Below are 256,750 nucleotides of genomic sequence, written 5' to 3' on the forward strand. Positions count from 1 at the left end.
CCCTTAAAGGCTCTGAGAAGTCCTGCAATGGATACGTCTTAAATCCAGGACTTTCCAAACATATCTGGCCATGAAATCTGCCTCTTTTTCCCCCCAGTAGTACCCTATTCCTATGCTGCAGCACTCACTGGTCCAAAGAACATATTTTAGAAATGCTAGGTGGGCAGATATGGTCTATACACACACTTATACACAGAGACACACAAAGATACAAATATCAACTACTTCTGGTAGCTAATGAAATATTAATAGGGCTTTGAAGAAATGGGAATAGCTCATCTCTTGTTTCATTTTAAAGTGACCACATTTTGTATAAATCTTGTCTTGGAGGGTAGTAAGTGGAATTCACTTTGATGAGTTTGTTCTGAAAAATATGGAGTCATTAATTAATTGATCCACTCAACAAGCATTTATGGCAGCTTCTGTCACTCTGTGCTGCCTGCGTGGCACTGGGGACACAGTGATTCTAAGGCAATGTGTAGGATCAAGATACGCCCTGTATATTGTGGCAGCCCCAAAAGAGGCCGCCTATGACCATCTGGGAGGGCTTCCAGGAAGAGGCGCTATCTGAGTTGAGTCTAAAAAGGTGAATGGAAGTTTAGCTAGGAAAGGGAGCCCTATAGAAATGGGTATTCACTGTTCTTGGCCCTGACTCCTTAGGGTCAGAGTCAATTTTAGGTCCAAGAAGGGAGAAGATGGTCTGGCCCCGAGTGGTTTCTTCTCTACTTGTGCTGGGGGGTTGGGGGGTCATGAAAGGAGCACTGGGCTGGGAGTCAGGCAGCCTGGGGAGCAAGTCCAGTGTCTGTCACCCACTACCATGCGACCTTGAGTAACTCACTCCCTCTCTCTGAGCCTCAGCTTTCTCATCAGTGAACTGGGGCTAGCAGAGCTTACCTCACTGGGCTGATGTGAAGAGCAGGGGAGGTGATGGATGAGGAAGTGCTTTGTAAGCTGCTGAGTGCTGTAGACTGCAAAGCTCTATGTATATGCAACACATTGGCTGCATGTCTTGGCTCAAGACCCAGTTCGCAGTAGGGGCAGAAAGAATTGTTGAACCAAATTCTTCTGCCACCTTCTGGGCTCTGTTCCTCTGGCTTTTGAAATTGTTTTGGTCCTCCTAGGTCCCTTATTAATATACCAACACTCTGAAAGGTGTTAATCCTTATTAGCTAATATCTTAGTGCTGGCACTTTCATTAGCAGTTAACACCTGTAGTTAGCAGCTAACTCCTTAACAGGAATCATCTGGCATTCATCTGTGAGAAGAACTTTCAGGAATGGGGCCAGGAGGGGCTCTTGGTGGTCTTGGAGCACAAGGGGGCTATGAGAGAAGAAAAGACTGTCCAGGAGAGACATCTCTGACAGAGCTATTTTGCCAAAGGAAAATTCCATTACCTGTCCACTAGACTGAGACCCCTAGAGAATGGTACCCTGAATCATCTCTGCTGCCTTGTCTAGCAGAGAGGCTTTGGGCAAACTACTTAACCATTATAAGCCTCAGGTTCCTCCTCTATTAAATGGGGATACTCAACTATACATTTTTGGGTCACCATGGCTAATGCTATGTTTCTCAAATTTGCTGTATATTTGCAGGTGGTACATAAAATTTTTACTTTAAGAGTGAAACTTTTTTATCCATCAACTTAAATAAACTTATGCTGGGTATCAAATGACCTTCCCTTAAATCTCAATGACTTTCAACAATAAGGATTTATTTTTTGCACATGCTACTTGGCAATCAGGTAGCTTTGGATCTGCCTTGATTCTGCTCCACGTTGTCATTCTGGGAACAAATTTGAAGGGGTGGCACTGCCTGGAGCATGCTAGTAACACGGCAGCAGAAGGAACAACAGCGGAACCCCACGATGGCTCTTAAAGCTGCCATTCAGAAGTGGCATCCAACAGTTCTGCTCAATTTCATTGGCCAAAGCAAGTCACATGGCCAGATCTGATGGTGACAAGGTGGGAAGCATACACCTTTTCAGGGAGGCACCTGGTAAGGAGGGGCCGTGAGTATTGTTGAATAATAATACAATCTAGTGCAGTATTGATTTTCATGCATATTAGAAAAATAGGCCTGTAATTCCAGAACTTTGGGAGGCCGAGGTGGGTGGATCACCTGAGGTCAGGAGTTTGAGACCAGCCTGGCCAACATGGAGAAACCCCTGTCTCTACTAAAAATACAAAAATTAGCTGGATGCGGTGGTGCACACCTGTAATCCCAGCTACTTGGGAGGTTGAGACATGAGAATCGCTTGAACCTGGAAGGCAGAGGTTGCAGTGAGATGAGGTAGAGCCACTGCACTCCAGCCTCAGCAACAGAGTGAGACTCTGTCTAACTATGGGGCATGTTGGCTCATGCCTATAATCCCAGCACTCTGGGAAGCCAAGGTGGGAGGATCATTTGAGTCCAGGAGTTTGAGACCAGCCTGGCCAACATGGTGAAACCCCATCTCTACTAAAAATACAAAAATTAGCTGGGCATGGTGGAAACACCTGTAGTTCCAGCTACTTGGGAGGCTGAGACAGGAGAATCGCTTGATCATGGGAGGCAGAGGTTGTAGTGAGCTGAGATTTTGCCACTTTGCTCCAGCCTGGGCAACAGAGTGAGACTCTGTCTCCAAAAAAAAAATGACTATACATATATATAGTACAAATATAGAGAGAGAGCAAGAGAGAGAGAATGATAAAACGAACATGGCAGAATGCATACAATTGGCAGGCCTGGGTCTCGGCTCACTGCAACCTCCACCTCCTGGGTTCAAGCAATTCTCCTGCCTCAGCCTCCTGAGTAGCTGGGATTACAGGCATGTGCCAACACCCCTGGCTGATTTTTGTATTTTTAGTAGAGACGGGGTTTTGCCATGTTGGCCAGGCTGGTCTGGAACTCTTGACCTCAGCAATCTGCCCACCTCGGCCTCCCAAAGTGCTAGGGTTACAGACGGATCTGATTTCTTAAGGTGAGGCAAAGGTAGAGAGAATAAAAACTAGTTGAGCTAATTTAAAGAATATTAAATAACAGTAGCCAGGTGGGACATTTGGCAAAGTGGGACTTGCACCTCCCATGAGGCATTTGATGGTCCTCACACTTCATCGGGGTCCTCTGGCTGGCAGCCCCCTTCTCATTCATTCATTCCATACCCCCTTATTGAGCACCTACTGTGTGCTAGGCACCTGTTGGGCACTGAGGAGTCAATAGTGAATGATACGAGGCAGACACAGGTCCTCCCTGGAGAGGCTGACAGCCTCATGGAGGTGTTGGGATAGGAAGACATGCAGTGAGTGGTCTAGGGAGCCCTGTGCCAGCTGCTGTTGTCCCTGTGGGGAAAGACAGGCTGTCTAGTGGCTCACCACTGGCAGTTGGTGTTGGGGGAACCATCACATGCTATACTTCCTAACAAGGGACAGTTGTTTCACTGGGCCCACATAACAGTGTCTCTGTGTGAGCAGGGGGCAGGGAGCAGATAGGCAAAGTCACAGTATGCACTGAACACTTTCCTGGATGCTTATTTGTTGCCGAAATTTGTTGTCATGGGGGCTGAATAACTTATTGTTTTTATATTAAAAGAAACAGAAGGACTGGGAAGGGGCACAAGAGCATGTTTTAGGATGATTAAAATGCTCACTTTTGTAGGCTGGGCACGGTGGCTCATGCCTGTAATCCCAGCACTTTCAGAGGCCAAGGCAGGTGGATCACTTTAGGTCAGGAGTTCAAGATCAGCCTGGCCAACTAGGCGAGACCTCATCTCTAGTAAAAATACAAAAATTAGCTGGGCATGGTGGCAGGTGCCTGTAATCCCAGCTACTTGGGAGGCTGACGCAGGAGAATTACTTGAAACCAGGAGGCAGAGGTTGCAGTGAGCCGAGATTGCACCACTGCACTCCAGCCTGGGTGATAGAGCGAGACTCCGTCTCAAAAAAATTTTTAAAAAGCTTATTTTCTTGATCATGGTGGTAGTTACATGGTTGTATAAATTTCAAAACTCACTGAAATGTACACTTTAAATGAATGAGTTTTATCATATGTAAATTACACTCCAATAAAGCCGATTTACAAAAGAATTTTTTACAGGAGTATGAAAATTATACATTATTTTGGAGAGGCTCAGAGAAGTTGAGTAACTTGCCCAGGATCAAAAAACTACTGACGGGAGATGCAGGAAAAGAGACCGGGTATGCCTGACCCCGGGATTAACTACAATTGGTACATGCCTTTCATTCATCTGCATAAAAAACAGCGACTCCATTTTGAAAAGCAACATTCTCAAACAGCATAGAATCTACCCCAGTCATAAAGATTTCAGAATTAGAAGGGAATTAAGTGGCCTCAGAGTTCTGTCTCCTTCCTCCTCTGCCCAATGACACACATAGAAGCCCTGCCCTTCTCTTTGGCCTTGATTGACCTCTGAGTCATGCCCTTGAGAGTCACCCTGGACACTTCCATCTATTCTCTTTTCTTTTTTTTTTTTTTGAGATGGAGTCTTGCTCTGTCTCCCAGGCTGGAGTGCTGGGATTACAGGTGTGAGCCACTGCGCCCAGCCCACTTCCATCTATTCTTGTATTCTTGTATCAGTTAAGCCTCCCTCACTCTCAGCCTCTGTCTCCTCTTTTCTGCCCTGGCCCTGGGGTTTGGGAGGCTCGGCCCACCTTGTCCTACCCCAGCTAAACATCTTTGTGTCACCCTTGCTGTTTATTCTTCCACAGTCTGGGAGACCAGGAGGGGACCCTTTGATCTGGGTGGGAAGCAGGGACCATTTGAGAGGGTTTGCCATTGACCTACTTTATAGATGAAGAAAGAAGGCTCAGAGAGGTAGAGGACCTGCGTGAGGTTAAACAGTTTGCACGGGATAGAGCCTGAACCCACCCAGATCTGTCTGATTCCAGATCCCAGGCCCTTACCCAGGAAGACAGTAGGAGGCCAAGTCATGAGGCTGAGGGTTGGGTCGGGGGAAGGCAGAGGGTGTGAGAAGTCTCTTTCAAACTCCCTTCATTCCAGAATCAGCTCTGTCAACGGCTTAGAAAACCCCAGTCCCTGAAGGGACAGGGCTGCCAGGGCCTCTTGCCGAGTGACTGCAGACCACATTTTTCTTAATCTTAATTGAAAACTGTTCAAGTAGAAAAATCATTTCACTGCTTCATCTCAGAAAGGAAAAGAAGGGAGAAGGGAGGGCTCGGGTTGGGTTGGGGGATGGAGGATTTAGCCAGAGAGGAAAGGCTGTGGCTATCGAGGGCTTGGTCCCTACCTGCCCTGGGCCTGCCACTAGGCCTTGCCCCATTGGGCCTCCCTGAGCCCCAGGGCTTGGGGGGGTTGGGTCTGCCGGGCTACTGATGCAGTCGGTCGTAAGTACGAGGGTCCCACCATGTACCACGCAGATCCTTGGCCAGGATCCCAGAACAATGAAACACCGTCAGATGCAGCTCCTAGGGCCTGGGAACTAGGGGCTTCTAGTTCCTCCCCTCCTCCTCTTCCTCTTTCATTCATTCCTTCCCTCCTTCAACCAATATTTATTGAGCATCTGCAATGTGTCTGCTACTGTTTCAGAATATACAAATAGCCCCTGCCCTCCTGGAATGCACTGTCTAGCAGGGAAGGCAAATGATCAGATAAATAGAGAATAACAAACTGAATTTAGCTCTGAAGAAACGGGGAGAATGGGGTGAGCAATTATTCTATAGGCACGGGTGAGAATTGTGATTTAGGCTGAGCAGTCAGGGAGGGTCTCCTGGAGGAGGTGGTATTTCAACAAAGGCACAAAAGGTGGGTAGGAGTTATCCAGGCAAAGGCAGAGGTGGGGTCAGTGGTGGGAGTGGGATAGCACCCCCAGGACAGAGGGAGGTGCTGGAGAGGCTAGACTCTTAAGCAAGACTGATTGGGTTCAAATTCCAGCTCTGTCACTAGCCAGCTGAGTGATCCTGGAACAAGTTAACTAACCTCTCTGTGCCTTAATTTTCTCATTTGTAAACAGAGGATTATTGTGAGGATTAAGTGGGTTTACATAGATAATATGCTACAGTGGTGCCTGGACAGCACTATTGTAAGCAAACAAAAAGCCCCAGCATGTGCAAAGGCACTAGGGCAGGCAACTGCAAAGTAAGTCATCGAAGTCAACAAAGGAACAGGCTTTATCCCAGGGCAAGCACAGATTGGGTGCACGCCGTGGAAATCCATGCTGTGCTCCAGAAAAAATGGAGGCTAAAATCCTGTATCTGCCGGGTAGTCAGAGCAAACCTATGTTGGTACCTTCTACCCCTCTTTTCATGGCATCCCTGTAACCTTGGGAAGAATCCTTGGTTATCCTCACTTTACAGATGAGTGAACTGAGGCTCAGAGAGGCCAAGTGACTAGTCCAAGGTCAAGCAGGTGGGGCTGAGCCCAGGTTTGGCTACCTCCAGAGCCCAAGTCTCTTACCACTGTACTCTACTGCCTCAATTTTGAGATGTAACAAAAATGGCATCTTATCTAGGTTTGACTATTTGTTGAGCACACGCTGTGTGTTGCATCTTGGGCTACACGAACCACACAGGAAGCAATTTATAAGATGCAGCCTAGGTAGGGCAGTCTTACAATATTTTTCCTAAACTGAGTCACTTTGGACAGTGAAAGTGGCACTCTTCCAGGATGGCATGTGTCAAATGGAACCTAGGGTCACCCCAAGCCTGGGGCAGGTGATCAAGAGCGTGGAATCAGGTAGACCTGGCTGGCTTAGTGCCCTTGGGCAAGTCACTTAACTCCTCTGAACCTGTTTCTCCATATGGGGGTAACAATCCCTAGCTCCTAGAGTTGTGAGGATCAAATGAGACAATGGGATGACAAATACTAAGCCCAGTGCCTGGCATGGAGTAGGCCTTCAGTGAATGGTAGACATTATTATGTAATACACAGTCAGTGGATTTCCCTCTGTCTGTCTCTTTACCCATCTCCCTGTTTCTCAGGTTTTCCCCTCCAATCCCCTTACCCCTTCCAGGACCCAGGTCTAATCTGATTTGCTGTGTGTCCTTGGGCAAAAATCTTTTCCATTCTCTGGGCCTGCTCTCTCCATCCAGCTAGAATGCTTCAACAAGGCTGCTGGGGTTCCGCCTCTCCCCCTTCCTCTCTTGGCTGGCCTTGCTACCCTGCCATCTATCCCCAGGCTCATTTTACAGGTCAGTTCCCTTTAATGAGCAGGGCTCAGAGCCTTTTCCCTCACAAAATGGAAACTGCGGGTTCATCAAAATCTCATTAACCTCCATTCTCCTGGTGGTCCTGCAGGGGTCAGACCTGTCTCAGGGTGGGGGTGCCACCTCCCAGTTGGCAGGGTCCAGGGCTGTCTGGGGCTAGCGGTGGGTGGGGCTACTGGTTTGCTGGTTCCAGACAATATTCATGCCACAACATCCAGTTCTGCCAGCCTTGGCCACCTGGAGGGAAGAGGAGAGAGGGGGCCTTCAGCACTTTAATTTGAAAACTTGCCATGGGACCGAGGGATGTTGGGAGCAGAAGAGAACGGCTGGCTTCTAGTGAATTAATGCTTCGCTTGTAACTGGTAATTTTCTCCACTTTCATGTCACCTGGCTCTTTCTTCTTCTTTCATTTGATCTTACTTGGAAGGGTAATGTGGCCCACCACTGTCTCCTCCATCACGGTCCTAATTTTTCATCTAGGACTTGTCTGAGCCTAGCCCTGCTCATGTGCATGGTCTCTGGAGGAGCTTGGTAGTGAGGGTTTCTGGGATCCTCTCACTAACCAGGGGGCTGTGGGAAAGTTGCTTAGGCTCTCTTAGCCTGACTTACCTCCTCTATTCTGAGAATAAAATGAGATAATGTATTTAGTGCCTGGCAACCACTTTGAAAAACATGGCGGCAGTTTCTTCTAACCTTAAATGTGCACTTATTTAGTCGAGAGAAATAAAAACACATGTCTATCAAAGATCTGTGTGCAAATGTTTGCAACAGCTTTATTTTTTTTATTTTTTTATTTTTATTTTTGTGAGACAGAGTTTCATTCTGTTGCCCAGGCTGTGGTGCGGTGGCATGATCTTGGCTCACTGCAACCTCTGCCTCCTGGGTTCAAGCAATTCTCCCGCCTCGGCCTCCCAAAGTGCTGGGATTACAGGTGTGAGCCATCGCGCCCAGCCATAACAGCTTTATTCATAATTGCCCTGAACTAGAAACAACCCAAAGGTCCATCAACTGGCGAATAGATCAATAAATTGCAGTTCGACCATATGTTGGAATACTAGGTGCAGGGAAAAGAAACCTACTACTGATGTCCACAATGACATGAATTAATTTCAAAAGCATTCTGTAAAGTGAAGGAAGCAGACTCCAATGGCTAAATACCAGGTGATTCTGTTTAATGACAACCTGGAAAAAGCCAAACTGCAGGCACAGAAATGAAATCAGTGGTTGCCAGGGGCTAGGGAAGGGGGAGGGGATCCACTGCAAAGGGGCACAGGCAACTTTCTGGGGCTAGAGAAATGTTCAATATCTTTTTGTTGTTGTTGTGTTTAGAGATGGGGTCTTGCCATGTTGCCGAGGCTGGTCTCGAACTCCTGGGCTCAAGTGCAGGCAGGAGGGCAGTGGCACGATCTCAGCTCACCGCAACATCCGCTTCCTGGGCTCAAGCTATTCTCCTGCCTCAGCCTCCCGAGTAGCTGGGATTACAGGCGTGAGCCTCTGCACCCAGCCAAATATTCAATATCTTGATTGTGGCGGTGAGTATACTGGTAAATATGTCTTTCAAAACTCACCCAAGTGCACACTTTAAAAGGATGAATCTTATTGTATGGAAATTATATCCCAGTAAACCTTACTTTAAAAAATAATGCTAGCCAGTAAAACTGTCAGTTAATTTTAATTTTTTTTAGACAGGGATTATCAGTCCATTTTCATACTGCTATAAAGAACTGCCCAAGACTGGGTAATTTATAAAGGAAAGAGGTTTAATTGGCTCACAGTTCAGCACGGCAGGAGAGGCCTCAGGAATCTTACAATCATTGCAGAAGATGAAGAGGAAGCAAGCCACCTTCCTCACAGGGTGGCAGAAGGAGAAGTGCCAAGCGAAGGGGGAAAAGCCCCTTATAAAACCATCAGATCACAGGAGAATTCACTCAGTATCACAAGAACAGCATGGGGGGACCACCCCCATGATTCAATTACGTCCACCTGGTCTTTCCCTTGACACGTGGGGATTATATGGATTGCAATTCAAGATGAGATTTGGGTGGGGGACACAAAGCCTAACCATATCATTCTGCCCCTGGTTCCTCCCACCACATCATTCTGCCCCTGGCTCCTCCCAAATCTCACGTTCTGTTCACTTTTCAAAACCAGTCATGCCTTCCCAACAGTCCCCCAAAGTCTTAATTTATTCCAGCATTAACCCAAAACTCCATGTCCAAAGTTTCACCTGAGACAAGGCGAGTCCCTTCTGCCTATGAGTAAAATCAAAAGCAAGTTAGTTACTTCCTAGATACAATGGGGATACAGACATTGGGTAAATACACCCATTCCAAATGGGAGAAATTGGCCAAAACAAAGAGGCTACAGGCCCATGCAAGTCTAAAATCCAGTGGGGCAGACAAATGTTAAAGCTCCAAAATTATCTCCTTTGACTCCATGTCTCACATCCAGGTCACACTGATGCAAGAGATGGGCTCCTACAGCCTTTGGCAACTCCATCCCTGTGGCTGTGCAGGGTACAGCCCCCCTCCCAGCTGCTTTCAAGGGCTGGTATTGAGTGTCTGTGGCTTTTCCAGGTGGACGGTGCAAGCTGTCAGTGCATCTACCATTCTGGGGTCTGGAGAACAGCGGCCCTCTTCTCACAGCTCTACTAGGTAGTGCACCAGTGGGGACTCTATGTGGGGGTTCTGACTTCACATTTCCCCTCCACACTGCCCTAGAAGAGGTTCTCTACGAGAGCTCCATCCCTGCAGCAAACCTCTGCCTGGACGCCCAGGTATTTCCATACATCCTCTGAAATCTAGGCAGAGATTCCCAAACCTCAATTCTTGACTTCTGAGTATCCACAGTCCCAATACCACCTGTAAGCCACCAAGGCTTGGGACTTGCACTCTCTGAAGCAACAGACTGAGCTGTACATTGGCCCCTTTTAGCCATGGCTGGGATGTAGGGCACCAAGTCCTGAGACTGCACAAAGCAGCAAGACCCTGGGCCCAGCCCATGAAACCATTTTTAGCTCCTAGGCCTCCAGGCCTGTGATAGGAGGGGTTGTTGTGAAGATCTCTGACATGCCCTGGAGACATTTTCCCCATTGTCTTGGTAATTAACATTTGGCTCTTCATTATTTATGCAAGTTTCTGTAGCCTGCTTGAATTTCTCCTCAGAAAATGGTTTTTCTTTTCTATCACATCATCAGGCTGCAAAATTTCCAAACTTTTATGCTCTGCTTCCCTTTTAAACCTAAGTTCCAATTCCAAACCATCTCTTTGTGAATGCATGAAACCAAATGCTTTTAAGAGGATGCAAGTCACCTCTTGAACACTTTGTTGCTTAGAAATTTCTTCTGCCAGGTACCCTAAGTCATCTCTCTCAAGTTCAAAGTTCCACAGATCTCTAGGGCAGCAGCAAAATGAAGCATAGCAAGAGTGACCTTTGCTCTAGTTCCCAATGAGTTCCTCGTCTCCATCTGAGACCACTTCAGCCTGGACTTCATTGTCAATATCACTAACAACATTTTGGTCAAAACCATTCAACAAGTCTCTAGGAAGTTCCAAACTTTTCCACATCTTTCTATCCTCTTCTGAGCCTTCCAAATTGTTTCAACCTCTGCCTGTTACCCAGTTCCAAAGTTGCTTCCACATTTTCAGGTATCTTTATAGCAGAACCCCACTCTCTGAGGTACCAATTTACTGTATTAGTTTGTTCTCACACTGCTATAAAGAACTGCCTGAGACTGGGTAATTTATAAAGGAAAGAGGTTTAATTGACTCACAGTTCCACATGGATTGGGAGGCCTCAGGAAACTTACATTCATGGCGAAAGGTGAAGGAATCCAGATACCTTCTTCACAAGTCACAGGAAGGATAATCTATGCAGGAGGAACTACCAAACACTTATAAAACCATCAGATCTTGTGAGAACTCACTCATTATCAAGAGAACAGCATGGGGGAAGCCGTCCCCATGATCTAATTACTTCCACCTGGTCACTCCCTTGATATATAGAAATTATGGGGGTTATAATTCAAGATGAGATTTAGGTGGGGACACAAAGCCTAACCATATCAACAGAGTCTCACTCTGTCACCCAGGCTGGAGCACAATGGTACAATCTTAGCTCACTGCAACCTCTGCCATCCAGTCTCAAGCCATCCTCCCACCTCAGCCTCCTGAGGAGGTGGGACCATAGGCACATGCCACAATGCCTGGCTAATTTTTTGTAATTTTTTTGTACAGACTGGGTTTCACTATGTTGCAGGCTAGTCTCGAACTCCTGGACTCAAGGAATCTCCCAACCTCGGCCTCCCAAAGTGCTGGGATTACAGACGTAAGCCACTGTACACAGCCTAATTTTAAAATTTATTTTGCTTTTTAAATTGAGGTATGGTGTACAAATAGTACACTACACCATAAAGAGCCCCAATCTTGTGTATACATCTTGAAGACTTTTTACATTTTTGTACATCCCATGCAGATCAATGTATGAAACATTTCCAGGCCCTCTTACTCCCTCACTCCCCATCCAAGGCCACAACCCTGAAAGTTAACTAATATTTTGACATCTCTCACCACAGGTTAGTTTTGTGAGATTTTGGATCTCCTATGAATAGTCATCCTGAATGTAATTGTTTGTGTTTGGCTGTTGGTGAGGTATTTAAGTCATCTTCTAAAAACACAAATCAGATCGTGTCATGTCTTGATTAAGAGCCTTCCAATGTCTTCTCAGTAAGCTTCAAGTAGAATCCCAAGCACTCTCCCTGCCCGCTAAACTATGCATGTCCTACCCACACCATGGACCAGCTGCGCTGGAGTCCTCTCCAGCCACACAGAGCTTCCTTCAGTTCTTTGAGCGCCCCCAGCTCTTTTCAGCTGTGGGGTCCTCGCCTTTGCTGATTCTTCTACGTGCAATGAACTTCTGTGGGCCAGATTTCTCCCTGTCCTTTGGGTTTCTGCTGAATGGCCTTACCCAGACTCTACCCCAATGGGTTCCTGACTTCCACTCCTTGGTTATTTGCCATCTCTGCACCTGTTGGTTCCTCTGTAACCCTCATCATGGTTCACAATTGCTCCTTTGTTTGTGGGTCGATTGTCTTTCTCCCCGCTTAGGTTGAGAGTTAGACAAGGCTAGGTCTAACCTGTCTGCATGATCTAGGTGCCCAGTCCAGTGCTAGGCACATGCACGTGCTTAACACGTGTTGGCTGAATCAATACATGAACCATCCAATTCAGAATGTGGCTTCTCATGCACCTTCTCATTTGTTTCTCACAATATCAGCAAGGGAGCAAGGTGTCATCAGTGCCCTCTTCAGCTGAAGAACTTGGAGAAGTTGACCAAGCATGGTGGCTCATGCCTATAATCCCAACACTTTGGGAGGTCGAGGCGGGCAGATCACCTGAGGTCAGGAGTTCAAGACCAGCCTGGCCAATATGGTGAAACCCCATCTCTACTAAAAATACAAAACTAGCAGGGCATGGTGGCACATGCCTGTAGTCCCAGTTACTCAGAAGGCTGAGGCAGCAGAATTGCTTGAACCCGGGAGGCATAGGTTGCAGTGAGCTGAGATCATGCCACTGGCCACTAACTCCAGCTTGAGTGACAAGAGTGAAACTCCATCTCAGGGGAAAATTAAAAAAAAAAAAAAGAACTTGGAGAAGGAGAAGTTGATCTGATTGCTCAGGTCACGTACCAATCATGGCTGAGCTGGAACCTATCACTCCCTTCCTTCCCCCTGTCCACCTCCCGATGCCAGCAGAGCCTGCCTCTGGCTCTCACGCATCATTCTGTGCTGGTCATTGTTAAATTAGAGTAGAACTTAAGTACCATAAAATCTCAAGTGCACAGTTTGGTGGATTTTTGCTTAGGTATACACTCACAGAACACCCACCTAGATCAAGATGTAGAACCTTTCTAGCATCTTAGAAGGGATCCTTCATAATGGACCCCTTCTAGTCAATACCATCCCCCTCCCAAGGGAAACAATTATTCTCATTTCTATGACCATAGTTTAAAGTTGCCTAGTTTTGAACTTCATATTCATGGACTCGTTCAGAATGACCTCTTGTGTCTGGCTTCTCTCACTCAACACAAAATCTGGAGTCATCATGTTGCTGCATGGAGCAGTAGCTTGTTTTTTAAATGCCACATAGTATTCCAGTGTATGAATATATCACAATTTGTTTATATCCATTCTGTTGATAGGCACTTGAGCCGTTTCCAGGTTTTGTCAATTATGAATAAAGCTTCTGTGAACATTCTTTTGGTAGACATACGCACGTATTTCTCTTGGGCATATACCCAGGACTGAAGTGGTTGGGTCTTTCAGTGGGCATGTGGTTAGCTTTCCTAAATACTGCCAGACAGTTTTCCTGAATGGTTGTACTTCATGCATTCTAGGATCCCAGCAGCCAGAAGGTTCAGTGCTGACTCCCCTGCAGCTCCAGCCTTGCTGAGATTGAAGTCCCCATAGCCATACTTCCACCAGGTGCTGGGACGCTGAGCTACCCTGCTCCATTAGCAATCATAGCAGGGAGAAGGGGCTCAGTGAGGGTAGTCCAACGCTTTCTGCTGAGAGGCTGGCTGGCTTGCTGAGCCCAGCAAAGGTTAGGTCACTTTGCATTTTCCCCTCCAATGATCTCAGCTCTTAGGGGCAATTAGCCCTCAGTAGAGCAAGGAGCTCAGAATACTAACCAGATCTGGCCTAGCTGGGAGAGCATTTTTTTCCCTCTGCCTGGGTTGAGGCCCTGCCTTGCAGATGGAGAGGCTGAGTGGAGAGCTAGAGGAGGAAAGCATCCTTTACTACTGACCATGTGCACTGTGTTAGTGTTTTGGGTCACCAGATGCTCTTCAGTGGGGAAACGGGAGCAGCATCTGGTGCCACCCTGCTGATGTATGCCTCAAGAGGGGCACCATCACTCCTGGTTGCTGTTTGCTTCTCCAGGCAGCTCTGCCCATCACACAATATCCTGTTCAATGTAGTACTGTTTGTAACAGTCCTAAGGTGAAAATAAGCTAAAAGACTGGGCACGGTGGCTCACGCCTATAATCCCAGCACTTTGAGAGGCCGAGACGGGCGGATCACTTTAGGTCAGGAGTTCGAGACCAGCCTGGCCAACATGGTGAAACCCCATCTCTACTAAAAATATAAAAATTAGCTGGGTGTGATTGCACACACCTGTAATCCCAGCTACTTGGGAGGCTGAGGCAGGAGAATCGCTTGAACCAGGGAGGTGGAGGTTGCAGTGAGCTAAGATCATGCCCCTGCACTCTAGCCTGGGTGACAGAGTGAGACTCCATCTCAGAAAAAGAAAGAAAGAAAGAAAAGAAGCTAAAAGGCCACTGGAAGGGACTGATGAAGTAAATTACATGTTACATCCTATTAAATATACAATGGATGCTCTACAGCTGTTATGGACAGGAATAAGACGTATTAACATAACGTGTCCCTAATATGACACCCTGAGATGGGAATAATATCACTCCTGGGTTATGCCTGCCAAAAAGGCATAAGCTTAATCTAATTGTGAGAAAATCAGACAAACTCAAATTGATGGACACTACAAATTAACTGACCAGTACTTTTCAAAAGTGTCAAGGTCATGAAAGACAAGGAAAGTCTGAGGAATTATCACAGATTGGAGGAGAGCATGGAGACATGACAATGAAATACAGCGTAGGATCCTGGACTGGCTCCTGGAACAGAAAAAGAACAGTTGGGCAAAAACAAGCAAAATTCCAATTAGATCTGAAGATTGCTTAATGATATTGTACTAATGTTAATTTTCTGGCTTTGATGACTATTCCATGGTTATATAACATGTTGACATTAGGGGAAGCTGAGTGAGGAATACATGGGAGCTCTCTGTTTTTTTTATTTTTATTTTTTGTTTGTTTTTTGTGACGAAGTTTCACTCTTGTCGCCCAGCCTGGTGTGCAATGGCACAGTCACGGCTCACTGCAACCTCTGCCTCCTGGGTTCAAGCGAATCTTCTGCCTCAGCCTCCCGAGTAGCTGGAATTACAGGTGTTCACCACAACGCCCAGCTAATTTTTGTTATTTTTAGTAGAGACAGGCATTCACCATGTTGGCCAGGGTGGTCTTAAACTCCTGACTTCAGGTGATCTGCCCGCCCTGGCCTCCCAAAGTGCTGGGATTATAGGCATGAGCCAAAGCACCTGGCTGTAGCTTTTCTATAAATTTAAAATTATTTCAAAACAAAAAGTTTAAAGTAAATGTGACGGTATAGATTAGGACTTCTTAACCTTTGCCGTGCCATGGGCCTTTTGGATGAAGCCCATGAAACTTTTCTCGGAATAATGGTTTTAAACATATAAAATAAGATGTTTAAGATTTCCAAGAAGACCAATTATCTTAAAACACAGTTATCAAAATATTTTATAATTTCTTATGTAGAAATATACATGCTTCTTATTAATATATTCATTAACAAGATGCAGTGGCAGGTGTAATAACCACTGTAATTTCAAAGCGGTGATGAGTGTAAACAGTATTTCGAGATAGCTGCAACAATGATAATTTGATACAAAAATATCTACAATCACTATGGTAGTGAAGTCACAGATACTGTTAATTCTACTGTAGCTTGTTGCTTATATTCAAATGGAAGGAAATGAGAAATTTCAGTTAGAAGTTAGTGAAAATGAGGGTATAACTTTTTCCCGTTCAAGTTTACAGACCCCAGAGTTCTATTTGCAGTCTGGCAGTATCTATTACATCCCTGATATAAATGTATATTTATTGAACTGGAAAGAGGCTCATAATATATTAGTAATGGAGGTGGGGGAAGCAAGTTATCAATCAATATATACAGTAGAATCCCATTTTCATAAATTAAAAATGTCAGTGTGTGTGTGTGCATTGCGTATTCATTCAACAAGCATTCCATGATCACCTACCATGAGCCAGACTCTGAGAATATAACAATGAAAAAGAAAGACATGGTTTTTGCCTTCCCAGAGCAGGGCAGCTAGAAACATGAATAGCTTACAACACAATGGTGTGTGATTATTTGTTTTTTCTTCTTGTTTTGTTTTTTTGAGACGGAGTCTTGCTCTGTCATCCAGACTGGAGTGCAGTGGTGCGCTTTTGGCTCACTATAACCTCGGCCTCCCTAGTTCAAGAGATTTTTCTGCCTCAGTCTCCTGAGTAGCTGGGATTACAGGTGCCCACCAACACGGCCAGCTAATTTTTGTATTTTTAGTAGAGATGAAGTTTCACCATGTTGACCAGGCTGGTCTTAAACCCCTGACCTCAAGTGATCCACCGGCCTCGGCCTCTCAAAATGGTGGGATTACAGGCGTGAGCCACTGCGCTTCGCTTGTTTTTTTCTTTTTGCTTCTGTATATTTCCTAATTTTTTATGAACACGTATTTTGGGGAAAATATTTTTTAAAACAAAGGATAAAGCTCGTCTTTATCCCAAGCTGCATCCTGTCTGCAGGTAACACTCCCTATTGCCCCTAGGTCTGCCCCCTGGTGTCCCCAAAAAACTCATCCCCACTTCGGTGTCCCACCATAGCCATTAAGATCAGGCAGATGGCAACCTACAGGCCTTCCTTTCTCCAAGCTGACCACCCCCAGGTTCTCTGATGGTTTCTCACCCAACATCATTTCAAATCTTTTTACCGTCTATCACGGTGACCTTTCTTGGGACCTGCCCAGTTTTTTTTCACATTCCTCTTACAGTGTGGCATTCAGAGCTGCGCTCCAGATGGAGTCTGCCTCACTTAGATTGCAAAGAGACTATCACCTCCACCCTTCCAGACGTCATACTTCTATTTATGCCGCCTAAGAAAACAATCATTTTTTAAACAGCTTTATTTACATATAACTCACATACCATATATATTAGTTTTCTACTGACGCTGCAACAAATTACCACACACTTAGTGGCTTAAAGTAACACAAATTTACTATCTTGTTCCATGGATCAGAAGCGTGACACAAATCTCACTGGACAAAGGTCGAGGTATTGGCAGGGCTGAGTTTCTTTCTGAAGGTCCTAGGGGAGAATGGATTTCCTTGCCCTTCCCAGCTTCTAGAGGCCACCTGCCCTCCTCGGCTTATGGCTCCCTTCCTCCATCTTCAATGCCAGCAACACTGGGCTGAGTCATTCTCAAGATGCTGCCTCTCTGGTTCTCTCTTCATATTCCATCTTCTACTTTTAAGGTCGTTTGTGATTACATTGGGCTTACTTGGGTAATCCAGGCTAAACTTCCTGTCTTAAAGTCAGCTAATTAGCAACTGAATTAATTTCATCTGCAAACTTAATTCTTCTTTGCCATGTATCCTAACATATTCACAGGCTCTGAAGTTTAGGACATAGACATCTTTAAGGGGACATTAGTCTGTCTACCACATCACACAATTCGTTCACGTAAAATGTACAATTCAATGATTTTTAGTATATTCACAGGGTTGCTGGCAACCAACACGATCAGGTTTAGAACATTTTCATCACCTGGAAAAGAGACATGCAGCGATTAGCAGCCACTCCTATTTCCTCCCACCTCCCCCAGCCTTAGGCAGCTGATAGTCTACTTTCTACCTCATAGACTTGCCTATGCCAGGCATTTCATATGAATGGAATCATACAATATGCAGTTCTTTGTGACTGGCTTCTTTCACTTAGCATAATGTTGTATCATGTAGCAGCACTGTATCCCTTTTTATTGCCAATAATATTCCACTGTATGCATATATCACATTTTATTTATCCATTCATCATTGATAGACAAATGGGTTGTTCCCACTTTTTGACTATTGTGAGTAATAGTCCTATAAACATTTGTGTACAAATTTTTGTGTGAGCATATGTTTTCATTTCTTTTCTTTTTCTTTCTTTTTTTTTTTTTGAGATGGAGTTTTGCTTTTGTTACCTACGCTGGAGTGCAGTGGCGCGATCTCGGCTCACTGCAACCTCTGCCTCCCAGGTTCAAGTGATTCTCCTGTCTCAGCCTCCTGTGTAGCTGGAATTACAGGTGCACACCACTGTGCCTGGCTAATTTTTGCATTTTTAGCAGAGATGGGGTTTCACCATATTGGCCAGACTGGTCTCGAACTCCTGACCTCAGATGATCCACCTGCCTCAGCCTCCCAAAGTGCTGGGATTACAGCTGTGAGCCACTGCGCCCTGCCTGTTTTCATTTCTCTTAGGTTTACACCTAGGATTGGAATTGCTGGGTCATATGGTAATATTATGTTTAATATTTTGAGGAACCACCACACTATTTTTTAAAGTGGATGCACAATTTTACATTCCCACCAGCAGTGAATGAGGGATCCAATTTCTTCATAACCATGTAAACACTCGCTGTTTTTTTATTTTTTTATTTTTTTACTTATAACCATCCTAGTGGGTGTGAAGTGGTATCTCGTGGTGTCAATTTGCATTTTCCTCATGATTAAGGAAGTTGAGCATCTTTTCATGTGCTTAGTCATTTGCATATCTTCTTTGGAGAACTGCCTATTCAGAACCCTTACCCATTTAAAAAACTGAGTTGGTTATTTTATTATTGAGTTGTAAGAATTCTTCATATATTCTGGATATGTTACAGGAAAGGGGTCCCGATCCAGATCCCAAGAGAGGGTTCTTGGATTTCACACAAGAAAGAATCCAGGGTGAGTCTGCTGTGCAAAGTGAAAGCAAGTTTATTAAGAAAGTCAAGGAATAAAAGAATGGCTATTCCATAGACAGAGCAGCCCCAAGGGCTGCTGCTTGCCCATTTTTATAGTTATTTCTTGATGATATGCTAAACAAGGGGTGGATTATTCATCCCTCCATTTTCAGACCATATAAGGTACTTCCTGATGTTGTCATGGCATTCGTAAACTGTCATGGTGCTGGTGGGAGTGTAGCAGTGAGGACAACCAGAGTTCACTCTCACGGCCATTTTGGTTTTGGAGGGTTTTGGCCAGCTCCTTTACTGAAACCTGTTTTATCAGCAAGGTCTTTATGACCTGTATTTTGTGCTGACTTCCTATCTCATCCTGTGACTTAGAATGCCTTAACCATCTGGGAATGCAGCCCATTAGGTTTCAGCCTCATTTTACCCAGCTCCTGTTTAAGATGGAGTTGCTCTGGTTCACACGCTTCTGACAGATACAAGTTCCTTATCAGATGTATGAATTGCAAATATTTTCCCCCATTCTCTGGGGTGTCTTTTCACTTTCTTTTTCTTTTTCTTTTTTTGTTTTTTGAGACGGAGTTGTGCTCTGTCGCCTAGGCCAGAATGCAGTGGTGCACCTCAGCTCAACCTCCGCCTCCCAGTTTCAAGCAATTCGCCCTGCCTCATCCTCTCGAGTAGCTGGGATTACAGGTGCCTGCCACCACGCCCGGTTAACTTTTGTACTTTTTAGTAGAGACAGGGTTTCACTATGTTGGCCAGGCTGGTCTTGAACTCCTGAGCTCAGGTGATCTGCTTGCCTCAGACTCCCAAAGTACTGGGATTACAGGCATGAGCCACTGTGCCTGGCCTTTTTCACTTTCTTGATAATGTCATTTGTATTACAAATGTTTTTTAGTTTTGAGGAAGTTAAATGTATCTATTTTTTCTTTTGTCATTTGTGCTTTTAGGTGTCTATGGGCCCATTGCTTAACCCAAAGTGATAAAGATTTACTCCTGTGATTTTTTTCTAAGAGTTTTTATAGTTTTAGCTTTTACACTTATGGCTATGATCCATTGTATTAGTCTGTTTTCATGCTGCTGATAAAGACATACTCAAAACTGGGCAATTTACTAAAGAAAGAGGTTTAATGGTTTCACATGGCTGAGGAGGCCTCACAATCATGGCGGAAGGCAAGGAGGAGCAAGTGACGTCTTACATGGATGGCAGCAGGCAAAGAGAGAGAACTTATGCAGGGGAACTCCTCTTTATAAAACCATCAGATCTCATGAGAGTTATTCACTTTCACGAGAACAGCACGGGAAAGACTTGTCCCATGATTCAATTATCTCCCACCAGGTCACTCCCACAACACATGGGAATTCAAGATGAGATTTGGGTGGGGACACAGCCAAACCATATCATTCACTTTGAGTTAATTTTGCATATGGTATGAGTTAGGGGTCCAATTTCATTCTTTAGATGTGCATATCCAGTTGTTCCAGCACCCTTTGTGAAAAAGGTGATTATATCTTCACTGGCACTTTTGTTGAAAATCAATTGATCATAAAAGTAAGAGTTTATTTCTGGACTATTGATTCTGTTCTGTTAATCTATTATTTGAAATCAGAAGGTGTGAGTTCTCTAATTTTGTTCTTCTTTTTCAAAATTCTTTTGGTGATTTGGGACAATTTGCAATTCCATATGAATTTTAGGATCAGCTTGTCATTTTCCGGAAAAAAAATCCAGCTGGAATTTTGATAGAAATCGTATTGAATCTGTAGATCCATTTGGAGAATATTACCATCTTAACGATATTAAGTCTTTTGATCCATGAACATGGGATATGTTTCCACTTATACAGGTATTATTTAATTTTTTTCAACAATATTTTGTATTGTTGAAATATAAGTTTTGCAGTTCTACAAGTTTTGTAGTTCTTTTGTTAAAGTTATTCCTAAGGATTTTATTCTTTCTGATGCTACTGTAAATGGATTTTTTAAAAATTTCATTTTGTACTGTTCATTGCTAGAGTACAGAAATACAATTGATTTTTTATATTGATTTTGTATCCTGCAATCTTACTGGATTCATTTATTAGTTCTATTTTTTATTTTTTGTAGGGATGAGGTCTTGCTATGATGCTGATCTCAAACTCCTGGCCTCAGGTGATCCTCCTGCCTTGGCCTCCCAAAGTGCTGGGATTACAGGTGTGAGCCACCATCCCTTGGTCCATGTATTAGTTCTAATAGGTTTTTGTTTTTGTTTGTTTTTAGATTTCTTAGGATTTTCTATATACAAGATCATGTCACCTGCAAATAGAGATAGTTTTACTTCTTCCTTTCCAGTCCAGATGCCTTTTCTTTTTCTTGATTGCTATGGCTAGGACCTCCCATACAATCTTCAACAGAAGTGATGAGAGAAACATCCTTGTCTTGTTCCTGATTTTAGGAGAAAAATGCCTTTAGTCACATTAAATATGTTGGGTGTGGGTTTTTTTTTTGAGATAGCCTTTATCAGATCGAGTAAGTGCCCTTCGTTTTTTAACTTGAGACAGAGGCTGGCTCTGTCACCCAGGTTGGAGTGCTGTGACATGATCTTGTTTCATTGCACCTCTGCCCCTTGGGTTCAAATGATTTTCCTGCCTCAGCCTCCTGAATAGCTGGGATTACAGGTGCGCACCACCACGCCTGGCTAATTTTTTTATTTTTAGTAGAGAAAGTATTTCACCATGTTGGCCAGGCTGGTCTTAAACTCCTGACCTCAGGTGATCTGCCTACCTCGGCCTCCTGAAGTGCTGGAATAACAGGCATGAGCCACCGCACTCGGCCTGGAGTTCCCTTCTGTTCCTAGTTTATTGAATGTTTTTTTATCATGAAAGGGTATTAAATTTTGTCAAATGCTTTTCCTGCATTTATTGAGATGATCATGGTTTTTCGTCCTTTGTCCTATTGATATGATGTATGATATTAATGGATTTTCATACATTAAGCCAACTTTGCATTCCTGGAATAAATCCCACTTGGTTATAGTGTCTTATCCTTTTTGTATGTTGCTAGATTTGTGTTGCTAGTACTTTGTTGAGGAGTTTTCCATATATATTCCATCTTTATTTCAATAAAGAAATTAGTCTGTAGTTTTCTTTCCTTGCAATGTCTTTAATCATCATTTTTATAAAGCCACATCATACTATCTTTTTTTTACAGTTGATTTTCTTTATTTTTGGAAATTTTATTTCATTTCATTTCTTTGGCTGTGAACACATCATACTGTTGATGGCAATTTTGTTTGTTATCTGCAGTTCCCTCCCGCACTGGCCAAGATGTTAGAAGACCTGGAGTGGACCTGAACCTGTGTTAACACAATCTCATGGTGCAATTTTGAATTCGTATTCTCTGGACTTCAGTCTCCTCTTCTGTAATTATGAGATTGTAAGCTCTTCAAAATTAGTCTTTTTTTTTCTTTCTGTTCTCACAAGCTGTTCTCAATTTATAGAGTTTTATAGCTAGCATGTATTCCCAGTCCAGGGCTCTTTCCCTGGGATCAAGTCTGAAAGGGTCTTCAATGTCCTGCTGATAAATAAGAGAGACCAGTGCTTTTAAAACAGTGCGCATATGAATTGTGTATGAATCACCACGGACTCTTAAATGCAGATGCTCATTCTGTAGATCTAGATTCTGCATCTCTCACAAGCTCTTGGGTAATATTAATGCTGCTGGTCTATGGACCCACTTTGAGTAACAAGGAACCAGAATATTGTTTCCTAAGCTTCATTCACATAAGAGCCAATTTCATATTTTTTTGCCATATTCATCTTTCGTCTATGCAATTAAAAATATATTTTTCTTTTAATTAACTAGCAATTAAATCCCATCTTTGGGTAAAATTTAGACTAATTCTAGGCAATAATATACATCAAACCACAGGTGTTAGATACTGTATATATATATGTTTTTTTTTTAGATGGAGTCTCGCTCTGTCATCCAGGCCGAAGTGCAGTGGTGTGATCTCAGCTTACTGCAACCTTTGCCTCCTGGGTTCAAGCAATTCTCCTGCCCCAGCCTCCCAAGTAGATGGGATTACAGGTGCCCGCCATGACACCTGGCTAACATTTTTGTAGTTATATATTTTTCATGCACATTAAAAATGTCTATTCAAATTTAAAAAGACAGTCATCTGGGTACCACCAGAAATGATCCCACGTACCACCTGACCATGCATCCCCTGTGGTAAGCGTTGCTTTAGAACTTCCTAGGGTCTGAGAACGTGGTTCTTGCCCTTTAAACACCATCACACTTTAATTGGACACTTTTGACTTGCATCTCATAATTTTGCCCCCCAACCCTTTTTTTTTTTTGAGACGGAGTCTCGCTGTGTCAACAGGCTGGAGTGCAGTGGCATGATCTTGGCTCACTGCAACCTCTGCCTCCTGGGTTCAAGCCATTCTCTTGCCTCAGCCTCTGGAATAGCTGGGACTACAGGCATGCACCACCACGCCCCGCTAATTTTTGTATTTTTAGTAGAGATGGGGTTTCACCATGTTGGCCAGGATGGTCTCGATCTCTTGACCTCATGATCTGCCCGCCTCAGCCTCCCAAAGTGCTGGGATTACAGGTGTGAGCCACCGCACCTGGCTGATTTTGCCCCATTTTTCTCTGCTGCAATTTGGCCAGTGATTCCTGTCTTTCCCTCTAGTATCCACCCTGATTAACTCAGCTGCACCTGTCAGCCTTTATTCCTGCAACCGAGAGCGGGTGGAGCGAGGCGTGCTGAAGAAGTCATTAAAATGCATGAGTTTGATCATATTCACTCTTTCCTGTCCGGAGCATAGGGGGCTAAGTCCCTGGGTCCCACATCTGAGCTTCATTTGGCAGGCCTGGGGCTCATGGCCTAGGGTGAGGAGGCCTACGGGAACCAGCGGTGGCAATCTGCAGGCTTCATCTGGTGGACACTACTGGGGGCTGGGTCTCCGAGATCCTGTGAGTTTCTCCTGGGGTGTCTGACATCATCCACTGCAGGAAGCAGGGATGAGGTTGTTCAGTGAATTTTCCCTGTATTGTCTGGAAGAGGTGCTTATAAAGATGGAATAAGGTGAGTTTAGAGAATTTTGATTCCTCTTGCTGCTACTTATTTCTCCCAGCCTCTTTGTCTTCATCTGTAAAATAGGGATAATAATAACTGCCCACATGAGGTGGGAGGAGCAGTAGTGAAGAATTCAGATTTTGGGCCCAGAGCGGTGGCTCACGCCTATAGTCCCAGCACTTTGGGAGGCCAAGGCAGGCGGATCACCTGAGATCATGAGTCCGAGGCCAACCTGGCCAACATGGCGAAACCCCGTCTCTACTAAAAATACAAAATTTAGCTGGGCGTGGTGGCTCACACCTGTAGTCCCAGCTATTTGGGAGGCCGAGGCAGGAGAATTGCTTGAACCTGGGAGGTGGAGGTTGCAGTGAGCTGACATTGAACCACTGCACTCCAGCCTGGGTGACAGGGCAAGACTCCAACTCAAAAAAAAAAAAAAAAAAAAATCAGGTTTTGATGTCCAACAGGCTGGTTCTGTCATTTATAATTTATAATGTATAGGACCTGGAGCAAATCATTTTACCTACAGGAGTCTCAGTTTCCTCCTCTGTAAAGTGGAGATAACATCTACTTTCTAGGGACAGTGCAGGAGGATAAAGGAGCACTGAGCCAGTGGCTAACATAGGCTGAGCACTCAGTGGATGGCAGCAATTGTCATTATCATCATTATCACATCACCACATCATTACAATATAAAATATTGAGCAAATCTGGGATATTTTGGTACTTAACATTTGTTTCCTCTTCCTTTCTCCCTACCCTTCTCCCTCCTTTTCTTCCTTTCTCCTTTTTCCCTTCCTGTCTTCTCACCTTCTTTTATTCCCCTTCTTCTCACTTTCTTCTCATCCTTCCTTGGTACATCTGGTTGCAGCTGCAAGGAGCGGCAGGAGCTTACACAGGAAAAGGAGGTGTGGTCAGATCCTGGGGGGACTTGAATGTCAGAGGGAGTCTGATCTTCAGCCTAGGGGCAATAGTGAGTCACTAAAGCCTGCGGTGGAGCAGAAACAAGCTGTGGTGAAAGTGGGGAAGTGAGCCTGGCAGCAGAGATTGGGAAGGGGCTGTGAGGGCAGAAGCTGGAGACAGAGAGGTGAGCTATCCAGGGAGCCTAAAGGTCAAGTGAGAGAGATGGGGAAGCAGAGGCTGCATCTCTGTCTAGAGCTCGCCTGGGAGAAGTAGCCTCATTCTCAACGTTCACCTTGCCCACAAAACCCAGCCGGAGCACCCACCTCTGTGTGACCTCAGACAAGTGCTTAACCTCTCTGAGCAGCAGTAAGGCCATCTTAGGTCGTGGTGACACCCCCTGGCTTCCCAGCAAAGACACTTCTGGATCCTACAGGCTTCCATCATCTTCCAGGCTGCTCTCTGCTCAGAGATTAATTTGTTTACTCCCTTGCCTGGAGATGAACCGAGGGAACTAATCGTCCATCAGCGCAGGCTCCCCCAACCTCGCACCGCCCCGCCCCAAATGTCCATTTTCTGGCAAAATATGTCCTTGCCGCTGACAAGGCTGCTTGGAAAATGCTAATTTTATCCTCGAATTAAAATTTGTTCCCTTACCCTCGTTTTAATAAAAATGAAGCATCCGGAAACATTGCCACGGTGCAGAAGAGAAAGATCTGACATAATTTTTAAAATGCCTTCAATCACGCTGACTTCTGAACGGTCTGTCCTCTAACCCTGACCCCCTCCCCATCTCCCAACCCCCTGAGGCAGCATTTACATTTCTTAATAACCCCTCATTAATATTCATGAGAAGGGGCGGGTAATAATGGCTGAGCACACCGCACTAATTCAATTTCCACCCGCCTCAGCGTGTTTACTTAATCACCAAGGGACCCGGGTTACTCAGTACAATTATTTATTCGGAATTAGATCTGGAGGCATCTGGACTGGAAACAGGGAACCAAGAGCAAAATGAAAATCGAATTCTCTTCGTCCTCCCCTCCCAGCCGCCTCTTCCTGACCGTGTGCCAACGCTCCAGGCAGCCAGCAGGGCTTAGAGGACAAGGCTCCGTGCCCGCCGGGCAGCTCCTGAAGGAACTGGCTCGTGAGGGGCTGAATGTGTTCCAGATGCTCTGGCCCCGGCAGGAATCTCTCATCAACAGTAGCCTTGGAGTTATCGCAAGGCCCAGCAGTGGGCCAGTTGCACCGTCCCAGCCAAGAGCATGGCCAGCCAGAGTTAGGGTGTTCAGGAGATGCTGGGGTATTGGCCCAACCTGGACATGCAGTGTGGACAGACTTTTGATCACAGGCCCTGTGGAGGCGAGAGTTTGTGACATGGGGTCTAAATAACACCTGCTCATCCTCGAACCCCCGCTTAACTGTCACCTCCTCCAAGAAGCCTTTCCTGGTCCCCAGACAAGGTTAGCTTTTCCTATTACACACACCTTCTGTTACAACCAGGATGGGCTTGGTCATAGCACCTTGCCCACTGTGGGTGTTCACACAGTGGTTTCTAATTAGTTGTTCAGGGTCTGTTTCTCCCAATAGTCAGTTCCGTGGGAGTAGGTCCCATGGCTGTCCTGGTCACGTGTCCCTAGCATCTAGCAATGCCCAGCACAGAGATGCTCAACAGTATTTGTTAACTTCTTGACTGATTGATTCTACTATTGACTCCTGATTCTCAAGCCTCTGTTTCCTTATCTGCAAAATGAAGCTAAGAACATTCATCTTGTAGGATTGCTGTGGGGACTCAGTGTTTTCCATGTAAAGAGGATGCAGAGGATGTCGGTGTAAAGTGTTGAGCTCAGTCCCTGACCCACGATAAACACCCAGTTCACATAAGATGCTATTATTATTACTGTTATTTCTGATGGTGGTGGAGCACAGACAAGTTAACTGTGGGAGGCCTAGGTAGACCCAGAGGAGGCTGGGCTTGGAGGGAGCTCTTCTGAGTCTTGAGACTCTGAGATTCAAAGTCTTGAAATGCCTTTCCCAAGTTCACACAGCTAGTGAGGTCAAGCCTCCATCCTGCTTATCCTTTTAAGCATTGGATGACCTTAGCAAGTTGTTTAACTTTTCTGAGCCTCAGTTTCCTCCTCCGTAAAATGAAAATAATAATGGCAGCTGCCTATTGGATTGCTAGGGAAGATTCAGTAAGTTCCCTCGTGCAATTTAGCATGGAAGCTGATACATGAACTTAATGAAAAGGGGTACTGTTACGGCAGATGTGGTGAGTCCAGGCAGAGGGAATAGCATGAATGTATTTATCTGTTGATTCACTTACTAATGTATTTGGTTATGCATTCAGCATGCATTCATTAGCCCTTACCAGGTGCCTGCCCCAGTGCTAGGCTCTGACAGGGAGCAGAGAGGTGCAGAAAGCACAGCTCCCTCGGACTGGAGCTCCCGGCTGATAGAAAAAGTGAGTCAGGAAGGCCCTCACTGGCACATCAGCAAATGCCAAGGCTGTGAGGGTACATTGGAACCGTGGCTTCCAGCTCTGAGGTTTAGGAACAGGTGACTGAAGGGGTGGCATTTGGGGCAAGAAGAAGAATTTGGGCCAGAGTGAGGGGGCGGAGCATCCTACGAAGAGGAACCAGCAAAGGTATAGACCTGGCAGTGGGGATTTTCTGTTACAGCCAAAGCATCCTCAGTTGATACACTTTGTGTATGTTACCCCTACTACTTGGACTACACCCTTCTACCTTGATGCTCAGCAAACTCCTACTCATCCTTCAAAGCCCAGAGCCAAATGACTTGATTGTCCAATATTCTGACATCTCTTGGCAAAGCCACAATTCTTTCCTTGTGTTCTCCAGCACTGTGCTCCTACCCAGTCCTCAGACTTCTCATGTGGTATCATCTGCTTACCCACCTATCCCTGGTTCTTACCCTTCTGCCCCTCTGCTCTGTATTCCAAGGGGCTGGGTTTGGCCAGTGGGAGGCGCTGGTGGGGGGCTACAGGGCAGAAGGAAGGGAGAAGTCCAGGTATTTCTCCTCTCCATCTTGGGCAGCATCTCCAGCAGTGGCTGTGTCTCCTCCATGTCTCTAGCTCTCCTGGAGTTCCACCGTGGTCCCATATTCCACCAAGTGACCCTCCTCCTGGGCTGGGGTGGTGGCAGCCTCTTGCTATTACTCGTCTTTGGGCTGCTTTGCCATGTCCAGTTGTCTTCTCAGACCTTCTGCCACCTTCCATTCCCTGGATTAAAGTTCCTCTTTTGTAAATACTCAAGTGTTTCCTGGTTAGACACTGACCCATACACTTCCCTACCAGGTGACAAGCTTCCTGATGGGAAGGGCCCTGCCTTGTATCCCCAGGGCTTGGATACAGAGAAGCTGCCCAAAGGTTAATGAATGAATGTCTTTTGATTACATGGCTTGTCTAGCCAGATTCTACTCTCATTTAGCAAAAGAGAAGAGGCATAAGGAAATGAATTGTTCCCTGGGGTTAACAAATGTTTGTATGAAACAACATTAGGCCAGGCGCAGTGGCTCACGCCTATAATCCCAGCACTTTGGGAGGCTGAGGTGGGCAGATCACGAGGTCAGGAGTTCGAGACAAGCCTGGCCAATATAGTGACACCCCATGTCTACTAAAAATACAAAAATTAGCCAGGCGTGATGGCACGCACCTGTAGTCTCAGGAAGGCTGAGGTAGAAGAATCGCTTGAACCCGGGAGGTAGAGGTTGCAGTGGGCCGAGATCGTGCCACTGCACTCCAGCCTGGGTGACACAGCAAGACTCTATCTCAAAAAAAAAAAAAAAAGAAAGAAAGAAAGAAAGAAAAGAAACAACATCAATAATAATAATACTAAAGAAATGATGTGTAAATAAGAAAATGCTTTCTAAATAATGCTAAGCCTGTAAGCTTCTCTGTAGACTGTAAAATTCAGCATCCACATTGGATTTTCCTGTTTCAGCCCATATCAGTGTTTCTGCTGAGGTGGCTGCAGAGTGGGAGGCCAAGAGATAAAAGAGAAGATAATGGATTGGGGGCCATGTCTCAGCCCAAGAACAAAAGGCAGAGAGGAGCGCAGGGGACAGCAGATGATTTAATCATTACAGACTCATTTAGAGAGGCCCCTTCCCTCCCTTCCTGCCTCCAAAGCACCTGGACCCTCAAGTGCCCAGACAAGTTCCCAGAACTGGGGCTGGGTTGGAAGACAATGAAGGCCTGCCAGCCTGTCTGCCAGAGAAGTTCAGAGGGCTGTGGGAGGGGGCATTTCTCTAGAAGTCAAATGGGAACAGCAGGATGGGTGGATTGTGGGATTCGGAGAGGAGAATGAGTGAAAGGGAATTTTAGAGATGCAAGGAACTGGTGCAGCCTGTCTTAGGTTGGGTTCCCTGAAAAGCAGAGACTAAAACAAAGACTTGAGTACATGCTTGGGTACATATTTTATCTGGGAGATGCTCATAGGAAGTGGACACGAGGGAACCAAGAGAGCAAGACAAGGAAGGAGCTGGTTGCTGCAGTGGATAATTGGGATTCGATTGTGCAAATAGCCTCTGAGTATTATGCAGAAGTCATCTCAGAATTGTTCACCCAGAGGATAGAAGGCTGGGGCATTTATCCTCTTACTGCTATTCCCCCAAGGGATAAGCATTACCCCAGGTCGGTCATTAACTTTCCACACCTCTGAGCTGTGCCTATGGGTCACAGAACCAGGGACCAGGACTTCCAAGACAGCCTTGAGGCTGCAAAGCTGAGAGACTAGGCAGGCACTTGAGGTGGGAATCTGCCAGCGTGCATGGGAGCTGTGCAGCCCAGCTGCAGTTGAGGTCAGAGGTGGGGCACAAGGCTGTAGCATGGTGGCACTCACAGCATCTACCACACTCTACTATCCCTGCTGCACACAGCCTGAGTCCTCAAGCTCCATGGCCATTCTTTCCTTCCTTCATTCACTCAACAAACACTTCCTGAGCACCTACTCTGTGCCAAGAACTGTGCTAGGTGCCAGGAAGAGTGTGTGAGCAAGACAAACATGGCCCCTAACCACATGGTGCTTATATTCAAATTCAGAAGGCAGAAATAAATAAACGTAAGTGCAAATTAGTAAGATGCCTTCAGAGAGTGATAAGTGTTCTAAAAGAAAGAAACAGGGGTGATATGGTTTGGCTCTGTGTCCCCACCCAAATCTCACCTTGAATTGTAATAATCCCCACTTGTCAAGGATGGGACCAGGTGGAGGTAATTGAATCATGGGAGTGGTTTCCCCCATGCTCTTCTCATAATAACGAGTGAATCTCATGAGATCTGATGATTTTATAAACGTCTGGCAATTTCCCTGCTTGCTCTCATTTTCTCCTTCCTGCCACCATGTGAAGAAGGACATGTTTGCTTCCCCTTCTGCCATGATTGTAAGTTTCCTGAGACCTCCCCAGCCATGCTGAACTGTGAGTCAATTAAACATCTTTCCTTTATAAATTACTCAGTCTAGAATATGTCTTTTACTTTTGTTTTTGTTTGAGAAAGAGTTTCGCTCTGTCGCCCGGGCTGGAGTGCAATGGTGCGATCTCGGCTCACTGCAACCTCTGCCTCCTGGGTTCAAGCAATTCTCCTGCCTCAGCCTCTTGAGTAGCTGGCATTACAGGCACGTGCCACCATACCCAACTAATTTTTGTATTTTTAGTAGAGACGGAGTTTCGCCATGTTGGTTAGGATGGTCTCGAACTCCTGACCTTGTGATCCTCCCGCCTCGGCCTCCCAAAGTGCTGGGAATACAGGCGTGAGCCATCACAACCAGCCTCGAATATGTCTTTATTAGCAGCATGACAGTGGACTAATACAAGGGAGATGGAATAGAAAGAAAACATAGGGAAAAGGAGGGGACCTGCTTTAGGCAGTGCCATCAGGGAGGGTCACTCTTGATAGGTGAACCCTGAGCACAGCCCAAATTGTTGAGAAGGAATATACACATCTTCTGCCACCAATGGCTTGTGACTCAGTGGTTCTGAAAATGTGAGGTTTCAGGGACTATACAATATAAAATTTTTTTTTGAGAACTAATATAGGGTTGCTAACTATTTTGCCAAATAAAAACAAAAAACAATTCAACTATGAATGGCCATTTACTATCTCCATGATTTCATAAATGAAAGGACATTTAAAACACTCCCAAAGTAGGAAGAACATGACCTCAGAATAAAGACAGTCTTTTAAGTGAAATAAATGTAGCTTTATTAAAAACCCTCTTCTTTTCTTCATTTTGTCCCCGAACTCTTGGAAATTTCTCTCCATCTCAAGGTCTACCTTGAGGGCTCAGGACACATTGTTATTCTCTTTGTTTTCTTGGCTTGGGGATTTTGGTAATGGGAGATAAAGTGTGAAATTGCATGTATATGCCCATGTCCATCAGTTTTTCCATTTGCAAAGTTGGGTAGTTGCTTGAATTATTTCTAAAGTATAAACTAGAAAGTCCAGAGATCTTAGCAATTCATTCATTTAACAGTCACAGAAACTGCATAGAATTCCTTTCTTCTCACCACCACCTTCTCTGCTGGGGAAACTCCTCTTCTACTCTCAAAACCCAGTTCAAATATCCTGTTCCTGGGCTTCTCTCTGCAATCAGTCAGCCATCCTCCCTGCAGAGAGTCTTGGCCTATATTGAGGACACAGCCCCTATCCATTGTGATAGGTGATTGTTTCTGGGTGGGGGAAATTGGTCCTGTGTCTCTCTTCCAGAAAATCTTTTCATTTCTCAGAACTCCTCAGTATAAATGTGGATAACGCAGAAATGCAGGAAATAGAGATTTGTGAGCAGAAGAGAAGGGGAAGGGAAGTAGCATTTATTGAGTATCTGCAATGCACCTGTCAGGTGCTTCACGTGTGTATTATTTCATTGGAAGCTCTTACTTACTTTAATACAGTCCCTCCCACCATAACTACTGCTCCTTATCCCATTCCTACACACACACTGCTCTTTCCATCTGTGACGCCTGTGCTCCTGCCATTTCTCCTGCCCAGGAAACCTCGCCTCCTAAGTCCTCCTGGATTCTTCCTGTGTGCTCTTGACTCCACGCCTGGGACCTGGCAGCCTGGGGGTTTGTCTGCCCTGTTTAGAGGAAAATGGTGATTGCCTCCAGGCCACATAGTTAGGGTCAGAGTTCAGGGAGACAGAAGCTCAAATGAAGAGGCTGCCTGGCCCTTTCTAGCCTGAAAACACTGAGATCCTTTAAACCAGAGACTCCCTTGATCCAAGACTCTAGAGTTGTTCGCAGTTTTGTGTTCATGGCTGGTCCTGGAATGCTGATTCTCACTTCCAAGATTCTAGAACTCTGAGATTCTACAAACAGTGGAGACAGCCTCTGCTTCAGGACTTGAGCTGTCTCTGCTGCCTCTCCAGGGGCCACCTGGCCTCAGGACCCCAGGCAAGCACCATGGGTTGGGAATCAACCTGGTGGAAAACTAAAATCAGCCCATCTTCAGGTCTACCGCGGCAGATGAAGCCTCACGCAGAACAGATACAGTTGCTTGGCAAGCAGGGGGCTGCAGGTGTGTGGAGGTGGAGAGGATGCCCCCCGAGAGACCTTCCTCTCCCCTCTGAGACTGGAGCTGCTGTGCCAGCCTGCAGGCCCTTTTCATGACAACAGTTGCTTAGCGCCTGCCAGTCCTCACACCAACTTCCCTCACCTGCCCCTCTTTCCTTTTTTCCTTTCCTCACTCAAGGAGCCAATTTTCACTCAGTAAACTTTCACCACTTCATCCTGCATGCCAAGTGCTGGGTTAAGCATTTGGCATCTATCACAGATTGGGCTCTCATAAGCCAAGATTGCGCCACTGCACTCCAGCCTGGGCGACAGAGTGAGACCCTGTGAGAGAGAGAGAGAGAGAGAGAGACAGAGAGAGAATGGTCAGAGTCCTAATCCCAGGTACTTGTGAATGTGATCTTATTTGGAAATGGGGTCTTTAATGATGTGATTAAGTCGAGAATCTCAAGTTGAAATCATCCTGGATTTAGGATGAGCTCGCAATCCAATGACGGGTGTTCTTATCAGAGAAAGGAGAGAGAGTTGAGACACAGACACAGAGAAAGGCCATGTGAATATAGGGAGCAGAGGCTGAGACAGGAGAGATGTATCTGCAAGCCAGGGAACACCTAGGCTTGCCCACAGCAGCTGGAAGCTGGGAAAGAGGCATGAAACTGATTCTCCCTCAGGGCCTCCAGAAAACCAACCCTGCTGATCTCTTGATTTTAGACTTCTGGACTGTAGAACTGTGAGAGAATACACGACTGTTGTCTTAGGCCCCCAAGTTTGTGGTAATTTGCGACTGCAGCCCTGGGAAACAAGTCCAGAGGCTTAGTGTATGCTGTTCCATTGCCTGGAACATGATGCTCTTCTCTTTCCCAAACAGTTTCTCAACTTTGCCCTTTGGTGCTTGTAAGTGGACATATCTGCAGAGAAGAAAGGAGACATTTTCAAAGAATTACTCTTACTGCCTCCTCCTTGTCCTGTGGCTCTCAGCTCAAATGGCACCTCCTCCAAGAAGCCTTCCCTGATTTTCTACCCTTCTCTGTGCTCCCAGTTTCCTGGACTGCCCGTGCCACAGATGTGCTGGCACTGTCTGTTGACATGGCTTGCTCTCTACTTCCCCACTGGACTGGGCACTCTGCAAGGGCAAAGACTGTGTTTGGCCCCTCTTTGTGGCTGCAGCTGTGCCAAGCACAGGTTCAGGCACAGTACGGGTGTTCACTAATGTTTGCTGAATGAATCAATGAACAAATGTTCCCTTCCAGTTCTGCTCCACCTCTGGACTCCTGCCCCACAGGGGAGAAACCCTTTTTGAAAGCACCTGTGACATAGTTCAAGATCACCAATGTCGGGCGAGGGTAGGACATGCACCCTGGAGTCCAGCCATACCTCAGCACAGCCCTCCTACCCGCATCGCCAAGGCCCTGTCAGAGGCATGACAAACAGCTTGGCTGATGGCTTATAATGTCAAAGATGATGGAAACAGGGAGGTGACGGCTGAAAGAATGGGTTGGGGACGCTTGTCATAACTTTATTTGTGGGAGGTGAGTTTCTGTCGGCTGGGTGATGGATGGTGGCAGGGCAGGCACAATACAGACCCTGCCACTGCCTCTCTCCCCTGTCTCTAAGCCAAATGACTTTGGGGATGAAAAATGACTTTCTTCGGAGAAGCTGGGGGAGGGGAACTTCATTGAGGGTGAGGGGGCTGTCTGGTCAGCACCTTGGAGTGACTTTTGCTTTTTTTTTTTTTTTTTTTTTTTGCTGAGAGTTGACTTTTTTCTGGGACAGTCTGATCATTTCTTTCCTTCCTTCTTGCTTCCCTCCCTCCTTTGACAATAATCACAGACACATTGTCTACCTTGATTCTCCAAACTGCCCTAAAAAGAACATATACTTTTACAGAGGAGGAAACCTAAGCTTGAAGAGGAGAAATGACATATCCAAGTGCCCCATGAAGTAAGTGGAAGACCTGGGAGTTGAACCTGGGTCCAGTTGCTCTAAAGCCTGACCTCTCTCCACAATCATGTGATAAAAAGGCCACAGGGCCAGGCATGGTGGCTCACGCCTGTAATCCCAGCACTTTGGGAGGCCAAGGCGGGCAGATCACCTGAGGTCAGAAGTTCGAGACCAGCCTGGCCAACATGGTGAAACCCCATCTCTACTAAAAATACAAAATTAGCAGGGCATGGTGGTGCACACCTGTAATCCTAGCTACTCGGGAGGCTGAGACAGGAGAATCACTTGAACCTGGGAGGCGGAGGTTGCAGTGAGCCGAGATCACGCCATTGCACTCCAGCCTGGGCAAAAAGAGCGAAACTCTATCTCAAAAAAAAAAAAAAAAAAAAAAAAAAAAGCCACAGAAGTAGCAGCATGTGCCATGTTCCCTGGAAGCACAGTGAAGACAGCAATTAATCCAACAGGAGGAAGTCAGGGAAGGCTGCCTGTCAGAGGTGACATTTCAGTTGGTCCTGAAAGGGGGAGTAAAATGTTAAATGATAGAAAAATAAGGCAACAATTTAGGAAGAGAGGGTTTTGGGAGTGAGAAGAGAAATAGAGAGGATTTGCATACATTTTTGTTTGCTTACCCAAAACCAGACACTGTCCCCTTTCTCCTTCTATTTTTTTTTCCTGTGTGTGACAGTGTGACAGTTTTGCTCTTGTCACCCACGCTGGAGTGCAATGGTGCAATCTCGGCTCACTGCAACCTCTGCCTCCTAGGCTCAAGTAATTCTCCTGCCTCAGCCTCCCAAGTAGCGGGGATTACAGGCGCCCGCCACCATACCTGGCTAATTTTTGTATTTTTAGTAGAGACAGGGTTTCACCATATGGCCAGGCTGGTCTGGAACTCTTGTCCTCAGGCGATCTGCCCTCCTCAGCCTCTCAGAATGCTGGGATTACAGGCATGAGCCACTGCACTTGGCCTCTCCTTTCTAATAGAGCCACTATTTTGGGGGAGGTGGTAATCTATCCTTCTACAAAGAGCCATGGGCTTTACCAAGCCATTCATGAGGTTCTAATTCCCTTGTGAGTGGCTGGTTTGGAAACAGGAACGAGAACAATTCTGCTGAATGAAATAAGAGGAATGTTTGCTCAGGGGCTTCTGGAAAAGACTTTTTGTTTGTTTGTTTTCTTTTTTTTAAACAGGATCTCACTCTGTCACCCAGTGCTGCAGAGGCACAATCACTGTTCACTGCAGCCTCAACTCCTGGGTGCAGGTGATGCTCCCCCCTCAGCCTCCTGAGTAGCTGGGACTAAAGGTGTGCACCTCCACACCCAGCAAATTTATTGTATTTTTTTTGTGGGGGGTGGGGTTTGTCATATTTCCCAGGCTGGTCTCAAAATCCTAGTCTGAAGCAATCTGCCTACCTCAGCCTCCCAAAGTGCTGGGATTACAGGCATGAGCAATTGTGCCCAGCTTTTTTGGTTTGTTTTCTGAAAGAGAAAGCCCCTCCTCTTTTGCAGGACATGGTCACATGCATGCACGATGCCTGGAAATGTGGCAGCTGTCTTGTGACTACATGATGGAACTAATACATGGGTGATGACTCAGTGGGAAGATAGGAAGGACATCATTAAACCTCTGAATGAATGACTGCTACAGCCACCGTACCACAGAACTTAATCTTTGAGTTGATACATTTTTCTCACTGTTAACCAGCTGGATTGGTGGTTTCATTTTTGCAGCCTAAAGTATTCTGGCTGATAGAAGAAATAAAGAGGGTGTCAAGCCTCCTAACGGCCCCCACCTCTTAATACCATCACACTGGGGATAAGGTTTCAACATATGAATTTCAGGGGACACAAACATTTGGACCATAGCGGAGGGCATGTGCATCGGTCACATTGCCTTGGTCCGAAATCTGACTACACCTGGCTGTGTGACCCAGACAAGTTACTTAACTCCTCTGAGCCTTGGCTCCATCATCTGTAAAATGGAAATAGAGAGGATGTTAGGATTAAATAAGTGCTGAGCGTAGCACTAGCATGTGGAACAACCACAAAAAATTGAGATTTGAGGCCGGGTGTGGTGGCTCACACCTGTAATCCCAGCACTTTGGGAGGCCAAGGCGGGTGGATCACAAGTTCAGGAGTTCAAGACCAGCCTGGCCAAGATGGTGAAACCCCATCTCTACTATAAATACAAAAAATTAGGCGGGTATGGTGGCAGGCGCCTGTAATCCCAGCTACTTGGGAGGCTGAGGCAGATAATTGCTTGAACCTGGGAGGCAGAGTTTGCAGTGAGCTGAGATCAGGTCACTGCACTCCAGCCTGGGCGACAGAGTGAGACTCCATCTCAAAAAAATAAAATAATAAAGTAATTAATTAATTAATTAATTAAGATTCGAGTGTCTAAGGAGTTAGTCAAGGTCACAGAGTCAACCAGTGTGGTGGAAGCAGGCTGCATCTCAGGCCTCAGCTCAGAGCTCTGTGTGTAACAGTTGCATCCTCCTGCCTCTGGAAGGCAGATTCAAGGAGCCAGCACCAAGGCCAGGGCCCAGAGCTCAGGGTTGGATTTCTGGCTGCTGAATTCATGCTGTACTCCCTGGCATTGGCTCAGCCAACTGTGGCTAAGAGTTGACTTTGCTTCCCTGCTCTGTGTACCTGCCTTCCACCCCCTCTCCTGAACAGTATTTCCCTGGGGCTCCCATTACCAATTTGCAGAGCAAAGGCATGCACAGGCAGTTCAGGGGTGGCGCAAGCTCAGCGACTCTGGTATTGTTTTTAATTCAATATTTTGTCCCTGTGCGCCAGCCTCCTTTATTGGATGAGAACACTGTTATTGGATCCTGCCCTGCAGGAGAAAATGCAGGCTTCCCCGGACGATGGCAGCTACGTTGTTCTAGAGTCTGATGAGTCAAGGCAGGGCGAGAAGACAGAAGAGAGTTCCAGAAAATTTGGTGGTTACAAGCTGTTCTGTGACACGCACAAAAAAATTAACATATGTATTATTGACCCTTCTTCTTCCCCTCTCTTCTAGGGAGGACAAAAGCCCAGGAGGCAGCTGTCGCATCATCCTCTTCCTTTCCCTGCACATCTGCTACATCCCTTGGTCCTACTGATTTCACCTGCCGTTTCCTCTATGTCCAATGTTACTCAGTCCAAGTCCCCAAGCATTTCCTGCCTCGACAGTTGTTCTACCCCATCCTCCCCTGCTGCTCTCAAGCTCCTCCTTCTTTTTTTTTTGAGACAGACTCTTGATGCCCAGGCTGGGGTGCAATGGCGCGATCTCGGCTCACTGCAACCTCCGCCTCCCAGGTTCAAGTGATTCTCTTGCCTCAGCCTCCCAAGTAGCTGGGATTACAGCGTGCGCCACCACACCCAGCTAATTTTTGTATATTTAGTAGAGATAAAGGGTTTCACCATATTGGCCAGGCTGGTCTTGAACTCTTGACCTCAGGTGATCCGCCTGCCTTTGCCTCCCAAAGTGCTGGGATTACAGGCTTGAGCCACTGCGCCAGTAAACTCATTCTTCTTCTTACAGACTCTCTTATTTGAGTTCACCTAAAAGCCTGAGATAAGGAATTGGATGTACAGAATTTATTTGCATGGCCATCCCAGGAAACACTTGGAAGTAGGGGAGTGGGAAAGGAAGACAGGGAGGGGTAGGCAGCCAGGAAAAGGGTTATCGAGCAGGTTACACTGTGGATAACGGGGGCTTGATTCCACCAGACCTCTGGGAGCCCATGAATAACACCTCGGAGTTCTCCTGCCTGTGGAGTTGGGGAGCAGGGTATTTATCTACTAGGTCCTATGGGGGCAGGGGTGTTCATTCTCAGGCACCTCTGACCTGCTTCACAGGCTGGAAGAGTGTGCTCCAGAGTTGTTAAAGAAAGTCTTTAGGTAAAGAGACACAGTGGGCTGGGCACAGTGGCTCACGCCTGTAATCCCAACACTTTGGGAGGCCAAAGCGGGTGGATCACCTGAGGTCAGGAGTTCAAGACCAGCCTGACCAACATGGTGAAACCCCGTCTCTATTAAAAATACAAAAATCAGCTGGGAGTGGTGGTGGGTGCCTGTAATCCCAGCTCCTTGGGAGGCTGAGGCAGGAGAATCACCTGAACCAGGGAGGCAGAGGTTGCAGTGAGCCGAGATTGCGCCACTACACTCCAGCCTGGGTGACAGAGTGAGACTCTGTCTTAAAAAAAAAAAAAAAAAAAAAAAAAAAAGACACAGTGCTGGCAATTGGAAGTCTGCCCAGTGCACACTTAAATGTGAGGGTCGGGGGTGTGGGCGACGAGGCGCTGGCAGCATCTCTTCTATTAGACACAGTCTTTGACTTAAAGCCCGCTGATGGCTTCCCTCTGCTCTTTGGAGTAAAGACTCAAGTTATTTGGGTGTTTGTTTTGTTTTGTTTTAGAGGGAGTTTCGCTCTTTCACCCAGGCTGGAGTGCAGTGGTGTGATCTTGGCTCACTGCAACTTCTGCCTGCCAGGTTCAAGCAATTCTCTCACCTCAGCGTCCTGAGTAGCTGGGATTACAGGCGCATGCCACCACGCCCGGCTAATTTTTGTATGTTTAGTAGAGATGGGGTTTTGCCATGTTGGCCAGGCTGGTCTCGAACTCCTGACCTCCTCAGGTGATCCACCCGTCTCGGCCTCCCAAAGTGCTGGGATTACAAGCTTGAGCCACCGTGCCCAGCCTTTTTTTCTTTTTTGATATAGTGTCTCACTCTGTCATCCAGACTGGAGTGCAGTGGCTCAATGTCAACTCGCTGCAAACTCTGCCTCCCGGGTTCAAGCGATTCTCCTGCCTCAGCCTCCTGAGTAGCTGGGACTATAGGCACCCGCCACCACACCCAGCTAATTTTTGTATTTTTAGTAGAGACGGGGTTTCACCATGTTGGCCAGGCTGGTCTTGAACTCCTGGCCTCAGGTGATCCACTGCCTCGGCCTCCCAAGTGCTTACAGGTGTGAGGCACTGAGCCTGACCAGCTTTTCTTTTTCTTATATCTTGTTTTCATTTATGCCACCTTTTTGTGCTTTATGTATCTTTGTCAGCAATCTTAAATTCTTTCTGGAATAATGTGGTGGTATAAATAAAAACATACAACATAAATATAAATAAATATAAAATGTAACAAGCTCTATAAAAACCTGTTCCTAAAATATCAACAGTGCTTGTTTTTTTGCAGAAAGAAATAAGATGATTAGAGATGTGTTGGGGGGAAATGTGCATCCTGTGGGGGCTGATGTGTGTGATTTTACGAAACCCAAAGTGTAAGCATTACAGATCACTTTAAGAAATACCATGGAGATAAAAAAATTATTTTTTTCCTACTTTATTATTTATTTATTTATTTATCTTGAGGCAGGGTCTCACACCCATCAGTCAGGCTGGAGTGTAGTGGTGCGATCGCGGCTCACTGCAGCCTCAACTTCCTGGGCTCAGGTGATCCTCCCACCTTAGCCTCCCCAGTAGCTGGGACTACTTGTGCGTGCCATGATGCCTGGTTAATTTTTTCCATTTTTAGTAGAGACGGGGTTTTGCCATGTTGCCCAGCCTGGTGTGGAACTGCTGGGCTCAAGCAATCCACCCGCCTCGGCCTCCCAAAGTATTGGGATTACAGGTGTAAACTACCACATCTGGCCAAAAATTATTTTCATTATTTACTCTTTTATAGGTATAGATTTAATGTATTTCTTTTATTATTTATTTCTCTAATACTTGTTCATGGTAGAAACTGAGGAAATACAAATAAGCAAAAAGGAACAAAATAAAAGCCATCTATATTTCACTAGTCAGAGATCATCACCACTAACTTCTTTAGGTGAAATTTGGATAGGGGGTAAAATTTTTGTATTTTTTTGTAGAGACGGGGTTTTGCCATATTGCCCAGGATGGTAGCGATCCTCCTGCCTCAGCCTCCAAAAATGCTGGGATTACAGGCATGAGCCTTCGTACCCGGCCTTTTCATTTTCTTTACTCAAGATTTGGAGAGGGGTTCCCAGCAGGGCTTGGAGCAGGTCTTTGGGTCTGATGGATTAATGCTCCCCCACTAGGTAATGGGGGATGATGAAGAAGAGGAGGAGAAGGAAAAGCAGTACAGGAGGAAGAAGAGGAGGAGGAGGAAGGGAAGGAAGAGGGAGAAGGTAATGATGGGAACGGAAGGAATCTTTGAGGCTTGTGTGTGTGCCTTTGAGGCATATGAGGGTAAATTGGGAATTGAGAGGACCAGACAGTATCTGCTGCCTGGTCTGATTCAGGGATGAAATCTAACAGTCCTAGGGTGAGATGTTGTGGACAGAAGAGGTGAGAAACAGGATAGAAGCAGAACCGCCTTGGTGCCCAGACAACTGTAACTCAGCACTGAGGATGGCTGCCTGTACCCCATGTTTCTACAGGGCACAGTACGACTCTGCTGCTAGGGGCACCCAAGCAGAAGGCCATGCCCCTTCAGGGTCCTGCAGCTACTGAAGTGCCTGGGAGCAGTGCCCTAGGTAAGGAAGCAGTGGCAAGGGTGAGGCTCCCCTTTCAAGTGACATGGGGGCTGCAGATGCCAACGCAGCACCTGAGCAGAGGGCCCCTGGAGAGGAGTATACATAAGACAGGAGTATACATGAGCTTAAGCACATGCAGAAAGAACACGGTTGTTCATGACAGCTGGGCTGAGATTATTTTACTGGTGCATGTGGAAGCTCTTGGGTCAGAGAAAGTTAATGAACATCAAGGTAGCATCATGTAAGTGCTCAGAATGTCAGGCTTGGAAAAATTTAGATCTTTTAAATATATACATAGGCATTTAATTAATTACTTTAGAGACAAGGTCTCACTCTGTTGCCCAGGCTGGAGTGCAGTGGCACTGCTAGCTGTAACCTTGACTTTCAGGCTCAAGCCATCCTCCTACCTCAGCCTCCCGAGTAGCTGGGACTACATGTGTGCACCACCACACCTGGCTAATTTTTTTCTAAACAAAAACTTGTGATTTCTATGTTTTCAATGTCAGGTTTATTTTTAATAAAATGAAAGAACAGGAAAAGATGCACAATTTTCTGAAACTTCTGAGGTTGAGGTAGATGAGTTTTTCTTAAGGTGTGTCTTTCATAACACTAGTTCCACAGGATGCTAATAGGTGTTAGATGAAAAGTGGCTTCTGTTATCAAATGGACTTGGAAAACATTGGGTGAAACAGTTAAACAGTTTTCTTCCTACAAGACTGCACAGAGCTTCTCATATATTCATGTGCATAATGAGTCTCCATGAGAAGATGTGAGTTTAACAGCTGCCCCTCTTCCCAATCTGAGGCGCAGGAACATTCTTTGCTTTCATTGTTGCTGGTGTTAATTTCACTGATAGCTGCTGGGAATGATTCAGGGCATCTAATTGGTGTTTATCAATTGCTCTGTTTATCAATAGGTCACAGCGGCTACCAATGACAGAAATGTCACTTTTTGGTACCTAACCTGCTTGGACTTTGTATATCTCTTCCTGCACAATAAATTGCCTAAAAACATAGGAGGTTAAAAACAACAAAAAGCATTTATTATCTCACTGTTTCTGTGGATTAGGGATTTAGGGACGGCTTAGATGGGTGATTCTGGTTTCGTATGTCTCATGAGGTTGCAGTCACCTGAAGGCTTGACTGGAGTTGAAGGCTCCACTTCCAGGATGGTCCCAGTGAATCTCACCTCCTGGTATTCATGCCCTGTGTGGTTCCCTCCCATAATGAACAGGCCTGAGTTCATTGAGTGTAATGAACACTCCATAGGATATCATAGAAATGATGGACTGTGAATTCTGAGGCTAGATCACAAAAGACACTGACTTCTGTCCTGTTCTCTCTTGGATCACCTGCTCTGGAGGAAGTCAGCCACCACGTGAGAACACTCAGCCAGCCTGGTAAGGAGACCTATGCATCAAGGAATTGAGGTCTCCAGCCAACAACCAGTACAACTTACTTGCCATGTGAATGAGCCATCCTGGAAGTGAATGACATTGTGACTACAACTTTATGAGAGACCCTGAGCCAGAACTATCCTGCTAAGCTGCTTCTAAATTCCTGATTCACCAAAATTTTATAACATAATACATGTTCTTAGTTATTTTAAGCCACTAAATTTTGGGATAACTTGTTACACAGCAATAGATAACTAATACACATACTTAGTGCCAAGGCTGTGTAATAAACAGCCGATTCAGCTCACTAGCTAAGGAATCTGCTTACTTCCCAAGCCAAAAGTGGTCTTGACCAATGTCCTTTGACTGACCCCAAATGGTAATAGCACAAATAGTTCTCCCTATCCTTTCATACTAAAGCATCTCTGAAAGGTCTGACTCATGAGGGTCATTGGTATGGGGCATTGATGACTGGCACTTCTCAGAATTAGGGTTTATGAAATTTGTTTGATTCTTATGAGTCATTGTGAGTCTGGTTTCATGGTTTTTCCAGCTCAACATCTTTTTTTTAAATTTCTTTTTCAAAATTGGCTTTCTTGGGGTTGACAGCCCAACATTTTTTTTTTTTTTGAGATAGGGTCTCTATTGCCCAGGCTGTAGTGCAGTGGTACAATCACAGCTCACTGCAGCCTCCACCTCTCCTACTCAGCCTCCCAAGTAGCTGAGACTACAGGTAGGCACCACCACGTCTGGCTAATTTTGGTATTTTTTGTAGAGATGGGGTTTTGTCATGCTTCCCAGGCTGCTCTACAGCTCAACATTCTTGGCCATGGAATACTTTCTTTGTGCAATGGACATAGTTGGTCCTTACCAGCATTCCTTCTCCCTTCTTTCTAAGAGAAAGCCCCAGGAAAAGATGATCTCTCTTATTCTTCTTGCTGTTGTTGTTCTTGGAATTGCTGCTGCCATCCTATTTCCAGAAGAATAGTAAAATGAGCTCCAATGTATCCGTCACCCACCTTCAGCAATTACAACTCACCAATAATTCTTTCATCTATACTTCCACCCAAATCCATACCTCTCCCACCTCTGACAATTTTGAAGCAAATTCTAGTCATCACATTATTTCATACATAAATTTTAGTATGTATCTTAAAAAGATGAGGACTCTTAACACAATCACAATTCCTTTATCATACCTCAGACTCTTTTTCCCTCCCACACCAAATAATTCCTTTTCGTTGCATATCCATGACTATTGAGTTTTTACTTGGCTCACAGTCTGTCTAGGAACATAAATTCTCCTTGTGTCTAATTGAGAACTGTGCCTGCCGGGAGAGATAATTACTCGTTAGCAGTCAATAATCTCCTGTGCCTGGATCATAAGTGTCAGTACTATTTGAAAGGTTAACTGAGCCCAAATCCCTACTGTGAAACACGTAGTCAGACAGACTTGGATTAGAGTCTTGCCAGTTACTAACTATGACTGTGGGCAAGTAGCTAAACTCCAGATCTCAGTTTTCACAATTATTTAAAAATATGACAGTACAGGGGACCCATGGACCTGGATGTTGGGAATAAGAAGCAGAGGGAACAGACTCTTCCTGAGCCCCAGAAATTGCATTCTGCTCCCCAGAAAACAGGTTCCCCTTTCCATTGCCCACTCTGTAACTCTTCCCCACCCATTCAGGCACTGATTGGAAGAGTCAGGATTTCTTCAGCAGTCTCGTATGTTTCAAATCAACCCAAGATTGTAGGGTAGGAGCTCAATATTGATGATAAATATATTTTATGAGTGTGTTTTTGAGAATATTTTCTTAAAGGCTCTTCCAATAAATAATTTACTGGGCAATGAAAAATGGAGAAGGCGACTCTGATTACACTTTGGAGCAACTAAAGCGTGAAGTTTAAGGAACCTAGGCAGCCCATGGCTATTTAAAAGCTTTCTGGAAGGGGTAATTCTTCCACATTTTTTTTAAAGGTTACAGCCCAGCAGTTGGTCTCTTGAATGGTGCTCTTCTCCTAACTCCCTCCTGGATGCCACTCTGAAATCATTATCGTCACGATTTCATTCTGCTTGGTGCATAGCACATAACTCTTCTGAGCATTCCTTTTTTTGTCTTTAAAATTGAAATAGTCACATTGTTAGGATTTTGGGTGAGAAGTAAAAAAAAAATTTTTTTTGAGACAGGATCTTGCTCTGTTGCCCAGGCTGGAGTGCAGTGGTGTGATCTTGGCTTACTGCAGCCCCAACATCATTGGCTCAAGCGATCCTCCCACCTCAGCCTCCTGAGTAGCTGGGATTCCAGGCACATGCCACCATACCCAGCTAATATTTTTATTTTTATTTTGTAGAGACAGGGTCTTACTTTGTTTCTCAGGCTGGTTTCAAACTCCTGGCCTCAAGGGATCCTCCACTCTTGGTCTCCCACAGTGCTGGGATTATAGGTAGGAGGCATCACACCTGGCCTTTGGGTGAGAATTTGAAGGTATTTGAGATTGTTATGACCAGGAATTAATGAATCAATCAATCAGTAGATTAGTTGGTTCATTTATTAAATCAACAACTATTTAGTGAGTAACAATTAAGTGCCAGGTACTGTGTTAGGTTCTGAGTTTACTGTGGTAAATGATACAGCAATCTTTGCCCTTCTGGAGCTTAGAATCTGGAAGGGAAAGCAGTCCACAAATGGGTAAAAAGCAAACAAATATAAAAACAAAAACAATAAGTGTTCTGAAGATAATAATGGTCAGGAATGCTGATAGAGAATCTTGAAGGGGAGGAACTGTCTTAAATCTTGTGGTCAGGAAAGATTCCTCTGATGTGTGCAATTAAGCTGAGACCTGAAGGGTGAGCGCCCCAAGTCTCATTCCTGGAGGTGCCCAAAGAATTATTAATGGACCCTCTCATCAAGATAAAATGAAAATATCTTAATCTGGCATTCAAGTTTCTCCAAGATTAGGGTTGCCAGATAAAATAAATAATGCCCATTTAATTCTGAATTTCAGACAGAAAACATTTTTAGTATGTTATTAAATATTGCATGAGACAAATTTATAAAAAATTCATTATTTGTCTGAAATTCAGGTTTAACTGGGTGTCCTGTATTTTTATTTGCTAAATCTGTTAACCCTCTTCGTGATCTTCTCCAGCCAGCCTCTCCACCTTTTCTTCCACACATTTGAAGCTCTGTCCACAAGGAAGGGTCCAATTGCCTTGTCTTTGCTCATGCTGTTCCCTCTGCCTGGGTCACCATTCTCCCACTGTATCTTCTTGGTAAACTCTTCTTTCCCTTTAAACCCCTGTCCAGATGTTACCTTCTCAGGGAAACCTCTATCAGAGCACATTAGCCCCAGTTCAGGGTGCTCACCAAACCTGGTTCTTATAGGATTTTGCCTTATAATTCTGTGTTTTAGAACTGGTTTCTACAAAAACAGACAAGACTGAATGCCTAAAAAGGAAAGGTTATAAGGAATTCTCTCATTCTTCCTGCCCTCTCCCTTGCCCCTATCCCACTCAACTCCTTTTTTTTTCTTTTCTTTTTTTTTTTTTTTGAGAGACAAGGTCTTGCTCTGTCACCCAGGCTGGAATGCAGTGGCACAATCTTGGCTCACTGCAACCTCTGCCTCCTGGGCTCAAGTGATTCTCCAGCCTCAGCCTCCTGAGTAGCCGAGACTACAGGCACGTGCCACCACATCTGGCTAAATTTTTTTTCTATTTTGTTGTAGAGACAGGGTCTCACTATGTTGCCCAGGCTGGTCTCGAACTCCTGGGCTCAAGGGATCCGCCTTGGTCTCCCAAAGCTCTGGGATTACAGACGTGAGCCACCGTGCCCAGCTGCCAACTCCTTACAATATTAATATAAGACACACAGCACTTTTCTGTGCCAGGCACTGTGCCAAGTGCTTTGCATACAGCATTTCATGTAAACCCTCCATAACCTTATGAGGTAGATGTGGTTGAATCTCCACTTTGCAGGTGAGAAAATCAGGCATGTAGAGGTGAAGTTCATTGCCACTGTTTCCACACCTGTAAAATAAGACTCATATCAACATTTTCTCCATGAGGTTTTCTCCCAAACTAGAATGTAGGTTTCCAGAAGGCAGGAGCTTTGTTTTATAAACTTCCATATCCTCAGAGCCCAGACTTGTGCCTAGCATTGAGTAGGCTCTCAGTAAATACTTGTTGAATGAATGAATGAATGAATGAGTCATGTTACAGATAAGGAAAGTGTAATTTAGGGACAGAGAAAGTAACTTACCCAAGGACCCATGGCTAGATGTGGTGAAACTTCCACTAGAACCAGAATCAGGGTGTGTTGGTAGATGTTTAACAACTGGCTCGGCTGGGTGCAGTGGCTCATGCCTGTAATCCCAGCACTTTGTGAGGCCAAGGCGGGGGGATTGCTTGAGCTCATGAGTTTGAGACCAGCCTGGGCAGCATGGTGAAACTCTATTTCTACAACAACAGCAACAACAACAACAACAACAAAATAAGCCAGGCATGGTGGCGCACGCCTGTAGTCCTAGCTATTTGGTAGGCTGAGGTGGGCTTCAGCCCGGGAGGGGGAGGTTGCTGTGAGCTGAGATCCCGCCACTGCACTCCAGCCTGGGTGATAGAGCCCGAGCTTGTCTCAAAAGCAAACAAAGAAACAAAAAAACCCTACAAGTAGCTCTCTGGAAAAACAACAACATTAACAACCCTGATTTGTAGCATTTGCTGATTTACATTGTATAAATACTCCTAGCATGGCTGATTTCAAGCTATCAACCTGGTGTCAATCAGCTTGCAAGTTTCCTGCAAATTTAACCATGGGCTTTTGTAAACCTGTCTATGCAAGCTGGCATCAACATACCATGAACTAGAACACAGGGGTCTGGGTCCAAAGGGTACACCCTCACCATTACTCTCTCCTGTCTTCCCAAACAAGGCACAGTCTATATTCTATTTTTTTTGAGACGTAGTCTTGCTCTGTCGCCAGGCTGGAGTGCAGTGGTGCCATCTTGGCTCACTACAATCTCCACCTCCCTGGTTCAAGCGATTCCCCTGCCTCAGCCTCCCAAGTAGCTGGGACTACAGGCACGTGCCACCACACCCGGCTAATTTTTTGTATTTTAGTAGAGATGGGTTTTCACCATGTGGGCCAGGAAGATCTCAATCTCCTGACCTTGTGATCTGCCCTCCTCGGCCTCCCAAAGTGCTGGGATTACAGGCGTGAGCTACCACACCCGGCCGGGCACAGTCCATATTCTTATATAATATAAGTAGGAGGGGGAAAGACACCCAAATAGACTGAATTCAATGCAGATTGCATAGGTGATCCTTTAAAAACATAAGCCCAGTCACAAAACTACCTTGCCTAAAACTTTCCTTATGCCGTTAGCATAAAATCCAATCTCTCTCTATTTTTTTTTTTTTTTTTTTTTTTTTGAGACAGAGTCTTGCTCTGTCACCCAGGCTGGAGTGCAGTGGTGGAATCTCAGCTCACTACATCCTCTGACTCCTGGGTTCAAGCGATTCTCCTGCTTCAGCCTCACAAGTAGAGGCATGTGCCACCATGCCCAGCTAATTTTTGTAATTTTTAGTAGAGACGAGATTTCACCGTGGTGGTCAGGCTGGTCTCAAACTCCTGACTTCAAGTGATCTGCCCGCCTTGGCATCCTAAAGTGCTGGGATTACAGGCGTGAGCCACCACGCCCGGCCACGCCTAGCCAAAATCTAATCTCTTTACCATGGCACACAAGGCCCATTATGAAACCTCTCCCTCTACCAGGCACCGTACTAGGCTTGGGGGATACAGTGGTGAACATGACACACACATGTACTGCTTGCATAGAGCTTGCAATCCAGTAAATGAGGCTGTCAAGAAACAAATAGTCAACCATTAAGCACAAAATTACAGAATGAGATATATACCTAGTGGAGCAGGTACTTGGAAAAAGAATAATGAGGAGAGAGGTTTATTACCTGGACCAGGGTGAGTTGAAGAAGCCCTTGTAAGAAAGTGACATTTGAGACCCGAAAGATGAGAGAATTGGATGAGGTATGGTCCTGATGGCCAGGCAGAAGGGGAGAGGATTTGTCATTCTGAGGAATAAGAATAATTTCTGTATAATTGGAGCCAGTGCAGATGGGATGGGGACCAAAATTATAAATATGAAGGGCATATAAATATAATATAATACATAAATATAATTATAAATATAAAGGACAGGGGCTTATGGAAGGAGGTTTAATTTCCTTTGAAGATGGAGCCTTAAGTCCCAGGTGCATTCTGATCTTGTTTAAGATCAGATGCACTCTGAATGATTCTCTTCCAATTATGGGCAACTTTCTCTTCCAGAAACCTTTTTATACCACCTGGGTAGCAACGGGATCATCTAGTGACCGTTAGACTTCGCATAGATGAGCAGACACAAGCCTAGAGAGGGACATGTGATCACCAACAGTTTCTCAGCCAGTAATAGTTGTACAGCCTTGGGACAAGTCACTTTCTGAGCCAGCACTATCTGATAGAAATTAATGGGAACCACAAATGAGAGCCACATGTGTAATTTAAAACTTTCTACTAACCACATTTAAGAAGTAAAGAGAAACAGGTAAAATTCATTTTATAATATATGAATTTGACCCAGTATATCCAAAATATCATTTCAACCTGTAATCAATGTAAGTCTTAGAAATCTGGTGTGTATTTTATTTACACTTATGGCACATCTCACTTCGGAGTAGCCATATCTCAAGCGCTCGGTAGCCATATGTGGCTAGTGAGTAAAGTATTGGATGGTGCAGTTGGGAGCGTCAGTTTTCTTTTCTGTGAAATGAGGATAAATCAGTGGAAGCTCGTGAGAGCGCACACGAAACACCCGGCACTCCGCCCTGGACACCAGGGACGCGCAATCAAGTTCGGTTTCTTCTGGTCCCTGCTCTCCCCTCCCGCCCCTCCTCTAAGTCTCCGCCCCCTTTCCCCGCCCCCTCAGGCTCCAGGCGGAAGCAACCCTGTTCCAAATGCAGCGCGCTTTACGGCGACGCGTCCTTTTACCGCGGTGTGGCCGGCTCGCTTGTCGCTCGCACTTTTGCCCTATTGGCTCTGCGGCTCCGCTCGCCGCACTTTACGGCAGTGTGGCTGGAGCCGCGGCTGACGGGCCCGCGGTCTGGGCGTGAGTGCAGGGAACCGGACTATTTGCTGGGCCGGGTACCATGGACGTGGGCGAACTTCTGAGCTACCAGGTATGAGGGGCAGGGAGGGCTGAGCGACCGCGTTCTCACCTGGGCAGGGGTCGCAGGAGCCAGAGCCCTTTCATCTCACCTCCTCTCGCCTCACTCCCGGGCCCTCTAACTTCTCATGCCACCCGGGGTCTCAGCCCCTCGTTTTACTTTCCTCTCCGAAGCCCTCCTGGGCCCTTTCGATTCATCCCTTCTCAAGACCTGAGCCCTTCACCTCCTCTTCCTCCCCCTGGGGCCTGGTTCCCTGAAACTCCTCTGAAACCCCAGACTATCCTTTTTTTCACAACCATGTCCTCTCAGCTGTCATGTCCCCCCAGTCATTGAGGTGATGGTGGTGGTGGCGGTGGGAGTGCACTGGTCTCACTTGGATTTGATCTCCAGCTTCTCCACTGACTGGCTATGTGGCTTTTGGACAAGTCATTCCCCCCCTCTTTGAACCAAGTTTTTGTATCTATATGGTGGAGACACTAATAACTGCCTTAGTAGGGTTGTTTGAGGACTGTACCAACTGGTATGTATGAAAGCTGGCTTTAAAGTGTGGAAAGCTGTGCTTGTGTTTTCTGCGATTTGCAGGAGATGTTGGGAATTCTAGCATGGAATGAGTTTCTAGGAATCTTGCTCAGGGTCCCCCTTGCCTAGGAAACTTGTGGGGAAACTGTATGGGACCTAGAGAGCAGAAAGGGCTTGTCCAAAGTCACTCAGAAACAAGGAGCTGGAATTTGAGCTCAGGCGTACTGACTTCCACCCCAAAGTTTTTCCCCCGCTTTGATTCCATAGGAGGGTCATTGCGAGGGGCAGTAGAGCTGCACTGCCGAATGTCGTAGCCACTAGCCACATAGGCTGTTGATTGCTTGAAATGTGACTAGTCTGAATTGAGAAATACTGTAAGTATAAAGTCACATTTGGGTTGGAGACTAGTATGGAAAAAGTGAAATTTTTATATTGATTACATGATCGTACTGATTATATCAATTACATTGGTTATTGGTCATATTGATTAAATGATCATATTTTGGATAATGGGTGAAATAAAATATACTTAATTTTTAAAATTTTATTTTATTGTTATTTAGAGACAGGATCTTGCTCTGTCGCCCATGCTGCAGTGCAGTGGCACAATCATTGCTCACAGTAGCCTTAAACTCCTAGGTCTAAAGTATCCTCCCAAGTAGCTAGGACTGCAGGCAGGCATCACTATGCTTGGCTGATTTTTAAATTTTTTGTAGTGACAGGGTCTTGCTGTGTTGCCCAAGATGGTCTCAAACTCCTAGCCTCAGGCAGTCTTCCCACTTGGCCTCCCAAAGTGCTGGGATTACAGGTATGAGCCACCACACACCACACCCAGCCAATAAAATATGTTTAAAACCAATTTTAACTGCCCCTCTTGATATTTTAATGTGTTTACTAGAAAATTTAAAATCACGTATATAGTTCAGCTTATATTTTTGTTAGACAGCCCTGCAGTCAAGACTAGGTGATTAAGAGCCATGAGTCTGGACGCCTAGATTGCTGGCAGTCTCTGTTTTGCTACTAACTGGCTGCTGTAACCTTGAACAAAATACTTAATTTCTCTGTGCCTTGGTTTCCTCATCTGTAAATGGGGGACAGTGACGGTAGCTGCCTCACAGGGCTGTTGTGAAGCTGTTGAGAAATGGAAAGTCCTTAGACAATGCTTGCCAAAGAGTAAACATTCAGTAAATATTAGCAGTTATTTTCATACCGCTCCCTCAGCCAACGTACAAGAAATTGACCCTGGACACTTAAGACATCATGGGAAAGAACAGTTCAGCAATGGGGAGCTATATAGCCAAGAGATTTTTCTTTTAAAGACAGTTTAATTGATAGTGAAAGATGAAGGGAAATAGGCAAGTTATTAAATCAGTGATTGTATGCCGGCTTGGAATTTCTAGAATGGCTAGCCCATTAAAGCTAGAAAAGTTTCATTCATTTGCTCAACAAATATATATTGAACACCTACTGTGTGCAAGGCAGTCTATCCACTGGGTATACAACACTGAATAAAAGACAAGATTCTTGCCTTTGTGGAGCATCTGGTGGGAAGTTACAAGATAATAAGTAAACAATGCATTCAGTTTGTGGTAAGTGCTAGGAAGGGAATATAGCAGAGTATGCTATAAAATTGCACTGCTTTGTATAGTAGCCACTAGGCACATGTGATTATTGAATACTTAAAATGTGGCTAGTTACGAATTTAGATCTGCTACATGTGCAAAATACACACTGGATTTCAAAGATTTAGTATGAAAATAATGTACAATATCTTTTTTTTTTTTTTTTTTTGAGATGGAGTTTCGCTCTTGTTGCCCAGGCTGGAGTGCAATGGTGAGATCTCAGCTGACTGCAACCTCTGCCTCTTGGGTTCAAGCGATTCTCCTGCCTCAGCCTCCTGAGTAGCTGGGATTACAGGCATGCACCACCACGCCTGGCTAATTTTGTATTTTTAGTAGCAATGGGGTTTCTCCATGTTGGTCAGGCTGGTCTTGACTCCCAACCTCAGGTGATCTGCCAGCCTTGGCCTCCCAAAGTGCTGTGATTACAGGCGTGAGCCACCGCCCCTGGCCACGTGAAAATAATGTACAGTATCTTAACTTTTATGCTGATTACATGTTGAATAAATGATAACACTTACGATATATTGGATTAAAGAAAATATATTATTAAAATTAATGTTGCTTTTTAAAAAACTTTTAAAATGTGGCTACTAGAAAATGTAAAGTGGGCCGGGTGCGGTAGCTCATGCCTGTAATCCCAGCACTTTGGAAGGCTGAGGCGGGTGGGTCACCTGAGGTTGGGAGTTTGAGACCAGCCTGACCAACATGAAGAAACCATGTCTTTACTAAAAATATAAAAAATTAGCCGGGCATGGTGGTGCATGCCTGTAATCCCAGCTACTTGGGAGGCTGAGGCAGGAGAATTGCTTGAACCTGGGAGGTAGAGGTTGCAGTGAGCTGAGATCGTCCCATTGCACTCCAGCCTGGGCAACAAGAGTGAAACTCTCTCTCAAAGAAAAAAAAAAAAAAAAAGAAAATGTAAAGTTAGGTGTTTTGTTTGTGGCTTTTGTTGTATTTTTATTGGACAACACTCCTGTAGAAAATAACCCCTGGGAGTTGGGGACAGGACCTTTTACTTTATGTAATGTGGTCGAGGAAGGACACAGAGGAATGGGCATTAAAGGACTGAAGGTTGAGAGGGAGCCAGTCATGTGAAGGGAGCAGAATGATGGAGGCAGCAAGTATGGACATAGGCTATTGGTAGAAGCTGGTGCAGCCTCTTAGGGGACCAGAAAGAGGATCTATGTTGCTGAAACGGGAAGTGAGCAGGGGAATGGTAAGTGACAAAGCTGAAGATGTAGGCACGTGACAAGACTATGTAGGCCTTCCTTGTGGGCCATGATAAAGACCTTGACTTTGAGAGATACGGTAGATACCTTCATTCAACCCACTTGTTCATGGATGAAAGTGAACCTTAGTCTGATAAAGGGACTCACCTGAGGTTGTGGGCCAAGGTGGTGGCCAGAGTTGAAACTAGAATCCTGGTCTCCTTATTATTATTTTTTAATGTTTACACATCTTACCACATTTAATCTTAATGGCAGTACTTAATATGTTAATATAGGAACCTTCATTTTAAAGATGAGGGAATAGGTATAGAGAATAAAAAACGTGTCCAGATTCACACAAGTAAAATGTACCTCAAGGATTCCAATCTAGGTAGCTTTGCTTCGTGATCATAAACATTTGTTTATTGTGTTATTCCAAAAGTATTTCATTTTGTCAATCTGACCCCTTTCCCCCTCACCAAGAGCAAATATGCCTACCGCCTACAGGTAGATTGGGGTTGCCACAGGCTAATTTTCCTGAACTACAAAATATTACTTGCCTTCCTTATCCTGGATCTTGGCCTTTACATTTTCTATTGTATCTGAGGGTTCAACCTAAGAGTTTTAAAATGCAAATATGTTGGTTGCACAATAAGAAACTACAATAGTAGAACTCATTTAATTCAGGTTGACAACACTGAACTGAACTGGTAACAGGGCTGAAACCTCCTAAGTCTGCTACTGGAGAGCACTTTGATCTCGCCAGCCTAGGGCGGGTATGCTCATGTCCAGCTGGCCAGCCAGGAGCATCTCCTTCCCCATCGCAGGTTCCCCACTTTGGTTAATTGGCCGGCTAGAACCATTCGAGAGGTGAGAGGCCCACCCGTTAGGCACCAAAAACCAGCTCTAGGCCTTTGCTCAGCGAAATATCCTCAATTCAAGGCTAAGTTTCAGAACCCAGATTCAGAATCATGGTCTATGGCTTTGGAAAGCAGCACCGGTCCCAAAATCCACCTCAGGACCTTATTCAGGCCCTGGCTTCCTTATACCACCTGGCCCTTATCTCAGAATCCTGGTCTCCTTATTTCCAGCTCTGTACATTCCCCATGTGTTCTGTTCATTCAGTTTTCTTTTTGTAAGATCCATGTCCACTCTTCCTGTTCCTAAAAGATGGTAAAGGCTGGAATGTAGTTCGTAATCAGTTGCACCCATCCTCTTGCAGAAAGTCATGAGTTTATGGATGCAAAAGTTCTTTGAGGCCAAGCGTGGTTGTTCACCCCTGTAATCCCAGCACTTTGGGAGGCCAAGGCAGGCAGATCTCTTGAGTCCAGGAGTTCCAGACCAGCCTGGGCAACATGGTGAAAACCTGTCTCTACAAAAAGTATAAAAATCAGCTGGGCATGGTGGTGTGTGTCTGTGGTCCCAGCTACTTAGGAGGCTGAGGAGGGAGGATTACTTGAGCCTGGGAAGCAGAAGTTACACTGAGCCAAGATCGTGCCACTGTGCTCTAGCCTGGGTGACAGAGCGAGACCCTGTCTCAAAAACAAAAAACAAACAAACAAAAAAACTCCTTGAAAACAGTAACATTTTATAGACATGAAAGATGCTTTACTAACCAGCATGATCTATCTAAATCCTCATAACAACCCTATGAGGAAGGTACTGTTGTTAATCCCTGTTGTACAGATAAGGAAACTGAGGTACAGAAAAGAGCACCTACCTTAAGGCATCTAGCTAGGTAGAGGCAAGGCCAGGGTACCCGGGCAGTCTTACTTCATAGTTGGAGCTCCTAACCACTGTGCCATACTGCCTGCCTGCTATATGCCAGATGCAGAACCAAAGTGTTTTCAGACAAGTTATCACATTTAATTCTCAACATGCCTTCTGAGGTTGGCAGCATGCCTGTATTATAGGAAAGGAAACTCAACCTAGGGAGGTCAAGCTGCCTGCCGAAAGCCAGACAACCAGTAAGGAGCAGGGCCAGAACTGAAACCAGCTGAACACTCAGAGGTAGTTTTCCATTTTGTTTTCAGATTTGAAAACTTTTTAAAGTTGAGGTATAGTCCACATGTCGAATAATACATACATCTTATGAGCCTTTGGTTATAGTTACCATTTACAAAGTAGACTCAGTACGACCACTGAAGTTTGCTTCTCGGGGACATAAGGGAACAAAATTGTCTGATTTGAACATCCCCATCCCTAGAGTTTGATTCAGTCTCCTGTGGGACTTTAGATTCTGCATTTCTAACCAGATCCCAGGTGATGCTGATGCTGTACTTTGTGATCCCCTGGTCTAAAATGATCTCCCTTCCTTGAAAAATTTTCCCCAGCTGAGACATTCTCTTCCTCTCTTGTGGGCATTGGTTTGCAGATTTTTGAGCTTAAGTTGTACTTTTTCCCTGCCATTCAAGATATTGAGAGCAAATCACTTAATCTTCCTGGGCCTCAGTTTCCTCATATGCCTAATGAGGGGATTAAGTACTCGACTCTCTCTGAGGCCCCTTCTAGCTTTAAAATTCTGTGGTACTAATTATTTAGACCGGGGCTCCAGAGATTTCAAGGGATAAAAATGCTTCATGTGGTAGACTGAGTGGGGCTGAGAATCTGGGAGATTTGGGTTTTAATCCCACTTTTATCATTACTTATCTGGGTGACTCAGGACAAGTCACTTTCCCTTTCTATACATCATTTTTTTTTCAATCGCTTGTAAAATGAGGAGACTGAGCGATATGACTTCTGGTTCTTTTCATTTCCAAAATTCAGAGACTAAGATGGATGCCGTTTCTAAAATTCAGAGACTAAGCCAGGAAAAATATCATGCAGTGTCAAGAAATGTTTATTAAAAGTATTTAACATTTTTTGGGTGCTTACTACATTTCATTTTTGGGGCAACTTGGTGGGAAGATTCCAATTTTCTGCTGAGATTGGTTCTTCTACAAGTAATAGAGATAGGCACTAAGCGCCTCAGTATATGCCGTATATCCTTGACATATGTTAACTATTCATTTGAGAAGACAGGAGAATTACAATATGGGCAGGAGGTGGTGGAAAAAGTCTTCAAGAGGAAACCAGTTATGTTCCCAATATGGAAATGTACTTTTTTGATGCCTTCAGGCTTAGACATCTCATCAAGAAGTGTGCCCAGCAGTGCCTTGGCTGAGAAGTTTCTGCTGGCATAGGCGCGTATATGAACTCCAGGGCACTCTCATTAAATCTGATTCCACAGATGTCTGGAAAAAGTTCTTACCTCTGAAGTTTTCCAATAAAGAATTCACATTTAGTATGGCTTGTGACATGAGAGGTATTCTTTTTGAGGCAAATTGGGGTCAGGGACCCTTGGTTTTGGTGATATTGCAGACATCCACTCCTCTTGTCCTCTATCAGTAATATCTTAGCGTATCTCTTGGACTGCAGAAGCTTACAGAAATATCTAAACTTGCTCCTTTCCCCCTCTTAGTTTTTTCTTTTGAAATAAAATTTTAGATTATAATAAAGTGATAGAAATAGTATTAAAGAAAATGCTTGAGAAGAGGAAAACTATTATCCTAGTTCAATATTTTTCTGTTCGCACAGTCCTTACGTATTTTGTGAGGCTGGAACCATTGCATATATACTACTTTATGTTCTATGTTTTTAATTTAACATTGCCAGCAATATTTTCTGTGTTTCTACATCTCCTTCATGTTATTTTTAATATTTGCATACTTTTTGGTTGAGTGATAGACCACTTTCCCTAAACTGTTCTTCTACAGTTGGATGTTTAGGTGGTTTTCCGGTTTTTGTTCTTGGAGATAACATTGTAGTGAAGTGCTTTGTTCATGTAGCATTTTTTTCCTTCCCATCTGTCATTAGTAATTACCATGTGCCATCTCCTGTGCCAAGTATTGCATGCACTAAAATTATTATGACATGGACCATGGACATTAAAGAAGAATTCATAATGTAAGGAGCAAGACAGACATTTAGAAAACTAACTCTATGAATAAAAGTATTATGGGAGCACAGTGGAAGGAACGGTTGGATATGGAAAGGGGATATATCGATGGGGATGGATTTGGTTTGGTCATTGAAGAAAAGGGAGATGACACTGGAATCCTAGCCTTGATGAATGGGTAGGGATTCTGTGGGTGGTAAAGGACACTGGGGACAGTGATTCTTGACTGGGATTATTAAGAGCAAAAGCAGGGTAGTGAAATGTTCAGAGCATAGGGTAAATGCACCAATGGGTAAAAAGCAGGGAGTGGTCGGAGACGATGGGGGTCATCTCAGCTGCAGACGTGTGGCGTAATACATCATACGCACGTGGAGTGAATCATTGGTTGTTTTACAGTGCTAACAGTATACTGTTTGTGTGTGTTCCAATTTTATTACAACCGTTTTTTAAACAATAGAATCAGGGTCTCCCTATGTTGTCCAGGCTGGTCTTGAACTCTTGGACTTGAGCTATCCTCCTGCCTCAGTCTCCCAAAGTGCTGGGATTACAAGCATGAGCCACTGTGGCTGGCCCCAGTTTTATTACAATCTTGATAGTACTAGTTCATAATTTATTTTTTCCACTAATCTACTAGGTATATTAAAGACTAGTTCAAGGTTGCTTTAATAAGCATTATTTTTTTCTTGTGTGAGTTTATCATTTGTATTATTATGTGCCTCATAAGGTAGTAGTTGTAATTTCGTAATTGAGTTTTTCTGTTTTATGGGTTTTTTGGTTGTTGTTGTTGTGTGTATAAGAAACATTACTGAAAATCTGAAAACTGGTGCTCAGATACATCCTTCATTCTGTGAAGGCCTCATCCCAGTAGCCCTAAGAATATGATTCTAATCATGAAGTCATTTTATATAGGCTCTTTTTGCATGTCAGTTTAGTACATTTTGAAGTTACTTTTTGTTGGAAGTGTGACTATAACAGATAAGGAGGACCAGAACAGATACAGAGCTATTCTCATTGATAACATTTCAGACTGTTTTTCTCTTCCATCTCATGAGTGATTTTTTTCCTTAAGTTCACTTCCTCCCTCTGCATTCTTCTCATCATCTCTTTCTTCTGGCCCATTCTTCTCACACTTAAAAAACACATTCTATTTATATGCCTCCTTACACACGTTTTTTACTAAACTGTAGACTTAGAGGCAAGGACCAGCACCTAGCAGAGCATCTCAACTGTAGTTAATGTCTAATACATGGTTGTTTAATGACTGAATGAACTGGGACATGTCTTTGTATATGCCCTGGTTGTTTCCCCTTCTGGAAAGCTCTTGCTCTGCTATCTTGTTAGCTTGTTGGCCTACATCTCTGTGCTTTCATGTCAGACTTCAAGAAAATTGGGTTCACACCTGATACTTCAGTTGCTTAATCATTTTCCTCTTCTTTATTATCATATCTTGCCACTCTTGCTACAAAACCTATATTCTTTGCTTTTTAACTTTTTATTTTGAATTTTAAACTTAGAAAAAATTATAAAAATAGTAGAGTTTCCGTATATTCCTCATCCAGCTTCCCCTAAAGCTAACATCTCATATAACCATTATGTAAAGATCAAAACTAGGGAATTAACATTCGTGTAATACTAGTAACTAAACTGCACACTTAATTCAGATGCCATCAGAGATGTCTGGTCATTTTTCTGTTCCAGGTTTCTATCCAGGATCCCACATAATGTTTGTCATATTTCCTTAGTCTTCTGTTATGTTTCATGTTGAAGAATACTGGTCAGCTATTTTGTAGAATGTCCAAAACCTACATTCTTGAACTTGTCAGTGCTGTCTTTTGCCAAAGATTTTCTTGGGCCTCATTATTCTGGAATCTTCACTAGAATTTGACTCTGTAACCCTCTTCTTCATCATTTTAGAAGAACTCATTCATTCTTTTCCTTTCAGCATCTTTTTGCAGACAGCTCTTAGTTCACCGTCCCTGATTAACGTTTCATGTGTGTACTGAACATTCTGGCCAGATGTTCAGATATCACATAATTCTCTGCTTCCTCCCCTGCCTATCCCCATGGCCAGCTTTGCATTTTAGTCAGGGGTGTTGATGTTCAGCAGACTTGAAAGGAGCCTTGGAGCTATTTCTCAAAGATGAAAGGGCTCAAAGATGAAAGACAAGGTTCTTTACTTTTTTTTTTTTTTTTTTGAGACAGAGTTTTGCTCTTGTTGCCCAGTGCAATGGCATGATCTCAGCTCACTGCAACCTCTGCCTCCTGGGTTCAAGCGACTCTCCTGCCTCAGCCTCCCGAGTCGCTGGGATTACAGGCATGCGCCACCACGCCTGGCTAATTTTGTATTTTTAGTAGAAACGGGGTTTCTCCGTGTTGGTCAGGTTGGTCTCGAACTCCCGACCTCAGGTGATCCGCCTGTCTCGACCTCCCAAAGTGCTGGGATTACAGACATGAGCCACCGCGCCCGGCCATGGTTCTTTTCTTCATGGGTGGTACAGGCTCATGAGCACAGAGCCTGCCTCTCTGTCAGAGTAAAGAAGGTGTTAGGATGTGAAAATGATTAACTCACAGTTTTTGCTCTCCTGGAGCTTGCAGTCTAATGGGGTATACCCCAGATTTGAAATCCAAGTACAGAGTGTCAGTGCTGTCAGGGCTGTTATGGTGCCATGAACAAGATGTGGTGGCACAAAGACACAAGCAGCTCTACTGCTGGGAAGTTGGAAAAGGCTTTATGGAGGGAGCGCTGCACCTTCAGGAGTCTTCTCTCCATCCCTTCCTTTCTGTTCCAACCGCCACCACCTTAGTTTAGACTCTTAAAACTTTGTTGACAGGGTGTAGTGCTTCACACCTGTAATCCCAGCACTTTGGGAGGCTGAGGTGGGAGGATCTCTTGAGCTCAGGAGTTTGAGACCAGCCTGGGCAACACAGTGAGACGTCGTCTCAAAAAAAAAAAATTTGCTGGGTTTGGAGGTGCGCACTTATAATCCCAGCTACTGGGGATGCTGAAGTGGGAGGATTGCTTGAGACCAGGAGATTGATGTTGCAATGAGCGGTGATCACACCACTGCACTCCAGCCTGAGTGACAGAGCTAGATCCTGTCTCAAAAAAAAAAAAGGGAAGACTGTCAAATAAGTAGCCTCCTGGGTGGTCTTACTTTTATCATTGTGGATCTCATATTGGCATGGTGAGATCCAACAGAGGCCAACAGAGAACACTGTTCTTCAGTCATAGACTTCAGTCCTACCTAGTTCAGCTTCCTTGGAGACAGGTCTTCTTACTAAGTTGCCTTGCTAATTTTGAAGGTGAATTTGATGAAGACAGCCATGTCTTTCTGCAGTCTCTCAGTAGTTGTCATTGTTTAAATTGAGGGATTGAATTTATAAGGTTTAACCAATTAGAGAAGTTGTCCTATATAAAAATGACTTCATTGGAGAATGTGGATGGTTCACAATAGCTTGTCAGCACTGTGGGAGAAAATACTTCAAAGCCTGTTAGGCATCCCTTAATGTTTAGCTTAGTGCATGAACATGAACTCTGGGTCAGATGGCCTGCATTGGAATCTCAGCTCTGCTACTTGCTAGCTATGTGACCTTGGGTCCGTTAATTAACCTCTTTAAGCCTCAGGTCTTCATCTTTAAAATAGAGATTGTATAATAGTGTCTATCTCTGCCCAACCATCTTTAAAAAAATTTCTGCTTTACCATCTTTCTTAAAAATAAAGGATTAAATGAGACAATTTGGATAGTGCTAAGTAGTACAGTGCCTGACACATAGTGAGTGCCCAGTAAGTGTTACCCATTAATTTTCGTTATTTATCTCATTACTAACAACACACATGCTACAGCAACATGGCAAAAAAAATTTTTTTTTAATTCTACAAAACTGCCTCAGTATTCCCAAGGTCATTGGTCCCTTGGAGATTAAGGTTCAGAATCCTGTATAAAGAAATGAGAACAGTTTGTTACCCACACATGCCACCATATAGAAATGTTCACAGTAGGTTAAAATACAACCTTATTCCACCACAGTTAGCAGTCATTGATATCAAGAATTATGTCATCACCATAGTAATTATTTTCCCGCGGTCTCTTTAATATTACTAAGATATCTCAGTTTTCCTATTTTCTAGCGCCAAGAATCTCGTTTACAAATTACTCCTTCCTTTGTCTTTTTTTCCCCTTAGTGTCCTAAAGGAAGTGGTTGGGTTTGGTCTGAGTCTTGTGTAGCTGTAGAGAAATTGGAATCAGGAGAAGATGTAGTAGGAATTCTGATACTGCTTTTACCTTCTCCAAGGTCAGCCATTTAGCTCTTTAGTATTTCAGCTGAATATTGGCATCCCTTGGAGATATTAAGGGTTTGGTTCCAAACCACTCCGGTAAAGCAAGTCATACAAATCTTTTGGTTTCCCAGTGCATATTAAAGTTCTGTTTATACTATACTGCAGCCTAATAAGTGTGCAATAGTATTGTGTCTAAACAATGCACATACTTTAATTAAAAATGCTTTGTTGTTAAAAGCTGCTAACCATCATCTGAGCCTTCAGCAAGTTATCTTTTTGCTGGTGGATGGAGGGTCTTGCCTCCTTTTGCTGGCTGCTGACTGATTAGGGTGGTGTTTGCTGAAGGTTGGGGTGGCTGTGGCAATTTCTTAAGACAACGATGAAGTCTGCTTCATCTGTTGGCTCTTCCATTCATGAAAGATTTCTCTGTAGCAAGCTGTGCTGTTTCATAGCGTTTTACCCACAGTAGAACTTTTTTCAGAATTAGAGTCAGTTCTCTTAAACTGTGCTGCCAATTTATCATCTAAGTTCATGTAATATTCTAAATCCTTTGTTGTCATTTCAACAATGTCCACAGCATCTTCACTAGAAGTAGAGTTTATCTCTAGAAGCCACTTTCTTTGCTCATCCTTAGGAAACATTCCATTCAAGTCTGATCATGAGATTGCAGCAATTCAGTCACATCTTCAGGCTCTGCTTCGAATTCTAGTTATCTTACTGTTTCCACCACATCTGCAGTTGGTTCTTCCACTGAAATATTGAACCCCTCAAAGACATCCACAAGGATTGGAATCAACTTCTTCTAAACTCCTGTTAATGCTAATATATTGTCCTCCCATGAATTATGAATGTTCTTGATGGCATCTAGAATGATAAATCTTTTCCAGAACGTTTTCAATTTATTTTGCCCAGATCCATCAGAAGAATCACTATCCATGGCAGCTATAGACTTATGAATGCATTTCTTAAATATTAAATAATAATACTTGAAAGTTGAAATTACTCTTTGATCCATGGGCTGCAGAATGGATGCTGTGTGTGCAGGCATATAATTAACATTCATCTCCTTGTACATCTCCATCAGAGCTCTTGGGTGACCAGACACATTGGCAATGAACAGTAATATTTTGGAAGAAATTTTTTTTTTTCTGAGCAGTAGGTCTTAACAGTGGGCTTAAAATATTCAGTAAACAATGCTGTAAACAGATATGCTGTCATCCAGGCTTTGTTATTCCATTTCTAGAACACAGGCAGGGTAGATTTAGCATAATTCCCAAGGGCCCTAGGATTTCAAAATGCTAAATGAGCATTGGCTTCAATTTAAAAAGTCACCTGCTGCATTAGCCCCTAACAAGAGCATCAGCCTGTCCTTTGAAGCTTTGAGGCCAGGCATTGACTTCTCTCTAGCTGTGAAAATCCTAGATGGCCTCTTCTTCCAACAGAAGGCTGTTTTGTCTACATTGAAAATCTGTTGTTTAGTGTAGCCACCTTCATCAATGATCTTAGCTAATTCTTCTGATTAACTTGCTGCAGCTTCTACATCAGCACTTCTGGGTTCACCTTGCGCTTTCATGTTATGGAAGTGGCTTCTTTCCTTAAGCCTTATGAATAAGCCTCTGCTAGCTTCAAACTTCGTGTGCAGCTTCCTCACCTCTCTTAGCCTTCACAGAACTGAAGAGAGTTAGGGCCTTGCTCTGGATTAGGCTTGGCTCAAGAGAATGTTGTGACTGGTTTGATCTTCTGTCCAGAGCACTAAGACTTTCTCCATATAAGCAGTAAGGCTCTTTAGCTCTTTTACTATTCATGTGTTTACTGGAGTAGCATTTTTAATATCCTTCAAGAACTTTTCCTGTGCATTCACGCTTTTCTGTCTGGTATAACAGGCCTCGCTTTCAGCCCATTGCCGCTTTCAACATCCTTTCCTCACTAAAGCTTAATCATGTATAGCTTTTGATTTAAAGTGAGAGATGTGAGACTCTTTCTTTCACTTGAACACTTAGGGCCATTGTAGGGTTATTAATTACTTAATTGCAGTATTGTTGTGTCTCAGAGAATAGGGAGACCTGAGGGGGGAGAGAGAGAGAGAGAGAGAGAAAGAGGAAAGGCTGGTTGAGGCACTCAGAACACACACATTTATTCATTAAGTTCGCTGTCTCACATGGGCGTGTTTGTAGTGCCTGAAAACAAAGTAGTAATATTAAAGATCACCCATCATGGATTACCATAGCAGATATGATAATAATGAAAAAGTTTGAAACATTGCAATAATTATCAAAATGTGACACAGACATGAAGTGAACACATGATTTTGGATAGAGTCTGGCTCTATTGCCCAGGCTGGAGTACAGCAGCAGGATCATGGCTCCCTGCAGCCTTGACCTCATGGGCTTGAGCAATCCCAGATTAGCTGGGACTACAGGTGTGTGCCACCATGCCCAGCTAATTTTTGTATTTTTTGTAGAGATGGGGTTTTGGCATGTTGCCCAGTCTGGTCTGAAACTCTTGGGCTCAAGTGATCTGCCCGCCTCAGCCTCCCAAAGTGTTGGGATTACAGGTGTGAGCCACGGCGCCCGGCTGATAGACTTTCTTGATGCGGGGTTTCTATAAATCTTCAATTTGTAAAAAGCACAGTATCTGCAAAGGGGGAAAAAAATGAGGTATTCTTGTAGTTCAGAACTAGTTTCTTTTCCATAGAATTCCAGCAGTGACTGATCTGAAAATGTTTTAGCCTAAACTTTAGAATTCCAGCTCCATTGTGGGTTGGTAAATGGAAATTAGCTTTTCTTCACCCTGGAGTTCAGTGAAGGATCTAGTGAGACTACTGCAGTGCCTTTCTATCTTTTAACTCACTTTGGATTATCAGCTGCTTGTAAGCAGATTATGTGCACTGGCTCTTTGGACTTCCTTTCAACAGCTACCCAGCAATATCTAGAGTCACTGAACTAAGAAGGAGTTGAAACTGGCCGGGCGTGGTGGCTCACACCTGTAATCCCAGCACTTTGGGAGGCCGAGGTGGGTGAATTATGAGCTCAAGAGATCGAGACCATCCTGGCCAACATGGTGAAACCCCGTCTCTACTGAAAATACAAAAATTAGCTGGGCATGGTAGCATGCACCTGTAGTGCCAGCTACTCAGGAGGCTGAGGCAGGAGAATTGCTTGAACCCGGGAGGTGGAGGGTGCAGTGAGCCAAGATCACGCCACTGCACTCCAGCCTGGCAACAGAGTGAGACTCCGTCTAAAAAAACAAAAAAACAAACAAAAAAAAGAGGGAATTGAAACCAAGCAGAGTATCATGATGCTTCTCTCTGAATATATCTGACTTTATTCCAAAAGCAGGCATGATTGATTCTTGAACAGTTTTGCTGGCATTATTTTTAGTGCAGATTCTAGCTTCATGTTTGGCATTATTCATGTGCTCATTCTGTTAATACATAAATTTGAGGGTTGATGACATTTCTTTATTTGAATCCCCTATTTCCAGTTAAGAGCATCTCAGTTTAAATTTTCTTTTGGGATCCTTGATAGAGTTAAACATTAGCAGCACATCAGTCCTCTGCTGGTATATAATGTTGGAATGCGATTTTCTTTGCAGCTTTCCATAAAAAGACACAAATTGTAGCTATAGTTTGTCATGTTATCTTTTAGCAGACGCTCTCAACATCAATGCTTCCATAATAGGATTAATGATGGGGGAAACTTATGAGCATCTCAAGCTTGCATAGTTATTCACAGAGAAGCTGAAACACGGAATGGGGGCTCTGGCCAGGAGTACCTCTATTGGGCAAGGGAAGGTAGAGATGCCGAAGGACTAACAGAATAGTGAAACTCGGCAATAAAGGAGGACACGAAAAAGACATTGCGATTGATTGAGGGTTGTAGCTGAAAGAAACCCATAATGAGATTCCTTTTTTAAAAAAGGTGGCACAGATTGTATTGAATTGTACTAACTTCTTGTTTCTCTGGTGTCTTTGGAAAATGTGATGCCCTTCAGAAACAGACTTTCCAGGTAACTGAAGCTTTTAAGTGGTGAGACGATCTATTCCAGCTTCTTCTTTGTACACATGGGTAAACCAGAGAGCCCAGAGAGGGAAATAACTTTAGCACCCCAACGACTTGGTGACAAAATCGGGGTCAGGCAGTGCTGTGTCCATGATTATGCGTCCTCTCTTCCATGTGCAAAACATGTATTTTTCATCATTTTGTATGGAGAGCTTTCTAAAACATGAACATTCTTGCCTTTCTCAGTAGGACACACTGTGATCTCAGGAGCATCATTATGAATACATGCTAGTTGTGCCTGAATTCTCTCATGACCTTTTGAAATCTGGAAAGCTTTTACTTCTGCACTGTGGAATAGTAGGGATTTTGAGTTCTTGTGCCTACTTTGTGTAGTTTGCATTCTTTTCCTTGGTGTCAGCTGTCACTCCTTAGTGTTATTGTTTGTTTGATATGATATCTAACCTCTAAGGCCTTTTTTGCCCATTCTTTTAATGGTGTTTTGAAAAGTTGAGGTTGTTGGATGAATGAAGCATTAGTATTCTTGGTCATTTTTGGATGAACTGCAAAACTTTTTAGAGCTCTGTTGCTAGATTCCGAAGTCTGTGAGATACTAGAAATCATTTTAGCCTGAGTAGTCTATATTTTCCATGTAGCTTTTCCTCTAGCATCTCTTTGCCCTCCCCCCCCCCCCCCCCACTGCCATCCTGGGAACTAGAGAACATCTGAGCAATTACTGTTGTCCACTAATCATGAGTCTTTCAAGAGAAACTGCCACTCACAAATAGGGGCTTAACCTGGCCTTCTGTGGGGTGCTCCTTTCTTTCATGATTGCTTATCTTTCTGGAAGGTAGCCATTTACCTGTCTGATTGCCTTAACCCTGTATCTTTTAGTCAGCCTTATATCCAAATACATACACCCACAGGCCCGTGAAATCTAATTGTATCGATCACCTGAGACCCTGTATGCTTGTTCTTCACCAGTTTATGCCTCTGCTCACTTCTTGTCTTGTGCCTGACTCTTGGCTCTCTGTCATACCCTACCTCTCCTTTCGTCTCCTCTCCAACACACATACCAGTTTCTTTAGGCTTGGTATGTACATGTGCTCTGTGGCTCCCAACCCAGAGTCTATTATTAAGGGCACTGCATGGTTGGGATGGGAGCTGCCATATATAGTGTGCCTCATATGGTGTGCCCTACCCTAGCTGGACCTTTAAGACCCAACCTTTGGCCCTAGCCCATTATCTGGCCCATCTGATCCTCCTGTGAAAGGACAGTTTGAGCAAAACCCTGCTTGAGAAGCTTACAGACTTTCCAGTTCTGCAACTCTGACAGTCTGTGAGTTCTCGTCTTATCTCCCTTTGCCATAGTTTCCTAGTCATTCACCAGGGGTTGGTAAGGAAATAGGATGTTGTTTACCATTGTTTCTAGGGCATTGTAACATATGCTGCTAGTCAGGCTGTGAGACAATCCAGATTTTGGGGGGGTTAGCAAATTTCATTTGGATTAGTGCTCCATATTGAACCTGTCATTCTTTAATCATTCCATACATATTTATTAAATGCCTACTAAATGTAAGGTATTATACTAGACATTGGGAATAAAGTGCTAAACAGGACAGTTGTAGTCCCTGTCTTTATGGAACTTATATCCAGGGAGGCAAGACAGACAATGAATAACAATACCTAAACAAGCAAACACATACTAGATAAATAAAAACAAGATAATTTCAAATAGGAATATGAAGGAAAAAAATAGGCTGATGTAATAGAGTGTTGGGGGGAGCAGTGGCTGTTTATTTTGGAAGGTTCTAGAAGGCCTCTTTGAGAGGTGACATTTGAGCTGTGAACCAAATGATGAGAAAGATCCAGACATATGAAGAGCTGTGGGACTGGCAGTAAAGATCAAGGGAAAAGCCAAAACAAAAACTCTGAGGTGGGAACAGACTTGTCGTGTATGGCCAGAGCTTGGTGAGTGAAGAGGGGACAGTTGATAAGGACAGAGGGGTCAGCTTCGGGGAGGAGGGAGAATCCTAACATTTTTTAACTTTATTCCTAGCACCACGGGAAGCCATTAGGGGTTTTAAGCTGTGGAGTGACACAATTTGGTTTACGTTTTAAAAGATGGCTTCATCTACAGAATGGAGAATTGTAGAGGAGCATTCTGGCCAGCTTAGCTGTTGAAGGGTGTGGAATTCACCTTTGTGCTGCAGAGGGCCTCAGCTGAAGCCGTGCTGTCCCTGGGATAATTGCTTTCCCGCTTAGGTTGTTTTCATAATCTCCACTTCTAAACATTTAATCTGTGTTCTGGCTTAATCAAGAAGCAGCGCTCTCCTTGTGCCAGGCTTGGCTCAGAAAATGTGGGCATGGTGCCTTTTGTTGAGCGCCCTGGCCTGGAGAGAATGAAGAAAGCATCCCCTCATGGCCTGAGGACAATGCAGCTGACCCTCAGCACCTGGTAACTTGTAGGAAGCTTTAGAATCTATAAACTTGATGTGCTTCTGCAAAACAGTTGCAGATGGTCTGAAGTGATGATTAAATATCACTGCCACTTTGCCCAGATCTGCTATGGCCATTCTCTCCATGTCTGGTTTTACATTACAGTGGGTAATTAAGGGGGCACAACCATTTCTAGTTACTTCCAGGCCATCTTTTTCAGTTGGCTTATGGAGAAATTACAGTTGCTGTCAGTTGTGTAAGTGACTGCATTGAGCAGCGATTGTGAATGGCTACTTTTTGTGTTCAAAATAATACTAATACAAAACACCCAAACTTAAAAAGAACTGTCCCTAATGAAAGGGAATAATTGCCTACCTCTGCTGTCTTTGCTGGATCTCCACTGGGAGTTCTGCCATCAGACTTGTCAGAGTTGGTTGGCAGGGACTTTTTCTCCTGAGTTAGCACATAGAGATATGAACGGGCAGAGATAACACAAATTAGCAAAGATACAAGCATATCTGCAGAGGAACAGATTTCCTTCCGACCAGAAGTGCTGTTGGTGGGCACCACCCTAATTTTCAGTGCATCTCTTAGTGCTGATGACAGGACTTTTCAGCAAATTTTTTTAAAAAATGGCTTAAGTACCACCGGAGCTGGGCAGTTTTTATAAGATTTTAGAGTTTCAAAGGGCTGCTAAGCTTGCCAATGTAAAGTCACTGAATATTATCTCCCTGGCTGCTCACTGGGGATCCTTACACGTCACTCAGCATGATGAACTTGGAGACAGAAATTCATAAGCTTCTGCCCCATTTCTTTTGACTGAAGATTTCTTTTTCCATTCCCACAAAACTTGCAAGGACACAGAAGGCTCAGTGGGGGAAAAAGATGGCATGTGCCTCTGGCTGACATGACTTGTGCCACTGGTTGCGTGGGGATTCCATAATGAAGATTGCAAATCACTTCCCATCCTCTTGGAGCCTGTCCCATAATTAGAAGATTAAACATTTTGTTTAAATTGGTAATTTTTTCCCCCTCCCCTCTCTGAGTGCTTAAAACCACCATTAGAGCAGGATGGAGAATGGTTAACTGATTCTGGGCTCCATGTTCTAGTTGTGATTGTCAGCAGGCGCTTGAGGAAGTCTTATTTTAATTAAAAAAGCAATTTTTAGCTGTGCTTCACCTTGTGTGAGGCAGAGGCACCTCTGACCGTGTGAACTTTCTGATTGCTGAATGTACTGAGCATAGCTTTTCTCAGGGGCATGACACCAAGCCTAGCCAGATAATATCATGGGGTGGGTGTGCAGCTGGCCTTGAGGTATTGCCTCTGCACTAATGGCAGATTTGCCCTTCATTTGACAGATTGACTTTGTGTTTATGGGAAGGGTATCACTTACAGGGATGGCGTGTTCCTGAATTTAAGTGAATGCAAAGCAGCTCATAGAGGAGCATGGAAATTTTCCTACTTTTAATGAAATAAAAGAATATATGTTTTCTGCTTCCCATGAAACCAAGCCAAAAGAACAAAACAAAGGGCTGGGGACTACTCGGTATCAAAGCCCACTGAGAGCCAGGCTTTGTGCTGTTCAACTTATGTGTGTTATCCCATCTCATCCTAAAGGCAACCCTGGGAAGTCAATATTCTTAGTTCCATTTTGCAGATGAGGAAAGGAAGCTCACAGAGGTTTGATAACTTGCCCAAAGATACCCAGTAAGTAGATGGTGGAATCTTCTTCCTAGAAGAGGGCTCCAATGGATGAAGTACGTTAAAAAAAAAAAACAAGAAGAAAGACCTTCGAGAATAAACTGCTGCAGAATCCTGCCATTCCTCTACTTTGTACTTTCCTCCAAGTCTACTCTGCCTGCCACTCTCTATTGGAATTTCTTGATTACATACTTTTCTTATTGGACTGTGAGTTGCTCAAGGACAGTGACCAGATCAGCGCCTGCCATTGAGTAAATGCTCAATAAATATCTCTTGACTAAAGAAAGGAAAGGATGAGGGTGAATGAATGAAGCAGTGAATCAATGATTAGGTGATTGAATTTGAGTCTTCTCTAGGTATCTTTTTATATTGAGGCTTAGCACCTCCCCGGTTGCCTTTTTTCTTGCCTTTTCCTTGATGGGAACAGATTAAGGTGTTTTTGTGAATGATAGTAGCCCTAGTCATAGATAACTTGGGGTTGAGTGAATCTTGCTTTAAGTAATAGTAGATGATCTTCATAAAAGCCTGATTCTATTATTTTGTAATCTGACAGTTGACTGGCATTTCTTTTAAAGGCTATTGCTGTCTCTGACTCTAAAGCAGGAGATTGATTGATTCATTTATTTGCCAAAGATTTGTTGCAAGTCTACTGTGGGCCATGATTGCTGTTTTCTCTTACCCAGCCTTATAGGCAAAAAATAAGAGGTTGTACAGAACAACCAAATTAGGTTTTATTTTGTGTTGGTTGGATCTGGCCTATCCATTTCCATTTGATATTTTTCTTTCTTTCTTTAAACATTTATTGAGTGCTTTTTTTGGGTTAGGTACTTCCACAACACTGCTACCTCACATCAGTAGGATGGCTTTTTCCAAGGGTGAAACTAAGGCTGAAATGGTGGTTATTTGTCCAGGGTCACACACTAGTGACAACAAACCCAGAGATTTTGACTACCAAAGTCCATTCTCTTTTCACCGCACCTCACCCCCCCATTGATGTGACTAGTTTAGCATCAATTTCTTACGTGTTTTATGTTTCTTACAGACCTAGGACAATCATGGGTTTCTAAAACAGAAAGTACTAGAGCTGCTAACAGTTCACTTGAGTTAAAGGAGCCTCAGGAAACAGATCTGTAGTAATCACAGAAACCAGTTACAGCAAGATGATTTCTCAATCTCATGGTGGTAGTATGATGTCGTAGAAAGAGCCTTAGGCATAGACTGACGGGCAGCATTTGAGTCCCATCTCCACTATTTTCTAGCTCTTTGGTCTTTGGCAGTTCACTAAGCAAGCCACCGCACTTTGGCTTCCTTACTTGTAGAAATGAAGAATGGTATCACCTACCTAGAAGAGTTGTGTGAAGGTTAAAAAGATAATGAAAATGTTAAGTTCCTGGTACAGAGTAGGCACATAGTTAATGGTAACTGTTGAATAGTTTGGATAATCGTTTGGTGAGGAAGCTGTAGGAGGAATTCATGGTTTCTGTAAACCCCACAATGCTGCGACCTCAGTGCCTCCTAAGAAGTTATTTGTGAGATTTATATCTGACTTTGCCTTTTGAGGCCCATTCTGGCTCACTTATGCAGCTTTATTTAAAAGAAGTGGCCGAATTCCCTTGTGTACAGGGTTTTTCAGGCCGTGCATCTTTGTGTTTTTTTGGAATGTTTACTGGAATTCTCAGGTTTCTAAGTAATTTCAGTCTGAGACAAGTGAGTAGAATTGATGTCAGGCTGCTTTAACACAGGTGTTATAAACAAGATTAAGAGGTTGTTGAAAAGATATCAGTGGAGTTCTGAGGCTAGCTCTCTGAAGTCATTCTAAATTGACAGCTAATGGGTAGTTTGCCTTGATGGCTCTCTTTGAGTTGGTTGTAACTGACTGGAGATTCACCCACAGAGGAAACTTGCTTATGAAAATTCACTTTACATTCCTTTATCAGAAAGTAAAGCTATAGTAATATGTAGTATTGTCTGTGCACTGTTTTTGGGTATTTTTTTTTTTAAAGGCAACCAGTTCTTAAGTATTTTTGATGCCCTAAGCCTGCCAAGCTTCAAAAAAAACTTTAAATAGGGGAAGATGGGTCAAAATAATTATTTTATTCTACAGTTTATTTTTATGTATAAGACACTTATTTTTCTTATTTGTATTACCTTTGGTAGAGCTTCTTCCTGCCCAGCAAGGTATGCATTTTGCCTATTTGGTCTACTAAATGTGCTTGCTAGGAAATTGAGTATCTTAAAATGTTCTTGAAGTGAGCAAGTATTAATTAAAAATCACTTTGAAATCAACTTTATAGGTTCCTTGAGAGAATGTTGTGATGGTGTGGATAGAGCTTGTAGGGAGAATTTGTAGGTGGCCAAGACGCATTTGCCCAGGCTGCCAGAGGATTTCTTTTGATCATCCACATGGCCAGGAGGTCAGGGTTCTCTGTTTTTTTTCCAGGTGGGGAAGTATTTCTGACACTGAATTGTCTTATCTAAGAATAACTCATTCACCATCCTTGTCTTTATTGGAAATGGAGGTATTTTGCTAATTTTAGTGGTTTGTAAAGCTTCTAGAAATATTTTACTATTTCCTTTGAGTTGAGGAAATAAAGTGCATCTTACACAAAAGCAGACATGAAACCATATCTTTTCATTGTCTTTGATGGACCCATCAACAGGCATGTTTTGAGGCCATAACACCAGACACTTCATTCAAGCTGAGAGGGATAGGTAAATCAGCAGTCAAGTGCTGGAAAGTATGTTATATAATCTTGCTACATTTTCAGACTCTAAAGTATTGCCCATAATGTTGAAAAATATTCTTCTTTAACAAGATACTCAAGGGAAAGTTCCATGTGCGTTCTATCTTCCTTGAAATAAATGTGGCAGCTATTGAATAACAGACTTATATGGATACATTTTAAGCTTTTGAAGAAACAATGGCAATGTCTAAGGTCCTAAGCCTTCTGAGACCAAAATCATATAAGAAGTCTTAAGGAATGAATGAGCAGGTGTTTGTAAGTGAATAAAATGGTTAGTTTCTCACACATGATCCGGTTCTCACTCATTCAGTCCTGGATCATTCATTCCCCCCTTCCCATTTTTCCAAAGCATCTTTTCTCTTTTTTTCCTGTCTCTATTCCTGGTAGTATACGCTCTTTTCCCCCAGCCACTCCTATTTGAAAAGGGAATGCAGTTTTACGTTTTTAGTCTTGGCAGTGACCTGAGAGATAACTTGTAGAAAAAATAATTAAATATTTCTTTGCCCACTTTGGTCTTAATAAAATCATGCATTGCTAGAGGCAGTATTCCACTGGCTGGAGACTTCTCTGTTAACAGGTATGTCTTGTAACGTGCAGAACCATTGTGTGAGTTCGCTGGTTGCAGAATGCATACTCCATTCTCCTCTCTTAGAAACTTATAAAGTATCAGCATTTGTGTCATCCTAAATAGCAAAGTAAATTTATTGTATCTGAGCCTTGGTTTAAACCTATAAATAATTTTAAATAGCTTTCCCATATTAATTTGTTATTTAAAGGTTCAGGGTGGACTGGTGTCAATGGCAGGTGACCCAGTGCTCAGTGTGGGTTCCTCCAAGTGATATGAGGGAGGAATTTCTTACTGAAATCTCCATTTAGACAGATGACACTAGACTCTTCTGGATAGCAAAATTGCAGATAGGCAAGGAACAACTGCAGAAGGAACTCACCTGACTAAAAGCATGGGCAGAAAAGCAGCACAGGGATTTTAGTGTTGGCTGAAAGATGATGGCAGCAGGGAGAGCTGATGCAAAGTATGCCTTGAAGATGATAATTTCTGAGGTCTTGACTGAGGAAAGGAGTCTTGAGGTTGTGTAATACTGCTCCTACTAAGATGAGAGTTAGATTCCAGACCCAGTTCTATGGCTTCGGGCTCAAGTATTGTCACTAATTTGAGTCTCAGTTTACTCATCTGTAAATTACAGGGTTAGACTAGTATTCTTTGTCTGAATCCGAGTTTTACTATACTTAGCCTCTGAATATCCTTGATGCCACCATTGGAAAATTTACCAGATTATATATAGATATGGCCCAGTGTGGTATAAAGTAAGTAGACAGGTAGATTCAGAAGAGATGAATTCTGCTTGGAGAATTTACCCTAATGGCCCAAGGAGCTTGGATGAATTCTGCTTGGCTGCAGTCACCCTAATGGCCCAAGGGACTTGGAGAATTTGCATACATTTGCTAATAGTAAATTATGATTCCTGGTGAGTTCATTGGTTTAACTTGTCCTCTTCCCTTGAATTATGCCATCTTCCTTGATCTCCAGTCTGATACAGATGCCCCATCCGTGGTCCCTTTGTTCTCTATGCCCACTCAGCCACAGTGCTAACCGGAAGGTTCAATAATCCTCCATTGACTTGTCAATGTTGGGGTTCTCACAAGATTGAAAGTGCCTTGAAGGAAAGAACATGCCTTTTTTGTTTCTTTGTTTCTTAAACCTTGTACTCTTGGCATGGAGCTAGGTAGCTGCTTAGTAAGGGTGCCCTGCAAAGCTCAATGAGGACAGTTCCTTTCTCATCTCCCCTTCATGTTCACAAGGGCCCATATACGTGACACTCATTGGCTATCAAGTGGGATTTATCTTACTTTTTAAATGTAATAACCTTAGAAAAATGTTAGAAGATATTTTATTTTATTTGAAATGAGATATAATCTGTAGGCAGGAAGATTTTGTTTTGTTTTCATCCTGCATTTGTTCATGGCTGACATTTATACAACTTGTTTTTCTTTTTTTCTTTTTCTTTTCTTTTTTTTTTTTTTTTTTTTTTGCGACAGGGTCTTGCTCTGTTGCCCAGGCTGGAGTGCAGTGATGTGATCTCGGCTCACTGCTGCCTTGATCTCCTCCCATCTAGCAGTCCTCCCATCTCAGCCTTCTGAGTAGCTGGGACTACAGGCATGTGCGTGTATCACTGCACCTGGCTAATTTTTTAAAAATTTATTTATTTATTTATTTTTGAGACGGAGTCTCGCTCTGTTGCCCAGGCTGGAGTGCAGTGGCGCAATCTCGGCTCACTACAAGCTCCACCTCCCAGGTTCACGCCATTCTTCTGCCTCAGCCTCCCTAGTAGCTGGGACCACAGGCGCCTGCCACCATGCCCGGCTAATTTTTTTGTATTTTTAGTAGAGAGGGGGTTTCACGGTGTTAGCCAGGATAGTCTCGATCTCCTGACCTCGTGATCCGCCCATCTCAGCCTCCCAAAGTGCTGGGATTACAGGCGTGAGCCACTGTGCGTGGCCTGAATTTATTTTTTGTAGACACAGGGTCTCACTGTTTCCCAGGCTGGTCTTGAACTCCTAGGCTATTGCAATCCTCTTGATTTGGCCTCCCAGATTGCTAAGATTACTGGTGTGAGCCACATTGCATGGCCTATACAACTTAAAAACCTTTTCGACAGGATGAATTAAATAAATTATTTTTTAAATTAAAAAAAAGGTGGTGGTAAATTATTGTTTTGAAAAACAGAAAAATAGTTTTCATTTAAGCTGGATTAAGGCCCAGACATTGACTACGAGACTCTTAGAGGTCTAAATAGTCCAGCCAGGAGGGTCTGTTGACAGCAGCATGACATATAATTTGGACTCTGTTGGGACACTTTCAGTGAATGTGTCTTTTTCTTTTTCACTTTAGTGAGTATATATATGCTAATATATATAGAGCCAAAAATCTGTCTCTCATTGATTTAAGTGCCAGCTATGAACAAGGCACTCTTAGGTGCTGAGATATTTGTTAGAAGCAAGGGTCAAATGCTAGGATCCCTACTCTTGAAGACCTAGCTCATGATTTAGTAGAGGAAATAGAGACTTATTCACACATACATTGTGTGCTGGGAGAGATCTGATACAGTGCCAAGGAAGCTCACAAGTTTTACTGGAGTATGTGGAGGACTCTCAAGGGAGGTGACATTTGAGTGGGGGCTTAAGACTGAGTAGCACTTCTCTAGCTGCAGTGAAGGGGGATGGAAGGTGATCTGCCATTTTTTGTAGCACTGTTTGCACGTACTCTATTCTAAGGCATCCGTTAATAACTGATGGTGATTCACTCCTGGGTCCCTGCCTGAATCTTCTTGGATTCCATTATTGATTTTTCCTATAGCAAGGCTTCCAGACCCTCTGCTATCCCGCTCATATATTCCCCTGTTGGTAGTGTCTCTTTTAATGCACAGTAGCTAACTCACGACTGTGGAGCTAGGGTGAATTGGGTTTTATACTTCTAAAAAGTGCACCCTTAATATGCATTAGCTTTAAAAATAATTAAAGCTGGTTATCCTGTTGACTCATTGAATAACTCTGTGAGAGATCTTGTTGACTTTAAGGTACCCTGTGAGTGTTATAAACCCTTAATCAACAGTAACAATATCAAAGCAGCACAACCAGTTGGGCATGACTTGGTCTGCCTGATCCCTGCTAGCTTCTGGTGGTACCCCCCAACCTTTTTTCTCTTCAGTGTGTGCATAATCACACCATTTTGCCAAATTTACTTCAGATCTTACTTTAAGAAATAAAACATTGTAAATACAGATAAAGTCTCCTTTGCACTCTTCCCTAATCTCATTTCATCACATACTCCTCTCTAATCCAGTTTCTCTCTTAACCTCCTTTAGAAGCAATCAGTATCCTGAATTTGGTGATTATTATTCTCATGTACTTTTTTCTTACTGTTACTATTTATGCATGCATCCATGGATCATTTAACTTTGTTTCTTATTGTCCAGTGATCATTCTTTAAATAACTCCTTGTGTATATGTGTAAGCATTTCTCTAGTGTCTGTGTCCCTAGGAGTAGAACTACTGGGATAGTCGTAGAATATATGCATCAGTGGTATCAGGCCTCACCAATTTGCTCTGTATTCATTTATACTCCTCTGTCAGCAAGTATCAACAGTTCTTGTTTCCCCATATCCTCACCAACACTTGGTATTACCAGATTTTTTATTTTTTCATTTTTGTCAATCCAATGATAACTAATGGTTTTTATGTACATTTCCCTGATTTCTAATGAGGTTGGGCTACTTTTTATATGCTTATGGGCTACTCATTATTTTTTCTTCTACGATCATCTTCTTATGTTCTTTGTCAAAAGCTGGCTTTAAGTTATTTAAAGTCTGGTCAGGCATGGTTGCTCATGCCTGTAATCCCAGCACTTTTGGAGGCCAAGGCAGGTGGATCATTTGAGGTCAGGAGTTTGAGACCAGCCTGGCCAACATGGCAAAACCCCATCTCTACTAAAAATACAAAAATTAGCCAGGTGTGGTAGTGCATGCCTGTAGTCCCAGCCACTTGGGAGGCTGAGGCAGGGGAATTGCTTGAACCTGGGAGGTGGAGGTTTCAGTGAGCCAAGATCACGCCACTGCACTCCATCCAGGAAGACAGAGTGAGTCTCCGTCTAAAATAAATAAATAAATAAATAAAGTCTGTTGTATATACAGGGCTTTGCAGTTTGCAGTCATTAAGAGAAATTGAATTCCGTGCTTTCTTTTCAAAGTCCTGTATTTTTATCTCATTTTAATCTTCCTATCCCTTAGCTTACTAAAGTAAAGTTAGTCCTGTGAGATAGCGAAGCAAGGGCTGAGCATTTTTTTTTATAAATGCAGCATTGATAAGTCTAATGACTTATGCAAGGTCATGTGGCTCTTAAGTGATTTACCACTAGAACCCAGATTTTTCTGATTTTTGGTTTGCTGCTGTTTGCATTGTACCACCTTAACTTCTTTTAGATCAGTGCTGTTTTGTTGTTAAATTGATGTCTAATTGTCCCTCCAGCACCTAATAGAGTGATGTTCAGGTTCTTTTAGCTCAGTAAATACTTCCTTAATGAATGAATGGATGCTGATGGTTCTGGTGTAGCTGACAAAACAGATTCATAAGTGTGCTAAATTGGAGATAGTTTGCCTTCCAGTAACTTTACAAGTAATCTGCCTATGTTAGTTTTGATAAAGAAACCGAATCAACATTCAGCTTTCTGATGTAGCTGTAGAATCAATCAGAGCAGATGTCAAAGTAAACCATGGACATTGAAGTATAGTTTGTACTTCTAAAAAAGAAATCTATACACCCTTTGGTGGTGAGATGAATATATATTCAGGCTTTAACAAGGAATAATAATTTTTTGGTAGGAAAAATGGATTAAGTAGTCTTTATGACTAGTGATTTAAATCGTAAATCACATCCATCTTAGCTGTCAGCCAATCAGATTACAGATCATAAGTGAGACTGTTTGTAATTTTGATTTTTGATACATTGATATTTTCCCCTTCATTGTGAACATTGATAAAGACCATATTCTCCAGTAATTACTGTGGTCTTGTTGCCTGTAATTTGTTTTTAATTGGGAATAAATGGTGCTTTTTTTTTATATTTTGCAAAGACTCTGCTTTGGGATTTTGAGGAGCTCTTGATATCTTTTTTTCCTCCAGAAAAAAAGGTAGTAGGTTGACATCATTCATTGATCTTTTTTTGAAGCTAGTCTTGCAAATTTGCAGAGGTGTAATTTGTATTTATATTTGAATATCTGGCATTTTCACTCAGACATTTCCTAAAAATTTGATGATGATAACACCTTTCATTGGTATAGCGACTTATAGTTTACCTAGGGCACCTTTGTAGGGTGTATTGTTTAATCATCACAACAACCCTTTGAGGTGGGTGGAATTTTCTGTCTCTGATTACTTTGATCTCTAATTATGAACTTTGGCTGATGATAGCTGCAGCATTAGAGTGTGAGCTGTTTCATTTGTGGTGCCTTAAGCAAATTTGCAAGGGAGCCCTGATGTTAACTTTGGCAGGTTTCATGCCTGCAAATATTGATTGAGCCAGAAGTCCTAGTTGTAAAATGTCACCAGTGAATGTGCAGCCAGTAAAGGCAAGGGAAAACTCATTACTGCAACTCATCTGTAACTTCTGGATCAGGCCACTCACTACCATCTGGTAAAAATGAATGTTTGAAAACTCCCTTTTATTCTGACAAAAGGTAATAAGAGGTTAACAGCAGATGATTTCTGAGCATTTCAATTTGGTTAGACCAATGCATCCACAAGCGGGTTTGCGATATTCCACATGTCTAATTATTCCAAGAGGTATTAGAATGCTTTAAAATTATGAAATTCCAAAATAATGGTAGGAAGGAATGTAATTATGTGTATACCCCCTCTTCTCCTCTGTTGCCCCCTGTCTGACCTTCTTATTGAAAGTGTTTATTCTCGAAAAGGCATTGGGAAGGAAGAAATAAGGATTGCTGTCTTGAAAAATGTATTTTTTTTTTTTAAATGTGAGCGAGACTAGAAATGTTTTACATTCCCTTAAGAGGGGAAGTATTAGAAGTATTAGGAACCATGGAAGGAGAGTGTAAGTGGAAAGGTTTCTCCTCAATTGAATGAGCTTCCTAACTGGGTGATTCAAAGGTGGAGGGGGCACAGTTTAGGGAGGAGGTGAGTGTCTGGTCACTGGAGGTGTTAGGAAAGCCCTGGCATATGCCTGGGGAGAGATATGTTAAAAAGGATTCAAACTTAAGATAGATGACTGGGTGAGATCAAGGGTGCCTGATGCCTGAACTGTCTCTAGAGCCTCAGAACTATTGCAAGAAGTTGTGGATCCAGATGTACACAAGCATTTTCCGAGAAATGAGTACATAATCTCTCTCTCCCCTCTCTTTCTTTGTCAGTGTGGACATTAAAACACAAATTCAATGAAAAGTATTACCAAATAATAGATAGTAATTTATTTGTTTGTTGTCATTATGTCTTAATCATTGGGTACCAAAAAATGGAAGTCCGAGGGCGGGTGGTCCTGTCAATTTTTTTTTTTTTTTGGAGACAGGGTCTCTCTGTGTCACCCAGACTGGAATACAGTGGCACGACCTTGGCTTACTGCAGCCTCCTGGGCTCAAGTGATCCTCTCACCTCAGCGTCCTGAGTAGTTGGGACTACAGGTGCGTGCCATTATGCTCGGCTAATTTTTTAAATTTTTTATAGAGACAGGTTCTCACTATGTTGCTCAGGCTGGTCTCGAACTCCTGGGCTCAAGTGAGCCTCCTGCCTCTGCCTCCCAAATTGTTGAGATTACAGGCGTGTGCCACTGCACCCAGTTGGTCTTGTCAAATATTTTGACATTAAAAAGGGACCCACATTTAAAAACCTAACTATTAATGGTCAGAGTTCTTTCCAACCTTGAGCCTCTTTGATTTTTTGTTTTTTTGAGGCGGAGTTTCACTCTTGTTTTCCCAGGCAGGAGTGCAATGGCGCAATCTTGGCTCACCGCAACCTCTGCCTCCCCAGTTCTAGCAACTCTCCTGCCTCAGGCTCCCCAGTAGCTGGGATTACAGGCACCCACCACCACACCTGGCTAATTTTTTATTTTTACTAGAGATGGGGTTTCATCGGGTTAGTCAAGATGGTCTCGAACTCCTGAACTCAGGTGATCTGCCTGCCTCGGCCTCCCAAAGTGCTGGCATTACAGGCATGAGCCACTGCGCCCAGCCCGCCTCTTTGATTTCTTAATCAAGTATGTCAGGAGAAATAGGGAGCTCAGTGTGTTGTTTTCTATGGGCCAAACTGCTCTGTACTTTAGGAACACAGGCCTTTAGGCTGGGCGCAGTGGCTCATGCCTGTAATTTCAGCACTTTGGGAGGCCGAGGCAGGCTGATCATTTGAGGTCAGACGTTCGAGACCAGCCTCGTCAACATGGTGTAACCCCATCCCTACCAGAAATAAAAAAATGAGCTGGGTGTGCTGGCACGTGCCTGTAGTCCCAGCTACTTAGGAGGTTGAGACAGGAGAATCGCTTGAACCCTGGAGGAGGAGATTGCAGTGAGCCGAGATCACACCACTGCATTCCAGCCTGGGTGACAGAGTGAGGCTCCGTCTCAAAAAAAGAAAAGAAAAGAAACATAGGCCTTTATGTACATGCATACATATATGCATAAATGTCTGTGTGAAAGAGGTTATTGTTCCCAGCTTATAGACAGAAAACTGAAGCGTAGAGGGAGTAACTTACTTTCCAGGACTGCTGAGTAGAGGTGCTAGGATTTGAATTTAGGAAAAATTGACTTCAAAACTCATTCTCCATACAGGATATCACCATTGCAAACAGGTTAGGAATCATTAACTCTAGCAATAATGAATTGAAAGCCTTTTCCTGTTGATGGTGGTTTCTGGTTATAGCCTGTCTAAAATAGCCACTAGTCTGTGTTCTTATATTTTAATAGTAGCTTTGTTTACTTATTTACTAGTGACTTCTTCAGGGTCCTCTTATTTTCTTTCCAACCAGTTTTAAGTTAACATGGATAAAAAGGAAAAGCACTATATTGGGATTTAGAAGGCTTGTGGTCTTGCTCACCATAGGCAAGTTGCTTAAACTCACTGGCCTCAGATTTCCCTATTCTATTAATATAAAGAGAGAGAGAGACTAGATTATCTCTTTCTCCTAGCTCAAATTACTGTCTTTCCTGTTGTTTGATATCTAGGAAACAGTACTTCATGCCCCATTTGGAAGATCATTTTCTGAAGTTAGCCAAGCTCCTAAGTTCTAGATGAAGAATTCTTGGTTTATTACAATGTTTAGAAGGTTTCCTTTGACTTTTTCCATTTTCTCATTAGAACTGGACATCTTTTTTCATAAAAGTACCTTTTACGAATTATCCCCTTTCTTAGCCAGGGAACTTGGAATGTTGAGCTATATTTAGACACACATACATGCACACATTTACACTTTTATATTCTGATACAAATGCGCTCTTCACATTAATACTTGCATTATGTGTTTTCATAATTTATCATAATGATACCATTATTGCTCATTATAGAAGTTCTCTTTTTTCCCCACTGCCCCCAAGCCTAATTGAGGTCGAGACAGCCCATAAATGTGATAATATAGATTGCGTGCTCAGAGGAAATGGGGTTGCTTTCATAGTGGAGTTTTAATTTAGGATTCGTTCTGGTGATGTAGCCTCTTCCTATGGTACATTACTTTGAGCTCAATATAACTGCATGTTCCCACAGCCCCTCATTATAGCTACAGCTTCTCACTGCTTTTTAATTAAAAAAAAAGAGGGAAAAATGAAACCCAAAGCTTAGGTTGGATATTGTCTGGGTACGCAGGGAGTATCCTAGGCAGATTGCTTATTTAATTTTTTTAACTCCTTCAAAGCTTTCATGAAGATGTCTTGATTTCTGTTTTCAGGGGCAGGGATGGAGACACACACACACACACACAGGCAATAGGCCTCAAGATTATTGGCGAGTAAAGGCATCTATCTATTATCGTGAAGCCTACTCTGAGCTTTGAGTGAGTGGGAATCCTTTATCCTAGAAAGGCTACCAGCTGTGTGGTTGGATGGTGGGAAATGCTTAGCTTTTATACCACTCACCACCTATTGGGAGTAAGGCAGGGAATTGTAGAAGATTGTAAAAACCCTTAAAGGCTGATGTTCAGAAGTTAAGAGTTAATCATTTTTTCTCTAGTCCTGTGGGCAGCAGAGGCAGAGAAATGACTTTATTAAGAACAGTTGCTTTTGTCATTCCTTCATCTTGAGGGATTCCAAATACCTTTCGGATACCAAAACAAATTAATCTCCAAAGGTGACTGGTAAGAATGGCTTAAGCCTCTGGGGATTGGTTGTGTAAGACACAGGGAGAGCTCGGCCTGAGCTGTTGACCTCTGTGACAGGCTGTGAGTGTTACATTCTTTTTGTGGATCAAGAGCCCTTTGGCTTCCCTTTGGTGAAATCAGTTTGACAGCTCTGAGCTTCTTCCCTGCTTACAATTCTTGTTTTGTTTTGTATAAGCAGTCACTCTCTCAGTGGTGACTATTGGGTAAATATAAATTAGGAAGTTTATTTCTTGGTCAGGGTGTTGAGTTAGCTTCATAATTTTTAGCGTGACTCTTTCACGAACAGACAGGACTTCAACTTTTTGAGTCCATATTTCATTCAATGTTGCTGGAAAGGCAAATCCATTTTAGCTTGTATCAGGGAGCTGGAACCCTTCAGATGGAAATCCCCTAGGCCTGTGCTGTTCAGTACTATAGCCACTGGCCTCATATGGCTGTTGAGCACATGAAATTGGGCCAGTCTGTATTGAGAAACACCATAAGTGTAAAATACATACCAGATTCCAAGGACCTAGTGTGAAAAAAAGAATGTAAAATAACAAATGAGTAATTTTAAAATATAGATTACATGTTGAAATGATACTATTTTGGGTATGTTAGATTAAATAAACATATTATTACCTGTTTCTTTTTAAATGTGGCTACTAAAAAATTTAAATTACATTTGTGGCCTGTACTATATTTTGATTGAACACTGTTGTAGATTGTTAAGCTCTGATAACAAGGCAGTGTTTGTCTTGTTCACACTTATGTGCCCAGTACTCATCACAGTACCTCATATGGTTGGCACTTTGTTGAAGAAATGAATCCTAACTCTTATTATTCAGAGTGGTCAAATCTCAGGAATGATTCAAAACTTCCCTATTTGCAGTGTTAGTGTTTGAAAAAGAGACGTTTGAGGGTTAAGAAGAGAAATGAAGAGAAGTTCTTACAATTTTTGCCTTTAGAAGAGAATGTGGAAATAAAACATATCAGGGCTTTTGCATGGCTTACTCTCTGTTGGAGAGGGAGGTGGGAGCTGCTGTGTTGCTGAAGGAGCTGTAGCAGAGCATTGTAATGGGTTCGGCTCTGCCATAGAGTCGTCATGAGGAGCCAAAGATAAAGCTGAATACTGTGTGTGAGGGAGAAGGTTGGAGAAACAGTTGGTGAACTTAAAGGTAACCCTCTTAGTATATATACTTAGTATATATACTTAGTATACTTGGTATACTTACACTATTGATAAAAGTTAACAGAGTTATTCTTGTCTCAAGAATCCACACTGGCCCTATTTATCCCTGTGTCCCTATTTATACACGACCCTGTTGGAAGCCTGGGACTGGCAGCTGATTACTTGAAGACCCTTCAAACCTTATAACTCTTTAGTAAGTTATTTGTTGAATTAATGATTTAAAAAGTATTGTTTTAACTTAACCAGGGTCTTATATGACATCTTTATAGTGGATGTTTTTGCCTGAAATTTCCTCAGATCTGTCTCAGTTAGGGTCCTGGAATCTTGGTAGATTAGCAGTTTTCCAGAGATCAGATTCAACTTTGAGAAGGGACCAGGTTGTCTTTGCAAGAGTTTATTAAAAGATCTTAGGTATCCTGTCTCCCTGCTTATGAAATAGAGCTGTTGACTACTTCTCATTGCCAGAGATGTGGTGAAGATTGAAGTTCTGCAGAAGGAAAGTGCTATTTTAATGGGAATTTAATAAATGAAACTCCTCCCCTGACTTCTGAAATGTTTGTTTTAAAGAAGAGGATTGGAAGATGTTTTCAAAAGAGACATAGCTAGTGGTTTTTTTTTTCTATTTTACATTTCTTAACTGTGGCAATATTTAGCTTTCTCCTTTTAATTGTGGCCCACTGCCTTTTCTTTCTCCCCTCGGAGATAAACAATCTAGAAATCTCCTTTCCGTGGAGAACTATGGAGCTCATGCCTTAACTTGGCTGCTGCAGCAGGCTCACGCTAATCAGAATCGCAGCAGGGCTTATTTTATGAGCTTGAAAGAATTAGTGTTCCCAGAGGGCTGAAGTTCCTTACCTGCTGAGGAGCTACAGATTTCCAGTTGGAAGCCTGCCCTCCTTTAGGATGAATCTACCTTCCCTTCCTCTTCTTACATGAAAACCACCACCTCCTTTTTTATTGTAGCCTGTCTGTGGTTACTGGCATGTTGCTTTCCTTTTTATTTTTCTTTTTTAGGGTAGAGCAGTAATGATGATAGTACATTTTTGTAATTTTTGTCCTTATGGAAAATAAAGTGTGTTCATACGAAATTATCATCTAGCTCAGGGAGACTAGGAAGAGAGTGAAGAATAGCAGGTGGTACCCTACAAACTAAATTGTCGAGTGTGAGTTTTCTAAACAATGTCATATGCTCAGACTTACTAAAGCACCTGGTATGTGGAGCAAGCAGGAAACATGAATAAAGAGGGGAATGACTTTCTACCACTGGCAGAGTACTGTTCAATACAAGTCAAGAGGGGAGATGTGTAACATGTATAATAGAAAATTTTCTCTTATTACCAAACAACTTAGCAGGCTGGCAGTGAAAGTGGCATTTTCTTTTGTTTGGTAGTAACATACCACATTGCACCAAGCATATCGCTGGTGGGTGTGATTACTATATCAGATAAAGAAATCTCATTGAAGAATCTAACACAAATGTTTTGTTGGAGAAGACAGAATCATGTGGATTACCTCACAGTGATGATTTTATGTATTTGTTTAGTACCATTATGGTTTAGAGTTCTTTCACTTGAAGTTCACAGAGAAAAGAATTATAATGTCCATTTACAGATGAGGAAACTAAGGTTTAGAGAGGTAGGTGATGGGCCCAAAGTTGAACCAGGAGTAAGTTGAGCTGAATGGAGACACTGGGCTGTTTGGTGTCTGGGCAATGCTGTGTCTCTTTAGCTCTGAAGCCCCTTTCACTACTGCTCTGTTTTATTCTAATTTAATGGAAAACAACAGTAAGACCTTCTTCATGGATTGCATTGTAAAAGGCAAAATGAGCTGGCTGCAGTGGCACACACCTGTAGTCTCAGCTATTCAGAGGGCTGAGGCAGGAGGACTGCTGGAGCCCAGAAGTTCAGGTCCAGCCTAGGCAACATAGTGAAACCTCATCTCTAAAAAGTAAACAACAACAAAAGGCAACATGAGGTCCTAACAGAGTATGGTAGAAAGGTCCTTGGACTAGGAGTCTGGAAGTGCCAGTTCTATTTTCAGTGGTGCACGAGTGGTTTTGTGATCTTACGTAATACTTGGCTTCTGGGCCTTTATTATTATTATTATATTTGATTTAAAATTTTATTTTTAATTTGCAAATAATTGTATATATTTATAGGGTACAAGGTGATATTTTGATATATGTTTACAGTGTGGAATGATTACATCAGGCTAATTAACAAATCTATCACCTTTAATACTTTTTCTGTAGTGAAAATATTTAAAATCTGTTTTATCAATTTTTAAATGTACAGTTCATTATTATTTATTATATTCAGCATTCAGTGCAATAGATCACTAAAGCTTATCTTCCTGTTTAACTGAAACTTTTTTTTTTTTTGAGACGGAGTTTCACTCTTGTTGCCCAGGCTGGAGTGCAATGGCACGATCTCGGCTCACCACAACCTCTGCCTCCCGGGTTCAAGCGATTCTCCTGCCTCAGCCTCCCAAGTAGCTGGGATTACAGGCATGCACCACCATGCCTGGCTAATTTTGTATTTTTAGCAGAGATGGGGTTTCTCCGTGTTGATCAGGCTGGTCTTGAACTCCTGACCTCAGGTGACCCACCCGCCTCAGCCTCCCAAAGTGCTGGGATTACAGGTGTGAGCCACCGCACCCGGCCTTACAGAAACTTATACTCTTTAGTCAACATTTCCCTCCATCTCCCTTCCTCCCCAGCCTCTGGTGACGATCATTCTACTCTCTACTTCTATGAGTTCAGCTTTTTTAGATTCCACATACAAGTGAGATTACGAGGTATTTGTCTTTCTGTGCCTGGCTTATTTCACTTAGCTTAATGTCTTCCAGGTTTATCCAGGTTGTCTCAAATGACAGAATTTCCCCACTTTTTAGGGCTGAGTAGAATTCTATTGTGTATGTATACATTTTTTTATCCATTCATCTAGTGACGGACACATAGGTTGCTTCCATATCTTAGCTATTGTGAATAATGCTACAATGAACAGGGCAGATATCTTCTCAGCATACTGAATTCAATTCTGTTGGTTACATACCCAAAAGTGGGATTGCTGGATCATATGATAATTCTATTTTTAATTTTTTGAGGAACCTCCATCTGTTTTCCATCATGGCTGTATTAATTTGTGTTTCCACCAACAGTGCACAGGGTTCTCTTTTCTCTACACCCTCAACAACACTTTATATTCTGTCTTTTTCATGATAGCCATTCTGATAGGTGTGACATGATAACTCATTGTGATTTTTCTTTGCATTTCCCTGATGATTAGTGATGGTAAGCATTTTTTTCATATATCTTCTGGCCATTTGTACATCTTCTTTTGAGAAGTGTCTATTTAGGTCCTTTGCCCAGGCTCTGGGCCTTACTCAACTCTTCTGTAAAATAGAATTGGGAGTACAGTAGACATTCAGAAGTTACATATGTAATATTTTATGTTTGTACTATTTGTGAGTAACTGTAAAAAAGGCTTTGTAATCTTATGTAGATGTGAATTAAAACCAGGTGCTAAGAGGCTGGCATTGGGAGTTATATCTTGACTAGTATGTGAGCCTAACCCAGTATCCCCATCTTAAGATAGCTTTGTTGCTATTTCCGTATACATAGGAACTTTTGTGAAATGGCAAAACTGCGTATAAAAAAATTCCCACTGACTTTCATGGTATATTTATAGAATCATTAAGGATCTGAAAAATGACCACATAGAGCTTTACCCCATGTGGTGGGAGAAGTTGTATGCTAGATGCTTTTGAGTCAGAGAATTCTTGAAAGCTTTTAGGATATTTGCTGTCTATGCCTTGCAAAATCTTTTTTTGTATTTTTTGTAGAGTCAGGGTTTTACCATGTTGCCTCAGGCTGGTCTCAAACTCCTGGGCTCAAGAGATCTGCCTGCCTTGGCCTCCCAAAGTGCTGGGATTATAGGCATGAGCCACCACGCCTGGCTTCTATGCTGTATCCAGCTCTAAAATCCTATGTTTCTTTTCTCTCAGCCCAATAGGGGCACAAAACGTCCCCGGGATGATGAAGAGGAGGAGCAGAAGATGCGTCGGAAACAAACTGGTACTCGAGAACGCGGCCGCTATCGGGAAGAAGAAATGACTGTGGTGGAGGAAGTGGATGATGACAAAAAAAGGCTGCTTCAGATTATTGACAGAGACGGGGAAGAGGAAGAGGAAGAGGTAACGTGGCAGCACTGGGTGGGAGCTGAGATGGCTGACCCTGTAAAACGTAATTTTGGGCCAAATACTCAGCTTGTCTGAGCTTCCCATCTTCATCTGTAAAATGAGGTTAAGAATTCATATTTCATCGTGTTAACGTGAAGGTTAAGTGGGCTAGTGCAGTTGGGAAAGCATCTTATGAGATGTAAAGAATGTGACAGAGTTTTAAAATTGTTCCATATTATGTACTGTAGGGGAGGGTCAGGGCAGGCTTCCTGGATCTTACTGAGGACACATAGAAGGCACTTGCATTATTATCTTTGAAAGAGGGGTCAAATTTCACCAAGTGGAAGGAAGGGCTTTTTGGGCAGAGAAAATGGTATTAGCAAAGCAACAAAAGTGGAGAAGTTTAATGGGTTCCACAGTATTAGGTATTTAGGTGTGACTGCAAAAGTACAGCTTAGGGAAGGAGATTCCTTGGGCCTTTCCCTTTGCTGTTCCTCAAGATGCGTTGGGGCCTTTCCACTCATTCCTGCCTCTGGACCTTTGGACTTCTGTGTCCTCTGTTGGAATGCTCGTCTCCCTTAATGCTTTGTATGACTGGTTTCTTCACATTCAGGTCTCAGTTCAGGTGTTTCCTCCTCCAAGAAGTCTTTCCTATGTAGCCCTGCAAGCCATTCTCTCATTTCCTCATTACTGTATTTTGTATATTGTCTGCATAGCACGTATCATGATTTGAAATTCTAGTTGTTTATTTTGCTCATTGCTGTCCTCCTCCCAGCCGCCCATGAAAACAGAGACTGGCTCTGTTCTGTTCACAGCTCTATCTTTGGCACCCAGAGCAATACCTAGCTCTTGGTAGGCCCTTAATAAATATTTATTGAATGAATAAATGAATGAAGCTGGGAAGAGTAGAGGTAAAATATCAGTGATTAAAAACAAAATGACCTTACCTCTGTGTCTTTTTAAGTCTTTAAGTGTTAACTTGTGTGTTATTTCAGTCTGGCATTTTGTTCAATATGAATTACGGAAATAAGAGTCTTAAGAGCCAGCTGTTTTTTGGTTCTCTCAAAGACACGATGCTAAGTTTGGATTAAAAAATGAGGCTGGCTGTGAATCTGAGAAGAAGAAAAAATGGATTCATATTCCAAAAAGGTCTTTACTGTGTTGTGACAATAGCTCTGTCTTTATTAGGATTTGTACTAGTGCTAATTTGGGGGTCTGCCGCTAAAAGATGATGGCACTTTAGAAATACGTGGTGGGAGACAGTCCTGAATTTTTTAATTTCCTCTCTGAGGGCAGCAGCCTTGCCAGGGCTTAGACAAACAGTGTGTGTAGCACATCCTCCCTCCCTTCCCTCCTCACCAGCTTCTGCTCAATCTGTTAGCCCTGCAGCAGCAGTTAATTGGCAGGTATAATTCCCATGTAGGGCAAGGCTGGTACTGGAGGATTAGGATAGTAGCTGTCATGGGTAAGTGGTTTCTAGCCTGGGAGACAGAAATGTAATGTGGGACCAACCTTTCTGTTAAGGGACAGGGAAAAAGAGATCGCTTTGTAAAAATGACACATGGAAGGCTACAAGTCCAGGAGTTATTTTCTCACTGCCACCGAAGTCCCATTTGATGAAAAACAAGTGATGTTTGCCCCTGTAAAGTCACGTGAACTTGTAAAATATTATTGTCCTTTTTGTGCTACATCATCAGCATTCATCTTTCTGAAATCTCCCTCTGGTTTCTGACGTTGAGCTATTGGAGATACTGCTGTGGCTGATGACTAAGACTGATAATTCAGTTTTCCCCCAGTGTTGGAGAGAAATTAAAGGAGGGAAGGCCAAACCCCGGAGAGGCTAGGACTTCGGAAATCCCATGAGAGCTGTGTTAACACTAATGTGGTTTTTCTCCAGAGTGGGGCAAGATGTTAGCTAAGAAAAAAAAAGTAGCAGATATTGAGCTTACTTGAAAGTGATTTAACCCTTTCCTAGAAATGTTTTGATTATTTTAGTTAAATTCTAGTGGTATGTTGGGTACATTGTGCCTGTTGCTGATAATAACCATAACAGCTTGCATTCATGTAGTTTACAAAGTAGTTTTATGTACATCCTTTCTTTAGGTCATCTCTATGACCTTGAGAGATAACAGGTAACATTTTCATTCATCCCCTCCCCTCCCCTCCCCTCCCCTCCTCTCCCCTCCCCTCCCCTCCTCCCTTCCTCCATTCCTCAGATCTTCACTGAGTACCTGCTGTGTGCCAGACACTGGAGAGTCTACTTATGCCAGAGAACAAGTAGACATGGGCTAGCAATGGGAGTCTTTGCATTGGTTTGGGGTTGGAGAGATTATCTGGGCAGATCCTGCCAGATCCTTACGTAGATCATGTGAGGGATTTGGGATTTTATTCTAAGTGTGTAGTGGATGAGTTCAGGAAAGACTTAGGAGATAGAATTAGCTGGACTTGATGAAGCTTTGAGAAATATATTCAGCAAAGTAACATTGTCCCATGGCTAGTAAGTAGTGAAGCTAGGCTCTGAGTCTTGACTGAGCCAGGACTCTGACTTGTTTTTACTGTGTCAGGGAACCTGTCTTTAAGCTGTAGACCCTGGGGAGGAGGTGGGGATTCAATAGAGAACCTTGGGATCTAGGAGTCATTGGTATAATCTAAGAAATGTGTCATGCTGAAAATGAATTTATGGATAGCTCCCACTTAAAACCCCATATGTGGAAATAGAAATTTAATAATAGAATAATAGCTAACATTTTTGAGTACTTATAAAATTATGGGATGATTCAGTGCTTTCCAAAAGGATCTATTTCAGGTTCTCTTAATAGCAGTTTCTTTATTGCTTTTAGGTGTGAGTTATGGTCAATGACTACAAAGCTGTGAAGCTTTGAGTTGGGATAGTATGAAGAGAAGCAGGGTGCATTGCAGCACATTAATTTAAACTGGAAGGAAACTGAAGATAAAACGTGTGAAATTTCAGTGTAGATTTTTTGGAGAAAAAATGACTTAGTTTTCAAATATTCATTTTATTTGCTTTCATAGGTATTATTCCAATGTATGAAGCCAGAAAATTCTGTACAGTCTACTAGCTTTTTTTTGCATTCTCTAGGCAAGGTTACTAAATTCTTGATGCTACTTCAGGATTCAAAGTACCTGTCTGAATTCCTTCTCAGCATCTAGTAAGTACCAGGCAAAGTAATATATAAGAAATGCTAAGCAGTGACTATAGCTAATTAACAACCGTTCTTAGTTTACGCACTGTGCAAAAACAGGCAGTAGGTTGGATTTGGCTCATGGGCTGCAGTTGCCAACTTCTGCTGTAGGAAAAGATTAAGGGTCACTGTCACTGACTCAGAGTTTGACCTTAAACAATTCTTTTAAACCTGTCAGTCTTATCTTACATGTATAGCAAAGGATGACAAGGTAAATGTATAATAATATTATCTAATATTGTTGCTTACTCTCTGCCATACAGTGTGCTCAAGAAATATTTGTTGAATGAGTGAGTCTTTAACACCTTTTCTTTTTTTTTTTGAGACAGAGTCTCCCTCTCTCACCCAGGCCGGAGTGCAGCGGCACAGTCTCGGCTCACTGCAACCTCTGCTTCCCAGGTTCAAGTGATTCTCATGCCTCAACCTCCCGAGTAGCTGGGACTACAGGCATGTGCCTGTATTTTTAGTAGAGATGGGGTTTTGCCATGTTGGCCAGGCTGGTCTTGAACTCCTGACCTCAAGTGATCTGCCCACCTTGGCCTCCTGAAGTGCTGAAGTGCCCAGTCTTTAACACCTCAAACTGAATTTCCTGTGTTACAGATAGTGGGCATTGTGTGAGACACCCAATGTGATATACCCGAAAAGAAGCATGTGATTACAGGCCCTTACTCCTCATTGTAATTGGAGAGATAAAGTGTGTACTGTGGCCAGGCACAGTGGCTCACACCTGTAATCCCAGCACTTTGGGAGGCCAAGGTGGGCAGATCACGAGGTCAGGAGATCGAGACCATCCTGGCTAACACGATGAAACCCTGTCTCTACTAAAAATACAAAAAAATTAGCTGGGCATGGGGGCATGTGCCTGTAGTCCCAGCTACTCGGTAAGCTGAGGCAGGAGAATCGCTTGAACCTGAGAGGCAGAGATTGCAGTGAGCTGAGATCATACCACTGTACTCCAGCCTGGGCGACAGAGCAAGACTCCATCTCAAAAAACAAAACAAAACAAAACAAAAAAAGTGTACTGTACATTGAACCCAGAAAGGTCAATGGCAGAGTGAGGTGGGGTATAAGAGCCACAGGAAAGTAGTGACAATGAATGTGAAACCCCTGTGGACTGAAGTTTTTGCATTTGTCTCTTTGTACTAGGAGGAGCCATTGGATGAAAGCTCAGTGAAGAAAATGATCCTCACATTTGAAAAGAGATCATATAAAAACCAAGAATTGCGGATTAAGTTTCCAGACAATCCAGAGAAGTAAGGTTCTGTTCTACTGATACCATGTCTCCTCTGTGGCGTTTCGTTGGCTAATTTTGTTTTGGTTTTGGTTTGTTTTGGCTTTTGTGATTTGGGCCAGGAATCCCAGGATGACCCCCATGTTTGGGAATTCACTAGAAGGACTCCCAGGACTCAAAGTCAGTGATACTCAGGGCTGTGGTTTATTACACAGGGCACACAACAGGATCAGCAAGGGAAAAAGACACATCAGGTGGCATCTGGAGAAATTCAGATACAGGCTTCCTATGTTTTCTCCTTCCCAGTGGGTGGGATTATACAAACATGCTTCTTTCTTCAGCAATGAAATGCATCAACATGTGTGCAGTGATGCTGTCCAGGGAAGCCCATTTCAGACTCTGAGTTCAGGGTTTTTATGGAGGACTGGTCATGTAGGCATTCTCTGCCTGTAATAACAACCAAAATTATAGGCTCCTGGAAGGAAAGCAGCTGTTCAGTGCCCCGGGCTGACAAAGCAGCAACCTTATCACTTAGGGAACATTTCAAAAGCCAAATTCCTGGCTGCCAGCCTAGGGCCAGCCTTGTAAGCTAGCCCTTTTCAAGATCAGCCCTGCAGTTAACATATTAACTCTCCTGCATTATTCTTTTCAGTGCTCAAAGAAGACTGATCGTGCCTGCCGTTAGTGATAGCTTTACTGTGGAGATCATGTCAGAGGCTCTGAAGTTAGACAGATATTGGTGTGATACGCACATGCCTTTGAATAAGTTACTTCCCCTTTCTTAGCCTTGGGTGTCTCATCTGTATAAGGAAATAATGCCTTCCTCACAGGGTTGTATGAAGATTAAAGGAGAATAATGTAAGTGTTTAGCTTAGTACCTGGCACATAGTAGATGCCCATGAGATGATAGTTAATGTGAGTTTTACTACACTGGCACCTCGGTGCACTATGAAGTGCTATGTGAGGAATCTGGCATCTTTCAGTCAGTCTTGAATCCTAACCAAGGGGACTTTCACATTTATACGATTTTAATGTTCTAAACCTCTCTTTCTTTCCCTATCTTTGTCCCTCCCAGGACATACAATTTTAATGAATCTTAATATGCCCAAGGCCCCCAGGCAATTAACAATTGAGTAGTACAGGCTTTGCACTCAAGTTTTTAGGTTACTAGGGAGACTGACTGTAAAGGCAAGGTAGAAGGAAACAGACACTTTAAAAGAGATATAATAGGAGAAGAAACAGTAAATACCAAGTTGGCGGCTATTGAGGGTGTCACAGAAAAGATAGTAGTTGAGCTGGGCCTTGAAGATTCATTTTTATTAGGCGGAAAAGAACACAGGAAGGCATGCCAGGCAATATGAGGAGCATGAACAAAGGCACAGAGGTGTCAGCGGGCACAGAGTCTTCATGGCAACCTAGAGAGGCCAGCATGGTCAACTATGTTGTCCCTGTGCTGTGGATGAGAAGGCAGAGTGGGGAGAATGTGGTTACTGGGCCTAGGGCCACAGCCCTCTTTGATAGTAGGAGTAGCTATTAATAGATCAGGGCCCAGCTTATCCAGCATCAGAGTCCTATCAGGTTTTGTACTGATCTCCACCATACAGGAGCACTGTGTGTGTGTGTGTGTGTGTGTGTGTGTGTAATTACACAAGTAATGCATGAATAGATTGTCATTCTGAAAATACCAGTGGTACATAAGTAGAGTGAAAAATGAAAGTTTTCCTTCACTACTCTGATCCCTTTCCATTCCTCTGCCTAGAGGAACCTTGTGAACAGTTAATTATGCAAATGTATTTGTTTCTACTTAAGTGATACTGTGCATATTCTGCACCTTGATTTTTTGGGTCATCTAACAGATCTAACAGATCTGTCCAGGTGGTACATGCATATCTACCTTGTGTTTTTTTAATTGGTGCATAGTATTTCATGGTTTGGAAATACCATGACTTATTTAATTATTTTCTATTAATGGACATTTGATTATTTTAAAATCGGCTTTTATGAAAAATGCTATAGTGAACCTACTTGTACATGTGTCTTTGTGTGCATATATTTCCATAGGATAGATACCTAAATTTTGGATTCCCAGATTGAAGGGTATGTACATTTTAATGATAGCTACTGCCAATTTTCTCACTGTATTTTTAAATTCTCCCCCCAGCAGCAGCATCTCTTTTCTTGTGTTCTTGCCCACAATGCATGTGATCAGTCTTTAACATCTTTGCCATTTGTTTTGTTGTTATTTCTGTACTCAGTGGTTCCTGCATTAGACTCTGTTCCTTTTAGGAGATGGACTGTGTCTTGTTTGTCTCTAGTGCCTACCACAGTACTTGCCTTGCTGTAGGTGTTCAGTAAACATGAGAGAGCTTATGTAGTCCCTGTCGTCTTTATTACATCCCCATTGCTTGAACCTAAGGATACATTATGAGGAAGCTATGCTGCGGGCTAATGACACTGGAAATTTAAGAAATTCAGTTTACTTCTTTGAACACCAGTATTTCCTTCGCCTGCTTGGTAGATACACGTCTCTCAATTTGGAGCAGAGTTTCTGCAGGTTATGTTCACCATCTACATCTTAGGTACCTTAGTGTTACAGTTCATTAACTGGTTTTAAGACAATGTGATTTTATTTAAAAAAACGGTAGTGTTTTCCATTCAGACAAAATGTATATACTATTTTAGTTTTAAAATCTGAGCATATGAAAATGGAAATTGTGCATAAAGAACTTTTTTTTTCATGTCGAAAAGCAGTTAGGAAACTACATTGTGTTTTAACCTTGAGTTCTTGAATTCTCACTGGTGCAGTGTCTTTCGTAATTCTCTAGATCAGCGAGGTGAAATTAAGATGAAAATTGCTAGAGTGTATTCGGATGAAACTTTCCGGTTGAGATCAGAAACATTCAAATTTATTTTCCCATATATCCAATTGTCATTTTGATCGCATACCCAAAAATGCCTCTCTTCATTTGACTGCATTTGAGATTCAGTTGACAGTTCTCCTTATGCACCCTCCAATTTGCACTGCGTGATCTTTCTCCTAAACACCACATTGACTAGAGTGTGCTGTTTCCCTAGAAAGTCCTTTAATAGTTCTTCTCTTCATTTTTGCAGGGACAGAATTACTTAGTTTACTGATTTTCAACCTTTTTGGTCTCAGGATCTCCTTGTACTCTTAAATTATTGAATATCCCAAAGTGCTTAGAAAATTCTGGCAAATGCAAGAACAGACAAGCACACATTTCATTAGCCATCAGGGCAGTGATGTCATCATGTCATGGAGCCCTTCAGAAAACTCCATTGTACACTCCTGAAAGAATGAGAGTGAAAAAGGCAAATGGTGTCTTAGATTTATTATAAAATAGTTTTGATCTTATAGTTCCCTGAAAGGATCTCCAGCCACCCCGCTACCCCATCCTGGGGTCCTAGGACAACACTTTGAGAACTGCTGATTTACTTGGATGGAGGGAGCATCATGTTCCCCCAGCAGTGATTGCATTTAGGACTTACCAATTTCTGTGGCTTTCCCAGTGTTTTTGAGCTTTGCTGGTCATTCGCTGATATTCACCCTTGTGGTTGAAGGAGAATATCCTGCTGGTCTGAAGCAAATGCACATGGGCAGCCTAGGAAAATATTCTCTGTCATATTAGATGGAATCGATGACCCCATCTCAGCCTGGGTTACTGTTTTAATATGTTGCTCTATTGCTCTCCCGTCACCTCTAACTTGATCCTTTCCCCCAGCTGTGAGTCATCTATTGCTGAAGGTATGCCTAATTCCTAAAGACGGTTCTCTGCAAATAGTAGTGTGTGCTTTAAATGAGTAGGCTCATGAGTAGGCTGTGCTTGGTCAGGCAAAACAGAAGATGACTGTTATAGCATAACAAACTTGAGGGTACATAGATTCATTGAGTACTTGTATGTGCCAGCTATTATTAGGCACTGTATATATATTATCTCTTTTAATCCTCACTATAGGAAGATAAGGAAATCAGGGTCTAGCAATAAGTTAGTTAATATTCTGTGTCTTCCTTGATCAGGTTGGGACATCACGCTCTGTGTTCCAGTGACACTTCTCTTGGGTAGTACTAGACACGCTTATAATTAATGGTTTGTAATAGATTATTTATATTTAATGGAGGCCAGAAACTGGGATTATTTTATCTGTTATATCCTCAGTGCCTAACACAGTGACTGGCACCTAGTATGTGCCTAGTAAATATTTGTCAATTCACTGTTCATGGCCACACCTCTAGTAAATAGCATGGCTGGGAGTATGACCCAGGTCAGTCTCATTCCCAAGTCCAGCATTTCTCACGGTATCCTGTTACTCACATAACACTGGACCCAGTATATTTTTGTAATATTTCCCTGCTTGCAGTTTTATTCTCTGCTTGTTTGTTTTGTTTTGATAATTTTCTGACTTCCTAAACTTAAAAGCACTGGGTTAAGACCATATTTGGAAGAAGAATCTCAAAGTTGGAAGGAACTGAGAAGCACAGTCTATTCTACCATCTAACTCTTGGTATTTTTTTTTTTAATGCCATCCATTATTAACTATCCCAGTGAGAAGGATCTAACTTTCCAAAGAAAGCTATTCCATCATTTGGCAGCTTTGACTCTTAAAATTTCAACTCAGAATGAGAAAGCATTTCAACAAATTCTTATATGAGATGTATCTAGACTCCTTAGAATCTTGGTTGTTTCCCTGAATTGGTTTCCACATCCCTCCTAAAAGATGGTTCCTTGAACAGATGTCACAAAGTTTTAGGGTCATTGAATCAGCATAACTCTGTATTGTCCTCTTTTAAGTACCCTAAAACCATCGTAGCACTTGTGGCAGCTGTTTTCATCTGTGCCCCCATTTACAGGCATCTCCCAAGTTTCTGTGTTGAACCAAGGCCTGCGTCAGGTGCTGGATGTCCAGAGATGAATAAGAAATTGTCTCTGGCAGAACTGTCTCGTGTTCTGATTTGTATTACAGTTATGGTTCAATAAAGCCATCAAGTTCAGAAAGAAACACATGTGCCCTTATGAAACTGTATCTCTCCCAGCCTTTACATTTGTACTTGACTTTTTGGTTCACTGCAGTTTTCTGTGTGGATCCCAGGTATTTTTCCTTTGGTTAGATTTGGCACATCATTATTGCCTGTCAGGAACTTTTGAATTGATTCTGTCAGCTGCTGTGCTTACTGTCTCTTTAAGCTTTGTGTCATATAACCTTTTTTCATTTTGCCCTTTATGTATCTTTGCTCATGTTATTGGTTAAAAAAAATAATAAAATACTTGATCTAAACAGGCCTAAGGACAGACCCCTCCAGGTGACTAACAATCGTTCAATTACTTTATTTATTTATTTTTTGAGACAGAGTCTCGCTGCATTGCCGAGGCTGGAGTGCAGTGGCACGATCTTAGCTCACTGCAACCTCCACCTCCCAGGTTCAAGCAATTCTCCTGCCTCAGCTTCTCGAGTAGCTGGGATTACAAGTATGCGCCACCACACCTAGTTAATTTTTGTGTTTTTAGTAGAGACGGGGTTTCACTCTGTTGGCCAGGCAGGTCTCAAACTCCCGACCTCAAGTGACCCACCCACCTTGGCCTCCCAAAGTGCTGGGATTACAGGCATGAGCCACCACGTTTGCTGTCGATCACCCAAATCACCAGATCTTATACTGCACTCAGCACAATTTTTTTTTTTTTTTTTTACTGTTTAGTGCCCAGTCTCCCTTGCCAGTTCTTCCAAGTGAACTGGAAAAACCTTTTGTCAGGTTGTTCTCCAGAAATCTTGTATACACATACTCACATAAGGCAAATAAGCCTTAGAGGTTTGCTGAGGCCTTTGGGTTCAAGGATTATGTAGATCTCCTGGCCCATGGAATATTTGAATCCTTCTGCACCAGCCTTACTGAGTCATGATTCTGATTTAGCTTCCACACTTCAAGTGATCTAAAAAAATAATCTATTTGCAAGCAGAGAAGGAAGCCTTTTAAAAAAAAGGTATTGGGGGAAAATCTTGTTAAAATAGTTATGAAATTTACTTGGAATAATAAATGAGAACAGGCAAGGAAACACTGAAAAATAAAAACAACAAGGGAGTTGTTTGCAGTAACACGCATAAAACATACTATAAAGCTATAACAATGTGGAAGTGTGGTCCTGACTCAGGAATTTACAGACGAATCAATGAAATGGAGTGAAAAACCCAGAAACAGAATAAAGTTCACATTAAAATTTAGTGTATGATAGATGACATTTCTTTAAATCTCTGGGGAAAGATAGATTATAGTATTGGAGCACTTGGCCAAACATTTGCAGAAAATAAAGTTAGATTTGTGCCCTATATCAATACATTAAAATAAATTTCAGATAGATTAAATATTTAAATATATAAACATAAAAATACATCATAAATATATCTTCTTTTAGCACAGAAAATATTTTGCTCAGGATACATGTAAAATAGAGTTCATAAAGGCAAAGATTTTGCTACTTGAACTTTTTAAAACCTTTATGTCAAAAGGAAAAAAAAAACCTTTATGTCAAAAAGCACAATGTACAAATTAAAGGGCAAACACTTTTCTCTGATTAATTTTTTTGCAGTGTAGGATAGAGATTAATTTCCTTAATATACGGTGTTTATAAATCTATAAACAAAATGAGCATCCTAATAAGAATGGGCAAAGAAGAAATACAAATAGTAAACATTAGAAGAATGTTAACCATCTTACTATCAGAAATGCAAAATACAAAATGAGTTGTCTTTTCTATCTCAAATTGGAGGAGATACTGTTTGTGAGGAGGGTAAAGGGAAATAGGCACTTCATGCACTATTGGTACTTTTCTGGCAAAATATATCAAAATCTATTTAAGTCATGCGTACTCTTTGACTTGTCCCTTTCCTTCCTGGGAATTTATCCTAACACAGTAATTAGGAATGCATACATCTTAGTGTCATTTGTTAAAGGGAAAAAAAATGGAAATTATCTGAATGCCTGACAAAGGGGGATTGGTTAATTAAATCACAGTACGTCTACTCAAGGGAATATTGTGTGGCCATTAATCTATGACTTAGAACAGGGATTGTAGATAAGCTTAATCTGCCACACCCAGCCTGTGATTGATTCATAGTCTCTTCTTGGAACACTGTGTTGAGAAGGATTCTGAGGCCAGCCATCTTGGCTCAGCAGGGAAGAGTGCTGTGGTGAGTGAGGGATTTTGCCATGGAGAAGGAGAAGGACCCATAGCAGTTTGTCAGGTATTGGCTTCTCCTATTGTAGTAGAATAATGATAAGGGGAATTATTTAGCCTATATTAACAACAACAGCAAAATGAATATGGAACTGTATACTATATAGGCTTACTTTTTGGGGGGAAAGTCTGTGAGTTGAGAAGAATGACTTAAACATACAGGCAAACATACATTGTATTGAAGCAGTTGGTCAAACATTCACAGAAAATAAAGTTAGATCTTTGCCTTATATCATACACTGAAATAGAATTTAAGAGTCTGTGAGCTGAGAAAAAGGCTTAAACATACAGAGTATTATCAATGGTTATTTTTGGTTAGTAGGCTTATGGATAATTTGTTTACATTTTTGAGGGCTTGCTTTTCTTTCCCCGGTTTTCTGCAAAAAGGATACTGTAATTGGGAAAAAATATATAAGCATATACTTAAAAATATTAATGGAGAAAAACAGTAATAGATATTGTCTAAAATATGGGCATGTTTTAAAGAATTCTAAGTCTCTAGATTTTGTTGCTTACCGACTCCAGATTTTTGGAGAAGCTGTATCTACCCAGCCCCACAGCATCTGGAAGTTGATGAGTCCTGTGTGACTTCAAGAGTCCCTGCTTGTGTTCCTTTTCTTTGTGCCCTCAATTTAATTCAGTAGGCATCTGTGGATATAAGAGACAAAGATACATTTCCTGTCTTTAAGAAGTTCACTTTCTAGAAGAGAAGACAAACATATTACAGTAATAGTAGCAGCAATAGTAATGAGAACAAATACTTACATAGTGCTTTTTATATGGTAGACATTGTTCTCAGTGCTTTATATGTCCTTACTCATTTACTCTTTACAGTGGCCCTGTGAGGCAGATAACCTTATTGTCCCTATTTACAGAAGAAACTGAGGCATAGAGAGGCTAATTAGGTGGCTAAGCCAGGTTCAAACCCAGGTAGTCTGACTCCAGAGTCAGTTTAACCACTGCTTCCTCTCAGTCACTCTCAGTCAGGTATTGTTCAGTTGCCTTACACCAGATTAGCTCATTTCCATCTCAGAACAAACCTTCCTGTCTTGTTCATCCAAGGCTTAATCGGCATTTCTTGTATGTCAAACACCGGGGGAGGGCATGCAGCGTGAATGCAAAGTAGTTCTGTTCTTAGTGCCTGGGCATAGGTTTGTTGAAAGGTTCAGGTATAGAAATGTGAGTAAAGTATCATGCTGTGTAAAGTTGGTGGTGATTGTAGGATGCCAGAGACTAGGTCTGCTTTTCTTTGGTATCTGCCTCTGAATCAGCTCCAAAGAGGAGGAAGAGGGAGGGCATTTTTGGATACAGAAAATCTTATCTTCTTTGGTAAGGGGAATAACTGGCCCTTGATCTGAAGTGGGAAGTAAGAGAAACCCTTTTTGGATGGGTAGTAGGATAACTATGTTCAGGGCAACAGAGTGAATTGCCACACCAAGGGGGTAATGGTAGCTAATCTATAGGACTGGTGGACAGATCGTTTAGTGCTACAAAATGCTTCGGGAGCCTCTGAAAGGCAGCTTGTGACTGCAAGAGTAAGGGAACCCTGTAATGAGATCTGAATCCAAGATTGATTTTTGTAATGAGGAAATCGATTTTCCCAAGGAAATTGTGTGACAGTATGATGTTTGGATGAGTGTACTTCTTGGTTGGTCTGTTGTAGACACTTTGACAGATTGTCTTGTTGTCTAGATTGTTGCTGTTTGCTCCTCATTGCTGATAGTGCCCCTTTCCTTCTAATGATGTCTTGTTTTCCCTCCTAGGTTCATGGAATCCGAGCTGGACCTAAATGACATCATTCAGGAGATGCACGTAGTGGCCACCATGCCAGACCTGTACCACCTTCTGGTGGAGCTGAATGCTGTACAGTCGCTTCTCGGCTTGCTCGGACACGATAATACAGATATCCTTTCAGATCTGACCTCAGTAGGAGAGCTGACATGATGGGGAAGTGCTGTTACTCTCTCTCCTGTCTCTCTTTGTAGATGTGTACTATAAAATCTGATGCTCTGTTTCCATTCTAATTATCTTCTGTCTTGAAACACACAATGCTTTTTACTCATTTGAAAACCTGGTTTTTCTCTATTAACAAATCTTGCAAAATCTTGGGCAATCCTTAAAATTGTCCTATTTGCTCTTATTAGTACTAGAATTCATTGTGATATATCTGTTCATACATTAACAGCTTTACTTTTCAGGATCTGGATTGGAAGGCCCCTTATGGGGGCAAAGCCAGACAGATTTGAATGTGTAAATCTAGGCATCTTTCTGCTGACTGATGGTCCAGTGGACTTGAGACTAGAGGACATAGTGAACCATGGTAGAAAGCACATTTGGATGTCCAGGAGGACAGGGAAGCTGTTCTGTTTTGTTCATTCCTATATTTCCAGTTCCTGAAAACAAGGCTGAGTGTGGTGGCTTGTGCCTGTAATCCCAAGACTTTGGGAGGCCAAGGTGGTTAGATCACTTAAGGTCAGCAGTTTGAGACCACCCTGGCCAACATGGCAAAACCCTATCTCTAAAAATATAAAAATTAACTGGACGTGGTGGTGCACGCCTGTAGTTCCAGCTACTCGGGAGGCTGAGGCAGGAAAAACTGTTGAACCTAGGAGGCAGAGGTTGCAGTGAGCCGAGATCATGCCACTGTATGCTACTCTGGGCAACAGAGTGAGTGGGACTCCATCTCAAAAAACAAACAAAAAAGACTGAGTACACAATAAATAGCAATTAATATTTGTTGAGTGCATGTTGGACCTAAACAGACAATCTAGGTTTGACTCTCAGCCGCATTTTTGTGTGAAAGACGGTGCCCCTCCACAACTTGTATTCTTTTTTGCACAGGTAGAGTTAATAACTTTTGTCTTTCAGTGTTATTTTTATTTTTATTTGTTTTTAGAGACAGGGTCTTGCTTTGTCACCCTGACTGAAGTGCAGTGGCATAATCATAGCTCACTACAGCCTCAAACTCCTAGGCCTAAGTGATCCTACTCCTTAGCCTCCTGAGGAGGGACTACAGGTGCATATCACCATGCCTAGCTAATTTTTTTTAATTTAATTTTTTGGAGATGGATCTTGCAATGTTCCCCAGGCTGGACTCAATCTCCTGGCCTCAAGTGATTTTGCCTCAGCCTCTGGAGTAGCTTTCCATGTTACTGAGAGGATCAAAGGAGTGTGTAAGTGCTGAGCACAGTTCCTGATACATAGTAGGCACTTGGTAAATGTTACTTGTCACTGAATCTGATTCGTGACTTCCAAAACCATTTTATACTTTATCTTGGCTATCAGGTGTGCAGTAGCTTTATTGCAAAGGCTTTTGATGTGCCTGTGGACAGGGTTATGTTCATTAAACCAAATTCTCTTCTAGTAGTTGTTCTGTTTGAATCCAGATTTCCAAAGGTAAGAGACAAATGTAGTTAGTCTGCTTGAGTGATATTCACAGGGAATCTGCTGTTGCTTCATGTTATTTTCATCTTTCTGGTAATCTCTCTCCTGAGAGCGTGTCTGACTAAGTTCTTGCCTGGCTGATAATTCTCATAGAAATAAATCAGTGAATAATTTTAATGCAGGCTTCTTGAAGGGCAGTCTTAAGACATTTCTGCTGCTTCATGTAATGTTAGATAGCATCAAGAATTGATCTGTTAGCTCCCAGATTTATGACTTTGTTCACCAGGGTTTGCTGTGGGGTTCTGGGTTGTATAAGAACCCTAGTTAGCTTGCTGCTGAGTGAGCTCAGTGTATGGTCTCATGAAATTCATTCAGTAGACCTGCTGTGAGTGCTCATGATGTACCAGGCACTGTGCTAGGCCCTTAGGAACCATAAGCTGTGCTGGTTGCTCAAGCAGCATCAGTCAGTAAGTACATATTGGGTATTGTCTTGGTCTGTTTGGGCTGCTATAACAAAATACCGTAAACTGGGTGGCTCATAAACAACAAAAATTTATTTCTCACAGTTCTAGAGGCTGGGAAGTTCAAGACCAAGGCACCAGCAGTTTTGGTGTCTGGTGAGGGTCTGCTTCCAGGTTTGTAGATAGCTGTTTTCTCACTGCGTCCTCACATGGTGGAAGGAGTGAGGGAGCTCGCTGTGTCTCTTTTTAGGACACTAATCCCAAGGGCCCCACCTCCAAGTACCATCACATTGGGGATAGGCTTCAACATATGAATCTGTGGGGGGATATAAACATTCCATCTTTGGCAGGTAACTGCCATATGCCTAGCTCTATTCTGGGCACTAATGGTGTTCACAGACTCAGTGACTACGAGTTCTGGTTGTTGCTTCACATTTCAGTTCACCTACAGAAGGGTAGATTTCAGAATCTGATCAGACCTTAGAGAGGACTTAGCTCAGTACCTTGTTTGTTTCTACTTAGTGACAAGTGTGAGGTCCAGTTGTTGGACAGCTAACTTGAAGTTAAGACAGGCACTCCAGGTCTGTGATTTTCAGTCCAGTGTTCCTCCAGTGCACCTCGGGTCTTCCTGTGGGATTTACGACATTGCTGACAGAGTCGCATGGTCACCTGTTACCCTGTATATTAGTACAGAAATGACTTATTTTCTTTCTGGAAACACCACTCTCATTCTTTTTTCTATTCCTGCTAACTCAAAATAATAGTAGCAGCTTTTGGAAGATACTGACATTTTGCTGATTCACCAGCCTGGCTCCTGCTGGGGAGAAGACTGACACAAAAAACACTGCTCGACATCGGCATATTTGGGAAAGGCAAGGGCACAGATGTTCCAAGTTGTTAAGTTCTGGTCTTTAAAAAGGGAAAAAACACATCCCCCTATAATAACTTTGACAGATTGCCATTTCCCTCCTGTTTTCTGAGAGCTAAACTGTTTTTTTTTTCCTCTTGTATGTCAACCTGCACCCAACTGCCCTAACGATATTTTTTAAAATCTGATTTTTAATTATGTCTTACATCAAATTTAAAGTGCATTTGAAATTTTTAAAATTACCTTAATTTTAATTAGAGGCAGCAAATAGGGGTAAATGTCATCCTCCTCAAAGTACGATTTTTCTTGAAAGTGATTTCAGGAAAGGGCAGGTCCTCTTGACTTGCATCTACCATATCCTCTGTTGGTCGGAATGTTGCTCTCCCTGCAACACTGCACTCTGCTGCTTGTCTCATCTGTGATCTATAATAGAAATTTTTCTTCAGGAAACGGTTGTTAGCAATTTACTGTTGTACAGCTGTAACTGCCCAAAACACCTTACCATGAATAAACAATTTCATGGCAGTCATGACTTAAATTTTTAATCTTTTTTAACTCTTCATTTATCAACCAAGACCATATATGGCTGGTTATGTTCCCAGCAAGCACAGGTCATCTTTGCTTCATCCTCCTCTGCGAAAACATAAACTGTAGGGATTTTAATTCGATCAGAGCCTGGTTTGTTGTAACCTTAAGAGGCAGAGGATGTGAGAAAACAGCTTGTGCCTCATCCTTTCAACCGTGAGAAGCAGCTTCAGAGTTTATTCTGGCGCTCTGCATCACTGCTGCTGGTGAGGGCTTGTCAGCGCTTCTGTGCCTCATCTGCCCCCTTGAGAGGCTGGAGCCCAGCTATCGGTTGGCTGCAGAATGGATTCTGATCTGTGGAGAGCATATCTTGAGGGGTGGGGAGCACACACCTCACATGGTTTTGGAGGGTTACTCTAAATGCAGTCGGAGGCAGCAGAAGGTGGAATCCAGCAGCTGCTGCCTTTTCAAAATAATGCTTTTTAAACACTTTTTCCTTTAAAGTAATTCATTAAACGTGTTTAGAGCTCCTTTCTTGTGAACCTTTTAGAGTGTTTCTATGGAAAAATAAAACCAAAGGTACATTTAAAGATATTTTCTTAAGGTATTGCTAAAAAATCCATTTTTGTGGACTGCTTTAAGCCAGATTTACTCAGTTGGCCCAAAGGAACAAGGAGGAATAAAAGGGAAAAAAACAAACCACAACAACGATCACATGGCACCAAATTGATAAATATTCTGTTTTTGTATGTCTTTTGCCATGTTCTTAATTTGAGTGGTCAGTTGAGTCCCTTCTAAAGTTTTTTTGGTAGATCACTGTTATTTACTGGGTTCCTCCTTTGTATGTTAAGTGTGTTAGATGCTAATAAAAAATAATAACTCCAGTTTAAAGCAAAAACTCTCAAATTACCACCCTCCCCCACCATGGTGTGCGTGGAAAGTGCCTTGGGAACAGTATGCTCAGGAAGCACCACTGATTGGAGCCCTGAGAAGGTGTGGGTCATCTCTGGCTTGGGGGTGTGAGGAGTGGAGATGGGTAAGCTTTTGACAGACATGGAGATTAGCATGAATTTCAGGTTTATTTTTGTAGTCTCTCCCTTTGCAATGGAAATTGCCATTCCTCCTACTCTGGATGGAAGCTGATGTGGTCTTGCTGGCTGCCCATGTAGTCACTACAAATGTATCAAGGTATCGGGTCCATGGCTTAATTAAAAAAAAAAATCATGACTACTGCTTCCCAGCTAAATGCCTTTTTTCTTTAATAATAATAATAATAATAACCCAGTAATCTAAACCCAATTTATTCAAAGTCAGCTTTCTCTCCACCCCTTTGTGAGACAGAAAAATGAGGTCTCATTGTGATGTTAACTTAAGGCACCAATACATTGGGTTGCATGCTAATATTTAAGCAGGGAAAAATTTTTAAGTGGCAGAGTAGATCATTGTGCTGATGGGGCAGCTCTTTTTGGTGTGGAATAATTTAGGGAGTGGTCATTAACACTGTTCTTTTCCAAATGACTGTTTAGTTTTCTTCTGATTCTAGAAAACCAGGAGAACTTACAGAGTTGTCAAGTGAGTTTTGTGAAGAATTACTGTGGGAGTTTGGAAAATAAGGAGGAGACAGGTTTTTTAGACCAACAGGGATCAACTGAACTTGAGTAGTCTGGGTCTGAGAATACTAAAGTGGAACAAACTGACTGAGACTTACTGTGTTATCCCAGAAGGTGCGTACAATAGTCAAGGGTGCCTTGTGTTACAGACCCAGTGCTAATGAGCAAGAATAGGGCTGGAAGGATTTGAGCCCCCTAAGGGGCTGTCTTCTAATTGGACTGGGAGGGAGTTGGTATTTGCTCCATTGCTTTCCCGTAAGCACTGTCTAACAAGACTTACATATTTTGAGCTGTTATTTTGCTAGGAGCTATATTTGTCTTGATATTTCCAGAATTAAAATTACATTTAGAAGAATTTACTTCTTTTTCTCATCTGTCATCTGACTTCCTTGATATGTATTGATAAGCCACTTATTTTTTGGAACCAATTAAATGTGCTCTGAAGATAAACATCTTAGGTTAAAAGTGCCAAAATGGCAATGTAAAAGAAGGATCTTTTAATGTAACTTGAAACAAACAGACAAACACACAAAACCTGGTACCATATTAATGTAACTTTTGGTCTTGTTTATGGGTTTTAGGTGAAATCTATGTCCCTGGAAGATTAGGGTGGTTGTAGCCTGCCTTGGACATTTCCCCTGTGGCATGTTACTCCCCACTGGCATTTAATAAGGACTTAATAAATGTTGAATGAGTACATTTTCTCCTTCATATTAGTTTGATCTAGGATTGGGATAAGAGTCCAGGTTCATTCTAGGTAGCTTTGTGCCAGCTGCTTTAAAAGGAGAAAAAGACCATTTTGTCTGTTTTGAAATTCATCTGCATTAATTGAGCTATATCTAATTACTGTCCTAGTCTAGAAATTAAAGAAAAGATATTTTTAAACTCACATTTATTGCATTAATCATTTATATTCTCTGAATCTATACTGGTTTATTTGTCTTAAGAAAGCCTTTTTGAATGACTTTTAAAAAGCCATCTGCTTAATACATCTTATTTCTCTTTGTGTTTTTTTTTTTTAATAACTTTGTTCCTTGTGGAGTCATCTCATTGGAGATTAATGAGATTAATGCTTAATTTCTGTACCAAGACTCTAAGTGGGATATGGCTCCAAAACAAATATCCACAGCCAAAAAATAGAAGTAAACACCACTCTTTTTTTCCAAGAGCCATTGTGTTATGGACCATTTCGTGCCCAGCTGGTCTTTTCTGGTTTACCTATTATTACACTAACTTATTGCCCCAGTAGTGGACAGGTACAGAGGGAGTGCGTGGGTGGCCTTTCTACTCGACATGACAAAATAGGCTATCAAAAACTGTGTTTTAGTAATTCGCAGGGAGACAGGCTCTCTCTTTTCCTATTATACTTGGACAGAAGAGCCTTTTACCTTGTGAAATGAAATTGTAACTACAGTGGAAAAACCTATCACCCATGCCCAGAGTCTGCTTGTGAAGAAATGCTGGAGGGATGGCCAACCATGCTGAATTTTCTCATCAAGATTGAGAGTTTGTCTGCCTTTAGTTTTGATTCTCATTCCTCTTTCTGGTCTTCAAATGACCTCTGTCTCCTGGGTCATATTGTATTACTCAGGAGTTGATGATGACAATTACAGACTTATTACTGCCTTGCTGAAATACTATTTTGTGAAAGTTGGGAATTTATATAAAATCAGTTAGTGGTAGGATTGATGAGATGTTTACCAGGCCTGGTAGGTAGCTGATTTCTTGTTTGACTTCTCAACTGAGGCAGGAAAGTAGGCAAGGAGATACCACTGAAATATGATAAGAAACAAGTTTTCCTGGAAAAGCCATTTGTGCTCTTCTATAAAATCACTTTTGTCTAAAATGTTTCTTATTTTTTAAGTTTCTAGGTTTCATGTGACACATTTGTGAACATGGTATAAGACTAATCAAAGAAAAATGTGATATCTGGCCCACAAGACCTTAGAGGCTGAAAAAGGACTTGATCAATCTGAATCTCTGTGGCATAGCTGAAATATGAAATTAGATCTTCCAACCCATTGTGACCCAGAAAGGGGGGACCATGCTCTTGTTAGCTTAAACTTCAGATTTTAGAGGCTTTTGGAAAAATGAAGGCAATAGTGAGGGCTTTGGGCATTCTGTGGGAAGACAATCTGTATTATAGTGCTTTCATAGTTCTTGAGTATTTTAACTTCCTTGGCCTTTGACATACCTGATCTCATTTATTCCTTATAGCTACTCAGTGGAAGAGGCTGGGCAGAGACTATTACCCTAGTTTTACAGATGAGAAATTAAGCTGTAGGGAAATAAAGGAGCTTGCACAAGATTACATGGCTGGTGATAATTTTGGGACCATTCAGGTCACTAAAGATGTGAGGCAAAGATGAATATGACACGACCCCAGTTTTACAGATGAGGAAATTAAGCTGTAAGGAAATAAAGATTACATGGCTGGTGATAATTTTGGGACCATGTGAGGCAAAAATGAATATGACATGACCCTTGTCCTCAAGCTTGCATTGACTCTTCATCTGTTGGTCTTTCAGATATACTCCACTTGTCTTTTTGAGGCTATTGTTTAATAATCATCACATACTAGTTAATAAGTATTTAATCATGCATGGTGTTATTCAAGAGATGTAATGATAACACTACTTATTGCATTATTGCATGCTGATTTAGATCCTTGTTCTATAGACATCTTATTTATGTATTTATTTATTTGCCTTTTTTTTTTTTTTTTTTGAGAGACTGGGTCTCACTATGTTGCCCAGGCTGGTTTCAAACTCCTGGACTCAGGCAATCCTCCTGCCTTGGCCTCCCAAAGTGCTGGGATTACAGGTGTAAGCCACCATGCCCAACCCAGTTGTCCTGTAGACATCTGACTCCACAGTGGGTGGATGGGTGGATGGATGGATTTAGGTGAATGTTGCTATGCATATTAAATAAGCATTTGAATGGATTATGAACTTTTCAAGAGAATAAATATGGGAGTTTCTTGGAAGAGTGGGGAGGTGTTAACATTCTTTTCCTTGAGTCTTTTACTAATTTATGGTGGAATTAAATGATAGTTCTTTTCTCTGTGGTTACAGCAGGGTGAATAGCTAGAATTAACCTGAATGTAGCCGTGTTTAAACTGAGTGTATATCCCCTTATGCATTAATATGAAGTATAGTTGGCAATAGCATTGTTATTGAAATCAGATGGACCTAACATTCTCCCTTACTATTGCAGTGACCTTTAGATAACTTTTTTTTTTTTTTTTTTTTTTGAGACAGGGTCTCGCTTTATCACCCAGGCTGGAGTGCAGTGGCACAATCTCAGCTCATTGCAGCCTCCACCTCCTGGGTTCAAACAATTCTCCTGCCTCAGCCTCCTGAGTAGCTGGGATTACAGGCATGTGCCACCACACCTGTCTGATTTTTGTATTTTTAGTAGAGACAGGTTTCACCATATTGGCCAGGCTGGTCTTGAACTCCTGACCTCAAGTAATCCGCCCACCTCAGCCTCCCAAAGTGCTAGAATTATAGGGATGAGCCACCACAGGCCAGAGATCTTAACCACTACTAGCTTTACCTTTCTTATCTGTTAAATAGTGCTTACACCGAATCTTATAATGCTGCTGAAAGAATTCCAGTAGCATAGCACCAGACATGATGCTGTGACTTTTAAAAATGGCGGCTATTATTATGACAATTTTTAATTTTAGAGAGGGAGAACTACTAATTCCTGCTAGTCAAGGGTAGCTCTAGGGTTTCTAGGGGTTTGCTAACCTGGTTATTTTTGCTGTTTTTTATTATAATTGATTCAAATAATTTGTGTGTTTCGGTTTACTCTGTATCAGGCATATATGTTGACTCTGTCAACAGCTTTCTGATTATTTTTTAGATGAAGATGCTAAGCATGAAGGACTTTTGTCCAAAGACCTTTAAGCTCTTTACTCATATTAAGTTTTGGGTAAATATCACCTTTAAGAGTGAAGGAGTAAGACACAGAAAGCATAGTTACTTATTCGTGATGGTCAGCTGGTCAGTTAGAGATGAGTAAAGCAAACCTTCAAGTAACTTTTCTTTCAGCAAAAGACCTGCATGTAATACCCAGAACATCAGTCATCAGCTAGCAAGTCCTGTCATTCTTGTTCTTATATTCTGCATCTTTTATTTTTTCTTTTGAGTGAAACTGCCCTGATTCTGACCTTTGTTGAATCTTCTGGATTCTGTTGTATGTAGTAGCTTTGGAATAGGTCTTTCTCCTTCAGGCCTGGCTCCCACAACTACCCACACATGCTGTCCAGATGGTGGCTCCTGTGTGCCACCCCCGTCCCTCATGCTCACCGTGCTTTAGTGCGTCCTGCACACAGCTTTTAGCTTTTTCTTTCAAAATACTATTTTCTTCAGCTAGTTACCATTTTCTCTCCCTTTTCCACTTCCTTCCCCTCTCCTCCAATCCTTTCTTCTCTTCAAATGCCTTTGTACATTCCAGTCTCTCTGCTTTTATTCCTTTGGTTTTGCTTTCTAGTCTCCCTGTCCTCATATTTTTAGTTGCCTGTTTTCTGAGCAGTCTTCTTCTAGCAAGTCATAACTAATTCCCCAGCTCCATCTGATTGCTCCTTTTCAGGACACCTGCAGTTCATATTGTCTGTGTGTATTCTTCATTTGTTACATGTTGGTTATGTCCTGTGGTGTATGGTTTTTAAAATTGTTTTAGATTATCTATCTTTCTCATCTTACAGATGAGGAAACTGAGGCCCAGAATGAAGAATGGATTGGCCTTTATCATGTTCAGTACTTTAGTCATCATGGGCATTCAATAAATGCAGTTTGCTGGAGCAAGGTGTCTGTTTCTCTCTCTCTCTCTCTCTCCCCCATTGTGTGTGTGTGCACCCGTGTGTGTGTGTGTGTGTGAGAGAGAGAGAGAGAGAGAGAGACAGAGAGAGAGAGAGAGAGAGAGAGAGAGTTTTAAGGTGAGGGAAAGGAAACTTAGTTTTAAGTTTAGTTCTGCCACCCAGTTTCCAAATATAACTCTTTCTCTCCTTCATGTTTTCTTTTCTTTATACTTCCCTTTCTTTTCTTTTCTCTCTCTCTCCCTTTCTTTTCTTTTCTTTTTTTTTTTTTTCTTTGAGACAGGGTCTCACTGTCTTTCCCAGGCTGGAGTGCAGTGACACGATCATAGCTCACTGCAGCCTCGATCTCCTGAACTCAAGCAAGCCTCCCACCTTAGCCTCCCAAGTTTCTGGGACTACAGGCATGTGCCACCAGGCCTGGCTGATTTTTTTTTTTTTCTAAATGTTTAGTAGAGACAAGGTCTCACTATGTTGCCCAGGCTGGTTTCAAACTCCTGAGCTCAAGCAGTCCTCCTGCCTTGGCCTTCCAAAGTGCCGGGTGTTATTACAGGCATGAGCCACTGTGCCTGGCCCTGTACTTCCCTTTCCTTTTCCTATTTTTGCACAATTTTAAATTCTGTATTCTTCCTTTTATATTCACAGCAGTGTGACATTTGAAGGGACAGAGGTTGGTGGGGACTAGCCCAATTCCATATAAATTTTTCCCTTTGTTTTCAACCAATTATATCATGTCCTGATCTCTGAAGACTCCTTGGTGAACATCAGCCACCTCTTCTCAGAAATTATTACTGCCTTCAAAGGTGAACTGTACAAGGTAGTTAAGATTATACTGAGTTTCAAGAATTTAAATTATGAGATGAGGTTGAGGGTGTTGGCCTATTTCTCACTGGAAAAGTGACTTCCCAGGTGATCTATTTAAAATTTTGAAATCTGTGAAAATTCAGTGAACCTGTGGACTAAGCAGCCAGGAAGGCAGCATAAGGCAAGAGACTGAGTGAGTCAGTTAACATTTAATGAACACCCACTGTGGGTAGAACCTTGTTGAAGAGATGTTAATAAAACCGGAGTCTATTAAAGGTAGATGGTGATAAAGCAATTGATGAGGAAACGGAAGGGAATCAAGGATTAAGAAAAACACCGGTACCGTTTCAGTGTGTGTGTGTTACACCCTTAACATTTTTCACATGTGTCCATAGCTGTGGTCGATTTGCTTCAGGAATTAACAGATATAGACACCCTCCATGAGAGTGAAGAGGGAGCAGAAGTGCTCATCGATGCTCTGGTAAGTTGCACATCCTCTGGGGTTTTGCAGGTTTGTATAAATTGTTGGCATTGCCACCACCATCGTCTCGGAGAGTGGCCACCAGGTGGAACTCCACGGCAAGGCTGGAGTGTGGTGAGGCTGGAGTGAATAAGGAGAGTAAAAAAGTAGAGATGTGGCTGGGGCAGTGCTTTATGCTTTGGGGCTGTGTCAGGTAGAGGCCTCGCCCTTATTAAGTCTCTGCTGTGGGCAGGGCCATTTCTCATTCTTCTCACCACATCCTCTCACATGGGCATTATTGCTATTATTTCCATTTACAGCCATGAAGCTGTGACTTAGGCCAAACAAATGGCCCATGGTCACACAGCCAGGATTTGAACCTGTGGTCTCCTAGACTCTATATTTTCTGCCCCTTTTTTCCCTCCTCTTTTGTTGCTACTGGCCTTTTTACAAAGAGCTTTCACAAATGTTTTTCTCATCTGGACTTTCTAATCCCAAGTGCCAGTGAGAAGAGGTATTATTATTATTACTTATTTTACAGATAGGTCATCAGAGAGGAATTGGAGAATGTTAAAAATAAGAACAAACTTTATAGCTCATTGAGGGCAGAATGGCATTCCCTGCCTGTAGACGACAAGGCAGTTGATTTCTGCCGTCTTTTGAGGAGCCTAGGCAAGGCCTCAGAATGTTCCTTAGCTATTGATCCACACAGCAGCTAACCCAGAGGAGTTGGTCTGTGAGGTGCAGCTGTGACCAGGTGCCAGCTAGGCAAACTGCCTTACATGTGAGGAAACCCAGCTGCAGAAGTGAAGCCTCCGCTGGGTCGCTCAGCCCGTCCTGTGACAGCTGATAAAAGAGACTGCATGTTCTGATCCCCAACACAATTCTGTTTCCACTGCCCCAGATTCCCTAGTTCACTGGTGATCAGAAAGGGCCACAAAGCTGCAAAGGCACCCCAGCTGGCCAGTGGCAGAAGTGCATCTAGTCCAGCCCCTACCCTGATAACCACCTGTGGAGCTCTGTCCACCTGCAGAGCTGTATCCCTCCTCAAGGCTCTGTGGATTGTTCTTCTTCTGTTGTTTCTCTTGTCTTTTCTCTCTGGTAAGAATGTTAGTATTGGTTTTGACTCAGTTAGCAGTTGATCAAAGATCACTCCAGCCACTTGTATTAGAAGCACCTGGGCTGCTTGTTTGGCTACTTTCTAGTCCTACCCAAGACCCACTGAATCAGAATGGCTGGGCCTGGGGTCCCAGATGATCCCGAAACCCCACTGCTACACTGCCCACCCCCTCCTCACCCTTTCTCATAATGTTATCGACACTAGAAATTTCCCATGTGCCATGCTTGCTGCTGGCATTTGGTGTGAATGAAGGGGTTGTGAACCCACTGGTTATGAAGAACTGGCTCTTACAGAGAGTGAGGCTAGTGTCCAGCAGGGCCATTTATGACCGAATATAATGAAAATTTCTATGGCCATTTTTCTTTCAGGCTCCTTTAGAGAGCAAACTGCTACTTTTGTAGAATTCAGGGCATTTATTTTTCCTTTGAACCACTGTGCAGAAAGAAAAGGATGATGTTGGGATGTCCTTTTGTTTTGAGGGGCGTCTGAGGAAAGACTGTGGCACTTGCTCCTACTCTGTGTCCCTGCGGTGTCATTTGTGCAGTCTTACCTTCCAGAGGTTAATTACATGGCCCTGAATGAGCCTTCCTGCTTGGTCCCTGGGCTGATTTTAATTACCATCCTTTGCCTGTCTGAATAGGGAAGACGAGAGAGGAACAGCTAGCCTGGCTGTTGCATGTAAAACGTACCCAGAAACAGCAGTTCACACAAAAGCCCCCTTTGTTTTTTCCGTGTTGCCAAGCCCACTGACAAAAGCTGCATCTTGGCAGATTTTATTGTTTGTTTGGAAAGAAACAGTTCACCCTCAGTCTGGGGAGCCACTAGGTAACTGCTATACAGGATGTTCTGTTTGTTTAGTTTAGTTTTTATTTTGATTATTATTATATTAGTTTAAGATTTTGACTCTTACAGGTTTATCCTGGTGGGGCTGGTAGGAATCACAAGCATTGAGCATTCCTGGACTCCAGTAGATTATTTGCTTGTCTGCAACCAGTCAGAAGTCACCAGTAAATATCAGAGAACAGAACCAGCGGTGGTCTTCCATTTACTTTTTTTACTCTTGGCTGCATTCAGGAAGAAATTTGATAAGTACTCTCATATTACAAGGGTTGAGTTGTCTTTGTAGTTTTAATTTGGGGCCAATATCTGAGGCCTAGAATTGCACGAGCAGAAGCTAGAGGGCATGTGGCAGAATTTATTGTGGTGTGCAGTTTGCAGTTATTGCTTTGGTCTTTTTCCCAGTTGGAAGTCCTAAGCAATAGGATAGCACATTTGTGGGGAAAGAACGCTGTCCTGGCATTCTCAGGGATCTTCAGGGTTTTAAAATTTGGTTCATATCCACTGCTGTTACTTACGCAAAAGGCAAATATTTGTGCTTTGTAACAAGTTGATCTGGTAGCCTGGAAAGTGGACTCTTTTCTGAAGAGTGGTAAGCGAGAGGGTATATTGCTTTGATGGCAATTATCTGGCTTACCTCTCCAAAGATGACTTTGGACTTCTTGAGAATGATGATTAAATTACAGTCATTTTTCTACTTGCCAGTCCCCAAACTTGCCATGTGCTAGGTGGTCCCATGCCTTCGCTCATGCTTTGCCTTCCACTTGCCTAGCCTTGCTTCTCTGGGGCTACCTGGAATACTACCTCTCATCCCTTTATCTCTTCCCTTTTGAGTTTTTTCCAGACTCATCACCTCAGCAGGATGTGTTGTTCTAGCACTTTGTACATTCTGGCACTTGTCACATTGGATTATAGATGTCTGTTTGTAAGTTTGTCCTTCCTGAGGTGTGATTCCCGTCAGGGGAGTGGTCAGAGCAGTGACTTTGTCATTTACCAATTCTGTGTCCTTGGGAAAGTTACTAACCTCTCCATACTGTTTCTTTCTCTGTAAAATGGAGATAACAGTAGTGCCTATCATACAGTACCAAAGTGATGAACAAGTGAGATATTTAATAAGTCTTTAGAACAGTCTGGCACAGAGTAAACACCTGATAAATGTTGGCCATTATCATTATAAAGGTACTATGCCTGGCAGATATTAAGCACTTAGCAAATGTCAGGTTAAAATTGTATGTATCATCTACCACACAGTAAGATGTCTGTGAATATTGAGTTCACAAACATTTTTTTCAGTTTAAAAAATATTTCAAAAACATTTTGAACAAACACTCAATAAAACCACATTTGGATGGGGTGGGCCTAAATAAGAAATGAGAGGATAGAGCTTTAGTTTAAAAAAAAAAAAAAAGGAAGAAGTAAGTAATGATAATACAAGGCAGAACATTGAAAACAGCTATGAGAGGGGCAGGCTTCTGTGGACATGAAGAGAGAGCGCTCGTTTATGATGGAATAATCAGGAAGGGCTGCAGAGATGCAGGCATCAGCGATGGCCTCTGAAAGGGGGCTTTAATATGAGAGCATATGGAGGTGTCCCAGCCAACAGAGATGGAAGTGTGGCTGGGTGGTGTAGCTGGCCAGTGTCTAGGAGCCAGCATTTGCTTTATAGAAATACTTTATAGAGTTCCACAAAAAGTGGCTTTGATGTGGACTGCCAGGGGACTACCCTCCATACCCATTCCTGCACTAAATTAAGTCTACTGAAATGTTAAACTTTGAAGCCCTATCTCGGTTTGCCTTGGACTTGGTTGGCAATGGATTTGTGCTGCCCAGGTGAGGCTGAGGTTGGCCGGGTTTATGTTGCTGTAAGGGTACTTACTACGAAAATTCCTGGATTCTATTCCTTCCCATTTCCATTCATGTTCTCACCTTCATCTGTATTTGTTCCAAAGCAAAATTCATTTGTTCACTAAATGTTTATTGAATGCTTGATGTGTTCCTGATTGTAGGAACCAGCTATATAGCTGTGAGCAAGCCTGACAAAGCCTCTGCTTTTGTGGAGCTCACAAGGTATGAGTGTAGGGAGAGACAGTAGATACATAAACAAGAAAACTATCAGAGAGTGGTTCTCTGTTTAAGAGAATTAAAATAGAGTGATGTGATGTAGAGTAGCTGGGAAGTCAGGTTGGATTAAATAGTCAGGCAAGGCCTGAGTTCTGGAAGAAACCAGCCATTCAGAATGATCAAGAGCAGGATGGGAAAAGGGCAGAAGACCTAAGGCAAGACTGAGGTTGACATATTCAAGGAACAGAGAAGGGGCCAGTCTTGTTAATGTGCAGCTGGGGCGAGGGGAGAAAGCAGAGTCAGGGCCAGACCACGCTGGGCTCTGTGGGCCTTGGTGAAGAGGTTGGGTGGCATTGCCAGGGTGAAGGGAAGTAATTAGAAGATAAGCAGGGGAGTGGTGTCGTAGCCTGACCAGCATTTTAAACAGAGCATCTAGCTGCTGTGTGGATAACGGACTGGAGGGGCAAGAATGGAAGCTAAAAGGTTACAGCTAGGATACAACAGGCCTGAGTTTTGCATTATGACCATGTTACCATATTATTCTCAAAACTTGTTTGATCAAGATTCAGTGGGTGTGGGGTTTTACTGTCATTACTGTTTTTTAAATATGAAATTCCTGAAACTCCTAGTAGGCAGAAAAATCCTAATCTCACTCTTGAGAAAGCTTATTGGCAGATCGTACCAGATAGAAAAAGAAGCCTCCTTCAAACCCTCTCATCTGTCTCTTTTTTATTTCCTCCTCTTCTCTTATATCCATCCTCTTTGGTCAAGTGGAAGATGATGTGTGATCATGCCCTTGAACTTTAACTCCCGGAATATTGTTTGGGATGCCTGCTAACAATCAGAAATAACAAATGACTTAGCAGAAAACATCACACCCAAGACAGTACTGATTTCCAAGGCAAGGGTTGCCCCGGCTGATGCTTTAATCCCTAAGCAGGATTTGTTTTTAGTTTCAGACTTTGTCACAGGTCCAGAAAATTGAAGGTAGACCCAAGGGGTTAGAGGGAATAGAATAGAATGCTAATATGTACTTTTACTGAGCGATATCCAGAGCTATGCATAATATAAATATTTTTCGAAGGGTTTTCTGAGCTAAATGTATTTTGACTGCTTTTGGCCTTCCTGCAATCAGATAAAATTGCATTTAACCCAACTAAACATAAAGTTTCACAGTTTGCAAGCTTAAAAAGGCTGCCTGTTAGAAGTTGGATTTCCGTAGCAAGAAAAAAGATTTTCCTCCAGACAGAGGCCCATTATCCATAACCATTCAGCTCTAGGACTTAAATGCATTGCTCACTGACAGTGTCCCCACTAGCTTCTAGACAGCAGAGATGGGAAACATAACTAAGAATCAAAGAAAGGAGGGAAAATAATGCAGGTAAAGCGGCAATAAGCAATTGAAATTGGTGTAGCAGTTTGTAGAACTGGCAAGCAGTGTGATACCCAGTGGAGTGGTGGTGTCTGCTGCTTTACGATTCAGGGAGATTATAAGTCAATCAGGGTGATTTAGGGAAAAACATACTGTGACATGGTTCATATTTTCCCTCCAGATGTTTTTCTGTTTTCTCTCACGTACTCAAAATGTCCAGTTAATTAAGGAAAACACTGTAGTGGATTTCTTTAGTGAAGCTTTTGCTGGCTGTGAGATTTGAGAGCAAGATTGTATAGCTCTTGGCACAAGATGGGAAAACAGCACTTTCCTGTATTTACAGGCTCCCAAATCTGGCATCAGTGTTTCTTCAGATAGCATCCCCTCCTTTTTCCTCATACCAGGGCATAAAGGAGAGCCTAGAAAAATCTAATACATTTGTGATTCAGGTATCACAAATTAGTCAATAATTTCACCTTTCCCTTGTCCGTGTACTTCCCTTAAGCCTCACCCAGAGTAAAGAGTCCATGTTTCAAGATCTATGCCACCTACCATTGCCTGCCTCCTCAAGCTTGGTTTGAATTGTGTCTATAGAATACCTTACATGCAAGGACTCTGGAAGTATTGGTTGGATGAGATCGTTTCCTTCTTTTTTCTCCCTCCATTCTCTCCCGTCATTGAATTAATGGGGGATTATGGGAAAAAGTAGAGTTGGAGTTGGGCACTTCTGCCACCAGCTTTGTGACTTCAGTCAGGCTAATTAACCTCTCAGAGCCTTTACTTTCTCACCTGTGAAAGATGTGAGAATTACATGAGGATAAATGGAGCAATTACAGTGCACAAACTATGTGTTCCATCAGTTTATTTAAATCTAGCAAGATTTACTGAGTATCTGCTGTATATGGCATTGTAGTAGACTTGGGGTATACAAAGATGAATGAAGCAAGGTGCCTGCCTTTCAGGAACTTGGCTTTTTCTTAGCCAGTGGAAGAGAGGAACTGTGAATAATCAGGCATCAACAGGGTAAAGGGCTAGATTCAAACCTTCTGCTTGATTCTTTGAGCAGCTGCCATGAACTAGACCTAGGGTAAGGCCTGTTACATATTTTCATTTACTCATTAGCACTTATCCCCATTTCATAAGTGAGGAAACCGAAACACTGAGAGGGAGGATAACGCAAATATGCAGCAGACCGTGTCTTCAGATGTGGCTTTACTTATTGGCTCTGCCTAAGAATCCATTACCAGATGGATCATCCCTTCTTGATGATAGAAAACTAGGTGTTTCCTTAGTTATCTTCCTTGGTGTGCCTCAGGGCTACCTAAGGGCAGTGTCCTTAGAACACAGATTGTGCACAGGAGGTAGCATGAAGTAGTAAAAGCATTATTTCACCTAAGGAGAAGGAAGCCTGGTTTTTGCCTTTGCCTCCACTGCTCCATAGCTGTGTAGTCTTGGCTGAGTCACTAATGTCTTGAACATCAGCTGTATGATGTGGCTACTGAAAGTTTCCTATCTGTTTCAACATGTGTGACTCCCTTAAGAGAAATACAGTAGCTTTCTGTGCATTCAATGTCATACAAATAGAAGATATTTTATTGTGTCGATTATTCCTTTTAAGAGGGAACTATAAATTCTTCATAAGTAGTAGTTTCATAAAAGCTTAGCAAGGAAACAGGAATGTTTTGAGGTCAACATAGAATGTGGCTGGTGCACATTCTAGTGAAACATTTTTTGGTGCATTGGCCTAAAGACGTGTTTTGGCTTGAATGAACCGTTGACCTGACTTAAGATGGCATTCTCGTAAGGTAGTACCACAGAGAAGGAGAACGAGCACAGGGCTTGGTTTCAGATGGTCTGTGTTCAAGTGCTAACACTGTCACTCACCAACCTTTTAACCTTGAATTTTACTTTGTCTGCTTGAGCTCCAGTTGACTCATCTGAAGTTAGAGATAATGATGCCTGCCTTTTACTTACCTCAGGGTCGCTTTAAGACTTAAAAGAGATAATGGGATGGGAGAGCACCTTGTAAACCATAGATTGCTGCTTATTTACTTACTTTGTTCATTCAAATAGTGGAGAAGTAAGTATGGGAACGGGAACATTTTGGGGACCATTTTGTGACATCCCTCTCTCCTTTTGCTTCGCTATTCTTGCAGGTGGATGGGCAGGTGGTAGCACTGCTGGTACAGAATCTGGAGCGCCTGGATGAGTCTGTGAAAGAGGAGGCAGATGGCGTCCACAACACTCTGGGTGAGAGGAAGGGTGCTTGCCATTGCCTGAGTTGCTTTGTGTTTGTTTTGGGACTCTGTGCTCATTTCCCTTCCTTCTTCATAATAGAGTCAATAGCAGGCGTGTTTTCCTTCTTTCTGCTCCCAAACTGCCTTCTCAGAAATGAAGACCTTTGTGTAAATTTCATATAACTGCAGCTTTGGTTTGGCTTGTAGGTAATGAAAGCAGAAATCCACTAAGTAGGTAACCTTCCTAAACAAAAAACCAGTGGCTCTGGTTAGCAGGCCTTTGCCTCCAAAAGTTAGGATGAAACCTATGCTGGTTAATTTTGTTTCCTTTGGAATGTGTATATTTAAACATTTTAAATCCTTTTAAGTCGTTTTTTCTTATCAGTTTTCTTTAATGGAACTGCAAACTTTTGGACCATTCTGTACCTTTATAGGACATTTTATTTGAAAAAGAGTTTTTCTTTCTCAGGTGTAGACTACCACGTAAACTGTGATTTGAAATATTGCTACTACTTGGCTGTCCCTACATCAGATTTTCATTTAAGTGGATTCCTCTGTAGTATTTCTCCTCTTCCTTCTCCTCCTTGAATCTCCCCAGTCTTTCCTTTTGTAAAGTTGTTGAACCAATATCCTATTTAAAATTGTGTTTTGGGGGTAGCTCTCTTTATTACTGGTCACTGTCTTATAAAACCAGAGATGACATATCTGTAAACAGAGCTTGAGAAATGAACAAGGCCCAGTGGAAGCAGAAAATTTGATGAGATTAGATTTTTTTTTTTTTAGCTTCTTTGTGTACCACAGATTTCTATTGTAGTTCTGGACTCTGTTCCATGAGGATTATCATAAAGAAGGGGAAACATGGGCACCTGGGGGGAAGAGGAGGAACACAACACTCTGTAATTTGGGTTGGCTGTAGTCTAGAGCCAGAATTTGGCATTGCCATTTGTTAGCAGAGTGCTGGATTTTGCGGTATCAAAAGTCTGTTAACTGACTGCTAACTGTCTGTTAATAAAAAGTACCGGCCTGCCAGTCTACAGAGATCTATTTGCAGCTCAGTCAGCTACTAACAGCTCAGGAGAGTCTTCCCTCTCTCTCACTTATTGAGTGCCTGATGTTTGTCAGGCACTGTGCTAGGTACTAGGGTAGATTATGGTGAAGTAGGCATGGTTCTGCTCCTGACAGGGCAGACAGATAGGTGAGTCTTGAAAAGAAAGGAAAGACAATGCTGGGTGACAGACGGTATCATAGGAGTCAGTGAAAAGCACTGTGGGAATGAAGAGGAAGAGCCTCCAAATTGCTAGATAGGAGCAGCTAGCTCCTGTGCATGACTGTGGCTGAATATGAAGACAGGTGCATTTTGACAGGTGGAGGAGTGGGAGAAGGGCCTTCATGAGGGGAGTATCATTTGCAAAGTCATGAATGGGGCTGGGATTTGAGGAAAGACTAGAAATGGCCTGTGACAGTCAGAGGTGGGAGATGGAACTGGAGGAATAAGTTTGTCCAGATAATGGAAGACCTTGTAAACCATGGCAGGAAGCTTGGATTTTGTTCGAGTGAACAATAGGAAGCCATCTAAAATATAAGCAGAAGAATAGGATAAAGTCATGGAAGATTAAAACGAATGAGTTGATTTTTGTAGGAAATGGCAGAAAGTAATTCAGGGTGTCGTAGTGCTCTTCATCTCTCAGGGTTGCCTTGCTCCTCTGCTCCCACAGCTTCGTGCTTCCCCTGCCTGGTCATCCTTTAACTTGCCACTGGGGAGGCTGATGTGGGCAAAGGAGTGAGAAAGAAGACAGGAGGTGTGGTGATTTCTTCAGCCCTTTCTCCTTCAAAATTCACACCCAATGTGTTCTGGGTATTGTGTTTAGGGAACACAGAAGTGTATCTGTTTCATGCTAGTAACATATTCCAGGATATGGATTGGAAGGGGGGCTGAAAGAAATGAAACCATTTGATATTAAGGACTCTAGGTGATTAAAAAAAAGAGATCTCCTTTTTCGTATCATAGTCATGCAATAACTTTTTTTTCCTCCTAATTTTTAATTTTTCTATTAAGCAACACTTTGGCTGTTGTAGGAGATAGCAGGACCAATTATATTTGCTTCCTAGTACCTGGGAGTTACCTCTGCCAGCATGGCCTTTCCCCTCTGTGCATGTTATTTTGTTCAATTAAAAAGACCATGCTTGCCTGCTTTGCAATATTCTTGCTTCCACCTGATGCAGGGAAATAGAACTGCAAATGGATGAATCAGGAGAGGAAGCGACTCTTGAGTTCACCAGACCCTGATTTTTCCCTAAGGCTTTTGCCTAGCTCCCTATCTCTTTGGTTATGGGTTTCTGGGACTCATTAGGGACTGGGTGGGACTTCTTAGGCAGATACCCACCCTTTTGTGTGTTCTGCTCTAGTGTTGTTCCCTATTAGCATGGAAAATCTATCACTTAGCTCTTTTGTGAGTTCCATCATTTTCAGTTATGAGTTTTACCTGTACCATAACTGGAAGAAGAAAACCACAGCAACTCCCTGGTTAATCTGAAAATGACAACCCAGCATCTGGCTGGGAGTAATGCAGGGAAGTGGGGAGAGGAATAACATGCCTGTCATGGGAAGCAAGCTTGTTGCAGATGGAAACAAAGTTGTCCTCCCAAATGACTGGTGTCTGTCTCCCTTCAGCTATTGTGGAAAACATGGCTGAGTTCCGGCCTGAGATGTGTACAGAGGGTGCCCAGCAGGGTCTTCTACAGTGGCTGTTGAAGAGGCTGAAGGTGAGTTTGGCTGTGGGGAACTGCAGCTCACACCTGTCTTTGCTCTGGGCTTGATTGATGCTTGGTTATTGGCATAGACTGTTATGCTGGGCCATATGATCTAGTTTGGGAAGCTTCTGGTACCTCTTGCTTCTTTCTTCTCCGTTTTTGTTCGTTTTAAAACAAGAGGCTTTAAAAATAGTCTTTAGTACCTCTGAAAATACAAACGTTATAAATACAAATTCATGTGATACAAAAGGTATAAAACTGAAAAGATCCCCTCTGCTGATCCCTTGTAGTTCCACTTCCCAGAAGCAGTCACTGTTAACAATATTATATCTATTCTCTCAGAAATTTTCTGTGTATATGAGAGAGTGTGTGTTTCACAAACAGAATTATGTAATATTTTCTTATGCAAGTTGATTTTCTCACTGAACTAATTATTGCCTAGTTAGTATTCCACTATGCTGATGTACCATAATTAATCTCATCATTCCCACTGGTAAGTCTGTAGTGTTATAAACAGTGCGGCTGTGAATACAGTAGTCCCCTCTTATCTGTGGTTTTGCTTTCTGCGTTTTAGTTACTCACAGTTAACCATGGTCTGAAAACAGGTAAATATAGTACTGAAAGGTATTTTGAGAGAGAGACCACATTCACAAAACTTTTATTACAGTATGTTGTTATAATAGTTCTATTTTATTATTGTTGTTAATTTCTTACTGTGCCTAATTTATAAACTTTTTTTTGTTTTTTCTTTTGAAACTGAGTCTCACTCACTCTGTTGCCCAGGATGGAGTACAGTGGCATGATCTTGGCTCACTGCAACCTCCGCCTCCCGGGTTAAGGTGATTCTCCTGCCTCAGCTTCCCTAGTAGCTGGGATTACAGGTGTGCGCCACCACGCCTGGCTAATCTTTGTATTTTTAGTAGAGACGGGGTTTCACCATGTTGGCCAGGCTAGTCTCGAACTCCTGATCTCAAGTGATCCACCCGCCTCGGTCTCCCAGAGTGCTGGGATTACAGGCGTGAAACACCGTGCCTGGCCTATAAATTAAACTTTATTATAGGTACATATATAGGAAAAAAACATAGTAAATACAGAATTTATCTGTAGTTTCAGGCATCCACTGGGGGCCTTGGATCCTATCCCCCACAGATAAGGGAGGGACTGCTGTATACAGACTTTTAAAAATATACATTTGTCTCAGTTTATCTGTACGATAAATTCATAGAAGTAGAATTGATAGGCCAAAAGCTATGCACCTTAACATTTTTTGTAGTATTGCAAAAATTATTCCCACTGATTTATCATATCCCACTGATAAATCAGCTGCCCCACTGATTTAGAGTTATCTGTTTCACTCTGCTTCTAGTTAATCTGATAGTGAAAACTGGTATTATTTTAATTTGTAATTTTAACATCAAGTGAAGTGTGTTGGCTTCTTGTTGATTAGCCATTTGTATTCATGTCTTTTAGCTTCATATTTATATTCTTTGTCCATATTTATATTGAATTGTTCGTTCTCTTAGCATAGTCCTTGTGATTGTCTTTTTAACAGTTAGTATTGTCTAATAGAGTAAATGAGAAAAAGAAGAGGCAAGAGCTCCTCTCAGAACAGTTTGAACCAAAGGTGTGATGGGAGGCAGTTTGGAACTGCTTATATGCTATTGAAATGGCCCTCAGGCAGGCAAGGATCCTAACTTTTTGTGAGAAGGAGGCACTTGTTTGTAACTAAAGTAATGCTCTAAGTGATGGCCTTGCTCTGCTTCAGAATGTCACAAGCATCCAGAAAGTCTGGGGTGTATCAGGTCAGATTTGTCCTCCACTGTCTTGGCAGGGCTAAAGGAGAAGCTTCTGCCTAAGATATCATGTGCTGCATGGTTTTCTCCGTTTCTGACACTCTAGTCTTCTCCAATCCTACTTATTCAGCCGTTTGTTCCCATTAAATCTGTAACCTTGATTTACGTAACATATTGGCCCAAGGATGCTCAGCTAGCCCAGCTGCTACCATCAGTATGAGCACATTTGCCTAGCAGAGGTCAGTAAACTCTAACTCCCTCCAAACCCCATCCCTCTTGCCTTTCAGTCTTGCATCCAGCAAGTAGTTAATTCAGGCATTGTCATTTGCAACTTCCTTTTGACCTCCTCTCTTGAGTCTAAATATCCTTTGGTTTTAGAACTAGACTTGTTTCTCATTTAATTTCCTTTACATCTCCCTAAACTCAGTTTCTTCTTTCCTCAGTATTCAACACATTTTTATTCTCCAAAGCCTTGAGACATTTTGGGAACAACGAGTGGAGGAGAGGAAAGTAGAGCACCGAGTTTTAAGGGGATGGCATAGATGTCAGGGACCTGAGTTGTTGGGGGAGTAGCCACACGTTAGGGACGCAACCTTGAAATATACAAAATAATTCAATAGTTTTTTTGTCTCTGTTATGTCGGAACAGATTTTTCCAAGTTACTTGAGACTTAATACTGATTCAGGGATCTTCATTAAACTAGAACGTCTTCTGCCAGAGTCTTTTGTTTTTTTTTAATTGGTAACATAGGAAGGGAAATTGACTTTTGAGTGGCTTGGATGCCGTTACCCTTATGATCATAATGAAGGGGCCCATTTGATAGTTTAGCAAGCTATTGACTCTTGCCACATAGGCACTGCATTGATGTAATCCTCGGGGCACAAATAGCCATGTTGCTGTCTCTGAAACAGTTTTCAGGCTTTTAGGGATATTTAAACATCAAAATGCTATTTGGGTTTTTTACTGGTAAGCAAGTGCTTTTAGAAGAAAACTGTGCTGCCCAGGCTTAATTAATTCTTTCATTAATTAGTTAATGAAATAAAGTCCTGCTTAAGGGTGAGGCCAGCAAGAGGGCATGTCCTTCGCAGCAATGCCTTGCTCTTATTTCTCATAATCTGGGGAATGTTATAATCTTCATTCTCTTCAACATCGTGGTGACTCTTAGTGAGTACTGGACCCAGATCCTGACTTTCCCTTATTAGCTGTGTAATTGTGGGTAACGGCCTCTTAACTTTTCTGGCCTGTTTTCTCCTTTGAAAAATGGGGATCATACTCCCTGCCCTTCCAATCTCACAGGGTTATTGCGAAATCAAATATGATAATGCTTTTACATTGTAAAGATGTTATAGCAGTGGGTTTCAGCTGGGGGTTTGTATTAAGATCACCAATGGAACTGAACAAATACAGATTCCCACACTGTACCCTAGACCTACTGTCTCGGTCTCTGTCTTTGGTATATTTTAGAAAGTTTTCAAACACATGTGATTCTAATGTACAACTCTCACTAAGATCCACTTGTCTCTGGAAATGTGGACCTTCTTGTTAACCATTTTACTCTGGAGACTAATTTAAAACTCCATTTTCACTATGCTATTACCCATTCAGAAACTTACCTGGAGTGATGCTGTGCCTTCTACATCAGATCCCACCTTCTCTGCCTCTTACCCGGGCCCAGTTTGACCTTTTCATTTTCCAGTTTTGAAACATTGGCCTTTGTTACCTTTTAGATACCTTTTTTTTTTTAAACCTATCTCCTGCTCTGCAAAGGTCAAAATTATCTTGACCTCTGTGTCTGGCTTTGTTCATACTCCCAACTCTACCAGGAATGACTGGCTCCTCTCTTCCATTCGTATTTCTAAATTTTACACACCCTTCGTGAAACAGCTTAAATCCCTAATCTTCTGTGTAGCCTCCATCACTTTTAGAACTGAAAGGAAATCTGTAAGTTCTGTTGTAGATAAAAAATTTAAAATTGAGACCTATCGATATTAAGTGCCTTGCCCAAACCCCTGTAGCTAGTTAGAGATAGAGCTAGGATTAAGACCCAAGCCTCCAGAATTTTCTTCATGCCCCCTTTCCATAGTACTTTGCCCCCGGCCTATACTGCCCACTTTCTTTTATAAAAAATCAACACCTTCATCTTTTTCCAATGGGTTCTCTTGCGAGAGTTGGCCTATCTGGGTTCTAGCATCTACCCGTAACTGTGTGACGCTCGCCCTCATGGAGCATCTTCTCTCCATCTGTAAAGTGGAGATGACTCCATCACCTGGCCAACTTGAATATTCTTATGTGTGCTGATTTTCTTTCTCCAAATATCTCTAAATTTTATAATTACAAGGACCATGTCTCTGTCATATCTGTACCTCCTCCTAGCTGTTCTCAAACTGTGGTTCCCAGCCAGGAGCATCAGCATCACCTAGTGCCTTGTTAGGCAAATTCTTGGGTCCACCCAGACCCACTGAGTCTGCAAAGTTGGAGTGGAGCCTGGTAGTCTGTGTTTGTTGCTGTTGTTGTTGTTTTTGTTGTTTTTGAGACGGAGTCTCACTCTGTCACCCAGGCTGGAGTGCAGTGGCCTCACTGCAAGCTCCGTCTCCTGGGTTCACGCCATTCTCCTGCCTCAACCTCCTGAGTAGCTGGGACTACAGGCGCCCGCTACCACATCGGGCTAATTTTTTGTATTTTTAGTAGAGATGGGGTTTCACCGTATTAGCCAGGATGGTATCGATCTCCTGACCTTGTGATCCGCCCGCCTTGGCCTCCCAAAGTGCTGGAATTACAAGTGTAAGCCACTGCGCCCGGCCCAGTCTTAGTTTTAGTAAGCCCTCAAGATGATTCTGTTGTAAGCTGAAGTCTGAGAACCAAGGTTCTAGAGTAATTATGTCTAGATTGCTTGATAAAACCTTACGATTTGACTGATCATCTCATATTTATTCAGTAATCCTTGAGTGATTCTTAAGTGAGTGGCACACTGGTGACAGCATTCTAGTGTTGGATTTCTCCTTTTTGTACTGGTAGCCTAGCAGTATATAGAGATATTCATGGATCTCTTCATCCAACAAATCAACCCCCACTAATTTATTCTTACGAGGATAAAAACCACTGCAGATGATTGCATTAAATGGATTAACAGGTAAGTAGATAACAGTAGTGTGAGAGATGCTGCATCACAATTAATGTTTTTAATGGGGAATACAAGCTTATTAAGATATTACGTACTATTGAAAATAACAGCAAAACCAAGTATAAGATTCCCTCTTGTTACCCAGTTAAATCAATGCTTCAGAAACAGTTGCAGCGTTCAGTTAAGTTATATTACATGTACAACTGGTTGATGCTAAAGTTCTTAGCCTCTATGACCAGAGGTTGGGATTTTGTAGGGCACAATCTGCTTTGACAATTGTACAGAGCTGTAGATATGTCTGAACCTGCCCCATGTGTTCCAGGTAGCAGAGGTGAGCTACAGATATAACCTGCAGCTTCTGGCTGTGAGTGGTAGCATAATTGTTTTGTACTTTCCAGAAAAGCAGCAGCTCCCAAAAAGGTGAAGTGTAATTTTATTCAAGGCTAGTACATGCTGAGTACAAACCTATGCATGACTCTATAATTACTCTGACAGCTGAAAGATTTAAGAGAGCCAGGCTCCTGGATAGAAGAGAGCCCTATAAGTTCCAAGTCCCACTGATTAACTTTGCAAAATCCAAGAGACTATACCTGCTAAGTAAAATCTCCTTTCTCCTGATTTTGAATAAATGTCTTTGAAATTTGGCAGTTTGGTATTGTGCAATCTCTGGCTGAGATTTAAACAGAAATAAAATATGCTTTGTAAGTTTTGTCTTTGGCTAGACATGAAAGATTACTTTCCTTTCTTCCCACCTGGCCTAATTTCTTCTATTTCTTTTCTACCAGATTAAAACATTTGGTTGTCATCATCATCATCATCATCATCATCATCATCACTAAGTTTTCATCATCTGATATGAGTTTCATGTATTGACTGCTCACTACATGCTAAAGTGTTTTTCTAGAACCTTCTTTCTTTCTTTCCTGTCTTTTTCTTCTTTTTCTTTCTTTCTCTCTTTTTTTTTTTTTTTTTTTTTTTTTTTTTGAGGCAGGGTCTCATGCTGTTGGCCAGGCCGGAGTGTTGGTGCCATCACTACTCACTGCAGCCTTAACCTCCCAGGCTCAAGTGATTTTCCAACCTCAGCCTCCCAAGTAGCTGGGACTTCAGGTGCACACCACCACACCCGGCTAATGTTTATAGTTTTTTGTAGAGATGAGGTCTCACTATGTTGCCCAGGCTGGTCTTGAACTCCTGGGGTCAAGTAATCCTCCCGCCTCAGCTTCCCAAAGTGCTGGGAGTACAGGTGTGAGCCACTGCGCCTGGCCACATACATTATTTCTAATCCTCACAAACAGCCCTGCCAAGAGGGTGCAGCTATCCCCAATTTACAGGTAAAGAAATCCCAGAGAGAGAGGAAATGGTGTTGCCCAAACCACATGGGAACCACGTGGGAGAGCCTGTGAGCATTGGGCCTTGGCATCTTTGAAGCCACCTCCTCTTGCCAAGCTGCTTCTCAGCTGGCACTGCTTTTAGGTTCTGAAGCATTGCAGAGCTCAGTGTTGGGGAGTTATCGGGCCTCATCATTTTGGTTTCCTGATTAGATTCTTCCTTCATGCCAATTTCTCAGTCAGAACTTATATTTTAATTTAAAAATGATGAAGTTATCAGTCTGGTTTTTAAAAACTTACTTTGGTTAAATTGGAAACTCTTAGTAGTGTCTTACAGCAAAAGGTGGAGATTTCCTGTGGAACCAAGAATTCTCAGTAGCAAGAAACTCAGCTGGTCGGTGCCTGTTATGTATACACCAGTTCCCTTAGTACAGCCACTTCATGAGGAAGATATTAATTTGGCCAGTCTCATAGCTGGTAACTGTTAGAGCTGAGATTCTAATGCAGATATTTCTGGTTATGGTTGTCAGAAAAACTTGTGGTACCTACTGTGTTTTAGGTACTTTCATATTATGTTTTTAAATTCTCATAGTAACTCTCCAAATAAGTGGGATTTTTTTTTTCTATTCCTTTTTTCTTTTTTTCATGTCAGTGCCCTAATCAAAAAAATGCTATTTTTTATTTTCATTTTACAGATGAGGAAACTGAGACTGAGAATGTTTCTTGGGTCATAGATTCCCATTGTCAGCTTATGGCATTCTTAGTGTCTCAGTAATTCTGTTTTTACAGCACCGCTATGCCAAAAAGTACCTAATAGTCTCATTTATTAAGTAGTTATGTCCAAACCATTTAATATATATTTATGTCCTTACAATTTAGTAGCCATTTGAGAAGATAATACACACAAATTGAAAGAAAAAATATTTTTATTTCATTGTTAAATATCATAGTTACTTCCTAATGGTATGTGTGCCTTTTGGTACTGCTCAAATCCTTAAACCTTAGGATCAGATTGAACGCCACGACCATCATTCTGATTTCACATCGATTTTCACAGTTATTTTTGTCAGAGCAGCTATCCAAACGCAGCTCCACAAAGATATGATGTCACCAGAAGAAATGTAACTTGAGCTCCTGGTTAATGCAGTGTTCAACAGATGTCACATTTCACGGTGTTCTCCTTGCAAATTTAACGTATCCTGTGGTGAATTCAATATGGCACCCCAGTTGCCACAGCGCAAAGTTGGAGAACTGCAGATTTGAGTCAACCTTAGGTGTGTCTAATGCCAGATCCGTGTTTTATTTTCCTTTTTTAAAATTTGATATTTCTACAAAATTAATTTTAATTCAGTGTAAGGTTTTTAAATGCCACAACAGTGGACAGAGTTCAGATCTAAGTTACCCCTGTTTGTTCTCTTGCTTAATTCTGTGTCTTCCCTATAGCAGGTGCCTAATAAGTATTTATTGAAAGGAAGAAAAACTCCCCCCAACTTGAAAACAGGAGCTTACAAAATTGAATAAAGGGCAAGAGGCATTAGATCCACAGAAAGGCCATGGCTCTAGTGACCTACTGTCTTTTGGCTTCTTTCAGTTAAGTGTCTTGTTTTAAACAAGAACCATGGCCCTTGCAATGCTAATGTATAAGTTGGTGTGGCTTAAATCTTTTAAAATATAATAGCAGTACTTGGAACTTACATAATTTGAGTGGGAAATTTTATTCGCAAATCCTTGATTTTGATAGAGATGCTTACTCCTTGGCTTTTCACCTTCATGTTTTGATTTTCGTTAATATGAAACCATTTTTCTTAAGTGAAACATACCACAGGTTGCATTTAAGCCCTGACTATTATGCTGAATTTCTTGAAACAAGGCTTCAAGCTTGCCCAGGGAGCATACCTTACATTTAGCACATGTAAGACCTTGCATTTATAGATCTTTTAACCTAAGATGGTCATACTTGGTTGACCTCCTGAAACCCTGTAGGCTGCACTTAGCTTGATGAGGAAGACGTGCACAGAAAACTGAAATGATACTGAGTATTGCTTGATTAGGTACAACTCTTCCTCTTTAAGTATAAAACCAATATCTAAACAGATCTGTGAATGGCGGTAAGGTGACGGAAGTGTTAGTTCCAAGATAAACACTTCCCTTGTCTTTTCCAAGTACAGAAATTCTTTGTCATTTCAAAAACACAGATAGGTAGCAAAGGTTGCTGCTGATTAATAATCATTGTTTACGTGCCTGCATTTTAAGGATCATGGGCACCATAAATAAAAACACATCACTGAGACTCGCTCCTCTCTATGCACCTTTATCCAAGGGGCAGTGATGATGGTGAGATATTTAAGTCTCACTACCGAAGCAACACTGAGGACAGACATGAAAGATAGTCTGTGCAGTAGATGTGTCCCCTCTGAAACTCCCAAATAGCAGAGCATGCAGCGGGGAAAGAATTGTGGGTAGTAATTTGGGTGTTAAAATATTAACACATTTTTGCATATTTAATGTGGTTTCTGTTTTAAATAGTAGGCAGATTATGGCATGCAAGCAGATAAGTTTATGATTTCAAATTAAATTTTAAGCATTAAAAAAATCCAGAAGGAACTACTTTGTGATAAATACATTCAGTTAATCAAGAATTGCTTTCTTCTCTGCTCATATATTAACTAATTTATAGCCTAATTTCATGATTGTAACTTGTGAATTAAGCTTCATGGTGAGTTTTAATCTTAAAAGTTCAAAACTCTCATTCATCTAGTTCACATTTGGGTACTATGGGCTAGACATATATAATCTCTGGACTCAAAATGGGAAATCTTGGAAGTCTTCACCGAGGAGGTAACCTTAATACCTGGGCATTAAGAGTGTGAGAGCCATTGTTTCAATCTGTCACTTTACTTGGTTCTGGTCTCTTGAGAGCAGAGGCAGACGTTTTTACCCTTAACTGCCTTTTCCTTTTCTAACTTCTGCTTCTCTCTAACTCAGATCGTAGTACTCGTGAAAAATTTGTCCTGGGGAAGGAAGCAAGACCCCTTAACATTTTTCTCATTTCTCCTATTTCCCCATAGGCAAAGATGCCTTTCGATGCCAACAAACTGTATTGCAGTGAAGTGCTGGCCATATTGCTCCAGGACAATGATGGTGAGGCGCCCTCTCAGTATTGATATTCTGTTAGGATAGGAGCCAGGCTTGTTTCAGATCATGACAGCAAGCTCTCTTGCCTTTGGCATCCCCTTGCTCTCCCTCTCACTCCCTGTGCTGCTTTTGTACTCTGTCAAGCTGTATTGATTTTGTTTGCTGATGTATCCGTGTTAGACGGCTGTAAAATCTGACAGTTAGGTTCATTTTTTTTCTTCCTCTATTTTTTTCCCCTTTTAGAAAACAGGGAATTGCTTGGGGAGCTGGATGGAATTGATGTGCTTCTTCAGCAGTTATCCGTGAGTAATTCTTATGCTTCCTGTCTGCTGTAAGATACATGGTCTGCTTTGAATGGGAGATGGAGCTGGAAACTGTGGGAAGGAATAAGCCATGTGCTGCAAGCCATATGGAGCATGTTGGCAGGTTTGAGGGTTATACGGAGGGACATGGTTTGCCTCCTTTTCTTAGTCATTTGCTCTTTATGACCAGACATCACTGTGTATCAGATCTGAACTTTCTTCATCTTCTGATATGATATTGTCAACTCAAAAAAGATGTGCCTCATGCTGAAGTGTGTATGTTCTGGGCCAAGCATACCAAATTATTTTCATTTGACCCACTCCCAAGATTATTCACCAACCTTCCTTTCAATCTGCTGTGAAAATGGAGTATGTTCATTTAGGATCTGAATAAGCTCAAGGAGTACAAGTTCCACTGCAGTGGGGTGGGGGTCAAGGGGAGGATAGGGGAGGATGTGGTGCTGAAGGCTGGAGTGAGAACTTGGAAACTGCCATTTTCTCACTGTAAGAAATGTAAATCCAGTTGAAATGTTATTCTGCTGGCATTCTGAAAATACTGTTAAGATTTCCTCTTACAAGTTTTAGCTGTGTTATTCTAAAAACAGGACTGAAAATAGATCATTTGGATAAACTCTTAAGAGTGTTGGGAGAGTCTGAGATGTCAGTTTGCATACAGCTTCCATCTTGGTGCCAGCAGCCTGAGTGTCTTGGCCTCCACCCCAAAAATAGAGCTTTGAAATGTGAATCTGTTTCCAGTTCTGGGAAGGTGCTTAGTCCTTTTCCTGTGAGATTATTGATCTTCTTGTAGTAGACTGTATGGGTATGCATATACAGTTTAAAGGCTTCTCTTAACATGCCTTACATCTCTGGCAAAAAGAAAACTAATGCTGTAAGCCCTTCCCATGAATTAAAGCCCCAGCTCCCCTGTGAGGGAATTCAGTAGCCTTGGTTGTCAGGAAATGCTTCCTTATATTGAGCCACGATTCAGCCCTCTGGATTGTGGTTGCTTTTAGAAGGGAAAGAAATGAGATATGGTTGGGTTGGGCAAGTGGAGGGCTTTGAGGGGAGTTGGCAAAGTTGTTTCTCATCCTGGATAATGATTTCAGGGGTGTTCACTTCATTCATTTAGTTTTATATGTCCTTTATGGAGTTTTTCTGTATCTGTGTTATATTTCACGATAAAAAGATTTTGTTTTTTATTGGGTTTTGGTTTTTAAAAAAATCTGCTTGCCTGGAACTGTCAATTACTGATGGACCCAGTGGTCAGTTGAGTGTTTTGGCTTTTTTTTTTTTTTTTGCATGTATTTAATATATGTGAATCATTTAGTTTCTCTAAAATGGAAACTGATAAGAATTTTGTTTGGTGAGCTTCTGTTTCCTCAGTCGTAGAGTTATGACCCACAGGTTTTAGGAATTGTTGGATGGAGGCTCATGAAAAGACATTCTCTTATAGCTCTGTGCTTTGTGCTGTTTTTGCTTGACAGGTGTTTAAAAGACACAATCCCAGCACAGCTGAGGAGCAGGAGATGATGGAGAATCTGTTTGATTCCCTCTGCTCCTGTCTAATGCTTAGTTCCAATCGTGAGCGCTTCCTGAAGGGCGAGGGTCTTCAGCTGATGAATCTCATGCTCAGGTATGTTTCGAATGCCCTAGTTCTCCCACCTTTTTTGCCTGACTTTTCACTGTTAGCCTGAATTCAAGAGCATGTAGCTATGATCATTTATTCTGTTGGGTTTCCTAGACTTTACCCTGAAGAGTAAAGTCTTCAGGCATGGGGGGATGTGTTTGTGTAGGTATGTGGTCTTTCCTGAAGTTAGAGTAGATGAATAAAAAGTATATTGTGTTCTGTTTGTGCCCTACTGTGGTGGTTGCTAATACGTCCACTCCATTGAAGGACAGTGGTGTTTTTCCTCTCCTTCCCATAGTATGTTAGTTTTGGGGAAATCTAGCCATTACTTCTAAACTTGGACTAACTTTTTGTATATATCACATAGACCTATCTATGCCATATGTTTGTATTTTTATTGAAAGCAGCGTATCATTCGTATTTTTCACTCCTCATTCAGTAATGAGTTGTACATGTGCTGTATGCCTAGCTTAGGAAATATGAAAATGTGCAAGACAGTTCTAGTAACTTTTATTTATAGTACTTTCCTTGTGTGTCTTATTATTTATACGCTAATTCCTGAAAGTGGATCTTATATTAGTTTCACAGTTATTTTATAGAATCCTAAAGTTAGAAGCAAAAAGGGGAGAGGAAGCTTATGTTGATAACTCTTGAGACCCTGTCTAGGAAGGGGAGTAGAGAAGTGTGTGGGGGAAGGCTGAGGGGATAACCAGACTGTGGTCAAGGGACTTAAAAAAAAAAATCGAGCATGTTTATGTGGTTGGAAGATTCTAGTCATTATGAATTGTGCCCTACAGAAGGAGCAAGTTGAGATTTAAAAAAAAAAAAACAAGAAAAAAAGAAATGGAGCCAGAGTCTGCTGTCTTAAAACTTCAAGTATACTGAAAGTTCTGTTGAACTAAGATATTTCTTTGGAAAGGTTTTTCATAAATGTGATATATATTTGTTAAATAGAATTTAGAATACTAACATATAAAACTGCTATTAAAACATTGACAAGGTACTATGTTAAGTACTGGGCATACACAGAAATACCTAAGACAGAATTTCTGTCTCCACAAAGTTAGGAAAACAGTTCTGTGAGCTAAACACAGCCTGTCTTTGGGTGTATATTTTCTTCTAGTCTTTTTTTCTGTAATTTTTAACAACTTTTTAAGCCTGCCACACATATGATTTTCTGTATTGCTACATTTCAAACATAAGATGCTGTTTCCCATGCTGTGAATAATCTTCATGAGAGTTTTCAGTAACTGCATCATGGCCTCTAAGGGACTGTAGCTTACTTAGTATTCTTCTGTTGTTGGCATTGAGGATATTTCCAATGTTTTGCCGTTATAACAAATTCTACAGTGACCATTTTTGTGTTTAAAATGATGTTAGGATTATCCAGGTACAGTAAGTCCTCACTTAACATCATCAGTAACATTCTCGGAAACCACAACTTTAAGCGAAATGATGTATAATGAAACCAGTTTTTCTGATCATTGTTATAACGGTGTTATTTGAGGATCTGACCTCCTATATCCTGTTTTACTTAAAGTTGCCATTTCCAAGTCTATTTATGATGTTAAGTGATGACTTACTGTGTATATTTCTAAAATATCATATCTTTAAAAGGCTTCTGGAGGGCTGGAGGCACAGTAGACCTCTTCATTTGTCCAGTGTGTACCAGACCTTGCGTTGACCAAAAGTCTTCCTTTGAGGAATTGCTTTTAAAAACAATTTTAAAAAAAATGCAGAGAGGAGCATGAGAAATTACTCAGAGGCCTTTTGTGTTTAGCTGATTTTTGCTAGCTTTACTCTCTTGAGTCTTTTGTTTATCTCCCTTACCCTTCTAATTTCTTGTCCTTTTGTTGAAATGACCCACCTTCTCTCAAGTAAATAGCATAAATAGAAGATGCATTTGGCTTCTTGGATCTTCTAACCTTAACACAATGTTCTGAAGGGACTTTTCCTTAAGCTTCTTAAAGGTCTGAATTGCCAGTGTCTTTGGTTGGTTGAGTGCAAATATGAAGTGGTATATTTCTGCAGCATATGGCTTGGTATTGCATAGCAGTGGGGAGCTGAATAAATAACCAGAAATATGGATTATTCAAACAGGAATGCTGAGATTCAGGGAGGCTAATTAAAGGAGAGCTCCAAAAAACTTAGAAACTGTACCTCTCTAGATCTCCTAACTTTTCATTTTTGAATGCTGAAGTTGCTGTTACATTCATTCTTTGGCATTAATTAGCTATATTAGCAGATTCAGCATTTCCTTTTTTCTCTTTCCCATACTCTTTGTTCTGTATTATTTTTCTTCAGACTCCCAAATGGAAAGTTTAATTGGGATGGAATTTTTTTCCATACTATAGTCACCCTTTCTGATCTTCTAGTAAGAGCTGCCAGGTGGCTCTTTGTCTAGAGAGAGCCTGTTCAAGACTATGAAGCTGTAACACTAGAAGTTCAGGAAAGTTTCTGTGGTTCCATTGCCCCTAAATATAGATCTTTACTTTGACTCAGTCATTCATCAGACAGTTGTGAAATGCCCACGTGGAGAGGTGGCAGTATGGAGCAGGGTGGAAGAATGGGCCTGGGACTTGTAAGTGTGGGTTTGGAACATGCTCTTTTACTTACTAGCTCTGGATATTTGGTGAGTTACTTTAACCTTTGTGACCTTCTCACCCTCAGTTTTTCATCTGAAAACTGGCACTAATAATACCAAATTTACAGGTATTTTGGCAGAATTAAACTATATAAAGTATCTGGGAGAATTCTACAGTTGCAAAACACTGCTAAGGTACTATGTTAACTTTCTACGTTAAGTGCTAGGTTTATACAGAGATGAACAAAACAGGGTTCCTGCCTCCAAGAAGCTCAAAGGCTAGTGAGGGATGCACACACTAAATAACTATAATATAATTTAATATGGTGACGCTTCAGGAGAACAGTTACTTTTGCATGTATATATACTCAGTGAATTTTTTTCCTTTCTGATTATTGATGAAGAAAGATCACAAACAAGATATTCATTGATACATACTCCCTCCTTCCCACACATATGTGCACACACACACAAGCATATATTCACTACCAATTTAATATTTTTATCTACCTTATTGAGGCATAATTTTTATACAGCAAAATGTACGCATTTTAAGTGTACAGTTTTGACAGATGTTTCCACCACCACAGTGAAGATGTAGAACAGCACTATCCAGTCGAAATGTAATGTGAGATAGGTAATTTTACATTTTGTAGTAGCTACCACATTTAAAGGGTTAAAAGAAACAAAAATAATTTTAATAATGTATTTTATTTAACATAGTCAAAAATTATTTCAACATGTAATCAATATGACAAAATTATTAGTAAGCCATTTCACATTCATTTTTTGAGATTAAGTTTTCAAAATCCAGTGAACATTTTACTTTTACATCCCAATTCAGATGCTAAATTTTCATCAGAATGCTTGATTTGTATTTAGATTTCATAAAATTTAGAGTTGAAAACATAGATTCTCATACTTAAGTTTGTCCAAAGATACTTAAATGTTTTCCAGTAAGTCCAGTATCAATTTTAAAATTTTAAACTTATATTTATTTAAATTGTATTTAAAATTTAGTTTCTCAGTTACAATAGCCACATTTCAGATGCTCAGTAGCTACACAGTGTCTACCATATAGGATGATGTATATACAGATTCTTTTTATCACTTCCAAAGGTTCCCTTGCATGCCGCCAGGCCTAGCTAATTTTTTAAAAATATTTTTGGCAGAGACAGGATTTCACCATGTTGCCCAGGCTGATCTTGAACTCCTGAGCTCAAGCTATCCACCTTTCTTGGCCTCCCAAAGTGCTGGAATTACATGTGTGAGCCATTGCACCTGGCCAAATGCCTCCTTTTTCATTTCCATTTTTTATTTATTTGATCCTCTCTCTTTTTTTCTTAATCTGGCTAAAGGTTTATTGATTTTGTTTATCTTTTGAAACCTAACTTTTCATTTTGTTGATCTTTTGTATCTTTTTTTGTTTGTTTCATTTATTTCTGCTCTGATCTTTATTATTTCTCTTTGTCTACTAATTATGGGTTTGGTTGGCTCTTACTTTTCTGATTCTTTAAGATGTATTGTTAGGTTGTGTATTTGAAGTTTTTCTACTTTTTTGTTGTAGGTGCTTATTGCTATAAACTTTCCTCTTAATACTGCTTTTGTTGTATCCCATAAATTTTGGTATGTTGTGTTTCCATTTTCATTTGCTTCAGACTGTTTTAATTTCTTTCTTAATTTCTTCATTGGCCCACTGGTTATTCAAGAGCATATTGTTTAATTTCTGTTTGAATAGTTTCTGGAATTCCTCTTGTTATTGATTTCTAGTTTTTTTCCATTGTGATCAGAGAATATACTTGACAGAATTTCAATTTTCTTGAATTTTTAAAGAATTGTTTTGTGGCCTAACACATGAACTATTCTTGAGAATGACCCATGTGCTAAGGAGAAGAATGTGTATTCTGCAGCTTTTGGATGATATGGTTTGTCAGTATCTATTAAGTCCATTTAGTCTATACTGCAGATGAAGTTTGATGTTTGTTGATTTTCTGTCTGGATGTTTGATCCAGTGCTGAAAGTGGGGTGTTGAAGTCTCCAGCTTTTATTGGGATCTGTCTCTCCCTTTAGCTCTAATCATATTTGCTTTATCTATCTGGGTGCTCCAGTGTTGGGTGCATATATATTTACAATTGTTATATTCTTTTGCTGAATGGGCCCCTTTACCATTATGTAATGACCTTCTTTGTCTCTTGGTCTAATTTTTGTCTTGCTATCTATTTTGTCTGATTTAAGTCCAGTTCCTCTTGCTCTTTTTTGGTTTTCATTTGCATAGAATATCTTTTTCCATCCTTTTATTTTCAGCCTATATGTGTCTTTATAGGTGAAGTGTGTTTCTTGTAGGCAATGGATTGTTGAGTCCCATTTTTTTAATCCATTCAGCCACTCTATATCTTGTGATTGGAGAGTTTCGTCCATTTATATTCCATATTATTATTGATAAGTAAGGACTTAATCCTGCCATTTTGTTATTTGTTTTCTGGTTGTTTTGTGGTCTTTCCTTCTCTTCGTGAAGGTGATTTTCTCATATGGTATGTTTTAGTTTCTTGCATTTTATTGTTTGTGTATCTGTTGCATGTCTCTTGACATTACCATGAGGCTTGCAAATACTATTTAATAACCCATTATTTTAAACTGATGACAGGCTTAACACTGATTGCAGAAACAAACTGACAAGCAAAGAGAAAACTAATAAAAACTCTACACTTTAACTTCACCCTTCCACTTTTTAACTTTTTGTTGTTTCTGTTTATATCTTATTATACGGTCTATGTCTTGAAAAGTTGTTGTAATTATTTTAATAGGTTCATCTTTTAGTCTTTCTGCTCAAGGTATGCGTAGTTTATACGCCACAATTACAGTGTTATAATATTCTGTGTTTTTCTATGTACTTATGGTTACCAGTGGGTTTTGTACCTTCAGATGATTTCTTATTGCTCATTGGCATCCTTTTCTTTCAGATTGAAGAACTACCTTTAGCATTTCTTGTAGGATGGGTCTGGTGTTGATGAAATCCCTCAGCTTTTGTTTGTCTGGGAAAGTCTTTATTTCTCCCTCATGTTTGAAGGATATTTTCACTAGATATACTATTCTAGGGTAAAATATAGTTCCTTCAGCACTTTAAATATGTCATGCCACTCTTCCCCTTTAAATATGTCATGCCACTCTTCCCTGGCCTGTAAGGTTTCCACTGAGAAGTCTGCTGCCAGACATATTGGAACTCCATTGTATATGTTATTTCTTTTCTTTTGCTGCTTTTAGGATCCTTTGTTTATCCTTGACATTTGGGAGTTTGGTTATTAAATGCCTTGAGGTAGTCTTCTTTGGGTTAAATCTGCTTGATGGGGTTTTGTAACCTTTTGTTCTTGCATATTGATATATTTCTCTAAGTTTGGGAAGTTCTCTCTGATTATCCCTTGGAATAGACTTTCTACCCCAATATCTCTATCTCCTCTTTAAGGCCAGTAACTATTTGATTTGCCCTTTTGAGGCTATTGTCTAGATCTTGTAGGTGTGCTTCATTCTTTCTTATTCTTTTTTTCTTTTGTCTTTGACTGTATTTTCAAATAGCCTGTCTTCAAGCTTACTAATTCTTTCTTCTCCTTTATCAGTTCTGCTGTTAAAAGACTCTGATGCATTCTTCAGTATGTTGTATTTTTCTGCTTGACTCATTTTAACTATTTCAATATCCGTAAAATGTAATAGGATTCTGCGTTCCTTCTGTGTTATCTCAAATTTCATAAAGCTTCCTCAAAACGCTATTTTGCATTTTTTATCTGAAAGCTCACATATCTCTGTCTTGCTGGCATTGTCACTGGTCTCTTATTTAGTTCATTTGGTGAGGTCATGTTTTCTTGGACGGTCTTGATGCTTATGGATCTTTGTTGGTGTCTGGGCATTGAAGAGTTAGGTATTTATTGTAGTCTTTGCAGTCTGGGCTTGTTTGTATTCATCCTTCTTGGGAAGGCTTTCCAGGTATTTAGAGAGTCTTGGGTGTTGTGGTTTAAGTCTTTGGTCACTGCAGCTGTGTCTGCATTAGGGGGCACCCCAAGTTCAGTAACGCTCTGGCTCTTGTAGACTTGTAGAGGTACCACCTTGGTGGTGTTGGGTAAAATCGAAGAGAATTCCCTGGATTACTAGGCAGAAACTCTTGTTCTCTTCCCTGACTTTTCCCCAAACACGTGGAGTCTCTCTCTCTCTCTGTGCTGAGCTGCCTGGTGCTGGGGGAGGGGTGAGACAAGCAAGCACCACTGTGGCCACCACTGGGACTGTGCTGGGTCATTCCTGAAGCCAGCACAGCACTTGGTTTCACCTAAGGCTCACATTGACCACTGCCTGGCTGCTGCCTGTGTTCATTCATGGCCCAAAGGCTCTACAGTCAACAGGTGGCAAGTCCAGCCAGGCTTGTGTCCTTCCCTTCAGGACAGCAAGTTCCCCCCAGCCCCAGGCAGCTCTAGAGATGCCATCTGAGAGCCAGAGCCTGGAGTTGGGAACCTTAGAAATCTACCTGATGCTTTACTCTATTGCAACTGAGCTGGCGCCAGTTGGATTTGTTTTTTTGGAGGGCATCTTTTTTTAGAGAACCAACTCTTGATTTTGATATAAATATGCATATGTGTGTGTACATATATATATATGCATATATGTGTGATATAAATATGCATGTGTGTGTGTGTATATATGGTCTACAATGCTTGTAGCATTTTGTGTATTTGTATACCTTTCCCCCGCCTTTAATTCTTTTTTCTACTTTTTTATTTATTCTGTTGCCCTTTTTCCAAGTTTGTGAGTTAAACGCTTAATGCTTTAAAAAATAATTCTCTTATTTAAAAATAAAAACATTTCAGGTTAAAAAATCTCCTTTTAATATTGCTTATTCTCTCTTCCCAAGTGATTAAGTCTTATTTTCTTACTACATTAACAGAAAATAGAGGCTATAAAATACATTTCTGAATTTGAGATTTTGTTTGTGGCCTTATACTTGGGTAGTTTTTATAAATATTCCGTGAACATTTGAATAGAATTTGTGTTTCTAGGGTGTAAAGTACTATAATTATAACATAAATCAACTTTGTAAACACATTCCATTCTTTTCTGTCCTTTTTATCCCCTAATTTGTTTAGTCTCTAACTATGGTTGTGGATTTTTTTTTTTTCTGTTTCTTCTGATCCTTCCCATATCTTTAGCATTTTTTTTTTTTTAAGAGACAGGATTCCACTATGTTGTCCAGGCTGAAGTGCAGTGGCTGTTCACAGGAGGCAATCACAGTGCACTGCGGCGTTGAAGTCTTGGGATATGATGATCCTTCCAAGTAGCTGAGACTATAGGCACCTGCTACCACACACCTTTACTTTTTACGTCATTTTGTGTTACACGTAACTCTTGTTAAAGACACATAACTGTGTTTTTTAATCCAGGGTGAAAGTTTGTCTTTCAGTAGATGAATTTAGCTATTTGATTTTATAGTGATTATGTTTAGCCCTTTTCCTGTTTGTTTTATGGTTTCCTTGGTTGTTTTATTGTTTTGTCTTATCTTTTTTTCACTTCCATTATTTTCCTTCTTCTTTGGAGATTTGGAAAATACTATTCTTTCTATTAGTGATTACCTTTAGTTTTTTAGAAATGTGGCTTTATTTCTTTGTCTATGAACGTTTGAAATTGTTTCTAGTCCCTTCAAGATCTGGCCTCTGCCTCATCCTCCTACTGCCATCTCTCTCATTCTTTCCTTTCTGCACATTTACATTCCACTCTCTAAACCAAACTATTTTAGATCCCTTGACACATTTTGTTATTATTATTATTTTGATGACTCACTTTTGATGTTTAGGCTTAAACTTCTCTAAGCAGCCATTTTCTTCCATATCTCTTCCCCCACGTCTGTCCTCACATCCCCACCCCTAAGTTTTGAAGGTTGGGTGCTAGCATCCTTTGCTGCCTCTGTCGGAGCACTTTCTGCACCATGGATGGTAAGTTGTATGGCTGTGTCTTCAATTGTACTGTAATACTTTTCAGAGTAGAGACAGAGTCTTCTTCCTCTTTGTATCTCCAGTATCTAGCAAAAGATACACCTTTGGTTTTCTGTGTTTGGTTTCTTAATTTTCTAAATTAATGAGAAACATTTTGCTATTTAGGATCATTGGCCCAAGGAATTTTTGGCAAACCGTGTTCATAGACCCAAAGAAAGAGGAGTTAAAAAGCCTATTGCCGAGAACTCAGTCTCTTTCCTGAACATATTTAATTCTGTTTTCCCTGTCAAATTTTTCAGTGCATGGAAAGCACAAAACGGGGCCATAGTGTGTTGTAATCCTGATCTTGAGGCTCAGGGGAGGCTAGGAGTCCACTCGAGTCCTGGGCTCGCTGCCCTGTTTGGCCTGTGCCCATGCTAGGCTTCAGAACAGAAGCTGCACAAGCTCCCCAAATGAGCTTATTCTCCTTTGCCTTTCAACTCTCTTCTTCCGTTATCCTCCCAGGTATTTAGGGTTATATTAGGTTTTCAGTTCTTATCACCTTTCTTCTCAAGGTTCTAAGAAGTCCTTCATGCAGATTTGTAGTCTCTGAGCTTTCATTTCCAGGAGCTGTTTGTGAAGCACTATTACCTACTCGCCCTTACCTCACAGCCCTCTCTCCTCTAGTTTTCCCTGTCACACAGGTGACTTTTCTCCATTCCTGTGTTCAAACTGTCTGGATTTCACAGTGCTTGACAGAATCAATAAGAAGAAAAGCTTTCTTGTTTTTCTCTCTTTGCCAAAGGACAGTTGAAGACATCTTGGAAAAGAAGAAAAGATTGTTGAGGTGATGTTTAAAAGTGGAACTCGTGCTGTGAAGAAAGCAGCGGGTAGCCATCCTAGAGTACAGGAACCAAAAAAAAAAGAAAAGGAATTTCTCATTTGCTGACATTAGTGTCTTGATAAATGAAAAGAAAAGATGAGGTAAGGGTGGAAGACGCAGAACCTCTCAAGCAGTGGACAACTGTGTACTGAAAGGCGGAGAGGACCAGAGTCTCTGATGTAGAAGGAAATGCTCCTTTGTGCATCGGGCAGCTCAGCCTGCTTCTTTCAGTTGGATAGTCAACAGTTAGGTTACAGTAAGGATGTTTGGATGGTCTTTGGTGAGCAGCAGAAGAATTAACATATGAACATGAACGAAGTGGTAGTTTTGTAGTCTGTGATGTTTGAGAGTAAAATAAAATTCAGAAAAGTCACAATTTATTGTGCTGTTTAACAAAGTGATCAGATTCAGAGGTTCCAATCCACAAAAATAAGACAAAATTATACTTACCTGGGGTGGCCGTTTTAGAATTAGTCAGGAAATGAGGATGGAACTGTAACAGTGCCCTCATTGTCCCTGGAGGGAGACTGGTTTGCCACTTCCGTTTCTTTGTTACAGATACCTCTCTTTGGTAAGATGGTTGCTACAAATAGAAGATTCCAATATATCAGGTTTAATTATAGCCTGCACTCTAAATCATTTGCTTCTTGCCACCACAAAGCACTTTTTAACAGTATGTCCTTGTATCAGAATACTTCAGTGTTCTGTAAGGAGCAACAGAGCCAGTGGGAGACAAAAGAATTATATTGTCAGTTTCCTTGAAAATGTTGACATGAAGCTTATTACTTCTGCTGTAAAACCCTGTTCCAGTTAGAAAGAGAAGAGACCACTGTGATCCCAGGGGATGTGTACAAATGCAGCTTTGGGTTATGTAGCATAAATACAGTGAACCCATCTTGGTTATTAACTGTAAAGGCAAAAAGAGAAATAGGAGGATACACAGCCACATCTGTTCCAGGAACCACCAGTTTTTGTTGTTGTTGTTGTTGTTGTTGTTCTAAGGTTTTCAATAAGATTTTCCTTACCCTAAAGAAAAATGTCTCTGATAAAGAAAACAAATAAAATGGCAATGGTATAATATGTGCAGAGTAAGTTTTTGCAGGCCCAATTCTGGACTGTGAGCTTGTGGCAAAGCATATAGATAGGCCAGCCTGGGGAACTTTGGATTTTTATTCCCTTGTTCTTTTCCTTACTCTACTTTGCTTTTGTTCCTAATGAACATCGGAAGGTCCAAACAATATTGCATTTTATTCTTGTCATCCTTTACATTTTTTAAGAACTAGAGTCTTTTCTTCTAACCTCCAGTCTCCCAGGATTCAAGTGCAAAAGCAAAATTATAATGGAAATCTTTAGAAGTCAGCTGTGCTTCTTGATGGGGCCGTATACAGGTTGTGTTCCAAGCTGCACATGCAGATCTTGCTTGTTTGTCTAACAAGGAGCATTCTCTTTCCTCTTCAAGCTTAATATTACCATTCTCCCATAGATGGATAGTGGTAGTTTGCACCTGTTCTCTAGGAACCAGAAAAATACTCCAAAACACAAAGTAATCCTTCCAGCAGTCCTCCAGGCTGGCGTTACCTTTTAATAAATGGGAAAGTGCTGTGGCAAAGAAGGTAGATAAACTGAATCAAGATTACCTGGCAGGAAGTGGTGTAAGGCCTGTCTGAGCCCTGCCATCAGACCTCATAGCTATTCATCATTCCAGTGTAGTTTAAATCACACATATTTAAAGTATACAATTTGGCGAATTTTGCAATATGTATAGACCCATCATACCCCCACTGCAAGCATGACAGTGAACATATTTGTCACACCCAAATGTTTCTTTGTGCCCCTTTGTAATTCTCTCCCCCTACCTCAGTGTCTTCAGGCAACCATTGATTTGCCTTCTGTCCATTATGTATTAGTTTGCATTTTCTAGAATTTTATGTAAATGGAGTCATACAGTGTGTTCCTTTTTTTGGTCTGACCTATTTCACTCACTGTAATTATTTTGAGATTCGTCCATGTTGTGTATCAATAATTAGTTCCTTTTTCACTGCTGAGTAGCACTCCATTATATGGATATATTGCAGTTTGTTTATTCACTTGTTGAAGGATATTTGGGTTTTCAGTTTTTTGCTCTTATGAATAATTCTGCAGTGAGCTTTCATGTGCAAATCTTTGGGCAGACATTTTAAATTGCTCTTAGGTAAATACTTAGTTAAATTGCTGGGTCATATGTTAGGTATACAGTTCACTTTTTAAGGCACTGCCATACTGTTTACAAAATGGTTATAGCATTTTAAAATTCCACAGCAGTGTGTGAGAGTTCCAGTTGCTCCACATGGAGCAGTATAGTCAGTCTTTTTTGTCTTAGCCATAGTTTTAATTTGCTTTTCCCTCATGACTAATGATGTCAGGTGTCCTTCATGTCCAAATTTGCCATCCATATATCTTTTTTGGTGATATCTCTTCAAATCTTTTGTCCATTTTGGGGGTAAGGGGTTATTTGTCTTATTGAATTTTAATAGTTCTTTATATATAATATGGTTTATATCAGAGGTTACCCCCTCACCCCCAGAATGCACAGCAGAAGGTGAGCGGCAGGTGAATGAGCATTACTGCCTGAGCTCTGCCTCCTATAAGGTCAGCAGTGGCATTAGATTCTCATAGGAGTGCAGATCCCATTGTGAACTGCACGTGCGAGGGATCTAAGTTGTGCACCCCTTATGAGAATCTAATGCCTTATGATCTGAGATGGAACAGTTTCATCCTGAAATCATCCCCTGCCCCGTGGAAAAACTATCTTCCACTAAACTGGTCCCTGGTGCCAAAACGGTTGGGGAACACTGATTTATATCATGTAAGACCTACACATCTTACAGATATTTTCTCCCAGTTCATGTCTTGCTTTTCATAACACTCTTTTGAAAATTTTTCTGTTTTGATGGAGTATAATTTTTTATTTGTTCCAGTAGTCTTTTTCTGTTGGTGTCATTGAAGATATTTATTCATTTTGTCTGTTGTCTACTGGCAAAAAGATGTTCAGAAATAGTAATCTGTGCCTATTTTTTTCTGATCAGTGTGGCTAGAGGCTTATCAGTTTTATTGATCTCAAAATATCAGTTTTTGTTTTCATTGTTTTTCTGTTTCTGATTTCAGTGATTTCTGCTCTGGTCAGTATTTTTTTTCCCTCTCTTTCTCTCTGTGTGTTTGTGCATGTATTTGTGTGTGTGTGTTTGAGATCAGTTCTTGCTACATTGCCCAGGCTGACCTCTAACTCCTGGACTCAAAAGATCCTCCTGCCTCAGCCTCCTAAGTAGCTGGGACTATAGGAATGCACCATGATGCTGGACTTTTAATCTTCATTATTTATTTTCTTTACATTACTCAGTGTTTAATTTGCTATTCTTTTTCCTACAAACTGCTCCAAAATCTGAAACTTTTTGAACATCAACATGATCTTCAAAGGAAATGCTCGTTGGAGCATTTTGAATTTTAGATTTTCTGATTAGGGATGCTCAACCAGTATAATGCAAATATTGCAAAACTGGAAAAAAAAATCAAAATTTGGAACACTACTTGTTCCAAGCATTTCGAAGGGATACTCAAAGGATACCCCTAAGGGATACCCCTAAGGGATACCCCTAAGGGATACTCAACCTGTAGGTGTTTACTGCTATAAATTTCCCTCTAATTGCTACTTTAGCTGTGTCATATAGATTTTGATATGCTGTATTTTTATCTTTATTCAATTGAAAATATTAATTTCTTTTCTGATTCATCTTTGACCAATGAGTTATTTAGAAGTATGTTGTTTAGTTTCCAAGTATTTGGGAATTTTCTGAGTATCTTTCTGTTACTGATTTCTACTTTCATACCATTCATTGTGGTCAGAGAACATACTTTGATTTCAGCCTTTCAAAATTTATTAAGACTTGTTTTTGGCCCAGAATACATTCTTATGTTGCTAAATATTGTATACTTGAATATGTATTTGCTGTTGTTGGGTGGAATGCTTTATAAATGTCAAATAGGTTAAGTTGCTGATCATGTTGTTCAAATCGTCTATATTTGTACAGATTTCCTGTCTTATTCTATCGATTATTGAGAGAAGAATATTGAAACCTCTGACTGTAATTCGGGATATGTCTATTTTTCCTTTCAGTTCTATCAGCTTTTGCTTCATATATTTTGAGTTCTTTTAGCCGCTTAAACTTTTAGAATTATATGTTCTTTTGTTTAATCGACCCTTTTATTATTATGAAAATAACTTTCTTTATCCCTGGTAATGTTCTTTGATCTGAAATCTACTTTGTTTTATATTAATATAGCCACTACAGCTTTCTCTTAATTAGTGCTAATGCATGGTATCTTTTACCTTCTGTTATGAACTAAACTGTGACCCTCTCCCCACCAAAATTCATTTGTTGAATTTGGAGATAGGGCCTTTAAGAAGGTAATTAAGGTTAAATGAGGCCGTAAGAGTGGGACCCTAATCCAAAAAGAGGCACCGGAAGTGCATGCACACACCTGTGGGGTAAAACCTTATAGGAGTGAACTTCTATTTCTCTCTCCAGGTTTTTATGCTTCTATTGTCATACATTTTTATTTCAAAATGTTATTAGCCCTGTTATACATTGTTGTTTTTGTTTAAGTGGTCAAGTGGTCAGTTATCTTTTTTTTCTTTTTCTTTGAGACAGAGTCTCACTCTGTTGCCCAGGCTGGAGTGCAGTGGCGTGATCTCAGCGCACTGCAACCTCTGCCTTCAGGGTTCAAGCAATTCTCCTGCCTCAGCCTCCTGAGTAGCTGGGACTACAGGCATGTGCCACCACGCCCAGCTAATTTTTGTATTTTTAGTAGAGACGGGGTTTCACCATGTTGGCCAGGCTGGTCTTGAACTCCTGACCTTGTGATCCACCTGCCTTGGCCTCCCAAACTGCTGGGATTATAGGCATGAGCCACCGCACCCGGCCAAATGGTCAGTTATCTTTTTAAAAGAGATTTTTGAAAATAAAGAGAAAAAGCATTTTATATTCACCCACTTATTTGCCATTTTCCTTGCTCTTCATTCCTTTGTGTAGATCCAGATTTCCATCCGGGGTCAGTTTCCTTCTGCCTAAATGACTTCCTTTAACATCTCTGGTAGTGCTGGTCTACTGGTGATGACTTCTGTGAGCTGTATATGACTGAAAAAATATTTGCCTTCATCTTTTTCTTTTCTTTTCTTTTGAGACACAGTCTTGCTGTGTCACCCAGGCTGGAGTGCAGTGGCACAATCTCAGCTCACTGCAACCTCCACCTCCCGGGTTCAAGCGATTCCTGGGCCTCAGCCTCCTGAGTAGCTGTGATTACAGGCATGCACCACCACCCCTGGCTATTTGTTTTTGCTTTTTGTTTGTGTTTTTTTGAGATAGTCTCGCTCTGTCACTCAAGCTGGAGTGCAGTGGTGCGATCTTGGCTCACTACAACCTCTTCCTCCCAGGTTCAAGCGATTCTTCTACCTCAACTTCTTGAGTAGCTGGGATTACAGGTACCCACCACAACGCCTGGCTAATTTTTTTTTTTTCTACTTTAAGTAGAGACGGGGTCTCACCATGTTGGCCAGGGCGGTCTTGAACTCCTGGCCTCAAGTGATCTTCCTGCCTCAGTCTCCCAAAGTGCTGAGATTACAGGCGTGGGCCACCGTGCCTGACTGCCTTCATCTTTGAAATATATTTTCACCAGGTATAGCTTTCTAAGTTGATAGGGTTTTTCTGGGAGTTTTTTTGTTTTTTTCCTTTCGGTACTCTTAGTTGCTCCACTGGCATCTGGCTTTCTTGGTTTTCGATGAGAAGTCTCCCATCATTCATATATGTGTTACTCTATTTGTAATTTGTCCCTTTTTTCTGGCTGTCTTTAGGATATTCTCTTTTTCATTGGTTTTGAGTTTATGTAGTTTTTTTCATGTCTCTGGTGTTTGAGGTTCATTGAGCTACTTGGGTCTCTGGGTTTATAGTTTTCATCACAGGTGGAAATTTTTCAGCTATAATTTTTTTTTTTTTTTGAGACAAGGTCCCTCTCTGTTGCCCAGGCTGGCATGCAGTGATGCAGTCTCAGCTCACTGAAGCCTCTGCCTCCTCCTCTACCTCTTGGGTGCAAATGATCCTCCCACCTCAGCCTTCCAAGTAGCTGGGACTACACAGGCATGCACCACTGTGCCCAGCTAATTTAAAAAATATATTTTTAGTAGAAATACAGTTTTGCCATGTTGCCCAGTTGGACATTTATAGTTTTCAAACATTTTTCCTGCCCCCATCCACCTTTAAGGGAGTATAATGATATGTATATGATATAATTATAAATTGTGTATTATAAAATATGATTCCATGTATATTAGGGTATTTGAAATTTTCCAACCACAGTTCACTGATGATTTGTTCATTTTTTCCTGTATTCTTTTTCCTTTGTGTTTTATTTTGGACAGTTTCTGTCATTATGTCCTCAAGCTCAGTCTTTCGTTTCTTCTGCAGTGTTAATCTCATCTACTGTATTTTTCCTCTGTAGCTGCTCAGTTTGGGCTTTTCTTCTATGTTTTTAGTTAACATGCTGACGCTTTTCTCGACTTTCTTCATTTTACGTATCAATTGTAGTTATAATTATGCTTTTACTGTCTTTATCTTCTAATTCTGTCACCTGTGTTATTTTTACTGATGATTTTTTTTCTCCCCTCTGTGGGTCATATGTTCCTTCTTTGAATCCCTAGTAATTTTTTATGGAAATTCAAATATTGTGAATTTTACCTTGTTAGATGTTGAATTTTTTTTTTTTTTTTGGAGGGGTATTTCTGTAAATGTTCTGGAGCTTTGTTCTAAGATGTAAAGTTACTTGGAAATAGTTTGGTCCTTTTGAGACTTACTTTTAAGCTCTGTTAGGCAGGACCAGATTAGTCTATGGCTAATAACGCCTCGCTACTGAAGCACTACCCATCTTACTACTCCGCCAGGTGCACTGTGAATTAATAAGATTTTTCTACCGTAACTGGTGAGAATACAAACTATTCCTGGCCCTCTGTGAGCTCTGGGATTGTCTTTTCTTACTTCTCTTAGGCAGCTTCTCTCTGCAGCAGTGATTAGTTTCCTCACATGCTTGCGCTTGTCAGTACTGGAGACTGGAAGGGGCCCTCTGCAGATCTCCGTGCAGCTCTCTGCTGTGAACTCTGGCTGCATTGGTCTGCTGGACTCCTAGCTCTGTCTCCTCCCTTCTCTGAGGCCTGGAAACTCTCCAGGCAGTCAGTTGGGTTCATTGCATGTGTTACCCTCCTGATGTCAAGTGTCTAAAAACCATTGTTTTGTTCATCTTTTTTTTTTTTTTTTTAACTTTCAGGGTTAGGGAGGGTGTAAATCCAGTCCTTGTTACCCCATTTTGACCCAGAGTGGAAGTCCAGCAGTATATGACACTTTTTAAGCTACATTTTCTTATTCTTTATTCCTGGTGGATAGTAATGCAATTAACTTGTATATTTATCTTATATTTAGCAACTTTGCTCTATCACATATCAGGCCTCAGTCATAACATGGTTATTTGTTGGAATAAGAAGCCCAAAATTTCAAGGACTTTCAATGACAGGTGTTTATTTTTCACTCATGGTTCATTCATCACTGGCCGTCAGAAGCTCAGCTCTACACCTTCTTTATTTCAGGACTCAGGCTGAAGGAGCAGTGCTTCATGGTACATGCCTATCTCATGGTAGAGGGAAGAGACCGCATAATGCAATAAATCTTAAAACTTCTCCTCTGAAGTGCACATGTTACTTAGATTCACGGTTTATTGGCTGTGCATAGTCACATGGCCAAGTGTGAGGTCTGTGGTGGGCGGTGGGGGTGATATGAGTAGTGATGTGTTGGAGCCAGCTCATGTAGGTTCATGAGAGCTGATGGTGCACATCTCTTCCTATCACTGCATTTAGTGATACCATATTAGTAACTTGAAATTGCCTGTGGTCGTATTTATTATTTATTTATTTTTTGTTTCTGTTTTTCTTTTTCCACCCACCCCACCCTCTGGCTGTGGTCCTATTGATCTTACTGTCTAATTCATAGAAATCCTGAATCCTGTAAAGTGATCTTGTATTTCAGACTCTAATGTAAGTGAACTTCATCATGCACATTGTAAGGCAAAGAAAATATGATCTCATGTGGCATTATCTGTATTTCTTGCCACGATTAGTTTATGGTTCACAGAATATTTTAAAGAACACCTTGTTGCTTTTTTTTTTTTTTTTTTTTAATCAGTCTCCCTTGTCCAGGAAAGGAGAGGGTTTTACCTCTTTCATTTGTCCTTCAAATAAGTTTCCTTCAAGGTCCTAGTCTTCTGTTCTGAATACTTTCTGTACCCTCCCAGGGTAATCTTACTCACACCATGGATTAATTACTGCACATAGATTTGATGACTCTTTCAAAATTTTCCCTATTGGTGACTTCATTATTGGGCTTCAGACATAAAAGTTCAAGCTGGACATCACTGCCGTGTTCCACAGGCATCTCAGGTTCAATCAGAACTCAACCCTTTGCACCCCCGCCTTTCTTACCAGTCTTTCTGCCTCTAATATTGTTTCTCTCTTCCTTCTGCTCCGCCATCCCCGTTACTGTCCAACACACTGTGGCAAGCATAATCTTTCTTATACACAAAAGTCAGCCTGTCTTCTGTTTTGCTGCTGCCCCTCTTCTTACTCTTTATATTCTAGCAGTACCATGCTCCAATTCCCTAAATGTCCCATGCTTAACGCCTGTCTTTGCATGTGCTCTTGTTTCCTTCTGCATGAAATACCCTCTCCCTCTTTGCGTATCCAAGAAAAACATCCCCTGAAGCTTGGTTCAGGCATCATCTCCTTTTTAAGTCCTCCCTGACTCAGACATGGTCAGCCCTCCTTCCTGCGTTCACTCTGCTTTGTATATACCTCCACCGTAGGACTTAGCTTTTCTCAGTCTGCCCATTCTCTGCATGTCTGTCTCCCCTGTGGACCAGACTCCTTGGAAGCAATGAGCTGTGCCTTGTCTCTGCATCCTGGACTTAATATCTGGCACCTGCTAGGTACCTCATAAATATTTGATGAGGGAACAAATGAACAAAGAAAATCATACTCAGAATCTGTGTTTATAGCAAAAGTGTTTTTGCATAATAAAGAAGAATAAGCTAATTAAAACTACAACAGAAAACGTTTTCTCCCACATCAGAAGGCTCACTGTTAGCAGAATAGGGAGCAGTGGATGACTCTCCATTTCCCACAACCCCCCAGTTTTATAGAGGCTAGCATTCACATTGGTTCTGGCGTGATCGACAGCCTGATGAACCCAGACAAGACTAAGATAAACTACTTGTCCTCCAGTAGAATAAATATTTCAAATAAAGTCAACCCAAGAAAGGCAGGCCAAACAGCTATTGATTGCTAAAAGCCTGAACTCAAGCCCAGTGAATATTCCAAAGTTCACCTCCATGCTGCTTGCCTAAATGGTGATCAATATGCAATTACTGCCCCCTCTAAACGTGTCTTACACTGCCTACCTCAAGAAGGATTTTACTTTTAAAATCTTTTGTTTGTTGAATTTGCTTAGGCAGGAAAAAAAAAGAGAGGCTTGGCTACACCAGAGTCTTTTGAATTGTATTTCAAACAGTTCTGTCTTATTTGTGAAATGGTTTGAGCGTATGCTGAATGGTAACTGAAGGTGCCCTATTTTATGACCGCCATTCATTTCAAGAGGCCTTTTCCTGAGTGACTAAACAATACAGATATTATATCTCAATTTCCTAAATTTCGCTCACATGGTTATCTGTCCTAGTCATGACTTTTATAAATTCAAGCTTGTAAGATGCTGAAGTCCAGCTGCAGTGAAAACAAGTCTCTGTTAGAATTTTCATCTTAATACAAAAAATCCCTTCATACTGAATTTGGAGCCTTGTTTACCTGGCTCCTCATATTTAAGATTTCATGCTTCTCTCAAATAGGCCTTTTTCATACCATTGCTGTAGTCAGAACCTTTGGTCATTTCTCATTTTTGTTGTTGCCAGAGTCTCCTAACTGTCCTCCCTTACCCCCAAGCGCTGTCATTCCCATCCCTTCTTCACATTGCTGCCAGATTAAGCCTTCTAAAATGTATCTGTCCAGGGCCGTCCCTTGTTTGAAATTCTCACGCCTTCTCGACGTCTACAGGATGGAGCCTGGGTTCCCTGACAGCATGTGTGGAGCCTGTCATGACCATGTTCCTCGCCGCCTCTCCTCAGTCATCTTCCACCACTGGCCATTCGGAACTACCTCTAGTTCCCTGGCTGGCACGCTCCTACAGGCTGCACACACCTTTGCACATGCTGTACAGCCACCACTCCCAACAGTGTCCTTGCTCTTCGTTCTCTGCCTGGCAAATACTCATTCCTTAGACTCGGTGCAGAAGTCACCTGCCATTTGACACCTTCACTGACTTCTCCCAAGGCAAATTATCTCCTCTTCTCATCATCTTGGACTTAATTTCCATTGCTTCAGACTTTCGAAAGCATTTTTATTTACCTCTTCTTACATTGCTTAAAGACAAGGACCTTATAACTCCTAGCAGCTAGCATAATGTCTGCTGCATAAAGACATATGCTCAATAGTATATGCCTTTTTTTCTTTGAAACTCAGTAGTTGGATTGATGGGCATTTATGAATCTTTGTATTGTTTGATTGATCCACAAGGGAAATAAAGATAGGAATAGGTTAGCATGAAGTAGGATGGCCAACGCTCTCTCTTTGCCCAGGATTGAGAAATCTGGGATGTGTTACTTTCAGTGGAACAGTCCTAAGTAAACCAGGATGGCCTGTAGCTCCAAGGTGCACTGTCAGCAAGCTTTGTACCTACTCTCCTTTCCTCCACTATTGGGACCCAGTCCTGGCTGGCTAGTCTGACCCAGGATAGCACTCTTTGTGACCAGTAGCACTTTAATAGTGCAGTGTTTTAATAGTGTTGTGTCTGCAAAAGACTGTCCAAAGGGGATATTATTTCTGATTCCTTTTCTTTGGCTTTCACACGAGAAATTGGATGAAAGGCTCTGGGTTGTTACCCTGTTTTTGATGAATACTGCCTTCTCTTGCAAGACCAGTCACCTCTCTCCAGCTGTTTATTTCTCCCTTGTTTATCTTTGGTCTCCACATCACCATTAGCTTTTCTTAAAAATAGTAGTTTAAAAAAATCTTGACCCGGCTTCCCTCTCTTGGGGTTCCTCCTCCAGGCTTTACTAAGGCGTAACCTACACTCACCCTTCTTACTTTCTCACCTCCTTTTACTTTTCACTCCACTTCTGCCCTACCACTGCTCTCTGGAAGGTTGCTAGTGGCTTCCTGATGGTGAAATCTGGTGGCCGTTTATTTTGCTTTTTTGACAGACTGGAATCTCTTCAGAAACTGTCTCCTTCCTCTAACTAAAGTATTCCCTGCTTGTCTGCCCACTGTACTTAACTTATTATTTTGTTACCTAGTTTTTTGTTCATTTATTTTAAATATTTACATGTATATTATTCTTTCCCCACACTCTCCCAAATACATGTAATTTGTCTCTCTCACTTTAATGTAACACATGGCAATCTCAGAACCAACATGTTGAATTGCATCCACTTTACTCCTGGAATCACTTCTTCACTTGGATGCCTTGTGGCCTTTGATACAGCCCATGTTTCCCTCCCTAATCGAAGCTAGGAACACTCTGCTCCTTGGCGTACCTCAAACACACCAGTCGCCTGTCTACAGTTCATTTCTATTTCAGGACCTCTGTGCTTGCTGTTCCTCCCGTCTTGAGTGTTGTTTTGCCCCTAAAATTTACATGACTGATTCATCTTATCACTCAGTTCTCAACACAATGTTACTCCTTAGGAGGCTTTCCTTAATAACTGAATCTAAGAGATCCACGCCAGTCATTCCTTCACATGGCCTTGTTTTACTTCCTTGACACTAACCATTATCAGGTATCTCAATTTCTCTTTGTCTCCTGCCTTGAGAATGTAAATTGCTTGAGAACTGGGACGCAATCTTTCCCAATCATGTGAGAGTTATCCAGTAAATATTTGTAGATTGAATAATACATGGGGAAAATTATATGCTGATTTATACTTTTCTCTGATCCTTTCATATTACTTTGGTCTCCCCAGATTTAGCTTTTTTTTTGGAAGCAGAACCCATTTCTTACTGTTTTCTCTTGTGTCTACCACAGTGCTAAGTAGTTGCCCAGTAAATATTGCATATTGGTTTGGTTGATTTATTTACCAGCTGTAGCAAGATAGGAAATGACTGACTTGCTTCTCTCTACTTCAGAGTATTTAAAAGAATAATTTAAGATTGTAGAAAAATTATGCTCCCTAGGGAAGTATCTGCAAGAATAGCAGCCAGTGGCACTATTATTCTATGACCTTTTGCTTCAAGAGGGAAAAACACCTTTATTTTTTTTCTTGAAAATAGTTTATGTTTTTTAATTCTATATGTTCATTATGGAAAAATGAGAAACTGAGATATAGAAAAAGGAAAAATAAGATGCAGAAAAAGCATCTGACACAACCCAACATTCTTTCATACCAATAGTTCAACTAGGAATAGAAGAGAACTTCTTCAACCATTGATAAAGAGCTTCTACAAAAAACCCGTAACTAATGTCATACTTCATGGTGAAAGAGTGGATGTTTCCCCCCTAAGACAAGGACTAGGATTTTCACTCTCATCACTGCTATTGGGCATTGTCCTAGAGGTTCTAGCCAGGGCAATTAGGCAATAAAATGAAATAAGAAGCATCTATATTAGAAAGGAAGAAGTAAAACTATCTGTTTGCAGATAACATAGTTTATATAGAAAATCCTAAGGAATCTACTAAAAGATTATTAGAACTAGCAAACGAGTTTAGCAAGGTTGCAGGAAATAAAACCAATTGTATTTCTATACGCTTGGAATGAGCAATCCAAAAATGAAACTAAGGAAACAATGTTGATAGCAGCATTATTCATAATAGCCAAAGGGTGGAAACAAACCAAATGTCCTTCAACTGATAAATGGACCAATTGTGGCATGTGTTATTCAGCAATAAAAAGGAATGAAGTACTGATATGTGCTACAACATGGATGAACCTTGAAAACATTGCCAAGTGAAAGAAGCCAGTCATAAGAGAACACATAATGTATGGTATCTACTTACATGAAATGTCTAGAATAGGCAAATCTATAAGACAGAACGTAGATCAGTGGTTGCTTAGGGCCAGGATGGGATGAAGAGGGTAGGGGGTGTTAAGAGTATGTAGTTTCTTCTCAGGGCAATGAAAATGTTTTATAATTGACTGTGGTGGTAGCTGACATATCTGTGAATATTCTAAAACCCATTGAGTTGTACATTTTAACTGGTAGAAATTGTATAGTATGCGAATTGTCTCAATAAAGCTGTTAAAAAGAAAAAAAAATGAATAATGAAATGTCTATAATCTCAACACCCCGAAATAATCTCTTATAATTTTAGTCTCTTTCTTTCCAGTCACTTTTAATGTACATTTTTCATGTGTAATTGTGGTAATGCTTCATAAAGAATTTTGAGTATTGCCTTTTGTGTTTATCATTCTGACTGTAAGAATTTGTCCACCCTATTGTAGACGTCTTCTCCTAATTGTTAACAAGTATGTAATATTTCCATTTAGATATATAATGTGTACAGCAGCAAATACCCTTTTTTTTTTAAGCTCTATAATTTCCCCATGAAATACCTTATCTGAAACCTCTTTTGTTCACAGGGAAAAGAAGATCTCCCGGAGCAGTGCCCTGAAAGTGCTGGACCATGCCATGATTGGCCCTGAAGGCACAGACAACTGCCATAAGTTTGTTGACATTCTTGGCTTAAGAACCATCTTTCCCCTCTTTATGAAATCTCCCAGGAAGATCAAGAAAGTGGGAACCACTGAGAAGGAACATGAAGGTAGGGTTCACTGGAAGAGTCAGCCTAATTTAGGTGCATTAGGAGAAATAGGGAAATGTGAACTACCTTGAAAAATTCTGACGTGTTTGGGGGATAGAGGGGAAGAGTGCTACCTTTTTCTTACTATTTTCTTATTTTTCATGAATGAAAAAGAGACCCCAGGTCACTGATAGCCTTTGTTGCACCAGTTCTCTGCTTGTTTGAATCCTGGTCATTCCATTTCCTTCTGGACTGTTAATAAGTCTGTGTGTGAGGGTTTTGTTTTCTTCACTATAATTTGTAGCGAGGTGTCTCTCTGATGGAAGACCCTTTAGAAAAGAGTAATGAGGTGGCAACACATGTCACCTCCAGAGTGGTGCTTTCATGTATTTCTGTACTAAAGTATGATTCAGCCAACATCAGGAATTGCCGAAATAAACTATTTATAGCCCAGATTCCCCTTTTATGTTTCTCCTCCCTGATGGTGCACACTCCCAGCAAAATGCTGCCATGAATTGTGATGCTGTAACCAGAGTAGTTACTGCTAGGCCAGTCTCTTCCTGCTGTTGTCTAGTGGCCTGCTGCAGCCCTCTCCCCAATAAATAGCCACAGTGCAATCTGGAAGGCCAGGGATTTATGAGCATTGACAGTTCTGCTGGAGGCTGGCAGACACTTGCACCAGGGAATTTACATGGTTGGATGGTTATTTTAAAGTGTGGGGAGCGGGTGGAGAGGAGTAGGGAGGTAGTGTGTTGAGAGAGGAGGAGAAGCTGAGCTGACTGGCTCATTTGGCTGTTTTCTCAGAAGCAATGTTCGTCCCATGGTTTAGGAGGCTTTTTTTTTTTTTGTCAGTGCTTGGTGGAATTGGCATGGGTATCTGCAGGATCTTTTGCATTCCTCATCCTCGTAGATGAAAGTTTGAGAATTCCCGCCTCTCTCTTTTCCAGTTGACTTGGCTTAGTCTCTCCCAACTTGGAGTGGCTAAAGGGAAGGTGGTGTGACCTACCTTCAGTGGTTATCTTCAGTGATATCTTTATCAAATCAACTCTCCAGAGACAACAGGAAATCTGGCTGGAGCAAAAGAGGAACTGGCCTTGCAAATACTGTGGCCTAGAGACCTGAGAACAAGTAGAGACTTCAGTTTAACTCATTTTGACCAAACACTAGCTATAAATATGTTAACCCCGTGCTAGATTTTCCCCACTGAAAATTCAGCAAAATGAGTCCCTGGGAGAGGGAATGGAGGGGGTCCTGGAGGTCTAGGAGATAAACTTTTCAGACAGTCACCATTTAGTGAAAGCCTGCCACTTTCCTGGCCCGGCTGCACTATTCGCTATCATATTTAAAACTCACAACCTATGAAGTATTGGTGGCATCCTTATTTTTTTTTTTAGAGGAGATGAACTGGGAAGGCAGCCGAGCTGTGGGTTCTACAGCTAACTAGGTGTGCGACTTTGGAACCTTGGCTTAACTTCCCTTCACTGCATTTTCCTTTCTGGTCTGTAAGATGAGGGAAGTGGACTAGTGAACTAGAAGCTCTGATAGCCACACCTTCAGATTCTCAGGAACAAGCCCTGGTTGTCAGGGTTGCCTGTGAGCCAGGAAGCTCCTCAGGGTGGATGCTGTGGCTGACCTGCTGGGTTCCACTGAGAGACCTGAGGCTGCATCTTGAGTGTGCTGGAACAGAGTGTGAAGGAAAACAGCCCTTAGCAGGCTCCTGCTCTGTGGTCATGGCACTGAGAAGAGGAGGAAGTGACAGATTCAGTGAGCAGCTGCTTTTCTTCTGAAAAATGTGCCCGGTGGCGTGCTGGTAACAGTACATTTGCTTTAGAGTACCCGCATTAGGAATGTGATAACATTATGTTAGTGAGGGCAATGGCTTGGTAAGACGTCTCCTAGAAGGCATGTTCGGGCTGTAATGGCTGGGGAGGATGAGCTCTGCATCCTGAGCGGACCAGTACCCAGAGAGCAGAAGTGAACTCCAAGGAGAAAGCACAGCCCTCCACTCCTGCCACCCCTGCCAGCTGCTGCCACTCCTACAAACCGGCCTTCGGCCATGAATGGCAGAGTGAGAATGGAGGCAGAGCAGAGCAGTGCGCACTGTGCAGGGTTTCTTTGTCCTGTCCTCTGGGTAAGACTGTGCTCTTTGTTGGCCTCCGTGTGCCAGCCCTTCTCATGTAAGTGGGCCAGATTTGTGTGCTAAGCTAGAGCACAGTGGCCTCAGACCATCAGGAATACTGGTGGGCATGCCCAGCTCATTCCTGCCCCCGGGCTTCCAGCATGCTCTTCCCTCCATGTGCAGTGATTTTTCTCCAACCTGTCTGCCTGGCTATCTTTTAGTTGTCCTTAGTCCTTAGTTTTGTTTTTTGTTTTTTTTTTTCCCTTTTTTTTTTTTCCTGGCCTGTTGCCCAGGCTAGAGTGCAGTGATGCGATCTCGGCTCACTGCAGCCTCTGCCTCCCAGGTTCAACCGATTCTCCTGCCTCAGCCTCATGAGTAGCTGGGACTACAGGCACCCACCACCACACCTAGCTACTTTTTGTATTTTTAGTAGAGATGGGGTTTCACCATGTTGGCCAGGCTGGTCTCGAACTCCTGACCTCAAGTGATCCGCCCGCCTTGGCCTCCCAAAATGCTGAGATTATAGACAGGAACCACTGTGTCCGGCCTGGTCCTTAGTTTTGATGTGTCTTTCTCAGGGAAGCATGTCATGAACCCGTAGACTAGGATAGAATCTTCTGTTCAGTGGACTCTTGGTCTCAGGACTCTGCCTTCATAGCCCTTGAAATTATGGAACCAATGGCATTGTCCCCTCTAGATCCCATTGCCTGGTCCCGTGGTGCTTGGCATGTGATAGATGCACAGTAAATGTTTCTTGACTGTGTGAATGAACAACCATTTCCCTGAAAGGCTCATTGAGGACAAACATGGGTTTGGGGCTTTCCTCAGAAACCTACAAGGTTGAAGTCAATACAGTTGATTTCAGTTCAGATTGATGGTTGTCAGTCAGTCATACACCTAGAGTGAAGGGTCTTTCACCCAGCTTGTTTGGATGCTAAAATGAGTGGGTTGCTAGCCCTAAGTTTTAACTCTGTCACATTGGCTTGGAGATTATGGCAGAACCCCCACTTTAGAGCCACACCCTTAAGAGCTTTGCTGTACACTGACCTTCCCTATAGGCAAGGCTACCCTGTGACAAGCACCTAGGGGTAGCCCAGCTCCTAGGTGGAACACTGAGGCCTGGGAATCAGCTCGCCAGTCCAGAAGCTCTAGAGAGCTACCCCACACTCTTCCCTTTCTTTCTTGTGAAGCTTCAGGGGCTTGTCACTGTTGTCCACAAGAGCACCAGGATGGCTAACTAGTAGAAAGGAGAGGTTTGTTGATGATACAAGTTTGTAAACTAGAAAGAGACAGTCTGTGGCGTGTACCAAAGGTGATCTGTCTTCAAAAAACGAAAGGGCAGGTTGGGTTTTAGGCCTCACAAGGTCTGTATTAGACAAAAGAGTCATACACATTCAGCAGGTTTTGGGGGAAAGCTACACATATTTATGAGGGGAGTCAAGTGCATGCGCAATGGGTAAACATATGTAACACATTCCATGTTCACTCTGGGGCAGGGTTTTAGCATTAAAATGAGGTAGGATTTGGCTCTTTATATCAAAAGGTGAACTGTAAGACACAAAGTTTGTGTATAGTCTCTCTGAGCTTGTTGAAACTGTCTGGAAGTCTGCAGTTGCTTATCAGAAAATAATGTTTGCAAGGCCAATCCTCTGTCCAATCAGAGTTAGGAGGGGTCTGATAATTTGCCTGATATTGTTAGGGAGTTTCACAAGAGTGTGTTTTTTTCTTGTAGCCATGGGAATTCAGGGAGTTGCTATGGCAGCTGAGCCCTGAACCCTCCACCTGTAGGTGACATTTATTTCCTTAACCTTAGGGTCCATCTTATTTGATAAAGGGGCACCTATTTTGGTCCCTCAGATGATATCACACATCCTGGTTTGCCTCTTTAAGTCCATCCTGGTCCCGTCATAGCCCCTGTCACCTCTTAGGGCCTTCCCCTGACTCCCAAAGTCGCAGTGCAGCCTGAGGTGGTACAGATGGATCTGCTGCTTATCAGTTGTGCCATTTTGGGCAAGTTCCTAAGCTCCCTGGGCCGCACTTGTCCTATCTGTAAGATAATGAGGCTAGAATCTACCATGAAGGGTGTTTGCGAGAGTCAAATGAGATGACATGTAGATGCTTAGCATAGACCCCAGAATAAAGCAGGCACCATAAGAGACCTTAAACTGTTTCCACCTCTGCCCACCCTGGCTTTAGTCACACATACCCATGGGGATGGCCAGGCAGAGAAAATGCCCACACCTCTACTGTGGGAGGGCCAGGAGAGGGTAGGTTGGTTTTACTGGCCTGTGGTCTAATTGCTCCAGGATAACTGTGGGCAAATGGGCAAATCCATTCTTGATGGGAATGTCAGGAGTCAAACTATGCTAAGTAGTGAGTGACATAAAAACAGCTGTGTTCCCAAGTCAACAGAAGGGCTTGAGAGATGGGAGTTTCTAGATTAAGGTGACTCTAAAGAGGGGAGTAAAAGCAAAACTGCCCTTACAACCTAGAATGCTGGTAATTTAGTTCCTCTTTTGTGACTTGGGGTGGGGAAGGAAAAGAATTATTATAATTGAAATCCATTTAGGTTTGCATAATAAAACCTTCAGAAATAGATCAGGGGAGGCACTAAGCTTGGGGGATGGGTTGGAAAGAAATGATTTGTCCTTGGGTGCACTAGCATGATTGGCTGCCTCCTTGGTTTTAAAAGAATAGCACAGTATATATTGTCTCCCTGGTATTAACTGCTTCAGAATAGGAGGGAAGAAGAAAAGAGGTGGGATCCAGAAATGGCATCCGACCTTTACTTCTTGTCTCTTTTAAAAATTCTTATTAATATAGGTCCAGTTTTCCTCGTATTGCTTCATTAGGTATGTGAGTTATTGAGTTTGTAGCAGTTCTAGTTAATTGCACTGTTTTAACACAGTTCCCCTGGAGGCTGTTAAGAGCTTTAAGAGGGTGAGCCACCGAGCAGCATGTAGGTGTGTGGTGTGCACACTAGGTATATACACACATTTTTACCTTTTCAGCAGTTACAGCAGTTGGTAATAGGTCAGTGCTTTAAAGAATACTTTTCTGTCATCAGCAAAGAATTGTAAGTGATTCCAGTGGACTGCACATATCAGGAAGCATACAGCTGCCTTGTGTATCTTCCTAACAGTGAGGAAATCGGGTCAGAGCTCCCACGCCGCCTCCTAGGATTAGAAGAAGGAAATGGCAGAACCTTTCCTGCAGTCAGAAAAGAAGGGAGTTTAGCCAACACAGACAAAAAGAAACATTTTTAAAAGTCTTCGTGCTGGGCTGTAATGACATGGCATTGTTTGAGGCCAGCTTTTACTGGGGCTCCTGCTATGTTCAAAATATAACAAAGACCTAGTATGTGACAGATCCAGTGGAGACAAGGAACAGAATACAATGCTTGTCCTGGGGGAGACTGCTCTTCCTAGTATTCCATCTCCAGATACTTTTCCTCTGCCTGGCCCTCAGGCATTCGTTTTTGAATAGATTGGCAGTGTCTTCCCCTAGTTCCCCTTTTTTCCTTCCATGCATTCTCCTTGGGTGATCTCATCTACTCCTGCAGCTTTAACCTTCATCTATCTGTGGTTGACTCCCAGATCTTCAGTCTAGTTCTCACTCCCTACCTCTGGTTGACACAGCTAATAATCAGCAGACAGCACCAGATATTCAAACTCAGCTTGTTCAAAACCATATCCATTCCTTCACTGCTGTCATCTTTTCTGCTTGGTAAATGGCACCAGCCTCCTCCCCACCACCCACTGTGGAAATCAACATGCCATGCTTAACTCTAATATTCCCCATGTGTAATTGATCATCAGCCCTATGAATTCACCTTAGAAAATCTCTTGAACCAGTCCTTTTCGTTGCCACTGTCTCTGCCCTCATCATCTCTCCTGAACTTCACTGCAACCTTAATAAGTCTCTGCTTTAGTCTCCCAATTCTCATGTCCTCTCAAAGTTACCACCAAGGTAGGAGAGACTCCCAGCCCTCAGCAAATTTACAGTTTGAAGAAGTAGGAAAATAGACATGGGGGAAAAAGCAATTTTATAGATATTTACCACAAAACTATATTACAATTACAAAGACATACTAGACAAGAATATTTCATTGTTAAAGGGAACACAAGAACAGAAATGCTTACAGAGGAAGACACTTCTGGTGGGAGGGAGATTATGGTACAGACTGAAACAAAAGGCATTAGAATTTCAGCCAATATGTTCATTTGTTACTCCCTATATTCAGCACCTGTAGGAGAGTCTTTACACATCCAATCATGTTTGAGCCTTACAACAGCCCCTCAAGCTTGGTGTTATTTCTCATTCTGAAGATGGGTTCATTGTGAGGCTCATTGAAATCATGGCTTTAGGTCATACAGTGGGTAAGTGGCTAAATTGAGAGTCAGACCCTTCCTGAGCTCGTGATCACAAATGTCACACTCATTTCACAAAGTCATTGCCTTTGTTATTTGTTGTCCTGGGTCCAGACTAGCCTGCTCTTCTCTGAATTGCTGATAGTCAAGAGTTCTTGATCAGAAGACCTTGGTGCTTTGACAAGTCATCATCGTGGTAGGGACTCTTACCATTTCAAATTATAGAAGTTATTAGGGACAGATGGCAAAATAACTTGATGAAATTGTTGTTTGGCATTTGTACTGCCTATCATAGTGCTTGGTGCATGGTAGGTCCTCAGTAAATATTGAGTGAATGAATAAATGAATTTATTTAACATCTTTATATCATGTACTGGCTATAATCAACATGAGACACATGCTGGTCATTAAGAGCATTATGAAAGAGTGTTGTTAATGAGTTAACCAATTTATGGTTGTACCATAAGGCTGCTCAGCATCTGTCCTGTAGTAGTTTTCAATACATGTTTTTTTTTTTTTTTATCTTTAAGATCAAAATTAATACCTACCTTCTTGGGTAAGAATTAATTGAAGTAACTCATGCAAATCTAACACAATGTCGGGGGTATCTTAGTCCATTTTGTGTTGCTATAACAGAATACCTGAGACTACATAATGTATAAAGAAAAGTAGTTCATTTGGCTCACAATTCTGGAGGCTGAGAAGTCCAAGATCAGGCAGCCCATCTGGTGAGGGCCTCATGCTGTGTCAACTCACGGTGGAAGGCAAAAAGGGAAGAGATCGTGTGCAGAGAGAAAACACAAGAGACAGCCTTGCTTTATAACAACCTTCTCGCAGTAACTAATCTAGTCCAGCAAGAGCAAGACTTGCTTCATTCCCACCAGACTACATTAATCCCTTTGTGAGGGTGGATCTCGCATAGCCCAGGTGCCTTGTAAAGGTCTCACCACCTCTCAACACCATAACATTGTCAGTTAAATTCCAACATGAGTTTTGATGGGGATAAACCACATCTAGACCATAACAGGTGGGTTGATAAATGTTGGTTTAGATCATTTTAATACTGACTCCAGACTTCACACTATAATAAATGTTCATTAGTGGTTGAAGAAGCCCAGAGAAAGGAGTATCCTTAGGGATTCTGGGAAGGCTTAAGAGATGAGATAACATTTGAGTACTCTTCGAAGGATACATAGTATTTAATTATTATGCCAGTGAAGGAAATGGCAGAGGGGACAGTGGGCACTAGGCATGTATAGCTAGTTATTGTGATATGGATGATGAAGAACATGAGTTTTGGATTAAGACAGGACTTAGGTTGGTCTCCTGGTTCTGTCATTTACCAGCTTTGTGACTTTGGAAAAGTTGCTTAGCCTCTTTGAGCCTGTAATTTCTTCTGTTGTAAAATTGAGATACTCTTAGAATCTATCTCATAAGGGTAACAAGTGAAGATTAAATGAAATAATACAGAAATCAAGTGCTTAGCACAGACCCTGTTTCATTAGTATTAGTGGCTGGAATGAGGATGAGTTTCCAGTTTGTATTCCTCCTCCTTCTATGTTGGTAATTTTAGAGGTACTTGCCAGAAGAACTTCTTTTCCTTCCTGAATCTACCAGTCCTAGAGGCGGGCTGTAAATATGCCAGTTCTATGTGGAATACAAGATAAAAACCTTCCCCGAGAGGATATACCAAGGAACCTCAGGTCCCTATTTCTCCTCTGTCTAAGCTATAAACAGAGGATTCAGAGGCTGCTGCCACCACCCCTGTGCCCATATTTGTATTCTCCAAGCTTGACAGTCACAGAGTTGGTTATAGTGGTCAGAACAATAAGCCAGTAAAGAGTGAACAGTATTTAAGAATGGCATTAAGCCATGTACTAGCAGCAGTTTATGTTAAATAAGGATGAAAATGTCTTGCTGTTGTTTTTTGTTGCTATTTGAAAATCTTATAATTGAATAGTTTCTGGATCAATTCCTTTTCTTTCCCTCCAGCTGCTTGTCTCATTCCTGACCTCGGATGACAAAATGTAGGGATGCTGAAATAAACAATGTGTTTGGATTTGGGGTTCCTTTCATCAGGCTTGAGGGGATGATTTTGAGTGGTGCACATCTGGTTTGTTAACTGGTTCAAGTCATATTAAGGATTTACCCAGCTCCCAAGTAGATCACAGCATAGCTGTCTGCCATTGAAGAAGACAGTGAGACAGGATGAATTTGCCATTCTGGAAGCAACTGTTCTCTTTCGAGGGAGTGGGGAAAACTGATGAATGGTCACCTCACATTTATCGGGCATCTGTCTACTAAGCCTCAGGGCTTTACAGGTGCACATAAAGTACCTTTATGAATTAGGCATTTCTGTCGTCTTTTCACAGGTGAGTTTCAGAGAGTTTGTCAGTTACCAAAATACCGTTTAGCACATTAGTGACAAAGCAAAATTTGAGCCTAAGTCTACTTCTAAAGCTTCTTCCAACACCAGGGTGGCTCCAGTGGTCTTCTGGTTGGTAATCCAGAGGCAGCACAGAGTCATAGAAGGCAGATTGCTTTTGTAGGCAGATAGGCCTGATTTCAAACCCAGCAGTATCTGCAAGCTAGCTAGTGGCCTTGGGCAAGTTATTTCTTCTCTCTGGACCTTGAATTCCTCCTCAGTCAAATAAGCCTGATAAAACCTTTCTTAGAATGTTTTGTGACAAATAATGATCATGAGTGTCTGACGTAGTCTCTAGCAGGTAGCATTCAATATGGTAATATAGTTATTGCACATTTGCCTTCTTTCAAAAAAGAATGGGTCCCTACCTCTTCCAGTTTTCATGTTTACATATAGGATATAAACCTCTTGCCTTTTGTGGTTGTGAAGCCCAGCTGTGACCCAGGACTTTATATGTGGATAGGCTGGGTCATAACAGGAGCTTCCTGGGAAATGGGACAGCCACTGTTTTTCATGATGGCATATTACCCTGGACCCTCAGTTACGATCCTGGTTACGCTAGCACTTTTCAAATTCATTACGTCTTCAAATAGGTACCAGACTCTTCTGTTTCAGTTTGAAGCTCCCATTCTAGACTGCCCTTGGAGAGGGTCTATTTCTATGGGTAGATGTCCCAAAGGTAGGTCAGTGAGGCTTCATTCATTCTTATATTAAACAAACCACCAGTCCCTGCTTTGTGTCAGGCTTGGTGCTGTAGCTAGAAGCTGAACAGGTTCACACAGCCCAGCCAGGGAGACATAGAAACCTGCATTTCTATTATGAGGTAAAAATGTACGGTGAATGAACTGACAGCTCAGCTAGGGAGACAAGACACAGAAACCTGCATTTATGTTACAAGGTAAAGATGTAGAAGGAAGTATGAGGCGCTGTGGGAGCACAGGAGGGGCTCCCTGTCCAACCTGGGTAGTGAGAGAACTGGTGATTAGAAACAGCCCCCCCGCCCCAGGAATGTGGCCCCCAAGCCAAACCTTTGGTAAAAGTTAGCCAGGTAAAGGAAAGTCAATGGAAAAAGCAGCATGTATTAAAAAAAAAAAAGTTGGGAGGGACAAACTGCAGTGAGCCTTAAACCTAGCTGACCATCAGAATCATCTGGAATCTCATTGAAAATGTTGGGGACGTGTTCTCAGAGTTTCTGATTCCAGCAGTCTGCATAAAGTCAATGGATCTGTATTTTTACCAAGTTCCACAGGAGTGTCCTCTGAGACCAGTCTGGTACCAGTCCTTGCTGAGGAGAGTATGGAGATTAGATAGTTAAGCAGAAGCCAGACCTGGAAGGACCTGTAGAGCTGTTGCAAGGATTGACTTAGTTAATCTCTGGACAGTGTTGAGGATGGTACTGGTGCCCTGGTACCTAGTAAGTATTCATTAGGTGTTAGTAGCCATTGCTGTTAGGCTAGTTATTTTAACTATGCTCTGCTGACAGAGGACTCTTCCAAAGTTTTACAGGTCATAGGTATAGTACTAATTTCAGTTATTTTGATAGTTTCCGCTAATTAGCCCAAATTCAGTTTTGATATTGAGGGCTTGGTTGGGGAGTATGAAGGAGAAACACGTATCACTCCTGTTTTTCTTTTGTGTTTTTCATTTTGCCAGGTAGAAACTTGGCTCTTTAGGGGCAGCATTACCAGAATTCTTATTTTAGAAATAGAATTTTCCATTGATGCTCTGTTATTGTGTCAGTAGGACTCTGTTAGTTTTCATTTATAATCTTGATTAAGTTGTATAGAAATAGTTTAGGGTGTAGTATATCTCTTTTATAGATAAAACAAATGCCAGCAATGTAGAAACAAAAGTAGAGAAATAGCCAGACTCCTTTAGTTATTTCTCCAGCATTTGTAGATGGTGCCAAAATGGGGAAATAACTTAGGAACTAGGCAATAATTAACTGTGGGATCTGGTTTATTAAAATTGAACACTTAATCTTTACTGAGATATGCTTCCTAATGTTGCCATTTGGGGGCCTTTTTTGTTCTTTGTCCGCTAATAGGCTTTTAAATATATTAGCTAATTTCACCTAATCCTCACAATAACCCTGTGAGCTGTGTATTATTACCCATAGTTTATAGATGAGAACACTGAGGCCCAGATAACTTGTCATTTTCTGAAGGTCACACAGCTAGTACCTGGCCTTCCTAGGAACTGAACCTAGGATTTTCCTGCAGCTTCCAAAAACTGAATCACAAGCAGTGCTCTTCTGCTTTTGGTTTGTTTTGGTTTTTTTAGATCATAAATTAAGGTTGCTAACCTGTAGTGGGACTAATTTAAACTGTTTGGTGTCTTTTCTCTTCAGTCCCTTAAGGTGTCAGTAGTCCTGGCCCCAGTACTGCATAAATAACCTTCATCTCTCAATCCCAAACATTTCTCCCTGGCTCACTTTGTGTGCCTCTTGTTGGCCTTCAGACCTATCTATCTACCCACTGTATCCACTCTTCTCATGGTCTTCCATACCTGATGCCCAGCACTGCTCAACCTTCAGTTTCTATTCCTAACCATTCCCTACATGGTTACCTTGCAAAGTTACGTGCCTTTAGGTAAACACTTCCCTTAGCATTCTGGCCTTTCTCCCTGTTGTCCCCCTCTTGAGAATGAGACATAAATATGTAGTTTCTACCTTGACTGATCAGTATCAGCTAAACAGCTTTGACAAAATACATGTCCCTCCTCCAGCAATTCTGAGGACTGGGGCTCCAAGCATCTATATTTTTAAAAAGCTCCAGATCCTTCTATAAAAAGACAATAATGAAAGAAAAAAAACGGAGTAGGGGCTCTGGATTCTGTTGCCCAGCTAGTGCTGAGAGCTACTGGCCAGAATTCTCACAGTACAAGCCTTGGTAAGCAGCCCTTTTACTTTCTCTCTGTGCCACTAGAAGATTTTTGAATGGTGGGTCTTTGGGGGAAGACTTGTTCAACACAGCTTTATTGCTTTATCTGAGTATGAATAAAATAAACTCATGTAGAAAATTTTTAAATTGTGAAAAAAGATGAAAGGAAAGTAAAAATCACCCCCAATCCTACTAGCCAGAGTTAATTACTGAAAACATCATGGACACCATCCATTCAAACACTATGTTAGGGACTCTGTGTGTGTGTGTGTGTGTGTGTGTGTGTGTGTAATTTTGTATAAAGGGAATCATGATGGATATACTGTTTTTACTCACTGCATCTTGGGCATTTTTTAGCAAGGGTGGGCCTTTTAATACAGTTAGGAGCTAGACTGTATTTTTAGAAGGCAGGGTAAATTTCAGGTGAAATGATTAGGATGTGGAGGTAATAGCAGTTTGGAGAGGTGAGCTGGGCTTAGATGGTGACATTGGCTCCTCCTTTTTTTTTTTCTGAGACGGAGTTGCACAGTTGTTGCCCAGGCTGGAGTACAATGGCGCCATCTCAGCTCACTGCAACCTCCGCCTCCTGGGTTGAAGCGATTCTCCTGCCTCAGCCTCCCAAGTAGCTGGGATTACAGGCATGCACCACCATGCCCTGCTAATTTTTGTATTTTTAGTAGAGACGGGGTTTCACCATGTTGGTCAGGCTGCTCTCGAACTCCTGACTTCAGGTGATCTGCCCCCCTCGGCCTCCCAAAGTGCTGGGATTACAGGCATGAGCCACCATGCCTGGCCCACATTGGCTCTTCTAAGTGTTGTGAATGTGTTGGGACTTCAGGGTAGAAAGACAGTGAGTTGTAGACTGAAGACTAATGCATCTAGGTTCATTTGGGTTATAGCATAAGAAGGGGAAGTGAAGATGCCTTTCAAATGGTATTTTTTTAAAATGTGTGAATACTTGAATGTGTTAGACATGTTGGCATCTAACAGAAGATATAATGTGAAAGGGAGTAAACTGAAAATAAACTTGTATACATTTCACTGCTCATAAAGAATACAATTACGTGTGTGAGGTGTTTGTTAGTGTCTACCTTCCTGGACTCTTGTAATATTGGATGTGATTTTTATACGCAGCAGCCTGCAGGTTGCTGGGGAAATGCTGTGTGTATTTAATCATCTTGCAGTCTTACTTGTTTGTTTTTTTTATGGTAAGAAAATGTTGTTGGCTTGCTTTTGTAGCCAGATTGATTTTGCTTGTGGGTGTCCAGATGCTGATGAGCTGTAATTAGCATAAGAAGGAGGTTGAAAAGATGTTGAACATTGTTTCCAGGTAGCCAAACAAAGGATCCCCAAACAGAAATTATTCTCAAGTATCAGGTTCAAGAGAAGCAGTCCTTTTCTCTTTTAGGAGCAGTCTATTAAAGGATGTGTGTGTTAGGCTGGGTAGGTCACCACTACGGATGGGGCTGTAGAAACTTGCTGGGAGCTGGTCCTGGGGGTGATTTTCTGACGCTGAACATCTCCCTTTGTGAGAGTAGTAAATTTAAATCACTTGGGTAGTCTAGTAGAAAGTAGCCCTGGGCTGGGTTCAGAAGACTTGGGTTTGTGTTTCTGCCATAACTGTTGTGCTTAGGTTCTGTGACTTGAGTGTCGTTTGTTCTCTGAACCTCAGTTTCCTCACCTTTAAAATGGAGACAATGTTTCACAGCATGTGAGAACTGGATAAGATAATATACGAGAAAGTGATTTATATACTATAAAATTATGCACATATATGACATGGTAGTGTTGTGGTGTGTATTACATTCATTGTTTTTCCCGTCTCTTCTACATTTCTTATACTTTTTCTAAGTAACACTTTCCTTCCTTGTCCCTGGCTCCAAAGCAGAAAGAAAAGTATGGTTAATTTGGTCCCTGTTTGCTGCAGGGTTATCATAAAATACATTAAGCATGTCATTTTGATAATCGCTAAAAAAAAAAAAGCCTACAACTTTCTTAAATGTATTGATTACTAATAAATCATGTCTATGTTAAGTATGCCTGCTGGCTCGCAAACTTCTGGAATAGCAATGTTTGCTAGCCTAGTTAACTGGGTGATTTTCCTGATGATGTGTCCTCTGGTCTGAGGCTACTGTAGGTATTGATGATGGCGATAGTGTGATAGTGTCTCACATTACTGAGTATTTGCTGTGTTCCAGGGTATACATGATGTCATTATCCCTAACATCAACTCCATGTGGGTTATCGTTAGCCTGCTTTATTACTGAGAGAACAGCCCCAAATAAGTTAAGTACTTTTTCAAATTGTGCAGACAGTTTAATGTCTGCTAGGGCCCCCCAAAGCCTGTATTCTTGATCCCGGGCTTCAGTCTCTTAAGGAGACGTCGGAGAACTAAGAAGTTACATGAATTTTAATCACCAAGGCAACAATCCAGCACCTTTAGCTGTTTTAGAAATAAACTAGAAAGATTTTTAATTCTGACATGCCAAAGCAGGAAACCTCTATGACCAGGATTTTTTGTATTTGGTAATGTGGGATGTGAACTTTTTAAAATAACTTTATTCTTCAATTTTGAAATAATGAACCATGCTATAATAAAGTTTTTAAAATATATTTCATACAAAGTTAGATGTGTTTTTCTAAGCTACAAGCTTGGCATGAGTTTCAGTAGCAGTGTGGTGGGAAATACACAGCCTTTTAGAAAATGCAGACTTGAGTTCAAATCCCAGCTCACACCAGCTGTGTAACTTTTGGCATGTTAATTACCTTCACTGATCCCAGATTCCTCATCTATAACAGTGCTTCTTAACGTTTATATCACAGACGAATCACCTGGAGATCTTGTTAAAATGCAGATTGTGCTTCAGTAGGTCTGGGGTGAGGCCTAACATTGTGTATTTCTAACCAGCCCCCAGGTAACGCTGAGGCTGCTGCTTCTCTGACCACACTTTAAGTAGCAAGAATCTATAAAATGGGATATTGATATCTGTCTCACAAGTTTACTGTGGCATGTAGTAGATGCTTAACAAATGTAAGTCCTCTTCCCTTCTCACATACCTGGGAGTCTCTTGGGGATGGCCTTTATTTAAGAAGTGGATCTGGAAATATCTATTCCTAGCATGTCTTATCTCTGTCAAAAGTCCCAGATGACAGAAAGCATTTGGAAAGTAATGAGCTCAGGATTAAGCTTTAAGATGAAAGAAGCCCACATCTGATTCAGAGGCTCATCTTAAGGAGTTAGCCCAGAACTGGAGTCATTTAGGAAGTCTCTGTGCAAACCTTTGTAAGGTGGCTCAAAGGAAACCTCAACTGACTTCTTCCATGAGTTCATCATTCGTCAGTTCTTCAGACAATACCTGTTGAACACTTAATGATTCCAGGCAAGGTTTAGATCCTGGGAGACAGTGACCCACCTCAGACCCACCCTAGAGGCACTTACCTTTCTGTGGGGAGACAGCATGCAAATAATGATTACAATACATACATTAGAGGTTATGAAGTTGTCATTGGAAGCACTGAAGGAGGAAATAGACTTCCAGTCAACTTTGGGAGATCCTCCAGTCTCCCTGAGGAGATTAGAAAGATTGAAAGTAGGTAGAAATTTCCCAAGTGGACAAGAAACAGAAGAGCTTTTAGGCCAGGGAATAGCATATACAAAGGCACAGAGAATGTGTTGGGACTCTGGGAAAGGCAAGTATTCCAGCCTTGTGGTCTTGGGGTTTGACCTAAAAGCTCAGTGAGCCAGACTACTGTCTTTGTCAAGACTTAATAGACGTAAACAGGCAGGCAGAGGACCTGGACTAGGACAGCCTTCTCCTAAATGGGTTGGATCATAATCCCGAAAGATACAGTCCCAAATGCCATAATCCTGAATGTTGAAATCCTTGAACTCTAAAATCCTCAAAATCAGAATCACAGGAATCAGAATAACTTCAAAAAGAGCAGCACCAGAGAAAATGAATGTGAATATATTCTCCAAGGAGAGCTATGTCCCAAAAGAAAAAAGTAGCAATTTATTGTGACACAAGACTTGAAAATATAGTTAATGATCGTGAAAGTCGACCACCTCTTATGGACTAGCTTTGTGTAACTGCCCATAATCTGTCTCTGTAATATACTTTTCATATGTCAAGTTTTCTTTCTGTTGTTCTTTTCCTTTTTTAGGCTCCCCTCACCACTATTTTAAATTGTTAGCATTATTTCTTACAATTCACTTTGCTGTATATTTCATCTTTGCATCATTTCCAATACTGCAGGTATAAATTGTGTAGGGGCTTTTAGAGATTTCTACTTCATTTTATGCATTTTTTGCAATTTGACTTGACAAAAGTGCATTGTCACATCGCCTTTGTGTATAAGCATTGTGTGTGTATGTAAAAATGTTGAAACTTCCCCCGTAAATGAAGAGATGTCTTTTTGTGTATCTGCATTTGTTCAATGTAAAATTTCTCAAGATCTAGGCTCTTTGGGTGACTGCATATGTACAGTGGTGACCCATCATTATTTTTGATTGATCTCATCAAGACTTAGGTTATTCATCACAATATTTCAGATGACTGAAATTATAAAGTTGGGTGCACACCATCACCAACCCTAGTGATATTCACCTGTACATTTTCCTTTTTACTTACCTGCCTCATTATGAATAGGGTTTGTCTGCTCATAACTGTCATACCGGTACCACTGTCATTGGTATACCTGAGTGTTTATGCTTGCAAAAATACATATGTGATTATTGCCTATTTTATTGTGGAAAGTGGTCTATGAAGTATCCTGTCATGTTTTTATATGTTTCTCAAATAAACCCCTTTTTAAAATGTAAATAAGTATCTTTTAAGAATTTTTTAAAGTATTTTTTTCCAGAATTACATTTTTGGGATTTTAACATTCAGAATTATGATTGGCTTCCCTCCCACACCAGCCTGAGCAGACACTTCTAGCCACAGTGTCATAGCTTTTGTATAAGCCTAAGATCTTCAGAAATGGAGAGTCAAGAAGGAGCCATAGCCCACATATTATTGTCTTCCTTGAGTGTCATCTTTAAAATCTACTAAATTCATTTTATCTTTTAATATCTTTTTTTTTTTTTTGAGACATAGTTTCGCTCTGTCACCCAGGCTGGAGTGCACTGGCATGATCTCAGCTCACTGCAACCTCCGCATCCCGGGTTCAAGCGATTCTCCTGCTTCAGCTTCCTGAGTAGCTGGGACTATAAGCACGCACCATCACAGCCGGTTAATTTTTTTGTATTTTTAGTAGAGTCAGGGTTTCAGCATATTGGCCAGGCTGGTCTTGAACTCTTGACCTCAGGTGATCCACCCGTCTCGGCCTCCCAAAGTGCTGGGATTACAGGCATGAGCCACCGCACCCTGCCCTTTTAAGATCTTTTGTAGATTCTTCTGTGTTGATACTGGTTTCAGTCTCCTTAAGGCAAATATTTCCTTCTGTCTGCTTTGGAGTTCATTTAATGACATCAGTTAGAAATAACATAATAACATAAGTAAGGTACATAAGTACCTCCTGAATTTAATCTCCTTGCAATTCATACCATCTCCAGTAGGAACTCTGCTCCCCTTAGTTCCTCTCTCAGATAACGACAACCTTCTTCTCCTTACTATTGGAATTCTTGCCACTCTACAGTCTATCCTATGCTCCTTCCAGTGTCCCAGAAGACACAGATTGATATGGTTTGGCTCTGTGTCTCAACCCAAATCTCATCTTAAATTGTAATTCTCACATATCCAGAAAGGGACTTGGTGGAAGGTGATTGGATCTTGGGGCCAGTTTCCCCCAATCTCTTCTCGTGATAATGAGGGAGTTCCCACGAAATCCAATGGTTTAAAAGTGGCGGCTTCCCCCACGCGCTCTCTCTGTCTCTCCTGCCACCTTGTGAAGAAGGTGCTTGCTTCCCCTTCACTTTCTGCCATGATTGTAAGTTTCCTGAGGCCTCCCCAGCCAGGCAGAACTGTCAGTCAGTTAAACCTCCTTTCTTTGTAAATTGCCCAGTCTCAGGTAGTATCTTTATAGTAGTGTGAATGTGAACTAATACACAAATGAACTGCCTCTGGTGGCTGTAAAGTATGTAAAGATCACGTGATTTTGCTGCATAATCCTTTCAGGTCTTCTTAATACAGATCTAGGGTAAAATCTAGACTTTTGCATGACAGAAGACCTGCCCCTTTGGCCTTCTCTTGCCGGTACCACCTTGCTCATCCCCTGCCCTGTTTCCACCTAGCCTAAACTAGGGAAGCCCCTCCCGGTGTTACTCTTTTCTCTCCTCCACATCTTGACATTGGATGCGTCCCCTGACTGAGATGCTCTTTTACCCACGTCTCTGTAAGACTGATTACTTACTCTTTGAAATCTCCCTCATCCTACTTCCTCCTTGAAGCCTCTCCTGATTTTCCATTTCTATTCTGAGACTGCTTCCTTTCTTATGCTCCCGACAGCATCCGTTTTGTACAGTGGTGGTTGGCTTGCTTGTTTCCACTCAGCTGTGAGCTCCGCTAGGCAAGAACTATGCCTTACGCGTGGGGGTGGATAGGAATCCCTTTTGTCCTTTGTATCCCTTTAAATAGACTTAATCAAAAGGAAAAAATAAATCTTTTTATTAGGGAAAATTTCAGAAATATACAAAGGTAGAGAAAATTATATATTGAATCCTTATGTACCCATCACTCAGCTTCAGTGAATAACGTTTTGCCAGTCTTGTTTGTTCCCCTCCTCTCTTTTTTTCTTGTAATATTTTAAGGCAACCTTAGACATCATGTAATTTTACCTCATGTGGAATTTTTAATTTATAAAATCAATGACTGATATGAGCAAGAGCCTTGGATTTAGGCATTTTCCTAGCTGGAATATGTATGTTAGCAATAGAATCTATTGATAGTTCAGCTGTATACTGTTAGATGCCAGAAGTAACTTAGATCAGATTTTCTCACCCTTGGCACTATTGACACTTAGAACCAGATAATTTTTTATTGTGGGGGGCTCCCCTTCATATTGTAGAGTGTTCAGCAGCATCCCTGGCCTCTTGCCACAGCTGGATGCCAGTAGCAACCCCCAGTCAGTCATCACAAACACACACATAAAAATTGCAGAATATCTCAAACAGTGGAATCCTCCCACCCCTCCCCCTGCACAACCCCCAACTGAGAACCACTGTCATAGAGAAAGGGAAGAATTTTATAGCTGTTGAGATCTTCCAGATCTCAGGACTGTTCACTAGACAGTTGGGGAAACTAAGTCCCAGAAAGGAAGTGTGCCTTTCTGATTATTACTGTGCTTACTAGTATCATGCTAGAGAATAAATCTGTATTTTCTGCTTCCTGTGCCAGCATGTGTCTAACTCTACCACACGTAGTTTCTAGGGGCTACCAGGGTGATGTCAGAGGCTGCCTAGGAGCAGGAAGAATTCCTGTGGCCCTGGTGTGGGTGTCTTCCCTGAACAGAGAAGATGACATGGCCAGGCTGAGGGGAGTTATGGAATACTGCTGCCAGCAAGGACACACTGCTGCTGATTTGCAGCCATGCCCAGCATCTGCCTTGGCTGCCCGTCATTCCCTTTTACCAAATATTTATGATGAAGCGGGCTGGAGAGCTCTTTCCTTGGGAATGCATCTTGGATTCCATAGTGGTAGACAAGTAGAATTTGTTTCACAGAAATAACTTTGAAGTTAGTTTTTGCCAGAAACCATCTGTTTTATATAAAGCAAAGGGACATTGGAGTTTCAGTTTATAGCTTTGTTCAAAATGGACTCTCTGCTTATTTCTCACAACTCATTCTGCTAAGCAGCGCCCTGGAAAGTTGGGTGCTAGTAAATTTAGTTTACCACTAGGGAGGCAGATTTAGGGTGGTAGGGAGAAAGCTGGCTCATGAAGTGAGATCAAAGACTCTCTGGCTCTCAGTAGCTCTGAAAACTTGGGTAAGGCTCATAACCTCTCTGGGCCTTATTTTTTCACATCTGTACAATGGGGAGAATAATTCACTCCAGGGGTGGTCATGAATATTAAGTGAGAAAGAGTATATGAAGCACCCAGCATGTGAATCCAGCACACAGTACTAATAAATGGTTTTTCGCTCCTCAGAAAGACCTGTCTGGAAAGGCACACAGATTTTGCAGGCCCTTAGTTCTTTATTTGTACAATTCTAAAATGGTTGCACTGGGTGTATAGAAAGATTAACTTTGGAGAAAATGACAATGGCAACAAAGTACTTAATATATTTGCCAATATATATTGTTGATTGTACCCGGTTAATAAAACAGCATGGACTCATTCTTCACAAATGCCATATGTTCTTTAGGATTAACTGGGTTATTTTATCTCCTCTCTGTGATGAGTCTGATCCCTGTTAGAATGTAGTCCTGAAGCATTTTCACTACAGAGATGACTGCCTGTTTTTCCAGTAGTCTCTGAGCATGAAAGATTATAGGATGGTTTCATTTGTTAGTCTGAGACTAGAAAAGAAAGAGCTATGTCAGTGCAGCGCTGAAATTCCTCCTGTCCTCTAACTGCCGCCTGACTGGCTGAAGGAAGAAGGGTCAAGAAATCAGACTTCAAGAAAGTGAACATAAGGCCGCCTTGGGTCTGCAGCAAGTTTTTCTGGTTTCTGTGGAAATCAGCTGAAGCCCTGGAGCCTGGAGGGAGTGTGAGTGTGTGTGGAGCACAACAGTTGGTGAGGCTGCAGTAGCTTCAAGGAGGACTTTGCTGCTTAATGTGGGAAGAATAGGAGGAGGAGGGAGCAGCTGTTTGAAGAGCAGAAAGGCAGGACTGTCGAGTAAGATGAAAGCAGTGAAGAGGTAGGTTTAGATCATTGCTGGAAGGCCCTGGAAACAGGCCCCCTCCCCCACCAACTGAATTTCTGTCTAAAGCAGGCATCCAGGGAGGATTTTCAGAGGAGTGTGAACACCTTCTTTGCATTGGGACTGTGGTGTTCGGCTCTCCTGCACCAGGGTAGGTTGATGCTTGGACAGTGGGGAAATGGAAGAACAAAGACATTGCTGATGAGGGAGAATGTAGGGAAATTCCCAGCTGAGCCTTCGTGCTCAGCCTTGGGTGTGGGGCTCCAGGCCCTTGCATGCTATCCAGGGCTAGTTGAGAAGACAGTGAGCAAACCACTGAAAAGGACTCCTTACAAAAGACCAAAGTCTCATTTTAGGATCTAAAGATTTTTTTATGTGTTTAGTTGGGTGGGGGTAGGGAGAGGAGTGGTAACTATATAATATACTTTTCAAATCCTGAAAGAGCTTCCAGGGCACAAAGTCAGTTTAAATTACTTTAGATGAGCTATTGCTAAAAGTGATGCGCTGCAGGAAACCAAAGGGAACCAGCTGCGCTGACGTATAGCTATCTTCATTAGAGGACTCGGGCTGAAGCTCAGAAGCCAGCCTCATAGCACTTCTTCAGCATACTGCCAGGTGTAGGTGCTGCTCAGGTGAGTAAATGTGGAATACAAAGATAAAATAAAGGTGCTGAAACTCCAGGCACTTATTAATATTTCTGCCATTACAAGGATGTGAGTTAATAAGAAAAAACTGTGTCGCTGCTTCCAGCAAGGTTCTTCGGAGTCCATGTGTAATAATGGGAAAGTGTTCTGAGGAGACCCTTGACAGTGAGGCGAAAAGAAGGGAATGCACCTTTTCACCAATGCTTGCATTTGGCACTAGGACCTTCCTCACTGGATTGTGTGGCTGCTTCCAAAAATGAGTGTGATCGTGCACTCAGCTTTGCTTGGGGTAAACGCCTGAATTCTCAGGACTCTCAGGCTCTCTTTTGGCCCTACTTAGGACTTCCCAGAAAAGAACCTACTGGATTAGTGTATCAGGAATTGCAATTGATTGTTAGTAACAGAGACTAGAAATAACAATGATTTAAACAAAATAGATCACATAAAGGTTTATTTCTCTCTCAGGTAAAAACAAGTCCAGAGGTCAGCAGGACTGGAATGGCAGCTTCGTGGTGTCATTGGGAGCCCAGGTTCCTTCTGTCATTCTATTCTGCCATTTTTATCACAGGGCTAGGGATGTTTGTTTGCTTTTTAATGTGCCCCAAGCACCTATAAAAGTGCCTGGCTTCTATTTTCAAGATTGCCTCATGGTCCCAGATGGCTACTAGAGCTCCAGTTATTACGTCTATATTCCAAACAGCAGGAAAGCAAAATGGGGAGGAGGAAGGGCAGAAGGACATGTGTCCCCTCCAGGAAGTCCCAAATACCAGTTCAACCCGAATCTCTGACCTGACATTAATCACATGATCATACCTAACTATAAGGGAGGTTGTTGTGTATGTGCTTTTTAAGCTGGTCACAGTAATCCCTCCAAATAAAATGGGTTCTATGACTAAGAAATAAGAGAATGGACTGGGCGTGGTGGCTCATGCCTATAATCCCAGCACTTTTAGAGACCAAGGCGGGCAGATCACCTGAGGTCGGGAGTTTGAGACCAGCCTGGTCAACATGGTGAAACCCCATCCCTACTAAAAATACAAAAATTAGTCGGGCATGGTGGCAGGCACCTGTAATCCCAGCTACTAGGGAGGCTGAGACAGGATAATCGCTTGAACCTGGGAGGTGGAAGTTGTAGTGAGCTGAGATTGCATCACTGTACTCCAGCCTGGGCGGCAGAATGAGACTCCGTCTCAAAAAATAAAAATAAGAAATAAAATAAATAAAAAGAGAAACTGAGGCCGGGCGTGATGGCTCACGCCTGTAATCCCAGCACTTTGGGAGGCCGAGGTGGGTGAATCACTTGAAGTCAGGAGTTCAAGACAAGCCTGCCCAATGTGGTGAAACCCCATCCCTACTGAAAATACAAAAATTAGCTGGGCGTGGTGGTGGGCGCCTGCAATCTCAGTTGCTCGGGAGGCTGAGGCAGGAGAATTGCTTGAACCCAAGAAGTGGAGATTGCAGGGAGCCGAGATCGTGCCATTGCACTCCAGTCTGGGCAACAAGAGCAAAACCCCATCTCAAAAAAAAAAGTAGTAAGAGAATGGATATTAGGCAACTGGCAGTCTCAGCCAGTCTGATTGCTGCCCCTTGGTGTATAGAGCATCTCTCTTGGGCAGAGTTTAGCCAGGCCTTCTCTGAGTTCCTCAAGTCGCTGGTGCCCAGCTCATACTTCATGGTGCTCCCCAGAATTAGCATTTTTCCTCAGTCCACACTGCTGCCACTGTAGCGATGGGGTTGGTTTCACTGACAAAGCCTGTTGTAGGAGCCATAGAAAATGAGATAGGAAACTACAGGCTGGAGTCTCCTTTTCCACAGGAGGCGGCGGTGTACACACATCGCAAGCACTGAAGGCTTAGTGGACCTCTCCTTCAACCCATCTGAGATATGGGCCTTCCCTAATATACAAACACTTGACCTAGGAAACTTCATGCCTTCTGCCCAAGCTCTGAAAGGTGATGTCAGATGCCACATCATTCCGGTCTGTTCCCTCTGCATTCATAGAGAGAAGTAATGTAGCACAGAAAAGCATTTCCTAAGCATACATACTCACTTCTTGCTGCAAGGCACATTTTCCCACAGATACAGTGCTGTAAATTAGTTAAGGTAACACTTAAACACTTTTAAAATCCATAATGCGCTGGAATATTCTGAAAGAAGAGAATGGAATACCATGGGAACAGTGAAAACAAGTGAGTTAACCAAAGGCAACAGCTATCATGTTGCTTTGCACCCAGTAGGTGCTTAGACAATGCTTGTGGAGCCTCATCACAACTGAAAGATGAGACTACTGAGTTAATTTTGGCAATATTTCACATTAAATGGGTTTCAGTGGACCTATTTCAATGGAAAAAGCATTCAAAATTTCAAACAACAGACATAAAAACTGCTTTCTGGAAAAATAGCCTTTGGGTATCTCATCATTCATATTCCAAGTGCACACTTTTTCTTGCCTCCTTCTCAACATTTTCTTAAGATAATTTTCAAACATACAGAAAAGTTAGATGAGCTGTATGGCAAATACTCATGTACCTGCCACCCAGATTCTACAATTAACATTTTGCTGTATTTCCCTCACCACATGTTTATCCATGTCTGTCTCAGTCATCCATCCATGTTATTTTTGATGCAGAAAGTAAGTTGCAGACAGCATTACACTTCATCCTTAGACACTTTAGCATGAATATAAATTAACTGAGTGTCGTATGTATAATACGTATTTTTAAATAAAAGTAAAATGCATGGCTCTTGAGTGCACCATTTGAGTGATGATAAATACAAACCATGTTAAGATACAGAACGTTCCCACCACCCCAGAGCATTCTCTCATGCCCCTTCCTGGGCAGATCCCTCCCTGTGCCTCACAGAGGTAACCACTGTTCTGAGTTTTTACCATAGATTAGGTTAACCTCATGTAGAACCTCCTATCAATGGACTCATACAGTGTATATTCTTTTTGGGTTAGGCTTTCACTCAGCATACTATTTTTGAGATTCACCACAGGTTGTTACATCCATTGGTAATTTGTTCCTTTTTACTGCTGGGTAGTATTCCAGTGTGTGGATTTATTTTTCCATTCTTCCTATTGACAGGCCATTATGAACAGGGCTGCTATAAACATTTTTTGTACAAGTTTTATTGTGGTAATATGTTTTCATGATCTCTTGGGTAAATATCTAGGAATGGAATTGCCAGGTCATTGGGTAGCTATTCACATCTCTTTTGATAACTAAGATCTTATAATTGAACTGAGAGAGGACTTTATAAATCATCCAGTCCACCTCATTTTATAGACAAAGATGTTGAGACCCAGAGAATAGGTGGAAAAGTGAACTGTTCAAAGTTACAGAGAAGATTTTTCTCAAAGTATGGACTAGAAACCCTTGTCTCCTAACTCTAGCGTTCTCTACAGCAGACTTCCCTTTTTCCCCTGAGAAAGAAGGAAATCAGGATTCTTTCCAGAAGATCGTTAACTCTTTCTGTTGTTGCTTGGGGAGAATTAACTGTTAGATATACCCGGGTGCAGGAGATTGTGCTTGATGCCTGTGCTTCTGTAGTATCTGGATCTGAGCCTGCTTCTCCTCCAGTGTACATCCCTGCAGCTGTTCCAGGATGGTCTTTGTGGAATGTAGACCTGGTCATGCAGCTTATCTCCATCAACCATCATGCAGGGCCTGTGGGAGAAAGTCCAGACTCTGTAGTTGAGTGTGCAGGCCTCTTGCTTCTCTTGCCTCACCTTCCACCTTATTGCCCATCCCCTGCAGCCCACCCCATGCCATGTTCCTTCATATCTCTGGGCCTCTAAATCTCTTGTGTTTGGTCTGGAATGCGTTTACCCCTTTGTTGCCCTGATAAATTCCATACTGTTTCTTCATGATTTGGTTCATCCAGACCCTCTCAGGGAGTCAGTTACACCTTTTTATACATACGTACCTCTTCAAGCTAACTTACCACGGTGGTTTGTCATGATATCACATTCAGCATTCGTTGAACTCAGCACAGGACTAGACACTGAAGGTACAGATACGACTGAGACGCGGGCCTGGCCTTTGAGTTTACCATCTATTGAGATTCCTGTAACAGGATAGTTTCAGTACAACACAGTAAGCTCTCACATGTGTTGCAGAGAACGAGAGCTCATCTCCGCACATCCTTCCAAGCATTAGGTGTTTGAAAGCTTCACCACATGAAACTATCTCATGACTTTACTTGCATTACTAGTGAGGTTGAATGCTTTTTTTTTTTTTAAATATGCCTATTGGGTATATTTTAACTCTTGAGGAAAACAATCAAGTTGTATTATGGTGGAACTCACTAGGTCACCTCCTAGCTGTGAGACCCTGGAAGGCAAATTTCTTTTGCCAACTGAGTCTCTAGTTCCTTGTCTGTAAAATGGGGAGACTAATAAAATGTGTTTCATAGGATTGTTGTGAGAATTAAATGAGATAACATGTGTAAAGCACACACAGGCACATAGTAGGTTTGCAATCGATGTGGCCTCTTGGAGTTCCTGGCACCTAGCCCAGTGCCTGCCACCTATGCACTATTCAGTGTTTGTGAAGAATAGGGATGTATGTACCCCGTGTATGTGTTAAAAGGAGCTATATATAGATGCTCACACAGATCCATCTGTCTTGAGAAGGGTATCAATATTCAGCCGGAGTGGCTGAGCACACACGCGTGACTCTTCTTGGGTTGCCACATCCCCTGCTAGGCAGATGTCCATTATAATGAAATGTAAGAAGGGAAAAAAATAATAATAAAGGCAGAGGAGTGTAATGTTATGGCTTGATTTGACAGGGCCTCCTGCTACTTCAGCTGCCAGTGCCAGACATGGAACAGATTAATCTGTATTCCAACACACCACTGCTGAAGTCAAGATCGATCTAATTAGGGTATTTTAAACATCCTGTTTGCATCTAGAGTCTTATCAGAAACCAGGACGTCTGTCCATCTGGGGGGCAGGGGGCAGGTGGGTGGCAAGGTTCAGCAATAAAAGAGACCACAGGCTGTACTTTTGGAAGTGAGAGAAGAACACTGCTGTTTGATTTCCTTAAAACAAAAGAGCTAATGGCCTTAGATGTTCTGTGGAAACAAAGGCAGCTCTGCAGCATGGCCTTGAATTTTTAAAGTGGCCCTGCAAGATCTTGCCAAGATATGGGCCTGATGGTTGGAGTGCAGGGACCATCTCCATCCTAAGAATAGAACTCTGGCTGACCCATGTGTGTCTTTCTTAACCATTTGAGCTGTGGAAGGCAGGTGCAGGTTCTGAAGCCGAGTGGGCAGAGCGACCAACCAGGCTGGGCCAGTAGGTAAATGCCAGGCCATTGGGATGATGGTGAGGGTCTGCTTTTCATAGTCCAACATTCATATTTATCTCTGATCTGCACCCCATCTTTCCAACCTCATTACTTTTCATCCTTCCTTCCCTCCTGCGACATTGATCTCTTTCCAGTTCTTTGTCCGTATCCTGTGCTTTCTAATTTAATTCTTTACTTCATGTTGGTCTGTCCGCTTGGCATATTCTTGCTGTCGTTCCCCCCTCTTCCCTGTACCTGTCCTTCAAGTCTTAACTCTGATGCTACCTTTCCTACCATTCTTAGCTCCTCTGGCTGGGAGAGCATTTTCTCCATCATTAGTTTCTGCCCGTGTCCCATTTGCTGTCATTTTCTATAATGTAATTTTATGTATTTATTTAGGAGACAGAGTCTTGCCCTGTCACCCAGGCTGGAGTGCAGTAGTGCGATCATGGCTCATTGCAGCCTTGACCTCCTGGGCTCACATGATCCTCCCACTTTAGCCCCCCAAGTAGTTGGGACCACAGGAGCGTACCACCATGCCCAGCTAATTTTGGTATTTTTAGTAGGAGACAGAGTTTCACTGTGTTGCCTAGGGTGGTCTCAAACTCCTAGGCTCAAGCAATCTAACCAGCCTTGACCTCCCAAAGGGCTGGGATTACAAGCGTGAGCCAATTGTAATTTTTTTTTTTAATTTTAACAGCTTTATTGAGACTGACATGTGAAAAATTTGTATATTTAAGGTATACCACTTTTTGTTTTGATATATGAATAGTATATATTATAAAACGATGACCACAATCAAGCAAATTAACATATCCATCATCTCACATAGCATTTTCTGTCATGAATCTTAACACATTGTAGGATTCTTATACCTATTTTGTCAGTAAATGAACGAGTCCTGTGCCAAAGATTCCTAAAAGCCTCCTCCTGTGACCCAGCTCCACTTGCTAGGGCCTCCTTTTCCTTTCTGGTGAACGGAGCCTTCCCCTGCCCTGCCATTTTAAAACTTCAACAGAGGTTCCAGCAGGACCCCTCTAGAATCTGGAGGCACCTCTCTTGGTACAGAAGGTTGAGAAAGTCAAATTTAGGGATTGTTACTGTGCACCTTGTCACTTTTTTCCTTCTATTCTCCCACTTCCACCTTGGGAGACTTGTTAATATACATAGGACTCATGCTCCTCAACGTACCATGGGGTTATGTCCCAAAAAACCCATCATGAGTTGAAAATATGGTAAGTCAGAAATGCATTTAACATACCTAACCTACCAAACATCATAGCTCAGCCTCACCTACCTTAAACATGCACAGAACCCTTACATTAGCTTACAGCTGGGCAAAATCATTTAACACAAAACCTATTTTATTTTTTTAAAAAAGTGTTGACTGTATCACATAATATATTGAATATTGTACTGAAAGTGAAAGAATGGTTGCATGGGTACTTGATGTACGGTTTCTACTGAGTGCATATTGCATTTGCACCATCGTAAAGACAAAAAATAAGTCAAGCCATCATAAATCAGGAACCATCTGTATTCCATTTATCCCTGACTCCAAGAATGTGGCCCAGTTCTAGGCTTCAAAAACTAAGTGTGCCCATAGAACCCCAAATCCTGGTTTCTGTCCACCAACTTTACCACTGAAAACATGAAGCTGCTAGCGCATAGCCATTCACCTGCCAGTGTAATACATCCAGCCCTGCATCTCTCCCAGAGTCTTGGAGGAAAATGTTTTTCTTCTGTCTCAGTTCTGACCTCTTAACTTCCAGTGTGTAGCCACTCCTACTCAGGCCCTCCTCTTTCCTACCCCAACTGAATTAGGGGTCCTTCACATATGCGCTGAGTATTTTCCATGCATGCCAGTTAATTGTGTACTATATTGTAATTGTTTATTTCTTTTTTCTTTTTCTTTGTTTTTTTTTTTTTTTTTTTGAGATAAGAGTCCTGCTCTGACACCCAGACTGGAGTGCAGTGGTGCGATCTCGGCTCACTGTAAGCTCCACCTCCTGGGTTCACGCCATTCTCCTGCCTCAGCCTCCTGAATAGCTGGGACTACAGGTGCCCGCCACCAAGCCCAGCTAATTTTTTGTATTTTTTAGTAGTGACGGGGTTTTACCATGTTAGCCCGGGTGGTCTCGATCTCCTAACCTTGTGATCTGCCCGCCTCGGCCTCCCAAAGTGCTGGGATTACAGTCATGAATGACCGCACCCAGCTGTAGTTGTTTATTTCTTAGCGTTAATCATAAAATGATGAGCTTCTCTAGAGTGGGCTAGCTTTCATCACTGTCGTCTTAGTACTTGCTACATTGCCTGGCACATAGTTGGTACTCCGAATTTTGAGAAAAGGGAGGGCTGGTGACGTACCACTTCATGCCCTATAATTATCATAAGATTATGAAACTCTAGAAGGAGAAGCTAATCTTCATTTCTTTACAGATCACACATTGTATTTTCAGTTCTTGCAGGAAGACCAAAAGGCAAATGATTATCATGGCCAAGTACATTTCTTTTTATTAAAAGGTAGGACCATCTCTACTTAGATGTGCTGTGTCCTTCAACTTACTAGTAAATAGTCACTACCCACCTTAGCGCTGTCTGCAGGTCTCCCAGAATCTTGTATTATTTGGCTTTATAGCCAGCGACACACAAGCACTTTATTTTAATTTATTGTGGGATTAGAGAGTCTAAGCGAAGTTGGCCTTGCTCCATTTTAGGGTTAGAACAAATCTTGAGTTAGAGAAAATAGCCCTACCAGCTGAGAGAGCCAAGCAATCTAGGTTTCTGTTTTTCTCAGCAGGAGCCAGTTAGGATGACCAGGGCTGACTGAAACATGTTCAGTGGCAGACATGTGATCAGGTTGCAGTATGGAAGGAGTTACCTGGTGATCTAGGACAGGTGCGTAGGTGAGCGAATCCCTTGTGATTCTCTTTTTCAGTACAACAGATCTCAAACTGCTGTCTGTTGAGTGCCTACTATACACATACCTCATTTGAAAGAATGGGTTTAATAGATGGGAGGGACAGCCCCAGCTTACAAATAAGAAGACTGAGGCTCAGAGGCTAAGCTCCATGCTTGTGGCTTAACCAGCTAGTGAGTGCCAGAGACAAGATTTGAATCCATGTCCCTGTGATCCTAAATCCCCACATAAGGTTAATTAATTCACTTGTTGGCATGTCTGGAGCAGATCCCAGGAGTTAGTGTTCTCCATGTACCTGTGTGTCTTTTTCAGCAATGGAACCATAATAGGCCTACTCATAAGCAGGCCCATCTATGGATAAATAGCTCTCCTCATAGAGAATGGGTAATGTTAACCAAACACCTGCTGGAATGTGGACCATACTTTTTTTTTTTTTTGAGAGTAGGGATGAGAAATGCCAGTCCATCCCATTCTTCACAAAAATGGTGCACACTATAAATGGCTGGTTGGAGTGACTGCCACAGTCTGTGCTGTTCTGGAAGGACCTCTGATTTGGGTGTACTAGATCAAGCGTTCTTAACTAAAGAGCCATCACTAAGAGATGTGAATGCTCTGAAACTCCATGGAAAATGTCACATTTGTGTATGTGTTTCGGGAGGGTAGCATGCCTCCGTGTTTATCAGTCTCAAATGTCTGTCATGATTTGGAGGGAAAAGCAGATTTAGATTCCAGTGGCCCACAAAGGTTCTTTGGACCTGAGGTAAATCACATTCCTTCTCAGGGCTATTGTTTCCATACTCAGAACCCCAGAATCAGATCAGAGATTTCTAGCCCTCCTTCCAGCTCTGAAAATTATAAAACTCGAACTGCCCCCTGGAAAATCAAACTTTTAGCCCTCTCACATAGAAACAGGCATCTAACCCTTTGCTAATCATCCTTGAGAAGCCCTGAAGAGAGCTGAGCTGGGGGAAGGGTGGGCCAGAGCCTCCCTCCAGGCGGTTTCAGTAATTAGTGTCTGTCTGAGGCAGCTAGTTGTCTGACTGTTGAGCAGGGAGCCCAGCAGGCAGGGACTCTCACTGGCACAATTTCAATCCTGGCTCTGTAACGCTCCACCTAGATGCCAGGCTACCTACCTCTCTACCTAGTGATTTGAAAATGTAGATTTGCCTGGCCTTCCCCTTGGTGGAGCCTTGTTGCTTCTGTGTGTGTGTGTGCGTGTGTGTGTGTGTGTGTGTGTGTGTGTGTGTACATGCGTGTGTGTTTTCTGCACTTCCTGGGCCCTCCCTTAGAGGCTGTTCTCTGCAGTGGGAACTACCACATCCACCCCATCTGCATTGACAGCTCCATAACCATCCTTCACCTCCATTTTATCCTGTCGAAATGACGGAGCAGCTGAGCAGTGTTGGCCAGCAGATAAACCTGTTATCTTGCCTGCTCCCTGTGCCAGCAGCTCTCCCCGTCTCCTTGGTGCATGAAAAATTGACACCACCTTGGGCTGAAATCTGTTCTTAGGGAAGCTACATTTATTAGTAGCTAATGAAACTCGGTGTGTGTATATATGTGTAAATTTGGGATGGCTGAAGTGTTTCCCTATCTGGCCGGCACCAGTAGCCTATGGCGTGCCTCAGCATCCAGATAGAGAGGTAGAAGGGCATAGGCATCAATTGGCAACCTATCCTTCACTTAAAATCCCAAATAGGTAAATATCATTTATTCTTAGTATACCATTGCAATTGATCATGGTATACCTTGCTCCAGACTGGGGTGAGCCGTGGAAATGCATGCCAGTGTCATCTGCTGCCAAAGAAGATGGTTATTCTATTTATTACATTTTTCTCTTTGAAAATTACAGCTTCTGATACCCTCTTTGTGCCACCAGCACCCAGCCCTCCCTCCCCCATCTTGTTGAGGTATATAAAGAACATTCTCTTGCAACTCTTTCTCATCCATCTTAATCAGCAAGATTAAAAGGGAAAATTATTGAGAAGTTCTGGTTCAGTATTTTTGTGGAACTGCCTGAAACTCAAAGTCTCTTCTTTATTTAGACTGTGGTGGAAATTGCTTCTGCAAAGACTAATTCTGTAAAATAGAAAAAGAGGGTTGTTATTCATGTCTTACTCCATATGGCCTTTTACTTCATTTTACTCTTGTTAAAACTGTTAATTTTTTAATCCACATTTACATAGTGTCTGTCTTTTGGGCACAGTGAGCCCAAATATGAGGCATATTTTCAGGCTTTGCATGGTCTCATTTACCTTCCTTCCTTAATAGCATTGATGATTGCCTTTTATATGTGGGAAGCATAACATGGTAGGAAAAGCTTACAGTTTGGAATCAGGTGACTTAGATTCAGATCTAAGATCCAACCACCTACTCAAGCACATGACCTTAAGTCAGTTAATCTCACCGAGCCATGGGTTCCACATTTATAAAATGGAGATGTGGATAGTACCTTTTCCACAGCTTAGTTTTGAGGATTCAGTGAAAAAATTGTGTACAGACTCAAGCCTACTGGCATAGATAAACAGTAACAATGATGACAGTTATTATTATACCCTACTTATGTTCAAATAGGAATTAGAAGGAGCTTTCACCAAAACAACATGGTGGCACTAAATCTTAGCTTTGAATAAGAATTTGTCAAAACACAAATGTTAAATTAGGGAACCTATTTGCAACATATTTGGAAAAGGGTAATATGCTTAATTTATAAAGAGTTCATAGAAGTCAAAATTGAGCAAAGGATAAGGGCAGGCAGTTCAAGAAAAAGCAGTACAAGTGGCCAGTAAACATAGTGTGATGGTTAATTTTATGTTAAGTTGACTGGGCTGTGGGATACTCAAATCGTTGGCAAAACATTATTCCTTTGGGCTTGGGTTGGTACTACTCCATTGGCTTTCCTGGGCCTTCAACCTGCAGATAACAGATCATGGGCCTTCTCAGTCTCCATAATTGCACAAGCCCATCCCTCATAATAAATCTTTTCCTGTACATTTTTATATTTCCTATTCTGTTTCTCTGGAGAACCCTAATACACATAGGAAAAGATGTTTAACCTCATTCGTAACAAGAACAAAAACATGCTAATCAAAAGAAGATCTCATTTTTCACCTACTGGGCTGTCACAATTACTAAGTTGGATAATATGCAATCTGAGTGAGGATATGAGAAGACGGATGCTCATATATATACTAATAGTGGGTATGTCATTAGTACAGCCATTTTGGAAGACAGTTTGTCAGTGTCTTTCAACATTTCATGTGTAAATTTCTTTTGATGCTTTAATTCCACTACTAGGAATATGTTTTAAGAATATTTGTGCAAAAGTAAGTCAAAATATGTGGGCTTGTATACTCATTGCAGCACTGCTTCTAATAGCAAGAATAAAATAACGCAAAACTGGAAACTACCTAAAATACCCATGAATGGGGCGCTAGTTAAAATTGTGATAAATAAGCTCAGTGGAATTCTAGATAGCCATTTTTTTTTTTTTTTTTTTTTTTTTGAGACGGAGTCTCGCCCTGTCGCCCAGGCTGGAGTGCAGTGGCGCGATCTCGGCTCACTGCAAGCTCCGCCTCCCGGGTTCACGCCATTCTCCTGCCTCAGCCTCCCGAGTAGCTGGGACTACAGGCGCCCGCTACCACGCCCGGCTAATTTTTTGTATTTTTAGTAGAGACGGGGTTTCACCGTGTTAGCCAGGATGGTCTCGATCTCCTGACCTCGTGATCCGCCCGCCTCGGCCTCCCAAAGTGCTGGGATTACAGGCGTGAGCCACCGCGCCCGGCCGATAGCCATTTTTAAAAAATGAAGTGTGGGTGCCGATATGGAAATATATATTAGGGAATATTTAGATATATAAAATGCAAAATTTTCCCCCTGAAAATGTACACAAGGTACCTTGTAGTTTTTCTTGGGAGAGAAGAATGGGTTCGTGGAAGGAATATGGGAAAAGAAATATATTAGTATAGATGCTCAATAAATATCAAGTACACGTTGTACCTTTTCATGTAGTTTGATTTTTACCTCATACATCCATTGCTTTTATTTTAAACTCCATTGGTAGGGGGTGAAGGGAATCAGTAACAACAAAACAGTAAAAGAAATTGCTTTCTGTGGTTGAGTATAAATTCATCTTTGAGCTTCCTAATAGCCCAGGCAAAGAAGGAACATTGATAAGGAAATACAAAAAATTTATCAGGAAAGAGAAACATTTTCTTGATCTTGATCTCTGAAAGGACTGTGGCTGCTGAGGAGATTGGTGTAAACTCAGATCCAATGCTGTCTCTCCCCAGCTTAAAATTCACTGGTAGGCCCTTGCCCCTGTTCTCCATGGTCAGCCTTTGCCCACCTCACTGGCCTCCCCTCTCCCACATGGACATGGCAGTCCATTCATACTGACTTTTGCATATATTGTTCCTTCTGCCTGGAATTTTCTCTCCTTTTCTCTGCCTTGTTGTTGGCTATGGCTCTTCTTTGTTTTTTAAGATTTTCAGTTGTTAGTTATGTCCAGTAGGAACCCTTGGAAGTCAGTTGTCCCTCCTCTATGTTGCCCACGTCCTGTTTGCCTCCCTCAGTAATGGAACTTGTTACACAGTGCTGTAATTGTTTTGTTTTCTTCATTAAATGAGGAGCTTCTTCAGGTTAGGGAGGCTATGTTGTTTGTTTATGGCCCTGAACACTCAGCACTTGCTAGGCACAGAGGTAAACTGGTCAGTGGATGAGGGAGTAATCTGAAGTTTGAGTTCTGCCTCTTCCACCAGTTAGCTCTGTGGACAAGTCACTTCTCTCTGGCCTCGGTTTTTCCATCATACAATGAGAAATTTGGCTCAAATAATCGATGAGAACTTTGGCTCTGATTTTTTTTTTCTTCCTCTGTGGTTGTCAGATTGTCATATATATAATACCAGGATGTTGTCACCAGCTGTCATACTAAGTAATTCCAAAGTTTTAGAACTGATCTTGTTAGAATTCACTGCATTTATTATGGCCTGTCCCATATCTGTTCACCAGCTGAAGAGATCACAGCTACTTCCAACTTGGTTGGCACAAGGTTACAGAGTTGATTCTGTCCCTCATTCTTCCTGCCCCTAACCTTTTCTCGTTGGCATACACAAAGGTCAGAGCACTTTCCCTGAAGTGCATCTTCACAGACGTTCCTTTCTTATCCTACTTTCTCACCCCGAGCTGAGCTCTGTTAGCTCACCATCCTTACCCTGGGTTCATGGGGTTTTTTGTCTTCCTGTGAAGGCAGGGCCCGTTCTCTCCACTACTTTCTACCCTCATCCCACCCCAGTGAGTGACTACGGCAGACGGAGGTTACACCACCTCAATCCCAGCTTTACATAAAAGTTGAAAGGAAGATACCGGGGGAGCCTGGGGTCTTGAGAAGGTATATAGTACCTCTGTCCACAGCATATTTTAAGAAAAATGTTATATTTTCAATACCTAAAAAAATGGATTCTACCAATTAGAAATATGTTATTGAAATTGATGGCGCCCTCGGAAAAAGCCGTTTACCTACTCCCACGTACAAAAACTCTTTAAGAACCATCTTGTAACTGAACAATTTGAAAGCATATTAGCAATGCAAAGGTAGTATTGCTCTGAATTTGGGCTAGGCATTATATATAAAAATGCAAAAGGTATTTGAAGGCATTTGAAACATATCCAGAATTCAAAAGTGGCCTGTTTGCCCCCATGCCCACCTCCACCACTGAAAACTTTTATATCGATAGCCTGCTTTCTTCCCATTCATTCAGCAAGTATTCCCAAAACACCTACCATGTGCCAGACATTGTTTTAGAACCGGGGATATGGCAATGAACAGAGCAGACTTAAAATATCTGCCTTCAGGGAATTTGTATTCTAATTGAAGGGAGATGGTGAACAAAACAAATAAATAAATGATACAGTATTTTGGAAGGTAACACATGATGAAGAGAAAAATAAAGCAGATAAGACTTGAGAATAGCCATGTGAGGCATTGCATTTTTCAATAGGGTGGTCAAAGGAAAGCCTCGCTGAGAGGATGACAGTGGAGTAAAACCAGATTTAAAGAGTAAGTCCTGCAGATAATCTGCCGCGGAACATTTCAGGTGGAGGAAACAGCAAGTGCAGAAGCCCCGAGGCAGGAACAGCCTGACGTTAGAAGCAGCATTTAGTCTGTGTTGGGGAGTCACTGGAGTGTTTTAAACAGACCTGACTTTAGGTGTTAACCTAAGGAATCATGCTGGCTGCTCTATGGAGTTTAGGCCAAAGGGCACAAGGGTGGAAGGAGAGGGACTTACTAGTAGGCTATTGACTATTCCAAGCAAGAAATGGTGGTGATGTGAATGAGGGTAATGTAGTAGCAGTGGTGGTAGTAGTCAGAAGAGGTGGGATACTGGATATGATTTGAAGGTAAAGCTGATGAGGTTTCTCGTGGGATGTGAGAAAGAAGAGAATCAAAGGCATTTTCACTGGTTTTGGCTGGAGAAACTGGAGATTCTGGTTGCCATTAGTTAGATGGAAACAACTATGGGAAACAGGTTTAGGGAGGAAGATCAGGAGCTTGTTTTTGGACGTTAAGTTTAAAAGAACCAGCCAGGCACAGTGGCTCACACCTGTAATCCCAGCACTTTGGAAGGCCAAGGCAGGTGGATTGCTTGAGGCCAGGAGTTCAACACCAGCCTGGGTAACATGGCTAAACCCCATCTCTGTAGAAAATACAAAATTAGCCAGACATGGTGTTGTGCACCTGTAGTCCCAGCTACTCAGGAGGCTGAGGCAGGAGGATTGATTGAGCCTTAGAGGTTGAGGCTGCAGTGAGCCCTGATCGTGCCGCTGCACTCCAGCCTGGGTGACAGAATCTGTCTCAAAATAAAAATTAAGGAAAAAAAAGTTGATAGGATGTTAGGCAGCCAAGTGGAGAGGGCAGGTAGACAGCTGAATATATGAGTCAGCATTCAGAGGACAGGACTGACCTATAGGTTCAAATTTGTGAGTTGTCAGCATGTAATGGTTTTCAAAGCCATAGGACGAGATGCGATTACCAGGGAAGTGAATATATATAGAAAATAGAAATCTAAGGACTGAATAACCCCAACATTAAGAAATTAGGGAAACGAGGGGGTGGGGAATGCTTATTAAGTGAAGAAAAACACACTGGCACAAAATTATATCCGTGCTATAATCAGAGAAGTAAGAATGCTTCCTTGTGGCCTCAGTAGTCAGGTGACATTCTTGGGAATCCAAGGTAACTTTGGCATAGGAAGATGCTCATCAGTTTTCAAATAAACTGTTTGTTGTTCACACTGTGAGCATTTTATTTCAAAATAAACTTTGTTCTGCCATTTCTCCACGAGTAGACTTTTGTCACCTGCTTTTCAAGGTCATTATTCTTGATTTTTTGAAAGTTCTTTTTAAAGAAAAGAATCTCTTTCACCTGAAGCCTATAATATACCCTTGAATTACCCTCTTCTTCCAAGAGTAGAAGAATAGTATTTCATAATAGAAGCCGCTGGGTTGTTGAACTCAGAAAGCCCTGTTAACTGTTGTGAAGCGCTTACAGTACAGCCACCTTTAAACTTGAAGCGGGGATGTTAGCTGCACCAGAATGTAAGTGATAGCACTGGGTCCCTATCATATTTCATATTTAATTCCAGGCTGTTTACTTGGGAAAGTTATAAGGTAATTTGAGAATTCGATACAGCATGTCTTATCTCCATTATTTGTTCATGCCATGGCTGGTGTTCATATTCTATTCACAGGTTATTTCTGTAAAGGTGGGATTAGTTTGAGATTCTGTTGTGGACAATAAAAATCAATTAATTCCAGACAGAAAAGGAATTCTAACTTAGTTTTGATTCACTTACTCAAGTTGTCCTTGAGGATCTCATCCCTTTTGAATATGTTTTTTGTGCAATGTGAAGATTGGTTCGGTTTTTTAGTGACACAATTTAGGTTCTTGTCTTATTAATCAATAGCAGCAGTCAGAAAGGCATACTTATTCTGCCCTCAATAGAACCAGACGAGGCTTGAAGAGAGGTAATAATTACTGCTCTGATCTCAGCATGTTCTCTTTTCTCTTTCCCAACCCAGAGCATGTCTGTTCGATCCTGGCTTCCCTCCTGCGGAACCTGAGAGGGCAGCAGCGGACCCGGCTTCTGAATAAATTCACTGAAAATGACAGTGAGAAGGTGGGTGACTGTTGGACTGTAAAGCTGGGACCGGGACTGATAGAAAGGCTCTTTACCTGATGTGATCTGAGGGATACTGGGTTGAGTGGTCCTACCCTAAAATTCTCTTTTCTGGCACCTGGGCCCTGTTGCTTTGCATGTCAAAGGCTCTTCTGGTTATTCTGCTTTTCATCTCCAAATGCGTTCTCCTGGGAGTAGTAACACCTGAGGACGATACCACTAGTACTTGAGGGGATTTTTAGACCCAACGAGCATGGATTAGACTAGGATTTTTGTTGAGGGCTGCTGCACAGCATAGCAAAGTGATTAAGAGCATTGGCTTTGGATACAGACTTGAGATTTGAACCTGTTTTCGCTGCTTTTGAGATGTGTGCCACTCTGAACCTCAGTTTCACCAGCTTCAACATGGGGACATCAATACGCGTCTTGAAGGGTCAGTGGGAGGTGAATTAGATAAGGTCTTACTAAGGTGGTGGTAATAAAATGAAGATAATGATAAGGAAATGGTAGAGCCTGCCCTAAATGGGCTATGGAAGCTGGGAACTCAGTTACATGAAATTAGATGGATTGGGCTATGGAAGCTGGGAACCCAATTACATGAGATTAGATGGATTGGGCTATGGAAGCTGGGAACACAGTTACATGAGATTAGATGGATCGGGCTATGGAAGCTGGGAACGCAATTACATGAGATTAGATGGTTCGGGCTATGGAAGCTGGGAACACAATTACATGACATTAGATGGATTGGGCTATGGAAGCTGGGAACGCAGTGACATGAGATTAGATGGATATTTTATATCTTTAGTATGCCAGACGATAGGATTTTTAACAGTGATAAGAGCTACCATTTATTGAGTGACTACTATGGATTGGATAATAGAGAAGATGACTTTCATCGTTGCATATATTCTTACAACACTGTGGTTTATTTATCCTTGTATAGTTATTATTTGCATTGACAGGCAAAGCAGTTGAAGCTTAGAGACATTATGTAACTTACCCAAGAAAGGTTTAAGACTGTCTCTTTGAGCTACCTCTGACCATTTTTTCTACCCTCACCAGGAGTATAGCATGATGAAGAGGTCATCAAGTTAGGACACGGAGATCTTAGTAGTCACGTCACCCTAGTGACATCAGTTAACATCTGTGCTTCGGTTTCCTCATCTTTGAAATGGGGTTTGCTACCTGTCTTCCCTGCACACCTTGTCAGGTTTTTTTTAAGGTTTAAGGAAATAATGGTCATGAAAATACTTTATAAGCTGCAACATTAAGGTCTTAGGGTCATCAGTGTTGGCTAAAGAAGGTTTGACCACAGTCTTCTCAGACTGTCTGATGGCATGTTGCAGGAACATCACCTATTAAGCAATCAGTATCAGCTCCTGGGTAAATGAATGCCAGAGTTGCCAAGGGCTGTGGTGGTGCCAACCTGATAAAAAGATAAGTCAGGAGTCTAGGCTGGCTTCACAGTGTTTCTTCAGTCATTTTGGAGTCCTGGGGAAAAAACAAAACTTTTTCAAATCCACTGAGTGTTCCTCAAGCCATGTTTGAAGCATGACTTTGCTCAACTTAAAACTGATTTTTAAGTTATTGCCAAGCAAAAGTCAGGGCCTTTTTTAAAGTTGCTGAAGGAGGTTTTCTTGCTCTCTCTTCTGACTCAAAAGCAACTAAAAAGATTTTACTCAGGCATTTTAAAAAAAAGATCAGCTCTGGGGCAGAATCTGAACATGAAAGGTTTCAGTTTGAAAAAAGAAATTTCTGTAAAGTTCTAAGTGAATATCAAGTGTGTAACTTCAAGCTCCTTCTCTTGGCAAGAAGGGACTTGAATTTTTATTTATTTATTTGTTTTTAACAACGTGCATTCCTGGGAGTTCCAGAAGGGCTGAGAATGCATAGCCTCCTTTCGGGAATGGGCCTGGTTCAAACTGCATTCATCCTAAGTGTTTGCTTTGTTCTGCCCCAGCCCTTTGATCCATTCCTGATGTGTCCCTAAGCAAAGCTTCTCTCATCCGCTGTAAGGAGTGCCAGAGCGGGTCTCCCTTTGTAAGGGAGCGACAGTGAGATGAATAGGAGTGCCACTGTTCTCTTGCTGTGCGTTGTCTTTCCTTCTCACTCAAGCCTGTGAAATCTCTCTTTCAGGTTGACAGACTAATGGAGTTGCATTTTAAATATCTGGGTGCAATGCAGGTGGCGGACAAGAAGATTGAAGGGGAAAAACACGTACGTATCCCTGCCTCACTTTTGCCAGCTATTGACTTGCCCTCCATTTGGGTCCCTTGTGTTCCTCCCATCACCCCACAGGATAGGTAAGGGCAGCAGTGCCATCTAACATGTTGTAGAAGTAGAGCAGATGATGGTCTGCCAAGTGGTTATGACTGCTCTTCTGACACGAGTGACACCCTTTCAGGAAGAAGTATGTGTAGCATCCATCCAGGTCTGACCTGGGAGTCTGGGTGGACAGCACAGGCACCCTTGACAAGAGCTTCTCTTCGAAAATCTGGCCAAAGTACAAGTCTGTGACCTGGTACCATGTTGGCAGAGCATGTCTTAGTACTCACACTTGCTGGCTTCTGAAATCCTGAAGGAGGCATGCTGAGGAAGGGTGATCACAGCGTAGAGGAGCTGGAAGGAAACTGAATGGTCCTGGAATCCAGTTACCCCATTTACAGATGGAAAACTGGAGACCTAGAGAATGGAAGCTCAGATGCATTGCAGCCAAGCCAAACCGCAGGTTCTGAAGGGCTGACCCTTGTTTTCTCATGTTGATGGTTGCTGAGAGAAGTGACACCTGCTGGATGTTTTTTCTTGAGGGGCTGTGCTTACTATGGTGTTATCCCACCCTCTGTGTTTTTCACCTCCTTCCATTTTGTTCTCCACCATCTCTGGCCACTGTAGCTTTCCATCTGTATTCCTTAATCAGGGTAAGTTTTCCTATCACTGTTTAATGTCCAATTTATATTCGCTCCCCTACAAGACACTTCTCAAGTCTTCAGTCACATTATAAAATGACGCCTGGCTTACTTTTTTCCAAGTCTACAGGAGACCTCATTTTCCTTGTGATCTTGTTTTGCCGCATCACTCCATCCTTTTCAGTCTTTTCTTAAAGATACACTTGAGGCTTTTGAACTTCACTGGTGGAAGGACTGATTTTAGTATAGCCCTCCCCACCTTCCCGTGTTGGGACCATCCAGCTAAGGCTACCGTGTTGCACTGGGAATTACACCAGCATTTTCCCTCGGGGCATGCCTCAGGCCAGAGTGAGAGACTAGGGCTGTGGGGATGTGGGGAGACAGTGACCTTGTTATCTGTCCTGTTTCTCTTTGCCACTTCTTATCCACCTCTTCCCTTTCATAAAATGTGGCAAGATTACCTTTTCTACTAGACTGCTGCACCTCTATCTAGAAGACCAGTCAGTCACTGACCAACCTATCACTGCGCTTTTAATTCATTCCATCGTCCAAAAATGGCAGAGTTACCAAAGGTTGTTTAACTTAACCTGAGGGAATGAGGGAAAACATGAAGCTTGAGGGGTTGGATCACCTTGGCTGGTATCATTCATGAACACCAGCAGATAGGTAGCTGTGCTTTTCATTCTTGTGATTTCCCTATGATCCCTAAACTGAGTAAGTCCTCAGAAGTTTGTGGATTGATTGAATTGATTAACTGGGGCTTTCTTCTTTTATACAGTGATACTACTGCAAGATAAAAGGCAGAGACTCTAAATTCTGAGGCTGCACTTTAGATACTAGCATGTTCCACCACAATTCTTTCATTCCAATTCACCCCAACCCCTTTGTTCTTTAATTAAACTTTCCGTTTCCATCTTTTCTACCCTATACAGTAACTTGGACATGAAGGACACTCAGTGGTTGTTAAATTGTGGGAATAATGTACTCCTTCTCTTTATCTGAATGATAATTAGAAACAACTTGAAATTCCCTGGACTTTTGTAAGGAAAAAGCCATGAGACAGTTAGAACTCCAGCCCTGACGGAATCCCCGATGTTCTCTGCTAGGGAGGTTTTGAGGGGTGGCAAAGGGAAGACCTGGGAGTCAGGGGACCTAGGATTTAAGAGCAAGCACCACCTTTAAATCACTGCTTGTCACTATGCCTCATGTAGCCTCAGTTTCTGGCCTATAAAGTGATACTAGCCAAGGTGATCCAACCCCTCAAGCTTCATGTTTTCCCTCATTCCCTCAGGTTAAGTTAAACAACCTTTGGTAACTCTGCCATTTTTGGACGATGGAATGAATTAAAAGCGCAGTGATAGGTTGGTCAGTGACTGACTGGTCTTCTAGATAGAGGTGCAGCAGTCTAGTAGAAAAGGTAATCTTCCCACTTCTAGCTCTGAGATTTTGGATAATCGAGGTGACCTTCCTAAGCTTTGTTTTCTCATCTGTAAAATTAGAATAAAAACACCTCCCTTTTGGGCCAGACACAATGGCTCACACCTGAACTTTGGGAGGCCAGACATCCCTACCTTTTTAGGGTAGGCCAAAAATTTTCGGAGGCGAAGGCGGGCAGATCACTTGAGGTCAGAAATTTGAGACCAGCCTGGCTGACAAAGCAAAACCCCCATTTCTACTAAAAATACAAAAATTAGCTGGGCATGATGGCGCACGCGTGTAATCCCAGTTACTCGGGAGGCTGAGGCACGAGAGTCACTTGAGCCTGAGAGGTAAGGGTTGCAACAAGCCGAGATTGTGCCACTGCACTCCAGCCTGGGTGACAGAGCGAGACCCTGTCTCAAAAAATAAAAACAAAACACCTCGCGTTAAAGGTTATTATGAAGACTAAGCATAAAGTATAGAAAGTACTTTGCTCAGTAAGTAGAAGCTGCCGCTGCTGCTGCTGCTAGAATTTCCTAGCTTCCTTTGGAATTCTTGTGTAATTTTTTAGTAAGCCTTTTAGTAAGCCTTTTTAGTAAGCAGTCCTTTTCCTGAGAGCATCCTCCTTGCCAGAAGGAGTCGCCTAGCAGAAGAGAGCGTTGGCACCATCAGATGCTTTATTTGAGGTGCAGCTTAGACTTTTTTTGAGGGAGACCGAGTAAGTGGCTGGGTGTCAGGGAGCAGTTTGCACATAGCTGTTAGGAAACTTGGCCTGCTTCCCAAAAGATTATCTATTATCAGCATTGAAGAGGGTGTGAAATTGATTAGCACTGACGGAGAGTAATCGCTGCAGCCACTCTCCCAGCATTCACAGAGCTGCTGTGTGCCACGGGCACCAAGGCCGTGCTGTTCCCTGACAAACATCTGTCTCCTTGATGCCAAGGCCGTTTTGCTGGGCACTGGCAAACATTCCAAGGCCATTAGTGCTCAGCAGCCTCAGTGTTACGCAGAGAGCCAGGGCAGGTAGGGGTGAGGGATGCGTTTGTGGGCAGTGTTTGCTGCCAGCACTCAGGCGCCATCCTAGCAGATGAAGCCGCCTCACAGGTGCAAAGTGACTTAGAACAATACGACCTTTTCACCTCTGCCTCATGCCGTCTTCTCTCTGAAGTTGCAGACAGTTTGCCTCCTTGCCCCCATTAAATTTGAATGTCCTACACCAATTGGGAGCTTAGCAAATATTTGTCGACTTGAATTGAATGCTTATTTTTCAGGCATTTTGAAGACATTGACTATCAGATCAGTAGTGAATAATCTCTCACATACCTCACCAAGTCTGCAACCAAAAAACCTAAGATAACAGGCTCAAGTATTGGTATTTTTATTGTCTCAGCCATCACCTTCCCTGTGAACTTCAGACTTCTCTGGGCACAGTGCAAGTGCCCATGGTTTGCAGTTGACCAGGTCACTAGAGAGAATCTAGTCATTTGGCAAATGTTGATGAGGTGCCCGCTCTGGGAATGTGCGAGGCCAGGCACCAGCTGGGGGTGAGAAGCAAAAGTGCCAAGAAAAGAATGGGCCTAGGGGTGGTGCCGCAGACGAGGGCTGGAGGATCCGGGGAGTGGGGAGAGGTCATCTAAGGCTAGAGTCACCCTAAACTCTAGGGGGGCTAGTTTTGTGGCTGAGCATTCGTGCTGAACCTAAAAAGGTAGGGATATCTAGGGCATTTCCAGCCTGGAGTGAAACAGCAAAGGAGCAGCAGTGGGAAGCCAAGTGAAGGGGGAGAGAAGAGGGTACCTTCCACGAGTGGAGGGTGTGAGAGGAAGAGCGTGGGCTTTATAGCCAGGCTTTATCCTGGTTCTCTGACTGTGGGCAAACAGTTGAACTGCCCTATCCTTATTTTCTTCCTGGATGGTGTTTGTTTTGTGTTTAAGGTGTATGTCCCAGTTTGTGTACTTTGAGAAGTTATGTATGTAGGGATATGGTGTTGGTGAATGTATTATGCATGAAAGCTGCTTGCACAGGGCCTGGCACACAGAAGGTGGTCAGAGAAGCTTTAGCTTTCTTTTCTCTACAAGGACTGTTTGTGTCCCCCCGCCCCGCCCCCGCACACGTGTACATACCCACTGTCCTGATTCCCTGCTGCTGCAAGGTTTTGCATGACTTGACTCTTCCCTGCTTCTCCAACCCCTTCTCCTGCCACTAGGCCCCTCCTGCCACACAGCCTTTGTTTCCTTCTTTACATTTGCCACTCCCTTCTGCCCTGAGCCTCCTCTCTGCTATCAGGTCTCAGTAAAATGTCGCCTCCTCAGAGAGGCTTTCAGTGATTACCATTTGTAAGAGAGCCCTCTCTCCCTAGCTGCTTCAGAACCTGTAATTATTTCATTTATTTGTTTACTCTCTGTCTCTGGGACTGTAATCTCTCTTGTTCATCGTTTTCTCAGGACAGCGTGCCTGACATTCAGTAAATGAAAGACCACTGCTCATTAGGTGAAATTAATATCTGTCTGTGAGTATTAAGGAAGATACAGCGAGTCACCCTGCGCTTTCCACATTATTCCTTAACACTAATTTTTAACCCTGATTTTTGTTTTCTCTGTGATTAGACCTGCCACCAAAAATATTAAGTACAGTTCTGTGGATTCTGTGGCATAACTATAGCAATATTTCATAAGGAAAAATACTACTTCGAAGAATCAACAGGACTGATAGATAATTCTATACACATTCAGTTCAAATCACGTATTACAATAATCTGTAACTAGCAAAGAGTTCCATGTCTTGGGCAGTAGCCTTCTGCTTTTATGTTGTATTCAAAGTCTGTGAGATTCCAGGGCCATAATGTCTCTGGACATACCCTAGGGGTTTCTGGTGAGCAAGATTTGACCTGAACTTTTCAAGGGCATGTAATTCTTGAGACCCATCTAGTGAGCAGCAGTTCTTGTGATCTGTAAATATCCAGGGTTCTTGTCTCAGCAGATTTCACCTGACTCTCCGAACGACTTGAAGCCCAGAAAATACTAAGATGCCTGTTGTTGGGAAGGCATCCTGACTTCTTGTTGATTCCTTCCCGTTTCCATTGGCTAAGTGTACAGAGCATGCCTGGCTTTTGACTGTCAGAAAGAAGACATGATTATATAGGTACTAGCAGGAATTTTTCTAAAAGAGGGAGGAGAGCCTTGGAGAGAGGTTTTCTCTTTTTTAGTTCCTGGGAAAATTATACTCAGCAGCTTTGTTCAATAAAGTGTTCTTACCACATACTTTGCACCGTAATGACTTACAAATTGCATGCTAATTTTGTCACAGTTAAATCATTCCAGGCTTTACCTGAAAAGAAAAAGATGGACTCCTTGTAATGAAACAGTATCCACAGGACTTGATGTCTTAAACAGACTTTGTCCTTTGCATTCGAAGCTCATTTAAAGATTTATGTGGAAGGGGTTGAAGTGCAGGAGTGAATGTGGGGGGTACGTGCACCTAACACACTGGGTGAGATGGTAGACAGTGAAAGTGTGCGGCTGCCAGCGATTCTTCTGCTAACTTGCTGGAAGATTCTGGGGCAAGCTTTGAAAAAGAATCCTGCTGAGAGTTCCTCCCAGCTCCCTTCCCACTGCCAGCTTTTTTTTTTTTTTTCTGAGACAGGATCTCATTCTGTCACCCAGGCTAGAGTGCAGTGGCATGGCGTGATCACAGCTCACTGCAGCCTCAAACTCCTGGGCTCAAGTAATCCTCCTGCCCCAGCCTCCCGAGTAGCTGAGACCTCAGGTGCGTGCCACCACGCCCAGCTAATGTTTGCATTTTTTTGTAGAGACGAGGTCTTGCTATGTTGCCCAGGGTGTTCTCAAACTCCTGTGCTCAAGCAAACCTCATGCCTCAGCCTCCCAAAGTGCTGGAGTTACAGACCTGAGCCACTGCGCCTAGCCTAGGCTCTTCTTTAAACCTGTGGTTCCCAAACTTTCTCAGTCCATAGATTTGCCAAAACACAGCTTACAGCCAGTAAAACTTGTGACAGGGGGGCTGGGGGCAGAGGACGTCGTGCTTTTACCTCTCTAATACCCAGTTTCAACCATTTGCTCATTCACCCTCTACTGCCTCCCTGCCTGCCCCCTTGCCAATCACAATCATCCTTTTTACTCTTGGAAGAGAAGTCAGAGGACCTGAATTCTGGTCCCACACCTCTGCCACTTACCTTGCAGTATGACCTTGGGCACTGTTTTGCCTTCCTGATCCTCTCTGTCCTCATTCAGTGGTGCTAATAGGCTCTCCCCCTACCAAGCTCATAGGCTGGTTGCAAGATCTGATGAGATCGGGGCTAAGTGCCAGGGCCTCCCAAATCTCTGCAGACTCACGTAGCCAGCTGCCACCCGGACATCACCCATAGGCTCTTCTGACTTAGTGAGTCCAAAACCAGGCTTGCGGCCCTAGCCCTGTATAATCTCTTCCCCTACTGCCCACATTAGGGCAGTTTACCAGTTTGACTAGATCAAAAATAGGCATCATCTGTTTACTCCTCTCCCTCCACCTCCCACCTCTCATAATCTGGTCAGCTTTACCTCTCATATCTCTGCAGCCTATCCACTTTTCTCTCTCTTTACTACCAACACTTACATTCAGGCTACCATCATTTGTTTTCTTCCATTAGTGCAGCACCCGCCTAACTAACTAGTCTGCCTATGTGTAGGTTTGGGCCCTCCAGTTCATTTTCTACACAGCAACCAGAGATTTTTCTAAAATGTAAATTCATGTATGCACTTCTCCACCCAAACACAGTAAACAGTGGCCTTGCATCGCCCTCGGGATGCAGTCTAACCTCCTGCGCCGGCCTCATGGTGCCTCGCCCAGTTTGGCCCCTGCTGGCTGCTCTAGATACATCCCTCACCCTCGTGAGGTGCAAAAGCCATTCTGTACCACTCACGCTTCCTGACCTTGTCCTTTCTCAAACCTTCTAGACATTGGCCCATTGCTCTGAGCTCTGCCCAGAATACCTCTCTGTGCCATCTTTTCCACATCCCTTTCATGAAGCTGGCTAATGTATTACTCTGTATCCTTCAGAATTTTGGCAAACAAATTAGTCAATAAACATGTATTGAGTGTCTGTCATATACTAAGCATTCTGCTTAGCGTTTTCCTGACAGTTTCTGCAGAAAATCTTCCCTGAGACCACCTGGAGCCCCTCCTGTGTGCCCCAAGTGCACCCTTGCACTGCAGCCTCAGGCTGAAGATCAGGGACGCTGGAGCCAGACTGTGTAGACATAAATCCTGGCTCTGACTCCTACCAGCTGGGTGATTACAAGCAAGTTACTTAAACTCTCTGCTTCAGTTTCTTCATCAGTGAAAGGATGAGAATAACAGTACCTATCATGTAGGATTGTGGGGCGGATTAAGTAAATTCAGTATATGTAAATCACTTGGAATATTTCCTGGCACAGGGAAGTATGCCCTAAGTGGTAGCTATTATTACAAGTATTTTGGGCCTGCATGCTTATCTGTCTCTCCCTCTAAACTAACTCTCAGTCTTCACAAATAGGGACTAATCTTACTTACTTTCTCCTTTTCTCCAGTAGGGTTGTCGTTTTCAGCCTTGTATTATTGCATCGCTATCACAGAAGTACTGATTCTCTCAAGACCAGAGTATAAGTTGTCAAAATTCAAGTGAGCAGTCTGGGTTTTTTTTTTAGCGGGGGATGTAAATTTAGAAATTGACTGAATTTAAGTAAATTTAGAATTTGCATCACACTTGTGATGGCGGCATCATGGTAATATGGAAGGAACATGAGTATGGCGTCATGCAAGCCCAAGGTTAAATCCCAGCTCTGCCGCACATGATCTTTGTTCCCTTGGGAAATGCCTTGCCCTGTGTGTGTGTGTCCGTTTTCATGATAGCTTTATTATAGGGTCATTTTGAAGATTAATGAGATTGTTTGTAAAAGCCTGCAACATGCGTATGTGCTGAGACAGAACTAACATGTAGCCAGTCATTTGTTTGTGGGCAAAGCTGTGGCCTGAGAGCCTTGGATTCTTACCAAAACTGCCATCAGTTAGCAGTGCATTTTTGAAAGAATTTTCTTTTACTGATTCTTCAGCCTCAGTTTCCCCAGCTAAAAGACTTGCAGTTTCTAGGATTCTTCTCTAATAGTCTGCCCTATTTTAGAAGCTTTTGGAGGAAGATTTGTTTTGCTGGTGTTGATGCTTCTCCCATCTCTAGTTACTTCCCTCTCCCGTGGTTCAAGTTTCTCCCCTTGCTTTGGAAGAAAGAAACTAGCATTTTCCAAATGGTGAGGCAATTCCCACCCATGACTGGAGACCCGAGTGGAGGCTTCAGGTTTCGGCTCTGAGTCATGTCCCGTGTTATTAAGGCAAGAGAGGTTCATGTTGGCTTCATAGCAGCCTCTTTTATGACTGTCTCCTTTTATCAGCAAGGGGCAGCTCACTGCCTGTCAGGGGCAGATTAGAAACGACATCCGCATGCTTATTTGGAGGGCTTGCGACTTGACTGCTGAAAGAGATGGAGGCATGTGCAAAGATGGTGATTTAGTAGTGCTCCCAAGGACAGATTAACATTTAAAGTGAGTATGTGGCTGGAAGAGGGGGAAATACACACACACAACCCTGCGGAAATGGCACCTTGGCGCTACACATACCACCTCCTTGTGTATCTTTGGAGATGAATCTGTTTATTTTAGCAGCCCCTAAACAGGCTTATGCTGCTGTGAATTGCAATCTGTTCTACTTAATGCACCATTCACTGAATTACCATCTAAGTTTTTATTCTAGCCCTCTCTTATGGAATGAACAAAACAAAACCTATCAGAGTATCTCTCTCTCTTTTTTTTTTTTTTTTTAGCTGTCTCAGATTGCATGTGGAATTTGCTGATGTAGCTATAGATTTTTGTTTCCCTTTTAAAAGTTTCTTGAATTTATAGGGAAACTATAGGCCAAGAAGCTAGGTGACCTTACATTTTAATGCTACTGGTTTGTGTTAGTCTCCAGATATGGCATAAAGAAAAATATCCCATCTATTTGTTTATATGCTAATACTATGAAAAGTCCATAAAACATAGACTTTTTCGTTTTTTGAACCATGAAAGTGAACACAGCCTTGGAGCCAAATTTGCGTGGGTTTCTGTCCTGTTTCTGTTCTGTTTCCTGTTCCCCGTGAGCTTTTTGGCCTTAGGAGAGATTCATCTCTTTAAGCCTCAGTTTCCCATTTGAAAAGTAGAAATAGTAATAGTTTTTACCTCTTGGAATTCTTGCGAGAAAAAATGAGAAATCCGTGAAAGTGCTTAGCACGGTGACTGGCGCTTAGTAAGGACTCGAGAAATTTCACTATTGTTAGGATTCGGTTTTTGCTGTCATCTCTTGCCAGCGTGAAAGAACTAATAGAGAAGGCCTGGGACTATGGAATCACATTCCACTCAAGTCTCCAACTGAAACCCAATGGTAGTCATTTGGTATCTGTCTCAATTTTTCCATCTGTGAAATCTGAAAATGGTATTTGTTGTACATACCCAACACAGGGCATGTACAGCAGGTAAGATTAATGCAGGTGCCCTGCTTTGCACAGTAAAAAATGCTGCATGAATGCTGAGTTGTCATTGCTTCACAAAGAAGGCAGTCACCTTCAGGCTCTTCAAAGGTGAGAGTTGAGTGAATTGATTTGTGGAAGACTCCCTTTAAATCTTAACTCTCCTGTCTTGTTCAGATACAGTCCAACGTACATATAGATTTTCACTCTGAAGTTTTGTAAAGTGAGAAATATTTACGACACTTAAGGAAATTACTGGATTCTTGGAACGTCCCTTAAATCTCTGTTCATCATATTCCCATTTGAAGCGTACGTGATTTGCATGCCCCTGTTGTCTTAAAATGGCCTAATGTCACAGCAGATCCAGGGGTTGTGTCTTTGTCACAGGGAAGATGAATTTATTGATGAAAGGATGAGCTAATCATCAGTGTTGGCCATCATGTCCTGTTGCGGTGGTGAAGTGTGTCTCCAGCTTGAGGCATTTCTCATAGCGGCTCCTCTCTCTGGGAACGCCATCAGCCAACATCCTGAATCCATCCACATACCCATATGCAGGTAGAAATCCGTTACAGCTGGCTAGACATGCCACAGATTATCAAAGCCAAAAGGACCTTCAAGAGCACCGGATCAGGGAAACAGGGGTGAGGCACACTGCCACCCTCCCCTCCTGCAGTCAGGGTGGGCATTGCTAGTGATTTCAGGGCTGTTTCCCACTGAGCTTTGCCTCGGCTTCACGACGGTTTTTTGTATCATACTCTGTACTCACTGCAGTGGGTTGAGTTGGCACTTGGGATGAACCCTGTTTGCCTTCCCTGATCTCGTGCAGGCTTCCTGTTTCCAAGCGAAGAAGCTGAGGCCAAGAAAAGTTAAATGACTCGCCTAAGGACACTAGTAAATTAGTGTTTGAGCTGGGATCTGATCCCATCTTCTTAGTACTCTTTCCACCTTGGCAGAGGAACTTATTTGTAGAATGTATAATATATATCATAGTTTAGAGGAGTTCCAGTATCTAATTTGAATGCTTCCTGCACTCACACAAGGTCTCTTGAGGGGGAAAGGAGGCAAGGGGAAGCTGGGTGCCATCTTTAGAATGGGATATTTGTAACCTGTTAGTTCAGTCCCCATGTGCTAAGGAGGTTGGGCTGCAGGTATGATCTCCACACGGGCCAGCTAACTTCCCTCTGTTCTTTGTCTAGCCATTTTTAAAACATGTCTTATTGGTCAGTGGGGCATAATTCAGTTTTTCCCTACCACTAGAGAAACAAGTCCACTTATATATCTTTAGTGCATAATGGTCAGAGTATTATAGATCAGACTCCTTCACTTCCTCCAGGACCTTTGATGAGGGAAGATATAAGGCAGGAAGAAGCTTGTGATGATAATTTTTTTCTAGAACTTTTACATTGCTTCTCCAGAGACTGAATCCTAGCCATCCGATCATGAGTGGAGTTGACAACAGCCATTTTGGAGTTTCAGGCACCCTTCGAAGTTCTTTCAGATGGCCAGCTCTACCTCATCACACACAGATAGCCAAGGAATCATCTCGAGTCCTTATCTGAAGATCAGCTTTCTATGTGGCATCTTGGGGACCCATAAAAGGAGTCAGAAGTGTATTAATCCATTTAGAAGTTGACACTGTCTGTATGGAGTAAGATGGGCAGAGAATAAAGGTGATGCCATCTTCTTTTTAAAACAGACCAAAACTTGAGAAGATAGAGGACTGCCCACACTTTCTCACTTTCTTGTTTTCCGTAATCATTCTGCTTATTTTATTTCCTTTTAAACACTGAGTACACATTTATATTTGGCTTCCCTGAATCCATTCAGCAGTAAATATTCCATGCCACAGAGTTGTAACAGGCTAGATAAGGTGCTGTTCTGACAACAGTCAACTTCACTGCATGCTGGTTTCTATGGCACTTCTAAAACTGTCAGGGCAGAAACTTCATCTTCAGAAGCCAATCTCTGTTTCATCTCTGTGCATGTTCAATGCAGCAATGATGATGCCTTTCTTGGAGATGAGCTATAGTCGTATCTCAGATCTACATTTGAAAATTTCACTTTCAAATCATGTGGCCATATGGCTAAAAGTAGAATGTCGCATTGAACATTGTCAGAGTCTTGAAGTTCTGAGGAAAGAGAAGAAAGTGGAGTTTGGCATTGCTCTCTTGAGTTTGTCCTTTCTAAATGACAATATAGAGAAACTAGAAGGTGCAGTGTGTACCTGCCTGGTTAAAAGAAGATCAGATGATGGAGAAAAGTATGAAAATGGAAAAAATCACCAGGGGTACTTCTGACCTAATTAGAGAAACTTAATTTTGCTAAGCTCCATTCTTGAGCCTCCCTATCACTCTAATATTTAATGTCTTCCTTTGTTCTCCAGACAGCTCCGAAATCTATACCCACACAAACATGGTAGCATGAAAAGAGCATGGACTAGGGTTTGAGTCCCAGTTCTGCCACCCACTAGCCTTGAGGAGCTTGTTCTGCCTGAGCCAGCTTCCTCATCTAAAATGGGGGTAAGAATCCCTGCCTCTCAATATTATTATTATTATTATTATTATTATTATTATTATTATTATTTGAGACAGAGTTTTGCTCTGTCCCCCAGGCTGAGTGCAGTGGCGTGATCTTGGCTCCCTGCAACTTCTGCCTCCAAGGTTCAAGTGATTCTCCTGCCTCAGCCTCCCAAGTACCTGGGGTTACAGGTGTGCACCACCACTCCTGGTTAATTTTTGTATTTTTAGTAGAAACAGGGTTTCGCCATGTTGGCCAGGCTACTGTCAAACTCCTGGCCTCAAGTGATTCGCCCACCTCAGCCTCCCAAAGTGCTAGGATTACACGTGTGAGCCACAGCGCCTGGCCCCTGCTTCTCAATATTTCTGAGAAGTAAAGGAGTTAATATACAGAAGGCCCTTGGCACTATCCTGACACATAGTAAATCCCCAGTAACACTAGCTGCTCCTCTCTGGTAGGTGGGTAATGATAGCAGTAGTTATTATCCAGACTGCCTCACGCAATGCCTAATATGTAGTAATCAATCAAAAATAATATGATCTACCGAAAGCTGTGATCTAATAAGCCAAAAAAAAAAAGCCTCCCCTTACCCCTTTCTAACGTTTCCATTAGTGATACTGATGTCTCACTGTTGTTCTCTCCGAGTTGACTTTTCTGTGCCTTTGTGCATGCTCTTATCTCCTCTGCTTGGAATGTCCTTTTCAGCCTGTCAAACTCCTTCAAAATCCAGCTCAGATGTTACATTTTCTTTAAGCACTCCTGACCCCACCCCCCAAATAGACTTAGTCCAGCCTTCTTCTGGGTTCCCACAGCACTCAGTACAGTTTGAAAGGTCCTTTATAATAGTCATTATTACATTTTTCAAAAATAATTTCATATTCATTAACCTCATTAGATTATAAGCACCTCGATTATGTAGACTGTTTTATCATTGCTGTCCCAGCACAGCACCTGGCACAGTTAGCTGTTCAAGACATCTCTGTTGAGTGGGTAAATGAATGAGTTCCACTCCAGGTTCCTGTGTTTGTGACCTCCAGGGGCCTCTTCTCTTCCCTTCCCCTTCTCATGTAGGCTGATGCCCTGGTCTTCCAGCTATGCACTCTACCTGCCTCTCGATGCTCTAAGCCGATGTGTTCATCATTTGGCTGTTTGCATATTCTGATTCATGACATTTTCCTGCACAGTGCTGGCTGACACTCTGTAGCCCATCATATCTGACTTCTCTGACCAGCCTGTATGCCTACCATCAGCTCGCCCTCCAAGGCACAGTCCTTCCCCGTTTCCTGATGTTTTCACTTCTGCCCCAGCCATGCAAATCTCAGCACACACAGCTCATTAAATAGCTTTGAACCTCTCCCTTCTTTTTTTTTCAATACTGTTTGGCAAATGCTTTCCAAGAGCCTACTAAGGGCTGGGCACAGCGCCTCACGCCTGTAATCCCAGCACTTTGGGAGGCCGAGGCGGTTAGATCACCTGAGGTCAGAGGTTGGAGACCAGCCTGGCCAACATGGTGAAACCACATCTCTACTAAAAATACAAAAATTAGCTGGGTGTGGTGGCAGGCACCTGTAATCTCAGCTACTTGGGAGGCTGAGGCAGGAGAGTCACTTGAACCCGGCACTCCAGCCTGGGTGACAAGAGCAAAACTCCTTCTCAAAAAAAAAAAAAAAAAGAGCCTACTAAGCAAAAAAATGCTGCACAAGGTGCTTCCTAGGGTACAAAGATGAGCACAGTACAGCTCTTCCTTTCAAGGAACGCACACAAGGAAGAGGCACAGCTCTGAATGGCTAGTTCAAGGCAGGCCGTGGGAGGTACCACAACAGAGATACAAATCCAGGGTGTAGGGGGTTGAAGGACTGAAAAATCGTATCTGCTCGGGGTTCTCAGGGAACATTTTGTGAGGCACATCACATTGTAGACTTTCAATATATGATGATAGAGACTAAGGAGTGGGCGGTACCAAGATGAGGAGCAAGGCGAGGAGACCAGGAAGGGAACGCAGGCCTGTCTGGGCTGGGCTGGGGTGAGGGGGAGTGAGCAGAGAGTATGGCCAACACAAGTCGTTTCTTGTAGGGCCCTCACACAACGCGAAGACCATACCTCTAAGGTGCTCCATTCTGCTGTCTCTGCCCATCACTCGCCCTGAAACCTTACCCAAAAGTCACTTCTTCCAGGACGTCTTTACATTTCACCCAACCCCAATCAGCACCTATCACTTACAATTTTTTTAACATGTGGGCACGCTATACTTACTTTCTGGCCATTTCCTAGAAAGAAGTTTGTGACTTCCACCGACCTCTTCAGTGGTTAAAACCAGGGCTTCCCTTACCTCCATTTTCCTTATTTTTCTGCCCTAATTCAGTGCTTAGGGTAGTGTTCTTGCCATTAGGCACTTAGTAGGGCCAGAGTTCTCAACACTGTACCAAGTTACTCATTTCCATATCAAAGATGAATCAGACACGATTCCTATCCCTGGGGAATCCGTTTTCTAGCAACTGGTAATTATGAGCAACTTAACCTCTGTGTGCTTTGGTTTGTAATTCATACAGTGGGATGAATAATCCCTTCTCTGCCCTTTTAAAATTTCATAGTAACTGCTGAACACTTCAGAGTTCTCGAGCAGGAAGTCATGATTATGAGCAAATGAGAAACTAAAGAGAACGTTCTATTTTTAAACTCGTTGGACATGAGTCCAGTGCTCCATGACTACCTCGTGAACATTAATGCTATTACCAGATTACCAATGAATTTGCTACTAAATGAAGCTAGGAATTAGTGTTAGTGATTTGCCAGGCAGTGCAGGGCCTAGCAGTCTGCAGGCCAAAGAGGGTTCAGGTTTTGTCAGGGGCGCATGCTGCATTTCACACATCCAACACCCCCCAGGCCAAAGCTCTGATAAGTCACAGGAGTCTCCTTTGTAACCCTAGACCTCTCAGACTTGCTGTCCTCATATCCAGTCCTCCCAAGTAGATTCACTCATTTCCACATCAAAGATAGAGGCCTCATAGGAGCTGAGATGAAAAGTAGCCTTGTGTTGCTACAGGCTGGCCCCCCGGGCAAATAAAGAAGTGCATTATCTGTGTCTAAATAGTCTCTGAAGGATTCTTGGTGGAGATTGATGACCATAGTGGTGAGTTCTTTGAATGTGGAAGAGTGGAAAGCAGGATCCCAAGGGCTTCCATCAGTGACAGGAGCCCAAGTTGTCAGAAGGAACGGTGGCCATAAAGCTACCAACAGAATTATGAAATGGATTGTTGCCATCAGAAGCATGTATTGAGCACCTGCCTTCTTAGGCCCATGGGCTAGTCACGCAGAACAAGTCCCCACACCGAGTTCTCACTCCTGAGAGCTCATAGCCCAAAACAGATGTCTGACTGGATGCAATCGTTCACACCTGTAATCCCATCACTTTGGGAGGCCAAGGCGGGAGGATCACTTGAACCTAGGAGCTCAAAGAACAGCTGAGGCAACATAGTGAGACCCTGTCTCTACACACACAAAAAAGTTTTAATTAGCTGAGTGTGGTGGCATGCACCTGTAGTCCTAGCTATTTGAGAGGCTAAGGTGGGAGGATCACTGGAGCCCAGAAAGTCGAGACTGCAATGAGCTGTCATTATGCCACTGCACTCCAGACTGGATGACAGTAAGACCCTGTCTCAAAGAAACAAAACAAAAAAACAGAGATGTCTTTTTTCCTCTCATTGTCTCATTGGCTGCATAGATGTGTACTGAGCTAGGGCCCTACCTTCACAGAGCTCACAGTCCACTCTCATGAAATAAAGGCTGCAGACAGAGATAGCTGGTGGGGACTGAAGTCAGTATGAAGATGATGGGGAGGAGAGGAAGTCATGTTGCAGAGTGGTTTGTCAAGGTGCTCTCAGCAATTTTAGAAAGGAGCAGTTGTTAGCCTTAAAATCAGGAAAGCCTTTGTTATGGACGTAGCTGAAAAATGATGTAAACTTGAACCATACCCCAGAATCCCAAGGAGGGAAAGCAGTAGGGCTCTGAGCTGTCTTGGCAGAAGTGTTCACAGTGCCCAGGATGAGGGGCGAGAGGATTGGGGTTGGGGGATGGTAAAGATGTTAAAAATTGATTGCACAACTCAATATATAAAAGCTGTTAGATTGTACACTTTCAGTGGATGAATTGTATAGTATGTGAATTATAGCTCAGTAAAGCTGGGTTTTTTGTTTTTGTTTTTGTTTTTTTAAAGGAATCTACTAGGGAGGACTGGATATGAGGACAGCAAGTCTGAGAGGTCTAGGGTTACAAAGGAGACTTCTGTGACTTAATTAGGGCTTTGGCCTGAGGAGTGTTGGACGTGTGAAATGCAGCATGCCCTCTGACAAAATACCTAAGCCAGAGGGCATATGTACACAAGTTGGGTGCCTGTGCCATTGGTTTCAGAGTTGTGGAGAAAGGGGACCTTTCTCCCCTGTGTTTAACCTGATTTGGAAGGCAGATTTAAGTATACAGATGCTCCTCGGCTTACGATAACATTGCATCCTGATAAACCCACCATAAATTGAAAATATCATGAGTTGAAAATGCGTGGCTGCCAGGCGTGGTGTCTCACACCTGTAATCCTAGCACTTTGGGAGGCCAAGGTCAGGAGTTCAAGACCAGCCTGGCCAACATGGAGAAATCTCGTCTCTACTAAAAATACAAAAATTAGCTGGGCGTGGTGGCACGTGCCTGTAATCCCAGCTACTCAGGAGGCTGAGGCAGGAGAATCGCATGAACCAGGGAGGCGGAGGTTGCAGTGTGCCGAGATCGTGCCTTTGCACTCCAGCCTGGGGGACAAGAGCAAAACTCCATCTCAAAAAAAAAAAAGAAAAGAAAATGCTTGACTGACTGGGACCTGAGGCTCGTTGCCACTACCAGCCTTGCAGGAGAAGTACAGTTTCTACTGCATGCCTGTCACTCTTACCTCATCATAAAGTCGATCCATGGTAGGTCAGGGGCCAACTGTATCTTACAGAGAGATTATTTATGGAGGCCCAAACCAAAGAGTGAAAAATGAGTGGAAGCAGATAAATAGCTTGGATTTGTGTCCCTTCAGCTTGTTTTTTTTTAGCTTTTTTTATATGTGGATGAGATCATATTGGCCCTGATTCGTCAGATAGGAAAAAATAGGCTTTAAGCTTGCCTCCTGGGGCCTCTATAGTCCATTAAGAACGAAGAACATGAAAGGTACTTTAAAGGGAGATGTAGACAAATCAAAAAGATGAGGTGGTTTTCCTTTGCTGTTGTTATAGTTGCTATTGTTGTGTGTATTATGGCCAGACTAGGAGTCCATTCTTTCCTCCCATTCACTGTCCAGCTTTTATTCCTAAACGTTCATTTGTTTCTAGGACATGGTCCGGCGAGGAGAGATCATCGACAATGACACCGAGGAGGAGTTCTACCTCCGGCGCCTGGATGCGGGGCTCTTTGTTCTCCAGCACATCTGCTACATCATGGCCGAGATCTGCAATGCCAATGTCCCCCAGGTAGGAGGGTCTTCCCCTGGATGGGCTTATCCATCCCTGCCTCCTTCCTCGCCAGCTGCTTAGGTGGACTCTCAGGGAAAGAAGGGGGTCACGCTCTCCTTTAATTCCTTTACTCTACATCAGCCTTTTGTTTCAGGGATGGGGTGAAGTAAATCATTTCAAGGTGATACATTCTGGTGTGTCAGGACAGATGGTTGTCTTTCTTTCTCTCCCCATTTTTTCCCTTATTAGATTCGCCAGAGGGTTCACCAGATCCTAAACATGCGAGGAAGCTCCATCAAAATTGTCAGGCATATCATCAAGGGTGAGTTGGATGCTACTCATGTCTGGGGCTCCAGAGGATTAGATGATGCTTACTTTCTGAGCCTCTGTCAGTATCCCTGGTATTTGATGTGGAGCGTTTTCTGCACTGAAAGCTTAAGTTGTTGTCCATTTCACTGTGTGTCCAGGTCGTCTTTGTCAGAATACTGAAGACTAGCCTCGTTGTTCTCTGCCTCTTACCCTCCAGTTCCAGAGCTTACACCCATAAACAAGAGGCACAAAGGCTTGAAACAGTTGTTAAAATTTTTTTAAAAAGCAAAACAAAAAATTCAATTCCAAACTACACATAGTGGAAGGAAGTTGCTTTCTTAGGGAAAAAAAGCAAGGAAATGACAAGAAATATAAACGTCCTTTCTTATCCACAGTTTTGCTTTCAGTTACACACAGTCAACTGTCCAGAAATAGATGAGTACACTACAATAGGATATTTTGAGAGCGGCCACATTCATATAACTTTTTTATAGTATATTGTTATAATTGTTCTGTTTTATTTAGTTATTGTTGTTAATCTTGTACTGTGCCTAATTTATAAATTAACCTTTATCATAGTTGTGTAGTTATCATAGGTGTGTATCTATAGGGAAAAACATAGTGTACATAGGTTTCAGTACTGTGTGCAGTTTCAGGCATCCATCGGGGGTCTTGGAACATCTGTCGGGATGCAGGGGACTACTGTAACTGGAATTCTGTAGTGAATTGAAGCAATGTGCAGTGGTGGAGAGTATGCCTGCCTTCTGGGCCTAGCTCTGCCTCCTCTAGCTGCGAGCCTGTCACAGCTAGGAGAAATTTTGCAAAGGTTACAGGAGGTACTACAGCATCCAGTCTGTACCTGGCACACAGCGGGTGCTCAGTCAGTGTGGGTTTCCCTCCTCCTCACCCACCCCATGGAGTTCCCCAAATGCTGCTGGATCTTTGACTGGACCTGACTCAGCTGGAGAGGCCTCCAGTCGGTGAGCAAGCCCCCAGTCACAAGGCGGGGCCCCTGTTCTGAGCTCTGAATGCAGCCTCACCGTCAGCCACCTAGGCACTAACTGGAGAGCGCTGGCTGGTACGTGTGGCAGTGGAGGCCCATGTGGGAATTTCCAGTACTGACGATGCTGGAGTTCAGGGAGTGTCCAGATGGACTGGGTAACTGCAGACAAATCAGTGTTCACCTCGGGCCCTCATTCTGCCCATTTCTAAGATGAAGGACTAGGCTAGATTTACTCAGAGAGCTTACCTTTCAGTTGCTTTTAGCTCCCATTCCAGGTGGCAGATGAAATGTGAGGATAAACATAGTCTACACAGTGAAGTGAAGCACGGTTAAGAGCGTGGGCTCTAGGGTCAGAGGCTTGTGGATCCAAATCTTGGCTCTGTTGTTTACTCTGTTACCTCAAGCAAGATACCAGTTGCTCTGTGACCTCCTAGAAAGGGCAAGGGGATTGAATGAGGTGACACAAGTTAACAGTGAACGTTAGTGTGAGTGTTACAAAATACCAGGAAGATCATTGTCATTATTATTTTAAGTGAGGCGTGGCCAAAATCCTGTGGGAAGCCTTGTGAGAGAGGTGGCATTGAGCTGGTCTGAGAGGCTAGGACAGAGACAGTCCAGAAAGAAACAGCAGTGTGAGTGAAGGCATAGGGGCTGGAAATCTCATGTCTGCTCAGCCCTCCCCATCAGGGAATGGTAAATCCATTGCACCCATTTTGTAGATGGAGAGTATGAGGCATTGGAATCTGTTGTTTTCTCCTCAGAGAAAAAGAGAGTAAAGGGGTCTGATGGACACACTTAGCCCCACTCATGCCTTCCGGGGTGACACCCTGGGGGCTTCTTCTCATTCTCAGTGTCAGATTCGCGTGAATTACTGCTCAGAGCCTCATTTCGCCTCCTCCCTAAGGTGTAGCTGTGGTGATTTGCAACTCCAGCCTTTAAATGGCATTTACTTCTAATGCCCACATGTTCAATTAGAACTTCTTATTACCCTCAGCTCTACTATCTTGCATTGAGCCTTCTCCCTGCACCTCCATCCTTGTAATCAAAACAGTGATCTTCCAAGAAAGGAAAAGTATTTTTAATGGGTGCTGACATGTAGTAGTAGTAGTAGTTGGATGTTTTTCTTTCTCAAACCCTGCCACACACACCCTAAGTGATTCACAGTTTTCCATTGTTGTGAGCCCTAGCCTCTGTCTCCCTTGGATCCTGGTTTATTTCCCTAGTGCCTTTTAAGGTGCTGACCCCATACTGGATACTGAGTGGATGATTGTTGAGTGAGTGCCTGGGCAAGCGAGCAGGTGAGCGAACCGGTGAAGGGTCTGCACAGACGCCATCTTCATTCCCACCCCTCTGTTTTTCTCCCCCGCTGCTTTCTGCCCACCCTCACCTCCCCCACCTCCATGCAGACCCTCGCAGCCATACTTCCAGGCCTGGGCTCAGCCCTTCATTTCTCTCCCCGTCACCCTTCATAGCCAGCTCCTTAGTCCATCCCACCTCTTCTGTCTCTGAACTCAACCTTGAATCCATCCACTTCTCTGCATCCATTATTCCCATGGTAGCACCCTTTTTCTTTCCATCCGAGCCCTTATCACAACCTATGATTGTTTTTATTTATGTGTTTGTTTACTCCTTTTGTCTGTCTCATACATTAAAATATAAGCTCCATGACGGACTTTGTCTGCCTTGTTCACTGTGTCTCCTCAGCACCCAGAGCAATGCCAAGCAAATAATGGGAACCAGTAACAATTTCAGACATTGCGGAATGAAACCCTACCCTTGTATGAATTTAACGTGGCAAACATTGACTGTGACTCTCCTCGGGACTAGCTGGGCACAGTGCTAAGTGCTGTGCTATGGAGGTGTCACACGGCAGCTGCCCTCATGGAGTTTACAGCCTTCCAGGGACATAGAGTATAAATGATTGACCATAATCCAAGCCCAGTGAAATGCACGCTCCAGGAACTACTCAGCTGGCCCTGCTCAGTGCCAGGCTCTGTGTCCAGTCCTAGAGATACTAAAGGAATAAGCGAGATCCCTATCCTTGAGGCGTTCACAGTCTAGGGGGAGAGGCTCAAAACTAATTAGAACGTGCTAAGCACCCGTCAAGTTGTGAACAGTGTGCTGAGGGAGGGAGTGGCACGGAGGCAGTTATGTAAGCAGGGAGGGAGCCACTTCTCCTCCTCAGGACTAGGACTGGTACCCAAACCAGGCAGAGGGAGCAGAGGCCTGGAGGAAGACAGGGCAGGATGCAGTGGCCTTGGGGAGGACTATAGCCCCTTCAAGGGAGGCCAAGAAGAGGTGCAGGAGGCTGTAGTGTTGGGTGGGGTGTGGCTGGGCAGGGCTCCTGAGTTCTCCTAGGCGCACAGTGAGTTTGGGGTACAAGGGGTGACTGCATCCCTTGATTGGCCAGCAGACAGCGGGCATTCTCATTAGTGCCCCGGGAATCGTTTGGGAAATTTGAGGTCATCAGTGTGGAGGTGATATTTAGAGCCTGGGAATTGAACACCATTGCTCAGGTTGAAGAGGCCCCAAACATCACGCTGGCAATTAAAAGAGTTCTCTCTAGATGGAACGTTGTCATAAAGAGTTCTCAGCCCTCCCGCTGGTGTGCCCCTGTCCTGCCTCACCCACGGCAGGGGAAGCCAGTCTGCAGCAAGGTGTGGAGCCTGTGCAGTGTGGCCTGCCTCTGGGAGCACCCCCTGAACAGGGTGCTGCAAGGACCCTGAGGAGCCCTCACTTGGGTGGAGAGGGTGGTGCTGAGGTTGACAAGGTTGAGACTCCCATGGAGGTGGAAGGGGTGGGAGGCTGGGCTCTTCTGGGACCCCAGTCCAAAAAGCCCATCTGGTTCTCCTTTTCATACCACCCCCCCCCCCCACCCTTCCTTCAATCAAAAGCCCAAGAAAACAAAGCCTCATAAAGAAAACCAGCTCATCAGTCTGTCCTCTTTGATTTTAATTTTGTTTTTCAGTTTGGGTTGCTTCCTTTTTTTCTTTAACATACTAATTAGATGCAAGCTTTTTTCTTTGATTTTATGGCCTACATATTTCCTAAGTTTTGCTGGCAGGATGACAGCTGATGTATCCCTTGAGGTCTCAGGAAAACGCTGATGAGGCAAGCCCAGCGGGGGACTTTTCCCGTTATTTTTCAGCCCCCACTCTCACAATTTTCTCCCTCCTCTGTTGGGGGTGCCAAGAGCGCAGGGAATAATTGATGGCTCATTACAGCCCCTGTCTCTGCACACTGCTTACTCAGTGCTCCCGACGTCCAGCCTTCCCCAGAACCAGCAGCAGCTCTGGCCTGAGGACTGTGGGCCCTCCTAGGGAACCGTGGTCTGAGGACTGAGATGCCCACAAAGAGAAGGGCAGATGGGGCCGTGTGCTCCATGAGAACAGCAGCAGACTTACTGCCATTTATTTCTGTGGTGCTCGGCACCCTGACTGGCAGAGAGGAGGAGTCAGTTACTGCTGACTGGGCTGCGTGCTGAGGTGGTGCTGTAGGCTTCTTTGTTCTATTCCAGAAATCCAGGACCACGGTAGGTAGAGTAGTCACTTACCGAGCTCCTACCTCCTCTGGGTCAGGCCTTTGGGGTACAGTGTCATTACCTCTGGTCCTCACAACAGGCCTAGAAAGTGGGGTAACAAGGAAACTGAGACTCACTGAGCTTAGTGGGGGTACCTGGGTCTCTGGTGATGTAAACTGGATCCAGACTCAGAAGGAGCTATGCACAGCGGTAAGGAATGTGCCAACTGCTGATTGGCCCATATGCTCCTATGGGCTTTTAGGAGAGAAGAAAAATGCAGGGCACTCACCTTTAGAGAGCACCAATTTGACATCACAGGGTGCTAGGCAGGCTTCTAAGATAAGTGAGACACTCAGGAGACCCTGTCCCCAACAGGCATACGTCTCTCACAAGTGAGGTGACTGACCATAGCGCAAAGCAGAATGGAGCCAGTGCTGGGATGCAGAGGTACAAGGGGAATGAAGACGGCACAGTTAACTCACAGTTAATCCGGCTGGACATGAAAAGGAGCCCAAAGATCCAGGGAAGCTGTACGGAAGGCATGGCTTCTTTTTTATTTTTTATTATTGTAGTAATAATTTATCGTTTTGACCATTACTACCATCACTACCATCTATCCACAGGCCTTTTCTTCATCTTGCAAAACTGGAATTGCCCGTTCCTCCCTCCCCCCAGCCCCTGGCAGCCACCATTCTGCATTCTGTCTCTGTGGCTGCCTGCATGGGAAGGGTTTCCGTAGGCAGCTATGCATGGGCATTGTTGAGCAGTCATCACCTTGGCTGTGGCGTAGGAGCTGTGACCCGAGAATGCTTCGAAATACAAATATTTGTGCCAAGGGTTGCAGTGGAAGCCACTGGCCAGTCTTGTCGATGTTTTAGTCTCCTGGTGAAAGTTATTGGAGGACCACACAGATGCCCGGGAGCAGCCACGGCTACTGCACAGCGGCTGGTTTGCAGAGAAAATCTTAGAGGATTACTGACTCAAAACTGTCTCACTGCTGGGCAAAAAGAATGAGCCAGAAACTTAAATGCTTTTAGAATTTGGCCCATGGCCCTTTGATTTGCGAGTATTCTTTATGGTTTAAAATCTCCTCCTAGTAGCTCATAAACATGTATTTCCATATTGATTTGGGGCTCTTGGTAACCCAATTTGTCTGTGTGATTTTAAAGCTGCAGAGGCTGATAGGATTTATCTTTGGATGACATGTTGGCGTGTGTGTGGCTTGCACCTGGTCATGGATACGGTGTCCCACAGGGTATTTGGAGGCAGGAAAGGATCATGGAGAGAGGCCTGTATGTTAGCCCTGTAGCCAGCGGCCTTGACAAGGCTCAGAGGCATCTTAAGGACACCTCAAGAGCTTTTCAGCAAAGATGTCACATTTGCCTTAGGATTGCTGCCCCCAGGCCTCACACCCAGTTCACCCAAGAGGGCTCTCGGGAAGCGCTGCCCGGGGTAGTGTGGTGGTGGTATGCAGGGGTCGGGGGGGACCACTCTTGGAGAACCAACTGTGCTAAGACCATGGAGCCTGCAGTGAGTTGCCCAGGTTCACAAGCCAGCTCTGTCGCTTTCTAGTGTCTGACCTCAGGCAGCTCTTCCCCTCTCCAAGCCATAGCTCCTGCATCTGTAAGATGGGGAGAACCTGTCTCAGAAGGCTGCTGTGAGAAGGAGGTGAAGTGCTGTATGTACAGTGCTCGCATGGTGGCTGGCACCTAGAAGAAAGTTCCTGTTACATGTTAGCTGTCTTTATTGTTATAATTAGTGTCCAAGCTCACCCAGGAACAGAGATGCTCAGACTAACATAAATTCTGGATCTCCATGTAACTCTGGGCAAGTTAGTGGGTAACATATTTAAGTCTTAGTTTCCTCCCCTGTAAAAAACACAAACAAAAAAACACCTAAAATAAATATTGCCTCTCTCAGGAAGCCTCCAAAGTTAAAATTCAGTTGGGTGCCTGGGACCAAGTTACATACTCAGTAAATGGAAGTTCCTTCCTTCCTTGACCTAATCCTTTCGCCTGGAGTTAGCAGCAGCTTGGACTGAGATGCCACCAGGAAAAGCAGGGACCAGCACACAGGCTCGACTTCCCCGGGGCCTTGTGGGGGTGGGTGGGTGTCAGTGGGTGCTTTTCCAACCGTGTAAAACACCCATGGGACTCTGAGAACATGACCATTGGCATTGTAAGCAAGAGCAAGGGTCTTTCTCTGTAAGTGGGTTTCATTTGAATGGCATCCCTGATGAAATGAGAACCTACTGCCTAGCAAAATATTCTACTTCTGGAGAAGCGCAACTTTCAGCCTTCCAAGTTCATTGTTGTTGTCAAGGAATCTCTGTTAGACCTGAAGGATTTTCCTTTCTCAGTTTCTATTTTGTGGTTATATGTACATCTTCAAGGGTTTTCAATGTGAAAATATTGGGCATTCCTCCTCTCTCCTCCCTCTTCCTCCTGCATTTTTAAAAAGGTGAACATGTAAGGCTTAAGGTTCATGGATCTGAACCAGGCTTGTGAATACTCGTCCAGGTCTCCGCCCTGGAAGACGACTTTTCCCCATCCACCAGCCCCAGTGCCCCCTCCCTCTCCCTCTCAACATAAACAGAACAGCTTGTATTCCATGTCTGAATAGTAAACCTGCTGTCTAAAGTTTGCTTTAATATTTATGCGTTCAGCACTGCTGCCTGTTTCTGAGTTCCATCAAAGCCTTTATTATAAGAGCATTTGAAAATGTGGGGGAAGTAGAGAAAGGAGTTGACGTGTATGCCGTCTTTCTCACTCTCCACTGACTTAGCCTCTTCCCTCTCTCCCCTCATCCTTTTCTCCCTCTTCCCTCATCCTGCAGTCTCTTTTCCTCTTACATACACATGCACACACGCACACACGCACACACACATGCAGCAGAGAGAACGCCTTCCCAAGACCTCTGGGAGGACTCTGTTCAATATTTATAAACTGCTGCAGCAGCTGTAATAACCAGAGGTAGCTGGCGCCACCAAGATTTTCTCTAAATAGGACTCTGCCATAGAAACAAAGAATGAGCAAGGGCAAAGGGTGAGGGTGAAGTGCCTGAGGGTGCAGCTTCCCCGGACAGTGGATGAGCACTAGGCCAGTGGATGAGTACTAGGCCGGGTCGTCGGACCTGGTTCTGGGCCTGGCTCCGTGGCCGGCTCGCTGTGGGACCCTGGCCATCCACGTGCCCCCTCAGGGCTGCAATAAATTTCTGAGAACCCTTCCAACTCTGATATTTGGTAACTTGGCATAAGAGAGGGTGACCCCAGCCACACCCACATCTGTCCTGGCCACCAAGGCCCCTGTACCATAAGACATTCCTGTTTTGGAATGCTCACAGAGCAGAGTTTTTTTTCCCAAAGACCAGGGGCCAGGCGGGGTAGCCTGTTGCTTAGGTAACAGGATGCTGCTGTGAGGACCGGCCCCCTCCCAGTGGTTTTTTAGGGGCCTTTTTTTTTTTTACTATCCACACATTTCAAGGTTTGAATTCTGGCTCCTCTACATCCTAGACTTGGGCGGGTTGCTTCAGTTCTCTGATAGCCTCTGTTTCCCCCTGGGTAAGTAGGGATGGTGTTCTTTACCTTGTGAGATTGATGCAAAGGTTACATGTGAGACAACCTAGAAAATGCAGGCACATAGCAGTGCACAGCACATGTTAGTTCCACTCTGCTCTGTATGGGACAGGCCCTCTTCCAGGGGACACTAAGCCATTCACTGCCTGTGGGCCAGTTGGATATCCCCTTTCCAGAGAATGGGTGATGTGACTGTTTGCTTCTTAGCACTGTTGGAGTGACACAGGAGACTTGTGCATAGGATGGGTGCTCTGTGTATCGTCGGCATGTGTAAGCGAGGCCTCGGCACAGGTGATTCGGCAAAGGGATTGATGCAGGTATGGGTTCCCTCTGCTTCGTACATCCCTAGAAAGAACTCAGGGAAGCCGGCTTTACTGTTGGAAAATCACTGCCCCACAGCATCGGACTGTTTCTCCACTTCCCTCCCTCCTGGGTCTGAGAAGACATTAGGAGAGCAAAGTGTTAGCTCAATCCATTAAGACTCCTGCTTCCAGACCATGCCTCCGGGGATATTAGATGCCATAATGGTCATTTCTCTCTCTCCTGGGGCAGCAACTATATCATTCACATGTGAGTAAGAGATACCACTTACACACAGCCCCAGAGCCTTCTGCCGAAGCTCAGTTCCTGTCTCCATCACCCCGGCCCTCTCTCTAAGGGGCCTTAATAGGAGGCATCACAACCACTTGCTGTTGGAGGTGATGGATGGGCCTAACAGAAGAGGATTTCTGGGGGTAGACACACAGCTGGCACATGCCTGAATCCCACATCCCATTTTCTGGCACACGTCCAAAGTAATAAAGAGGAACAGGGCAAAATAAAGAGGTAGCAGGAGCAAAATTACTTCCCCAGCATTGGCAGGGGTGGGGCTGACAGGGGAGGGGTGAGAGGTCACATGCTTTGTTTTGTCTCCCCAGTCTTTGTCTGGTTTGGATCAGCAGATGTTCTATTATGCAAAAGCCTCTTACTAGAGAGTTCTCTCCATTTTCTTTCTCAAGCCAGGCCCCAGTAAGGGACCAGGGGGCAGAAGTGCAGGCAGCCATCCTAGTCACCCCCTGCAGGAGATCCTTCAGCACGACACTCTGCTGGGGGGCCCTCGGCCAGGCTTAGCTGGGAGGAAGGCGAAAGCCCCTGCCTTCATGCAGCTCTCCGTCTAGGGAGAGAGGGGCTGGGTGGAGGATGGTCTAGCAGTCAGGCCCACATGTGCTGGAGGCAGTGGCCTGGGGCCGGGCATGGGAGTGAGAGGTGACCAGGCAGGCTTTCACAGAGAAGACATCTCAGGAGGGGACCCGGAGGGGGTGTGGGACTTCCCCAGTGCCATTACTGGCCTGAGCAAAGGAGGCTCAGGGAGGGAACTAATGTTCCCTGGACGTTTGTTATTTGAACATTTTCAGAGGGGACCACCCAAGGGCACAGTTGTGAGTCAGAGCTAGGATTTGATCGCCTTTTCCTCTCTGGCTGTGGGCAGGGGACAGTCAGAGGGCAGTGAGGGGTTGGACCACCCCATCCTCCCCCTTCCCTCCCACCAGATCCCCTACACTTGCTCTAGGAGCCACCGCAGGAAGTCCAGAGTCACCAAATCACCCCTTGCCATCTCCTAAAAAAAAAAAAAACCAGGGTGACCATGTTATTTTGGGGGCCGAGGACACTAAAAAAAAAGAAATGGCGTCTTAAGGATCACTGCGCTAGGACAACAGGGGAGACAAGAACACAAGCCTGCCCACCATGACACTCTCTGATGGCATCCTCTGCCGATCTGTTGCCAGAACTGTGCCCAGAGCCTCACCCTCCTCAGGAATACTTCCTTTCTCTTCCTGGTCTCACTGAAACCTGGCGCTCCCACACCCCTCCTGCCACTGGAGACATGGGAGGGGTCTTCCATGCTCCAGTACTTCTAGACTATTCTCTCTCCCTCCCTTCCCCGAATACACCCAGCTGTCGAAGTTTGTGTCGGGGGACTGCACCCCCCGACAGCCCCTCCCTGTTGTTGGCACCAGCACCTGTGCCCCCAGTCCTTGTGGGGATTCTGGGCTCACTGTCAGCCTCCCCAATGCTCTTGTCATATTTCTTGGTGATTGCAACGTCCATATCTCTTTCTCACACCCCATTTCCGGTCTATCTGTAAATCCTATTGGAGCCACCCTCAGAAAACATCAAGAAGCTGAAGACGTCACCTCACCTCCACCGCTACCTGCCCAATCCAGGCCACTGTCACGTCGCATCTCCTTTCCCTGCCTTTGCTTCCCCCATGGTGTCCCCCACACAGCATTGAGAGGGATCTGGCAAAAGTCAAATCACGTCATTCCTTTCTGCTCAGGACCCACCGCACAGAGAGGCCACAGCCCTTACCGTGGTGCACAGACCCACACCATCTGGGTATGGCCCCCTCCCGTGGCTCCAGACTGTGGCCACGCTGACCTCTTCGCTGACCCTCAGATAAACCAAAGAAGTGCCTCCCCTTAGATCCTCTGCCCTGGCTGCCCTGCCACTCGCTTCCAGACCTTTCCACACTCATCTCCTTCTGATCTTTAAGCAGATACTCCCTGCTGACAGCCACCTGTGTATTTTGTTCACTTTTTGGTTTGTGACCCTCACTAGAAAGTAGGCTCCACACAAGCAGAAACTTGCATCTGTTTCTATCACTGCTTTATTCCCATTCCCAAAAAAAGGTTCTCAAACTGGAGCATACATCAGCATCACCTGGAGACTCAGTAAAACCCAGATCACTGGGCCCCACCTGTTTCCTGTTAAGTGGGTCTAGGGTGGTCCCAAGAATTTGTGTTTCTAGTAAGTTTCCATGCAGTGCTGCTGCTGCTGCTGCTGCTCGGGTCCACACTCAGAACCACTCGCCCAGAGCAGTGCCTGCCCAGCTGGTGTCTGTCTTAGTCTGTTCGTGCTGCTGTAACAAAATCCCTGAGACTGGGTAATTTATGAAGAACAGAAATGTACTTCCTCACAATTCTGGAGGCGGGGGGTCCAAGAGCACTGCACCAACCTTTGATGTCTGCTGAGGGCCGTCCTGTTGCATCCTCACATTGCAGAAGGGGGAAGGGCAAAGGGTCTTGAGAGTTCCCTGGAGTCCTTTTGCAAGGGTCTAATCCCCCTAGATTAGACCTAATCTAGACCTAATCTAATCTTATAATTAGATGGTAAGAACCTAATCACCCCATAAAGTCCTTCGCTGCGTTGAGGATGAGGTTTCAGCATGAGTTTTGGAGGGGTCACAAACATTCAGACCTTAGTAGCATCCATGCCGTGTGTGTTGAGTGAATAAATACATGAGGGCGGAAGTGAAGGGTGTGGCTAGGAGGGGAATCCAAGCATGGAAAGGTAAGTTGGGACCTTTCCACTGAGGCCTCAAAGGCAAGACCCCAAGGAATTTGGCTACAGTGGGGGCATTAGGGCGACTTGCACCTCTGTGGGAGCTGGGGTTCTGGGAAAGGTATGAAGCGATGCAGCCACGGTGGACGCCATGCCTGGGATCCACTCCTGACTCTATCTTTGTCCCCCTAGAGTATGCAGAGAACATCGGGGACGGCCGGAGCCCGGAGTTCCGGGAGAACGAGCAAAAGCGCATCCTGGGCTTGCTGGAGAACTTCTAGAGGCACCTTGGCCCTGCGCATCGTGGACTCAGCTTCCCTCCCAGCATCAGTTTCTACACAACTCTGTGTGGCTTTTGGACAAATTAAAGCTAGTTTTGGTACCCCCGGGCCAGTTTTCTTTGTAGTTAAGCTTCGCCTGCTGACCCTCCCTGCCCCCCTCCCCACAGCAGCTACTTCAGGACTCCCCCAGGGAAGGCACGTGGGCAGCCTCACTCCACCTGCAAGAAAGCTGAGGCTCAGAGGGTGTAGCAGTGACAACTTCGCCACTGTGGCTACGCAGGTGGTGCTGCTGTGAGGCTGGACTGGGGACCCACCTAGAGTCTAGATGTGGGACCCAAGGCCCTGGCCTCATGCTCCAGTTCCCTGGGGAGACCAGCCACACAGCACAGCCCTCAGAGCATGCAGAGCCCTGCCACGTGTCAGACCACTCGGGTGGGGGCTGCATGGAGGATTACCAGATCCCAACGTGGGCCCCACCGCAAAAATAGCATCCAGTCTCTCAGTGAGGCCCTGGCATTTGGGCTGTTTAAAGCTCCCAGTGGTTCCGTGCATCAGGGTGAGAGCCACTGCTTTAGAGTGGACAGGTTTGGGTCCATATCCCCACTGCATCATTACCAGCTGTACATTTTGTTTTGGTTTGGGTTTTGTTTTTTTTTTGAGATGGAGTCTCCCTCTGTCGCCCAGGCTGGAGTGCAGTGGCACAATCTCGACTCACTGCAAGCTCCACGTCCTAAGTTCACACCATTCTTCCACCTCAGCCTCCCGAGTAGCTAGGACTACAGGCGCCCGCCACCATGCCCGGCTAATTTTTTTGTATTTTTAGTAGAGACGGGATTTCACCGTGTTAGCCAGGATGGTCTCGATCTCCTGACCTCATGATCCGCCTGCCTCGGCCTCCCAAAGTACTGGGATTACAGGCGTGGGCCACTGCACCTGGCCGGTTTGGTTTTGTTTTGTTTTTAAGACACAGGGTCTTACTCTGTGGCCCAGGCTGGAGTGCAGTGGTGCAACCACAGCTCACCGCAGCCTTGACTTCCTGGGCTCAGGCGATCCTCCCACCTCAGCCTCCTGGGTAGCTGAGAGGGAGGTGTCACCACATCTGGCTGATTTAGCTGTACATTTGGATAAGTGACTTTCACCTTTCTGAATCTCACTTCTTAAACATGCACAGTGGGGCCAATAATACCCATTTGCTGCTGAGGATGGCATGCTCAGCGAGCCTGCAGCGCAGTGATGAAGGCACAGTCATGGCTTGGTAGCTGCTGCTTCCTTTGGTTCTTCCCACACACATTTGTGACTTCAGAATTGTGATTTCAGGCCGGATGTGATGGCTCTCGCCTGTAATCCCAGCACTTTGGGAGGCCAAGGCGGGGAGGATCTTTGAGCTCAGGAGTTTGAGACCAGCCTGGGCAACATGGTGAAACCCCATCTCTACAAAAAATAGAAAAATTAGCCAGGCATGGTGGCACATACCTATGATCTCGGCTACACGGGAGGCTGAGGTAGGAGGATTGCTTGAGCCCAGGAGGTCAAGGCTGCAGTGAGCTATGATCACTCCACTGTACTACAGCCTGGGCAACAGAGCAAGACCCTGTCTCAAAAAATAAAAAAGAACTGTGATTCTACTCATTCGACATAGGTGATGAGAAGGTTGGTTTCCCCCTCAGAAGTCAGCAGTGCTTTGGCATGTTTTTAATCAATCCTCAAAGAACAGAGTCCCCATGAGTGAGGAGGCAGAAGAGTGGCCAGATGAAGAAAGCAGCATTTCATTCCAATGCATTGTGCAGCCCAGGGTCACAGACAGGCTGCTGGGGATGCTACACGCCTCGCACTGTGTCCCTGCCCCTCTTGCTGCTCCCTAGACCCTGAGGGACAGGGCTCCAAGCGGCCACTGCCATCAGGCCAGAGTTGACATGCTGGGTGAAACCTGTTTGCCATCCCAGGAAGCCACCGAGAGGTCCCTGAAGAAGATGGCACCTGCTCTGTGTCCAGCCTTGGGCTGGTGACGGAACAGAGAGTAAGGCAGGCCCTGCCCGCTGGTGCTCACTTAGAGCCTGGTGGGAGAACAATGCATAACTGTAAGCGTCCCCACAGAGAGGGGCAGGAGAGCGCGACAGGGCCTGTCACAGGATCAGATGGCAGTGCCGTCACTTTGGGTCTAATTCTTCCTTGACTTTTCTGTAACTGTAGTAGCTGGCACATATCGAATGCCCAGTGGCATTGTTATCCCCGATTTATGCAAGCTGAGGGTGAGGGCTCAGAGAGGGTAAGTAGCTGCACAAGGCCCTGTGGCCAACAAGCATCAGAACGCACATTCTAGCCAGGCCTGTCCGACGGCGCAGTTCACACCCTCTCCCGCCGAGCTCCTCTACCTGGAAGAGTCACACCGTACCGGCTGACGCCGTGCTCCGATCCTTTCATCTGTTATGTGGTTTAATGAATTCACAAAAAATAGAGCATGTCCAGGTGTAACGTAGAGAAGCAGACTTCTAGAGCTAAGATCGGTACTTTAGACATCATCAGTCCTTCACCTTGATTTTCTTTTTCAATTTTAATTTTAACCAGGTAATGCTTGCAAACGGTACAGGAGTTCAAAATTTAACAAAAAGCGAGGCAGTGAAGAGTCCACCCACTCCTCTCCCATCGCCTAGGACTTCCTGCCCCTGGAGGCAGCCGCTGCCATCTGATTCTCCTCCAGAGTTCTGTCCAGCGTTTTGCCAGCCGTGTTCGAAGCCCAGGCCTCCCCACCAGCTCCCAGAGGCCAGCATAGGAAGGGAAGGCCGGGGCGGCTCAGGCACTCCATGGTTGCCGCACCTTGCCCTGCTTCGCATGTGGCAGCCTCCTGAGATTCTGTCCCTTTGCTAAAAGCAAGTTGGAACTCTTCTCTTGACAGCTGAGGAAGCGGTCCCCTTTTCCATTAGTTTTGTGTGGGGAGGGTTGGGGCAATGTGAGGTGTAGTCCCTTCAGGTACAGCAGGGGAATACGGTTCCAGGGCCCGAGGGACCAAGGAGACAGGGTAAGGAGAAAGCAGCCACCACCACTCCCTGATTTCAACGACCCAAGGCCCCGCAAAGCTTTTCAGGGCGAGGTAGAGCTCCTCATTGCTCACCCTGGGCTCTTGGGGCGTGGTCCCAGCTTTCAGGCAGCTCGCTGTCTGCCTAAAAAACCCTCTGACTCACAAAGCAGCATCTCTCCTCTGGGGGAACTTCTTGGGCTTCCAGGAAAGGCTGCCCTTGGCCTGTGGCTCCGAACCTGACTTCTTTGCCCACTGAAAGGGTTCAGTCTAAATTTGCCCCTTCAAACAAAGCTTCTTCATGTTCATCCTCATGTCCATAGCTGAGTGGGACCAGACCATAGCATCCAGAGAGGCAGTATTCCTTTTCCAACCCAAACATGGCAATCAGATTGCCTTTTAGCAATATTCGCCAGGGTTTCTTCACAGGGGAAATAGGATTCCACCCTCATTTTCCATGGCTGCTTGCTGCTCCGTTTGTGGTGGTCGCACGCCTGGAATCAGCAGCAGCAAGATGGGCCGTCTCTAATTCACAGAGATTTGCATGCAGGGTGCGTGCCTTCCTTATCTAGGGAAACGCATTGTCAGGGCCGCTGGAAGGCATCCTTCAGTCACCCCCACGGTAGCACCAGTGCGCAGGTGGCATCTTCTGCCATTACTGAGGGCGTCAATTTAGTGTCAACAGGGAGACGAGACTCGCTTTCCTAAAGGCAAGGCTTCTTGATTAGATTTCCTTACCCAACAGTAGAGGTAAAAGTAGACCCACATTTTTCAATCTGTCTTGCTCTTTGGCACACATGGAAAGTGGCTGGTAGCACAGCGGTGGGCCTTCGTTATCTGTGCTGGGGAAAATGGCAGGCGTTTCTCAGTCACCTTGGTTAGGTAACGTGCCCTTGGTGTAAACCTCAGAGGGTGCATAAGGGCACACAGTGCACGCATCTCCCTGCCAGGTGTGTCTCCTGGCCGCCCAGCACCCCTCCTCAGAAGCCACCACGGCTCATGAGCGGAAGTACCCTTTCCCTTTCAGAGAGACTCCTATGTGTTTTCAAGTTAATAAAAATATTTTTAACACAAATGGTGGCATCGTGTCCTCTGTCATGCACCTTGCTTCTCATTCCCCGTCACCACACACAGCTGCCCCCACTCCTTTAATAGTCTCACTCCATCGCAGAGCTGTACCATGATGTTGTTAATTGCGTTAATGGACATTCAGACTGTTTCCGATCTTTGGCTGTTACAATGCTGCAGTGATCATCCTGTGTAGGGCGTCATTTCACACGTGTGTGAGTTTAAACTCCCAAGTAGCATTGCCAAGTCAAAGACAGTGTGCCTTTTTCATTGTGATATATATTGCCACACTGACCTTCTTTTGTCAACTGCGTGCACGAGTGTCCTCTGCCCACACGCACCCTCACCAGCGCGCTGTTAGCTCAGTGCTTCGCCTCGGTGGGTGAACAGTGTGGCCTGCTTGTTGCTTTAATCTGCGTTTCTCCTATAAGTGAGGTCATTTAGTGCGCTAGAATCGAATTACGCGTGCACCATATTAGCTAATATTCACTGAGCTCTTGACTCATTGAGCTAAGTACTTTCCTCAGATTAGCTCGTTTAACCCTCGTTCCTGACGTGTAGGTACTTCCTTTTGTTGTTGTTGCCCAGGCTGGTCCCAAACTCCTGGGCTCATGGAGTCCTCCTGCCTCAGCCTCCTAAGGTGCTGGGATTGCAGGCATGAGCACCCAGCCTGACGTGTAGGTACTTGCCTCATCAAGTCCATTCCACAGATGAGGACACCAGACTGAGGGGGTCAGTGGTTTAGAGTGACAGCTGGGAATGGAACCCAAGCAGACCCCTGCTCCTAATCTCAGGGCCACCCTGTTTTCCAGCTGGTTGCTAGAGAGGGCCTGGTGAGGCTGGAGAAGGTGGCGCAGAATACACTGAGAGCAGAAGCCCCAGCAAGGCAGCCCTTCCCCCACCCCATGACTGAAGCCTGTGCGGCTCTGCAGAGGCCCAGCGCCCTTCAGCCTGTCCCTGCCACATCTCGGTGCCTGGCTGTCATCCTCACCTGCATGGAGGCCCCAGGCCAGGTTTCCTGGCTAGGGATGGGCAGTCACACGGATGTGGCCCTGGCTGCTCTCCCATGGGAAAGGGAGGAAATCTGAGAAACATCTGGAAGGTGGGGCTTTCCATCTGCAGCAGTGAGGAGAGCCACTGTTTGGCACTGCTGCAGTGAGGATTGTTGCCTGTCCCCCCACCCCATCCACCCACCCCTGCCTGCGCACAGAGCCCAGGTTCCTTCTCGTCCAGATCATCCCACCAGTCTGCTCTCCTCACCCCATGTTGTGCCTCCTTCCATACACCTCCCAGGAAGCACTTGCTGAGCATCTACTGTGTGCCAGGCCCAGGCTGGGTGCTGAGGGGTACACTGAAGTTTGAGATGCGGTTTGAGCTCTCAGCGTAGTCACACAGGGCATCACCGTAGAGTGACAGGGGGCTTCATAGAGGTGAGCAAAGGCTGTAGGACAGAGGAGGGCCCCATGCCTGGGCGACCACGTACCTTGTGTCTTGAGCAACTTTCACCAGAGTCTTAATGATGGCCGTTAGCCTCGAAAGCTAGAGGTGGAAAGTCTTTTGAGGCAGAGGGAACTGCCCAGGCAGAAGGCTAGGGCACAATAAGACACAGGGCTCTGGGGACTTTGGGGCTTTCAGCTGCCTCATTGGAGGCCCCAACTACCTTGACGTTGGCACGGCATGGGGGTTCAATGAGCTCCCGGCCATGGCAGAAGGTGACAGGCTCTGGGGTTGTGCTGGTCCAGAGTCACAGAGCTTGTTCCTGGACAAGTCCTGTGTCTACTTCCCCTAGGCTCTTTCAGTCCCTGAATGAGGGGGAAGCAGATTCCACTGCAGGGTGACAAGCAGGGCCATCCGGGCAGCACTGAGGAGCCGCAGGAAGTCCACAGCCCCTGGGGAGCAGCTGGGGAAAAGCCACCAGGGGACTGACTGACAGAGGCCAGGGCCAGGGAAAAGGCTGGAAAAGGCTCCAATCTGCCTGCAGCTCCTGGAGCCTGCTTGAGCCAGCCCCATCCAGGAAACCCCCAGGAGTGTAGGGGTGGTCACCTGCCCTCAGCCCAGCTGCTGTGAGCCATGAGCATGACCCTCACACTCAGTCTCGGTTCTCCTTCACTCAAGGACAGCGAGTGTCCAGCCTGGGGAGTCCCACGTAGACCAGTACCTGTGGCTGGGTCACGGTACCCAGCCGATCCTCCACCACTCATGGCTCCATCAGTTACTAAACACCCCTCATAAGCCACATAGGGGAACAAAACAGACATTGTCCCTGGCCTCTGGGAGCGTGCATCCTCAAGCGACAGACCAAAAGACAAACATGCAAACAGTTACATCAAGTGACAACTGAATGTTATGAAGGAGCAACCAAGGTGCAGCGGGATGCAACAAGGAACGGGGGACCTCAGGCTGAGTGGCCTGGAAAGCCCTCTTTGATGAGGGCCTTTGAACTTGAGCTAAGCTCTGAATGACGTCAAGGAGTCGGGCAGCCAAAGAGCCGGGGAATGAAGGGGCCTATGCAGAGGCACAGGGGCAAAGGTCCTGAGCTGAGGCAGAGCACCGTCCTCTGGAAAAGAGTCCAAAGAGGCCACTGTGGCTGGACCCAAGAGTGAGGCAGAGGACGGATCTTACAGGGCCTTGAGGGCTTCAGGGGAGTTTTGAGCCTGGAAGGGACATGATTTGATTTTGGAAAGATGCCTGTGGCTGCTCTACAGAGGACACTGTGGAGACCAGCGTGGAAGCAGAGATCCAAGAAGTGTCTGGTGCACGCTGGACCAGGAGGAGACAGACACTGGTGCTTCAGACCAGGAATGGGCATGGGTTGGAGATAGGGGATTTGGGATGTATTGAGGCGGAGCCAACCAGTCACTGCAGAGAGGGGCCCCTGGCTGGCCCTGGGAGCCTTCCCCCAGCACAGAGGGCTGGGAGCAACTTCACTGGCCCCGCAGGAGTGGGGTGGAGCCAGCAGAGAGAGCTGCTCTGTATATAAATATCTGTAATGAATAAATAGAAGTGCTTTTAGGGCTGGCGGAGTCGTATCATTTCCACCTGCCGTAAAATTTCATTAGAAGCAGGCGCTGCAGGGGAGAGGAATGGCTGTAATAAATCTGCCCGCCCACCCTCAGCCCTGCCTCCACTCTGAGTCGGCTCAGCCCCACTCGCTGGAGAGTCCAGACCCAGACCCTTCTCCCCAGGCCTTCCTGGGGCCCAGGAGAGCCTGGGCCTTCCCTGCCCCACTCCCACATTGAACAGGCAAGAGGTGGCAGAGAGCTGTGGCTTGTCACTGAAAACCAGGGGCCTCACTCCCCTCAGCTGGGAAATGGGCATGACAGTTTCTGCCCCCACCTAATGCAGATGAGTTTCAGGGGAAGCAGTGTTCAACACAGGGATTCCTGGAACAGCAGAGCTGGGGCAAAGCATACCTTGCAGGTATCCAGTTTTACAAATGAGCAGAGGCCCCAAGAGAGTAGATGACTGTCCTGGGCCAGGCACAGTGGCTCACGCCTGTAATCCCAACACTTTGGGAGACAGGTGGATCACCTGAGGTCAGGAGTTCAAGACCAGCCTAGCCAACATAGCGAAACGCCATCTCTACTAAAAATACAAAAATTAGCCGGGCATGGTGGCGCATGCCTGTAATTCCAGTTACTAGGGAGGCTGAGGCAGGAGAATCACTTGAACCCAGGAGGCAGAGGTTGCAGTGAGCTGAGATTGCACCATTGCACTCCAGCCTGGGTGATAGAGTGAGACTTTGTCTCAAAAAAAAAAAAAAAAAGAGTAGGTGACTGTCCTAAGATCACACAGGGTCTGCAGGTCTGGCACTCAGAAACTACCAAAGTGACAGCTCCAGTCTTTAGCATTAATCAAATGCTTGGCTCTATACTAAGCATTTGGCATGCACCATCTCACTGAGTCTTATTACTAGCCCATTTTGCAGATAAGAACACTGAGGCTCAGAGAGAACGAGGACCCACACCTTCCCGTCAGTTAGTGACAGACACAGATGAGTATTCAGGTCTCTGCCCTGCCACAGAAGCCTTTTTCTGTTTTTTTCAAGTATGGTGAGGCTGGGATTATGTTTTCCTGGACCTACAAATTGTCAAAGTGAGAGTCTTTGGAAGAACTTGGGGTAGAAAGTTCACTGAGTGCTGGCCAGGCACAGTGGCTCACACCTGTAATCCTAGCACTTTGGGAGGCTGAGGTGGGTGGACGACTTCAGAAGTCCGAAACCAACCTGGCCAACATGGTGAAACCCTGTCGCTACTAAAAATACAAAATTAGCTGGGTGTGGTGGCGGGCGCCTGTAATCCCAGCTACTCGGGAGGCTGAGGCAGGAGAATCCCTTGAACCTGGAAGACGGAGGTTGCAGTAAGCCGAGTTCGTGCCATTGCAGTCCAGCCTAGACCCCATCTCAAAAAAAAAAAAAGAGCTGACCAAGTGCCTACTGTGTGCCAGGTAGTCTCTGAACTGAATAAAGGATGCTGTCCCTAGCACTTCATTGCATCCCTGTAGCTTCTTCCAAGGTAGCCATGCTCACTTCCATCTTACGGATAAGAAAAGGAAGCACAGAGAAATCAAGGAATTTGCCCAAGGTCACACAGCTTTGCCTCTGACCTTGGCCATGGCTGCCAGCACTCAAAAGAATTGGAGACCCTTAGACCCCTCCCTCGGCCCCATGGCTACCTCCCCCAGCCCGTGAGTGTGAGGCCAGGAACACTGGCCTAATGGACAGGCCCAGCTGGCAACATGCCAGGGCCCATGGTTATCACTTAAGCTCATTAAGTAGCTGTGACAGGACATGGCCTGGGCCAGCTGTCTTTCCTCCCCACCCCACTCCAGCCCTCCTGGGAATAGGGCCTGATGACAGGCACTTGCTTTCAGCAGCTGCAAGCAGAAGTCTCTCTGTCATGGGGGAAGATCCAAAGATACACGGACCGAACTTCCCCAGGCTGGCCTCTGGGCCCACCTGCTGCCTGACCTCCTCCGGGCTGGGCACGTGGACCCGTGTGGTGAGTGAGCACAGGACGTGGACGCTGGAGCCAGGCTGCCTGGGCTCAAATCCCAGCCCTGCTGCTCCCCAGCTGTGTGAGTTGCTTCACTCCCTGAGCCTCAGTCTCCTCATCTGTGATATGGGGGGACCCCTCACTTTGGAGATCTGCCACAAGCTGATGCACGCAAAGGGCTTGACCAACTATAAAGTGCTGATCCAGGCTCATGTCGTCATTACTGATATTCTTGAAATACTGTAAGATGAGACTAGACTGTTCCCCACTGGACTACAACGTGATTCATCATTACTTATACCAGAACAACTGAACAAACCTGTAAAACATCAATCATCAGCAACCACCCAAGGCAAAGTCCCTTAGGAGCAAAGAGTGAGCAGTATGCCTATATATACAACAAGTGCTCTTTAAACCAAAGTGCTGTGGGCCTGAGCCGCTAGTGGATTCCAGCTACGGCTTCCGGCCCCCATGGATGCTCCCTCATCTGTCGGCTCACAAGGCCACCCACCTCCGTTTCTACTCCCCGGCCCCGCTACTTCCCATTTCCTCTTGGCCAATTCTGTTCCTTGCTCAGGACTAGCTCTGGGCTGGATGCAGCCCTCTCTGGGAAACAGGAGCATAAGTCCTGCCCTGGCAAGGGAGACAGATGCAGACACAACCCGCCATCAGCCAGGTCGTGATGAGTACAGGCCCTGCTGCCTGAGGACGACGGGGCTGATTTTCATCCGTTTCTGCACTTGGTGCCCAGCACAGGGCATGCCACCCTGGAGGTGTGCCTCCAACACGCCTGTAGCAGGTCGCTTCTGAGCACTTAGCGTGTGAGCCAGCCCTGGGCAGGGCTATGGGGATTTCACAGCAAACGAGGCAGAACGCTCCCAGCCCTGCTGCCTTTGAGGAGCAGGAGACCCAGAGTAAATAGGCAGGCAGACACACAGCCAGGCAGCTTGAAAATAACAGAGTGACTGGAAGGGAGGGTGGCCACTCGGGCTGGACAGTCAGGGAAGGTCCTCGAAGGAGACGATGTCGGATTGAGAGTGGACTGACGCGTGCAGCAGCCGCCGGGGGAAGCTGGGAATAATATTCTAGGCAGAGGAAATAGTGAGGCAAAACCTCGAGTGTGCCTCCCATATTCCAGGAGCAGCCAGATGGGTGTGTGAGTGAGGGGGAGACGAGGGGGCTCAAAGCAGAGGTGGGATCCTTGAGACAGCTCAGTCACCTCACCTGGCCAGAGATGAAGGCCACTCCTGAATTCATTCACCCACCTCTCCCATCAGCCTTTCGTCTAGCCGTTCATCCATCCAGCATGTACTGGTCCCCTCTCGGGGCAGCTCCTCCCTGGTTTGGAGGATTTGAGAGTGACTGAACTGACCCCTGCTCTCTGGAGCAGCTCATGGTCTCATGGGAGAGACCTTCATGCTAAGAGACGATCCCAACCCAGTGACGAGCACACGCGACCGGGGACACAGAGTCAGGAGGGAGGAAGAGCGGGAGGTGAGAGGAGGGAGGGGTCAGCGCAGCCCGGCTCCACCTCGGGACAGTGGGTCTGCAAATGTCATCCTCCCAGACAGAGGACCGTACGTTATTAGTGTTATTAATTATCATTAATCTATTTAAATGGTAATTACAATTAAGAACACAGTGACAAAAATGGCACCTTGGATTTAAATGCCTCTTCTCTGGCACCGGAGTGAGTGATTTTTTCCTGAGCTCAGCCCCACACCCTGTCACAGCACAGCACATGTAGCAGGTGCTCGGCCAACCTTTAAGTTCAAATTCACAGCTCAGGCATCACAAGGCCCAACTCCCCTGTCTTACAGATGGGCAAACTGAGGCCCCAGAAGGGGAAGAGACAGGCGCCAGGTCACCCGCAAGTCTATGGTGAAGGTGGAGTGAAGCCAAGAAACCCGATTCCCAAATGTCTCCCAACTCACTCCATCTCTAGCTGCCTTTATTTTTTTCCAGGAAAAAACAGCTGTCAGAGGCAGCCACCCTGTTACCGATTAAACAAGGCAAATTCTATCGGAACAGAATCGGAGGCACTCCGGACACCTAATTACACAGTCTGGAAGAGAAACACAGGCAGGGAAATAGAAATATGAACAAACAGCACCGCCAGACAACAGGGGCGCCCTCCCCACCACCAGAGCTGCCACCCCTCCCCCTCAAGCCTCTGCGACAAGATGTGTCTCCCAGTCCTCAAATAAGATCCCCGCTCCCCAGGCGGAGGCTCACACACAGACCTCCCCTCTTCCCCACAGCACTGATCCAGGGCTCCCAGAGATGAATGGGGAGGCGTGGAAGTCATTTCAGGTGTCATTTCAGGTTGACAGCCAGGGCAGCCCAGCTGGGGCCCAGCGAGATTGGGCAGAGCTGGGCTTGAGCCCACACCTGCTGACCCTGGAGACGGGGCTCTGCCTGGGGTGCCTCCTGTGGGTGCTGCCTCTCTTCTGGCCAGCACACCTGGAGGTCTGTCCCCAGGAGGGTTAGTCCCATCCAGTAGCATCACGGGCAGGAAGCTGGACTTGGCCGTCCCTGCCTGCTGCGAGATTCTGCTATTGTATCTCAGGAGGATGCGAGCAGGTGAGGGCAGAGCCCCTGTCTGATTCCATTTCCGTGTTCCCCACATTGGCCGGCACCAGGGCAGACAGGAAGGAATGTGCCAGTAATGACGCTGGGCTCTAGGGAGACAGAAATGAGCAAATCAGACAAAGATCTCTGCTTTCAAAGAACTCATGAAGAGGAGATGGACACTAAACAACCTAACCAACCAACCAAAGGGAGGGAATCCAATGATACGATTTCTGATAGGAATAAATGGTAGGGTCGGACGCGGTGCTTCATGGCTGTAATCCCAGCACTGGGAAGCCAAGGCGGGCAGATAGCTTGAGCCCAGGAGTTCAAGACCAGCATGGGCAACAAAGTGAGACCTCATCTCTACAAAAATTTAAAAATTAGCCAGGCATGGTGGTGCATGCCTGTGGTCCCAGCTACTCAGGAGGCTGAGGCAGGAGGGTTGCTTGAGCCAAGGAGTTCGAGGCTGTAGTGAGCCATGATGGCACCACTGTACTCCAGCCTGGGCAAGAGAGTAAGACCCTGTCTCTTACAAAAAATAATAAATAAATGATAGGAGGCCAGGCGTGGCGATTCATGCCTGTAATCCCAGCACTTTGGGAGGCCGAGGTGGATCACCTGAGGTCGGGAGTTCGAGACCAGCCTAGCCAACATAGTGAAACCCCATCTCTACTAAAAATACAAACTTAGCCGGGCATGGTGGCATGTGCCTGTAATCCCAGCTACTCAGGAGTCTGAGGCAGGAGAATTGCTTGAACCCAGGAGGTGGAGGTTGCAGTAAGCTGAGATCACGCCATTGCACTCCAGCCTGGGCAAAAAGGAGCAAAACTCTGCCTTAAAAATAAATAAATAAATAAATAAATAAATAAATAAATAAATAAAATGATAGGAAGCAAATGCACAAGCTAATGAGATCGAGCAAATTGGAGTGTGGGTGTAGGAAGGTCTGTGCAAGGCCAGATGGTCCTGGAAGACCTCTCTGAGGAGGCGAGGTGTGAGCTGAGACCTGAACGGTGAGTGGGAACAGCTGTGGGAGGAGCTGGAGGAATGTTCCAGAAACAGGGAAGACTGTGTGCAAACCAAATAAGCCAGTGAATGGATGTATCAGCCAGCGAGTAGATAGATGGAAATGCGGGCAGAAGGGGTCTCCTTCAAAGACAGGCCAGGGCCACAGCCAAGTCGGCAGGTCTTGCCCCCCTCTGCCGGGGTCCTTCACCTTGATGGGCCACAGGCCCCTCTGAGGGTCCCCAGCGTTGGGGGTGTCCTCCCTCCAGCCCCTCCACGAGTGACCTCCTCCGAGGTGCCCATTCCCTCCTCCTGGTGTTATTAGTGCACCATGAATAATCTTTATCCTCCTTCCTCCATGCTTTTTCCCTTCTTACCCCCTCCTGACTCCCTGCTCACAGGCGGAGGCCTGAGAAAAAAGTCCATGGGCTTTCTGAGCCCGGGTTCCCTCTCTCTGAATGGAGAACGTGCCCGCCACGCCTGCCAGGTTCTGCCTCTTCTGGGCCGTGGGCTCTGACTCCAGCCTTCCTGTGTGTGACCTGCAACAAGTGGTCACTCTCCCTGAGCCTCTGTTTGTTTTTGTTTGTGTTTTTTTGAGATGGAGTCTCACTCTGTCACCCAGTCTGGAATGCAATGGTGTGATCTCAGCTCACTGCAACCTCTGCCTTCTGGGTTCAAGCAATTCAACTGCCTCTCAGCCTCCCAAGTAGCTGGGATTACAGGCACACACCACCACACCCGGCTAATTTTTGTATTTTTAGTAGAGACGGGCTTTCATCATGCTGGCCAGGCTGGTCTCAAACTCCTGACCTCAGGTAACCTGCCCTCCCCGGCCTCCCAAAGTGCTGGGATTACAGGCATGAGCCACCAGGCTTGGCCCTGAGCCTCTGTTTCTGCACCTGAGAGGAAGAGAGTAACAACGCCCCCCACCCCATGCTGCTTCCCAGGCATTGGCTCACAATTCTCACAACTCCCTGCCGATGGGGGCATTACCTGGACCACCCTTCGCAGATGCGGAGACCAGGCCTAGGAGGGACACTGTGGCTTGACCAAGGTCACGTGTCCAGCAAGTGGTGCAGTGGGATTAAAAACAACTCAGGCTTTCGCTGGGTTAGACACTAGGGCTATTTCAACATGAGTTTCCCAATTCTGGTCCCTGTCTTCTGGTTATGTAAGAGCCTGTCTTTGTTGTAGAAAATACACAGTAAAATATTCAGGGATGAGAATGTATCACGAACTGTACCTGCAACTTTTCTATAGGTTTGAGATTCACTGGAAATTAAAAAAAATTAAAACATCCAAAATATAAAAGTAAACAAGGACCAGCGCTCCGTCCATGCCGGGTCAGTGCCCAGGCCAGGCACGGAGCTGGCCGGGCTGCCGATGGACACACGTTTTGTATTCACTGGCTCCTGAGGGGCGGGTGATGTGATTTTACTCCTCACTTTGCCAACGAGGAAACAAAAGCTTAGAGTTGTTCAGCCATTTTCCGAGTCCACACAGCCAGCGAGAGACAGGATGCGTGTTCCTGAGGAGCTTTCCCTAGAGAGGTGGGAGGGTCAGGAGAGAAAAAAACACGAAACGAGCTGGGGAGGGCTGGGGCCGGCGACTTGGCGCTGGGGGGCTGGGCAGGGGAGGCCTCTGGGCTGGGAGGCGGGATGGAGATGCTGGCTGCCAGGCTGCCACGGGCCAGGGCACTGAGCCACGTGAACCCTCTCCCCTGCCCTGCAGTGCCCTCAGCCCTCACTGGGAAGGGAGGGGAGCCCCGTGGCTCCCACCCCGGTCAAGGGCTGATTGATCCTGCATGGTCCCCGGAGCTGGTCCCCTCGTCCGTACCTTGGGCTGCTGCGTGTTTTCTTGTCTCTGATTGTAAACAGATTTGACTAAAGAGGTAAATTAGAAGTTAATTAGAGAGAACATGATTGATGAGGCAGTTTGCCGTGATTGGGAGGCGTGGAAAGGTTGGGGCTCCCCGGGTGGAGGCGAGGGATGAGGAAGAGAGGGGGTAGAATTCATAGGCCGGTGGATCTGCAGGGGTGCCCAGCACCTTAAGGGGCCAACTCAAGGCTGCCCTTTCTTCTGGACTCCATGGTCAAGGCCAGGCCCCCAGGTACGAAGCCCCAAGTGGGGCACTCATGAAACCCCATAATTAGCGACCAGGCCCCTGCTAGACTCTGGGGACAAAGCATCAACCTGTCCCTGATATGGCCAGAACGTTCATCTTAGAGCTGCGGGCTGGGCTGGGGAAGGCGCTGGTGCTTATTAAACATTGATGCTGCTCCAGGCCCCGTGCATGTTCCCAAAACCCTGCAAGGCTGATGCTGTATCACCATTTTTCAGATTAGGTAATCAAGATTCAGAAAGCTGAACCAGCTTACCAAGGTCACACAGCTAACAGGAACAGAGAGACTGACCTCTAGAGCGGAGCCTCTGCCTTTCTGAGTTCCAGGCTGTGTGCCAGGTCACGTGGTCCAACCTCAGGAGCCCTCTCAACAGCACCCCTGCTTACATACCTCCAGCAGTGGTGAGCTCACTTCTGCCCAAAGAGGCAGGATAGCTCATTATGGGAGCTTTGTCCTTGTGTGGACCTGGTCTAACTCCCTGCAGAGCCACCTCCAGGGCCCCTGCTTTGCCACTCCCCTACCTCCCTCACATGTCAGAACACAGACCTCCAGGGTGAGAGGAGCCTCAGAGGTCATCCTACCCAACTCTCTCATTCTCCTGGGGAAACTGAGGCTGAGAGGGATACAAAACGCCAGAGGGACACAGTGTGCCGGTGTCACTAATGGGTGGGCCTTCCCTGTGGCTGGAGTGCAGGCATCAGCCTCACTGTGCGTCACGTCTCCCCCAGGCCGAAGTTGCTGCTCTCCATTCGCTCATCCATTACTTCCCTCCATTCATTCTGCAAGATTTACTGAGACCCGACTGTGCACTAGGGCTGGAGAGGACACAAGGAGAAAAGCAGAAGGATCCCTTGCAGTGCTCACAGCTCAGTCAGGGGTGGGCAGGCAGGATGGCCAGGCCTGCCAAGAAGGAGGCCAAGGGGAAGGAGGCCGAGGGTTAAGAGACCTGTGAGAGGGACAGACAGCCCCTCCAGGAAGCGGCACTGAAGCCAACTCTGGAGGAGATGCGAGGGTGTTCTTAGCAGAGGGAACTGTGGTGGGAGGGAGGATGGAACATTCTAGAACTGCCAGAAGACCAAGTAGCTGGAAGAGAGCCTGAGGGGGAGCTGGTGGGAGGTGAGGTCACAGGAGGAAGCCCAGGTCGTCATGGAAGAAGTTGTCTGGATTTTATTCTACGCCATGGGAGAGAGTCATTGAGAATTTGCAGCAAGGGAGGGCGGTCGGTTTTGCATCTGTGGAAGAAGACCCTCTGGCTTTGGGAGCAGAACAGACCACGGGGTGTGGGTTCCCATGCAGAGGGCAGGCAGGAGGTTCCTGTGGTTGCTGAGAGACAGGGGGCTGCGCCCCAAGAAGTGCACAGATGAGAAAGAAGTTCCGGGTTCAATGGGCAGGGCTCGGAGGGATTAGATCTGGGGATGTGGGTGGGTGATGGATGGGGGTGCCCCTCGTGAGATGGGAAAGGTCAGGAATTTGGTTGGGGGCATGTCAGGAGAGGATGTGCGATAGACAGGGTGGTGCATTGGTCAGGGCTGAGAGTGGGACATAGCCTTGGGCTTCACTGTGGCCCCAGCTGCTGATGCGCTCACCCAGGTGAACGTGCCTGGTCTGCGGGCCCCTCCCAGCCTGGTGCCACCTTCCCAGGTCAGTGCAGCAGTGTCCCTCTTAAATGGGGAGACAGAAGACAGTGGAGCAGAAGAGACCGCTCCCCTGTTCCAGGCTGTGCGCTCCTGTCAGCACCACCAGGGTCCACATGTCCTGGCCAGGGGCCTTGTCCCTACTGTCAGTGGAGCTGGAGTCCTCCCGAGGGCCCGAGGCCCAGCATCTTGACTTCCCTCACTCCTCAGACGCCTCCATCCCTGAGCTGGAGTCCCAGGAGAACGTCCACCGAATCAGGCCCGTGGCACAGGAAGCCGGGTTCTGATCAGGCCTGGCTGGTAGTGGTCACTGCTCCCGTTTACCGAGCCGGGTGCTATATGTAGTAAGTGATGATGTTTAACTTGTCCAACAACCCTCTGCAATAAGCACTGTTATTATTCCCATTTTACAGATGAAGCAATAGAGGCTCAGAGAAGGAAGAGGCCCAAGGTCACACAGGCTGGACGAGGCAGTCGGCACTCAAACCTGCTTACACTAGGGGGGTCCTCCAGCTGCCTCTTGACGACCGAATGGGCCTTTCCAGCCTCACTGGGGTGGGGGTGAGGAGTGGGAGAGAGCCCCTGTTCAGGGGCCAGTGGGGCCTTACACATCCCATCCAGTGGAGGGGGACAGGAGCGCAGAACAAAGGAATGGTGACCTCAGGAACTGCCCAGCTGGCTCCTGCTCTGGAAACACCAGAGACCAGGGAAGCACAGGTTTGGTGACTGAATAGTGGACGCAGGACATGCTGAGGCCAGGGCCGAGCTGGGGCTCAGAGGATGCACACTGGACCTTTGGCCAGAGGTGGCCTCCTTGGGACACAGGCCTTCCAGCCTCTTCCCCTGGCCAGTGCTGGGCTTCTAGTTCCTTTGGCTGCTAGTGGCACAGGATGGAGGACTGATGGAGTGGAGTGGAGCCCCAGGATCCAGGCCTGTCTCTGCCTAAATTAGGAGACATGTGACCTCAGAAATCCCTGCCCTTCCCTGGGCCTTAGTTACCCCTCCTATACAATGAGGTGGCGCATCAAGATGATGCCCAGATTCCTCACAGCTATAGATTATCCAAGACAGAGAGGACAAACAAGTCAATAGCGAACCTTTATTGAGCCTCTACTCTGTGCCAGGTGCTGAATGCATGCTTCTCATGTGTATCTCGTTTAATTTTTATGAAGCTGGCCAGGCACTGTGGCTCATGCCTGTAATCCCAACACTTTGGGAGGCCAAGGCAAGTGGATCGCTTGAGGCCAGCAGTTCAAGACCAGCCTGGCCAACATGGTGAAACCCCGTCTCTACTATACGAAAATTAGCTGGGTGTGGTGGTGCGTGCCTGTAATCCCAGCTACTCAGGAGGCCGAGGCAGGAGAATCACTTGAACCCGGCGGAAGCAGAGGTTGCAGTGAGCCAAGATCACACCACTGTGCCCCAGCCTGGGCAACAGAGCAAGACTCTGTTTTTTTAAAAAAAAAGAAAAGAATAATTTTCATGAAGTAGTCAAATAAGTATCATAATCTTCACTTTAGAGGTGAGGAAACTGAGGCTTAGAAAGGATGAGTCACTTAGAAAGGATTCTCAGGATCACGCAGCTGGGATGCAGTGAGGCTGGACTCATGCCCATCTCTCCCTGGCTTCAGATGAGGCCATCCATAGCTCACTGCACACGTGTGTGACGGTGTGTATGCCCGGGTCAGAGCTGCACCCTGCAAGGTGTGTGAGAAGTGGGGTTTGAGGGAAAAGGGTGCACCAGAGCATGGGAAGAACAGCGCAGTGAATGTGGGTGGAAGGAAGCAAGACTAAGCAAACATGCAACTCTGGCCAAGTTTCTTTATCACCTCCAGTCTCAGGTTGCCCATCAGTAAAATGGGGATAGTCACAGCCCCCACTTCAGGCAGTTTAAATGAGATGAGAGAAAGTCATGGGCACAGTGCCTGTTTGCCAAATGGTGCGAAGATTCTATCTCATCTGCTCTTTGCAACAGCCCTGGGGTTGGGGAAGGGGAGGTGCACATCTCTCAGATGGGGAAACTGAGGCTTAGAGAGAAGTGAGCTGCACAAGGCCACATGGGGTTGGGATTTGAACCCAGTGGGGAGCTGTCACCACTACCCCACACTAGCAAAGAGCAGATATCAAACAGATTATCAATATCGGATGGATGGATGGATGGATGGATGGATGGATGGATGGGTGAGTGGATGGCCAGAAAAATGAAAATGTGCACACAGTCCTGGGAAATCTCTTCCTGCCAAAGCTGCCCTGGGGTCCTCTACCTGGTTTCTCATGGAGGGAGGGCAGGGCGGGTGGGAGGCCTGCAGCTCCAGGTGCCTGGGCCTGTTGCCACCTGCTCACCCACTTCTGCTCCTGGACGGCTGTTGTACCCTGGGCGGGTGAAGAGGCTGGGAAAGCCCCTGATGCTGCGCTGCTTTCGGGATCACAGCTGGAGATGTTCCCAGATTAGAGGGGAATTTATCCCCTCTGTGAGCTGCTGTGGCGTGATTTACAGGCCTTGGCGAGTTCCGTGAAAGACCGGAGCAGGTTCCAGCCATTTAAATATAATTACCCGGTGCCTCCATCCAGATTCTGCCAGTAGATCACGAATACAGGGGGCCCGGGATGCCCACTGAAGCCTCAGAAGACAGCTCGGCCCCCACCCAGGCCCAGCAATCTGGGGTCAAGTGGGTCAAGCCTGTCCGAACCCCCACCCTTGCCTGAACTTTCACCATTAGAATGTCATTCCTTTGGTTTAATGCCCCAGCCCTGGGTTTAAAGAGCCTTTGCTTCAGTGGGGAGAACATTAGCCTGGGTCTCTGAAGACCCCTGTTGGAACCCTGGGCACTTTGGTCAAGTCACTACCCCTCTTCTCCTTCTTGCACCTTAGAGCACTGAGCTGGAAATGCTCCCCGGTGATGAGGAAGCTGTGCCCTCCCATTCTAGAGATGGAGAAGCAGCCGCATGGAGAGGATGCCACCAGAGGTGACCTGGAACACAGAGGAAGCAGAGACTGGCTAGGGCTCAGTGTGCCTAGTTCCCAGCCCACATGATGGAGGAAACTGAATCCCAGCATCAGAAGTTGGTCAAGCCGGGCGTGGTGGCTCACACCTGTTATCTCAGCACTTTGGGAGGCTGAGGTGGGAGAATAGCTCAGGCCCAGGAGGTCGAGGCTGCAGTGAGTTATGATCATGCCACTGCGCTCCAGCCTGGGTGAGACAGGGTGAGACCCTGTCTCAAAACAACAACAACAACAACAAACAAAAACAAAAACAAAAAAACGTAGCCAGCCTGACCCTTTCCCCTCCACTCAGCTGAGATCTTGGCCCTAAACAATGCCCTTGGAGCCGAAGGGGCCTCCTTGTGGTTAAAAACTCCAGCTCTGTAGACTGGAGGCTGGGGCCGCCTCTGCACCTCTGAGTCTTGGGTTCCTCATGTATAAAGGGTGGTGTTAGCAGTGCACACTCACAGGGTCACTCTAAAGCTTCAAGGAGAAACATGAGCAAGAGCCCAGCTCAGGGACCAGCCTGCGGCCAATGCAGGAAGTGTGGTTTATGATTTGGAATCAGGAAGATCCAAACTGGGTCCCGGATCTGCCACTTGCCGGCTGTCAGACCTTGGGCACCTCTCTGGGCCTCAGTCTCCTCATCTGTAAAATGGAGATTCAAACCCCTACCTGTCAGTGCTGTGAGCATTGAATAAAAAACAGGTTATGCACTTGGCACGTGGCCTGATAAATTCTAGGCCTTCAGCAAATGATGGCTGCAGCTCGTAGCAATGAGGAAGTAATAACCCCTGCCAGGATGTGGAGTGTCCGGCTTCACCCGGCCAACCATAGCTGAGGGCCTACTACGTACTGGGCTCTGCCGTGGCAAAGTGACGAGCAAAATCCACTCAGTTTCTCCTCATAAGCCTCTCAGTCCTGTGGAGGAGACCAGCACAAACACGTTTCAGAAATCACATTTGTGTATTCATTCAATCATTATTTCTGGAGCTCCCACTCGGCGCCAGGACCTCTGCTAGGAAACAGGGAGCCACAGCCCTGTTGTCGTGGAGTTTACATGTAGTGAGGACACGGCCAAGAAATAGACATGTAATGTGGCAGAGAAGGGTAGGTGTTGAGGAAAATATAGAAGGGTTAGGGGCTTCAGAGGGATGAGGGCTGCATTTTAGATGAGATGGTCCTGGAGCGTTTGCGAGGCAAGGAGGCAGAGAGGTGGCAGATACAGGCCCAGGTCACAGTCCCGGCGAGTCTTGTGAGGTGTGGTGAGCACCCTGGTCTTGGCCTGAGTGAGGAGACCAGCTTTGCAAAGGGAGGCGCCAGGGTGGGAGCCTGCCATCTGCCTCGGGACCCCTGCAGCCCAGCTCCAGCATGCAGCATGGGGGGCACTCCAGAACACTTGGAAGGAGAGAAGGAAAGAAAATCTAGAAAGGCACTCTCTGGTGGGGGAGGGGCCTGGGGATGCCCAGGGCACAGACAAGTAACATGGAGGCCTGGTCCCTATTCTCTGGCCCCAGAGGGTCAACCAAGGTCCGACATATGGATGTCCCAGGGAGGAAGGCAATTTCAGCCAAATGATGATAATGAAGGTGTGTGTGGTAAGGAACGCAGACATGGCAGAGGACAGAGCATTTCCCGTCGCCATCGCCTCTAATCCAAGCACCTCATGAAATTGGCTCTTCTATCCCCCATTTTACAAAAGAGGAAATCAAGATTGAGCCAACTTAAGAGGTTTGCCCAAAGCCACCGGGTACGTAAACGGCAGAGCGAGGTCTCAAGCCCAGGCCCGGGGCTGCCTTTCTAAGGGACAGTGCGCTTCAGACTTGGAAGGAGATGCCTCTGGAGGTATGGGGCTCCCTCTGGTTGGAGAGGTCCTGGAAGAAGTTAGCCCCACCCTGCAGGGTGCAGCCGGCCAAAGGAGGAGCCACATGCAACCTTGAGGATACAGCAGAGAATGAGAGTGGTGTTTTTGCCCTTATAGAGCTTATGGACTAGTAGGGGAGATAAACACTAAACAGCTAGGTGCACAACTACTTATTTGATTAAAATTGTGGTCAGGTGCCGTGGTGCACGTTTGTAATCCCAACACTTTGGGATGCCGAGGTGGGAGGATTGCTTGAGGCTAGGAGTTTAAGACCAGCCTGGGCAACATAGCAAGACTCCATCTCTACAAAAAATAAAATTAGCTGAACATGGTGGTGTGCACCAGTGGTCCTAGGAAGCAGAGGTGGGAGGATCGTTTGAACCTAGGAGTTCAAGGTTACAGGGAGCTATGATTGAGCCACTGCACTCCAAGGCAGCAGAGAGGCAGAGCGAGATCTGGGTGGCAGAGCCAGATCCTTTCTTTTCTTTTCTTTTTTTCTTTTCTCCTTCCTTCCTTCCTTCCTTCCCTCCTTCCTTCCTTCCTTCCTCTCTCAGTTTCTTTCTTTCTCTTTCTTTCTTCTTCCTTTCTCTTCCTTTCTTTCCTTTTCTTTTCTGTCTCTCTTTCTTTCTTTCTCTCTCTCTCTTTCTTTCTTTCCTTTCTTTCTTTCACAGAGTCTTTTTGTCCCTCAGGCTGGAGTGCAGTGCAGCAGCTCAATTTCAGCTCACTGCAATCTCTTCCTTCCAGGCTCAAGTCATCCTCCCACCTCCGCCTCCCAAGTAGCTGGGAATACAGGCACGTGCCACCACGCTTGGCTAATTTTTATATTTTTTTTTGTAAAATCGAGGTCTCACTATATTGTACAGGTGGGTCTCAAACTCCTGGGCTAAAGCGATCCTCCTGTCTCGGGCTCCCAAAGTGCTGGGATTACAGGCGTGAGCCACTGTGCCTGGCAAGACCCCATCACTTAAAAAAAAACAGTGACCAGGATGATGGCTGTTACTGCTGCTGCTGCCACCACCCTGGCACTGGGGCCCTGCTTCCTCTCTGAAGCTGGAGAAGGCTGGGCAGCCCTCAGAGGCTCCCTTTGCTCTGCAGCAGGAAATCTCAGGAAGACGCTGTCACCCAAGGGGAAAGCAAGGAGGATTAACCCCTGAGGCTGCAGGCATCCTTGAACAAGCCCAGCTTTACCAGCCACCTGGGCAGGTCCTCCCCAAGCCTGAGGCCCTGTCTTCTGCCTGCCTCCACCTGAGGGCTCTGATGGCAGAGGCTGGGGGCAGTGGACCTTGGTCCCAGCCACTGTGTGACTTCAGCCCAGCCACTTCATCTCTCTGAATCTTCGTGGTTTCAGCTGTAAGATGGAATGAACAGTCCCATCCTTGTCACGAGGATTTGGTGAGATAAATCCTGGTGTCTGGCACACAGGAAGCGCTCAACAGATGCTCATCCCCTTCTCCTGTGTGGGGTCCATGGAGATACTAGGCCCAGGCCTCCCTTAGAGGCATCTAGCTCTGTGCTGTCCGCTATGGTAGTCATGAGCCACATGGACCACTGAGCACTGAAAATGTGGCTGTCCAAAATTGAGATGTGCTTTAAGTATAAAATGCACACACCAGATTCTGGTGGCTTGGTATGGAAAAAGGAACGTAACATATCTCAGTAATAATGCTTTATATTGATTATGTGTTGAAATGATAATATTTTTGATGTATTGGGTGACATAAAACAGATTATGAAAGTTAATTTCACCTGATTGCTTTTACTTTTTTAAAATGTGGCTACTAGAAAATTTAAAATTACACAGGTGGCTCGCATTTTACTTCTGTTGGACAGCATCGGCCTAGCTAATTACTCACAACCGTGGAATATTTAGACTGGCATTAACCACGCCATTAAAGTCAGTTCAGGATTTTAAAAACACTCCTACAAGCAGGGCCTTGTAATTGGCAGAGACCCTGCTGTCCCGCGGTGTTTAATAAGCACTTGGTTTGCAGGGTGAAGGGCCCTAGGAGCCCCTCCCTGATGCAATTAATTGCCTTTGATGGGGATTGTCATTAGGCTTCTTGCTGGGACAACACAGATACGAGCCACATGTACTTACTGGCCTTGGTAGGGTGCAATTTGTGGGTTTAGGTTCAAATCTGAGGGCCAAAGCCTGGAGGGATACTATGGGCTGAATGTGTCCCCCAAATTCATATGTGGAAGCCCTGACTCCCAATGTGGCTGTACGGTATTTGGGGTAAGGAAGTAAATAAGGTTAAATGAAGTAGGAAGGGTGGAGCTCTGATCTGATAGGATTAGTATCCTTATAAAAGAGACAATAGATATTAGGCTGGGCACAGCGGCTCAAGCCTGTAATCTCAGCACTTTGGGAGGCCAAGGCAGGCAGATCATTTGAGGTCAGGAGTTCAAGACCAGCCTGGCCAACATGGTGAAACCCCGTCTCTACTAAAAATACAAAAATTAGCTGAGTGTGGTGGCAGGTGCCTGTAATCCCAGCTACACAGGAGGCTGAGGCAGGAGAATCGCCTGAACCTGAGAGGCAGAGGTTGCAGTGAGCTGAGATCACACTACTGCACTCCAGCCTGGGCTGAATAGAGTGAGACTCTGTCTCAAAATAAATAAATAAATAATAAATAAATAAATAATGAGAAGAGACACCAGAGAACTCCCTTTCTCCCTTCCTCTTCCCTCTCCCACCCTCTTCCTCTGCACATACAAAGAAGAGGCCTTGTGAGCACACAGCCAGACAGCAGCCACCCCCAGGCCAGGAGAAGAGGCCTCAGAGTGAAACCTATCTTGCTGGCACCTTCATTTTGGACTTTCCAGCCTCCAGAACAGTGAGAAATAGATTTCTGCTAATTTCTGCTTAACCAGTCTGCAGTGTTTTGTTACAGCAGCCTGAGCAGACTAGGACAAAAGGTTCTTTGGGCCTCGGAGAAGTTCCCTCTTTGGGAAGCCACAGAGCTGGATGTTTTTTGAGGAGCTGCTTGGCTGCACAGGTGATGATGGATCCTGTCTGACCTCCTCAGGCAAGTGGCATGTGGAAGAAGGACCCCGGCCTAGAGTCAGGAGACCTGGGTCTTTGGCCTCGTTCTGCCGTTCCCTCACTGTGAGATCCTAGGCTTCTCTCCATGTCTTTCTAGACCTCAGTTCCTCTGTCTGCACAAAAGGGACATGAGGATTGATCTTTGATGGCCTTCTCCGTTAAAAATTAGAGATGCTGGCTGGGCATGGTGGTTCTCGTCTGTAATTCCATTCGCCACAGTAGGAGGATCGCTTGAGGCCAGGAGTTGAAGACCAGCCTGGGCAATATTGTTAGACTCCTATCTCTACAAAATATTTTTAAAATTATCTGGGTGTGGTGGTGCATGCCTGTAGTCCCAGCTACTCGGGGGCTGAGGCGGGAGAATTGCTTGAGCCCAGGAGTTTGAGGCTGTAGTGAACTGTGATAGCGCCTGCCACTTTACTCCAGCCCGGGCAGTAGAGTGAGACCCTGTCTTAAATAAATAAATTAAAAAGATGCTTTAAATTTAAGTTTTAGGTTTTAGATTATGTCTTCACTCTGTGTGGTCCACTCAGACCGGAATCCAGAAGAAAAATGTCAGGGACACTCCCTAGGACTTCTGGCAAAGGCAGGAGCCAGAATGAATGAATTTCCTGTGCCCAGGCCCCCCTGCTGTCCCTGGCTCCTAGCCGTTGGCCCAAGCATGGCTCTCAGCCTAGACAAGGCCTTCCTAGGAGGCCCAGGAGCCCTGCAGGAGGCAGAGTGCAGATAAAGGCTCGGAGTCCATCCATGTGGAAAACCTGGGTCTGCGGCGATCATGAACCATGGGCAGAGGGGCCAGACCTGGGGTTCCTATGATGGGAACATGATGTGACTGTGGAGGCCAGTCAAGGCTCCTGCCAGCGGTGAGTGGAACAGATAAAGAAATCAGTCATCAGAGGAGAGAAGTACCCCAGACCGGAGTGGGAGGTCACATGTCGGCTCCCTGTGCTGCCCTCCAGAGGGGAACTGGGGCAGAGGGGCCTCCTCATTCCACGAGGCTGGCTGGGCTCAATTCAAGGAACCCTTGTCCTCCCACCTCTGTTGGAATCCTCACTGCAGCCCACTGGATCCCTGCACGAGACACACCTGGGGTGCTTAGTGAGCAGGCAGATTCCCAGATACCCACCCCGAAAAGCCAGTCTGAAAGAGAACACCCAGGGGTGGGGCCTGGCCACAGCCAGCCTCTCCAGAGATTCTCAAGTCCAGTAATATCTAATAACTCTGTGTTTAGGCCAGTGGTGTTCAATCCTAGCTGTGTACTGCGATCACCTGGGGAATTTTTTTTAAACCCTGATACCCAGATCTCACCTAAGACCAATTATGTCAGAATCTCTGGGGTGTGCCCTGGGCACCCATATATTCTTAAAGCTCCCCAGTCGTCCCAGTGTGGGTCCAAGGACTGCCCCAGCTCCAGATCAATTCTAAGAGCCTCAAGATGAACATCTGGGGAAAAGGAGAAGTCATGAGTCTCAGATAAGAGAAATAACTTGCCCAAGGTCACACAAGGAGGTGATGGCAAAGCCCGTCCTGAAACCCAGGCCTCTTTCCTGACCGCGGGCCAATTTCTTCCTGACGCTGCATCTCTTTTTAAAAACCAGAGCCCAGGCAGGCAATGCCCACAGTATTTCACTTTAATAATATTGGAAACCGGTACAGTCAGGGCCACCACAGTGGTGGGGCGGGAGCCTCGATGGCGATTAGGGGAGCTGTAAGTCTTTCGCTTTATCCAAATCTTGGGCAGTAATTTAGAAAATTTAATTAAAGGGGGAGAAATGGGGACACCTCGCGCTCCCTGCCTCCTGTTATAATGAGTGAAATACACCAGGCTGTAAAAGGAAATGCTGTCTGAGACGCAGCTCCGATGTTTTATTGCCAAGTTTTATTCACTGATGTAAACGTAATCGCTGGAAACCGGAGCTCTTATTAACACACATATTTTCACACATCCGGGGCCCCTCCTGCTCCCCCCTCTCCCTCTGGGCTTGTTCACCCACCTCCTAGGGTCAGCCCTGCTGCTTTCTGGGCATGTCTATGCCAAGCCTGGAGTTCCGCACCGGTTTCATACCCTCCCATGGCAGATAAGACTTTAATAGAATTCCATTGCTCCTCAGAGCTCAGTAATGCATTCTGGAAATTAGGCGGCTACATACTAAAGCCATTGTTCCCCCTTATAAATGGGCTCTCTCAAAGCCAGTGACCATGGGGGCTCTGATAAGCTCTCATGAAGCCTTACTCCACATGTTATTGGTGTGCTAAAAGGTGCAACTCCAGGCTTACATTGCTCATTGTTAGGGGCTGATACATTTAAGTAGTTTCTCCATGAATCAGGCAGCCTAGGTATTTCCCCCACTCTTGGCATTGATAGATGAGCGAAAGGAAGCCATTTAGACGGTGCTATATAGGGCTCCAGCCCACGTGGTGAATGATTTCCAATGCCTGGTTTAATTTATTTTTAAATGAAATTTGTTATTGATTCTGGATTAAAAGGACAAATCTTACGGCTGTTACCACTGACAGAGCCACAGTGCTCAAGTGACACCTCTCAAGGAGGGGAGGGAGGGTGGACTGTCTGAGTCAAGGGGAGGGTATGGAGACTCTCCAGGGAGCTTGGCTTAGCAGTAAGGGGCAGTGCAAGATCCCATGCTTAGAGGGAAGTTTAAAAATATCATCTTTCCCAATTGAAATACTTGACGTGATGCTCACCTCTGAGCCTCATTTATATAATGGAAATAGCAGTGATATTTGCCTCATGGCATCCACACGACCACTAGAGGCATGTTAGTTGCCTCCAGGGATGGGAGGCTTTCCATCTCCTGCAGCATTCCCAGAATGAAATGAGTGACAGGCGTCACCCACTCTAGTGAATTCCTAGAGACTGTTTCCTGGGCTAGTCTTTGCTTACTTTTCTGCCTCCACTAGGCTCTCGGCTTCCACGGTGCCCAGAGATTACACTTGCATTGGGAAGCAGACAAGAGGCACAATTACACAGGGGAGGAGGATGGGCTGGGATGTGTCCGTTCACATTCAGCCTCTGCCCTACCTCACTGTGCAACTTTGTGCAGGTTACATCATCTTTCTGAGCTTTGTTTCTCCATCTGTAAAAGAAGGAAGGGAATAATAGCAGCCTCAGGGGTTGTTGTATGAATTATAGGAGATCATGGGTGTGAATGTGATTTGTAAACTGTAAAGTGTAGTTTAGGTGCTGCAGGAAATACAAGTGGGACAGTACAGTATAGTGGGAGGTCCCTGAGTTGGGAGACAAAGGACCTGGATCCAGTTCTGTCATGAGTGGCTGTGTGGCTCTGAGAAAGTGAATTACTTTCTCTGGGTCTTAGTTTCTTAAGGTGCCAAGAGGGTAGGTTGGAATCAAACATATGAAATGTTTGATTGGCTCTGGAATCAAACACATCATGGCCTTGCTATGTCGCTTTAGGCAAAATACCTAAACTTTCTGAACCTATGTCCTCATCTGTAGATATCAAGAACACTAGTCAACATGTATCATGTATTTGCTATGTGCCTGGCATTGTTCTAAGTGCTTTCCATGTAACAACTCATTTAATCCCCACCACCCTGCTGTGAAGGAGGTATTATTACCCTTATTTTACAGATGAGAAAATTGAGGCACAGGGAGGCTAAGCAACTTGTCTAAGGTTACACAGCTACCAAATGGCAGGATTCAAAACAGAGAATATGGCTCTAGAGCCCACACTTCTAACCACACCATCCTACCCTACATGGCCTGGTGGTTCTGAGGATTAAGGGGAATAATGAAAGTTCTTAGGGCCATGCTGGGCATACAGTGATGAGCCAACAGAGGCTTGGGGACTGGGAGAAGGCAGCAGGCATTTCTTCCCATGGGGACTCAGCTAGACAGAGGGGAAGGCATACAAGCACAGGGGAAGCACTGGGAAGGTTGAGGATGTAATGAGGCCAAGGCATGCCCAAGAGAGCACAGGATATGTGCAGGAGGTGAGTCTGGGACCCTGAATGCAAACTAGAGAAGTCAGGATTTCTCACATAAACAGGCCATCAGAGGGTTTTGAGCAGAACCATTATATCATGAGCATTTTCTTCTTTTTTTCTTTTTCTTTTTTTTTTTTTGAGATGAAGTCTCACTCTGTCACCCAGGCTGGAGTACAATGGTGTGATCTTGGCTTACTGAAAACTCCACCTCCCAGGTTCAAGCGATTCTCCTGCCTCAGCCTCCTGAGTAGCTGGGATTACAGGTGCCCACCACCACTCCTGGCTAATTTTTGTATTTTTAGTAGAGATGGGATTTCACCATGTTGGTCAGGCTGGTCTCGAACTCCTGACCTCGTGATATGCCCACCTCGGCCTCTCAAAGTGCTGGCATTACAGGTGTGAGCCACCACACCTGGCCGATCACGAGCATTTTCAAAGGCATACAATCCCTGGATGTCTGTCCTTGAAGGAACCTTGACCTTGTTCCAGGCTTCAAAGAGAAAAGATTTCTGAAGGTCAGCCAGTGGGCTAGGGGCACAGCAGCAATGTGCTGCCATCCCGCCAGACCCCCTTCCTCTGCAGGCCTGAGCAATCTCTTGTTTACTCCTCTTTAATCTCCTCTCCCTCCCTGTCCCCTTGCCTGTGTCTGCTCCCTCCAATCTGTGGTTTAAGAGGAGAAAGCCCAGGTTTGAGTCCCAGTTCTGTCACCACAGTCTCCTGGTGAGGCCTCAGGCTGGGGTTGAAGGAGTCCTGGGTTTTAGTCTGGCTAACATGGTGGCTGCTATGTGATCTGGAGGATTCTCAGTTTCCATATCTTTATGATGGAAGCAGTAGTTCATTTCGCTGGGAGCGGGGTTCAGGGTAGTTAATGAATGAGAAAACACGTGCATAGAGTCCAAGACGCCTGGCCAGCCCAGGATAACCTAAACACCACCTCTGTGTGGGAAGAAAGTGAGAAGTGAGAGAATCAGGCAAACACGGCCCCTTCCTCCAAGGCATGTGGTCCAGAAGGTTCGGGGGGTGGGGGAAGCGGTCGAGGCTTGGGACCTGTCCTCGGTACTGAAGGGAGCGCGGAGGCTGTGGACGGTGCTAGAACACAGTGCTTGTAAGTGCGGGACATCGTGGAGGAGGTGTCCTTAGTTTGGAAGGAGCTGGATTGTTGCTAGCTACCACGGGCCCCATCCGGTGTGCTACCCCCCCATAATACTGGAAGGGGGGCGCTAAGACAGAGGGAAGACGGCGAGGGGCTATGTTCCTTGGTCTCTAACCTTGTTCTCAAACTTGGGCGCTGTACACACGGCTGGACGCGGGATCCACCTGTGTTCTGGAGTGGGGAGTGGGCTGTTGGAGGGGTTGACCCTGTTCGACGGGGACGGGGAAGAAAGTCTGAGGGTCTGTCCACGGTGTGAACCCTAGCATCAAAGGGCCAGTTGAGACGCTGTCCGCGGTGCCCAAAGGATGGGCCCGGGTGGGGCGGGCGCGGGGGGGGCTGGCGCTGTCCTCCTCCGTGGTGCTGAAACCGGGAGGACCAGGCTGTGTGAACAGGGAGGCCTGGGGAAGGGCAAAGGATGAGAGCAGGAGGGACCCCGCTCAGGAGTCAGGGGCCTCGCCCGACTCGCCGTGGGACCTCAGAGAAGCTAATTACCTGATTTCAGGTGCTTCCTTATCTTTTAAATGCGACCACAGTTCCGCCCTCCTGTCTGTCCCATCAGCCCCAGTAACACGGTTTGGGAAGGAACTGGAGGACTTTGTTGGATTCTTGCTCTTGGGAATGGGAATGGTGCCCTATCCCCCTCCCCTGCCACACTCACACACACATACACCCACGCATACGCGCGCGCACACGCACACGCACACACACACTCATGCACACACACACCATCAAGGCTCATTGGTCTAGGGAAGGAGCCTACAGTCCGGAAGGGGGCGATCCCATCCACCACATAAGGTCCAGTATCTTCAAGAGCCAGGAGCCGCAACAACTGGCCTGTCTCTCTCCCATTACAAAGACTCGAAAACTGAGTCCCAGAGAGGGGAACACCGACAATAATAACTACTGAGCTCCTACCACGTAGGCGGCATTATGCTAAGCGCTTTGCATGCACGATTTCGCAAATCCTCACCAGGACCCCCGCAGACAGCTATTACCCCTATTTCTCAGATGAAGACTTCGAGGTTCAGAGAGGGGTAGACACCCGGACGCGATCACACAGCGAGCCGAGGTCGGCGGCAGAGCTATCACCAGGTCCCCTGGGTCTCAGCCCAGGCTCCCACCCTACCTCGCCCTCACCCCCAGCCCCACTGGCCCCTGACCCCGGCCCCGCCCTGCCGGTAAAGTTAGGAGCCTCTGAGTGCGCTGGCCTGGAGGCG

At 44.0% G+C, this 256,750-nt stretch overlaps 1 protein-coding gene across 1 annotated transcript; it reads left to right on the forward strand.

Moving 5' to 3' along the window:
- The first annotated feature begins 49,123 nt into the window (after positions 1 to 49,123).
- On the forward strand, positions 49,124 to 226,218 carry CTNNBL1 (catenin beta like 1). The gene is made up of 16 exons (XM_003805015.5): positions 49,124 to 49,336; positions 86,832 to 87,020; positions 91,355 to 91,461; positions 100,447 to 100,586; positions 111,541 to 111,638; positions 119,164 to 119,257; positions 121,916 to 122,007; positions 131,306 to 131,378; positions 131,616 to 131,674; positions 133,159 to 133,307; positions 156,463 to 156,644; positions 194,164 to 194,261; positions 196,401 to 196,481; positions 213,983 to 214,120; positions 214,352 to 214,424; positions 226,022 to 226,218. The coding sequence occupies exons 1-16, from the start codon at positions 49,307 to 49,309 to the stop codon at positions 226,108 to 226,110; spliced, it is 1,692 nt and encodes a 563-aa protein (XP_003805063.1). The 5' UTR covers positions 49,124 to 49,306; the 3' UTR covers positions 226,111 to 226,218.
- Positions 226,219 to 256,750: the final 30,532 nt, after the last annotated feature.

This window comes from Pan paniscus, chromosome 21, assembly GCF_029289425.2.
Source record: "Pan paniscus chromosome 21, NHGRI_mPanPan1-v2.0_pri, whole genome shotgun sequence".
In the NCBI taxonomy this organism is placed as follows: domain Eukaryota; kingdom Metazoa; phylum Chordata; class Mammalia; order Primates; family Hominidae; genus Pan; species Pan paniscus.

Coding starts and splice junctions, on each gene's coding strand:
- CTNNBL1 (XM_003805015.5), top strand. CDS start 49,307: ATGGACGTGGGCGAACTTCTGAGCTACCAG. Junction 49,337..86,831: donor GCGAACTTCTGAGCTACCAG/GTATGAGGGGCA, acceptor CTTTTCTCTCAG/CCCAATAGGGGCACAAAACG. Junction 156,645..194,163: donor CACTGAGAAGGAACATGAAG/GTAGGGTTCACT, acceptor TTCCCAACCCAG/AGCATGTCTGTTCGATCCTG.